Genomic DNA, 288,358 nt, shown 5'->3' on the forward strand with positions numbered 1-288,358 from the left:
CGGTGTAGTCGGGGAAGATGGCAACGGTGGCGTTCTGGATCTTGAGGGGAGGGGAGGACCTGGCTGCCTGCAGGATTGCGTCCCGGTCACGGAAGTTAAACAAACGTGCCACTATGGGTCGCGGGGTAGCCCCCGGTTTCGGTTGGCCACCCGGGACTCGATGGGCCCTCTCCACCGAAAAGAAGTTGGACAGTCCCTTCGGCTTTAGTTTGTTAGTTATCAGGTTCTCTACGAAGAGATCCATCGCCTTCACACCTTCCGTCTCCGGTACCCCTATAATACGGATGTTATTGCGCCTAGAACGCCCCTCCTGCTCATCCAGCTTCTCCCGGAGCAGTCTATTGTCCTGCGCCATCTTCCCCATTTCACGCTGGAGTTCTGCGACGTCTTCCACCAGTGATTTCGTGATCACGTCCATACTCTTGACCTTTTCCGACATTTTGTGGAGGTCCGCTCTAAGTAGGGTGACGTCCGTGGAGATTCCACCAACGGTTGTTTGTAGCTGTGCCAATGCGACCATGACGTCGTCCAGTGTGGCCTTTTTCCCCCCTGGAGAGTCGGCCGTCTTGGCATTTTGCTCCTTCCCTGCCGGGGATCCGGTGGGCTTGTCGGAGGTGAATCGATCTATACGAGTCTGTGTGACGCCACCCTTAGGGCCTTTCCCCGCCATGCCGCCGAGTGTCGTGCTCCTCGTGCCCCTACGCGCCAGGACGTGAGGATCAGTGTGGACCTCCTAGCCAGGCCAGTTCAGCAACGATCAGGTCGGGCGCGCTTCTCCAGGGCGCGAGGTGCTCCTTTAGTCGCCGGGTGCGTAGCGACTGTTCAGGTCACAAGATGGCGGGCGCCCACTCCGTTGTCGATGCCCAGGCTCTCGGCACTTTAGGTGACGACCTTCGAGACTCTCAGGACTCCAGTGGCCCCCCCTGTAAGCACCGCTTCCTCGAGTCGTATAAGCCGCCTTCCCCGACTCCCCAGGGTGCAGTCGATCTATTGAGTCCACCGCCACACGGGCACTTCCGGTCCAAGTTCTCCGGTCAGGACGCACTTCCGGCGGGGTGAGTATCCAGGGAAGGTCCCGGCTCTGGAGGTGGTAGCAGGCCGGTCGGAGGCTTCGACGTATCTCTGGCTAGGAACGTCGGATTTTCTCGCTGCTTGTCGCTGCTCACTCCGCCCGGTCCTGGGATCCGGTACCTGCCTTTGGGGCTTGCAGTTGTGACGGATGTTTGTGTCGGATCGACGAAGAGGCCGCTTCAGCCGCGGAGCTCGTCCCTTATGCTGCCGCCATGATCGGCTGCTAGCCACGCCCCCCCCCTGATGGACATTTTGATAGAAAGTGCGGACCGCAAATCCATTAAACTATAAGGAGAAATTTCCATCCTAGAGCAAGAAATAAAAGACTTAAACCTCCCAGAACCCACTGTAAAGAATTACACGATTCTGGATGAGGTCTTGCTCAAACACCAGACAGAAATTAAGACTAGAAAAGCAAGGCAACTCAAAAGAGATGATGGTGTCTACCGTAATGGTAGGGTTTTTACTTACGCCCATAAATATGATGCAATGATTCCCCGCAATAAAACCAACAAACCTGGGGGGAATGCGTCCGCACCCAGCTCTCTTTCTTCCAGTAATACATCCCTCAAAACTGTGAGTACAAGTGAACCAGAATTAGAAAGGGGGGACCTCTTGGATGCCACTAATACTCCTTAATTAGTGGAAATGGAACGCATCCGCAAGGGCAACAGGGCACAATCCCAAAGAGGCGTACCAACTCAAAGACCCACAGGGGGAGCAGAGGGGGGCAACGAGGAATATTGCAAAAAACTAAGATCCGGTGTAACACGGAAATGAACAACGAGATTGATGAGGTCCAAGTAATCAATCTATCATCTTTCCCACTTACTCCTGACATGACTAAATTACTTGCGAGGGGCCTTAGCTTTAATCTCTATTCCACCGGTGACATTTGCCAAAGCAAAATTGATCTCTTTAGGTTTGTCCGTAATTTAAAACTAAAGAAGTACTTTGCAGGAAAGAAGCCCACTAAAAAGAATGCCAAAAACATTCCTAGTTTATTGGAAAGTGATGTACACTCAATAAAAGATATACAATCAATTCATTTGCTTTTGTCATTAACTGAAAGAGAAGATAGTCCTCTCGAGATGGAGCAATTATTGGACGAGCTTAACATTGAAACAGATCTTGGGGTCACCAGTGGTCTTAAATCCAAGTCCACATGGACGCCCACACTTGCTGGTGGCAATAACATTGACAATTTCCATAGGCATGTTTTGGAAGACTTAAACAAGATCAATACCAAGAAATTGAATGAGTCTTTTTTGTTTAGAGATAACCTAACAAAAGGAGAGCGCAGTGCCCTATCTACACTTACTAACAATCCCACTATCATTATTCGTGAGGCAGACAAGGGAGGTAACATTGTTGTTATGAATGCAAGCGACTACAATGAAGAAATAATCAATCAGCTGGCAGACCACTCATGCTATGAACTGATTGCACAAAACCCAACAGGTGCATTGACACTAACCATCAACGATAACCTTCGACATTGGAAAGAGGCAGGTCTCTTAAACAAAGATGAATATATGTATCTAAAAGTCTTTAAACCAACATACCCATGGCTCTACACTTTACCAAAGATCCACAAGGATCTTCCTTTACCTCCAGGAAGACCGATAGTCTCTGGTATCAGAGGCCCGACTGAAAGACTTGCTGAATATGTGGATCTTTTTCTGGGCCCACTTGTTAGAAATCTACCATCATATATTCAGGATTCAAAGCACATTCTTAGCCTTTTGGGAGATATTGAATGGCAACAAGACACTACCCTTGTGACTATGGATGTTGTCGCTCTCTACACCAGTATTAATCCCACCTTAGGTATAGAAGCTGTCGCTCGGGTTTTATCAAACCGGCCGGCATCCCTTTGGGCACACACACAGATGCTAATCACTATGATGAACCTAATCCTGAATAACAATTTCTTTATTTTCAACAAACAGTGGTATCAACAGAAAAGAGGAGTGGCCATGGGCTCGAAGTTTTCACCATCGTTCGCTAATCTATTTATGGGTGCATTTGAAGCAGACCATATTTGGGGCAGAAAGGGCAGCTTATATACAGACTCCATTTTATTTTGGGGTCGGTATATAGATGACTGCATCTTGTTATGGACAGGTACAGATGAACTATTACTGAGTTTTTTCAACCATCTCAATTCTAATAATTGGGAACTTAGTTTTACCATGAATCAGAGCAAGTCTAAAATAGAAATCCTGGACCTAGAATTCTATGTAAAAGGGAATACTCTACATAGCAAATTATATAGGAAACCTACATCATGTAATGCAATCTTACGAGCTGATAGTTTTCATCCCTTTCATCAAATCAGATCCATACCCTATGGTGAATTCCTTCGTGCCAGACGTAATTGCAGTGAAGATGAAGAGCTCAACATCACCCTAGTAGACATGGAAAGACGTTTTGAGACGCGTGGCTACCGTAGAAACATTTTGACCGGGGCCAAAAAGAAACTCAATAGTATAAAGAGACCTGAAACTTTAAAGAGCAAAGACAACAAGGAGATGACCGGGAATACATTGAGAATGATCACTGAGTTTAACGCACTTCACCACTTTGTCAGGAACAGTATAACCAAACACTGGGGTCTACTTACAGGCGACACGGTACTGAAAAAAATGATCCCAGCAACCCCACAAATCACATTTCGTAAAGGAAGAACACTCTAGAACAGGCTGAGTCCGACGGTTCCACGAAGTGACATGACCCCCAACTGGTTAACACAACGGAGTGATGGGTTCTTCAAATGCGGCTTTTGTACCATGTGCAAGTGGGCTAAACATAAAACTAAGCAATTTATTGGCCCATCTGGAGAATCCTATATAATCAAAATGAACATCAATTGCACTACCAAATATGTAGTCTACATTATAGAATGCCAATGCGGTAAGAAATACGTGGGCAGTACTATAAGAGCTTTGAAGGACAGAATCTCGGAACACATGAGGGCCATACAAAAACAGGACCCCAAGTACCCAGTAGCATTGCATATAGCCAAATGTCAACCTAATGTAGAAGACTTCCAAGTTTCCTTTTTTGGAATTGATACAATGCCTGTCCATATCAGGGGAGGTAATCGTGAACTAGCTCTGAGACGCAAGGAAGCAACCTGGATTATGCGTCTGCGCAGTATAGAGCTAGGTCTTATAAATGATCCTGAACTGCAATTCTATTTAGGAGACTAACACCCAGTGACTCATGAACTAATATTTGCTATTCCTGTGGTAATCTTTATGTTCTGTAATGTAATAACAACAACAGTATGTTTTATTTCTGTAACATCGTCCGGCGTCATCTCCAAATAACTTTGTTTTCGCTTGTATTTACAACCAGAAAATGTCTATATCGTAATCACTCACTCGGTGTTCACGATAAGATTAATGATTTCGGAATGGGTTTTTTCGAAGTAGATCAATTCCTCTCTTTTTTCGGCTGACCAGAAGACTCAGTAACTTACTGGTTATCCAAACTTGATCCAGCACTCACGCTATCTATAAATCCGAACAAAAATCAAAAACATAACTATATGTAGACGCTACTTTATTTCTAGTAACTGACAGTACTGGATACATACACGTATCCGTATATGCCAGATTCCAATGCCCATTATTCTTTAACAAAGATATCGGACTACACGGCACCACATTGGAATCGTTAGAACAGTGAATAATAATTGTTCAACTCTTTTTTCTTACTAAGAGACGCGTTTGACATTTTTAATTTTGTAAATTCTAACACCCCCCCATCACCCGCCCCCTTGTTCACTTTATACAGAAAGTTTTTACATCTTTTTACTCTCATTACTTTACTCACTGCCCATTTTATTAACAACCTTTTCCGTTACTATCGTGAATTGTACTTAAGGCCATTTCGATTTATTGTAATGAGAAGTAAGTATTTCTTCTTCTCTACGCCAACCTTTATTGATAATAGCACACTTGCCGGTCTAGTTGTTTACTCTCCCCTACGAGTGAGCAATACTTAAGTCAGTTTTACTACCGGTCACGTGTCCGTACCTGGAACACGGCAACCGGGAACCTTGAAAGAGGGAAACTAACACTGACAAAGTAAGGAATCTTTCCTAGTTACATAAAATCTTTTGTGCTGTGCCACAAACCAGAAACTTATGATAGCCATCATGTATAACTCAATAGCGATCGTAATAGTAAACAAGGACATTCTAAATCACTCATGTTCTCAACAGAACCTTTGCCGACGTTGACGATACGGCGTACCCGCCTTCTTCACAACGTTTTTCTCCTCCCGGTATACTCTACTCACTGTGCAGAAGAAGGTAGGCACTTGTGAGAATTTGCATCACGATGGCCTTTTTTGAATACTGTTTGTATATGTCCTTAACAATTTAACAACTAGACTGTGTATTTACTGGGTCATATACAATTGATATTTCCCAGATACCCATTTAACGATTTGGATTTTGACCAGAGTTTTCGAGCAACGCCCGGACGGGGCGTTTCCTATTGACTGATCATCCCGTAAATAATCTCTACGAGGGTGAGAGGCCTTTCCTTAGTTATTCCACTCTATCGCCTAGATGTTTATCCAAGATGCATGTCTTATCCTATCTCCCTTGCTCTCTTTCTGTTTCCTCTGTATTATTTACAGATATAGAACAGAGCCGTTTACCTTCAACAACCCAATTTTAAATGATAAATGACTAGAGATCTGTATGGATTCTTTCTAGTCTTCAAAGTTTCTCCTCATTCAGGTATAACGCGTACCCAACGGATTACACCACGTAAGGGTTATAAGGTTTCTACATGATAGATCTATGCAATAAATAGATTGAAAACTTTCAAGACTGCTTATTTTCGAATTTGCGATGACTTGTCCATATTTATTCCCTTTTCTAATTGTGTAAAAGAAGGCACTTATTACAAGTCACTTGGGGTCACGCGTTGACTATACGAATGAATTTTACACATCACCACTTCACCTTTAAATTCGGCTTTTTTCTGTCTCTATGACCATTTAACCTATTTCTTACCCATAGTCATTACTATGGTAATAATCAAGATTGTTCAAAGTCACATATAACATGGCATGCTTTGCTCACATTGGGTTGACCACACCAAGTCACTCCCTCAATGTGTTATAGAAAGAACATGTCTCCGAAAAAATGTATCCTTATGTTTTTATCCAGCCCTGAAGATTCGCAGCTTGTTCCCTGCGATGAAACACGTGTTGGCTTACGGATTGGAACAATAAACTGAAGTACCCACACTAAGAACGAACTGTGTTTCTACTGATATTACCCACACTCAGGATTATGGACTTTTTCTCAAAGATGTATTACATGTTTGGATTTGTATAAAAACAATAACTGTCAATTGTGAAATACTTCTATAACAATCACTACCTGTCATCACATAAATGTCTAAGTGCAGGGGCATAGCTGTTTTTCTATAGTTTCAGTTGATCATCTTCCTGGTCAACGTTTTGAGCGGTTTAGAGGTATTACCGCCCGCCTCATTGCCCAGACTTCTTAAAATATTTTGAATAGTACTTTGCGGATACTCAGGAAGTGCGCCCACCTTTCACCTGGAAACCAAAAGACCTCTCAGTTGTTCTCATAACATAACTTTTAATTATTGACTATTTTGAAACCTATACAGCTACTGATGGTCACAGTGTTAATCTTGAATTTTAAGTATAGATTTCACATGCTGTACAATTAATCTTCAAACAAAACCCTTGCTGGCAACTTCTATTTTGCATTATGCCCATTGAGCAGACTGCGCCGTGATTTAAGTGACTGTAGAATTTCGATCAAAGTGGGAGACTAAAATTGTTTCCTTTTGGATACTTATATCAATGGAATGATGCTATACGAATCTGGAGTATTCTTTTTCAAAGATTTCCGGACTTCAGTGACCATTACGGGACTGTAGCATTCTGACAATTACCCTGAGGAAGCCCCATCTAGGGCAAAACGCGTTGGCTGTATTGTTCCATCATCTTACGCCACGAGTGGTCCAAGAATCCATTAGAGGATCACTTTGGACATCACTGAAGAGTCCGGATTGATTCATGTTTTGTGCATTTGTGCTTTGAAATATCTATGTTGCCTCTCAGTGCTTTTTCTATCCTGCTGTACTGTACAACATTCTAGTGTACACTTGACACTACGATTTCAAACCCATTATTAAAAAATAAAAACCATTGAAATTCAATTGAAAAACCAAAGTTTAGGGATAGGTTATAGCTAGGAAAACTTCATTTATTCATTCTATACAAAGCCAACTTATATTAGACAAACATTAACAATTCTAAAGTTATAGGTATAACTTAAATTTATAATTTACGCACGACCTTCAAATTACTGTAAGTCGTGCACCTTCGTACCAAGTGTTATCATCTCACTCGCCACACTACTTTAACTATAACTCGTACCTTCTCCGTGCACTGGTTATACCTTCCATATTACATTACTTATACCATTTTAAAATTTCATCATTCATAGCAACACTATGGCCGGGATACCCGTCACCCCCTCCCAACACAATCCCCAAGGATGGGAAGACGGACACAGTTCTTGAACTTTTGGAAGGCGGGAGGGAGTTACCCTCCCGGCCGTATTTATTAAAATATGAAACAAAATTAAAACATTAAAATAACAGTTTCATATCATGTACAATTTTCATTTACACATTACGATGTTTATTGGCTAACCTTAACACATCTCTAATACAAAGGTTCTCCTAGCCGAGTCTAAAACATCCTGCAAATGCATATTCTCAAAATTAAAATTGTACATCCTAACATTACGGGCCAACGGCAAGGTCGTAACCGGTGTCAGATCCCTAATACCAGAACTCCCCCCTCACTTGTGAGGGGCGGGCGCACAGAGGACTGTACCTCTGTGCCAACTTCCAATTTCCCTTTTCTTAACGGGGCCCCATATTTACTCGACGCCATCTTAGTGGTCATCCGAGGACTCGTGTGAGGTGTCTAGAAGGTAGCGTAGACCCCCCCTCCCACCCCACACTGCTTACCACATCCGCCGTCGCGGATGTCCTGGCCCCGGGAAATCCGTAGGAGGGGCCCGTAGCCCCTCCTCCCCTGGGAGGGGCCTATAACCGCCTTCCCTTTTGGCGGCCCCACCCTTAGAGGGTACCGCCTCCCCATGTGAGGGGCCAATGGCCGCCTCCCCCCGGGCGCTCCCATCCATAATGGGTGGCGCCCCACCTCTAGGGATCTTCAAATTACTGCTCACCGATCATGACCTTACCGCCCGACCAAAATAAATACGACGTTTTGAACCTAATGGACGGAATAAACGGTTATACTGGACATTTCGCAATATAAACCTTTATCTACACAAATAACACATCTTTCAAACTAGACTGTGATACTCCGCCTAAAACATGCTAAAAAGCCACCAGTTTATTGTCATAAGAAACAATCCAAACTTTATTAACCAACAACCTGTAAAAAGAGATATTATCACCGTCAATCGACTTTATTGCAATACTAATCGTTGCCATAAGGGGCTGGTGGGTGGGTCAAAATTGGCTCCTTGTTCCGTCTAGGGCTCACGTGCAACGAGGAGGTGCAGCTTCTAAGCACAGGAACAAGAGGATGCTTCCTTGGATTGTTGCTCCTTTTATTCTTCCTCGGGAGGGCGTGTACCCTCCTCGATCCGCCTACAGGGCGTGGCCAACGGTGTAGGGGTCTAGGACAACCCCTCTTGGGCGGGAAAAGGCGTGCCCCGGCTACGCTGCTTCGGGCACACCAGCCGAGACACGCCTCCCGCCCAAAATGGTTTCCCGGGGGGCAGGGCACCCTACCATACGTTCGGGGGGACCGAATGGTCGCCCCTTTCCATATGGCCGGGATACCCGTCACCCCCTCCGAACACAATCCCCAAGGATGGGAAGACGGACACAGTTCTTGAACTTTTGGAAGGCGGGAGGGAGTTACCCTCCTGGCCGTATTTATTAAAATATGAAACTAAATTAAAACATTAAAATAACAGTTTCATATCATGTACAATTTTTATTTACACATTACGATGTTTATTGGCTAACCTTAACACATCTCTAATACAAAGGTTCTCCTAGCCGAGTCTAAAACATCCTGCAAATGAATATTCTCAAAATTAAAATTGTACATCCTAACATTACGGGCCAACGGCAAGGTCGTAACCGGTGTCAGATCCCTAATACCAGAACTCCCCCCTCACTTGTGAGGGGCGGGCGCACAGAGGACTGTACCTCTGTGCCAACTTCCAATTTCCCTTGTCTTAACGGGGGCCCCATATTTACTCGACGCCATCTTAGTGGTCGTCCGAGGACTCGTGTGAGGTGTCTAGAAGGTAGCGTAGACCCCCCTCCCACCCCACACTGCTTACCACATCCGCCGTCGCGGATGTCCTGGCCCCGGGAAATCCGTAGGAGGGGCCCGTAGCCCCTCCTCCCCTGGGAGGGGCCTATGACCGCCTTACCTTTTGGCGGCCCCACCCTTAGAGGGTACTGCCTCCCCGTGTGAGGGGCCAATGGCCGCCTCCCCCCGGGCGCTCCCATCCATAATGGGTGGCGCCCCATCTCTAGGGATCTTCAAATTACTGCTCACCGATCATGACCTTACCGCCACAGGCCGGATAGTTGACCGGCTATCCGGACCCCCCACAAACTCCTACTAAAGGTCATGGCTACACAAACTGAAATGAAATGAAATGAATGAAACTTATATAGCGCACGACTTACCCTGGGGCATCTCAGCGCTTGCTTAGGGAACCCGTCCTGGTATTCCCCTGTGAGATATCCCTGGCAGGGTATCCACAAGGTGAAAGCCAGGCATCCCGCCGCGAGGGGCCGTTGTGGAGATTAAGCAAGCTATTGCCCAGAGTCGCAGAGTGTGAGGAGGCACCAGAGCGAGAATTAACGAGTCCGTGGAATTTTGAGCCCAAGACCCGCCGAGGCGGGAATTGAACCCTGGTCCCGGGCCGAACTCAAGCTCCAGGTCTGCCGCCTCTAACCCCTGAGCCACACTTCTCCACTCTTTAACCAAGCTATAAAGTCTCCTATGAGTAAGACATTCCCCTCCCGGGACAAATGGACCCCATCCTCAAGATACATGTGGTCCCCCCGAATACATCCATGTGGGATACAATGCAACTGTCCTGAACGAAACAACCTACTAAGTTTGGTATTGACTTTCTTTACCGACTGATTCAAAGCTGACACAGAGAGGGCCCCCCGCCACACCTTCCTAGGAATCATGTGTGACCATGCAATCGTGCACCCTGGAACCCTTCTCCCCAACCAACTCACAGTGGATAAAATTAACTTGAGAAGTACTCGTCGACCAATGGTCACCAAATCATTGCCCCCAAGATGTACTATGATTACAGACGGCGGTGACCTCGTCCGCCCTAACAGTCCCTCAATAAAACTTTGAAACTGGTCAATACAGAGCCCGCCCCTTCCGTGGAAGGTCACCCTGTACCCATATTCCCCAGCCACGTGAATCATGTCACCTGCTTTGAATACGTCCGCGGCACGTCTCACGTATGAGTGGCCAACGACCCACACCACTCTTCCCTCAGCCGGTGATCTTTGACCGCTGGTCCCCAGGTGTCGGGTCAACTGCACAGTCCGCCCCGCAAAGCCTGCTCGCGAAACTGTAAACCAAACAGAAAACAAGAAGCGTGAGTGCATGACATTGGCTTCACAACATGTGCAACAGCACATACCTTTTATAACAGTTCGAGGACCAATGCCCCACTTGTTTCACCTTTTCAACACTCAGACCCCTGGCTGTAGCCTCTGTAGCAGCCCCTATCCGGAAGGAATGGGTCCCAAAATCGCTCGGGTTCAGGCCCGCTGCCGCGATTGCCATAGTTAGCACCCGCTGAAACTGAAACCTAGTCAGTGGGGTGGCGTCGGTGTGTCTCAGCAAGCTTCCCCCCCATGATGCCGCCCTCTGCGCTAAATATTCCTCCACGCATTTCACCGGGCACATGGGGGACCCTGGAATGCGCTGGACAACCACACTGTCCCCGATCGCTCCCTGATCGGTTTTGGACCTGGCTATTGTGACTACCATCGTATCACCCTTGATCTGAATGTGTTCTCGACACAGACCCCCCGTATCCTGCTTGTTCCTCGCTACCAGTTCGCTTACCCGCATAGCCCCATGGAATGCTAATGCAAAAGCGGCCCGGAACAGCACTGTCTCTGACTGAGATGAACATGTCGCAGGGAGTACGGACATTAACAGGGACAACCTTGCTAGCCCAATCGGGCGCCTCTCGTCCACTCTACGACCCTCAAGGCGTTGCCACCCACGCAGTGCCTTCTTTACGAGAAAGGACGATGTGGGATCCTGGATGCCATGAGCCTGCGCCATGAAGGCAATGGCGGCCCGGTGTCTATTGGCTGTTGCCACTGATCGGCCTGCCTGATGTTGTGATACCAGAAACTTCAGGACATACTCCTCCTGCCCCCAGTGCTCCCCCCTAGCTGGACCCAAAAATGACCAATAGGAACGGAACGCTCCTTCATATGCCTTCCTTGTCCTGGGTGCTAGACTTGCTCCCATGAGGTCTTGTAATCAGGGGCACCGAGTGACCAGAGAGCTTCGGGAAATGGTGCCGCCACCAAGTCCGCAGAGGGCAGATAACCCCTGAAGGCCTGCATGTGGGAACGAGAGAGTGCATCAGCCGCCTGGTTCAGTACACCAGGCACGTGTCTTGCCCTAAAGTGGACGTTTAGTCTCATACACAGTAGCACAATTTCTTTCAGCAATCTCAAAATCCACCTGCAGCGTGCTGCCTGATTATTGATACATTCAACCACGGACATGTTGTCAGACCAGAACACCACTGTGCGATCACGAAACCCATCCGGCCATGCTTTCAAGGCCACTAGTATGGGGAACAGCTCAAGAAACCCAATGTTACCTGTGAGCCCACTGTCGTGCCACCACGTCGGCCATGTTCGCGCCGACCATTGGTTACCAAAGATGGCGCCAAATCCCACACTCCCCGCCGAGTCAGTCCATAAGCCCAGCTCCTCGGAGGAAGCTGGCGGCTTATTCCACACGACCCGGTCGTTGAAATTTGCCAGAAATGCCAACCATATGCGCATATCCTGGCGAACCTCTGCTGACAGTCGTGTGCGGTGGTGCCCTTCCTTGAGGCCAACCATGGCTTGTGCAATAGTGCGGGAAAAGGGGCGAGCCATCGGTATCACTCTAAGGGCAAAGTTAAGCTGGCCCACTGCTTGTTGCAACTGATGTAGAGTTACCTTTTTCTCGCCGATGCATATTTCGAGCAAGGCCTTAAATTTCATTACCTTCTCCTTGGGCAAACGGAAGCACCCCTCCACAGAGTCGAGCTCAATTCCCAGAAACTCGAGTGAAGTAGATGGCCCCACTGTCTTCCCTGGTGCCAGTGGCACGCCAAATTGTCTCATGAGATTGCAAAATTTCAGTAAAGCCTGTGCACATTCTGTGTCACCGGCTGCCCCCAGGAACAGAAAATCATCAAGGTAATGCATAACCTGCGTAAAGCCCGTGGTTCTGGTGAACGCCCATTGCAAAAAACTACTGAATTTCTCAAAATACGCACAAGAGATGGAGCAACCCATTGGCATACATTTATCCATGTAATAGCGTCCTTGAAACACAAATTCTAACAGACGCTGATCCTGCGGGTGTACCGGGAGCAACCGAAAAGCTGATTCAATATCTGATTTTGCCATCAGCGCTCCAGGCCCCAGGCGATTCAACATGGCGACGGCCTCATCGAAGGAGGCGTACCGCACTGAACAAACTCCCGGGTCAATCGCATCATTCACCGAAAGACCCCTAGGAGCGGACAAGTTATGGATTAATCTAAACTCAACTGGGTCCTTCTTGGGGACTACTCCCAACGGTGAACAAATAAAGTTAGTAACTGGCGGATGCCCATATGGTCCAGCAACCCGACCTCGGCCACCTCCTTAGCAATCTTTGCTTGTACTACCGCCGTATTTTGTTGAACCGACAGTTGGTTCTTACATTGTGATTCCCCCCGAAAATCCCCCGCCGGGATGCGGAAACCATATGAGAAACCGTCTCGTAACACCCCGGCGGAGACATGATCGGGGTATTCGTTCAGCCAAGGGATCATTGCCATGATGTCCACGGGAGTAGGTAGCGGTGCCCCTCGGTCGACATTAGACCTGTTTGGCCCCTCCTCTACCCCCTGTATCACCATTCTTGGTTCTGCACGAACTCTCGGGATGTGAAGATTGTCCGCACCCTGCACACTCATGCTTGAACTTGCATGCCCCTCGTGGCCTAGTGCACTTGCCTCTGTTAAAGCTCCAACAGACCCCTTTTCTACCCGAGTTCCCATTACTCCTTGTGTGTTGATCACTGCTGGCGCCCACTCGAAAGGGCGCCGCCGAATAATGGCGGGAGGGCTCCGCCCCATTCGCGCCAAGCGAAGACGACTTCGTCGTGCTCGGCATGATCTGCTTCTGCCAGGAAATGGAGTCAAAACAATCCCACGTCAGAGATGAGTCGTGCTCCTTGGCCTTACGAAACTTGTTATCATAACCTAACCATTGATTGCCTTTATACGTTTCATAAAAATCCATTATACGTGTCTGGTAGCAAGCCAATTCAGTCAATACCTCGGGCCTACGTTCCCCCATGATTGCAGTGAACATTCCAAACGCCCTGGCCCAATTTGCGATCGTCTCATCTACCCTGAATCCCGCCATTTTTGCACGCCATACACTCGGATGCAACAACTCCTTCTGACTTTTAACGTGCTCTATCTCATGGTGGTCGGTCAAGAGAGAAAACATGTTCACATATTTATCAGCCCAGATCAATTCTTTCATGGCCATCGGGATATGTTGAACCACCCTTTCCCTTCTTGAGGGTAACGATCCCTCCCTTGCCATTGGCAACGGCTGCTTACCCGAATCGGTAGCTGGTCCTGCTGTTGTTCCAACGCCAGACGCCGGTTGCTCCGAGGGAACCTGAGGGGAAACAAGAGGACAAGGTGCCTTCGCAGCATCTCTCGACTGCCGCAACTGCTTCATTAGTAACCTGGCCTCTTCGGCCGTGTCTCCTGGCGCCGCGGTACCCTCGGTGCTCTTGCCTAACCACGCCGCTAACTGGGCGGCCAACTCAGGAGGCATATCCCCCTCGTTAACGGGTGTAACTACAACAGGGATCGGCTGTCCCGCGTTCGGGATCGGAATTGGGGCCTCCACTGGACTGACCGGGCTCGCCGGGGGTGACTCGGGAACCGGGGCCTCCCCCCCTGCCGCCCTGTTCCTGGCCCTTTTACCTCTCCCGGCAGGGACTACTCCCGGCAATGCTGGTCCGATGACTTTCTTTGGTCTGCCCGTATTATTCATTGCCGCCATCTGCTTCTTCATGTTCGCCATGTCTTTCACCAGCATGCGAAGCATCTGTTCGGTCCCAACCTTCTTTCCGACCCTCTTGCCAGGCATCGTTCTCGGATGTTCGACACTTGCTGCCCGACGAGGTCCTGGATCCAAAGGTTCGGAGTCACTGAAAAGAGAAGCACAAAAATTACAAGTTCTCAAAATTGGCTCCTTGTTCCGTCTAGGGCTCACGTGCAACGAGGAGGTGCAGCTTCTAAGCACAGGAACAAGAGGATGCTTCCTTGGATTGTTGCTCCTTTTATTCTTCCTCGGGAGGGCGTGTACCCTCCTCGATCCGCCTACAGGGCGTGGGCAACGGTGTAGGTGTCTAGGACAACCCCTCTTGGGCGGGAAAAGGCGCGCCCCGGCTACGCCGCTTCGGGCATACCAGCCGAGACACGCCTCCCGCCCAAAATGGTTTCCCGGGGGGCAGGGCACCCTGCCATACGTTCGGGGGGACCGAATGGTCGCCCCTTTCCATTATCACTTCTCATATTACAACATTTGTGAGAACATAGTGCATGGTAGAACAGTGAGTTATAATTAATGTAATGTGACGAGTGAGGCGACAACACTGGGGGCTGTTTAGGTGCAATTGTTTCTCAGTAATGGTATTTCATGAAATAGTTTTTCAATGAAATCACATACAATCTGATAAACTTTGTTGTACACCTTGGTCATGGTCACAGCCTCCCTTAGGGCTTGCACAACCTCATCATTACACCTGTCATATGACTGGACCTCAGGCTACTTTTCATGCACTGGACACTGTGCTTCATTTCAGAAGTTCATCTATTCTTGTTCGCCCATATCCCCGAAACACCTGTTTCTCAGTACTCCTCTGTTTAGACTTGCTACTACATAGGTTTCAAATGTTACTCCCTTATTTTTATTTCATGGAAACACGCCACTATACTACTGCTGCTGAAGAAACTCCCCTCCTTGTGCTTGCCTGTCTGCTTCTCCCCACCTGCAACCTCTGTGCTTTACCCCAACCCCTGTGTTTCTTTTGCTCACGTTCTCTCCTTGTGTGTTTGTTATGTTGCTTCGCCACTCCCCTCTGACCCTCGACCATGTTGGTTCACTGTTAACCTCACCCTGCCCTTGTTGCCTATGCTCCTTCCACCCACCTGCTTTAAAAAAATATTTGCGAGTTGTTTTTTCTTTTTTAGTTAGTGAGGAAACTAAGCAGAAAAAAAACACCTGAATAATTTTGAAGCTTCCAGAGGCCGTGCCAAAGGCTTTAAAAAATAAAAATAAAAAGGGACCTGGTGCACAGCATTGCGGATGATGTGCGGCATGAATAAAAACAATTTGCAAAGCGAATAGGTCACAAAGGTGAGCCCTATTGGCGTTGCAATGTTTGTTTTTCACTGAATTTGCCTTTTTAAAAATATTGCAGTGAGGGCCTCGAATGAAAGCCAAATATGTGGGCATTGTCAATGCTTGTTTTGTAATAGTACTTGAAGCTTGTTTTTTTACAAGCACAAAAGCCTTGCACATGGGTCACAACACCCTGGTTTTGAAAAGGTTAATAGTTCACGTTATGTTTATGGCAGACTATTCACAGATAAATACGGAAGCTTTCTCTTCTACAAACAAAAAGTGCTAGATATCATGAGGACAAGTAAAGATTGTTATGTTCTGCGACCCTGACTGCAAGTCTAAGGTAATAGAGCACTTAACATAAAAGTTGGTAAATGCGCACTTGCGGAAATGAGTACCAGTTTTAGGTCTTCCGTCAGCGAAAGACCTATTGTTGCCGACTTGCCGGGAATGTTGGACAGGGGATGGGCACGCGCTTTCCCTCTGCGATTTCACCTCGTGGGCTCGCACGTCCAGCCCGGCGCCGTGCACATCTCCTGTCCCACATTCACAGCAAGTCAGCTTCTCGCAATCGCGCGCGCACACACACAGCCACACTCATGCATGCACACACACAGACACACACACACATGCACACACACACACACACACACATGCACACGCAGGCACAATTATGCGCACACACACACAGCCACACTCACGCATGCACACACGCACGCACACACACACCCACCCCCCCTACAACTAAGCCCCACCCGCTCCACTCACCGGGCTACAGGCTCCGTCACGCGGGGCTTCCCTCTCTTGCATCGGCGGCCTCTGCTCCTCCTACGTGCCTACAGCGTTTCACAGCCTCCCCTGGGGAGGATGTTCCGCCTTCTGCCCTTCTCATCCAGTCACTTTGTGGGCGCAGGTTTCCCACAGAAAGCGGAAGTCCCGCCCCAGGGGAGGCTGTGAAACGCTGTAGGCGGCATACGAGTGCTGGGGAGTTTCGCTCAGAAGAGCATGTTATGGGCCACCAACACAGTGAAACTTGAAACAAGGACTCTCGCCTTTCTGTGGCCTCTCCTTTAAGACTGAGTGGACTTCAGACTTTCGGCGCTCATTGCTCTGTGAAGTACGCTGGTTAGTTTGCATCTAGGGCGGCTCCCTGAAGAGGCTGCCTCAGGACAGCAGCACGGGACACAGTCACTGCTCCTCTCCCCGCCCGTCCTGCCACGTTGAGTTCTCTCACCCCACCCCTCCGTCCCGGGACGGGTTCCTTCCCCCCCCTATGCCTCTCTCTCCCTCTCTCTATCCTTACTCCAGACCCGAGTCCTTGTCTCTGGCTCCATTGCTGCTCTAGTAAACTCCTTTTCTGTTTGTCCCTCGCTGCCTTCAACCCCACATCCTTCCTCCCCTCCCTCGCTCTGTTCGCGGTGCCCTCCCAACTCTCTATGCGCTCTTTCTTCTCACCCCCTCTCTCGGGTTCTCTTTCTCAGTTCCTCCTTGCCCTGATTCTCTATCTGCCTCTCTCACTCCAGGGCTTCCTCTCCTGCTCTCCCTCCCTCCATCCCAACCTATGCCCTTTCGAACTGATGTTCTATTTATTGACTTGCAGGGGTCCCCGGTGTCCGGCGCTTCCTACTGAGATGGGTTCGGAGCACTAGGGAGCAGGATGAGGGGGAGGGGAAGGAGGGGGAGGGGGGCAGAGGCAGACCGTGCACAGGAAGCAGCAGGCTGTGTGGACATTGAAAGTGTGTGTGCGCGCTCACACATGCACACAAACACACCACACACAAGGGGGCTTACGGCTGCCATGAGCACCCACTCTCACTCCCCAAGACAGAAGCCAGTTCACCGGGCCATTCCCATGTAAGGGGCCTTGAAAGGGTCTCGAGGTTACTCGATTTTAGGGGGGGGGCTGCACAAAACACACTGTGCCGCCCGCCGTTCATTACAGGTGGGACACCAAGAAAGCCCAGTCAACATTAAGGTGATGTGAGTGGACATGTCCAAAACCGAACAAAGGAATTTTACAACAATGTTATTTTAATCTACCTACACTGTCTAGGGGGTCCCACACACAAAGGACGCAAGCACCTTACACATTGTTTGCACTGTGAAATTGCCGGTGTGTCACCGGATTCCCATTTGCTGGTCAATGACTGACCATTTTGTGGCACCTTAATTCCACAAGGAATTTTAAAAAATAGCTCCATGAATGTGGTAAAATCCCGTGTTTGTAGGAAGTGCTCTGTTGCATAATTTTCCTCGCTTTTACAGCAAGGTACTTACTACTTGTTCAATGACCGCACCTCTAAGATTACAATAACCACGTCACAGCAGCAGTAAATGATCTAGCTCCTTCTAAAACTAAAAAGCAAGGAAAGTGCCAACTTATAAATAGTTGATTCAACGGGCACCCAGCCAGAAGGCTCTTTCCTTTCGCCAATAGGAACAGTGCTGGACTTTTCCCACTGGTTCTACACATGACTTGGTGTTGTCCTCCATTGGAGAACTACTAGGTTAGAGTACTGCACGTGCTTGGTGAGATCACAGGAATCAAGCTGGATAGAATGGTCAGCAATGCCTGCTCGGACTTTAGTCACTCCCCAAAGCAGGCAGAAAAATGGGATATTGATTCCCATGGCTTGTGGAGTATTGGGCCAGTGATGCATTACAAAAGCGTGTCTCCAAATGAGATCGTCACAAAGGTGCCTCGAAAACCAGTCTCAGGATGCCGGTGTATAGGCAAGCTTTTCATCAAAAGTAACAACTGCATAGCTTTGGCCGTGCTTTACATTCGGTTTTCGCTACCCCATTTCGCAAACCGCATTATTCGTGTTTTTTCATTTTTCGTGCCGCATTATTAGTGCTATTTGTCCCAGTGTAGCAACTACTTTGATGTTGGTGTGTTTTTATGTCAGATTTCGCTACGTTATTTCTCAAACCACATTATCAGTGTCCTATTGCTAATGTTAAAAATATTTCTGCTCAGAAAAATAGTGTTTTAATTACACTTTTTGGGGGTTATCTAGTGTTTTGCTGCTTAGCGCAAAATGTTTATAAATGTAAAATTGTTTTCGCGTACAGCTATCATGTGATGAAGATTTTTTGTTCTAAACTATGTTACTGTCTGTTCTAACAACCGTTTTGTTGTAGCCCCAGCCTACAAATTAACAAGCCTTATTTTCATGCTGTGCTTTGGTTTGACAATACAAACACACCATTTCACCCCTGCTGCTTGTTGACCCGAGGCAACGCCGAGAGTTGAACCCAGTCCCAGGGTCAGCAGCTCTACTGTAGGCATGCATTTGTTGTGTTAACCGACTAGCCTCTGACCTATTTGCCGCCATGGTTTTTTTTTTAACCCACCGCGTCCTTCTCCCTGCTCTATTTTACTCAGCCCCCCTGCTTCAGCCATATCCTGCGCCCTCACACGTGTACCTGAAGGCACTGGAGTGATTTACATGAGCACCATGTACATTATACTGACACTTACACACACTTCGCACTCACACACTGCGCACTCACACACTGCGCACTCACACACTCTACCTTCACACTACTTTAGGCCACACACACTTTGCACTCACACACTGCGCACTCACACACTGCACACTCACACTACTTTAGGCCACACACACTGTGCTCTCAGACTACTTTAGGCCACACACACTACTCACTCACACACTGCGCACTCACACTACTTTAGGCCAGACACACTGATCCCACACACTACTTTAGGCCACACACACTGCGCCCTCACACTACTTTAGGCCACAAAAACTGCGCCCTCACACTACTTTAGGCCACACACGCTGCACCCTCACACTACTTTAGGCCACCCACTGTGCCCTCAAACACTGCGCCCACACACTCTGCATCCTCACACACTCTGCACCCTCACACACTCTGCACCCTCACACACTCTGCACCCTCAAACACTCTGCACCCTCAAACACTCTGCACCCTCAGACACTCTGCACCCTCACACACTCTGCACCTTCACACACACTGCACCCTCACACACACTGCACCCTCACACACTCAGTGCCACATAATTATATGCTACATAATTACACTGCACTCAATGCAACATACACTCCAAACAGTACCACTCAGTGCCACATTACACACCACATAATTACACTGCACTCGATGTAAAATACACTCCAAATACCACTCAGTGCCACATAATTACACACCACATAATTACACTGCACCAGGTGCCGCGAGCGTGAGGGGTAGGTGTCCAGCCGATCCAGCGCCTGCACCAAGGTTCCAATACCAGACAGCGCTGGCCTCACGGGAGCATGCTGCGAGGCCCATGTCACTTTCCCTTAGGGTCGCCTAAATAGAGCAGGACCCCTTGGCCCTCTTTACCCTCGACCCAGAGAGGTTGTATCTGCTTTTTACTAAGTGAATGAGCATCTAATATTTTTGTGTCTTTTTTGTGTAGTACTTTGTTAAGGTCCTGACGAATCGCCGGTTGGCGAGAAACATGTTGACCACACCAGGGGGTTGAGTTAGTTTTCTGTATACCTATACGGTCACTAGCTCCCCTCTCACCCCTTTTAATCAGGGAATCAGCCACGTCCATAAAATTCATTGTGGACTGATTACCCTTTTTAACTTTCACTCACTTTTGCACCGACTACACCCTCTTCCATCCTCACTCACACCCACCATCGGCAAGGAACAAAAGACCCCCGCCAAAAGAGTGCCTTCGGGTATTCCGGCAGACATTGCAGTGCCGGTCTGTCGAGGGGCAGTGAGTCGATGATGATACTGGACACCCTTCAGTCAGGGTGTGTTTCACACCTAATTCTCTGGGTGTGTGAGGCTCTCTAAGTTCCGACAAGGGAACCCCTCCAGTCCCTTGACTTGTGACATCAACTCTCCTCTCCACTTTGTAGCACTCTCCCCGGGGAACTTTGTATTCTTCTGCGCGCTACTGCACTCAATGCAACATACACTCCAAATACCACTCAGTGTTACATAATTACACGCCACATAATTACACTGCACTCAATGCAACATACACTCCAAATACCACTCAGTGCCACATAATTACACGCCACATAATTACACTGCACTCACTGCAACATACACTCCAAATACCACTCAGTGCCAAATAATTACACGCCACATAATTACACTGCACTCATTGCAACATACACTCCAAATACCACACTATCTGGGACCAAAAGGATAGGGAAGCCCACAAGATTTTGTTAAAAAGATACAAGCTAGAAGTGATTAGGACCAAGCAAGAATACTTCACGGCCCTCACATCCTCACTCTCATCTCCTAAAGAGCCCCTTAGGATTGTGGACTCTCTTACATCTCTCCAGATCCCCGATCCTGTTATTGCTTCACAGGAGCTCTGTAATAGGATAGCCTCCTTCTTTCAGTCCAAAATATCGGATATTTATACTGCCTTGGAGTCGCAAAGATCCTCTACCGCTGAGCCCCCGGTGTCCGTTGGTTTGCACTCTGTTTCTACAGAGTTACCTCGGTCCTGGGGTTTGGAATCCTTTCCTCCTCTCTCTTGTCAGGACCTAGAGATTCTTCTGAACAAAACCAAATCTGGTTCTCCGCTTGATGTCTGTCCCCTAAAGATCCTCAAGCAGTGCAGAGAATCCCTCCTTCCCCCTCTGGTTGACATCATGAATAAGGTGATGAAGGAGGGCATTTTTCCCCAGCAGTGGAAAAAGGCTGTGGTAAAACCACTGCTTAAGAAATCTTCTCTTGACCCTGGGGTACTAAAAAACTTTCGCCCCATCTCACTGCTCCCGGCCCCCGCGAAGATGCTAGAAGCCCATTTAAATAAACATCTTGCTGCCTTCGTGGAGAGCTCGGGTTGTGTGGATCTTTCCCAGCATGGATTCAGGAGGGAACATAGCACCGAGTCTGCCCTCACCATAGTGCTTGACAACATCCGCACGCTTGTGGATAATGGACAGACTTCCCTCCTGATCCTCTTAGACCTCACGGCTGCCTTCGATACCCTCTCCCCCTCGGTACTAACATCTCGACTGGGGTAGATTGGGGTTCGGGCGGCTCTTGGGCTCCTTTCCTCTTTTTTAGACCATGGAGAGCAACGGGTGATGTTGGGACAGTTCCTATCTCCATCCCTGTCTGTGCAATGTGGGGTCGGCGCTTAGCTCCACCCTTTTCAACATCTGCGTGACCCCCCTTGCCAGACTCATTAGATTCTTTGGGATGGAGGTAGTTTCCTATGCGGATGACACCCAGATCCTCGTCTCTCTCTCCCAGTCAGTAACGTCGACTGCCGCCAATTTTAGATCTTGTATGGAGGCAGTCGGCCAATGGATGATACACAATTCATTGAAACTGAATGGGGAGAAGACTGAGGTGATGGTGTTTGGTGGAAAGGAAGAGATCTGGTCAGTTGAGTGGTGGCCTCATTCACTTGGTGCCTGCCCTGATCCGACTTCCTCGGCTAAAAATCTTGGGGTTATGATCGACCCTATCCTTAGTATGTGCCAACAGGTCAACAGGACTGTATCAACCTGTTGGGGTATCATCCACATACTAAGGAAAATCAGGCACTACCTTTCCTTTCAGTCAAGAAAGCAACTTGCCGTTGCCCTATTGGGGTCCCGTCTGGATTACTGCAATGCGCTGTATGCGGGACTGAATAAAAGTCAGCTACAGCGCTTGCAGGTGGTCCAGAACGCAGCAGCCAGATTTGTTCTGGATCTACCCCGACGTACTTCTGCCACTGCTGCTCGGAAGCAGCTCCATTGGCTTCCTGTTGAGGATGTGCATGGTCTACAAGGCTCTAGCTAAAAATAGCCCTACCGGCATTGGCTCTATTCTGTCCCTTTACAATCCTGGCAGGAACCTTCGCTCTTCAAGCAGACTTTTTCTTTCTGTTCCCCGTATTCGGAAAACTAGATGGGGGGAAAAGCTTTTTCCAATCTGGCCCCAAAGTGGTGGAATGCTCTCCCATTTGAGTTAAGGTCTCTCCCCACTCTTCAATCTTTTAGATCTGCCCTGAAGACCCATCTTTTTGTACGCGCTTACCTGTAGTGGTGCTTTGCATTTTTGATCTTTTTTGATAGGCGCCTTGACACCTTCGGGTTTAGTTTGCGCGATATAAGTTGCATAAATAAATAAATAAATAAATAAATACCACTCAGTGCCACATAATTACACACCACATAATTACACTGCACTCAATGCAACATACACTCCAAATACCACTCAGTTCCACATAATTACACGCCACATAATTACACTGCACTCAATGCAACATACATTCTAAATACCACTCAGTGCCACATAATTACACACCACATAATTACACTGCACTCAATGCAACATACACTCCAAATATCACTCAGTGCCACATAGTTATATGCTACATATTTACACTGCGCTCAACGCAACATACACTCCAAATACCACTAAGTGCCACATAATTACACGCACCATAATTACACTATCTATCTATCGCCCTCACTCTATCTATCTATCGCCCTCTATCTATCTATCTATCTATCGCCCACACTCTATCCATCTATCTATCGCCCTCTCTCTATCTATCGCCCTCACTCTATCTATCTATCTATCTATCTATCTATCTATCTATCTATGGCCCTCACTCTATCTATCGCCCTCACTCTATCTATCTATGGCCCTCACTCTATCTATCTATCGCCCTCACTCTATCTAGCGCCCTCACTCTATCTAGCGCCCTCACTCTATCTAGCGCCCTCACTCTATCTATCTATCGCCCTCCCTCTATCTATCACCCTCTATCTATCGCCCTCCCTCTATCTATCGCCCTCCCTCTATCTATCACACTCACTCTATTGCATCACCACAGCATCACTCAGCACCACTACAGCATCACTCAGGGGCACCACAACATCACTATGCGCTACCACAGCATCACTGAACACCACAGCATTACTCGTCGCCACCACAACATCACTCAGTGTCACCACAGCATCAATCTGTGCAACCATTCAACAACTGGTTCAAATATGTTCTCTCAATGTTAATGTTAATGTTAATTGGGAATTTATTGAGCGCTCGTACGCCCGGAGGCTTCATGGCGCTATAGAAAATGAACCAAGCAGGCAGATAATAGAAAAAGCAGTGCTATCAGTAATGAGCTTGAGTGAAAAGCCAGGTTTTCAGAGAATGTCTGAAACTGAGGATGTTATCGTTGAGTTTAATGTTGAGGGGGAGAGAGTTCCAAAAACCTGCAGCGAGGTGGTCGAAACAGCTGCCTCCAAGGCGTTTCCTTTTAAATGGGGGTACGATCAGGAGTGATTTATAGGTCGAACGAAGATGACGGGAAGGGCAGTATTTTTTGAATAGATCTCTGATGAATAGAGGGCCAGAGTTATTCAAAGACCTGAACAGTATGCACCCGGCCTTGAAGGCCACACGCTGCTCAACTGGCAACCAGTGGAGCTGTTTAAGGCCAGGTCTGATAGATTGCCTCCTAGGTATATTCAGAAGGTATGTTTCAAGCTTTATTACAAATTTCACAAAAAGATGTTAATATTTCACTTCTGTTCTTTGATTTTCGTCACAATAAATTACACTGAACATAATCTTCACAAAAGTTATTTACAAAAGTTTAAGCTATTTCCATTATAAATTACAATAACTTTTATTTAAGTATTAATTATTTTTAAAAAAAAAAAGCCATTGTTATTTGTAATATCAATACATCTAAGTCACGGAAATTCAACACATATTGCATTACAAATGTTATAGGTGTCACATTTGCAAAAGTTATAACATTTGGCATTGTAAATGACAAAGCTATTAATTTCGCTATTTTCAAAACCAACACATAAATAAAAAAAATTGTCATTTACAATACCAATAGCTCAAACTTTCCTAATGCGACACCTATTGCATTGCAAATGCTGGTTGGTCTGTGATCCGCACCGTACCTAGTCTGCTCTTCCGCCCTCATTATGAACAGTATTAGAATCGAGCTCGGTCGGAGTTGCACATGCTCAGTGCATTTTGCAGTGCAGCATTGGTTTCAGTTTCCATTTGACTTTATTTTTCCGTGCCTGGGTGCAGCACTTCCTTGTTTTTTTTAACTCTCATATTTTATCTAAACTTGGGACTTCAGCTTTTGTTAATTACTTATCTCGCTTTTCGATAACAGATCAAACATTTGTGACTCGACATATCTTCCAACTACCTTCTGGTTTTGGGTATTTCATTGCATGCTGAGATGGAGGCGGGACGCTGCAAGCCACTCACGGCATCGACAGAGGAGAGCCGCTCTCAGGACGGTGAGGCCTGGTTTATTGAAAGATGTGACGCAGAGATAGGTCATTGTTTTGCTAGAGAATGAATATCGAGTTTGCGAGACCTCTCGCCCCCACTCTCAAAAATCGCGCAGAGAGATAGGGTGACTAGATTTTTAAAACAAAAACCGGAACATTTCACAACATAAGTAGCACTGCAACTTTGCAACCACCGACGAAAGTAAGGGAATACGCACAGTGTCATTGGTGGTATCTAAATTCCTCAGTGATAGGGGCTGCTAACTAATATTTACACCGGATCAGGTGAAAACTTCCATCCCTCTGTGTTTGAAAATGCCTTCTGGGTTTTGTAGTTCAGACACGCAAACATTAAAAAAAAAAAAAAGTAGGAGATTCTGAAAATAAAATCGGGGGAATGCATTTCCCCGATTGACTTCTATTTAAGCAGAGGAAATTTTAGGTGGAAGACATCTCAAATAAAGCCATTTTTGCTTTAGAAATCGAGTGACTGCCGCCTAAATTGGGTCAATTGGCATGTATGCTTGTTGTGCTTTAATTGATTTTTTAGCACACTTGAAATCAAAGATTTGTAGGCGGAAAGTTCTTTACATGGAGTGAGGTGGTCATTCTACTCTGGGGACCAGACAGGCATTCACTAAATTTAAAGAAATTAGTCAAGGAAAGAGGTGGGAAACAGGAGATTTTCCAGTAAATCCATGATGGCTGGTCACCTCACAGAAAGAGTGACATCAGCATTTATTCAGTTGCAAAATGGAATGAGATGTAGGTGATGAAAGTAGGTTATATCTTGATGCCTGTTATTATGCAGAGGAGCTGTTTGCGTTTGGGATAGCTTGGTTCAGCACGGAGAGGGACACTTTCAATGCTGCATTGAAACTTACTGACTTGACTTTAAGAATAAACAGCTTTGAAACTGGGGAAAGCATGTTATCAGTGCCATTTTCAAATAAAAATATTACTACTATATATATATATATATATATATATATATATATATATATACATACATACATATATATTACGTGACATTTAACAGGGCGCCAAACATTATTCCATGAAAGTGATACATAACTGGTCGGCCTAAAATTCCTCCAAGCCAAGACAGCTAACATTCCAGTTACACTCCTTGGAAAGTCGTGAAGTCCAAGTGGCAGAAAGTAAGAAGGATATAAGGTGGGTGTAAAGTCAGAGTATAAAAATACCTAGTCTAAATTATTTGTCTGACTTTGCATAGTTGCATTTACTCAAATCGCTAGGGACGAGCTATTTTGTTCTTTCCCAAACATTCTGTAATTTTTTCAACTTCTACACTCACAACTTATAGCCATCAAACCTTTGTGCAAACGGGTTTTATCATTTAAATAGGGTATGTCTCACTCATCCAAAGTTTTTGGGAAAAAAAAAGGATTGCTAACATTTGAGGTAAACTGTTTTGAAGTCTACTTTAGAGTAATACGCACATACCTTTCCTCTCCCAAATAACAATGCAAGAAAATATTGACAGTTTGTGTGAAAAAAAAAAAACACTTTTGGGCTTAAGCATAGGAAAATCATAACACTTTGCGAATTACTTGTAAGCCAGTAATTGAATTCGCCACGAGTTTTTGAATGAGTAATAAAATATTTGTATTATGCTAAAAGATCGTCTCTTTCAAACATTGACTACAACATCCATTGTTTTCCAAGGATGTATGACGTTAAAACGCATACTTTCACCACGCATACCATTACCACGCAATTTTTACAACGCAGGACCCTTTACAACGCATAGCTTTACAACGCATGACATTACATCACAGATACTATTACAACGCATGCCATTACAACGTAAGTATAGGTAAGTATATTATTTTTAAATATTATTATATTATTTAAAAAAAAATGTAATTAATAAATATTTAATTATTTTTAATTATTAAATACATTTTTTATTATATATATATATATACTTTTTAAAATAAATAATAAAATTACTAAAGTAAATGTATTTTATTAAATTTAAATATTTTAATAAAACTGAACCCTTAAAATACCCCTGTTCCCCAAAACCCAAACCCAGCCCTGAACCCTAAAAATACCCCTGTACCTCATAACCCAAACCCAGCCTTGAACCCTAAAAATACCCCTGTACCCCTTAACTCAAACCCAGCCCTGAACCCTAAAAAAACCCCTGTACCCCAAAACCAAACACAGCCCTGAACCCTAAAAACACCCCTGCACCCCAAAACCCAAACCCAGCCCTGAACCCTAAAAATACCCCTGTACCCCATAACCCAAACCCAGCCCTGAATCCTAAAAATACCCCTGTACCCCAAAACCCAAACCCAGCCCTGAACCCTAAAAATACCCCTGTACCCCTGTAGGCGTGGGAGGGGGCCAAGGACTGTCTCTAGGGTAGGAACTGGTGCCGCAGCAGTAAGAGGCTGACTAGAATGTTTTCTTAAACTGGGCTTTATTTTTATAGTTCGGCGTGTTCTATAGGTTAGTCTCTCCCTGGCAAAGTCTAAGTTGTCCGTGGTGGTGGTCTTCTCTGCCTCGATGTCCCTGGGCGCTGGCCTTCCTCCGAGATCGTCTCTCCCTGGCGTAACGTCTCAGGAACCCAAGTGTGGGGAAAGAAGAAGGACAGAGGGAGACCGTTAGCCGTTGGTCTCTATTCAGTGTGCACCCAAAGGGGACCCGGTGATCGTGTGGGAGCACCTGTGTTATTTCAGCCACTCTATTGTGCTCAAGTGAGGGAGGAGAGGTGTGCGGAATACGGGTAGGGAAAAGGAACGGGAAACGGGAAAAGGGGTCGGGTAAACACGGAGGACAGACACACACAAGGGTAGCTATACGCTATCTACAGGGGCACTCTTTCTCCCCAGCCAGCCCGCCAAACGCCACCGTACCTGACTAAGCCATACTCCTCCCTCGGGAGTATGGCACGGCGGAACGTAGGATCGTTGGCCTCCTGGCTTTCCTCCACAGTCTGGTCTTTCGCTTCCTCCGTCTTCTTCTCGCGTCTCCGTTCTCTCTTCCTCGCGTTCTCCGGTCCTCGCTCTTCCGGTGTCGTCACACGCCGTGTAGAGGACTTCCCCCGTATTCATCCATCCGGGAGTATACATGTCATCAGTAGACGGGACCTCCTCTTCGTCTCCACACGCCCACTTAAAGGAACCTGGGGACGCTTCTCCGCTCGTGTCCTGTTGCAGCACTCAATTCTCTCTCTGTTCCGGTCTGCAGGGTAGAAGGGGAAGTATGATCAGGGGTCCACCAGTCCTCCCGGCCTCCCTCCCCGACCCCGTTACAACCCCATAACCCAAACCCAGCCCTGAACCCTAAAAATACCCCTGTACCCCAAAACCCAAACCCAGCCCTGAACCCTAAAAATACCCCTGTACCCCATAACCCAAACCCAGCCCTGAACCCTAAAAATACCCCTGTACCCCATAACCCAAACCCAGCCCTGAACCCTAAAAATACCCCTGTACCCCAAAACCCAAACCCAGCCCTGAACCCTAAAAATACCTCTGTACCCCAAAATCAAACTATATATAAAATTACTTTAATTAATTAATTTAATTCATTTTTAATATTTTGGTAATTAAAAAAAAGGTAAAATAAAATAATATACTTACCTATACTTACGTTGTAATGGCATGCGTTGTAATAGTATCTGCGATGTAATGTCATGCGTTGTAAAGGTATGAGTTGTAAAGGATCCTGCGTTGTAATGGTATGCGTGGTAACAGTATGCGTGGTAAAAATTTACATACCGTTTTCCAATCACTATTATGTTCTGACAAAGGTGGAGTCGGGTGCATTTTCTGTACCTTCACAGCCCTTACCTCAGTTAATCTTTTTATTTGCAGTGCCTAAAAAATTAACTACACTTGATAATACACTTGGTTAATCAGATTGCAGGCACAGGTTCACTGTTCACACATGCGTGTTTGATTGATTCTAGTTATAACCAATGTCTGCTCATGGTCCAGGTGTTTGCAGTGGCATAAAAATATGAATTGGAGTTCTTAGATCTTGTGTTCACAGACCTTTTTCATTCCTTCACCAGTAGCTTGATTTATCTATTTTGATACATATGCCGCTGGTGCATTTACAGCAAATATATTGTACTCTACACTTCCTTTAAGGGGATTTGGGTCAGGGTCCAGTAACTATTAGCTTGTTTTGCTCTAGAACCTTCATCCATTCATTGGCTTGAAACAGTGTTAGTCCTCCTCACATAGGACAGTTTGACCGTTTTCAGATGGCTTTTTGGGTGCATACTTCTGCCTTTTTTATATTGCATGAAGGACTGTGATCAGCCCTGTAGCACTGTGGAGCTAGCGCTGATAAAAGCATCTGAATAGTTGACACTATATAAAACAAAGCATTCCCTTATTTTTTGTAATGCTTATTTTTAGATGCTTTAGTCTGTGGTAATGCCTCAGAGCATAAACAAGTAATGGTCAAAATATCACGCAGTACAAAATGTCAAACCTACTGTCTTTACTGTTGCGTGTTCATTTGGTCGAAGCCTACCAGACATTCTTGTTGGCATTCTGAAGGCTTCCATGAGAGTGCATTCCACCCCATGCTTACCATTGACTTTGTGGATTGTAACTCACATTTTCTAGCTTTGTTTAAGGCAGTCCAGCAAGTCTTCGCCACTCCCTTGGAGCAAAGCTTGTTCACCATCGCTCCTTGTATTTTTCCAAAGTCCTCACTTTCTGCTAACAGGCTTTTAAATTTTGTTCTTATCTTGTCACATTTGTTGTGCTTTCAAAGACATTTAATTACATATCTTTTTCTGACTTCAGAGTGAAAGGATTTATCTGACAATCTTGCCGGGTACTGGGAAAGAAACGTTTTTTCTAGTGTACAACAAAATTTAAATGTCACTCAATGAACTGTGCAGATATTTCAGAATATATCAGAATTAGGAAAGCACAAATGTAGCACTTTTTTGGTAATACTGAATTGTGGTTGAAACAAATATTATTTTACGATCTAAACAAATCAGTACAGTAGGTGCTGCCATTTCCACACGTTTGTACATTGTATAGTTTTATCAGTAAAACTGTATGCACGAACGTAACTGTAATTTTAATTGAAAATGTGTTGTCTGTAATGGCAGTGCGCTAACACACCATGCATAGTCCACTCTATGCCACTCAACTGTACAACATTCTATTCTACTCGACTCTACCTCCTCTGTACAACAATTTACTCCACTCAACCACACTTCACTCTAAGGCACTTCACTGTACACCACTTTACCCCACTCAACAACAATATTTGCACTTTACAACACTTATTGCCATGTTACACCCCTCTATGCTATGCCACTCTGATACTTTACTCCATCCTATGCTATGCCACTGTGCTTTTCGCCACTCCACAACACTTTACGCCACTCTGACACTTTACCCCAAACTGTGCCCCTCAACATGATGCCCCTCCATGCTATGCCTCTCCACTCTCACACTCTACTCCCCAGTCTACACCACTCCACTGTACGACACACTGTGCCACTCAAAGCCACTCTACAACTAACCAACTAACCAAGCCATGCCACTCTACACATCTATGCCACTCCAATCTACACTACTCCACAACACTTTATTCTACTGTGCAACACTTTACTCTACTCCCCACAGCTCTATGTCCGTCCATTCTGACACTTTACTCCACTCTTAGACACTCTACGCCACTCCACGCCACTTCACAGTATGGCACTTTAGGCCACGCCACTCCACTCTATGCCACTCCGCTCTACGGATCTACTCAACTCTACAACACTCTACTCTAATACGGTTTATTATTTTATTTATTTATTTATTTTATAGGTGCTATACAGCGCCAGCTAGACCCGAGCGCTTTACATGATCGAAGAACACCGTATAATCAGGTCGCTTACCAGAAGATGTGAGACATATTAGATTATTAGAAACACACCCAAACATAAACAAAGAAAATTGTTAGGCAATGAGCATGGATTAACTGTAAAGGCAATAAGAACAACTGACTATAACAGAGGGCCGATCTAAGGGGGGGCGAGGTGAGTTTTCGGCGTCCCTTTGAGTATGGCATTTCCATAGTCCAGTTTAGAGAGGATGAGAAATTGCACCACAATCTTGAAATCATCAGAGGGAATGAATGGTTTAATTTAATTGAGGTGCTTAAGTGTTTAAAGCGCTCCTTTGGCTGAGTTTTTGATGTGATTCTTCAGTGACATGTTCTTGTCCAAGATGAATCCTAGGGATTTTGTCGAGTTGGCTAGAGTGAGAGAACAATTTATTCTGCTTTAACATTTATTCTGCTCTACTTCACGACACTCCAGTCCATTACACTCCACAACACTCTACTCCGCAACCAGATTCTGGGTGGGGAATGGCCATGACTGATTCTGGAAGTGTTGGGTCCTTTATAATTTAGATGCCAGTGAGTTCATTTAGTGCATGCGGTGTGGCTAACAGATATAGTACGGTAATGGTTTGCTACCTTTTAATTATTTCATGCTTTCAGAAATGCCTATATTTTGTCGTACTTTGAAGTTCAAGATCCGACGTTTCGGCACTACTGTGAAAAGGCTTTGTGGCTTTGATTTATGGAAGTCCATAAAATACCATGAACGTTGGAGATTGGTGTTCTATGCGTCCCGTTTGCATAGCGATTGTTGGAACTGTGTTTTAGACTGTCTGAAGTTGGCTGTCTTCCCATGGCCTCTAATGACTTGTTTGTCACCATTTATGCTCCTACTAGTATGTCTATCTTCCACTCCCTGGGTAGCACAGTAGGAGGCAGGAGAGGATACTCTTGTAGCTGAGTGATGCTCCCAAACTCTTGGGATTCATAAGTGGGGTATTGGTGTGTGATTTTAGCAAATCTCTACATTTACCCTGTCCTAGATCCCTAACACACTTCCAACTTTACCTAGCAATGCAGTACCATTGTTGGTGTTTCCCCTTTATCTCCATAGCCACCCAACCAAAGACTACCCCAAACGAAATTTGAGGCTACAAGTAGCTAGTGTTCTGAAAAGGTTTATTCAAAGATACATGTTTACCCCTTAGATATAGAGTCCTAGTCTACCTCAGCATCTCGTTTCAACCACTCTGGGACATTCTTGTAATGCTGTAAAGCCAGATTGAACCAACGTCTTCATAAACGTCTGACAAGACATACTTCCTCCCCATTTAACTACTGTGCATCCTTCCTCCCCACTTAACTACTGCGCATTATCCCAAGTTACTTCTTTTTCTGAACTCTGATGTTCAACTGGTTTATTCCACGCCTCCTACTCGTCCTAAAACGAATAGAATCTGGCTTTTGCAAATTTAACTCTACATCTCTGGCGCTCGACTGGGACTTTCTCACCACTGCTTGGCATAACCACCTCTCTTAAGTTCTCATGCTCTTTAACCTCGCAGTTGCGTTCAACGCACATTGCCTTGTGTTGCTGACAAGGCTCAAGACTGGTTGTCTGCAGGATTTAAATGGGGGAAAAATAATTGCTCACTGAAAGTAGTAGAGGTCAGAGATAAAAGGAGAGACTTGGGCTGATGTGGTTAGCGGTATGGTGGGGATGCGGGGCATTGAATGGTATTTCCAGACGTTCTCGATCTATGTGCATATTTTAAACATACACATTTCAAATTGTGTATGTACAAATTTGTACATATGTACTAGAATGTGCAAAAGGCCCACTTTAACATTCTATCTGAATTTCCCATCCTCAGCACACTCTGCCATGCCCACCATATATTTTATCTTTGGCTTCCACCCCTCCTCTGCACAAAACCTCTCATTTGAAGCATTGCCCCATCCTTCTGTCTCCTCATCGCATTGACAAATTCCTTTGCCCCGTTCTCCCATACCAGGTATCGGTGGCTTATCTCTTGAGTGGCATCTTAATAAAGAATATACAATGAAGTACATAAACAGCATCAACTAGAAAGCAAGGTAAAAGTTAGGAGACATCTCAATTCTGAGATGGTGATTTACAGTATTCTTAAACAAGCATTTGCAATGCAATAGGTATCACATTAGGAAAGTTTGAGCTATTGGTATTGTAAATGACACATTTTTTATTTATGTGTTGGTTTTGAAAAGAGCGAAATTAATAGCTTTGTCATTTACAATGCCAGTAGTTACAGCTTTTGCAAATGTGACACCTATAGCATTTGTAATGCAATATGTGTTGTATTTACGTGACTTAGATGTATTGATATTACAAATAACAATGGCTTTTAATTTTTGTTTAATAATTAATACTCAAATAAAAGTTATTGTAATTTATAATGGCAATAGCTTAAACTTTTGTAAATAACTTTTATTGTGACGAAAATCCAAGAGCAGAAGTGAAATATTAACATCTTTTTGTGACATTTGTAATAAATAGAGTGAGGGTTATTGATAGATAGTGAGGGCGATAGCTAGAGTGAGGGCGATAGATAGAGTGAGGGCGATAGATAGAGTGAGGGCGATAGATAGAGTGAGGGCGATAGATAGCGTGAGGGCGATAGATAGATTGATAGAATGAGGGGCGATAGATAGAGTGAGGGTGATAGATAGATAGAGTGAGGGCGATAGATAGATAGAGTGAGGGCAATAGGAAGATAGATATATAGACTGAGGGGGATAGATAGATCGTGTAATTATGTGGCGTGTAGTTATGTGGCACTGAGTGGTATTTAGAGTATGTTGTATTGAGTGCAGTGTAATTATGTGGCGTGTAGTTATGTGGCACTGAATGGTATTTGGAGTGTATGTTGCGTTGAACGCAGTGTAATTTTGTAGCATATAATTATGTGGCGTGTAATTATGTGGCACTGAGTGGTATTTGGAGTGTATGTTGCATTGAGTGCAGTGTAATTATGTGGCGTGTAATTATTTGGCACTGAGTGGTATTTGGAGTGTATGTTGCATTGAGTGCAGTGTAATTATGTGGCGGGTAATTATGTGGCACTGAGTGGTATTTGGAGTGTATGTTTTAGTGTAGTTCCTATATTCCCAATAGACTCTGCGCATTGGAATAATATATCCTATAGACGTGACGTAGGACTTAGGTCGACTAGGTCTCTATCGAATATATTAGACTTAATTGTGAGTGCCAGCTAGCTCAGAGGTCACTAGAAACTTTCTTGAGTTCACAAGAAGGGAGTTAGTTTCTGACAACCGCATAAACATGACAACTTTGTTTCCCCAAGATAAAACTGATCTTCAGAGATCGTGGAAACAATAGATATATATTTCACTCAGTCACTCGTGCATGCTTCGTTTCACCAGAGGTGCAGAGAAATAGAGAGATGGGCGTTTTCAATAAAAGGATTTATTGAACAGTCTTCTTTCTCAAGCATAAGAAATGAACTGCTACAATCGTAAAACTGGTTGCAAAATATAATGCATACAGTAGAAAGAGTAGAATGAAATAATACTGTAAGAGCATTGTATGGTGCCTAGACCATAGATAAATACATACATAAATAACAGAGGCTAAATGTACTCAGCTGGTGCTTCTAAAATACGCCTATCCCGATGTACCTAATCTAAGCTTAGTACGAGGGAAGAAGTAAGTGAGGTGTAGCATAAATGTACTATCTTTTGGCAAGAATCTGTCCAAGATTTCTCTTAGGGTCTGATCAGCTCCGTACCTTGATATGGAATGAAGGAGTTCAGGCTCAGGACTCGATTTCCCAACAACCGGCAAGGGTAGCTTGGAAACACTGGAGCTGGATTTCTCGGCAGGAGAAAAGACAGCTTCTCTCTCAGTGCGTCTGCTGGAGGGTCGGCTTCCTTCGGCACTTTCAGTAGCAGGGTGCATCGGGCAAGTAGATAGTCGAACTGCTCCAAACCACTGTGTGTTTGCTATGGCAAGTGTGGGCATATTTATACCTTGAAGGTACCGAGTTTGACATAAAGGTGGACATAATAACGTCATCAAAGAGTCTCAGTTCTTTGAAAACTCCATGAGTTCTTGGACAAGTCAGTTCTCGAGCAAGGGGAAGTCCCTAGCTGCTGAAGCCGGTTTTTCCAAGAAATCGTTGTAGATTTTCAGAACTCGTGGGAAGTTGCCCTGCCGTATTTGGACTGCATGAGCTATGTCTAAATATGGTTATGATTTCTAAGGCTATATAAGGATATGGTGATTTTATACCTATATAAGGGCATGAATTGGATAAATTACAATAGGGTCCTAAAATGGTGCACAACACCCACTCCAAGTTATCATATTCATCTAAGATCAAGCACTAAAAACATATAATCTAGAGCATGTGTGTACAATCCCACCCAAAAAATACATATAAAATGCATTTGAAATAGTTGCACACGTAAAATGAGCATTTGTACTGAACGCGTTTAAAAGAAATGATTTCATTGTAAGCCTGTAATATGATATTGGAAATGCTAACTGAATGAATCATGAAATTATATTTATGAAATGGCTCTTAGTTACAGAAGATAAATCGAGACCATCCCATAGCAGAATATACAAGCTATTTTTGGTTTGTCGATTAGGTCAATATTGTTTCTAAGAAGTATTCAAAGAATTCTTGTTCTCTAAGAATAGTTCTACTTTAAGCAGATTGCTTTGCGCCAAAGTTCATTGTGTTTTGGAAAAAAGTCAAATCAAATCGTAGAATGGAAAAAAAAAATAGAGTTCAGAAGTTTTCTGTGTTGAAAAAAGTGAAGGTCGAACTTCAGATTTCCAAAGGACCCTGTGTGCTAACTTGAAAAGTTATTCTCGGTGTCAGGAGAAAACATTAAGTCGTCAAGGCTGGCAAAGAAATCGTCTACCACAGTAGATGAAAGTTGAACCACTTCATTAAGAAGATCAATTGTATACAGATGTGAAACATCGCCGTCAGCGGCGTTAGCAATGTTCGTAGTAGATGGTACCTGTGTGCCTGTTGGTCCGCGTATCACACCTTCAGCTGGAATTGCCGGTGAGGTTTCAACGAATGCCATCATCAGGATTGGTAGACGTTGGGGGCAACACAATACATGAGCCGTTACCGGACTCAGTAAAGTGTCAACATCCGTTGGCATTGCTGATGGAAGTGTTAGACAGATATCTAACACTCATTCCTCTCCACAAAGCAGGCATCGGAGAACAGGTAAGATGCAATCTTACCAGATTGGTCTGAATGACAGGAACCATGTGGTATTCAGATCTCTTAAACGAGCCAAGCCAAGGATCTGTGTTATTCTTTCACGGTACTGCATGGCCAGGAGAGCATTCTCCATGGTAATTTGGGTATCGCGGGTGGCCGGACTTGCCATAACGGAGCAGGAGGAATAAAAATAGGATCCCTGCTGCGAGTCCCAAGATGAGAGGCAGGCCGCCGAACACAGAGTGCACAAAGTTAGGAAAAATGCCCAGGACTGCTTCAAATGGCGTTAACAGTCCCGAAAAAATCGTCTTAAATACATGTACAATACCGCTGATATCAGACATGTTTAAGATACGACCTAACATTTCTGAGAAATGTATGGGGCAGTTTGTTCATAATAATGCATGTATCTCCGCAGAGGACCTTGCAACTTGCAGATCATACGTCTCTCTGGACGAGGTCAGTGGCTCAGTTTTTTGTAAAAGAATGGCTTTCATTCTGCTTAAAGTATCAATTCGTATAGAAGAGATGTTCAGTAAAGGCCATAGTGGTGACTCCCCGTCTGCCTTAGTTTTTGGAAACAATACTTGCATACAACAAGTGACCCTGGCTGACACACTAACCAGATAGGCTGTCCCTGGCATCATTCCACAACAGCTGTGATCATTTAACATTGTGTATCTACCATTGGAAAGCTGCCTAAAAATTGGATCTATCACCGCTGCCGGGGAACCCTGCAGGTGGCATGATAAGTTGTTTGAAGAACCCTCACAGGCTCCATGTATATTAATGCCTTAACACAGAAGTGTACCGCTTAATGTGTTTTTACAATTTCTTCCACTAAGAAATACCTCCTTTTCCCCACTCCAACATTTGTGTGTGGATGGTAAATCTTAGGCCGACTTTATGTATTCTTTATCCAACCTTTCATACAGGCCTGCTGGTATGTGTTTGAAGCAATATTGAAACTGGATATTCGTCACTGGTATCGTGATGGTGCCATGTATTATCCATTCAACTGATGGTTTCTCAGAAACGGTCAATGGTAATCTCTCCAGTTTTTTATGCTCAGCACCGTATAGTCTGCTCCTCTCTGTGCCAAAGAGATTTGTTTATCTGTAAGGTTAATTACAGTAAACAGTGATGTGGTGTTGATTAGACGCCAAGGCACATAGCCAGAACGAAGGTTTTGTAACGTCCAGCCTAACCGCATTATAGAATGTAATTGAGACTGGCCATGCTGTAACATTAGCAAGTCCTGTTCCATTATGTCTATGGCAGAGGATACAATGCTATCCAAAGAATAAATTCTGGACAACAGAGTTGTTAACCCATTGTCAACTACAGATAGAGCTTTCTCTAAATTAATACGATCAATTTCTCGTATTCGTTCAGCTGTTTCCATTTGCGTGACTTTCCAAGCTTCATTGTAAGCAGCGTATATATCGGCGTATATGAAATGTTTATAACGTGGTTTACGAGGTCCAAGTAAGAATTCTCGTAAGTCAACGCCATCTTTAAGTAAAGTTAAGTGTTGTTTTATATCTGCGAGTGTGGATTTTTGTAGCCATTCAAGGCACAGTTTTCCTACACTGTAAGTTATTATCCCCGGATGTTGTCTCTGGACATATCTTGGATCTGGCCGAGTTACTGTAAACCCTTGTGTCTTGTTCAGGAATCTATCTTGACAGATATTCGTGTCTGTGGGCCAGATTAACCATTTTTTCCATTTAGGATTACTTCTGTTTTGTTGTAAAATATAATTACGTCTACCTCTTCATCTGTAGTTCTATTACTATCAGGTGTGGGCTTAGGTATGGACGGTTTGTTTAAATCTTTTATATTAGCCAGGCCAAGACAAGATGTCTGTTGTACAGTCTCATTTAAGAACAGTATTTGTTCTGGGATGATGCAGGCTCTGAACAATGCTTCTAACCTTGTACCTGCCAGTCTTTTGTGCCCCAAACAGTATTTGTCTCAATGTTGTCTTTCCAAAAGTCAAAGCCGAATGTGGACAATTGAGCATAAAAGGCCGCAGAATAAATCTGTTTAGTATTTGTCAACATACTTTTCATGCCTGTCTTATTAACATTTTTAAAGTAAAAGCTTTCTGGATTTGTGACATTAAACCCTGTAAAGTATGGAAATTTTCTATAGAATGTTTTAGAGCTACCTTTTGGAAGTGTCGGACAATGTTCGCATTGATTATAAGTTAAAACATTTCTATAGTTTGCAGATTTGTGCAAATAATGATGCCCAAAATGATTAAAACAATGCATTTCTTCATAATTTGATGAACCTTCTAAGTATTCATGTTTTGCAAAGTTTGCTGACATTTCTAAGTCTGTCATCATGTTATTAACAGTCTCAAAGTCCCAATCATCAGAAAATGTACTTGGTGAAACAAAATCCCTCAAGGAAACCTTAAATTGGTGTGGAATCTTCAGCAGCTCGACAGGGCCATACATGTCATAATCAGTTCTGTCCCATGCTATACCACCTGGTAGAGGAATGGCTGTGATGTTCACTGAGGACCGGTCTCGTTGTTCACGATGAGATGATTTGTGTGGTTTCAGGAGCAAGTTAATGTTCTTACTTGCTCTGTCCATTTTACTATATGTTCCATCTATTAGCATTCCCAAACTTAAAACAAGAATGAGCCATAGCAGGAGAAAAAGTACACCAAACCTAATCCAAAATTCAACCCATGGTGAAACTAGATATGTACTTGCAAGCTGGTGACAAAGTTCCGTTAATTTGTTCCTTGAAAGTTTTATTTGCTGGTGTTGTTTCTGGCTCTCTTGGATCCTCAGAAAACGTATCAAAGTTGATGAAATAGCCACAGGCAGTTCTGTCAATTGTTGGTATCGCATCCGGATTATTTGAAATTGCTGGAGCTGCTTGTTCTCTTGAAATGTTTGTATAGTCAGATGCTGCATCATTTTAGACGGGAGTGTCTTGACAAACTGGTATGTGGGTTTCAAGAGGCACAAGTTCCATGGCTTTATTGCATAGTCCTTCTTTTCTCACTGCAGAATCTTCAAACGTGATGAGTCTTTCAGTTTGAACCTCTTGGATAGTAGCAAGATTTGGTCGTCTGCTACTTCTTGGGAGTCCACTGGGCCTACTACTTATTATCGGTCTACATGATGTGGTTTTACCAGGTCAATTGATACTGACCGGTTCTCCTTTCTTTCAGCAAGGGGCGGCAGTAACACTGTTCTTGATCCGTGGACTGCTAGTACAGGTACTGGTTTTCTGTAAGAAGGCCCAAATTCCTTCTTATCAGCTATTTTCTCTTTGACCAGATCCCCAATCTTTGGAATCCAGACAGGTCTTGCTGGGACAGGTGTTTTTTCTTCAGTGGTCGTTGGCTTTTCGATAGTGTTGCTTAGACTTCTAGTTTAATTTAAGTCCTGTAAAACAGCCAAACGATCTTTGACATCAAAGGGTTTTTGTTCCACCACTGAAGTATGACGATCGAGGTCTTCAACCATCATTCTAGTACCAAAAAGGATTTCCTATGGAGTGATTCCACCCAGAGAATTTCTTGGCAGGTTATTAAGACTATGTTGGACATTTATTAGATGTTTGACCCACCCATCACCCGAACCTAATACCCTAGCTGTTATAGATTGCTTTATGTCACGGTTTTTTCTCTCCACAACTGAATTTCCCTCAGGATTGAATGGACTCGAAAACCGCAATGCAACGCCCAAACTTGCCATGGCCTCTTTGTAAGCCTTAGATCTAAAAGCAGGACCCTGGTCAGAATGTAGCGTTCCGATTTGCGTATGTGCCGAAAAAGACTCGCAAATCTTTTATAACAGTTTGGGCGTCAGCCGAGCGCTGAGACCACATCCAAATGAATCTCGTCCTAATATTTGTGGGACCACTTTTGTCCATGGGGACGTCTGAGCGTGGATAGTCTAATGCTATCTAACAAAGGTGTCTGTACTGGGCTGGCTACACTGTAGTCAGGAATCTGGTGGCGCTCCAAGCTGTGATCTCTGTAACAGTCATCGCAATTAATTCCGAATTCGTACATGTGAGCTTTCATCCCTGGCCACCAGTACATCTATTCTAATTCTAATAGAGATTTTGAGATCCCTTGATGTATCAGACCCTCTTCCATATATGCTTCGTGAATCAGAGCACCTCTCCGGTTCCTGTTTGGAATTACCCTATCCCCCACTCCAGGGATTCGAGCAAAAGGAACAGAGTTTGCATCAATTATGTATGTATATTCGAGTGGATAATTTAGAGGTAACGCAGCTCCGCTGCCTTTGCTTGTGGCATTGACAGCGAGCATGGTTTCACCATCTATTTTTGTTTTTGAAGTATTGATTGCAGCTACGGAAGCCGTTTGCATAGCTGCCTTCGCGGCTTCATCAGCCAATGAATTCCCTGCAACGTGAACGCCATCACGCTGATGACTCAGTGTATGGATCACGTGAGTCTTTTGTAGTTATTTCTGCAAGAGAACTACTTGTTCCCAAAGCATTTTATGCTTGATTCTGCCACCTTATTGCATCTTTAAATCCCCTTTGAACCCAGTTTTGCAGATATTCATTGTAAGACTGGACGCAGTAATACGAATCTCACACTATGAGTGTGGGGAATTCGCGATCGGTATTTTCAAGCGCCATCTTGAAAGCTTGTAGTTCAGCTCGCTGAGCTGTACAATCTCCTAGAGATTGAGTTTTTGTGACAACGGGTCTGAATTTACCATCGTGCCAGCGACTTTTCACAATCATGCACGCAGCACTATAAGCTTGTTTACCCCCAATTGCGGGTTGTGCTGATCCATCTGTATATATTATACAGCCGTAATGTTCAAGAGGCAGAATTTCAGTGGGCAGAGGACATTCTTGTTCGTATTGGAGAAATTCTTGTGTCTTCAAGAAAGGGTCAAAAACGTATTCAACGTCTGTTAAAGCAAGAGAATTAACCCATTGTATCCATCTAGGATGTAGAGCCTTAGCATTTGGAATGCTTGCTTTCGTCACTGCCTCTAAGGAGTAACGACTTTTATGCGTTTTCCCTGCGCGAGGGCTCTCTCTTTTGCTACTGCAGTTTGAACCACTGTCAGAAGTTTTTCTGTTGAAGTGAATTTCATTTCAGCTTGTGTGTACAAGTGTGACTTGTAAGCTATTGGTACCTTTTCACCTTCTTTAAAGGTTAGGTATGCGAATCTGCATCTTCCAGGGATGATTCGGATTACAAGGTTGCATTCATTTACGTGTGTCTGTAATGTGTTGTTGCCAACATGCCTGTTTGCACTGAATGCAAAATTTCTGTGTGTTTTTGAGTCCAATTAGTAGGTTTGGAATCAGGTTTGATTAATTCGCAGAGAGGTTTAACCCTTTCTGCGTAATTTAGAATGTAAGTTCTTCAGAAATTCAGGAATCCTAGAACTGACTGCAAGTTTTTCAGTGTTTTTGGAGGTTTGAGCAGCGCACATTTTTCTAAAAAGTTTGCTGCCAGGCTTTTGCCTTTACTTGAAAGTTTGTATCCCAAGAATAGGACGTTGAGGTGGGCAATTCTTGATTTTTTAAAATTGAATTTGTAACCCTCAGAGGCGAAACCAAGTATTATGGCGTTCACCCTGTTCAAGTGCCTGTCCAAGTCAATATCTGTAAGATAGATGTCATCGACATAAGATAATGCCTCTTCATCATACGTTTGTAGTAACTCTGTTACTTAGGCTGAAAATAATCCAGGACTGTTCGTGAATCCCTGGGGGAGATGAAAAAGTGTTGCTGTGTCCCCATTATTGAGAAAGCGGTCAAATACCTGCTTTCTGGTGCAATGTTTTAACAGAAGAAACGGTTGGAAATGTCTAATGTGGTTTTATATTTTTTGCGCACAATGTTATTCATCAGCGGTGCACTGTGTGCGTTTTGTACTGCAAAAGTTTTGCAACAAGAGTTTAAATGTCTGTAGTCCAAAACTAGACGATATGTATTGTCTGGTTTGGAGACAGGAAACAAATGATTGTTCATGGACGAGGTGCATGTTTCAATCACCCCTTGGTATTCAAGTTGATGTAAGATCTCTCTGACTTGTTTTTTAGATTCTTGTTTAACCGGATGCTGCTTCTGAGCGGTTGGTTGATTTTTTAACTGGATCTTATGGTGAGGAGAATCCTCATCCCATCCCACATGATTTTTATATAATGCTGGAACCTGGGCCACAGCCCATTTTCTGGCATAGGTGTATTTTTTATGAATAGGAATATGATTTGAGAAAGCTGGCATAATGATCTCTTCGCCATGTGGGCACTCCGTGACAAATTCAGTTGGCCAGTCTTTTTCAGCTAGAAGGATGTCATAACCCTTTGATAGTTTTTCCCAAAAGAGTGCTTTTATTTTCGTAGTTATTTCTCCCTCTATTCGGAGTGTGACTTCATATAACTTGTGTGCTACGCTAACCCTGGTATCTGCAGTTTCAACTTGAATTCATTCATTCAGATCCACTGTCTCCAGATGATCCTTCAGGATCCTGCGAGCTTAGGTGACCTCTGCTGCACTGTCCAGCATTGTCTGGGCCCACTCCCCGTTCTTGAGTTGAGTCCTCAAGATCCTTGGCATGTCTGATTTTAATACTTGCTACCTTCTTTTCGGTGAATCGAGTTTTCCTATTGTTTGGAACTTGTTGATCGTCTTTGGACTTCACACGTTCTTCTCTCTGTTCTGATCGTCCTCTTCTTTCGGATTTCTGCGAGGAAGTCTGAAAGGTACAAGAGGAACGTGTATCAGTATCTTGATATCTATCAGGTTTTCTCAAATTATCCCTGTTTCTGAGGTTATACCTTTTTTCAGAGTGCTCCTTTTGAGGAGATCTACCTCTGGACTGAGAACGCTTCTCTTTAGGAAGTGACTGTCTACTATTTTGCCATTGCTTTTTAGGAGTGGTGAGATTGTTTTTAATAAAAACCGTTTCAGGATTTTCTGTTAGTTCGGGCTTAACTGGTTTCCCTCCCAAACAATCTCTACCTAGTTCTTCATAAGATTTTTCTATTATTCTAGCAAGCTCATATGGTTGCTCAGTTATATCAAGTTCTTTTAGTTTTTGGCGGATAGCCACGGATGCTGCTTCACCTTTAATGTTAGCTAATAATATAGCCGAGACCTGTTTGTAATATTTTAGTAATTTCATACCCACATTTAAAGCAGGCGCTGTCCCGAATTCATTTTGAATCTGTTTCAGGACTTCTGGTATTACCCCCATGGACGGAAAACCATGTGTTTTTGTGTAGATTGAAGCAAAGACTGTACCCCAAGTGTCACAGTCCTACACGTGTGGTGCGATCCCCATTGGTATACAGATTGTTAGAATCCTGTGTTTCTCATGAGGTGTACTATCGGGAAATACTGTCTCTATTTGAGTAATTTTTTGAGCTAACCAGAATGCAATTTGTTCGCTTTTTTGCGGGCAATTTACTAATGACTGAATGTATAGTCTGCGGTGTAATTTTGTTTGTGTTCCCTTGATGAGGGGTGTGCTGTGGAATTCTTATAGCAGGTTGGAATGTTAGAGTTCGCATGACATATTGCACCAATTGTCTATGTATTTTTATTAATTGTTTTAGCTGAGCTAATAGTTCTGGACCTGTCATTTGTTCAATGGCAGGATGTGGTGTATAACTGGCTAGTACCGGCCATGTTGCTCATGGTCTACCTAATGGACCGAACCTGGTAATGTGATTTTGATGTTGTAGGGCGCCTTTAAACCAGAGCTGATGCTCTTGGTAAGTTAGTAGAATTTCAACGTCCTCGAAAGGAACGTATTCCGCTGGAGGTTCCTCTATTTTGTAGAAGTGGAACACATGTGTTGTTGGATTTGCTTGCGGAAAGATAATCCATGAATAGAATACCTCTGTCTGCCAATATTCGTGTGCCTCTATGACAGATATTACCCTACCACCTCTCGGTGATAGGCCATTTTCTATAAACTTTATAGCTATGACTTTCCTTAAGTTTTCCGGGATGATTATAGCATCATCCTCGTCTTCATTAAACCCTGTAAAGTCAAAGCCCGGTTGGTTTACATTTACTGCAGCCTCACTGGTTGCGTTGTTGTCGCCGTTAAGCGACATTGTTTAATGAAAGTTGCAGAGCAAGTTACAAGGAAACAAAGATAAGGTGCACACTATTTTGGAACACTGTATCCTTCAACGTTGATTTAACCAAAAACTAATACATAGGATTTTTCATCCTACTCAGTTATGGCAGATTTTTTATCCTATAACCCACTCCAGACGTCTATTGGAGTATTTTATGGGATAAAGGGGTCTCTGTGAAAAGCACGACTGAGTTACTCTAGTATCTAGCATTAAATTAGTGCCTTACCAAACGTTGGGTGCCATGTAGTGTAGTTCCTATATTCTCAATAGGCTCTGCACATTGCAATAATATATCCTATAGATGTGACGTAGGACTTAGGTCGACTAGGTCTCTACCGTATATATTAGACTTAATTGTGAGTGCCAGCTAGCTCAGAGGTCACTAGAAACTTTCTCAAGTTCACAAGAAGGGATTTAGTTTCTGACAACAGCATAAACATAACAACTTTGTTTCCCCAAGATAAAACTGATCTTCAGAGTTGTGGAAACAATAGATAGATGTTTCACTCAGTCACTCGTGCATGCTTCGTTTCACCAGAGGTGCAGAGAAATAGAGAGACGGGCGTTTTCAATAAAAGGATTTATTGAACAGTCTTCTTTCTCAACTGCTACAATCGTAAAACTGGTTGCAAAATATAATGCATACAGTAGAAAGAGTAGAATAAAATAATACTGTAAGAGCATTGTATGGTACCTAGACCATAGATAAATACATACATAAATAACAGAGGCTAAAAGTACTCAACTGGTGCTTCTAAAATATGCCTACCCCGATTTACCTAACCTAAGCTTAGTACGAGGGAAGAAGTAAGTGAGGTGTAGCATAAATGTACTATTTTTTTCCAAGAATCTGTCCAAGATATCTCTTAGGGTCTAATCAGCTCCGTACCTTGATTTGGAATGTAGAAGGTCAGGCTCAGGACTCGATTTCCCAACAACCCGCAAGGGTAGCTTGGAAACACTGGAGCTGGATTTTTCTGATGAAGAGAAAAGACAGCGTCTCTCTCAGTGCGTCTGCTTCCTTCGGCACTTGCAGTAGCAGGGCGCGTCGGGCAAGTAGATAGTCGAACTGCTCCAAACCACTGTGTGTTTGCTATGGCAAGTGTGGTCCTATTTATACCTTGAAGGTACCAAGTTTGACGTAAAGGTGGACATAATAACGTCATCAAAGAGTCTCAGTTCTTTGAAAACTCCATGAGTTCTTGGACAAGTCAGTTCTCGAGCAAGGGGAAGTCCCTAGCTGCTGAAGCCCAGTTTTCCAAGAAATCGTTGTAGATTTTCTGAACTAATGGAAGTAACCCTGCCGTATTTGGACTGCATGAGCTATGTCTAAATATGGTTATGATTTCTATGCCTATAGGATATGGTGATTTATACCTATATAAGGGCATGAAACTGGAAAATTACAATAAGGTCCTAAAATGGTACACAACAATGTTGCATTGAGCGCAGTATAATTGTGTGTGAGGGTGCAGAGTGTGTGAGGGTGCAGAGTGTGTGAGGGTGCAGTGTGTGAGGGTGCAGTGCAGCATTAAAAAGTATACTGCTTCTGTGTTTGCGCTCAGGCATCACTGTGCATGTCATAATAGTTGTGGCATTTAATATCATAGTGCTGCTATATCAATAAATGCAAATCACTTGTGGTATACTCTATGCATCAACATAAATAGTAAAATAAAAGACCTATAAGTTGCAATGATTAGTGCGCTCCGCACCGTTCGAAGTAAGTAAATATAATAATGAGAAAGGACAGTTTTTGAATAAAGTGTCCTTGAAGTGCTGATTGATGAAGGATGTACAAAGAGCGTCTACTAATAAATTTGTTACCACAAAGGGCCATATGTAGGTGGCCCTTTGTGGTAACAACCGGTATGGTCGGTAACACCGAAAACGGGTCGATTTCGGCGTTACTGACCGGTATTTAGCCATGTGAGATGTACGTAATACCGAATTGAATCGATAATAACGAATCGGTAAACAATTACCGATTCCTTATTTACCGATCTGAGAATACCGAAACAATGAATACCGAATCGGAAATAACGATTCGGTAAAAACCCCAAAAACGCGATGTAGCAAACCTCGTTATTACCGAATATGACCAATTTCGGTAATAACGATTCGTATTTACCACTTTTCCTGAGCAGGTGGTAATCAGGTGCAGTGCATAAAAACAGACCCAAAATGCATCTGTGTGAACACAATGGCAGCCCGCTACCTCATAGCAAGGCGGCTACGCTTGAGAACAGCAGGAGTGAGGATCTGGAGACGGGAAGAGTGGGTGTACAGACTACGCATCACATTGTTCCAATTGACTGAACCTGAAATCCATGAAAGGTACAGACTGCACCCAGATACCATCCTTGACCTAATACGGGACCTAAAACCATATCTGGAGTATCAGACACTAAGGGCCCACGCAATCCAACCCATGTCCAGGTACTCTGTTGCCTGCACCTCCTTGCATCAGGAAGTTTCCAGGGTGTGATAGCCGCAGTGGGTGGTGTGTCACAGAGCTGTCTATCCCGTTTCTTCAACACCTTCCAGGATGCCATGATGGACAGAATGGAACATTACATTACCTTCCCCAGTACACATGCGGAGCTGCAGAGGACCAAGCTGGAGTACTACCATCTTGCGCAGTTCCCACACGTAATTGGCTGCATCAATGGGACCCATATACCCATCTGCCCACCTGCAGCAAGTGAATACATCTACAGAAACCGCAAGTCCACCCACTCCATCAATGTGCAGGTGATATGTAATGCCAAGTACATTATAACTGACATCGTGGACAAATTCCCCGAGAGTAGCCACGACTCGTACATCTTCCGGAACAGTGGCATCCATACACGTCTGCTTGCTGGTGAATTTGGAGACGGATACCTACTAGGTAAGTAAATGTGACACACCCTGATGTACACCCTGGCTCAAGCTGTTGGTCACACAAATTCATGGCAATTACTTCTGTACATAGGTGACAGCGCATATGCCCTCCGGCCTTATCTACTCAAACCATATCTCAACCCAACCACCCCAAGGGAGAGGAGATACAATGTGGCACATAGGAGCACACGCAACGTGGTGGAGCGCACATTTGGATTGCTCAAAAGCAGATTCCGTTGCCTCCACAAAACTGGAGGTGCACGTCTGTGCAGCCCCATCAAATGTTGCAAGATAATTGCTACATGTGCAATGCTACACAATCTGGCCACAAAAAAAGGAACAGCAGTGGAACTAACTGACTCTGAGGACGAGGACAACCCTAAGCCAGAGCCCTGCGCAGCTGGTGTTGCAAATGAACGTGATGGGAGACAGAGACGGGCAGAGATTACGTCAAACTATTTCTGAGTGAGTAACGAGACAGAGCCAGTAACAGTTACATGTGAAGGTGTTTATTAAGCACACCTCCAGTATTGTGATTAATGTCCAATCGGACATGGGTTACATCACCCTTCTCATCCACTCGCTGCAAGTGTACGTTCCCTAGCAACACTGTCTGGTGTTTTGGACTGTTCCTGTGCAGCCCGTGACGTTCACTGCGCCTCCTGCACTCAGTGGATGAGGGCGTAATGCTACCACGGCTGGTAGCCTCCTCACTGTCCCCCCCTTCCATTGTGGCCGCCTTAGCATTCTGCAGGAGCTCTAAAGCTGAGGTCATAGACACCATCCCCCTGGCCACATCCCTGCTGCAATGCGCCATCTCCCCCTGCATGGCGATGGACCTGCGACACATCAGTGATGTTGTAGTGGCCAGCCGGTTCACGGACTTGGTATAGGCCTGTAGCCTCTGCCTCTCCCTGCGCCTGCCAAGACGGTCCTGCTCAAGCTGGCTGCAGAGGTTGTCCACAGAGGTTGCTACTCTCCATTCCCGCACACAAGTTGTCTCCAATTGCACTGATGCCCTTTTCCATCCTGTGCATGTGCTTGTTGATGTGTGCCATCTCCCTGTGCATTGATTTCATCTCCCTCCATTGCAGGCGCTGGACCTTCAGCATGTTGCCTTCCAGTCCAGCAAACACACTTTCACCCTGCTCGGATGCTTCTGGACTGTCTGGCCTTGCCCTGCGGCGTCGGGATGAACTGTGGGCGCCCTCGGATGGAGTACCAGCCCTCTCCCTGTTGGATCCCTCATGTATTGGACTTTGTTCGCCCACTGTGCCCTCCTCTGACGACTCCTCCATCTGCTGGAGGGTGGCCACGGCATGCCTCCTGCCTGACTGTGGTGGTGGTGGTGTTGGTGATCGTCGCAGTGGGGACTGGGTGAGAGGGGATTGCGTTTTTCCCTGGCGCTGTGGTGATAGCTGTGGTGGAGGATTTGATGGCTGTGATGGCGCCGAGCTTGTGGTCCCTGCAGGCATGCTGTCATCCTCATGTTGCCTCCCCTCTGGCCTGGCTGACTTAGCTCTGCTGCCCTCTGCTGCACTGCGAGATGACTCGCCTGTAATGACACAAATGTAGATGTACTCACTGCTCTGTCTGCAATGGAATTACATTAAACATCATGCCTACAGAGCACAGTGATTGTCCTGAGGTAGCCAATTACTTTACCGTGCTATTGTGTTTGCTAGCCTGACTGTCCTATACATAAGTTCCCTCTGACTACATCACCCATAATGCATTGCAGGTAATCAGTAAGACATGGAGTGGAGTGGGAGCCCCAATGCCACTATGGGGATTGGGGTTGGGGAGGGGGTAGCACAGCATGCTGGGCATGCTTCTTACCTTGTTTTCTTGCTGCTCTGGCGGAGCTGTCTGCGTCTCCCACGCCACTCACACTCTCCGGCTGGATGGTGGACTCCACCATCAGTTCCAGTGGTGTTGGTGCTGGGGCTTGGTGCTTTCCTCCACCTGTTTTGGCAGCCTGCCTCTGTATCTCTGCCATCCTTAGTTTTGCTGTCTTCCTGAGGTCGTACCACCTCTTCCTGATGTCCTCTATGGTGCGCTGGGTCACACCTATGGCATTGATTTTGTCCCGAATGCTACTCCAGATTTGCCTTTTCTGTGACTTGGGCACTTGGTGGGACTGGGCTCCAAAAAGCTTGTGATGGTCTTGGCTGACATCCTAGATCAGTACCTCCAGCTCCTTGTCACTGAACTTCAGTTTTCTTTTCCTGTCACCTCCCTCCTTCTCCCTGTTCTGGCTTGCCATTTCAATGCTTGTTATCTTGTCTTATTTTTGTTGCTTGTAGCTGTGAGGCTCTGTTGCTGCTGGCTCCTCAGCTCACCTGCCTGCCTGTCTCACAGTGAGCTCCAGGTCCTGTGCAGCTACCTGGGTGTGGTCACTTCCTGTTTGGGAGGTAATTGGGTGATGCAGGATTGGCTGATTCAACGAATTGCGATTTTTTGAATTACCGAATCGGTATTTACCGGATCGGTAATGTATTCTGTAACTCCAATTCGGTATTCGTCTTTCGGTATTTTTTTTTTACCGATTCGTTCACATTCGGTATTTATTACCGAATTTTAACGAATCGGTAATGTTTACCGATTTTTTTTATCTACATCGCGTTTACCGAATTCTTAATACCGATTCGGTAAAATTCGGTATTAAGGATTCAGTATTCTTGATTTACCTACATATGGCCCAAAGTAACAATAAGGAGCCAGTTAGAAAAAAAGGTAAAATACCGGCAACTAGCAAACACAAGTAAAGGCTTCATAAATTAATGAAGCGCTATAAATAAAAGCGTCTGTAACCAAATAAAAGTACAGGCTCCATTGATTATTAATACAGTGCAGTCAAGTGATGTCCTCGCCCAAAACACGTAAAAACATGCGCTTCACGAGGTAACAGACTCGCCAATAGGAACAAACAGTCTGGCCTATGCAAGGTGGTGTGACTGGAAACAAGGACTGGGTGAGAAGGGAGGGGGGGAATGCCAGCAGGAAGGGAGGGGGTGGCAAAGCAGCTGGGGTGTTGCTTTTAAACAACATGCTCTGGCATTGCGCGGAGGGGGGCGGGGGAGCGGATTCCTTTGAAGTGTAAGTCCGCATGAGTGCCCAGAGAGGCTCACAGGCTGACAAATGGTGTGCGATGTGCACGCGCTCGCACACATGCACTGTAGGCAATCCGCCTAGAAAAGTCTTTGGGTGCATTTTTTAAAGCCCCTACATAATATCTTGCCAACAAGCATTGCTAAAGCAATGCCTTAAGCGAGACTTAAAAATCATTTGGCACAAATGATTTTGCTAGAGAGCTGAAGTAAGTCTGCTGCAGAGATGTGTTCATTCTACAGGTTTATAGTTTTGAATTCCATAGAAGCAAATTCAGCCATTCTTCCAAGGCTAATACAAGTTAATATAGCTGAGTGTTTTAAATAACTGGCTATTTTGCTTACAATGTGCCCTACAAATGCTATTTCCTTTATCTATTGCACGCAGTTGTATACAACATTGTTGAATATGTCGCAAAAGGGGTTAAAACAAAATGTTAAATCTTTTTTTTTTGTCTCTGACCTTCTGACCGGTTTGTCGCTGCATTCTCCTCCAGCACTAATACATCTTTTTCAATGGCCTCGTATTCTAGTATATGTTCCTTCTCCCCCCCCACCCACAAATACAGCGGCATCTACTGATCGCTGATTCTCTTCAAAGTATTGGGTTTTCCTGTTTTTAATGTTATTCTTCATTTCCTATCCTGAATGTACCAAGTGTCAATTCTGGGGAAAAATGTAGCGGTCTTTGAAGGACCCTGTAGGTCCACCCCAATGGGTGAATGGTCTGAGATATATGTTGCATATATTGTCGCATTCGAAAACCGCCATGCTGATGGTTTGTACGTAAAGAGATAGTCCAGGCAGGAGTAACTAGTATGTGCAGAGGAAAAGTGTGTGTATCGGTGAGCAGAGGGATTATTCTGTCTCCACAGGCCACTAGCCTCATTGCTTCTTCAAATGAGGGCAGCGCCCCCCTTGCCTCCAGTCAGCACCGTACGTACCGCTGACCCTGTTAAGAGTGACGCCCATTAATTAATTGACATCGCCCCCCAGCACTAGTGTTCCAGTCGGCAGGGCCAGGAGTAACGCACCCACATCCGGCAGATTCCCTGTGTGAATGTGTGGAGGAATATACAGGGAGCAAAGATTTACCATCTCACCCTCCCATATTCCAGTTACTGCCACGTATCTACCATGTGGGTCAGTCCAAGTACGATGTGTTGTAAAGTGAATGATTTTCTGAGTAATATCCCCACTTCTCTCGAATCTGTTGTGTAACCTGAGTGAGATGCTGTTGTTTTAACAAATGTCTGACTGGACAATAAAAACATACAGATCTGATTGAAGAGTGTGACCAGATCCTTTCCTTTGACTGACAACTTGGAAATTCGAATCATATTGTTGAAAGGACTTATGAATATACAGGCCGATTGATATGTGATATACTTGTTGGATTACAGATATAGTGATTGGGTGTGCTCTGGTGCATAGTGCATAACCTGAGTGAGATATCAGTGTATAACCAAATCTATCTAGGGCCTTGTAGCATGTGCCCTTAAGATGTGTCTCTTGAAGTAAAATCACATCCGGAGCCTGTCTCTGTAAATACTGAAGGAACAGGATATGCCTAATCTTGTGACCCAGTTCGTTCACATTCCTTGACCATATATTTAAGTCTCTGTGCATGTGTTGTGGCATTCTAGACTAGGGAATTTAGAGGTGGAATCGTGCCTTAAAAGGGACAACTCTGTTCCAGCCCTGGCATCCAACGCCGTATGACACCTCCACTTTTCAAAAGCCCGCCTGCCAAACTGAATCTATAGTGACGCATCAGTAAAACGAACAAAATACTACATGCCTTGATAAATCCCTAAAACCATCTCCCTTCTACCTCGCCTTATGAGCTAGAACATGCCCACCCCCCCAACTTGCAGAGTGCCTGTCGCCCACATAAGTAAATAGGGGCAGGCAGAACACGCCATTGTGAAACATATATGGTTAAACAAGGAAAAATGGTCATCCCCCTTCAAAGGATCATGTTTCAGTAATGTTATGACAGCATCCAACTTTTAAGTATTGTCCAGCTGGGGAACATTGTAGTTTTCATAACCAGCCCTTAAGGAACCCAGTGGTGAATCAGCCAACAATTAACCTGTCAAGAAACAGTGTACATATCAACAAGCATAAGCCCATGGGATTATTCTCATGTGTCCACCAATTGATCCGGAGACTGACGCCCCTGGCCCACACGTTCCTTTATTTCTTGTTCCTCTCAGGTGGGCAGAACTCCAGCCCTCCACCCAAACCCAGGCCTCCTAAGGGAGTTGTTGAAATACCATGTTTTGCCATCATCGATGATCTATAGCTTAGTCGGGTGAAGCATCATATATTTTATGTCTCTCTCACACAAGGTTCGTTGCACTGCCTCAAAGCTCTGCCTCTGTTTGTGAACTTGCAAGTTAAAATCTGGGAAGAATCTGATTGTCGCATTTTTGATATTTAAGTCTCCATGGGCACATGCCACCTGCAGAATTGCATCTCGATCTCTATAGTTAAATATTCTAGCAATTTTGGCTGCAAGAATCGCACTGTTTTTGGTAAGGGTCTGGATCTGCTCCTCCAAGCACTTCGTCGTGGACTGAAGACCATTAATTTGAGATTCTGTTGGTTTCACCTTGTCCGCTATGTTCCTAAAATGTGCCCTGAGTAGGTTCACATCTGTCGTGATTGTTTCTAATTAGGTTACAATGTCCCCCCTCAGATCCCATATTGCCGCCATTCTTTCATGAAGAGGGGTTTTTTCATTGGTCTGGATGAAATGGTTCAGCATTGTTACCTGAATTTTGGGTGGATTTCCCCTGGGTAGACATTATAACAGTGTCTTTGTCTAGTTTATTGCATTGCGTGGGTTTAGCCGCATGATTTCTGACGATTACCCTAACAAATCAGGAGACAGGTGGGGCGCTGTCCCACCTCAGAGGGGCTCCTCCCAGATGTAGAATCAACTGCTCTAAAGCCTGTGCCAGCTTTGGGAAACTTAAAAGTCCATAATACCTCCGAGCCCTTCTGTGCGTCTCGCTTACCCCCAGGAGTCCCAGCAGATCCGACCAGCTTCAGGGCCTGGAAACGCACCGGCTAGTAGGTTAACTTGCACTATACCCGGCTCACCAGGAGGGGGCCTGTGGGTGGGAGCCGCGCTTATTCAATGTGACTCACAGAACCCAGTTCATTATATTTTTCTAACCACTGCATATATTGTGGTTATCATCTGTCCGTGAGGACCGCGCGCCACCCCAGCCTCCGGTCTTTCTTCCTGCCCCAGGTAGTCTCTCAACTATTAATAGCGCCGCCTTCGTGGTCCAGCAACGCCCGATTCGCTCTCCAGGGGGCCGCAGGGCGTACTCTCTCAGGTCCACACACCTGGAGTCACTAACAACCGCACCTCTGTTGCAGTGCCGTGGGGTCCTGGGACCGTGATCTGATCTGCCAGCCTCCAGAAACCGTTGCTCAGCTGTTCAGCCCGCAGCTCCTCTCCTGGCTGGCAAGAGGGAACCAGTGAGGAAAAGAAAGGGGGGGAGAGACCGAGGGAAAGCCCTGCTTCCAGTTAGGTTCCTCCGGTCTTCTTGGACCAGGCCGCGGTCTTCTCTACGAGGCGTCGCACACCCCGCCCCAGCCGTCAGTGGCCCGACGATACTACACTCCCCACCGGGCAGGCAGTACAGCTGCTCCACTCACCTCTCCCCTTCTTCCACTCTCCAGATGGGGAACTCCGGTGGCCCACCTGATCTTCGATCAGTCTTTTTTTTTAACACAGAATTTTAATAAATGTTTGTTTTAATAGTCTAAAATACAGCATCACAGATCACATAAAGGCTATATAAATAAATATAGTAATCAATACAATGTTGAACGGTATATTAACGTGTCCAAAAGCAAATCTGTAAAAGATTATCACTACACAATAGAAATGTAGGTATACAATTCTGTAGGAGTAGAAATTATGAGCGAGACTAGATAGTCAATAATCTGTATGCTGCATACCTGTTCAAACAAGTTTGTGTTCATAATGCCAATCGCGGTACCAATTATCTTATAATAACGTCTAAAATCTGTGATTTAATGAAAGAAACAACAATAAAGAAACATGCTACTCTGTGTCCACTCTGATTTCCCTCGGGGGGAGCAGGGCAGGTCATGGAGCCCTTAGAGTAAAGGGGGGGGGGGCAAAGGGGTAGTAAGGGATGGGAAGGGAGAAAGGGAGGAGCATATCAATCATCAGTGCTATCCGTGTAGTGTGTTTTAAAAAGTTCTAACATTGGAGCCCAATCTAAGGACATTGGCTTTCTCCGCAACCCACTACATTCTTCACGATGTAGTGCCTCCCTCTCAGCAGTAGCCCACTTTATAACTTCTTCCCGCCATGTCGCCCTATGTGGGGCCTTGGCTGATTTCCATTGTTGTCTAATAAGCCTCTTGGCGAGCATGAGAATGAGATTTATAAAACGGTATAACACCTTTGCCTTCTTAGGAAGCGGAAGGAGCCCAGGAGGCATGCCTCAGGGGTGTGCCAAGTGGAATGCTCAGAAAGGTTTGTGAGGCCCTGTAAAGCCACCCCCCAGAAGTCCACAAGAGCGGGGCACGTCCAGAACATGTGAATAAAGCCTGCCTCCGAGGTGTGACATCGAGGACATTCTGAGTTTGGGGTACATATGGTGTATCACCTGTGGTGCGAGATAGGCCTTATGCAGGATAAACAGTTGAATTGTTTTTAGTTGTGCTTTACGGTAGCCGCGCCTGGGATAGTCAATGATCTGTGACTATTCTTTATCCGTGATTATCCGGGACACCTCTGTTTCCCATTTTTGACGAAGAGATAGTAAGGAGACTCCACGATGGGGTCCCAGCCCCCGATATAGCCATCTGACCAGATGACTACCTTGTCCCATTATGTGGACTGATTGCAGTAACCCAAAGGTCGGAGGTTCCCTCTGATCCACTAAACAGTATCTACGCACATAATGTGTGATCACAGCATGTGTTAAAAACAATGTAGGAGGGGCTTAATATGTTTGAATAAATTCCTCATGTGGCATTAAATTTCCATCTAGAAATAAGTCCCCTACAGTGGTCGCCCCAAATTCCAACCAACTGCGCAGGCTAGAGTCTGATAAAATACCTCGTGCCATGGGTAAGCCACATAGAGTATATTCGGAGCATAGGGCAATGATATATTGGTATACTTCAGTGCCAGTTTCCAATAATGGAATGCAATATGTAAAAGAAATGGAGGGCCTTTCAACTTAGTCATTCCAGTGCATAATAAGATTTGGAGCGTCCCAGCCTGTAAGAGAGCGGTCGAATAGCCTATTTTGAATAAATTATGACCAGATATCCAATAAGCCAGACATTGTAGTTGGGCCGCTATAGAATAGTGTTAGATCTGGGGGTCTCTAGTTGGCAATGGTATTCACCTTTGTCCAAATAGGGACCGCTACTTCTAAGTCAGGATAAGGGGATTACACTCCTTGATAACCCCTGTTCAAGCCCTTGGTAGCTTGGCACGAGCAGACAGGCTTATCCCAGAGGCAGTGTGTTAGGCATTTGTGAATATACACAGTAATACAGTGATAACACTACAGATGGACCCAACACAGGTTTTATAAAAATAAGTATTATTTATATAGACTTAAACACAAGACCACAAACGACACAAATCCACAATACTACACTTAAGATTACTTGAAAGATGATTAATGTCTCTTAGATCAAGCTGCTGTTAGATGCGACAAAGTTCTCAACAAAGTACCTGGGTGCGTAACGTAAAGTGAACAAAAGGCTCGCAAAAGGGGAGATGCGTCGGTTCCTTGATCCGGGGGAACGGTTGCGTCCTTCGTCAATGCTTGCGCAGAGTAGGGGACTCGTCGTGAGCCTTACCGGTGTGGAGGTGATGCGTAGATTCTCGGCCTGCGGGCCCGTTGCGGTACGCAAGATGGCGCCTTGATGCGATGCGATGATCCGGTTGCGATGCGAGAAGATGGCACCCTTGATGCGGCTATGCGATGACGCCCTGGCAGCCTTGCGACGACTCTGTACTTTGGAGCCGCGACAGGGCCTGCGCTGCGCTTCTCCGGTGATGCGATGGCGACTCTCTCGATGGCGTCCTGCTTCTCCGGTGATGCGACAGCAGGCAGGTTCGATGAACACAGTCTTCCAGGGAGATGCGGCAAAGGCTCGCTTCTCCGGTGTGGCGACGATTTCAGCTGCGGCGGCGACACACTTCTTCTTGATGCGTCATGCTTTCAGCTCCCAGCGGCATGCAAGTGACTGGAGTCAGAATTCCCAGCAAGGAAATTCAGGAGGGAGCTGGAGGTGAACTCTTTTGTCCCTGAGACTTCAGCAGGAGGCAAGCACAGTTCAAGCCCTTGGAGAATATTCTGTAGATGAAAGTCCTTACAAAGTTCCTTCTCCTTTCCCTTGGCAATAAAGCAACCACTACAGGCCAACCCAGCAAACAGCACACTGGCAGAGGGGCAGTCCAAACTCTTGCAGCTTCCTTGGTTTTTCTCCTTGGCAGAAAGGTTTCTTGTTCCAGAAGTGATCTAATTTCTTGGGATCAGGGTCCCAATATTTATACTCCAAAATCCTTTGTTCTCTGAAGGCAGAGAGGCCTCTGCCTAGTCCAAACCAGTTCCTGAGCACTTTGTGTACATGACTCTCTTCTTCCTTTCACTGTGCAGGGCAGAGACATCAGACGCCCCACAGGAGGTGGAGCCAGAACAGGGGAGGGAAGATACAGCTCTGGAGCACTCTGTTGACATGATTCCTCCTCTCCTTTCACAGTGCAGGGCAGAGACATAAGACAAGCCACAGGGGGTGTGAGCCAACATTGTAGAGGGAAGGCCCAGCCCTATTCAGGTCCCAGGTGCACTCCTCCCTCCCATCTGGATGTAAATCGCTCTATTCACCACTGGGCTGTCCCAACCTGTCTCCTGGAATTCCCCAGCCCTGTCACAAACAAACCCAGACAAGGAATACACAACCCAGCAGAGGCAGGCTCAAATAGTTAGGCAAGCAAATACCTGCTTTCTAAAAGTGGTATTGGCAAACACAGAATATTAAAATAAACTTTACTAAAAGATGTATTTTATTATTCTGAGTTCAGGCATACTAAATTCGAATTTCTACCGTGTTCCCTGAGTCAGTTAGGATTATAAGGATGTAATAATCTAACTGCCCATTCTGGCCTATGAGAACAGGTAGCCTTCAATAGTGAAAAACGAAAATGGCTGTAATTCACTATTAGAACATGCTACACACATCAGAGTGTAGCAGGGTTTCCGTTCTCCCACAGAACTGTGCATAGAGATCTAGAACCTTAGTGAATTAGGGTGACCCAAAACTCACCTTAGTGTCAGAAATCCCCTTACCGAGCTAGCTACAGTGTCTCATTGGTAATAACAAACTCCCAATGATTTAGACAAACCAGAACATGAACTTGGAATACCTCAGGAATCGTGGAACACATGAACACTCTTTCGCTTTATAATCATTACAAACCACAACCGGGAGTAAAAGAACACACGTGCAAGTTTGAAATATTTATTTTTCAATGCAAGGTTCTCAAACGCAGTATCTTATATAATACTAACATACATATTATAAAAATCAGAGTTATCAGCATAGTCACTAATCCATAGTAAGCGAATGGTGATAGCATATTATAATGCAAAATCTATATGAATTTGTATCACCTATATTTCGCGCACCCTATTTAGCATACTATATTATATCTAAGAAGGTCTCATTTGGGTTTTAGCAGGGCGGCCCATACCTCTAAATGTCAGCAGAAGAAGATCACATCATCAGCTACCAACTCTCTGCATGCGAAGCACCATCAAGTGTGTTTTTGCATTCTCAGTAACTCTATCTTAAACCCGCGTAAAGCCCAATGTTAGCAGCAACTTTATTTGTGTTATGTCTAATGTGGTGTGAGGATCAGGCCTCCCAGCAACCTTGTGTTAGGTTATTCTTAGAGGCGTTAGCTCTCAGTGTGCAGACAGTGTACCAAGTGTACCAAGCACGACTGATATCAGAGCAATAACATATTATTCTCAAATAAATCACATCTTTCGTCTAGGTTGAAAGCTACAATAACAATTATGTGTCGTGTGCAAACTGAAGCCGAAGGAAAATATGTCGTTTAAACATTTAATAAACTCATGCTAACTTAACACAATATATAGAAAAGCAGTAACTATATGACACCCCCCAATGATCCGAGGACGGTCAAAAACAAGCCAATAATATAATAAAGGCCTAACATGAAAGCAGAGTTCAACAATATTGAGCCAAGCTAAATGTATGTAGATGTATATAAAAAACAACAATACAAAAATATGTATGAATGCCTATAGTGGCCAAACAAAAAAATGTAATAAAATTCTTGAACATGAGGCCAAAAATAAAATCATAGGCCTAGAACATATAAAGTCGAATGTCCGTAAGAAAAAAGGCACCATTCAGAATTACTAAAAAGTCACGTGCCAGTATAGTGAAAGTCTCCAAAGCCACTCATGGGTGGATAGAATAAGCAAAATAGGTAGCCACAGCTTCCAACATGCACCGGACCCTCTAGCAACATCAGAGGACAAATCGGTGGGTTCTCAAGAACGCTATGTGCCAGAAACTCATGCGCCGCTGCGGGGATGTCCCACTGACCCATTAGTCCATGCATCGCTGCCAAGGCCATAATCCTTCCGCCAGAACAAACCAATTTGTGAGCAACTACGGGGCCCATCAGGTGATTAAAATCGACGTCAGGAGATAACGGCAAGCAGAGACACAAATCAATGGCCCAGTCAAAATCGCAGTTCAGGCAATGAAACACAGGCTGGACACATGTGAAATAGGAAAATCGAAACGAAAATCCAAATGCCGTGCTTAAAGTCGCAAGTGGCAGGGTGCCATAGTAATCAAGCATCCGGTTGCGAAACAATGTCAGAAGGGGCTGAGCGACTTCTTGTGCAGGATGGGCATCCATGTTTCAGGAAGCAGAATAATATTAAAACGCCTGCAGCTAATGCCAGCACAACGGGGAATCCGCCAAACAAGCTCGAAAATATTGAATGGAAGAAAGCAGGGATAACACCAAAAACCTTTTCAAATGTAGTCACGAGACCACTGCTAACCAATTTAAAAAAATGAGCCAAGCCAGACGTGGAGGAGGCATTAAAGATTTGATGAACTAATTCGCAGAAATGAAACAGGAAGTCAGTAAAAGTGCCTGCACCTCTGTGAGTGTGTTAGCTATGTGAAGGACATAAGTTTCACGGGCCGAGCTCAGGGCCACTTCTTTTTGAGACAAAAGAGCCCTTATTCGGCTCATACCATTGAACTCCGCTTTCAAGGTTGGGATGCGCGGCCAGATGGAAACATCTGAATTCCCATGCGTGGGTGGATATAACACGTACTTGCAACACACCACACGTTCTGATACAGTAACCACATAGGCGATACCGACCATTAACCCACAACACTCCTCGTTATTCAAAAGTAAATAACTACCGTCTGTCAATAAAGTAAATGTGGGAACTATTGCAGGAACCGGTGTGCCTTTTAAAACACACGCTAAATTAGGCCGGTCCTGATTACAAGAACCATGCAACTGGATGTGTCTGCATATCAGTGAACGGTCAGCCGACTGTGTGCATTCTTCACCATTCAGATTCACTTCCTTTTTATCCTTCAGGCATCTGTATGTGTATGGTAAAGACCATGCCTCATGTAGGAAAGCACTGCCTAGTGGTTCATATCGCCCTATTGCAATATATCGCATACAATTAGTAAATCTATATAAAGCAAAAGGTAAAGTGATAACACCATGGATAAGCCATGTAGCAGCAGCTGCCTCAGCTACAGAAAAGGGCAAAGATTCTAACTTTTCAATGTGCAACATAGAAAATGATAACATAGTGGCCATCGATCAGGCGGAAAAAATAAAACACAAAACCAATTGACATAAAAAGGTAAAATGAAAACAGAATTAACCAAATGTATGTCCAAGGGGGAATTAAAAAAATGTCTTTTAAATAAGGTGGCATATTTTGCAATCGTTGAGGGTTTCTTTGAAAGTTCCGAAACAGAGTCAAAAGAGAATCTGGACTGGTCGGCCAAACGAGTCTGCAAATCAGGCATAGATAAGTCAGCAGGATAGGTGTAGGTCAGCTAATCAATGTTAGTAACAGGAATAGTATTTAATAAAGGACTGGATATGGCAGGCATCTCGAGGGACACCTCCTGTTCTGCACCAGAAGTAATAGCCAGCACAGAATGCCTCACCATGGAAGGACAGGATACAGCCGGTGTCATGCTATGTAGAATCGGCCACCCTGTGTGTCTTGACATTGTCAATAGAGATAAATCTGTTTTCCTTACGACCTGGAAGCGGTGGTAATATGACTGTTCTCGTGCCCTTCACTCCAAGAACTCGAACCGGTGTACGATATGAGGGACCAAACTCTTTCTTGTTATCGATCTTCTCTCGAACCAATTCTCCAACTTGGGGTAGCCAGCCAACTACCGGGATCTGCAACGCATCATCCGAAGTGGAGGGCAAATGTTCCTTTGCTAGACTGTCTCTGGTCTTTTGTAGATCCTGTAAAACATTGCAATGTTCATCTACGTCAAAGGCCGCGGCCTGGGCCTTGCAGTCTAGACCGTCGAGGTCAGGGACATACATCTTGATACCAAAGAGCATTTCGTATGGGGTCCGCCCACCCAGAGACCTTCTAGGGAGATTATTAAGCGCACGCTGCATGCCATTGAGGTGGGCTAACCAGTTTCTGCCAGTGCCTATAACTCGAGCTGTCAAAGATTGCTTTAAGTCACGGTTCATTCGTTCAACTACACTGTTTCCCTCGGGTCTGTACGGAGACGAAAACTTGACTTGGACCCCCCAACGACACCATAGCATCCTTATACGCCTTAGAGGCGAAAGCCGGACCCTGGTCCGAATGGAAAGTACCACAGGCAAAAATCCCTACAAAGACTCGCAAATCCTTAATGACAGTCCGTGAATCAGCGCTCCGATGAGGCCAAACCCACACAAAGCGTGTGCATGAATCAACTGCTACTAAGATGTATTTATACGCAGTATCAGAAGAAAAAGGACCGCAGTGATCTAAATAAACGTACCCCAGTGGTTTTTTAGAAATGTACAACTGTGTCTGAGGCGGACGCGCAGCAGTTGAAGGTTTAATCTGCTGGCAAATGTCACATTGAAGGACATAATCGCGCGTCTGTTTGTACAGTCCCCGCCACCAGAACCTCTGTTGTAGCTGAGATACAGTGGCCGAGACGCCCACATGCGCAGACGCCACACCTTCATGAGCCGCTGTAATCAAAACAGCTCTGCGATCCGAGTTGGGAATTAAACGTTCGCCAACATCAGGAATTTTCACATAAGGAACCTTATCGGGACTTAAGTGGTATGTGTATTTTGAAGGGAACCCCGCAGGATATTTACTTCCCTTCTCAGTGGCAGCAACGGCTGCCAAGATGTCATCATCTATCTTACTTTTGGACCTCGTGACTGCTGCAACTAAGTATTTTGATACTGCTGACTTCGCCGCTTCATCAGCAAGCGAATTACCGACAGCGTGGACCCCCACGCGCTGATGGCCGAGAGTATGAATCACAAACACGAGTGGCAACTTTTCTTTGAGTTCCGCCACTCGGACCCAGATCGTTTTATGTTTTATTGTGCTACCTATGGAATCACGAAATTCATTCTGAATCCAAAAGAACAAGTTCTCATTGTAAGACTGGACACAGTAGTAAGAGTCACTTATGATTAAAGTTGTCACACTAGGATCCGCGTACTCCAATGCAAGCATCAGAGCACGAAGCTCTGCTAATTGTGCGGTGCAGTCCCCAAGCGTCTGCGTGTGCACGACACTGGACTTGAACTCATCGTTCACCATGGCACCATCCACAATGGCGCAAGCGGAAACGTAGGCATGTTTAGAGCCATGCCCAACCTGCGCCGAACCATCAGTGTAAATGATGCAATGGAAATCCTCCAATGGCCGCATTGCTAAAGGAGCTGGATGAACAAATTCATACTGTAAGAACTCCTGCGACTGTAACCTGGCGTCAAAAATAAACGGGACATCCTGGGATGACAAGGATGCAGCCCATTGAATCCACCGAGGGTGCAAAGCTTTAGAATTTGGTACACTGGCTTTCGTAACTGCGTCCAAGGCAGGACACGGGGTAACAACCAACATGCGTTTTCCCTGTGACAGGGCACGTTCCTTGAGAATTGCCATCTGCACAGCCGTTAAAACTTTCTCCACAGTGGAAAAGCGCATTTCAGCCGAAGTGTACAAGTGTGACTTGTAAGCCATAGGTACTGTATCTCCTTCATTAAAAGTTAGGTACGTGAAACCAATCGTCCCTGGGACAATTCTTATCACCAGCTTGGTCTGGTTATCACGAGTCTGTAAGTATTTAGAAGCGAGCAAATCAGCTTGCAAAGACTGCAAAATAGCTGAATGCTCTGGCAGCCAGCATGATTTGGAAAAAGATGGTTGTATCAAAGCATACAACGGCTTGATACGCTGGGCATATTCCGGAATGTATGTTCTTCCGAAATTCAAAAAGCCCAGTAAAGACTGTAATTTTTTCAGTGTTGTTGGAGAGCGCAACTGTGCGCATTTCTCCAGGAAGTGAAGAGCCAATCCCTTTCCTTCATTGGTTAATTCATAGCCTAGAAACAACACCGTGTATTCTGCAATGTGCGATTTTGCAAAATTAAACTTGTAACCCATGTCTGCAAAGTTACAAATAATACTGTTCACTCGACACAGATGCTCCCAAAGTTCGTCGTCTGTGAGATAGATATCATCCACATAGGAACAAGAATCTGGGTCGACCCTCTCCAAAAGAGAGACAATACGGGCGGAAAATACTCCAGGACTATTCTTATAGCCCATCGGGAGACGCCGAAACATTTTTTGGACACCGCCGCATGTGAATGAAGTCCATTGGGAACTTAGACTGTCCAATGAATGGGCATAAAAACCATTGGAAATGTCAAGCGTGGTTTCGAACAGCTTACGCACAAGACTATTTACAAGGGCAGAGCCGTGAGTATTCTGTACTGCACAGTTACGGCAATGCGAGTTCAAATGCCGGTAATCCAAAACCAAACGGTAAGAGCCGTCCGGCTTGTTTACAGTAAAAAGGAGGTTATTCATCGGTGACACACACGTTTCAATTACACCTTGATATTCCAATTGTTCAAGGATCGCTGCGACCGAAGCTTTGGCTTCACGTCGTATGGGATATTGAGGTTGAGGCTGCGGCTGAGACCGTAAAGGAATCTCGTGGTTTGGGGACAATTTATCCCAGCCACACTGATTACGGTACACAGCCGGTGCAAGCGCCAGAGCCCACTCTTCTGCAAAGTGCAGCGCTTCCACTCTCGAAACAGTGTTCGCGAAACTGGGGAGGATTACCTCCTCCCCTCTCGGAGCTGCGAGTACAAAAGGTGGGGGCCAGTCAGCCTCCGAAAGCAAGATGTCATATGTAGACGAAATATTTTCCCAAAATACCCCTTTAACGGTACGCTGTATGTCACCTTCAATTAACAGGACAATTTCAAAAAGTCTATCAGGGGGAGCAACTCTTGTATCTGCTGTTTCAATCACAACATAAGTGTCAGTCGCTGTCACCTTCAGTAGTGGACGGAGGGCCTCTCTCACTATGGTAATCTCCGCCGCGCTGTCCAGCAAGGTCAGAGCCCAAGTCAGATTCCGAAGCCTCGTTCTCACAATCTGGGGCATATCGATGCGCTGTCAAGGCTGCGACTTTCTTCTTGGCAAACTGCGGTCTCTGAGGCGTAGAGCCTTCCTGTTTGTCTGCACCGTTGCGCGGGCGGGGCTGACTACGTCCTTGCTGGCCACCCCGACCCCGGCCGCCCCCTCCACCACCAGTTGACGGAGCCGATGAGTCCTGAAAGGAACGAGGAGAGCGTTGGTCAGAAGCCTGAAAACGTTCAGGTGTCTTAATCATCGCGCGGTCGCGCAAATCATAAACACGTTCCGACTGCGCAGGCAACGGAGACGCAGGGCGCGAAACCTGTGTTTGTTGTTGTTGTTGTTGCTTACCCTGATTCTGTTTTTTAGGCCAATTTTTTTTTTGGGACTTGGGCATTGCGGCCAACCATATTATAAGCCGCCACAATTATCCTCGCTAACTGACGGGGTTTGTCCGCATCGGGAATCAACGCCAAGGCGTTAGCCACCTGGAAGTTCACTGCATCCCCCTTGACATTCGCAAGGATCAGATCGCAAACCACCTCAAAGGAGCCACATAGGCGCATACCCAACTCAACCGCAGACTCCGGTCCGTGATCATCTTGAACACGTTTAAGGACCGCAGACAGGTTGGACATAGACGGGGAGCCAAAGCACCTCGAATAGACTGCTGCAAAAGTCTTACCCCATGTTTCACAGTCAACAAGTTCAGGGGCCAAATCTTTCGGCAAACTAAGCGTAAGAATCCGGTGTTTTTCACCAGGATTCGTATTAGGAAACACAGCCTCCAGCTGGTCGAATTTCTCGGCAAGCCAGAATGGAAAGTCATCCTTATCCTGGGGCTTCTTGCCCATTACGGAATTCACCATGACAGGACTGATTTTCAAACCAGCCTGACCTGCTTGAAGCTGTGCACCCCTGGGGGCTGCGCCTTGAACATTACGACTTGTGTAATGAACAAGTGCCCTAATCACTTGAACCGCGACCTCGTGAAGACGTCGCAGGTCTCCCACGTTACAAGTGGCGCGATTAGGGTGAGGAGTAAATCCAGCCAAAGCGGGCCAAGGTGTGCCCGGAATGGACAAAGGACCTAACCTCGGAGCGGTTAAAGCGTGTGGTAGGGCGCCACCAAACCAAACTCCATGCTGCCAAACATCGATAGGTACTTCCTGTGCCCTGTACGGAGCATATGCAGCAGGTACAGCTGACGCAGTGTACGAGTGGATCACACCAGTATTCGCGTCCACTGGCGGAAATGTCACCCACGAATAAAATAGTTCGTATGGGTAAGCATGTTCCGCACTCACCACCAGAACCACAGCCAAGCCTTCCAAAGGAACATCATGAGCCCGCAAATGATCACGCACCGCAATGCGACTATGCAGCGGGATGTCCACGGCTTGTGCCATGACTGCACAGGAACGTGAAAAAACAAAGATTACTTTGTAGCACAACTGGGTAGTAATTCAAGGAAACCGTTTTTAGAAAGATTCAAGCTTGAAAAGACCTATTTCAAAACTAGGTAGGTTTTTCCGACACCACCGTTTTCCAGAAACGGGAATGAAGGGGTTAAGGTTTGAATGATATACTATCGAGTGTCATGATATAAGGCCAACAACGTATGGGCGCCATGTAGCAGGGTTTCCGTTCTCCCACAGAACTGTGCATAGAGATCTAGAACTTTAGTAAATTAGGGTGACCCAAAACTCACCTTAGTGTCAGAATTCCCCTTACCGAGCTAGCTACAGTGTCTCATTGGTAATAACAAACTCCCAATGATTTAGACAAACCAGAACATGAACTTGGAATACCTCAGGAATCGTGGAACACATGAACACTCTTTCGCTTTATAATCATTTCAAACCACAACGGGGAGTAAAAGAACACACGTGCAAGTTTGAAATATTTATTTTTCAATGCAAGGTTCTCAAACGCAGTATCTTATATAATACTAACATACATATTATAAAAATCAGAGTTATCAGCATAGTCACTAATCCATAGTAAGCGAACGGTGATAGCATATTATAATGCAAAATCTATATGAATTTGTATCACCTATATTTCGCGCACCTTATTTAGCATACTATATTATATCTAAGAAGGTCTCATTTGGGTTTTAGCAGGGCGGGCCCATACCTCTAAATGTCAGCAGAAGAAGATCACATCATCAGCTACCAACTCTCTGCATGCGAAGCACCATCAAGTGTGTTTTTGCATTCTCAGTAACTCTATCTTAAACCCGCGTAAAGCCCAATGTTGGCAGCAACTTTATTTGTGTTATGTCTAATGTGGTGCGAGGATCAGGCCTCCCAGCAACCTTGTGTTAGGTTATTCTTAGAGGCGTTAGCTCTCAGTGTGCAGACAGTGTACCAAGTGTACCAAGCACGACTGATATCAGAGCAATAACATATTATTCTCAAATAAATCACATCTTTCGTCTAGGTTGAAAGCTACAATAACAATTATGTGTCGTGTGCAAACTGAAGCCGAAGGAAAATATGTCGTTTAAACATTTAATAAACTCATGCTAACTTAACACAATATATAGAAAAGCAGTAACTATATGACAAGAGCATGCCCCACCTTATACTTACAATGCACCCTGCCCTTGGGCCTACCATAGGGGTGTCTAATATGAAGCAAAGGGAGGGAAGGTTTAGGGACTGGCAGGTGGGTGCTCTTGGCCAAGTCGACATGGCAGTGCTGGACTGCACATAGGCCTTGCAATGGCAGGCCTGAGACACGTTTTACAAGCTGCTTCTGTGGGTGGCACAACCAGTGCTGCAAGCCCACCAGCAGCATTTGACTTACAAGCCCTGGGCACACATGGTGCACTGTACTAGGGGCTGACTGATAAATCAAATAACCCAATCATGGAATCCAATCAGTATATCAATTTAACATAGGGAGCACTTGCACTGTGGCACTGATTACCAGTGGCACAGTGCCCAAAGCATAAATCCAGCAACAACATATCAAAACAGAGGAGGCAATCCGTCACAAAATGGAAGGAAGACTCACGCCAATGATGCCAGGTCTAACAAATAGGATTTAAAATCTGGCGCACTTATTTCACCCTCTGTAGTCGGGAGTTGTATTTTGGCAAGAGCTAATCTATGTCAGCCCTGTCCCCAAATGAAGGAAGTAAGTAATTTATCTAACGCTTTATAAATCCGAGCAGGAAGTGCCACTGGAAGATTCGCAAATTGATACAATAGTTTAGGAAGCATTACCATCCTGGAGATGGCCACTCAGTGATTAAAGGTAAAGTATTCCAGAATGATACTTGGGGCTTGAGATTATAAGCGCTCGGACAACATTCCCATCAATTGTGTCCGAAGTCGTCCTGTAAATATCAATCCCTAAATACTTAAAGGTAACTGGTTCTACTCTAAACTGCAGTGGACCAAATTGTAGCATGAGAAGTGTATATGTATCATAAAAAAAAGACCACTGACTTAGAAGCATTGAGGTACAATCCCGCAACGGTCCCAAATTGCTCGAACAATAAGGCAATAGGTGACATATTGACATGCAAATCTGCAAAGTAGAGTAACATATCATGTGCATACGCCGCGACGGAATGACGTAGCTGACCAACCGGGATGCCAACTGGTGCCATCACGTGTTGGAGCTGTTGTAACAAGGGTTCTAGAGCAAGCTCAAACAGTAAGGGCGACAGCGGGCAACCCTGCCACGTACCTCGATATACATTATGTGCCGCAGATATATTGGTGCCGGTTTAGCCCTCGCTTTGGGTTTAGTATAAAGGAGCTTAACCCATTTAGTAAAAGTTGGGGGAATCCCATATTTAACCAATATGGCCAGCATATACGACCAGCATAGCAAGTCAAATGCCTGGCGTGCATCTAAGGAGAGGCAGCCTGCGTGGGGTGAGCTGGCACGAGCAAAATTAAGAAGGGCACAAAGACGACGTATGTTTAGGGAGGTACTGCGTTTGGGTACAAATCTGCATTGGTCAGTATGAATTAGAGTGCGGAGCAAGGGGAAAAAACGTGCCGCCAATAGCTTACTTAGAATTTTATACTCCGTATTAAGGATCGATAGGGGTTTATATGCTGAGAGATCCGAAGGGGTTTTATTAGGCTTCAACAGAGAGGTCACTATCGCCTCCCGAGTCGTTGGAGGCAAGGCATGCTCATCCAAAGCAGTGGTGTACAGTTGGAGCAGCTTAGGGACCATGGACGCTTCAAATGTGGAGTAAAATTCAATGAGAATCCCATCCGAACCCGGGGTCTTGTTACGAGCAAGTCCCCGTATAGCACAACAAATTTCAGGAGCAGTCAGAGGGGCGGCTAAATCCGCAGCCTGGGCTGCTGTGATTTTGGGTAATACCATTGCCTCCAAGAAAGAAGAGGTCACATCTGTGGTGTCACATGGAGGAGCGGTGTAAAGAGATGTAGAATGTTCACAAAACGTTCTATTAATGTCTGCTTGTGTAGTGAGCAGTTCATGGTGGTCATTATATGTGGCCAGAATAGGTGTGGGGGAGGGCTGCGGTCTAATCATCTTGTTCAACAGTGTACCACACCTGTCAGAATCAACCTGAGTACGCACCGTGTATGCATTTAAATCTATCACCCTCAAATGCTCCAATAACTCAGCATATCTGATTCTGGCTTCTTGGAGATCCGGCACCGGACTGAGCAGTTTTTTCTAACGATTGTAATGCACTTTCGTGGTCTGTAAGATCTTGTATGGCTGCTCGCCGAAACCCCACTATCGTCTCCATAGAGAAAACTCTGAGAATTACCTTGAACGCTTCCCATTCGATTATCCTAGAGCATGCCGTACCTTCATTATCTGTAAAATAAGTGGTAATAGTGGTAGCTAAAGTATCTCTGTAAATCGGGTATTCCAGCTGTAACGACTGTAAGCGACACGTGAGAATTGGTGCAGGAATGTGACCCTAATGAAGTACCAACTCCAGGGTATTATGATTGGGGAGAACAAAAGATAAAAAGGCAATCCTGCAGTGCGGGCTCAGGCCTTAATTCCATGAACAAGGCACTCAGGCGTTGGACTGTTAAGGTATAATCTGGAAAAAGTGATATTTTCAAAGAGAATATGGCCAGATTCTCGTGTTGTTTGTAAGATATGATCTTGGTCCCTGTAGTTGAGGATTCTGGCTAGCAGCGGTCTGGGATTAGCAACAAGGATAGGTTTACGCATAGGCACTCTGTGGGCCCGTTCCACTGTGAAGTGTGCTGACAAGCCTGTGGGAGCCACCCTGGTCCGCAACCAATCTTCAATGAAAGTCCTGGGGCGTTGACCCTTCGCCCCCTCCGGGAGTCCAACAATGCGGAGGTTGTTGCGCCGGGCCCTCCCTTCTGCATCATCAGCCTGGGTCTGTAAGGACTTAACCTGTTGTTGTAGGAGATGGATGTGCCCATCATGTTCCTATACCTGGGTCTGCAGCGTCACAACTGAGTCGTCAATGTCTTTCACCTGAGCAGCCAGTTTTTTTTATGATCATCTTTTAGCAAATTGAATTCTGTAGAAATAGTGCCGATTTGTTGCGCTATAGCGGCACGAGATTCACGGATCTCTTGAAGTGTCACATCTAATTTGTCAAAGGGGGGAGAGATGTGGCCCTATCATCCGTCCGATGCGATTGTATGGAGGATGTCTCAGAAGGTGGGCAGCCAGTCCGCTCCGAGCCCGGCATAATTTTCGTCCTGTTTCTGCCCATGACCAGTCCCAGCCACCCTTCCAGCACCTCAACGAGGGGATCCGCTATGAGGTCCGAGTCCGTGGTGCCACCCCACAAAGGGGGGTGGGGAGTCCCAGTATTCTCGGGGCCCTAGAACGTGTGAAATGAGCCCAGAGTCAGGCCTACACAGGATTCCAGTAAGGGAGAGCGCGGGCGCTCCGCAGCGTCAGCAGAGGGTCCGATAGCAGTTTACAGTAACCGCACAAGAGGCCATGCGAGATCAATGAGGCAGGCAGTATCACAGGCTCACAAAACTGATATCTTACATAAGCCCGGCATTCACTGCAAGGTACTGCCTCTAGCTCAGGGTCTGTGCCACTTCCTATATGGCGGGGCGAGTCGGCTGTGGAAGACAAGGCCCTCTCCAATCATGTAACAACCCAGCGCAGCAAAATCTGGGCTCCACAATACCGCGTCTGGTCGGAGGAAGAGTGAAAACTCAGTCAGTGATCCACGCAGCAACTTATTATGGGGGCCATCCGTGGGAAAGCATATACCTGGCACGGCCAGCACACTCCCATTCACCCCTAGTGGTTGGTCCGATGGAGGGGTAGTGAAGAAATGGAAAATCTTCATTCTCAGGGGTCTTACTAATATCAATAAATAACTTGGCACAGAAGCTGAAATATGAAAAAGACATCTTTATTAAACTTAATTAAGTGAGGCTACGTCACCCAGCTGCCTTAGCAATTGAATGAGGCAGTCTGAGGAATACAGAGGACAGAGGCCTTTTATATGTTTTAGGGTTACATGACTCAGCACAAAAGTAAGGGGCAGTCCTAGCTTATGCAAGCATGCAAAAAACCCAACATACCTTCTTACACAATCTGGACAAACCCATATCGTAAACAGGTCATAAAAAGAAGGAACAGAAACAGATGAGAAGTAAGATAGAGGGGTGTGTGCATGTACCATAAACTCAGCAATGTCCTGCTCTTTGATCTCTATCTGACCAGCTGCCTAACAAGGAACTGGCTCAACGAGGTCAGCCTCGGGCAAGGGAGTCAGTTCGTTCAGGTCAAACAGAAGTCAGTACAAACTCAAGCTAAGGTGCATGTGTCCCAGAGACTTGTTCAGCCACAGTCATAAGCCTATGTGAGGGCAACCACAAAGTGGCTGCTATGCACAAAATGGAACCCATGGTTCAGAACGAAATCTTCAAATACACAGTGAATCCATTGGTGTAACATGATGAAAACACTCATACTTGCTGAACTCACTGTTTACGGTTCGCTGTTACCAAATTCGTAACAGAACCACGACCTTTATGACCCAGGTTCAGAACTCATGGAACCTCAGTAGGATCGAAGGGGGGCACCCACTGAACCGCAAGGAGGCTCCCAGTGGCCCGAGCAGCCCTCCAACACCGGCAAGGTCAGCCGACTCGCTCCGTCTCCAATATTGTCTGCCTAGCCTCGACGAGGGATGCGGATCAGTAGCGGGAAAAGGGGGGCTCCAAGCCGGCCCCCCAGGTCAAATCACACAGCACTGGTGATCCTCCGGCCGGTTCTTTCATTAGCCAAAAAAAGTAAAAAACATTCCTCACAGAGTGTCCCGCTCATCAACCGCTACTGATAGGGACCACTTGACTTTGCTACAGCTCACTGAAACTCCGGCCCAAAGCGGGGGCCTTTCGTATGCAGGGGCACCACCGTCAGGCTTCAGGCATCCAGACAGGCTGCACCGCTACTCGCTGCTCCAAAGGCCACTCCCATGCCGCAGGTTCATCACGATGCAGGAAATCCCAGCGGGCCGCACTCCAAGCACGCGACCTCCCAGTTCCTCCAGATCACGTCAGAGGTCCCATCACAGCTCGCCGTGACACACCAGATGACATATAGCGGTAGCAAAAGGGGAAGTGCAGGCTAATCGACGGATTTGGACGCCCCTGGCCCGGAGCTCATCACTTATGGGACCTCCATCTTGGGCTGCAAGCCACGCCATCTCATCTCCGATCAGTCTTGTATGCCGATTCTCTGCTCTTCAATCTCCACGACACTCAGGAGTTCACCACTGACTCCACTTGGCCTTTAAGTCAGCACCGGCCCCCCTCGCAGCGGGGGCTCTGGGTTGCCCAAACTGCACCTAACCGACTGCCGAGAGTGTCTGTATTAATCACGGGACTCCTAACTGTGTGCTCTGCACGGATGATTAAGGATTTAGAGGCATTATGTTACTGGATGCCGCGTAGCACGCTTAATGTGCGGCAATCTTGCTAGGCAGTTGGCTGCGCCTCCCACAATTTAAAATCTTATCCGAATACTTTATTATCTATGTACTTTTTTAAATAAGATAATGTAAGTTCGCAATATATCAGTGAATTGATTACATGATGCAAATAACAGTTTAGCTAGCAGTCTGTGTGACATCTTTAGGTTAGGCTTGATATTCTGGGATTTGTAGTTTAAATTGCAATTCTGAGTTAAAATATATAAGCTTGCAGTTAACTGCTGATATGAGCCAGGACTCTCTAACTATCTTCTGCATGCCATAGTGGGACTTGACAGTTTTTCTCAAGTTCCTTTTGGTGTTTTACTTCTTTCCTGTTCCCCACTCAGTTACCAATATTTGAAATATACCTTGTAGCACTTGACAGGATTGATACTTGAGAACTACTGCCCTGAAAGTCATATTTCTTTCCTAAAATAGAGAAGTTGAAATGTATGACCAGATATATGGATGGCTCCTTGCACATTTTATACTTCTCCAAAAGTAAAATAGGGATTTAAGGAATGTTGCCCTTATCTTTTTAGGTCTCGGCTATAATTTTGCCCTTATCTTTTTAGGTCTCGGATAGCGAAGGCTGCGCTTGCGCAGTCTCGCTGGCGAAATTTTATGTTTCTTAGTACGGAGGTTAAAGAAGCCAGCTCTTCTCCATTGGCTGGCTTCCTAAACGGCGCCAGGGTTCGCTAACTATCTTCTGCATGCCATAGTGGGACTTGACAGTTTTTCTCAAGTTGCTTTTGGTGTTTTACTTCTTTCCTGTTCCCCACTCAGTTACCAATATTTGAAATATACCTTGTAGCACTTGACAGGATTGATACTTGAGAACTACTGCCCTGAAAGTCATATTTCTTTCCTAAAATAGAGAAGTTGAAATGTATGACCAGATATATGGATGGCTCCAGGCACATTTTATACTTACCTAAAAGTAAAATAGGGATTCAAGGAATGTTGCCCTTATCTTTTTAGGTCTCGGCTAGCGAAGGCTGCGCTTGCGCTGTCTCGCTGGCGAGATTTTATGTTTCTTAGTGCGGAGGTTAAAGAAGCTAGCTCTTCTCCATTGTCTGGCTTCCTAAACGGCGGCCAGCCATTGGAGAAGAGCTTTGTCTGTCACTTCAAGCTCCGTCCGTTTCGGATTAAGGGGCGTGTTTCTTCCTGTCCTTTCTCTGTGACGTCTTTAGGAAAAAACACGCCCCCCAATCGGAAAAACGGGGCTTACAATGGCGAGTGCTTATACACTTTGCACGAGGCCGTCATCAAAGGGAGGCCGGAATCACCACTGAAGGCCCCGGGCCACTGTTGGAAGAAGTGCTTGTAATTTTAACACCGTGCTGTGCCCCAAAAATATCACTGTTGCACCGCGGTAGCGTGGCCAAGGCTGAGTCCGAGGATAAGAGAAAGCCGCTGACGTCACCGCTGGGCCTCGCTGGAATTGGCCCCAGCCATCAGGGATACCCGCGTCGTCATAGGAGTGCTGCGTCTGGATTGGTCCTAGTCCCGGGGATTCTTACCGCGTCATCAGTCTGCTGCGCTGGGATTAGCCCAGCCATGAGGGCTTCCCCGCTCGCAGGCATGGAAGCGGAGCTGTACCGAGGACCAGGGAGCCTCTCAGAAAAAAAACCCTTCCCTCCTGGGAAGACGCCTCGCATCCCACGGACGGCCCAGCACACGCCTGCCAGGTAACTCGCTCCGGTTCTAAGACGGGAGCTCGCGACCCCCCCCCCCCTGCAGGGATCTCCCCACTCGTCATTTTGAAGCAACCAACAGAAGAATGTTCTTTCATTAACATTGACCATGTATTGGGTTGACTGGCGATTGACACACTAGTTTCTTTCAATTAAGAACTTGATTGTCCACCTGGTGCTGAATTAAGTTTAAAATACTTTCCACGTTTTACCCACTTATTAAGGTGTTTTTTTTTAGTAGTTGATGACGTAGGATCCACTCCGGCATGTCATCTGTCCTCCTATTTGAAGCTCCAATATATCTGTGCAGACCGACCAAACTTGTTTTATTTTTTCTATTTATCCACCAAACATATTTGCCATCTGCCTTACGCTACAGCTGTCTGCAGGTAACACATCTGCCCAGTTGTACAATAGCTATTTATGTAAATTACTTATTTTTTGCTACGTCTCCAACTACTTTGACACCAATTTCCAACTAAATATAGTACACTTCAGTTTTTGGCTATTCACGTGGAAGTCATCCTTTTCAGGTACGTTGTTTCATTTCTGCCTGCTTTGTAGTACACCCGGTTCAGACATTATTCTCATTTATTTACACCGACAATAACAAAGGAATAAAGCAAACACACTGTAAATTAATCACAATGGGCAAGGTCTACAATATATAAATTATAATAACAGTGCCCCAAGAAAAAAGGGGAGGAGTGAAATAGCGTGATGCTGTGAAGAAGAAAAGGAATAGATAAGGAATAATAATAGTTGTGACAAGCAAATAATTCAAAATCCTAAATTATTTACAAGCTAAATAGGCTTCAGATCCCTGAGCCAAAGTATGGAATCACGAATTTCCAATTATTTATCAAAAAACATCTATTTGACGCTGGTATACTATATCCAGAGAAATGAGGGGGGCGTCAACTGAGATGAAAGGAAGGTAGCCGTCGACGTTTCGACCCCACGCTACGACAGTAGGCGTACTTGAGGCCTTACATCGGGGTCTTCATCAGGACAAGGGTGTAACCAAGGGTGCACTACAATTTCTGTAAGAGTATAAATAAACAATGTGACATAAGTAAAAAATCCTCCATAAAATTAGGAGAAATTAAGATGGCATCATCCACAACGCAAAAGAATTGAAATGTTACCAGGGTGCGTGGAGATATTAATTTCACACGGTGATAAGTTGAGGTATTTCCTTCTTTTCAAATTCGTCATTATCTGAAACAATAGAAATAAAGTTCCAGATCGGCTATATTATGCCACTTCATAATGGAACAAGGAAATTAATTATTTTATTCTTTATTCTACGACTCTTGCCAATTAATTACAAAGGGTCGCTTGTCTATTCCTCGAAAACTCATAAAAACTCCTAAGGCGGACCAAAACAGGCCAACCTCTACCAAGACAGGTTAAACTGTACTAACAGGTCTTTTTCACTCTTAACATAATAGTCAATCGGAGATCAATATGAGAAAGCAATCTTTGGAATCTCATACATACTGTGAAGTCAGACATGACTACCAAAATGTCCCATGTACCCAATACGATGTATTTAGGGGTGAATAAACTCTCTAATACTATGTATCAGAGGCGAGAATTAACGCGTTTTAAAATCATCAAAAAGGTTATGGGATTCATACCTGTAGTGGGTAGATCGTAAAAGCGTCTAATTTAATGATGGATATGGGATATTGCACGAACACAAGACCTAAGAAACAGAAATGTGGAAAAATTACTCGTCTCTGCTAAATCCAAATGGTTTAAAAAGACCACCACCGACGTTCGGCACCCAGTGTTAAGAAAACACATACCTAATCAGGGCGGGTAGCTGTGTCGTGTTGGATCATATTTCTAATACCGGGTAGTTTCCTGCATCGGGGAAAGTGCTATTAATCACAAATATTGTCTCTAAACCAAAATACAGCAGGTTTAGCTTGAGTAAAAATCAAAAAATGGCCTTAAAGGGTCTCAAGGACAATGCGGAAATAGTCATCAAGCCCGCCGACAAAGGCGGGGCAATTGTGATCCAGGATGCTATTGCTTACAAAGAAGAAATCTATAGACAGTTAAGAGATGGGATTAGCTATAAAAAAATCAATAGTGATCCCTCAAAGGAACTTGCTCTAGTAATTCTACAAACAACACAGCGAGGTCTTGATGAAGGTTTCCTGTCCGAGCAGGAATTTTAATTCCTCAATTTAAGTCACCCCCGCCTTGCGACAATTTACACCTTGCCCAAGGTGCACAAAGGCCTAGACAATCCACCCGGACGACCGATTGTGTCCGGATGCGGGTCAATGCTGGAACCTCTCTGTCAGTACATCGATTTTTTTCTTGAAACCACTTGCCATACAGACCTGGGCTTATCTCCGTGATACCACACAAGTAATTAATTTGATTGATCAAAGACCCTTTGACCCAAACACTCAGCTGCTAGTAACATGTGACATTTGGTCACTCTATACTAGTATCCCACAAATGGATGCAATTGCTGTGACGGAGAAGGCCCTTGATACTAGGACCGCACCTGTCCCGGTTCCGACCAATTTCATCTTGGAACTTTTACAAATCGCAATGATGAAGAACTTTTTTATGTTTCAAAATGATTTCTTCCTCCAGACGAAAGGTGTAGCGATGGGGGCTACATTTGCCCCGAATCTGGCAGTACTGTTCATGGATGATTTTGAGAATAAATTCATCTTCCACAATACTAACCCGTTCGGACACCACATGGCCTTGTGGGTCCGGTATATAGATGACGTGCTGTGCATTTGGGATGGCACAAAAGAAGATCTCACATCTTTCCACACTTGGCTGAATAGTAAGAGTACAGACATTCAGTTCACTTTAGAAGCTAGCAGTGAAAAGATCCCTTTTCTGGACATCATGATCTATGTCGATTCCGATAAAAATTTTTTGCAAACAACACTCATCCGAAAACCATCGGAACGTAATTCTCTTTTAGAGTATAGTAGCCATCACTCGAGGGGATTACGCGACAATCTTCCTGTTGGCCAATTTTTTCGGATCCGCCGAAATTGTTCTAGCAAAGAGAACTATATGACCGAGTCACAAGAACTCTCGAGTCGCCTGTTGGCACGCGGCTATCCGGCACGTTTGGTGAAACGTGCACGCAAGAGGGCATGGTATAGTCCTCGTGAAAGTTTGCTAACATCTGAGCCGAAACAAAACACAGCCCTGGAACGTATCATCTGTGTAACTACTTTCTCAACTTGTAGCAACAACGTCAAAAAAATCATCAACCATCACTGGAGTTTGGTGGCAGACGACCTCGGACAGAAGACCCTCCCCCTACACTCCTTCAAGAGGGCACACAATATCAAAGATGACGTGGTACAATCGTTCCTACCCATACCACGGAATCCAACAATTCAATCATTGTGGAATCTCCCACCAATTGTGGGTCACACTAGATGTGATACCTGTGCAGCATGTGACACAACAATGCAGACAAATGAATTGATGTACAGAGGCAGGACTTTCACACTAAAATCTCATACTAACTGTAACACGTCTAACGTAATTTACCTAATCAAGTGCCCATGTGATCTAGCATATGTGGGCCAGACCCAACAGAAAGTTAAGGCCCGTATCCTACAGCATGGTAGTCGAATTAGATGAAACGTACACAGGGCTCCTTTGGTAGACCACTGCGCTAGACATGGCCATACTCCAGACACTTTGCAATGGCTAGTCCTAGAGAAGATTATCCTAGGTCCCAGAGGTGGTGATATTACACACATTCTCACTCTTAGAGAATCCAAATGGATGACCACTTTAGACACTATCCGGAATGGATTAAACGAAGCCGAGAGTAGCTATGCACAGCTGGCCAGATTTGGTCGTTGAATCTGTAATACAAGATCTTGACCCTCATGTCTGAGAGGTGCATCTTTTTTGCTTTGGATGGTATATGGAGATACTGCATTGTTTTTATGTTTTTGACCAACATGAATTTGGTATTGTTGAGAACATAAATGCAACTGTCACTATATGAATAGATTAATCTTTTTAAGTATGGATATGGAGCACTAATACTTTGGATGTACTATTCAATATCTAGATATATCTATATTGTCGACCCTATCTTGATAATCTAACATTCATTTGATGCATTCTCTTACCCACTTATTGACTAAATGGATACATGCTACTACACCCTCCTGTGCGAGAGGTGCGTGGCTCCCTGCGTTTTCCAATAATGTTGCATATCTATGATGCGTTACCACTAACAGTTCATGATATCGTGAGTGCCATTGACATGTTAAAAAATTCATCTTGAATACTGGCCTTGGGGATAATAATTGCGGGTTCAACATTGATGACAATTCTATGTTTTAAATATCACAAATTAATTTGGTTTACTGGTCTATATTATAACAATGGCGTGTGTAACACCTAATTAATTTTTAATTAACTGGTATGAATATTCCCAACCAAATGTAGCCACTATTATTTACGTTTCGAGGCCCACACGAGTCCGTTCTCTATCATTTGTAAACCGTTTCAGTGTTGTCCCTGGAAACGACCCGGAACTACCCCAGCAGTAGTGCTTTGTTTATATCTTTAGTGTCTTCGCTCTGCCATAGCGGGAGTACAGAGAGTCCTCCCCCGCGACTGAGAGTGGTTCCTTGATTAAACAGGACATCTGCCCCAGGTAAGAAACGGTCACGTATGTGGCATGAGTTAGGGTACGCAGCAATATTTGTGATTAATAGCACTTTCCCCGATGCAGGAAACCACCCGGTATTAGAAATATGATCCAACACGACGCGGCTACCCGCCCTGATTAGGCATGTGCTTCCTTAACATTGGGTGCCGAACGTCGGTGGTGGTCTTTTTAAACCATTTGGATTTAGCAGAGACGAGTCATTTTTCCACCTTTCTGTTTCTTAGGTCTTGTGTTCGTGCAATATCCCATATCCACCATTAAATTAGACGCTTTTACGATCTACCCACTCCAGGTATGAATCCCATAACCTTTTTGATGGTTTTAAAACGTGTTAATTCTCGCCTCTGATACATAGTATTAGAGAGTTTATTCACCCCGAAATACATCGTATTGGGTACATGGGACATTTTGGCAGTCATGTCTGACTTCACAGTATGTATGAGATTCCAAAGATTGCTTTCTCATATTGATCTCCGATTGACTATTATGTTAAGAGTGAAAAAGACCTGTTAGTACAGTTTAACCTGTCTTGGTAGAGGTTGGTCTGTTTTGGTCCGCCTTAGGAGTTTTTATGAGTTTTCGAGGAATAGACAAGCGACCCTTTGTAATTAATTGGCAAGAGTCGTAGAATAAAGAATAAAATAATCCATTTCCTTGTTCCATTATGAAGTGGCATAATATAGCCGATCTGGAACTTTATTTCTATTGTTTCAGATATTGACGAATTTGAAAAGAAGGAAATACCTCAACTTATCACCGTGTGAAAATAATATCTCCACACACCATGGTAACATTTCAATTCTTTTGCAATGTGGATGATGCCATCTTAATTTCTCCTAATTTTATGGAGGATTTTTTACTTATATCACATTATTTATTTATACTCTTACAGAAAGTGTAGTGCACCCTTGGTTTCACCCTTGGTTACACCCTTGTCCTGATGAAGACCCCGATGTAAGGCCTCAAGTAAGCCTACTGTCGTAGCGTGGGGTTGAAACGTCGACGGCTACCTTCCTTTCATCTCAGTTGACGCCCCCCTCATTTCTCTGGATATAGTATACCAGCGTCAAATAGATGTTTTTTGATAAATAATTGGAAATTCGTGATTCCATACTTTGGCTCAGGGATCTGAAGCCTATTTAGCTTGTAAATAATTTAGGATTTTGAAATATTTGCCTGTCACAACTATTATTATTCCTTATCTATTCCTTTTCTTCTTCACAGCATCACGCTATTTCACTCCTCCCCTTTTTTCTTGGGGCACTGTTATTATAATTTTTTATATATTGTAGACCTTGCCCATTGTGATTAATTTACAGTGTGTTTGCTTTATTCCTTTGTTATTGTCGGTGTAAATAAATGAGAATAATGTCTGAACAGTTCACTGGGACTCTCATTTCATATACCATATAGCACCCAGATCCCTAGTGACTTAGGGGCATATGCATCAACATTCGGTAATACACATCGGTAATAGCGGAAAATAACGAATCGCTATTAAGGACATGCAAACCGCGATGCATCAAACAAATTGGTAAAAATTACCGAATCGGTAAAAATCGCAATTAAATTGCGAAAGTACACCCGCAAAAGTAGCAAATACCGAGTAAGCTAATACCGAATCGGTATTAGAGAATCCGGTATTTGCGACTTCGGTAATAGCGAAAACGGGAAAAATATGCGACGCTTCGGAAGCAGGCCGATGACATCACAACCAGGAAGTAGGACTGCCACGCTGCATTCTGTGTTCGGAGTAGCACTGAGCAGGAAGCAGAGCACAGGAGCTGAGGTCCCAGACAGTCCCAGTAGCAACCAGGACAAGGCAAGCAGGACAAGATGGAGAAGGAGGCCCCCCAGCAGGGAAAGGACACACACCGAAAGCGAAAAAGGAAGTTTTCTGATAAGGAGCTGGAAATCCTAATCGAGTGTGTGACCAGCAACAATGACCGACTGTTTGGCAAGTTGTCGCTGAAGGTGCCTGAGGCAGAAAAACGCAAGATGTGGCTGCGCATCAAGGACAAGGTAAATGCCTGCGGAGTCACCCACCGCAGCATCGACGACATAAAAAAACGATGGTATGACCTGCGTAAGAGGGCCAAGGAGAAGATTGCGCAGAGGGTCAAGGATGCTTCTGGCACAGGAGGGGGCACATCCAATGTGACGCCAAACACAGCCCTGGAGGATCTAGTGGAGTCCACCATAGAACCGGAAGCTGTTGTGGGGGTCACACGTCTGGACACCTCTGGTGCTGCGGAAGGAGGACAAGGTAAGAAGCATGGCAGCGTAACAATGCAGCGTGTACTAAGTCCCTGCCCAATCCCCCATGCCAGACCCAGTGCCCATGTAGCGTTGCCCTAAACACATACCCTCACCACTGTGTTGCACCATGGGAGTAGTAGTCCATACATGAATGGGTGCATGCCAGAGACCAGAGATGAATACTGCAGCAAAGGGCCAAATGTCAGACAGAAAAAGTTATTTATTGTGAGATGCCACAGCTATTTCCACATACTATACCATGATAATAACTATGCACTGTTTCACACACAGATGCATCCCCCATCGATTCTGACGACAGTGCCCGCCTCGTCATCTCTGAGACGCCAGTGTTGTCAGAAGGGAGCTGAAGCCATGTCCTCCCCTTCACCACCACGCGGACAACACCTCCACCATCCCTGCGGTCCAAGACACCAGCACCACCACCACCATCCTCACGGTCCAAGACACCACCACCACCACCACCATCCTCACGGTCCAAGACACCACCACCACCACCAGTGCGGGCCACTCCGCAGAGCCGCAGAGCAGATGTTCCCTCCCTGCCCGTGATGGAATCGGATCACAGTTCAGCACCCCCAAATGTTCAACGCCAGGCTGTCGTCACTCCAACCAGCCAAACTTCTGCACTACAGCGCATCAGGCAGAGGGCTGTGCCCCCGGGTCGGGCTGCTGCAAGACCAGTCGATCTGTCCGAAGGGTACGGAGTTGTGGAGACCCGGATGCTGCGTGTCCAGCGCCTGCAGGGGAGAAACATGGGTGCCATGAAACTCTCCATGAGCAAGCTATGCAACAAACTTAGCAACATGACTGACACTGTGCGTGAGCACACCACTGCCGTAGCTGCCGGCAACAATGAAATAAAGCTTTGCCTGCAAGAACTGACACGTGCTGTAGTGGCAGGCCAACAGAGTGAGCGCCGGCGTCACAGGCAGATCATGCTGGCAGTGACTTCAACCAACAAGGCCATTAATAAGCTGTGCAACAGCACGGCTGTGCTGTCCCGCAGGTCTGTGTCCCTGCAAGTGGACCTAGGTCATTATTGTGGGGATGTGGCTAAGGCCCTTGAGAGGGTGACCACTGCAGTGGAGCAACTGCAGCCTGGGTCAGCCAGTGCCAGCATTCTGGGAGCGGAAGAGGGGAGTGAGGCAGCCTCCAGTGTCAGCAGCGTCTCCCTGTCGGACACCAGCGGGAGGAGGCCCAGTGGCCGCAATGCAATTGCCACAGACTCCCATCGTGTAGAAGCCGAGGAGTCACAGGACAAGAGACTGGGGATACGCGGCAAACGGAAGTGAACATATGGCAAAGTTACACTGTCCTTGGTGACGTAACCATGGCCAGACTTAAGTGCTGCACGCATCACCCGTTCTGAGGAGGGACAATTTTTGTTTGACTTTAACTGCAGCAGCAGCATGTTTGTGTTACGTTTATCTGCACCAGTCAGGTGTCCATGCCCATTAAACCCTTGCAAATCACATCCTGTTGTCTAGTCACTCTCTTACCTGTCTCAGAAATGATTCCGTGTGATGTATGTCCGCCTCCGTTGCCCTTCAGCTGTGTTGGGCACATGCGCCTGTCGGTGTTGGGGGGTGGTTGCTCTGCACGTAGTTCATCCTCTCTGTCCACCTCAATGGGTATCCCCCTGCGTGTGGCGATGATGTGCAGTATGGCACACACAGCAATGATCTGGCAGCAGGTCACTGGGTCGTACTGCAAGGCACCTCCAGTCTTGTGCAGTATTTGGAAGCGGCTCTTGAGGATGCCGAATGTACGCTCAACCACATTCCTTGTGCTGATGTGTGCTCTGTTGTAGCGCTGCTCTTGCGGTGTAGCTGGGTTGAGGTAGGGAGTGAGTAGATATTCACGCAATGCGAATGCGCTGTCACCTGCAGGATGGGGAGAGAATGGTCATCAGCATGATTGCAAATATACATGTGGGGATGAAGTGGGTGGAGAGTACGATGATGCATCAATATGTACCTAGTAGGTGTCCCTCTCCAAATTCACCGTTGATCAGGCGCCTGTGGAGGCCACAGTGACGGAATATGTAAGCGTCGTGTGTGCTCCCGGGGAATTGGGCTACAAGGTCCGTAATGATGTACTTGGCATTGCACACCACCTGCACATTTATAGAGTGATATGACTTCCGGTTGCGGAAAATGTATTCGGTGGCTGATGGAGGACAGATGGGGACATGCGTGCAGTCAACACACCCTATGACATGGGGGAATTGTGCCACCTGGTAGAATTCCCGTTTGGTGCGGGTCAGCTGCTGGGGGGTTGTGGGGAAGGTGATGTGGCGATTTATTAATGTCAGCATGGCCTCTAGGAACCGGTGGAAGAAGCGTGATAGAGCGCTTTGCGACACGCCTCCAGTCTCAGCTATTACCCCCTGGAAGCTTCCAGATGCAAGCAGGTGCAGGCAGCATAGGACCTGCACATGGGCTGGTATGGCGTTGGTCCTACGGGTCTTGTGCTGCAGTAATGGTTCCAGGTCTGCTATTAGGCGCATTATCATGGCACGGTTGAGTCTATACTTGTCGTACACCTGTTCCTCGGTCTGCCCCAGCAAAGTGATGCGCACCCTGAAGATCTTGTCCTGGATCATCCTCCTGCGCTGGGCCTGGGCGTTGATCCTCCTCCTCCTGGCAAGCACGTAGAGGGCAGCCATTTTGGTTGACATGTGGGGTTTCCCAGGGCATTTTTGAAGGGATACTGATTGTCAGCACCTGCTGTTGGGGTTGTAATTTTTTTTGTCTCCTTCACTTTACTTTACCTCCTGGTTGTGATTCCCCTTATTTTGCTCATGCTAAATAGCGATTATTTGGATTTTCGGTATTAGCGACTTTTCATGCATACCATTGCGATTCGTTATTAGCGATTCAGTATTACTGAGTTCAGCATTGGGGTTCGGTAATTCCGATTGTCTGTTTAGCGATTCGGTAATTTACCGCGGGGTTTATTAGCGATTCTTTATTTTTTACCGATTTATTGTTTGATGCATAGCATTTTCTGGTTTTGAGTTCGGTATCGGCCTATTTTACCGATTCGCTGTTTTACCGGGAGGTATTTTCGTTGATGCATCTGCTGGTTATTTGGGTAAACCCCCCCCTTTTTTTAGGTCTCGTAGCGAAAACACAGCGCGTCAGCGCTGTGTCTCGCTAGAGATCTATTGTTAGCGACTGTGCTTCCCAGGAGACAGTCCCGGCCGCGCGCATCGCCTTGGAGCCGATTTGAAACGGGAACGCACGCTGTGGCCAGGCGCTGTCTCCTGGGAAGCTCAAGCACCACACACGCATGCGCATACATACACACAAGCGCCCATGCACGCACGCACATACATACATACAGAGACACCCCCCCCGACACATACACACACACGCGCACACACACAAGTGCACCGAGGCCCCCCCTCCCCCGCCGTCAACGTCGCACACATACATACACACACGAGCATACACGCACACACACACACGCAAGTGCACCAAGCCCCCCCAGACTTTGGAACTTACCTGGCCAATGTCGGGGACTCTTCTCTCAGCACGCGGCGCCCAACCTCCTGCTAACGCGGCCCCGGGGCTCCACACCGCTCACAGGAGCCCCGGGCCGCGAGACGCATTGACTTCGCCTGCCTCCGCCTGCCTCCTCTTCCGGTCTGGACGTGGCCCCGCCCCCGTCACAGGCGACCGTGCCTGAGTTCCGGGGTGGCCTCGGCGGGATTCCGGGGTGTACGGAGAGGTTTTCTGTGAGCGCGGCTCGCGAGCAGCTGCCAATCAAGAGAGAATTTAGCAGAGAGGCGCAAACTTGCATTGCCTCATTAGGGCCGACAGGCCGCCGAGCCCGCGCCGGCCGCACGCTTTGTGCGGTAATTTGCGGGTAGGAGGGAGCGGGGATGGCCGGGAAGGAGGACAAGAAAGGGAGGAAAGCGCCGGGCCCTGGTGGAGGCTGCGGAGTGGTTAGCGCGCACAGAGGGCCCTGATTGGAAGCGCTGGGCATTATCAATCCAGTATTTCTGGCCCGGGATGAGCGCCACTTGTCAGCGTAAAGGGCCATTAAAAGAAACACCGGATTTAATTGGAGGCGCGCGCTGTGGGCCCAGGTGAGGCGAGGAGGTCTCGCCCCTTGCGCCCTGAACACGGGATTCCCGACTTTATCTTCAGGTGCCCCTTGAAAAGTGGGGTGGGAGACCCCACGACCTCCGGACAGGGGGTCTGGAACAGCGGGCAGAGTGGAGTGCTACACTGCAGCGATCATTGTTACATCACTGAAGGCATGGGGTTATTAAACACCCAAGTGCGACACAATTAGGTAAGCGCTATATAAATACAATCAGAAAGCGCAAGTGTCCCCATGAGCCAATCCCATTCCACAGGAGAGAGCTATGGGTGACGTATGCAGCCGTGCTGCACTTTGGCGGTAGCCTCGGCAAAGGAGCAAAGGGCGAGCAGGCGGCACATCTTAATTTAATTTACCCTCCCTTTGCAACGCCCTCCCTCTTGCAAAATTGGGTTTCTAGTGTTTCCTTAATGTGATATGAGTTTGGTGCTTTCGCTCTTGCTGCCCAGTATAAACCGCCGGTTCTTTGTCAACATGTTTCATGTCAGGATTTTTAAATCTCTATGTGTGAACCAGATTACAACAGCATCGAGCAGGAGAACAACTTTGAAAGAACATTTTCGGTCATAAGAGTATGTATGTATTCCTAATTTTAGTTAAAAAATGATAAAGTAACCGTTTAATAAACACCCCTGTCGCTTTTGTATGCTCATGGCATGAAGTCCTCCTGAATGACAAATCCTCATACAATAATATTTGGAGCTTACAAATGACGCGCCTGTCATTAGTATGTGCCATAAAGATAGGTTCTCACTTCAACCCTGCATCAAGACAAAGTGTATGTGGAATTAGCGTCACAAACACAGCGCTATCTGTGTAGAGTGTTTTATCTATTTCTCTACACACTAGAGGTAAAGCCCAAAGGCATTCTAAACACACCTTCGAGATCCTGCTGCGTGTTAGCGTGTTAAAGGTAGACTATCATGACACCCCGGTGCAACTTCTTTAAAACAAGCATTTGCAATGCAATAGGTCTCGCATTAGGAAAGTTTGAGCTATTGGTATTGTAAATGACACATTTTTATTAGGTTTCGACTGGGGAACGGAGCTTTTAGCTCCGCCCCCAGAGAAATCTTATGTCTCTTACAGTGTACTCTTAGTCCCGCCCTCTGTTTCATTGGCTAGCTCCATAAATGGAGGCTAGCCATTGGAACAGAGAGGCGTCCGTCATGGCCGGACCAGATTCGGGGGCGTTCCCGAGAATTTTTGGCTTTTGGCTACTTCATGCTACGTCAGCCAAAAGCCGGGAACGCCCCCGAATCTGGTCCGGCCGGGCCGTGCTTGCTGCTGTCCTGCCTTCCTCCCGCCGTCCCCCCTCCCCTCGCTGTCCTGTGCACGTTTCCCGCCTCCCTCCCGCCGTCCGTGTCCTCTCCCGCCCCCCTCCCGCCGTTCGTGTACTCTCCCGCCCCCCTCGTCTTCTCCCGCCCCCTTCCCGCCGTTCGTGTACTCTCCCGCCCCCCTCGTCCTCTCCCGCCCCCCTCCCGCCGTTCGTGTACTCTCCCGCCCCCCTCGTTCTCTCCCGCCCCCCTCCCGCCGTTCGTGTACTCTCCCGCCCCCCTCATTCTCTCCCGCCCCCTCCCGTCGTTCGTGTACTCTCCCGCCCCCCTCGTCCTCTCCCGCCCCTCTCCCGCCCCCCTCCCGCCGTTCGTGTACTCTCCCGCCCCCCTCGTCCTCTCCCGTCCCCCTCCCGCCGTCCTGCTGTCTTTGTTGTCAGGGGCGCTAGAGTCCAAAGAATGCTGTCAAGGTTCAAGCACATAAGTAAAAGATTTAAAAAAAAAATTATTTAATGCTGCCAGAAAGTATAAAAATACAATGGGAATGGCAGTAAAATACAAAGCATTTTTGAATTTACTTCTTCAATTCATACAAGCATTAGAAAAAACACTTGACAATACATTAAGTGAACTGTGTTTGCAAAGACTCATGCTGGGGGAGTTCTTCATCCCCTGGATGTAGTAGTTTACGTTGTAAACAGATAATGTGAGGCCATCCAAGTATCTATCAGACCTCACTTTTGTTCCCGAAGAGGGTGTCATGTCCTGCTTTGCATGTCAAAGGTTCGCAGTTTATAGCTGCACAACATTCACAAGTCTTGGAGTTTTAGGTGTCAGTCAGTCTCGGGCTTTTTCTTTTCCTTTCTTCGTCACTTAGTTTCTGTTTCATCTGCCGCACCTGAAGCGCTGTGTTTGCTTTTCGGTCCTCTCGTAAACGTTTCCGAACAAGTCGGTCATTGCTCCCGTCAATCCAGCATACTACTAACAATTCTAAATCACGCTAGTGATTAATTGTTAATATTAACGCCAACAATATTACTGGTTAATAACGAAAAGGATAATGAACTGAAGCTTTGATGAAAAGTTTACATGCGATTTGTGGAGAGCCTTGTTTTTCCCTCACGCACTTCACGCACTCCAGGTGAGTGCTGTTTTATTTTTCTTGCGCCGTTCCCGCTCCCGCTGTCCGTTTGCATCCAGGCAGAGGACTTTTTTTTCCACAGATGAGGCCACCTGGGACTCTCCCAGGCAGGCAGCACTCCCACCAGTTGCTATTATCTTTAGGTTTGTCATGACAGCAGCTATCTGAAGACCGATGTTTACCAATTCTTTAATACATACATACACACATAGTGCCGGTGTTTGCTCTGCCCTGAACAGTATTTCTCTCTTCCCATGTTATTTTCTTATTTGTATAGTATTCAGCCTGCTATGGAATGATTGCATTGCAGCGCATGAAGGAATATTTTATATCTCAAAAGAACTCTGAAATCATGGCACATTAAAGTACATATTCCGTAGATGCATCGTATATAAAAATCGGTTAGTTCGTTTTTTCCTGTGCATCAGGCGCTCTTAATGTTTTAGCCGGCACTCAAAATGCAAACCAAACATTCTGGCTTTGCCAAGGCTTCTTTTGTCTTTGTCAACATGTGCGCCGCCCTCTTGCTCGGCACGCGCGGGGATAGTTCGTGACCGCTCGGGGGTCCTCTCCCTGTGAATCCGTCACTGCTGTGTCAGCGCCCAGGCGTGGGGTGATGCTGTTGCCAGGATACCTTTAAATCCAGGGCTGGTAAATCTGTGCAGCCTTCTCGACAGTGGTATTGATTAGAGGGTTTGAACTGTGACCTTTCTCCTCATTGACTGCACCATGACCACCTCTGCACAAGTCATTCAGCAGGAACTTGAGGCGCAAGAATGAGCATGGTTAAACCTGAATATGGGATAAATGTCATTATGGGTGCATGGTGTACAATTAAAAATATGGAATATGGTCTCTTTTTTAAAACCGCTCATTTGTGGTATGATAACTGAGGTGAAATAGTCTTGCAAAACAGGGTTCCCTTGATGCTTTGTTGAGATGCTTGATAAACGTACGTTGTCATCTTAGACACACCGGGGCTCCAGGGTGTGTGTGTATGTGACTGCTCCAGAGTGTGTGTGTATGTGACTGCTCCAGTGTGTGTGTGTGTGTGTATGTGACTGCTCCAGTGTGTGTGTGTGTGTGTGTGTGTGACTGCTCCAGTATGTGTATGTCACTGCTCCAGTGTGTGTGTGCGTTTGTGACTGCTCCAGGGTGTGTGCGTGCGTGTGTGACTGCTCCAGGGTGTGTGTGTGCGCGTGTGTGACTGCTCCAGGGTGTGTGTGTGTGTGTGTGACTGCTCCAGGGTGTGTGTGTGTGTGTGTGTGTGTGTGTGACTGCCCCAGGGTGTGTGTGTATGTGACTGCCTCAGAGTGTGTGTGTATGTGACTGCCCCAGAGTGTGTGTGTGTATGTGACTGCTCCAGTGTGTGTGTGTGACTGCTCCAGTGTGTGTGTGTGACTGCTCCAGAGTGTGTGTGTGTGTGTGACTGCTCCAGAGTGTGTGTGTGTGTGTGTGTGACTGCTCCAGTGTGTGTGTGTGTGACTGCTCCAGAGTGTGTGTGTATGTGACTGCTCTGGGTGTGTGTGTGTGTGTGGGGGGGGGGGGGGGGCTCTGGGTGTGTGTGTGTGTGGGTGGCTCTCTTCTGCCCTCACTCTCCCCTATGCCCCAGCCGTCCCCTCTCGCGTTTCCCCTCTATTTCCTCGTTCGTTCCTCGCTCTGCCTTTCCCTCTCGTTCTTCTCCTCGCACCCTGACCAGCTCAACCTCCTCCATTCGCCGTCCCTCCTGCCCGCTCACCGTTGTCCTCACACACCCCTCTCCACTTAGTATGCCCCCTCCTTTCCTTTCTCCCTCCCATCCTCTCACATCCTCCATTGATACATTGTACTCGCCCTATCTTTCTTTTGCTTTCCTCTTCCAAATCTACCGCTTGTTTTTAAAATGTATATTGCCTGTCCACCTCCTGCCCCTTTCCTGTACCCCCCGAACTATCGCCTTCTCTCCCTTTCGTTTCACCCTTCCAGACTCTTCCCCCGTTCTCTCTCTGTCCCCCATTTCTCTCTCTGTCCCCCATTTCTCTCTGTCCCCCATTTCTCTCTCTGTCCCCCATTTCTCTCTCTGTCCCCCATTTCTCTCTCTGTCCCCCATTTCTCTCTCTGTCACCCATTTCTCTCTCTGTCCCCATTTCTCTCTCTGTCACCCATTTCTCTCTCTGTCCCCCATTTCTCTCTCTGTCCCCCATTTCTCTCTGTCCCCCATTTCTCTCTCTGTCCCCCATTTCTCTCTCTGTCCCCCATTTCTCTCTCTGTCCCCCATTTCTCTCTCTGTCACCCATTTCTCTCTCTGTCCCCATTTCTCTCTCTGTCACCCATTTCTCTCTCTGTCCCCCATTTCTCTCTCTGTCCCCCATTTCTCTCTCTGTCCCCCATTTCTCTGTCACCCATTTCTCTCTCTGTCACCCATTTCTCTCTCCTATTTCCCATTTCTCTCTCCATGTACCCCCCCTTCTCTCTCTCTCTCCCCCTTCTCTCTCTCTCTCCCCCCTTCTCTCTCTCTCTCCCCCCTTCTCTCTCTCTCTCACCCCTTCTCTCTCTCATCCCCCCTTCTCTCTCTCATCCCCCCTTCTCTCTCTCATCCCCCCTTCTCTCTCTCCCCCCCCTCTCTCTCTCCTCCCCTTCTCTCTATCTCCTCCCCTTCTCTCTATCTCATGTTCCTGTGACCCATGGCGTTGGCTGCAGGTGGGTTGGCACAACTCCTGTCAGAGAAGTGTCTCAATCCTGCTGTGGATTAGGGGCACGTGCCCCTGCTTGGTCCATGGTGAGGTGCTTTTTACACAGAAAAAGGTGTCTCTGTTAAACCGTAGTTTGAGAGTATTTTTAGTTATTGTGTTTTCTTATTGTACAAAACGAATCATGGTGGAACCGGGAATCTTATGCCAGAGCATCCCGGAAAACCCAAAAAGTGAAAGTGAAAAAAACATTTTGGAGAAAAATCACGTGATGTCACAGAAATCGCTTCATCTCTTAGTGGTGTTTAATGTAGGTGCATTTACAAACCCCAGCCCTCACATAAGGTGTCTGAAATGACTCAGACCTGGCAGATTCTCTTGATGCCCATGAGCAACAGTAAAGAGCATGTTCACAGCTGAAGAGTGGCCACTTCACCATTCATCCCTTTGTGCCTGCAGACAGAGCTGAATACTTCACCTTTCACCACTTTGCATCTGCAAACAGAGCTGACCACTTCACCAGCTGAGCATCATTTGCATAAGCGTCATTGACACCCCATACTACCGATTTTTTTATTACATATGGTTTCCACAATTACTTAAAGTACGTATGTTGTGATCGGTAGTCTGTCACCTGCTATACATTCCACCATATAGTTTAAGATTCTTTTTGGTATTTGTATTCATCCATTTACACCCTTTTACGTTAAAATAGCTATAGCTTTACTGTATAGTTGCTATAAAAGCTTATAATATGGTATAGTGGGCACTTAAAAAAAAATATCACTCCACTGCTAACAAAGCATGAATAAAAACCATTGCCATTTACAATGCCAGTAGCTCCAACTCCAACAAATGTGAGACCTATTGCAATGTAAACAACAATGCCATTTATTTAGAAGTAAAAAAAAAAAAGAAATGTCATGAGCAATGCCAATAGCTCTAACTTTTCCAAAGGCGAAACCATTGCATTGTAAATGCTTGTTTATGTGTTGGTTTTGAAAGTCAAGAAATTAATAACTTTGTCATTTACAAAGCCAATAGTCATAACTTTCACAAATGTGACACCTATAGCATTTGTAATGCAATATGTGTTGTATTTACGTGACTTAGATATATTGATATTACAAATAACAATTGGTTTTTTTTTATAATTAACACTTAAATTAAAGTAGGGAGTGCGTTCCATCCGGTTAAAGATATGTCCGTGACGTCGGCCTTCGCAATCTGTGGGTGGGTGGCTGCACCTGTGTAACTTCTTAGAAGCCGCTGTCAGCGTGCGCGCGTAAAGCGTAATGTGGGAAGCGGAAGTGGTATCACGTTCAGTGCTGCGTCTTCCAAGCAGAATACTTGCTGCTACATGCAGAAAGGAGCCGATGCATTTCCCTTCTGGGGAACAGGGGGTGAAGTCCTCCGTGCCAGCTGTGAATTTATCACAATGTCACATTCTCCTACGTATTTCTAATTTATGTTGTGCAACATCTTAGTTGGTTGTCATATCGCAGGATTTCATGTCTGGCAGGCTCAAAGAAGCCCTGACTTTTTGGCCAGCGGCCATTTCATGCGGAAACGTGTAAAGCTGCACGATAGTATGCAAAGTTAGACTTGCAAGCTGAAGAATGCAAAAATGCAAATGCCTAGAAGCCAGGGCTGTCTTAATCTTAAGGGGCTACAAATGAAATGGGACCACTTGGCATCTGATTGCATTTTGACATGTGTGGTTTTAATTTTCCCATACTTAACACGTTTTTAAAAATGCAAACAAAAAGTGGTGAATAAAGATGTTGTAGGACTGTTCCAGTGCTTCATTGGTAATTAAAAGAAAAACGAAGGTCCCCAAAATTCTTTTGAGGCTTGAATAAGAAGCAATTGCCTCAAGTTACCGCCTCCGCTGGAGGACCCAAACACCTATGCTAAATGAGGAACTACAAGAGAGATCAAACCCAGAGTTACCCATTTCCTGGTAATTCTTTATTTCTTGGTGGACTTTCAGGATCCAACTTGTAATGGGCTTGTTTATCCCCACCACTGCCTGTACGCCTAGCCCAGGTATCGGTAACACCCCAGAGCTGCCTATACATGCTTTTTTCTAACTCTTGAGGGAGAACTTCAGCTGAGGTGGGGAGGGGGGTCGGGTCGAAAATCTAGGCCATTTAGCAGGCCACTCATAATGAGAGCTTAAGAAATGAGGAATTCCCACAGGAATCAGTGAATCTGGGTGTCTTTTCCATGGTAAATTCTCATTTTGGTTGGACTTTCACCAGGCTTGTTGGCTCCTTTTAGCAACTCAAAACTCTGGGTGACATAAAAACGTGATTCAAATGAAGCCGGTACCGGCCCCATAGGAATTAAGAGGCCTCATATACTGAGGACCTTTGTTTGGAGTCTGCCACCCTTGAATGTAGCAGTCATAGCAGACAGTAAAAACCACAACGGAGGTTTTCAGTATTTATAGGGTGTGGTAATTACTCGGGGACACCACCAATTCACTCGGGGACACCACCACACCACTCTGGGTCACCACCACATCACTCAGGGGCACCACTCGTCACTCGGGGACACCACCACATCACTCGGGGGCATCACTCGGGGACACCACCACATCACTCGGGACACCACCACATCACTCGGGGACACGACCCACTTCACCCTTCCACCAACTCAATTACAATAACTTTTATTTAAGTATTAAAAAAATGAAAAACCATTGTTATTTGTAATATCAATACATCTAAGTCATGTAAATACAACTCATATTGCATTACAAATGCTATAGGTGTCACATTTGCAAATGTTATAGCTATTGGCATTGTCATACACAATGCCAATAACTTAAACTTTAATGCTGCGAGACCTATTGCATTGCAAATGCTTGTCTTATCTTGTAGTACACCCGAGCAGCTGCACGAAAACCCCTTTAGAAACGATAATGTAGTCAAGGCAATCAAATAGCCACATTGCTAGTGCATCACACAAAATGATATGGCAAGGGTTACGTACACGCTGACTCAAAGTCAAACCCTGTTCAAAAGAAGATATTATTATATTTTAACAGGTAACAGCAAAAGCTCATTTATGTGCAGGGTGTTATATGAATATACAGGGCATAACCCGAAGTTTCTCAACGCTTTTTTACTGTGTTTGTATTTAGTATATGTAGGCCCACGAGCCATAATAAAGACACTATTATATCCATCATCATCTTCATTACGATTGTGGTGCGTTCCTAATCCATGTTTTGCGTTTGTGCCACACACTTTTGTATCCCTATGTTTCCTGACTGCTGACTTATTTGCTGCCCCTCTTCATTGTAACGAATGCAAGTAATTTAACACAATTCAGCTTAGTATTGTACTGACCGATCTCGTGGCATCAACGATGAAGTTACCCAGTTATGACCACAGGTAGGTGGCAGAGATACTTAAGCATTGGATGCTTGCTCATGGTGCACTTCATGGTTGCATTATTTATATTTGCATAGTGCACACCAGTAAACATAATATCTATTTATATCTAGTACTTTTCATTACTCACTACTACTCTGTCTCTACTACTCACTAACTCCTACACGCTCTCTACACACTATCTACTACTCACTCTATACTACTCTCCACTAATCTACACTACTCACTAACTACTATTGCCTACAACTCACTCCTACTCTACTCTATACAAGTATACTCTCTATTAATCAACTAGTCACTCTCTACTAACGATTAATCACTGCTAATACTCTCTACTACTCACTAATGCTTACCTATTGCCATTGTAAATGGAATACCATTTATTTATCGGTTTTAAAAAAAAACAATAAATGAAAAAAATGCCATTTGCAATGCCAATAGCTCTAACTAAGACAGGACCATTGCATTGTAAATACTTGTTTTGTACTGTTGTCCTCAATCCCAAACCAGAACCAGCTAAAGAAAAGCAGAAGTGCTGTGGAGTTGACAGAAGACTTTATCCTAACAACAAAAAAAGAAACTGAAAGAAAGGATGAAAGAAACAACAAGAAAAGAACAAACGATATATACATATATATTCAATCAAAAACTACAATTTGAAGTTCAGTTATAATTCTGGCTCAAAAGCACAAACTACTGAAATATGCCTGTTATGGTATACATTGTATACCATAACTTTTGCCAACTACCATGTTTTGCTCTTGGTAGTCAGCCTTTTTTTCCTGTGCCATTTTTATATGGGTGTTTTGCGTGTTTTATTTTGTGTTTTCTGCTTGGCAGTCGACATTATGTCCGATTCTAAATGTATTTCCTTTTCAAGTAATGCCATGTGTTTTTTTTTTTATTGCAAGCTTGATTTCCAAAAACTCTCCACATGGCCTTTGGTTGTGAACAGTGGTGGTAGGCAACAGGGCAAATGCCCTGTGCCCAAACCCTGTGGGTAAACAGTCGTGCTGCACACAACCTTTTGTCGTATGCAGCGGGGGTTGGATGCAGGCAGGATGTACCCAGCCTGCTGCGTGCTGCCAGCCCTCACCACACACAGCCTTTGCCCTTTTTGAAATGGGTTTTTTGTTTTTTACGTGGGCGGTGGTGAGATTTATGGCTTGTATTTCTTAACTATGGTTTATTCAGTGAATGTAATTTTTTTTTCTATGATGCACTTAACTTTAAACCCACTGTAGGCAGACCTTGTGCCCAACCCATTGCGGGAGACCAACCTACTTTACAGTACTTTGGCTAGGCCATATATCTTTTTGTTTTTGTGGTCGCTAGTGAGCTGCCCAATTGGCCTCCTGCTGCTTCTTGTGAAAATCATTGATGCATTACAATTTTACTTCAGGTTAGTCCATGCTTTTTGCACATGGGAAAGGTTAGTTTCCCTTTTAGCATTGTGATCACTCATGGAACATGGTTTACTTTCCAGAGCAATAGGGTAGCAGTCAAAAGAGATGGATGAGATTAAAGAATTAAAAAGGAAGCACATTATCAGCATGTGAGAGTCAGGTGGTGGATGATGTAGCAATCTTGTCAGGCAGGCAAATGCACTAAAGGAGGTCAAAAGAAAAAACAGTTTTCAAAGATATCCTTAGATACCAAAAAGTCTTGGAAATCCTGGCGAATGAGGCAGACAAGTTTACTTGTTAGAGTTCAAGGAGAAAATCAATGACATTGTCACCTTGTACATAAAATGACAGGACTTTACAGAAAGTAAACCTTTTTAAGACTCTGTATACTCACCAAGGGCCAGATGTATCAATAATTGCTTGCGCAATTCTTAAATAGCGAATTTTACTGATTCGCTATTTAAGAATCGCAAAATGCAATTTATGTAGGATTTGCAAATAAATTTGCGATTCCTACATATTCCTTAATAATGAATTGCAAATTACGATTCGCAATTAAGGAATACCTTCTCATTCGTTCCTATGGGCCTAAAGGCCCATAGGAATGAATTGGATTGCATTCGCAATTTGCGAGTACCAAATAGGTACTCCCAAATTGCACATGCAATTTCAAGGGTGCCAAAAGGAAATTCTGTTGCACCCCTGAAATATGCATGTGTGCACATGTGGCGCACATAAAGGCCCTAAAGGCATGTATGTACGCCACATGGCACTTAAAAAAATTCTAAAAAGTGAATTTTTCTAGGAATTTGCAAATTGCCACCAACTTGAAGTTGGTGGTAATTTACGATTCCTTAATACTAATTCACAATTTGCGATAGCTATCAGAATTGCATTTAGGGAATTGCAAATTGTGATTCCCTAACTGCATTCGCAATTTTGCGAATTACAAATGTTTGAAACATTGCAAAACGCATTTTTGTGATTGCAAACTGGCTGATTTGGCGAATCGGGCCCACCGACCACAAATGCACCGGTATCGCTGTCTCGTCTTGTTAGCCCATAGTGCGAGAACACGGAACCTTGTCCCCTGAAAACGAGAAAGAGCGTCAGCGATCTCATTGTTTAATCCAGCAATATGATGTGCCTTGTAAGTAACGCTCATGCACAAGCACTCAAACACAAAAACCTGTTGCAATTTCCAGACCTTGGTATCCCACGCAAGCTGGCGGTAGACAATACTCCCCACGGGCATACTGTCCACATTGAAACTGCAACCACCAGGAGAAAAAACTCCAAGAAAGCGATACTCAACCCCCCTCCCTTCCATGCATCTAGACATTCCTCCTCACACAACTGGCCTTCCCAAAAGATGACGAAACCATGACCGCCTACTGCTTCAGAAAACAGTACGACTGACCATTCTATCTTCTCGCCTAGTCCCACCATGGGGATAACATTGCATTCACAGAAAAGCGTTCTCCAAAGGTGCAGATCCTCCTTGACCCTCACTTTGAGGCGTATGCTGTGGTTTAGGAGGGATGTGCCAGCCAAGGTCCAATCCAGCCTCCTGCAGAAAGTCCTTCCAGCTCGCAAAGCCCGCACATGAAATTCAAATGACCTAGCAAAAACTGAATATCTTTCTCCTACATCTTCCTTTTTTCCAATATCCTGTCGAGCAACTCTATACAACTCTGCTTCTTTTGCTCTGGCAGCCTAGTCTCCATCATGACAGAGTCCAATTCAATACCCAAAGAGCACCTGCACCAGTCTAACTTTTTTTTTCCTGCGCCAATGGGTCAGCGATCAACTCCTGAAACTACAACAAACTCTCCTGACAGTCCCTGGTCTGCACTTTTCCCACCATGAAAAAAATCAACCAAATCGTGGGTCATGGCATTTTGTCCTGCCATATTGGTGAAAACATTCATCAAAAAACTACTGAATGCTTAAAACAAAGAACAGGAAATGGTAATGGTAATGGTAAAGAACAGGAAACAGAACAGTCCATAGGTAGAGGCTTGTCCAGAAAAAACTTGCCCCCAAACTGTATGCCCAACAACTGATAATCCTCTGGCTGGATCGGCAGTAAGCGGAAAATGAATTTGATGTCACACTTTGCCATCACCACCTCCTAACATGTGACATTGACCAAATGCACTGCCGGATCCACCAATGCGTAGTGGACCCGACTACACTCCTTTGGAATGTAATTGTTCACTGACATACCCTCTGGCCAGGACAGAAGGTGCATCAAGCAAAACTCTTCAGCCTCCTTCTTAGGAACCACCCTAACCATGGAGACCCTCACATATTTTAGAGGCCAGTCTGGAAACGTCCCCTCCATCCTCCCTTCCTTCACCTCCTTCAAAACCCTACTCCATTTTAACTCCTCCTTCCCCTTTCTTGACCGCAAGTTGTCCGCCCACTGCCTCACCCTGTGAGCATTGTAGCATAAACAACAATTCCTTTCTCCTGTTCATACCCAACAATCCAAGCCAAAATTGCAACCTGTCCACTTTAACTGGTCTACGTGCCTTTTCCCATGGGGTTGTGACCCCTGCCCCTCCCACAATCGTTAGAACCTAACCACTGCCCTGAATTTCTGGCCTGCTGTCCAAAAGTTCCCTCCTGAGGACCACACTGCGTGAAGTGGTGCTTCCCGTCGCACTATGAGCACTCATGCGAAATATGCAGTAGTCCTGCAAACATTAGGCCCTATTATAAGACCAAATTGCCCCTCCACTCCCCACGTAACCCCGGCTAGCTGCCCCCCCTCCACCCCCCACCCCCCCAGCTGGGGTGGGGCGCCCTCAATAGGGCTTGTATATGACTGGCCAGCCACTCGCCGTATAAATTGATGGGGCTGGCATTTATTATTATTATTATAAAGGCTTTTGTAGCGCGCTCTGTTACTAAAAAAATAGTATCCTGGCGCGAAGGGGGGGAGAGGCTGGGCAGAGGGGGACTCTATACAGTGATGTTGTAAAGATGGGTCTTCAGTCCCTTCTTGAACAGAGTGATGGATGGGGCTGTTCTTAGCTGCTGCGGAAGGGTGTTCCATGCTCTTGCCGCTCTGACTGAGATGGATTGGCCTCCAAGCCTGCTAAATTTGAATTTTGGGACAGTCATTTGATGCAGGTTAGATGATCTGGGGGGGCGGTTGGGAATATATAGAGAGAATCTTTTCCTCAGGTAGGCTGGTCCAGCTTGGTGGACTGCTCGGTAGGCGAGGACAAGGATTTTGAATAGAATCCTGTGGGCAACTGGAAGCCAGTGTAGGGAACGGAGAGGTTGACGGACACTTAAACACTTTGGGATATTAAACAGAAGCCGGACAGCGGCATTTTGTATGACTTGGAGGCGATGGATCAGGTAGGCAGGAAGGCCGCAAAAGAGGCCATTTGCGTAATCCAGTCTGGATAAGATGAGGGCACGGATAACGGTTTCTTTGGCCGCTCTTGGGAGGAGTGGAAAGAATCTGCGTAAAGTTTTAAGTGTAGCAAAGCAGATCCCGGTAAGTTTTTTTGAATGATCCTCGAATCTGGGGTCATTGTTGAACCAAACTCCAAGGTTTTTGGCAGGGCCTACGATGGATTTGGGGCATGGAAGATCGGCCGGCCAGAGAGAGTTGCCGAAGTTGTCTGGGAAAGATCCATATAACAAGATTTCAGATTTGCTTTCGTTGCATTTTAGTTGGGCGAGGGCAAGCCAGCGAAAGACAGATGACAAACAAGTTTGGGCTCCAGATGTATCCAGGTTGTTTTTGGGCCACGTGAATAAGAGCTGAGTATCATCAGCGTAGGCCATTATTTTTGCTCCCAATTGTTCAGCAAGGTAAATGAGGGGGGTTAAATATATATTAAAAAGCAGGGGGCTGAGGGTGGAGCCCTGGGGAACACCTGTTGCAAGTTTCTTGGGAGAAGAGGCAAAAGGCGGCATCCAGACTTGTTGGAATCTATTGTACAAAAAAGACGTAAGCCAGTTGAGGGCAGAGCCCGTAATGCCAATGGCCGCTAATCTGGTAAGCAGAAGGGAGTGAGGGACAGTATCGAAGGCGGCAGAGAGGTCTAATAATATCAGAGCCGCTCTGCCACCTCCGTCCAAACATTCCCGGATGGCCTCAGATATTTCCACCAGCGCCGTCTCCGTGCTGTAGGCTGCTCTAAAGCCTGACTGCGCAGGATGTAGAGCCTGGGCGTTTTCGACGAATTTGTCTAGCTGAGTGAAAGCGACCTTTTCACACACTTTTGCTAGGGCCGGCAGCAGTGATATGGGCCGGAAGTTAGCGGAGATAGCAGGATCTAATCCATTTCAGGCGTCATAGCCTGTAAGATTAATAATATATCCAATCGACTCCAGACCCCATCCTTCTCCTCCACAAGGCGAGCTCTGAACTCCACGTTGTACCGCTCCCAGGCCCAACCCCCAAGGTAACCTGAACCTTGTGCACCACATCAATGTATTTAAACAAAGCCACACACCTCTCTGGGTATTTTTCACAGTAAACACTTGCATAGATGAGGAAAGCTGCAGTCCAGTTCTATATGTTAACTGCCACCCTGGGTCTGTGGGACAATTCATACTGCTCTTCTTTAGATCCTTCTTTAGCCTGCACCTTCCAATGCAAAAGCTTAAATAACTCGATCTACTCCTCCATTCAACTGCACATCTTGGTAGTCAATATTAATTGCCATGTAAGGAAACTCTTTGAGCTTCACTTCCTTATTCTATTTCTTTTTTCCTGGTATCTTGTCCTCACCTTTGGCTACTGACACCCCAGATTCCTGTGCTATGCTAGTTCCCCCACCCACTGACTTCTGTGTCTCCTTGTCTGCCTTTGTACCTGGGTCATGATCCTGGGCATAACTACCTTTCGATAAACAAAGTCTACAGTCCCCTTGTGTTTGAGTTGCTGTCTCCATGGCGTGCACCCCTACCTCCACCGCTGGCCTCCGCTGCAGTGTCCAGCACGCTAGACACTTTCCCTGGCATCCAGTCGGGCCCGCACCAAAACCGTCCTTCTTGATGCCAAGGTCACCTTGTGAGCGGGTACTGGTCTCGCTGAGCTGTCGGACGCAGCCTGTAATACACCAAAGCTCCCCCTTCGTGTTAGAGGCTCCCTGAGCCCGGCTCACATCCTCAGGCATCCCCCCACCACTCACCCTCACACCCATCCACCTCCGCAATCTCACCTTCCTCCAAATCCTCGTCTTAGTCCAAATCCCATTCTGACTCCTCACTCATTCCACCAGCATCCACATTAGTCCCAGGACCCTCACTATCTATCACCAACACCCCATCACCAAGTTGCACATCATGATAATTTAACGAGAGATCAAATTCCTGCAAGGTGGGCGCATAAACCAGTCCTTGCCATTCCAATGAGGGGTCCAAATCCATCCAAGAACAGACCGCACAGATATGCGCTCTGCCTTCGGACCTAGGTTGCTAGACTGCACCAGATCCTCCCAGCTGGCTGGATACCGCCACCTCTGATGACCCTACCCTCAAACCCATGGCTGGCACTAACAAATCCCTGCAATGCCTGCCCCCTCCAACTCTGGGCCCCTTCGTAACACCATACCCACCTGCCAGGAGCACGATCCTGAAAAACCTACTGCCCTGACCATCCCAATGAGCATGCCCGTGATGCCTGAGATGGCAGCATAACCTCACTTCTCTGCGGTAAACCCACCCCCTCCCCCAGCTGCCCTGCAAACCCTTGTGCGCACCTAGGCACGTGAGACACCTGTTGGCTCTCTGTACCAAACATTCCATTGCTACGGGGAATGCCCATAGGCCTTTGCATTACAAATAAAGCAAGGCTCAAATCCCCCAGCACCAATTCCCAGTGCCTCTGTCCCAATCCCCTCTCCCTCCTGATCCATACTGTGTTCAGCACTGCTCCAGTGCTCCCTGTATGCAGCCGTGCTCTTAATTGTCCCTCCTGCCCCTCCCTCCCAGCACTCAGCACCAGGGCCTGCCTACACAGACTAGACCGGTCCAGAGGCAGGCCCTGTAACGCGCAAGCCCTGCCCCAGGCACCTGAGACTCACTCATGGGCCGCCCCGCTAACTAACTAAAACAGAGCCCTGTACCGCCGAGTGAATATCAGCAACAGCGAACAGATCCTCAACATCGCTGGCACAAGGGGCCCAGGTAAATTCTGCCGAAAAGGGCATGTGCCTCTACGTGACACGCTCCCTCTGTTGTAATGAGCCGCAGCGTTGCATGACCCTGCAGTGGTCGACCCGCCTCCAGGCCATCCTCACCTGCATTCGCGCAATAACCAGTCCACGCTGTTAGTTAGCATAAAAGGCCATTTTATTAGGACAGGGTTGACAACCATATTTAAACATAACGTCAATAAACATTTACTAAACCCCCACCTCATGTCTTTCATCCACCATCTACTCCCACACACCAGTTACTCACTCCTGATTGACTCCGCGACCTCATTCCCTTGTACCATTCACTTTCACAGTTCTCTTCCAACCTCCTCCAGCATCTCCAGCCATCGCACTCCTACATGTCGCACCCCCATCATGCACCTGTATCCCCCTCCCTGGAAGGGTGAGTATGCCCTTCATGGACTCCCCAACCCTCCCAAGTACTGCTAGCACACACCTCAACCCGTCCTAAACTGGCACGCTATTCAAAGCCAACACCCTTTTCCCCCACTCCTGAAACATGTAGGGTGGGAGGGTGGTCAAACTTCCTACCCTTTCCCTAATGGCGCTGGGAACAGGAAGAGGAAGAACTTCATATCCTGCCCTCTTTTAACCTTAACCTAAAACCCCACCCCTAAATCTACCCCCTAAGCTACCTAAATCCACGTTGTCCTGCTATCGCGCGAACACCCCGGGGGAAGACTGGTCTGCCGACCCCACTTCCCCGGAGGGTCGCATCGCGCAACAGCCACTCCACGCTGATAGTTAGCGTAAAAGACCATTTTATTAGGACAGGGTTAACAACCATATTTAAACATAACGTCAAAAAACATTTACCAAACCCCCACCTCATGTCTTTCATTCATCATCCACTCCTACACACCAGTTACTCACTCCTGATTCACTCAGCGACCTCATTCCCTTATACCATTCGCTTCCACAGTTCTCTTCCAACCTCCTCCAGCATCTCCAGCCATCGCAGTCCTTCAAGTCGCATCCCCATCATGCACCTGTATCCCCCTACCCGGAGGGTGAGTATGCCCATCATGGACTCCCCACCCCACCCAAGTACTGCCAACCAGGTAACCCCCGGAGGGCGGTTACCTGCCCCACTCAAGTGCACCTTTCGCCCCCAAGCAGTCGGCACCAAATGGACTCGTTCCATAGCTTACTGATGACCTCCCTCATTTCCATCATGTGTATGATGTGTACTCCATCGTCGCATAAAAGCAGTGGCTTCTCGATCCTCAAACCCACATGAGCAATCACTTTAATGCCATTATTACCACAAAAAAACTGTCATAGCTTGATTCAATATCGGGGTACCTAGAGAGCCATGAACCCATGTCCTCAACATCAAGCAGTGTAGGAGCCCTTTGGCCCAGCTTTCCTCCGCCCCTTCCTAACCCTCCACTGCTCGGATGGCGTGGCCAAAGTTAAACATTGGGTGAGTGGGTGGCGACCGCCACACTTTGAACACTCATGCTTGAATTTGCAGGGATGTCGCTTGCAGTAACCCTTGTTAAAGTTCCAGCAGACACCGGTGTTAGCCCCTGTGGGCTTGGGCGACTGACCTGTTGTCCCAGTGTAAGTGTTCTGCGTTCCGGTGGAAGCGCTTTGTCCTCCCGCCCCAGACTGGGGGGTACGTGACTGAAAAGGTCGGTAAGTGACTGGGAGGCCACTGGCCGTGTGGGTGGATGCCGACGACTGAGAAGAGGCCATCCATTGCATCCAGAGTATTTGGTCCACCTCCCCCCACGGCTTATCTGGATGGACACTAATCCTAGCCCAAAACTCTTCATCATAGCTGAGCCAAGCGAAGCCCCCGAAATGCATCTGGGCTTTCCGAATAATATCCATATACTTAAGCAAAGCTATAGGCCTTTTTAAATGCTTCTCACAGTATATACTCGCATATATCAAAAACGCTGATGCCCAATTTTCCATATTAACTGGCACCCTCGGCCGCCTAGTCAACTCCTACTCCTCTTCCTTCGAACCCTCCTTAGCCTGTATTTCTCTGTGAAGAAGCTTGAAGACATCAACATACTCGTGCTTCCATATCCGTGACCTAGTTTTCTCAGATAAATGTGACCCCAGTGGCATCGCCAAACCCATGTAAGGTAATTTCTTGCGGTGCTTATCTTCCCCTTTACCATCCTTCCTGTCTAGTCCGTCCGTCTTGTCAGTCTGAACACTTGCTCCCACCAATTGTTTACTCACTCCTGCTGGCACCCTTGCCAATTTTGGAACTCCCGGATCCCTCACAGACCCATCTCCCACACCCACCGACCGGCAGGCCTTATTCGGCCCCCCTTTAGGGCCATCCTCCCAAGCCTCCCACCATGCACCCTCACCTGATAAATTCTTAGGCACTTCCCACTCCTTCCCTCTGGTGTCCGCAGACTTCTGGCTCGTCTTTTTACTCCCACCGGTGTTGGCTTTTGGCACCTGCAAAACACCAAACTTTCTTGTTGCCAACTTGGCCCTCCCCCAATCCACGCAGTCTTGCACTTCACCTTCCTCCAACTCATCACTGTCCTTATAATAATCTTGTTGTTCCTCATTCTCAACCTCAACAGGCGCCCCCAACACCTCAATCACTGCTCTCTTCAGGCCTTTCCCTTGCACACCAGGCACAATCTCACAATCCTGCGCCGTTGGTGCCCGCTCCCTCGATGGAGGGCAGGCCGCAGCGGACCCCCCTGCTGCTTCTGCCCGGCGTATGGAGGCCGTCTAGTGCCCCGCCTTCCCACCCATACCTCTGCCAGCTTCCACCGCTGGCTTGCGCCCCCCTCCCCAGACCACCGAAGCCTGAGGAGGCCCCAGCGCCGTCAGGTCTCTGAGCCGTCATGGCAGGCCCTGCAGCTTCCTCCCAAACCCACCTACCCCGGGACCCAGGGGTCCCTAGGCTTGGCCCATGCCTCTCTCTGTCAACCACAGAATGCGCCAGGGGCCAATCCCCCCTGACACACCCCCCAGCCTGTCTCCCTGGCTGCGCACAACACTTGCCACTTCCATTCAGTTTCTTCAATAATGTGGCGTTGCTCCTGAATCTTGTCTTTCAGAGACAAGCAGGACCACCTGTCCTCCCAATGCCTGTGACCCAAAACACTCAACATCGGACCCCCTTGTCCGCAAAAGCCCCGGGGGTACTGCCGCCTGCGGGATCTAGAGGACAGGGGTCAGGGGGCAGGGTGACTTTTAAGGGCCCTTTCCCTTTGGCCACTTTCAGACCAGGACCCTTCCCTGGCCTACCTGACAAATCAACCGGCTCCTACCATGCCCCCTCTTCCTCCCCCTGCACAGACTCGCCTCCCGAAAAAAACGAGCGAAAAATCCTCATTAGGAGGTTCTTCAAGGTCCCCCTCAGCCCCTCCCTCCTCCCCACTCTCCCCACTCTCCCCACTCTCCTCACTCCCTTCCCCAGACAGGTCCTCCAGGCCCCCCCACCCGCAGCCGGTGTCCGCAGCTTCAGGCATGCCTTCCCCAGCCACATTGCGAGCAGCCTCCTCAGCCCCGCCTCTCCCTCCCTGCCCCGCTTTCACATTAGGCGCTGCCGCTTCATTCCGCAGAGGCACCGGGAGGTTCTTACGCCGGCCCCTCCGCTTGCTCTGCTCACTTATCCCGTTGCTGCGCCCCGCCCAGACGTACCTTTTTTAGGCGGTGGTGGCTCTTCTTGTCACACATCCACTGCCGCAGCCACACCAGCAGACGCGGACCGAGGCTTGCGAGTCATCCAGTCCCACGCCTTGTCCAGCACGCTGGGCCACAGGAGTTCCGCTCTCCCGGGCCAGCCAAGTACCAGCATAGTGGCGCGAACGGCTGCCGCATCGGGTTCCGCCATCGTGCGTGTTTGACTGATCGTGACACCGACCAGGGTCTCACAGTAGTGCAGATGCACTTGCGGACATGGGACAATGATCCTACGCAGAACCGCACACCAGGTCAACCAGTGGCGCTATTCCCACTACAATCGGCAGATTGGGACGACACCCTAAACTCTAATGCCTAAAACTAATACGCTATCTAAACCCTCTCCCCAAACTTCCTACCCTTTCCCTAATGGCGCTGGGGACAGGAATAGGAAGAACTTCCTCTCCTGTCCCCTTTTAACTTTAACCAAAAACCCCAACACTAAACCCACCCTGTAAGCTACCTAAACCCACCCTATCCTGCTATCGCGCGAAAACTCTGGGGGAAGACTGGTCTGCTGACCCCACTTCTCCCGGGAGCCGCAGTCTGCACCCAAGGCGCTGTGAGCACCTCTCATCAGCTTAGTCATCAGCCGGACCCTCCTGCCCACGACAGCCCGGTGGGGCATTGTGGCCTACAGCCACAGAGCCTCTGCACTCTCAGGGACCAGACCTGAACTCACTGCGCTGAATGAGGCCTTGCTGGACGGAGGCAAGCAGCCCATAACGGCTGGCACCACTCCTCTTCGGGCATTCCAGACAGGGGCCGCCTGCCTCCTGTAGGTCCCCTCCACCAGTAAATCAGCCTACTGGCCTAAACGAATGTCCCCATTTGGGGTTTGAACCCTGGACATATGTATTCATAACGGCTGGCACCACTCCTCTTCGGGCGTTCCACACAGGGTCCCTTCCACCAGTAAATCAGCCTACTGGCCTAAACGAATGTCCCCATTTGGGGTTTGTACCCTGGACATATGCATTCATTGCCCATGATAACTACCATTGTACCACCTGTTTTGCTAAAAAGTCCTGACCATCCGGGGTGTACCCAAATTCTAAAATGGCACCCTGCCCAAACTGAATAAAGTGAATAGAGTCGGGTAGATGCACAGCTTCTTTTTTGGAAAGGTGAACACACTGTGTTGAGTGATGTTAGGTTAGGTTTTATGGTGCTCCGCAAGGTGACGTCGAGGGCCCAACGGCGTCTGTCAGTATACGTTTAAGAAGTGGGGCTAGAGGGTCTCTAGTCTCATCCCTTAGCAGGCACACATGTTGTTATCTTTCCTAGGGACAAAAGACTTCCACTCAGCGAGATTAGGTTACATCTCTTTATATTTCATACAAATTGTATCTCCAATATTTCAAGGTTGGTTCTTGTGTCATCAAGGTCGTTATAAACAATATTTACTTCAGGCAATGTCTTTGTAACATGTCCAATGCATTTCGGGCATTTTCATCATGCCCTTCATCAGGGATTTGACACTGAAAATAATAGTATGAGCAACCATTAGTGTGATTTCTATCCATGTCAAACAATGAATATGCATGTAGATAAACATAGTCATTTAAAGCATTATGAATATACATTTAAAAATAACGTGCTAAAACGGTGATACATGAATATGGGCTTGGTGTGGCATATGAGGACTTTAGGAAGTGCTTAAGGGTTAACAATAAAGGAATGTGGTGTCGGCGTGTCACTTACATGCCTGTCAGGAAAAGTTGACTGGAGTCTGTAAAAAACGGGGAGAGTGCAATCAGCGTAAGTGGGTTGAGTGCTTCGCGGAAGCGCTCAGAGTTTAAATCTATCAAGTGTCAGGAACTGACCTGAAGTGAGGTTAGAAGGTGTCTCACAAATCAAATTTATCATTCTTGAAACTGTCCACAAAATGGAGGGGAGAGACAACAGCAAACACCTCCTAAGAAGAGAGAACTACTGGATTCATAAATTGTCGACCCAGAAACCGATGGGTTTAAATGAAAGAACCGAACTGTCCTGTTACTTGTAAATAATTGCTCGATAGACTGTACTTGTCATTACTGTGTTTGTTCATGTTTACCACAGACACTGACACTCCACATTAGCACGCTATTCAGTTTCCGTCCACAAAGCAGTTGCCTCAATGTCAGCGCCAGGCTCACCTCTACCCCAAACATTATGAGTTCGATCCCGGACCTACTTTTCACACCAATATTATTTTTAACTAGTTGTTCCTATATTTTTTCACTGTTTTATTTTTTCACTGTTCTAATAGGCCGTCACATCTTTAGTTTTTACACAGCCTCCATCATGCCCGTCATGTAATCTCCCTTCTACTGCATAATTCCGCATACCCACCCGACGTCATGAAAGTCTTTCCAATATGTTCACACACGTGACGCGTCACGTGATCGGCGAATTTCAAAATAGTCAAACGCGGCAAGAATTTTCTATGCCGGCGTTCCCGAAGACGAGCACCGGATCGGAACACCTAACCTCACTTCAGGTCAGTTCCTGACACTTGATAGATTTAAACTCTGAGCGCTTCCGCGAAGCACTCAACCCACTTACGCTGATTGCACTCTCCCCGTTTTTTACAGACTCCAGTCAACTTTTCCTGACAGGCATGTAAGTGACACGCCGACACCACATTCCTTTATTGTTAACCCTTAAGCACTTCCTAAAGTCCTCATATGCCACACCAAGCCCATATTCATGTATCACCGTTTTAGCACGTTATTTTTAAATGTATGCTCATAATGCTTTACATGACTATGTTTATCTACATGCATATTCATTGTTTGACATGGATAGAAATCACACTAATGGTTGCTCATACTATTATTTTCAGTGTCAAATCCCTGATGAAGGGCATGATGAAAATGCCCGAAATGCATTGGACATGTTACAAAGACATTGCCTGAAGTAAATATTGTTTATAACGACCTTGATGACACAAGAACCAACCTTGAAATATTGGAGATACAATTTGTATGAAATATAAAGAGATGTAACCTAATCTCGCTGAGTGGAAGTCTTTTGTCCCTAGGAAAGACAACAACATGTGTGCCTGCTAAGGGATGAGACTAGAGACCCTCTAGCCCCACTTCTTAAACGTACCCTGCCCAAACTGACATGTCCTTAAAATTTTGTGAAAACCTCTTCACTCCCATACCAATCCTGGAGCCCCTCGCTCCTGGACCCTACCATCTGCCCAGAAATTCCAGGAGGGTAGGGCATTCTGCCCACCCTCCCAAAACCTCATTGTCTTTCAGCTGCAGTGCTTGGAGATCTATGTTTGTGAGGGCCTGAAAATCTACCCCACAAGACGGTAGCGCTTCTCATTATGGCGCAAATGAACTGCAAGGGAGAGGATGAAGAAATTGCAGCAACATGGTGTGAAGGGACTCTAGTACAGAGGTCCAACGACCAGCTTTCAAGAAAGCAAACTCCATCCATTCCTGCAGTCTGCTGACTGTCAAGAGATGCTTAGAGTAGCGGTTGGTGTAAGCGGACCCCCGAGAGTCCACTACGCCTAATCAGGGTGGCCTGTAACTGCTTAAATATTAAATAAAAATGCAAAATGTAAAATTGAAACTTTGATTTTTTTATATTTGTGAATTAAATAAAATATTTCGAAATGTGTGTATTTGTTAACGAATGCTTGTTTGTGTATAGTTTTGAGCTTAAATTAAAATTGGTTAGGCTGGGGTCCCCGGCTTTCAGAAATGACTCAGTGGGGAGGTGTTGGGGTCCCAGTATTCCAGTAATCATTAAGTGGGGGGGGGGGCATAAAAGTAAAAAGGTTAAGAACATCAAGAACCATTAGCCTACAGCCTTCTTTCTAATCACAGTCCCCGAATCAGGAGACCACATTGGCAACTTTCAAGTGATGCAGCGCATGCAGTTCCCAGATGGGAAACCCACCATTTCCATAAAGGGTATCTGTAACCCCAGAATGAAGGCAGATTAAGAAAGCGCACCCTTGGCAAAGCCTGGCTGTGTGATGCATCCAACTACTTTCTGTCCTGCAAAGTTCATTTAGAACACTCCAAAGTCCTTTCGCTTATCTTAATGATGCTAAAGTGCCATTATGACAAATTTACCAAAAACATGAAGGAGACTTGCTCAATAAAGACTCATTTGAATGAATGTCGTACCCGAGAAAACGTGACTAAAACATGTATTTTTATCATTTCAAGGAGCAGCAAAACTGACTCTTATCGCTGCGGAGGAAGAAGAACCCTGGCTGTTTGAGTAAGATGCTATTATTATTTTCTTTAATGTCGATGGGTAGTGACCATTGCAGCCTGCGATTAAGAGATTTCAATCCGTCTTGCAGCTTGAAATGCCCAGCCTGTACTCTTTGCAGTCAAAAATCAGTCATGTCTCGGGTTCAAAATAAATTACCTCAGAAATTGTTTATTTATATAGCTTTTCTAAGGCACTACATTTCCCAAAGAAACTGGGGTTATTTACAACAAAGAGAAGATATTGAAAACAATGGAATAGAACCTAAAATTTATCTTGGATAGGGAAGAGAAAGAATGAAAACTGTGAGAACCAGCGAACTAGAGGCTTGGACTCAGTGGTAATTTATCCCCGCTGGCTGAAAGTTATATGAGAGTTTTCAGTAGACCTCTATAGGAGAGGCCATTGGGTCTCAGACATTTATAGGGAGGGTGGTTGCATCAAAGTCCTGAAGCAGCAGCTGAAACCGCAAGAATTGTGGAATGTAAATACAGAGAAGGTGTCTGGTTAGCATTCTACAGAGACTTCCCATATGGTGGGACTTGGGTGTAAGATACTAAGGTTTTAGCATTTGACATTTTGGAAAGTGATGCAAGTAAGTTTGAGGGTAGCACGGGCAGTAATTGTTGATAGTGTCGATTTTTAGAAACGGGCATGCGGTCGGATTTCTTGCGGTTAGAGCCTCAAGTATCAGAATAATTTAAAAGTACCCCATCCTACGCACCAGTGAAGCCGGTGAGCCACTTTATTGGGAACACTGTTTTCAGAGATTTGCTTGTGTAGAACTGGCTCAATCACTGCTGCTACTCCGTGCAACTTGGAATTTGTGAAAGGATGGATAGTAGCCGTGAGGTATAACATACGTTTATTAGGTAAGTTACAGGAGGTTGTTCATAAGTTCAGCTGTTAAGAGGTCCCACCAGGAGCAGCATCTTTGCTGCTCAGCTCACTCTCTCTAACTGTCATTCCTCCAATCCACCAGGTACACCAACATTCTACTCAGTCATAAGGCATTTCAACATTCCACACACACACTCATGCATACTGGCTGAGCAGCAGGAAATCTAAGTACAACACATCCTCTTCCCTTGAGAAAACAATGAACAAATAATAGTTACAACATTGTGTGAAGGTAAACACAACTATGCCTCAAGGTTATTACAACATTGCATACAGGTAAATATAACTTTGATGAAGAAGAGTATGCAGTGAATGAGAACAAGGGAGAAGCACAAAGGTAAGTGCAAATTCCAGAAGTACAGAGGATTGAAGAATGTGTGAAGATGGGCAACAAGGAAAAGAGTGCAAAATAGAAAATCAAGATAAGGCACATCCCCTTCCCTTGGGAAAATAATGAAGAAAATTCAGAAATTAAAAAGTGCAAGAGAAAACAGATGAGGATAGGAGAGCTATCCTCTTCACAACAATTTTAAATTCAAATACAGCATGGTAATAATGTGCAGGGTTGAGAGAAAAGTGAACACCAAGAAGGTGTAAAACCCAAACTACTCACCATTTCTTCACACCATGCACTAATGAGGGAATTGTGCAGAACTGGGAGAATGTTAGACACCCGCATAGTGTAAATTCCAAGCCATTCGACCCTTTCTGCACGCCTCATACACTGATTGTGTAGGGCACACAACCCATTGTGCATTACAAACCAAAATATGGGTGAACTGCCCATTGCACATTGCAAAATAACTTATGGGTACACTGTCCATTGCGCATTGTCAACTACAGAGTGCGAACAATGCCCAATGCGCACTAAACATTTTAAGAATAGGGTAAATGCCCCAATGCACACTAAACATTTTAAGAATATGGTACACTGCCCATTGCGCATGTAAACATAAATAAGTAAAAAGAGAAAACAACCCACACTGTTCAGTAAAACTAATATGCGGGTAATACAAGTGTAAAGAGTAAACAACCCACAATGCTAGGCACATAAACTATATAGGGTATGACTAGTGTAAAAGGAGTAAAACCAACACTGCTAGGCACATCAATATATAAGGTACATCAAGTGTAACGGGTGTAAACAACCCACACTGAATGAAAAACAGGTGTGTGGAGACCAGCTCCTACACAATAAATACCCTAATGAAGAGGCCTAATACCCTGGAAATATGTAAAGCAGAAAAATCAATAATAAATAGTGCACTCACTGAGTCAAAACCACATAAGAAAATACTCAAAACCTATATGAGCAAAAGATCACACAAAACTATGCATAACCCATGACACCATGCATTGAAAGAAATGGCAACTTGGTAAGAAACTCTGAAGATGAAGCATAAAATATGTGACTGTAAAGTTAAACAAGGACTGACCAAGGCACTAAACTACATAACTGTCAGTACGTTGTTTACATTCCACTAAGTATTGTCGAAGAGAATGACAAAATTGTATGGTAAATAACATGTCCATATTAAATTACTGAAACACCAGGTGAAAAAATTACAATAAAGAGATGTCATAATACTCTGAATTTAATGTTTCAAATAGAAGCAATGTGACCCTGATGAACGATGTCTTACCCAATTAATGTTCCAAATAGAAGCAATGTGACCGTGATGAACGATGTTTCACCCAAACACAATCTTATTGGATATTATTCCAGAAAACAAAACATTCTACAAATCATACACTGAGAAGTGAGATAAACTATAACTGATAACAGATGGAAGAATGCAGCACCCACACGCCATTGACCGGTACCAGGTAGGAGAGAGCTGTATTCTTCTAATGAATATAATCAAATGCTTGAATACAAAGCAGAGTAACAAAGGTCCTTTCCGGTTGCAGCATAGGCTGTAGACAATGGAAGTGAAAACCAAGTAGTCACAGATCAGCAGAGCAGCGTGATGAAGATCATTATCTGTGAAAGTGTCTCAGTGAAACAAGGTGAAAACAATACTACTGTACTCACGTCGTTCACCAAAATTAAGATTACCCAAAGAATAAAGTAGTCATTTTACTCTGAACTGCAAAAGATAAGTTATACAATCTTCGCCGCAGACATTTCCGGCATCTCCCTCTGACAGAGGTGTGAAGAGAAATGTCAGATGTCCAAGATGGCGTCACGTAAGAAAGAATAATGTTGGGTGGCTCACGGCAGGTTTATGCTCCTGCAGCATCGCACAATGTCATAGTAAAGCTGGAACTCCAGGGATTGATTGAGTAGGGCCTCACGCGACACCTGCAGCCAAAGGAAGATGCACGCGCACTGGTGCTAACGCTGGGCTCGCACATTTTCAAATGGCAAATAGAGTACCAGCCAATGGACAGCCAGTGTTAATTAAAGGTTAAAAAAAGCCCTCACATATATCCAAACGTATGGATTGTTGAAAAATAAACGAAGTGCTACTTTCGAATGCCAAATAGTAAGCAGTATCTTGACTAAACACGCACTCCCTTCGATTTGTAAAGTGCGAACAGCTCGTAACAAATGACTGTTTGAAGTCTTTCCAGCAGATGTATGCCCCAACAGACACGGCAGAGGGAAAACTGGCAATTGCACACCGCACCAAAACTGTCACGATGACCCAGGCTTGAAGGCAATCCTTTCTTGCACGAAAGATGGTGCAGCACGCTTATAGGTTTATTGTATGTAAAGCTGAGTTGTTTGAAAAACAACAGCTTACAGGTCACAAGATGTCTTCAGAATTAGATCACTGGAAACTGTAAAACGTAAAAGCTCATTGCTGTTTTCTTCTCTTCTTCATATACATTTAAGGAGTGTGAAGCGCTCCGGGCAGGCTGCCAGGTGGTAGAAGACACTGGTGGGGCTGAAGGGGCGTTCTTCTCCATAGTTTTCCAGTTTCTTTTCATAAGGTAGTTTCTAGTGCAATTAGTCTCATAATAAAGTCAGATCTCCTTACTTCAGGCAGAGTGAAAGCCAATACATGCAGGGATTCTTCTCCAGATCGTCGCCAATGTTGAAAGGATGGATAGTAGCCGTGAGGTATAACATAAGTAGAGGTTTATTAGGTAAGTTCCAGGATGGTTGTTCATCAGTTCAGCTGTTAAGAGGCCCCACCAGGAGCAGCACCTTTGCTGCTCAGCCCACTCTCGAACTGTCATTCCTCCAGTCCACCAGGCACACCAACATTCTACTCAGTCATCAGGCATTCCAACATTCCACACACACACACTCATGCATACTGGCTGAGAAGAAGGAAATCTAAGTACAACAGAATTCATAAATAGACCTTACCTCTTTTGAGTGTCAAAGTCTGCTGTTGCATGTAAATGTAACAGTCAGGGGCCATACCCTGAAACATTGCCATTTTATTTGCATACCTTTAAAAGTAATACATTGAGGCTTTTCTAAAACTAGGTCTTTAAAATTGGATAGAGGATCCCAGCCTCATTTAGCTCAATAACAAACAACCTAAACAAACCTTCAGCCCTATGGTACTGTTCATTGTTGTGTTGCCTGTTGTGCCTATCTTTAATCTCGTCCAAAAAGTGGAATATATACCTTTCTTTCCTCTTATAGTTCATTCCCTATGTTGCTAAATCACCATGAGTGAATATTTCTTGCCTTGCTAAACTTCCTATGCCTAAACCTCTTTCACCTACATGGCGATACAGTGATATGAAGAAGGGAACACCAACATCTCCTCTTCCGTTCTAATCTCTACCTCATGCCTGAAATGGCGGCTGCCCCGTTGCTCGTTCTCATCATCATGGATGGCAGTGCTGCTTATGCCGCAAGCCTTTGTGACTCCCGTTCCCCTTCAAGGGATAGCATGGCTATTGCACATTCCGATTTGCACCAAGATTGACCTGCTTCAGAATGAGGCAGTATTAAAATATGCCTTTGTGGAAGGGTTCATTGTCCACAAGCACACCATGTCAGGTGGACAGAGTAGTCTGCTCTCCTGGAAGTGATAGCTGTACATTTGCATGCAGGTTGATTTTACTGCAGGAGTCAGCCTATTGGGAGTTGGCAGGAGCAAGAACAAACAATCAAATCATCTTTTATCATCCTCCCACCACTTGGCCTTGGTTCAGCTCTCCTCCAAACCTTCTTGCAGCTGACTTACTGTTAAGTAAGGATTCGTGACAGGTGATGTGTTCTTGCTGAAGCAAAGTATTTAACATATGATTTCCACCAATAGGATTGCATCCAAGAAGTGAAGATTTATTTCTGGAGAGTAGTAAACCTAATACACCTTATCAAGCTCTTATGAAGGGTCGCAATAGTTGAGCCTAATGAAAGAGGTCAGTCCCCAGTTTGCTAGAGTTATGTCTGCTGAGGAGCTAAATGGCTGGGATTAGAGCTCACAATTATTTTGTACTTTGATCAAGGTGGAACTTGCTTGGTAAAAGTCATATTCATAACGTTTTTGCCTACCAGTTCCAACTTTTGAGGCTGTAAAGTTTGAGGATTAGAAATAGTTCTGATTGACCCTAACAGTCAAGGGTGTTATGTTTATATACACAGACCCAACTGCTAAGATGGCTATGTAGCCTAAAGTTAACAAATGTGCTTAGGTGCTGGAGAGACAAAAACAGATTAGTGCTGCTGAACTTCACCCCATTATCCTATGATACAGGTTTTATTTTCTTCTAGACCAGTTATGGGTAGGTCAGGTGCAGCTAATTGGAGCTCTTTTTGCAAAAAAAGTGGAGCTAGTACATTCTTTCCAAACGCAAGCAATAAGGAACTGTTCTGGCTTATTGACCCATTGTTTACTAGACAGCCTAGTTAGGTGAGAGTTCCAGAACAAATGGGAATTTCACCCACTTAATTGATATTTTGCATGTTTCTCTGTTCAGGGAAATTCCCCTTGGAAGTGGCATTCTTTTGGTCATGTAAACTTATACCAGATTTCTGCTTCCCTTGCCCCCACCCTCTGCAAGAGAGAATAGCTGAAGCGGCCACAGGTAGGAGCCCCAGTTCAGATAGGCGAAAGAGCAACAATTATTAGCCATAGTATGTAACTTGTGAACTCCTAGAATAAGAGTCATATTATGTAGGGCCTGAGAGAGAAGACGATCCATGACTCCAGTTGAGGAATGAGGCTAGTTACTCAGGAGGACAGTGGGAAAGTCTCAGACACGTACTATCCCTAATGGTTATATTGAGGGATTTTGACCCTGCATCATGGAGAGAAAATAAACTCACAAGGGCTTAATTTCAAGCTACTGTACAAATAATTTGCAGTGAATCTGCTTTGGCTATTAGTTACTAATTGCATGTGCATATGTCTTGGAAGGCATTAGTCTATCAATTTGAGTTCACTTTTTGTGTGGATAAAAGGTTGCCTCTACGTGGACTAGGACCAAAAGATGGTTTTGCATTCTTCCAGCAAATTATCACAACATTTCTGTTTTGTTTTACTGAGTTTGAAGAATGCTACCACATGCGCTCGGTTTTTAGGGTTAAAGGTGGTAATACTAGGGTAACCTTTTACTACCAAAAGTGCAGGTTTCCCTCCAAGCTTCAGGCATTGCAGACTTTTAAACATGAAATATGATTCATGGTCTGTGTGACATATTGATGGTATTTTTATTTAAATATGGTATGTTAGTGATGTTTATAAAGGGCTTGTACACCTGAGCTTTCTTGATGCTGCAGAACAACACATTTTAACTGAGCCTTAAGTAGGGGATCTAAATTGTATGAGACAATGCTCTTGTTTTGAAAGTACATCTGAAAAAATGGAGGCTTGGAATCCAGTGACGTTTGTCTTGTAGGACACTGCAATGCCTTGCAGGGCACCACCCAATCTACCTTTGCTGTTTATAGGGAAAGCCAGGATGTTGACAGAAGAAGAGCGCCAAACTTTAGGACCTTTGTATCTTTTTACACTTCCCTGTGAACCCTGACAAATGTCCATTCAGAGTACTGTGGATAGTACATACAACTTTTTGATGGGCACATTCTGTAATAGGAAGCCATTGCAGTGGTGTAAAAGGGCGCAATAGACAATATCTAGGCACTGCTAGTAACAGTGGGACTGCAGTAATCTGGATGACTCTTTGGAAAAGAGTCGAAAATTTGATCTGCCAATGGAGGAACTATCACCTCTTACCTTATTTTCGTCAAGAAAGAAGAAGTTGCTTTCAATGGGGAGCCACTGGAGTGCCCTCAGATGTGGTGTGATCTGAGAGCGGCGAAGGTGGTTGAGAGTGAATTTGGCCATTGAATTTTGAATGGTCTGCACCGTTCTGGTGATTTGTTTGTTGATCAGGGCAGAGAGGGTGTTCCCATAGTCCAGTGCTTGGTGGTGCGATATGCCCACACCAAACTAGCCACCCTTTCCTCGACATCACAATGATTCGCAATGGCTAATTGAATGGCACCTTTCACTAATCGGTTGACCCTTTCCGCTAAACTAGTACCCCTCTGGTTATATAATGAGGTCTGCGCATGTCTTATGCCATTCTTCTGTAAAAAAAAAGCTCACCATTTGGTGAGAAGTTAACCGAGTACCATTGCGAGTTATCAATGCCACAGAAGCGCCTTCCTCCCCAAAAATTTCTCCCATCACATCGATAGTAGATTTCGTAGCCACATCTCTCATAAACCTAACGATAATCCACTTAGAGTGAACATCAACCACAATAACCGCAATCCTTAAATCCACAGACGGAGCCATTATGGGACCAATAAAATCTAAGCAATTGGTATGCCAAGGCTTCCCTGGATCTTCAATGTGTCCTCCATCATCCCTACACCCCACTGACAATCTTTTCTCACTTTCCTTGCAAACAGAGTAACACTTCACCCACCTTTTAACCTGGTCGTCCTGGCCTGCCCACCAAAACTCTCCTTGAGTCTCTTACTCGTCAAACCTTGCCCTAAATGACCCTCATGAGCCAACTCAACAATCTCCTTCTCAAACCCACAAGAGGGACAAAACTATCACCCCTTACGATAAGATTCAGTCCACAAATGGATAACTCGTCCGCCACCTTAAAGTAAGGCTGCCCAGTGACAATGTACTCTCCCTTGCCGCACCACACTGAATCATCTTGCACACTTCCTTAAGTACAACATCTATTTCCATCTCTTCCTCCCGCTGTTTGATGGTGAAAGCCCCTAAACCACTCTGAACTGCATCATATATAAACGCCACAGCACCCTCCATCTCAAATATTTCCTCTACCATAGCATCTCCTGTCTCCCAATCCAACTGCAACCTAGACAGCCCGTGAGCCAGTACATTCCTCCAACCCTGCACAAATTCCATAGTATAGGAGTATTCTTGAAGCCTAGCCGCTAATCTAGCTAGCCTGGTGTATGCCTTGCCTGCCTCTCCAGACGACAATATCTTCATTAGAGGTTTGTGATCTGTGCGCAACACAAAGCACGCAACCCACGAATAAACATAAAAGTATTCGGCACCCCATGCAGTTGCTAACTCCTCCCGTTCTATTACTGAATACTTTCTTTCATCAGAGAGTGTGTGAGACAAAAGAAACCATTCTCTCTTTCATCCCATGCATTTGAGAAAAAACAACTCCCACCCCGGTGGCACTTGCATCCACAATCAGAATGGACTTCAATCTGTTATCAAACAGCTCCAGTACCCCAGCATTGCACTTTTCTGTTTTGATACTATCAAAAAGAAACACTCTGGGGCCTATTAGGATGGCGGGCGGACTTTCGTCCACCCGCCACCCTAGCGGTGCTGGGACCGGCCGCCAGTAGTGCAGCGGTCCCGCACCGCGATTAGAATGCCACAACCACCATGGCGTTGGCAGCCTCTATTCCCAGCATTGTCATGCACAAAGTGACAGGCACCGCACGGTGCCTGAAACCTTGTCCAGACTTTCCTTTCGTCTCTCTGCCATATCTCCCTACTATCCCTTTACCCTTACCCCCTTCCCCTATACACTTCAATCATCTCCTCTTCTATGCTCTTGCATTTGTTTGTCTAGCATCTGATGTTAATTGGAACTGATGTAATCTTGTAATGTAATTTTTGTGGAACCTCATGTAAAGCGCTCTGATACTTCCGGGTCTAGCCAGCGCTATATAAAACTCTTGAATAAATAAATGTAAATAAATAAATGTAGGGGGGTACCATAGGTACACCCATGTGCACCCTCCACACCCCCAGTACTCTGGGGGCCGGCAACAGGCTCCCGAAAGCAGACTTCGTATGGCTTTCCATGGCGGGTTCTCCGCCATGGAAAGACATGCACTGCTGCCCATGCTAATATGGATGGCGGTGTTTAGCAGAAACCGCCACCATATCTAGCCCCTTCTCTGCCCGTTCGATGGGCGGAAAAACCGGCAGACGGTCTTTCTGTCCGCTGGGGTCCCCTTCGCCATACTAATATGGCGGGGGTAAATGGGTGGCAGGCGGTGTATGATGTAGGGCGGATCACTACCGCCATGCAGGCATTGGTGATCCGCCCTACATCCCCTTAGACCCCTCTGTTCCTTGCCCCACACAAACTTTTCCCCCTTTCTCAGCAGTCTCCTCAAACTCTCTGTTTTATCTACAAACCTGTCAACAAATTTTGCATATTGTTCAACAAGTCCAAGGAAAGATCGCAATTGATCCTTCTCTGCAGGAGCAGGTGCCCTTTTATTGGCATCCAATAAAGAGTGTTTGGGACTAACTGCTGTGTCATGAATGTACATTTATCCTTATTCAAAGTTAGTCCAAAATCCTCCAGCTTCTTTAGAACCCTCATCAAAGTGACATTGCGCTGTTCTATGGTTTCCCCCATGACCAAAATGTATTCTTGGAATTAAATGATGGCCCCCTCCGACACTTTGGTCTTCAGACGTTGGAACAGGATCCCTGACAGGACATCGATGACCACAATATCGAGTTACCAAAATATTGGGACATAAATATCGTTATCAATAATATCGACTTCCTATCTTCATAATGGTAAGTACAAAAATATTGAGAAAAAAAATATTGTCAAAAATATCGATGTAGAAAATATAGTTTTTTTTATATGTATAAAAAATGATGTAAAAGAAATTAAATAATAAATGCAACTTAAAAAAATTAAAAATATAGTACATGTATATTTACTTAAAACAATTGATAATCATTTTAATTAATTTTTAAATGTTATAAATATATTAACCATTATGAATAAATATATACATACACCTGTAACATAAAAATCAATCAATAAATAAAATATTATAAATCAAAATTTTAAAATATTAAATATTTTTTAAACCTATATTTTGCACTACATTGAGTGCAACAGTAGAGAAAGTGTTGGAGAGCGGAGGGGTAAAAATTACTATTCCCACTCCAGCAAATGCAACAGTAGGGAAAGTGTTGGATAGTGGAGAAGTAAAAATTACTATTCCCACTCCAGCAACTGTAACAGTAGGGAAAATGTTGGATAGCGGGTAGGTAAAAAATACTATTCCCACTCCAGGAAATGTAACCGCAGGGAAAGTGAAGGGTAGCGAAGGGTTACATTTCTCCATTCCAACTCCAGTGAGTGCAACAGTAGGGAAGATTTTGGATAGTGGAGAGGTAAAAATTTGTATTTTCACTCCATGGAATGCAAATAGTAGGAAAGGTATTGGATAGTGGAGGGGAATCATTTACTATTCCCACTCCAATGAATGCAACAGTAGATAAAGTGTTGGATAGCGGAGGGAATAAAATTGCTATTACCACTCCAGCAAGTGCAACAGTAGGGAAAGTGTTGGATAGCGGAGGGAATAAAATTACTATTCCCACTCCAGCGAGTGCAACAGTAGGGAAAGTGTTGGATAGCTGATGGACAACAATTACTATTCCCACTCCTGTCAGAGCAACAGTATAGAAAGTTTTGGATAACAGAGGGGTGAATATTACTATTCCCACTCCAGCTAGTGCAACATTAGGCAAAGTGTTGGATAGCAGAGGAGACACAATTACTATTCCCACTCCAGTGAGTGCAACAGTGGGGAAAGTGTTGAGTAGCATAGGGGATAAAATTAGTATTCCCACTCCAGAAAATGCAACAGTAGGGAAAGTGTTGGATAGCTGAGGGCAAAAAAATACTATTCCCACTCCAGCGAGTGCAACAGTAGGGAAAGTGTTGGATAGCGGAGGGGTAAAAATTACTATTCCCACCAAAGAATAATGAAATTTTTGAAAAAACAAAATAACTACAATGCAAAAAATAATAAAAAGCTAAAAAACAAAACATATATAACAATACAATAAATTACAAAACATAGAAACATATTATGAAGTTAAAAAATCTAAAAATTACATTAAAAATAATTTATAAAAATAAAAATTATGAACAAATAAATATTTTATAATAGAAATTATTTATCCTAAAAAAATTATTATATAAATGTAATATTTTTTTTCCAAACCTATAACACAAAACAATTTAAAAAACACATTAAAACAGATAACAATTAATATACTAACCAACTGTTACCCCTATAGAACCAAAATCCACAAATTAAAAATAAACAGCTACCAAAAATATTTATCAAATAATACATGAATTTTAATGATCACTTAATTATTATTTATTTTAAACTAAATTACTTTCTACCCTGTACCCCAATAAACACAACACACACAAAAATAATTACACCATTTCATAAGTAATTTTACATTAATAAATTAATAACAATTAACCACAACTCATGAATTAATAAAATAAATACTTCGCACCATCTACCACTATAAACCCCACAACTCACACATTACATTAATTACACAATTGCCATATTTAAATGTTAAATAATTAACATTATTTAAGAATTAATTAATTATAATTAAATTACATCCCACACTATTCCCCTATAAACCCCACCAACCATTTCTAAAAACATGACACAATTAACATAATTAATTAACAATTAAATGATTAATTATTAACGAAACAAATTATAAATAATTGTTAATAAATTAATTTCCACAATTAACACTAGAAAATATAAAAATAAATATTATATAAAAAATATTAATACATGTATTATGTATTCCCACCCTACTCCCCTATCAACCCTCAACCTGTTCCTAAAAAATACACAATTTCCCTGCTTTTACCTTTAACCATAGGTACTGATGCTCCCTTACCATCTCCTCTCTTTACCACACAAACCACATCCTCCTGACTGATTTCATTGACAACAGAAAGGTCACCCTGTAGCGCAGTGGAGAAGCAAGGGCGGACACTGAAGTGAATAGATGCAGGGTTTATTCAAAATAACAAATGAAGTCAGGATGGTTTGTCCATTCAAAACATAACGTTCGGCAAAAGAAAAGGGTTCTCTCAGGGTTACGTAGGGATAGGCACCGTCTTCTTTGTCTCTTCCGTCAGAAGTTGGGGGGGGGGTTTGATGGTTTAGTCCGTTTCCTTTCTTCTTGGACTTGTCAGAGGAGGGACTCAGTAGGAGGTCAGCCGGTTGCCCATACATGAAAGAAAAAGATATGCCTGTAAGGGTTGGATTCCTTAAATACAATATTGTGCCAAGGGAACAGGGAGTGAAGGGAGATGCCACCTAATTCCGCTACCAGTGCTCTCTAAGTGCCTGAAATGCAGCGCTCAATACTAGAGGTACTGCGCACAGCGCGTAAGCATACGGTACAGTGCAAGCAGGGTAGGAAATCAGCTTCCTCAAACCGCCCGGTCTTTGTTTACACTAGTTCCCCTTTCCCAGACGGCTACCAACCTCCCTCGTACCTCCAGGGATGTGGCTGGTCTCCTCGCGGTACCAGAGAGGATCCGGCTCCCGTCTTGGGTCATCCACACGGCCGGTGTCCTGGTGCTCTTGCACCGACGTTGTCTCCTCTCCGCGCTTGCTTCCGGTAGGTTCCTGGAGTCCGGGGTCCACAAAGAAGGTCTGGACACTCTCTTGTTGTCTTCTGTCCTCACGGTTGGGATCCTTCAAGGGAACGCCAGCTGAATGCTTCGTCTTCCGCTTTGTACGTGACCAGGTCATCTAACCGAGTCACCTGAACCGGAAAAGCCTCACCAAGTGTGTTTTCCTTAAAGGGACAATCCCTGTTCTTCAGCGCCACGTTCTGCGGACAGAGGAGAGGATAGGGAGTCAGGTAATTGTAATTGTAAATACACTTATATAGCGCATGGCTACCCGGAGGATTCCCAGCGCTTACAGTGGCAGCGAAGTGGGGTCTCTTAGTTGGGAAACAGATGTGTTTTCAAAGCTTTTCGAAATCGAAAATGGTTGGGTTCAAATCGAAGGGAAAGAGGAAGTGCATTCCAGAGTCTGGAGGCATTGGCCGAGAAAGATCGACCTCCGCTTCTGGCCGTACGAATCCTAGGAATAACGGCGAGGTTCTGATTTTCAGAACGAAGGGATCTTATAGGTTCATAAGGCTTAATGATGTCTTGGAGGATCGGGGCAGGCTTTGAACAGCAGCTTATGAACAGTACATAAGCTTTTGAACTTCACTCTCTCTTGGACTGGTAACCAATGAAGAGTTTTTAGAGCTGGTCTGGCAGATTGATGGCTTGGAATATCCAGAAGAAGTCTTGCCGCCCGGTTTTGGGTGACTTGAAGTTTGGATATGGTGGCAGCCGGGGCACCCAAATAGAGGGCATTGGCATAATCTAGCCTGGAGAGCACAAGGGCCTGAACTGTTAATTTTCTAGCCTGGAAAGGGAGAAGGGGGAGAACCTTCCAATCATTTTTAATATCCCCTAGCAAACGGCTGCTGTCTTCCGAGCCTGGGTTTTTAAATGTTAATTCCCTATCCAACCAAAACCCCAGAGTCTTTATTTGGATTTTGGGTGGGGGCAGGGGACCCATGGAGGCGTGCCATCTTTCCGCGATGTTGTGGAGAGATTGATTGCCCAGAATCATAATCTCCGTCTTTTCTCTATTAAGTTTTAAAAACGAGTCCCTCATCCACCTTGAAATTTCCTCCAGGCAGAGGGGAAGACAGGAAGGAAAGCTTTCCGCTTTATTGAACCCGATCACCAATTGTGAGTCGTCTGCATAGGGAACTAAGTGGACTCCAAAAGGTAGAACGGCCTCGGCTAAGGTATTGGTTTAAACATTGAACAAAGTGGGACTTAAAGAAGATCCCTGCAGCACTCCACAACGAATGGAGGTTTGTTTTGAGGTAGCTTGCTTGTTAAATACTTGAAAGGATTTATTGTCTAGGAAGGAGGTTAGCCATTTCAGCGCTGTTCCAGAGATACCTAAGTTGCACAGTCTTTGAATCAGAATCTGATGATTTACGGTATCAAAGGCCGCGCTGAGGTCAAGGAGCAGGACCACCGCATCTATTATTTTTCTAGATTGTTCCACTACTGACATTAGGGCTGTCTCCGTACCCTGTTGTGGTCGGAAACCAGTTTGGGTCGGGTGGAGAAGGTTGTTAGTCTCTAGGTGAGCTGATAGGATTAGGTTAAGATATTTCTCCGTGATTTTACTGATTCCAGAGAGCAGCGATATTGGTCGGTAATTTCCTAGGTCTGCCGGATCAAGGCTTAGTTTCTTTAGAAGAGCCTTTACCATTGCTTCCTTCCACATGGGGGGAACGGTTCCCGAGGAAATAGAAGCATTAATAAGGTCTAGGATCACTGGGAGGACCACATCAGCTACCAGTTTTATTTTTCCTAGAGGGGCAGGATCATTGGGTGAGCCGCTCTTTACTTTGGCGAAAATACTTTTTAGGGTAAGCATTTCCAAAGCCGGAATATTACCCAAGGAAATTGCGCTACCAGGGACTGAGGGAACTGAGAAATCACTTTTAGCACTTGAAAAGGAAGAGTAGATGATTTCAATTTTATTTGCAAAAAACTCTGCTTGCTTGTCACACTGATCTCCAGAGGGATCGGGTCTAGCTAAAGGGATGGAAACTTTAGAGAGAGTTTTAACTATACTGAAGATCTCCCGTGGGGAGCTAGAGGCGTCTGAAAATTTCTTTCCGTAGTAATCTGCCTGTGCAGCTCTCATTTCAGCTTTGTAGTGATGGATACTCTCCCTATAAAGTTTTTTCTTGTCTGGGGAGAAATTTCTTCTCCAGGCTCTCTCAAGTTTTTTTCAATTTTGTTTTAATCCCCGCAGAGAAGTGGAGTACCAAGGTTTATGATTGGCATCCTTGTTGTTTCTGATCTTTTTTAGTGGGACGAGGGAGTCTAGGGAGCTCTTTACCCAGAGATCGAAATTATCAGTGGCTGGAACTACGTCCAAAGATGGCCCTGGGAGGGGTTTTCAGTAGTGATGTCCATTGTTCGATAGATAGTTTAGACCAAGGGCGAGTCTCGGAGTAGGCTGAGTAAGAGGGGGGTGGTGAACATGGAGGGGACCAGATAAGGGGTATAAGAAGGTGGTCCGACCAAGGAATTGGGATGGGCTTTCCTCCAGATAGATCTTTTGAGTTCGAAAAGACAGGGTCTAAAAGATGACCTTTTATGTGGGTAGGCTCGGTAATTTTATGAGAAAAATGAAAAACTGAAAGATCTTTGATAAGTTCAGTGGCCAAGGTTTGCAACGGGTCATCAAATTGGAGGTTAAAATCACCCAATAAGGTAAAATTCCAGAGTGAGCTGGCCAGATCGGCTGCTAGTTCGGGTAAAGTATTACAGAAATTGGCTGAGGTACCAGGGGTTCGGTATATCAGCATGCCGGAAAATGTGAGGACAGGCGAGAAAAGACTGTACTCTCACAGTCCGGGACTGGGCTGCCGGTCAGCCGGCACGTTAGGCCCTGCTTATAAATAATGGCTATCCCCCCACCTTTCTTAGAAGGTCGGTCAACTCTTGAGATGGAATAGCAGGTAGGTAAGGCCTGAATAATGTCAGGTTCAGAGCTAGGGGTAAGCCATGTTTCAGTGAGAAACAGTATCTCAGGCTGTTCCACTTCGAGCAAAATGGATATTTCAGCTGTGTTTCGGCAGTGATCTACAATTTAAGAGCAGTATTTTAAATTTTGGTGGATTGATAGGAACTGGATGGGGATCTATTACAGGGTGGAGATTACAGACTAAGCAGATGTAATAATCACTCGAAGGAATAATTGAGTGTTTACATGCTCTGGGTATTGGGCCGGCTAGCGAGTATAATTTTTCATTGCTAAACTTTGATCTGAGGGGCGCAAGGGGAGGGGGTTGTGGCCCCTGGACCAGTCCGGATGCGGACAGGCGCAGACGGGCTTGCCTTCAGCACGCTGGTGGCGCGCCCGCTGCGTGCGTCCGCAGAGCGTCCGACCTGCCATCCAGGATTATAGTCCTCTTAATCAGGAAGGGGGGAGTGATGGGAGGAGTCGAGTCCCTCCGTTCAAGCGGCACCAAAAAGTTGTGACGGACCGGGGAGGTGATGGCAGGTAGGGGAGACTTTTACCATGTGCAAAAACGCAGTTTAAAAGTTTTAAAAAGTATTGTCACACAAATTCCCACTCAAAGGTTCCCAACACGCGCTACACACTGCTGCACGGCTGGCTTCCCTGTTCAATTTATCTCCTCTTAATCAGGAAGGGGAGAGTGGTGGGAGGAGTCGCGTCCCTCCGTTCAAGCGGCACCAAAAAGCTGTGACGGACCAGGGAGGCGATGGCAGGTAGGGGAGGCTTTTACCATGTGCAAAAACGCAGTTTAAAAGTATTAAAAAGTATTGTCACACAAATTCCCACTCAAAGGTTCCCAACGCACACTACACAATGCCGCGCGGCTGGCTTCCCTGTTCAATTTATCTCCTCTTAATCAGGAAGGGGGGAGTGGTGGGAGGAGTCGCATCCTCCCTTCAAGCAGTAAGGGGGAAAGATCTCTGTTACATTATCCGAGGATAGGGGGGAAGACACTAGTAGTTCGTCACACACCCCTACCCCAGACTGTTCACAGTTGGTGAACAGCGGAACGCGGGAAAGGTCTGCATTTCCTTTGTCAGAGCCTTTGCTTTGGCGAACTTCAAAGGAGAAAGGCTGCTGGGAAAGAAACCAACGCAGAATCCTCGGGTTATTCCCCTTATTACGGCTCATCCAGAGAAGTGGGGCATTGTCAATGTATAGGATGAAGTGAGAGCCCTCCAGATAGTATCTCAATTTGTCTATAGCCCATTTGAGGGCAAGACATCCTAGGCTGGTTTGGGTTTGACTTCTGATGACATATAAGGCCAGGGGAAGGAGCATGTCCTATCCCTTGCCTTAAACACATAATAGTTTTTTCAAGGTTAGCCTGAGGGTAGCGTTGGGGTTTTTCTTTTGGCACACCTCACACTCATGACAAAAACTTAGTGATGTGTGAGAAGATGCCAGGCCAATAAAAGTGCTGCAACAACATCTGGGTGGTCTTGTGGGCCCCTCTGTGTCCTGCCAATAGATGTGCGTGTGCATAAAATAAGACCTGTTCTTGAAAAGCCTGTGGTGCCACTAGTTGTGTGTGATCTCCGGAGTTCCCAACCCTGTATAGGAGTTCGTTTTTTATCAGAAAAAAGGGACATTTAGGGTTTGGCTTGTTTTTGGTCTGTTGGGCATACCCCCATACGGCCTGAAGGGTAGGATTGTGTTGTTTGCTGAACCTAAAGTTTCTGTCTGAGAGCCAGGGGGCTTGAGTGAGCAGGGACAAACGAACCAGGCCTTGGGGTTTCATGGGTTTTACTTTGTCCCTCAATAATGTCAGAAAGGATGGGTTGTCCTTTCCTAGAATCATTTGTCCAGGAAGAAAGGGCAATATCCCTAGTTAGGCTTGCAGGACCTGCCCATCGGGTAGATAAATAGGGAGTTGGACCAGAGGGTAAACACGGACGTCCCCATGAACACATCTGGTGGGCACTGTGTCTTTGATGGGGACGGTTGGTGGACCTACCAGAGACTGAAGTATAACTTACTGGCGACAGCCTGAATCTAATAAAGCTCTTCTGGTTGTGCCCTCCACAAGTACACGTACATTGAAGCTGGGTCCCATTTCTTCACTATAGAGGATTGAACGGGTATACAGCTTATGTCCATAGGCTCGTCCCGTATTCTTTTGCGGGGCAAGTCCTGGTAATATGGCCCCATTCGCCACACTCAAAACACTGAGGACCCTTGGCGGAAACCAGCTTGGGCGATAGGGACGGGGCTTCGTGGGTTCTGAGATGTGTCTGGGGGGGTGCGGGGGGGTTTGTTCAGTTTTTACTGGGGGTCATGACCCGCGTGTGGTTTTCTGTGAATCCCAAGGAAGGGAACTGTGAGAAGTTGGCCTGATATGTGATGTCCACTATTCTAGTGGGCGCCCTGTATCAGTCCAAACAACCCTTATGGTGATGGTTGTAAAGTCAACCTTATATACCAGCTATCCTAGTGGTAGCATGGACAAAGCAGTCTTAGGCTAATACTTCAGAGGGCATGTGAAGCTAATTGTTTTACCAATAATAACCCCTTGAATACCACATGAAAGGACACCACACAAGGTATATATCAAATATATATGTATTTATTACTAACACAACCCCTCTGGACTCTTTATGAGGTCAGAGTTCGAGATACATCACAAGTGACTCAATAAGCATACTATAAGTTGCACAAATACAATTGTGCCCTAGGGGCCTCACGAACCATATACTAAACAAGTGATATAGGAACCACTTCAGGAAAAGTGAATACTCCTAGGGCCTAGGAAATCGCTAGGACTATACTGAGTAACCAAAGGTTAGGAAGCAGGAGTTCCACAGGATGCGTGTGCAGTGTCTAAACACACTCACGGGTCTCATAGACTTCCAATGGGAACGCAAAGTTTACAAAGTAGTTGATTTCAGGCACTTCCGGATGGACTACGGGTAAACCCAGTTAAACTAGGACACTTGGATAGTTATTACCCACGGGAGCACCGGAGTACTCGAGTTACCTCACCCAGGGAAGCCGGGTGCATAGGTGTTTTTTCGTGTTGGGTTTCGTCGTCGAATCCTTTGGAGAGCTGCACAAAGATGCTGCAGGCGACCAGGAGGAAGATGTCCGGTTGGATCCAAGGGTGGATCGGAGCAGTGAAGAACCTGAAAGCAGAGGGGACAGAGTCTGGGTCACTAGCCAGTGACCAGGAAGGAACCAGGAAGGAACCAGGCGATGTCGAGCTGCAAACAGGTGAAGAAGTGAAGCTTGTCTCTGGAGCCACGTGGACCAGGAGGCATTGGCGATGACCAGGAGCTGGATACGAACTGTCCCATGAAGGATCTCGCTGTTGGCAGTGTCAGCTTCCAGATTGGAGTCAACAAGCCTTGGCAAAGGCAACCCACGCAGGAAGAGAAGATCTGCTTCTGTTCAGACCAGCAAGGTCTGTGGAGCTTCCCCTTTACAGGAAAGCAGGAGCAAGCCCGGAGCAACCAGGCAAGTGGTGTTGATTTGCAAAGATGTCTTCAGGAGGGCCACTAGCCAACGGGCTAGCAACTGCGAAGAAGCGTCGAGGAGAAATGCAGGCGCAGGCCCCACGTGGCACTAGTGGAGTGTGGAGGGCTGAGCTTCGGTGCACTTACGGCTCGGGGTTGGGTCTTCTCAAGTCCCAATGCACAACTTCGAGGACGCCTCAGAAGCTGCACAGTTAGCAAAAAGCAGGTACTGCAGGTAGTCCGGTCCCACGTCTCTCGTGTCCGCCACAGGTCACAGCTTTGCGGTGGATGTGGGTCGGGGTCAGAGAAGTCTGGAAGTCGAGAGGCTGCGTTGCTAAGTCTACGGGTTCCGGCGGGAGCGTCAACAAAGCAAACCGGCAAGTCACTGATGGTGCCTGTTTGCACACGGTGGTCACTCCTTGACCACAAGGGAGATTCTTCAGTCTTCTAGTTGGAGTAGAATGTCGAAGGTCCAGAGTTTCGTTTCAGAGTTTCAGTTCAGGATAATCTAATGTCTCTAGACACAGCTCCTAGCTTTATACTAATCTAAGGGGCTGGATTACCTGCTAGGTCCCTCCTATGGGTGGAACCTGGGAAGGGGGTGGTTACACCCCTTTCCTTTGTCCAGTTTCGCGCCAGAGCTGGGGCTGGAGTGCCCCAGCAACTGGTTTGAACCGGGCTATGTATGGAGCACCTTGTGTACCCCAGGCAGTGTCTCATTTCATTCAACCCACCCTGCCCCAGTACACTATAGCCTGTCTGGGGAGATGCTCGCACCTCCCAAGGCAGGAAACCTATTGTCCAGGCCTCTCCTGCCGGAGTTTCGTCCAGCAGCAGGAGGTCAGACTCTTGTCTGTGGCAGCAGCATCCATTTTGTGATTCTGAGGCTCTGTTTAACTTTAACCGGTAAACCTACAACTACATGTCTTCTCACTCTAGAAGGGTGGAATACTACCCCCGCCGCCAGGACTGGCGGAGGGTAGTATTCCAAAGTGTATGACACCTTACACGAAATGTTTTGATAAAGCAAAACCAAAGTTAGCATTAACCGCGAGGATTATAATGCCCTTAAGAGTATATGGTATGGCTATATCATAGAACAGCTATAAGGACATGATTCTGAAAGCTGCAGACAGGCTCAGCTCATGCTAGAGCATCATCTCACATAAAACCAAGCACTCTGCCTTCAGGATTGTCAAGGCCTGCCAAAGGAGCGACTTATAGGTATATATAAATGTGTCTATATGTAATTGAAGGTATAAGGACACTATACCTAAGCAAGGGGTGATTACACGACCTTGCCCCAGCTGGGTGATCAACCAGTTGTGTCAATTTGGAAGGCCAGCCAGGGGTGGCATAATACATGCTGCAGCCCCTGGTAGGCTTTGAATGCACCTATGCCCTGGGTACCTATGGTACACTATACAGGGTCTCACAAGGTGACCCAACATCCAATTGGAGATGTACCTAAAGTATATGGAGTCCATTTTACAGTGAGAGCAGATAGCCTGGGGCCCTGATTAGCAGGATCCCATGCCAACTAAGTCGAAATGTGAGAAGTTGGCCTGATATGTGATGTCCACTATTCTCATGGGCACCCTGTATCAGTCCAAACAACCCTTATGGTGATGGTTGTAAAGTTAACCTTATAGACCAGCTATCCTAGTGGTAGCATGGACAAAGCAGTCTTAGGCTAATACTTCAGAGAGCATGTGAAGCCAATTGTTTTACCAATATTAACCCCTTGAATACCAAATGAAAGGACACCACACAAGGAATATATCAAATATATATGTATTTATTACTAACACAACCCCTCTGCACTCTTTATGAGGGCAGAGTTCGAGATACAGCACAAGTGACTCAATAAGCATACTATAAGTTGCACAAATACAATTCTGCCCTAGGGGCCTCACGAACCATATACTAAATAAGTGGTATGAGAACCACTTCAGAAAAGTGAATAGGCCTAAGGCCTAGGAAATGGCTGGGACTACACCAAGTAACCAAAGGTTAGGAAGCAGGAGTTCCACCGGATGCGTGTGCAGTGTCTAAACACACATGCGGGTTCTCATAGACTTTCAATGGGAACGTAAAGTTTACAAAGTAGTTGATTTCCGGCACTTCCGGATGGACTACGGGAAAACCCAGTTAAACTAGGACCTTGGATAGTTATTACCCATGGGAGCACTGGAGTACTCGAGTTACCTCACCCAGGGAAGCCGGATGCATGGGTGTTCTTTCGTGTCGGGTTTCGTCGTCGAATCCTATGGAGAGCTGCACAAAGATGCTGCAGGCAACCAGGAGGAAGATGTCCGGTTGGATCCTAGGGTGAATCGGAGCAGTGAAGAACCTGAAAGCAGAGCGGACAGAGTCTGGGTCACTAGCCAGTGATCAGGAAGGAACCAGGCGATGTCGAGCTGCAAACAGGTGAAGAAGTGAAGCTTGTCTCTGCAGCCGCGTGGACCAGGAGGGGTCGATGACGACCAGGAGCTGGATACGGACTGTCCCACAAAGGATCTCGCTGTTTGTGGTGTCGGTTTCCGGATTGGAGTCAACAAGCCTTGGCAAAAGCAACCCACGCAGGAAGGGAAGATCGGCTTCTGTTCAGACTAGCAAGGTCTGAGGAGCTTCCCCTTTACAGGAAAGCAGGAGCAAGCCCGGAGCAACCAGGCAAGCAGTGTTGGTTCGCAAAGATGTCTTCGGGAGGGCCACCAGCCAACGGGCTAGCAACCGCGAAGACGCGTCAAGGAGAAATGCAGTCGCAGGCCCCACGCGGCACTCGTGGAGTGTGGAGTGCTGAGCTTCGGTGAACTTACAGCTCGGGCTGGGGCTTCTCAAGTCCCAATGCACAACTTCGAGGACGCCTCAGAAGCTGCACAGTTAGCAAAAAGCAGGTACTGCAGGTAGTCCGGTCCCACGTCTCTCGTGTCCGCCACAGGTCTCAGCTTTGCTGTGGATGTGGGTCGGGGTCATAGAAGTCTGGAACTCCAGAGGCTGCGTCGCTAAGTCTACGGGTTCCGGCGGGAGCATCAACAAAGCAAACCGGCAAGTCACTGATGGTGCCTGTTTGCACACGGTGGTCACTCCTATTGTCCTGGACTCCCCTGCCGGAGTTTCGTCCAGCAGCAGGAGGTCAGACTCGTGTCTGTGGCAGCAGCATCCATTTTGTGATGCTGAGGCTTTGTTTAACTTTAACCGGTAAAGCTACAAGTACATGTCTTCTCCCTCTAGAAGGTTGGAATGCTACCCCCGCCGCCAGGACTGGCGTGGGGTAGTATTCCAAAGCGTATGACAACTTACACAACATGTTTTGATAAAGCCAAACCAAAGTTAGCATTAACCGCGAGGATTATAATGCACTTAAGAGTATATGGTATGGCTATATCATAGAACAGCTATAAGGACATGGTTCCGAAAGCTGCAGACGGGCTCAGCTCATGCTAGAGCACCATCTCACATAAAACCAAGCACTCTGCCTTCAGGATTTTCAAGGCCTGCCATAGGAGTGACTAATAGGTATATGTTTGTCTCTATGTAATGGTAGGTATAGGGATACTATACCTAAGCAAGGGGTGATTACACAACCTTGCCCCAGCTGAGTGATCAGCCAGTTGTGTCAATTTGGAAGGCCAGCCAGGGGTGGCATAATACATGCTGCAGCCCCTGGTAGGCCTTGGATGCACCTATGCCCTGGGTACCTGTGGTGCACTATACAGGGTCTCACAAGGTGACCCAACATCCAATTGGAGATGTACCTAAAGTACATGGAGTCCATTTTACAGTCAGAGCAGATAGCCTGGGGCCCTGATTAGCAGGATCCCAGGCCAACTAAGTCGAAAACCAGCTAAACACTAGGCAAAAAGTTGGGGTAACCATATAGACAGATATCCACCTTCCTACAGGAACCAGGTTGGGCCCTGAAAAAGGATGGGGCCATTTCCACAGCCTGTTCGACAGTTAGGTGTGTGTGCTGTTTAAACCATTGTTGGATAGGGAAGGGTAGAGCTTCCAGGAATTGTTCCAAGTAAATCAAGGACATGATCTCTTCTTTGGTGCTGGTTTGTGGTATCAACCATTTATTTGCTGCAGTCTTCAGCTTGAAGAATAGGGTCTTCGGGTTATCCATGGGTGTTCCCGTTCTTTCCTAAACCGCACCCTGTAAGCTTTTGCATCAAGTCCTTAATGGTCCAGAATGAAACCCCTTATCTCATTATATGGAGTGTTCCTATCAGCATTGGCTATCTGATAGGCATATTTAACAACAAGGGGTGGTGATGGACAGAGTTTCTGAATTAAGCAGAATATTCTCACCCAACAAGAGATCAGGGCTAGATCCAACACCGTTTTTTAGCTCACTGCACCATCCCAGTTCAGAACCTGGCTATATGCAAATTAGTCTGTTTTTGTCCCAGTGCATGATGGGAACAGGGCAAACCAAACTACCAAGCCAATTCTTACACTGGGAAGGAAACAAGCTTTCGGGGACCGGTTTCTGGCATTTCAGCCGTCGTCGGCCCGGCTTGCTTGAATCCTGATGGTGAATGAGCAAGGGACTCACATCTGAGTATACCCTTCCACGCTTAGGGTGGACAAAATATTTAACAACAAGGGGTGGTGATGGACAGAGTTTCTGAATTAAGCAGAATACTCTCACCCAGTCAAGAGATCAGGGCTAGAATATATAAAATAACGGTGATGCATCAAGCCCTGATCTTTGGACTGGGTAAGAGTGGTATGCTTAATTCAGACACTCTGTTCATCACCACCCCCTTTTCTGAATCGTTTTTGGCCACTATAGGTGTGGCAGGGTATACTCAGACATGAGTCCCTTGCTCACTGCACCATCAGGATTCAAGCAAGCCGGACCGACGACGGCTGAAATGCCAGAAACCGGTCCCCGGTAGCTTGTCTCCTTTCTGGTGAAGAATTGGCTTGGTAGTTTGGTCTGCCCTGTTCCCATGATGCACTGGGCCAGGGACAGACTAATTTGCACATAGCCAGGTTCTGAGCTGGGATGGTGCAGTGAGCTAAATAACGGTGATGGATCAAGCCCTGATCTTTGGACTGGGTAAGAGTGGTATGCTTAATTCAGACACTCTGTTCATCACCACCCCCTTTTCTGAATCGTATCTGATAGGCAGCCTGTGCTTCACCTGTGAGAAGGTGGGCCAAAAGAAAGGCCCTTTTGCTTCAGGCCACCCTGACTCTCTGGCTGCTCTCTCGAAGTTTAATAGGAATGCATCAAGGTCTTCACTGGGCTGGTATTTCTTTAGGGACACATTGGGACCCGTTCCAGCACGGGTTAGCAAGTGAGAGGATAACTGTAACCGATCATCTGCAACCTTTTGCATGTTTCCGCCTGGTTCCTCATGGAATCCGTAAACATCTCTTTGTCAGCCTAGGCAGAGGACATTTGCTACTCCAGCTTCTCCTGTATCCGTATCAACTTCTGGATCAGGTTCTCCATGGCGATAGTCTTTAGAGGAGATGTGACCATATCCCACTTCTGACACCACGTGTGAAGAAACAAGGACGGACACTGAAGTGAATAGATGCAGGGTTCATTCAAAGTAACAAATGAAGTCAGGATGGTTTGTCCATTCAAAACATAATGTTCGGCAAAAGAAAAGTGTTCTCTCTGGGCTACACAGGGATAGGCACCGTCCTCTTCCTCTCTTCCGTCAGAGGGGGGGTGTGGGGGGGTATCAATGGTTTAGTCCGTTCCCTTCTTCTTGGGCTTGCCAGGCGAAGGACTCAGTAGGAGGTCAGCCGGTTGTCCATACATGAAAGAAAAAGATACGCCCCATAAGTGTTGGATTCCTTAAATACAATATTGTGAAAAGGGACCAGGGAGTGAGGGGAGATGCTCTCTAAGTGCCTGAAATGCAGCACTCAAGACTGGAGTTTCTGCCCACAGTGCATAAGCATACGGTACGGCGAAAGCGAGGTAGGAATTCAGCTCCCTCCACCCGCCTGGTCTTTGTTTACACTAGTTTCCCTTCCCCAGACGGCTTCCAACCTCCCTCGTACCTTGTGGAGCCACGCCCTTCCAGGGATGTGGCTGGTCTCCCCACGGTACCAGAGAGGGTCCAGTTCCCATCTTGGGTCGTCCACACGGCCGGTGTCTTGGTGCTCTTGCGCCAACGTCATCTCCTCTCTGCGCTTGCTTCCAGTAGGTTCATGGAGTCCGGGGCCCACAAAGAAGGTCTGGACGCTCTCCTGTTGTCCCCGCGATCAGGCTCCTTCAAGCTAACGCTAGCTGAATGCTTTGTCTTCCGCTTTGTACGTGACCAGGTCATCTGACTGAGTCACGTGATCTGAAAATCCTCACCAAGTGTTTTTTCCTTAAAGGGACAATCCCTGTTCTTCAACGCCATGTTCTGCGGACAGAGGGGAGGATAGGGAGACAGGTAAGGGGGAAAGGTCTCTGTTACATTATCCGAGGATAGGAGGGAAGACGGTAGTAGTTTGTCGCACACCCTCTCTCTCTTTTCTGTTAAGTTCCTTCATGCATCTTTGAGACTCCTCAATGACCGTTGCCATATCTATTGCCTTCTTAAGAAATTGATCCTTTGCTGCCCACAGCTTCTCCTGAATCGTCTTGTCCTCGCTGTGTACGATGAGCTGGTCACGTATTAACTCATCAGTCATGGTACCAAATCGACATTTAATTGAGAGCTCCTTTAATCTCGCTACGAATTCATCAATAGATTCATGCCCTGCCTGAGGACGTGTATTAATATTAAACTTGTACCGCACCCGGACTAGATTAGGTTCCATAGCAAATTTGTTCTATAGCCGTTTAATAGCTTTTTATATATACATTGGTAATGGGTTGACCATTAGGTCCTACAGCCATGGGCAAGTACTTAAAGATCCTTTGCTCTTCATTACCCAGTACTCTCAAATGTAACGTCTTTTTCCTGGCAGCTGAAAAATCGTGACCATCCTCCCAAGGCATCGATGAAGGCGCTGGCTGAGACCAAAAAAAAATTATGGGGTAATAATGTTGCTAGCTATAGTCAAATGACACTAACTAAATGCAGAGCAAGATGTATGGAAAGGAAACAAAAACAAAAAACCTTGTTCCTGAGTCTTTTACCATGAAAGACCTTCATCACTCCATGGAGCATTTTCCCTCACTTCAATGTGTACACTACTAAAGTGATGCCAAATCAGGCGTTTATGGGCTGATGTTCCCCATCTCACCGCTAATGCTTGTAGACAGCCCAGGAAGATCTTCCGTTACTTGTGCACCAAAGAGTTTTCTGCGTCAGCTTCCCCGTCAGCCTGAAGAGAAACTTTCCAGCTGAGATGTGGTGCCAGTGACACGTAGTCTCGTATTGTCCGCGTTGCAGTCTAGTTTCCTTTATGACGCATATCACGCGACGTGACTGTGGTGCACGTCACTGCTCGTGGTGCACATCCGGCAGCAGGATGGCTCACACACGAAGTCCAAGCTGCAGCCTTTGAAGAGACGGTAAGAAAAGGTTCAAAAACAAGGAAAACACAGTACCTTGAACCATGAGGTTATCCACATCTAGCATGCTTCGTCCAGATCCAATGGTCACGGTCCAACCCTCTCACCTGTGCCAGTTTCACTGATGTGCTTTCTTCACATCAGATAGGACCACCCAGGTTGTGCCTAATCCAATTGAGCTGCAGTCATCCTTCTTCACAGAGTCCAATTCGTCACCAAAATGTTGTGAAGGAAGACACTCACAATGCACAATAACTGTGCATTTCCAATAAGGCTTTATTGTAGACACAACCTACAGTCAGTCCTCACCAAGGTGTGAGCAGCAACTGACATCCATGGAATTTCCTCCGACTTACAATCAAAGGCAGAACCACACAAACAAACAGAAACATGCAAATTTCAGAATGTGACTACTGCATAACAGTTTATACCTTGGCCCTCAACATTTCAAGCAAGGTTTGCCAAGAAAGGAGTAAGCCCTGCTGATTACAGGTTTAAAGGGAAGGGGAGGAAGGTTAATAGGCCGCAATAACTTCACGTTTCCTTTGATCCTCTTGACGTCAAAGGGAACCTCTCTTGGGATATGGCTATGCTCTAATTTTGGCTCAGTATCAATTGTTTTGAGCTGCCCTTCCCAAGGTTTAGCTGCTTTCTATGACTAGTCTTTCGGGAGATTGGCTTGGATAGAATTAATCCATGCTGGGTGCTCTGCCTCAATCAGAAAGGAGTTTCACCAGGAGAAACAGTCTCTCTGAATTCTTTTCTAGGCCTTAGGCCAAGCCTCATTCTGTTGCTGGCATCTTGATAAGTTTTTGGAAAGGAACTGGATCTTACTGGCCTGATGTAGTTAACCCACTCTGCACCCCCTCAGCCTCGTGGCAAGAAACCACTTGCCTCTACATCCAGAAATGTGTGCTAGAGTAGATAAGCACCCATTGGGTAAGGAGCAGCGTACGAAGATGCATAATGCATGCCTGATTATTTAGGGATAGACAACGAAAAGGTAGATTCTCTCAAGTTGGTCATGAAGTAGGTTGGATGATATCAGGGTTGGAGCCTGAGAAAACCGCTCCAGATCTCCAAGAAAAGTTGTATTTAGTCATTGAAACTGTTGATCAAGTTATCCTATGCCGCTGTCTGCGCCAAGCTATCCATCAAGTCCTCAAGAGTGGGGACTGTTTGTTTGGACCAATTCCGAAGAATGCACATCTTGCTGTTGCCGGTGCATTATAGGGCCGGCACTTCTCCTGTCTGTTTACCGAGCGAACATTCAAGAATCATGTAACATTATGAGTGCTGCCGAGGGTGTGCAGCCCAGGGCATAGGTATCCTTGAGGACTTGCCACACCTTCGCCCAATAGAGTTGAAGCGTTCGGCAGGACCACAGAATATGCAGAATAACACTGTTCAGGAAGGCACATCTCCAGCAGTTTGAGGAGGGCTCTAATTTCACCTGAAAGAGCTGTTCTGAAGACTAGTGCCAAACCTGGTGGATTTCAAAATAGCTGAATTTCGCCCGTGCATCCAGGAGTTCTCAATCGTGGTTAGGCAAAAGATGCACCAATTGTGTGGGGGAGTATGAAGTGGTAAGCCGATGTTGCCAACAGAGTAGGAGAAGGTGCTCCTTACCCAGTTTACCTAACCTTGACTCAGACAGTTGCTGCCAGAATGGACAGCCAGCAAAATCCTGTTGACACTCCAGTAATTACATAATTAATAGTTTTTGGATATTTGCATTACAAAATATGATGGATATCTTTCAATGATTAATCATTTGTATATTTTGACAGGTGGTTTATAAACAGTTCATAGACCATTCGATTCAGCAACTTTTAAATTGGTAAACAAATCTAATTTGCTGAGGCAGCCCTCTTTAAGGTTTCGCCAGCACAGTGCTTATGCTGGTCTTTCAAAATCTCTTGTGAAGAAAAATAAATCTAAAAGGCGCTTAGAGCCCGCTCATTACTTGACTTTACCTGCCATTGGTTGGCTCCCACATCACACTCATTTCCCCGTTTCCTGTTGGTCAGCGTATCCTCCTCGCCTCCGGCTTCATCCTGGGCTTACAGTCTTCGCCCCTGCGTGGATCCTGGACCATGTACAGGTCCTGTGGCCAGTGTCCTTCCACTGTCCACAGGCTTCTGCAGTACTCTGGTTCTCCTTTTCGACATCCACTCTTATTGAGAGCTTGTCCCTGCAGTCCCTCACTTTAACCCCACCTTCCTCTGCTCACCCTTCAAACCCTTTTGTGAGCATTCCTGCCCTTCTCCCCTGCTATGGCTCACAAAACGGCAGCCATGCGCCAACGCAGACACCCTTGCGCCATGGTGCAAGGGTGCCTGCGTTGCAGGGATGATTGTTGTGCAGGAACGGACACCTTCCTGCACAACCAAACATGAATGGTATTTTGCTCCTTCTATGTGTTATGTTATGTTATGTTATGTTATGTTATAGAAGCTGATAAAGCGCAGCGGTTACCCGGAGGTTTCCTGGTGCTAGTTTATTATCCCTTTGGTAGAGAAACAGTAGACTGCAATTACAGGTTAAAAAGCCTGGACTTTAGACTCTTCCTAAATGACAGGAGATCTGCACTGTTTCTCAAGTAAAACAGAAGGTCATTCTAGGCTTTTGCTGCGCACAATACAAAGCTTCTTCCACCCCCAGAGGCTTTTTTTATAGGTGGTACTCTCACCAGCTTGGCTTCCATGGATCGCAGGGTTCTTTTAGGCCAGTACCATTGTATATGCTGTTTCAGGTACTCTGGGCCTATGCCTTGAAGAGCCTTGAAGACTGTACAAAGGGCTTTAAAGCGCACCCGTTTTCTGACCGGCAGCCAGTGAAGTATTTTAATTTCCTTGGAGATGGACACAAATTCAGGTGTGCCCGAAAGCAACCTCGCTGCAGAGTTTTGCAGCAGGTGGAGTTTGTTCATGCCTGTAGGCTCAGATAGAGGCCATTTCAATAATCGAGCCTAGACAGGAAGGTGTAGGAAGAGTGCCTATTGTCATTGGCCACAGGTTAGGGGTCCAGAAATTGGCATAATTCCCGAACAGGATGACTTCTGTTTTGCCTAAATTTAATTTTAGGCAGTTTTGTGTCAACCACCTCCCCACAGCTGCCATACAGTTGTGGAACTGATTGTTTAGTTCAGTTCCCTGACCAGGCTGAAGCGCCACGACAATCTGTGTGTAATCAGCGTAGGAGGTCGGGTTAAAGGAGCTGATCAGTGATGCAAGGGATGAGACTTACACATTAAAGAGTAGGGGGCAAAGCGAAGACCACTGTGGCACTCCGCAAGGCAGGGTAAAAGGTTTAGAGTGAAATGCATCCAGTGCAACTATTTGTGAATGCCCAGATAAAAATTATTTTAGGAGTTTTCAAGCTTTACCTTGAACCCCGCATCCCAACAAACGGTCCATCAGAAGATCATAATGGATCAAAGGTTGCCAACAGGTCAAGCAGAACCAGGGCAGCTTTACCTTTCTTATCCAGGGCTTCCCTAATCTCTTCCATAGATTTAATAAGTGCCGACTCAGTACTGTGACCTTCTCTAAAACCGTATTGCGTAGGGTCCAACACTTGGTTTTCACGTAGGAAGGCACTGAGTTGCACATTCATTGACTTCTCAATCATGTTCGCTGGTAGCGGAAGGCCTTATATCAGTCGAAAGGTATTTGGATCCTTGGGATCAAGGCTCGACTTCTTTAGCAAGGGTAGTACAGAAGCAAATTTCCACAATTTTGAGAAATGCCCTGTTTCAAAAATTGCATTAAAGAGGGAGGTGGGTGCAAGGCATGTGTGCTGCAGAATGTCAAAAAAGAGGAGAAATAAAAGCATTGTTTCTCGTTGCGCCACTCCTATGCTGCAGAGTAATGCGTGAAAGGTGCCCATATTTACAAGGCTATGAAAACTCACGCAGGGTGACTTTATGTGGCCTTGTAAATCTAGGCAAGCACACTGCACCACCTGTGCTTCTAAAAAAATGACGGAATGATCTTGAAAATGAGGCTGTCTATGTATATGTGTGGTGTGTGCGTGTATACACATATGTCATCAGAAAAAACAAAGGCTCAAGATAAGTTATAGTTAGGAAATCTTAATTATTTATTCGTATACAAAACCAACATAAACTACACAAGCATTAGAAATTGTAAAGTTATAGTTATAACTTAAAGGTATAATTTGTGCACCTTCCATAATTTGATAAAAATCATGCACCTCCGTACACAGCGTTCTCAACTCGCTATGCAGACTAAATAAACTATAACTCTCCCCACTGCAATACCGTTTTCAAAAATTGTGATTTGAGATGGAATCATTTTTGCAATGTTTGCTATAATTTATTGTGGTATAAATTATGCAATATGAAAGGATATAAGATGTGCATTTGTTACAAGAACCCATTCTGTCTGTAGAACTTAAGAGTTTTTAAACCGTTTTCCAAAGTGCAGTTAATATTCGGCTTTAATTAGAATTAATATGTTTAGGTTTAGTTTACCTTTAATGTGTAGATTATAAGCAAAACACAATGGCTATGGTTGATGGAAATATGCGATTCTGTGGTTGCTGCATTTACTGCATAATTATTAATCTATCGGCCTTGTGGCATAATTTGCTCAAAACTTTGCAGATTTCGACAAACATGTTGCTTTTAGCTGAAATGAATCAAAGCAATTCATCCAGAGAACGTCCTGTATAATGCTACATAATTTGCCTTTATTGACGCATAATTTGCATAAGCCTGATGTATAATTTGGTCCTTCAGTTCTCCATAATCCTGGTGGCCCTGCCAATGGAAAGGCTCTGTAGAGTGGTTTAGGACTGCAATTATGATGATAAAACCCATGCTTTTCTCTGTTGGAGTATGTTTTTCTACCACTGCATTTTGTGCTATAAGATGACTAAAATATGTATATTTAAATGTCTTGTAAGGGTCATACCCCAAGTTGACTGCCTAGATCATGCGAGGCTTCAGCCCCGCCTTGACATCAGGCCAGACTGATATGGAAAAAGAAAAGCCAAGTTCCCACTTCTTCCTTCCCCTGGTTGTCCTTCCACATCCACTTTTGTGTTTGCTTCCTCTCAGCCCTCTTTCCTGTGACGTTCCACATTGCACTAGACCACGCATCTCTCTTGTTCCTCCTTGTCCTCATTTCCCTTTGTGTTACTCCTTACTCCTCCTGTTCACATATCCATGTGTTTCTACCTTCGTGCACAAACAAAACCAATCACCCCCGCAACACAGGCCCCTTTGCACCATGGTGCAAGAGTGCCTGCTTTGGCGCATGGCATCCAATTGTGCACAGGGGAGAGCTCAGGGATGCGTCATATTGTTGTAATTATGACGTATCCCTTTGCTTTTGAAGTAACCCAGAGTGGCGCAGCCAAATGGCTTGCTGCTCAGCGCTGCGTTACTTCTTTGTAGATATGGCCAAGAATCCTTTCACCACGTTATATCTTATTTGTTGCAGTTTTATGGAAGCTTTCCCCACATTGCTGAACACACACCAGCAGGGGCCGATAAAACTTCTTCTCTCCGTTATACCGCCAGACCTACATGCCAGTCTTATATAGGCTCTTTCAGCCTTGCCAGAGGGTGCACTAAATCACAATATTCCTCTACTCTTTTATTGCAAAATGTCCAGTTTTTCAGCCATGCCTCTTCTGTTGGACCCTTTGGCTCAACCAGTGGATCGCCACCTGCCTTTTAGCCAATACCAGTGCCATGGATATAAATCTAAGCGCATCGTAAGGGTAATCTGTTGGAAACCCTTGCCTTCTCCAGAGTGGGTATTGCGTCTAATCCCCCCATCTCTTTTAGTGTCTTGAATACTTTTCTCCAGCGTAAAGTCATTGCAGGGCATATATGGCTGTACATTTTTGGCACTTTATGATGCTCGCTGACATGAACCGTGCAATATGTTCTGCTGTGTAATGTAACCGATGTAAAAACGTGGTATAAAATGTTATGTCTATAATTAAAGGACATATCTGACCTGTGCACATAAATACCACGAGCAATGCTGCGTTCGTTTTTTCCTCAGCCTCTGTGAATGCTTACTAAAAATGCAGCCCAATCAAATTGTTTGTTCACGCCTGTATAGATAAGATTGGGATATTAACAATGTGCTATAAACATCTGCTCGGTTGTTGGTCATTTTGTTGACTTCATATTTCAGGCATTAGAAACATGCTTTTCGTTTTAGTTGGTTTTTGTTGCAGCACCTAATGTATGTATACTCTATCTCTTAACTATATTTCTGATACATAGTCTGAAAGTATGTGTTTACACTGGATTCAGTTCCCCAAACAAATCATTTGTTCATGTTGAAAAACCAGAAGAAATATATAAGACCAACAGTGTAAGGAAAGTTGTTCATGGAAGAGGTGTTCTGGAGAAATGGAGATTAGGAAAGGCTAAGGCATGATAAAGGGTGGCAGCTAGGGCTTGTTTCCACAGAGACCCCATTTCCTGAGCTCCATGCTGCAGCTGCTAAATGTATTTATATATCCCAATTTGTGAGTTATTTGCGGTAAGGCAGGTACTGTTGCCCACCACTAGGTAGCGCCATATGCTGATGCTGCCTCAAGATGTATCCCAAGTTAGTTTGTTATCGTTGTGAATAAGAAGCTCGTGTTAGCAAAAAACTAGAGAGGCATCCCACATGATGTTTGTGAAGTGGGCCCCACAAACACTGCTGTTGGGCCTGGGTTAAGAACTCTCTCTAAGACCATAGTTTCTGTGCCATCACACATAGAAGTTAATAGCTGTCAAGATAAATTATCAGAAAATGCAAGTATTATTTAAAAAAATGTCATTAATGTGTTGAAGTTCCATTTTCTAGGTAAATAATATTAAGAGATAGGGGATTGGAATAAAAGTGTTGACTTTATCTCCATCTAGGGCCTTGCCGGAAAGCAACTTAGAGTTTGTAGCTGTCGAAGATACTCAAATTTATGAAAAGAAGACAAAAGAAAAATTCTACTGGTCAGCAGAAACAAAATTTGAGGAGCAGTGCGAGGATCTGAAAGATGACATACGGTTACCCACATCTCCTATTACAACAGAGACTGACATTGACATTACTGCGGCCCTTTTACCATCTGGAGGGATCCAGAGCCACCACCATGCCATAAAGACTGCAGTTAGTGAGACAGTGACCCATGAAGTCCCAGAATATGAACCCTGTTTCTATAATGGATTCAGTAATATCCACCCAGAAGTGGATGAGTGCAGCTGTTGCCACGTACGACTCTTCCCACATTCAAAGTTTCAGTCAATTTGCTCTGAATGGAGGAATTTTTCAATATCCACATTGCCATTTAGTTTTGGGAATAATTCTAAATCCATTTTTTTGCAGCAACCTTTGGAGCCCATTGATTGCAATTTATCACAATTCGAGGCTCAGACACAAGTGGAAAAAGTGCAAAAAAGAAATGTAAATTTTCTAATAAATCAACAGAAAGAAGAGTCTGTGAAAAAGCTAGTGGTGAAAAGCATAGATGATGTGGAATGTATGAAGTCTGTGACTCCATGTTACAACCAGGTGATGGGTCTTGAGGGCAGACTAGTTCCCACAGTGCACTCTAGAGAAGCAAACATGCCTATTTGTGATTCTGATTTGTATAATGACAACATGTATGTCAACAAAGGACCATTTAGTGACTCACATAAGATGCCAAATGTGGACACCACTAATCAGCCTGAGGAGGTGTGTGTGGACACTTTCGTTAATGAAGGACTAAATCTAGAAATGTTTGGATGTGAGTCTGATTCAAACCCTATGTTAGATCCAATAAAACAAAGCATTGAGGAATGTCAGAATTTTGTGTATTTTTCATCTGTTGCAGAAGCAAATGCCAACCAAGAAGACCTACAGGAGGTGACTGTCACTCTACCACAGAGTGATTCCATGCAGAATCCACAAAATGGATTAAACTTTGTGGTAGGTTGTGTAGAAAATTCTGCAAGGACTTTTGGAAAAAGTCAAGGGGAAGGCCGATTGAAGGAGGGCCCTCATGATGTGTGTAAAAATAGTGGTGTCATCAAGTGGTCAGAAATTACCAAACATGAGAATCCTCATTTTGCTACGTCTTCTGGAGCTATTTCTTCACAGTGCTGTGAGAACAAAGACTATCAACAACAACTAGGAAAGGCACTATCCACCAGTGATGTAAACACGCATATTTCGGATCAGACCTTAATGAGCAAACCCAACATATGTGAATTGATGCCTGAGCTGGCTGTTGAAGAGCAATTTCCTGAAAGCCCAAGCTTAGAAATTTCAGATTTTGGAGTGGAGATTAATAATCAATGCCATGATTTTAACTGTGTCAGATATTCAAATGAAACTAATTGTGTTGAAAAAGATGATGTTGATTCTTGTTTAAGTGTTGATTGTATTAGTGACCTCAGATCAGACGGACCAAGTGACCAGAGATCAACAGAGACTGTCAAATGTAATCTAATGTTAGACTCAAGAGTAGTAAAAACAACTTTCCAGAATACAGATATTGGCTCTGAAAAGACAAATGAAAATATATTATGTAGAGAAATTCCCCTTACTTTTGGGGAACCTGAGCAAGAATCTATAATGTGGTTCAAAGATACTGACCCTAGGAGTCGACCTAGGAATTCTGATTTGTTGAGGATCGCAATCAGTCCAGCAAGCGTGGACTACAAAGGAGTCGCCTGTCTGATGAAGGAACCATTAAGCTACTGGACACAAGGCGCAAACGAGGCAGCACATTTGACTTCTGAGATTGTGATGAAGATGTCCATTCAAGATGCATATGGAAGAAAAATCAAAGAATGTGGTCATTCTTTTCTAGAAGCGCTGAGGAGAGCTTTCTTAGATGCAGAAGGACATCGATTTACACTTTTAGATTCTGGTCTTGTGTTATCAAGATGCAAAGAATATGCTCAAGGAAGAACTGCTTTTATTACCATGGTGAGTTAGATTTTCAGTGGTATTACAAATGTGATGAACCATTTTAATGGTCTAAAATGATCCAGGCCCCAAGAGCACATTATTTATTTTGATTTTTATAAATGCTATCTTTCAAGAAGCCATTAATGTAGATGTTAAAAATAAATATCCCACCTCAAAATCTATGTACTTTAAAACCTAATTGTTCAAGAATAATTCCTCTGTGGTCAACAGTGTCAAGGCTATTGGTTATGGCAGTGGTTAAATATCAGAAGTTCCTAGCCCTGCCTTTTGGTTCCACCATCGTCTAACTAAGAGTTATTGTACAGAGTGCATTTTTTCTAAGCAACAGGTTTATGACAGAATTAGCCCACATTTAGGAATATTGATAGAGAATGAGGTTCAAGCAAGAGTTGAATGTTTGTGCATTTCTAGTCTAAATGTGTACAATTTCATAGTTATTTTAGAGTTACGAGCATTGTATCCAGCATAGTAATTGTGGTAATATTTTGGCTAAAATTCCCCAGTGATTTACTGACCATTACTACAGGGCACATGATTAATCTCTAGTAGTGTAGTCCGTTAGGCAGACACTGAAGTGCACAGTTATGGGCATGCCCTACGAGTCTTGGTATTGCTGCGAAGGGCAGGAAGGAAAGCATCATACCAGTTTAGAATTAGTCATGCTTCCTTTTGCCTTCAGTTACACCCATTGTCCTTTTTACAAAACATAAGCATGGACATCCTTTTGTGTTACTGTGCTTATGATCTTGAAAAATGTTCAGAATTATAATTATTTGTGTTCTTTTCCAGTGGACTGGAATAAAGTTGGCAGTGACCATCCCACGGTCTAGCTTGTTCCCGTACTACCATTTGGGGATCCATTTTTATGTTACTGAGCAGCTGACTGAGGATTGGTACCGTATTAAAGATAGAGTCACCCAGGAGAACATGCTCATGAAAAAGGTAATGCATTGTGACTCATACCATGTGCAACCTGTGGCCCTCCTGTGGGTTACTCGGGCCGAGGAGGTGGGTGATGGGTGGGGTGAAAGGAGGAACCTCGTCCTTACGAGTTGCAATGACATTCATTAATGCTTTCTGAAAAATGTGGTCACAAAGGTGGTTGCTTTGAATTTGTTTCCTCTCTGTGAATGTCGACTTAAGGGGAGCATACAATGATCCTGTGAAGGGTTGCACCCTCCCCAACCACCCCCCACATGCACTTAGCATCATACCTGTGGTTTTATTGCAGTCCTTGTCCTCTTAACTAACACCATTTTGTTTATGTGAATGCCGGGACAGAGATCTGCTGCTCCACGCAGGCCTCCAACCCTGCTTAAAAAACAGGACTCATGAAGCCGCAAACCTCACAGCTCCATAACCCCTTCCCTGCTGCCGTTGGCCGTCGTGAGCACTACCTCGCTGGTGCTGCGAACGTCCAACGGCCGACGCAGCCCCGCCCGTTTTGCGGAAGTGCCGCACTGCCGCGAAATCACGGCCGCGGCAAAGGGGTTAATATTAATGGGACAGGAGGTTTACAATTTGTGTGATCAGTCCCTTTGTACTATGAGGGCTTTATACATACATCACACCACAAAGAGAGAGGCTGGTCTCAGAACAATGCAAAAATTGCTTTGCGACCAGCCTCTTTTACACATCAGGTCGCTAGCCTCAAACTGAAAGAATACTTTGTTTTTCTGTGGCCACTTTAATGTCCAGTTTTATATGTAAGCTGCACATACAAGCAAACAGACATTTCCGGCTCGCAATGTGCCTTTGAAACAATGCGATTTGTGATTTTACCTTAGACATGCCTGTAATTTGCAACACCAGAACATAATTAGTAGACCAGGCGTTAGAAGTCGGTCTATGCCTTTGTACCATAGTGCAGAGTTGCCTCCCTGGTTTGGTTATTCTACAACTTTGCTCTCTTTGTGGTTGAAAAAGTTTGATTCTAAGCCTCGCTCTGTTTTAAAAGGGGAATTGTCTAAATCTAAAACAGGCAATTGCTTTTTAAAAAAAACTATAATACAACAAGCATTGTCTAAGCCAATAGGTCTCAGCTTTGGGTCTTACTTGCTGTGCCAGTGCTTTTTATACTTGCTGTTAAGTATTGACAAAAAAAAGAAAATCGCAGTGACATGAATGTTGTTGGTGTTCTGTACCCATGTGCTGGAGCTCGGGCCCACTCACACATTTATCTCCATATCGATGTTCTTTATAGCTGCATGAGAGGTAAAGATAGAAAACCATCACTTGTTTACATCTCATTACAGTGTATCCAATGTGGTCACACAATACCCCTCTTGACAGCTTAATCTGAGTTTAGTAGGGTTGAATTTTAAATTCAGGAAAAAATCAATATAGACCAATCTCAACATGATCAAATCGAAATCCAGAAAGACCAAGATAAGTCCAAATCTCCTGAAGCCATTTACCCTATATAATACAAAGCAGACGACTAATTCTATGACGACGATACAGATGATCATGAAAAAGAATTTAGTATTAAATTGCATCAGATGATTTTCCAAAGTAAGAATGAGCAAGCTATCTCTCCCTACACTACCTTAAAAGAGAAACCCTAAACTAAGAAGCAATTTGTAAAGGTGAAATCAGAAAGGTGTCAGCTGTCGTAGTCTTCAGTCGAAGCACTCCAACCATGGGTCAGGAAGCATAAAGCCACACAAGCAGAAGCATAGGTCTGCTCTCCGTGAAATCCTAAAATGACTCTCTCTCTGTCCTTAACTAGATTTCAGCATAAAATATCAATTGCATTCAGAGTAGATAATCCCAATTGATCCTTGCTAGTCAATTTCCATGGCTCCGGCACAGTTGGATACTTGCACCACCCTTCCCACATCGATAAGTTGCAACTTTGTTCGTTCTTGGCCATTCCTGTCTTCTTTCATGAGAACTCGCCTCCCCGCTCATTCCAGCGCTTCTCCTTGCCAACGTTGTCTTCTCATACCGCGCTTCTCCTTGCCAACGTTGTCTTCTCATACCTCGCTATCTAATGAAAAAAAACTTCTATGCTAACTAATGAGGTTTTGTTTATACCTGCAGTGAAAACAAAATACAAGCAAATGCATTTTGCATTGAAGGTTAAATGCAGATTACATGTTAGATTTTAAACGTGATTATGAACTGAACTCGTATCTCGAGGCCCACTCTAGTCAACTTTAACAGTGCACAGAATTACAGAATACGTGCACATTTCTACACACACAATGAATGCAGCTTCCTAAAACAAGTTTAAGTTGTATAGGATTATGAAGATGTCATTCCAAATGCACCTGTGTAGAAATAATTCCTGTGCACATGTATAAATGTTTAAGCTTTCGTTTGCACATACACAGTCTGATTTATTAACCTTACAATGGGACACTTTATGTTAAATTCTCCTGTCACATTAGTATATACAAGTTACATAGAACTTTATTATTCACGTTCTATACACAAATTCTTCATGTGGAGTACTTTAAATATGCAGTACTCCACTCTCTTTAGTAACATTAATCATACAGAATACTTTTGAGTGCTAACTACTCATGATTACGATTAGAGCTCCCCGTTTTATGTTATTTATTGCTTTATCATTTCCATCTGTATTTATCCATATTTATTTTTTGGCCATCTGATTGGTATTTTTCCATATTTATTTTGTGTTTTGGGAATAAATGGAATTGTAAAATGGTATATTTCCACATTTATTTAACTGATAAACAAACATGCACTTATACTTTGCTACCTATCGCATTTTGGAAAAACGTAAGTAGACCATTAAATTAAAACATTACACCCACAGGTAAATATCAGCATTCAAATGCATATATATGTTAACGTATGCATGTATTTAGGGAAATCTGAACCTGTTTTTTAGCTTCATATGCTATCTGCTCAGCTGTTATCTTGAAAGCATGAAAGACAGCATGGAGAGTCACCCAGGAGTGTTATTTTTCCTCTTTTAAAAATAAATACAGACCGGAAACACATTGTTTTCTGTCTGTATTTATCTGTAAAGATCTGTAAAAACGGAAAAGTGGGAGCCTTAATTATGATGGACTCCTACAGTATCTCAGATGGGAGTATGTTTACACTTCTCCACTTGCATACAAAATGTTGTGGTCACCATTTTCTTTTATTTTGTATTGCCTGATCTGAGTTGGCAGACACCACTTAGAATCTAAGTCTTAGATCGATCAGTATAAGAAACAATAATAATTGCAGTGCACTTTTGTGGAAGGCCTGAATCCTGGCCCTCCCCCAAAAATTCAAAAGAGAAGGCGAGGTGAGCAGATTCATAGTATCACTGGTGTTGTAGGTGCTCTATACAAGAGCTACACCCCACCTAGACTTGGGAATTTACCTAATTTCTCTGCTTCATACACACACACACGCGCACATACACACACACTCTCTCTCTCTCTCCATCTTGGGCGAAGCACCAGGGAGGTTAACATTAAAAAATGAAGCACATAAGGGAGAGAGCAACAGGGGGTGGATGAAGAAGCCACGAGGGAGAAACCAACTGGCGCATGAGGGGCGGGTGGAGAAGTATATGAGAGAGAAAGCAGCCACAAGATAGAGAGCAAACACAGAGCGGTTGGGCGGGTATTTGGCAGGGGTGAGAGAAACACAAGAGAGGGATGGAAAACACATACACTCTGATTGCGTAACCAATAGAAATTAACATTGGCAAAGCCAATAGGTCTCGCTGAGCTGTTGACCTTGCCAATATTTGTCCGTAAAATATTGTTTGGAAAAGGTTAAAGAAAAAATATTTCAAAATACAAAAGGAAAAGCAAACACCTATCTGATGGTATCTCAAAACTGGATATTGAATTCTATATTTTCGTCCTTTTTTAAATGTCATGGTTTCGTTTTCAAATACTTTATACTCTGGGAACTCGGAACAGAATTGAAAAAGAATACAGAAGTGTCATAATATAAAAGAAAACCATTGCCAATGTCTAATATACTTTTCTGAGGATTCAGCCATTTGTGTCCTGCTGTAGCCCAGTAAACAAATTTATCGGCCTCCAGGAGAAGAGTCATTATAAGTACACCTTCTGCCTCCAACACCAGCTGAGTGAGTGCAGCAGATAGGCCTTGCCCCAATGGCATAAAAACCTTGGTGTACCTAAACTTAGGCTTTCATGCAATTTGCGGACGGTAGGAGATGCATAAAAACATTGTTTAAAATCTGCTCTTAGCCATACACCAGCAAAAATATCCCTTTTGCTGGGCTTTTACAGACAAAATGAGAGGCGTCAAGCGCAACACATTGTCGGGCTATTAGAGGGTTGGAAAACATCACATGAGGGAGGGAGCTAAAAACACATGGACTCTCATGGAGTGCTGAATGAGAAAGATAAAAATAGTTCCATGCATTTAAACAGTGGGAGGATACATGCCAGCCAATCAGAAGGATTGAAAAGATGATATGCCGCTGAGGAGGAACAATCAAGTGAGAGTGACAATAAAGCCAGCCTATAGTAAACAGTGGGCAGGCTGTAATCCCTCGGTAAGTTCACCGTAGAGCGTTTGCAACCAGAAAGCTTGCAAGACTTAAAAAGTAGTTTCCTAAAAGTGAGCAGTGGAAGGACACAAGTCACCCAGTTAAGAGGCTGGTAAAGAAGCTATGCTCCAGGGGACGGACAAACACAAAGTGAACAAGGAAAGCCATCAAATAAAAAGCAAGAAAACAAGGGTGACAATAAAGCCAGCCTGTGGCAAGCAATAGGAAGACTTTACACCCACTGTAAGTTCTTGATATGACCACAATAGGTCTTTCACAACAAGACAGCTTCGCAGACTGGTAGGAGAGACCCAAAAATGACTTTGTTTACAACGCACACTTATATCACTTATGGAAGGTCTAAATACTTACAAAGGTTGCATCAGTACTATTACCCAGCATATTTGTTACTCAGTTTATTGACTTCAGAAGGATGAATGGATGAGGTGTTATCATCAATCAAGCAGGCCCCAAGCACACAGTAGTACTTTCACACCTTTGTATTTTCAAATATTCACCTTCAAACCATATAGGTTGAAAGTAATAAAAAAGAGACACAATGTGACAGACAGCTGAGGATTTTGCAATTTTATTTAGGGAGCTCAGAAGAACTGCTACTTTCTGTTAAAAAAAAGGTAACTTGTGACTCAAAGAATCATGTTCTACAAGTAAGTAAATTTGGGTATTGCAAATGTGGTTTTGTAATGTGCGATCGGGATTAAGACAATTGACAGCACAAATTGAGCAAAGCTTCAGCATTGTAAAATGTGGTTCATATTATTTTAATATTCTCATTAATGATGCAGGAAATAGGCTTGAGTCTCCTGCTGGTTGTAAATTGAATTGTAAGGGACACATGCACATTACTGACAGCTTGCTCAACGTACGAATAAGTAAAATGCAGTTATTTGTGATACACTAATAAATTACAGAATGGCGCATGACTACATTGCTCATACATTTTGTTTAGCTCTCTGTAGCGTTCTCCATAGACAAAAACAGCATGCAAAAAATATAATCACAATGTGGAAAAAAAACGTTGGGCCCTCATATTGTAAGGTTAGTACTGATTCAGGCGCAAATTGCTGTTAGATCCTGAAAAAGCATTTGTTCTGTAGTCCGTTGAATCCGCCCCTTTGCGACCTGTATTTTTGCATTTGGGATGCATCATCCCAAATGCAAAATCTCAAATTGCGATTCCTTAAATGCAATGCAAGATGCCGTTTAAAATAGCTATATACCGAAAAATAATGCCAGGTGGTAAATAGTGAAAACTTTGAAAAATGCACACAAAAAATGCACTAAAGTGTCCCTCTGGGCATGTGTGTGTGCAACATGTGTGCACATATTAATTTCAGGGTGCAACAGGGTGTACTTTTGTCACGCTTGCACCCTTGAAATTGCATGCGCAATTTGCGAGTACCTATTGTGTACTCGCAAATTGCGCATGCAATTTTCATTCATTCCTATGGGCCTGTAATGCATTCCAGCTGTTTCAGAGCCAAAGTAAGTATATGGCATTTTCTAAACATACATGTAAGGTTAGCATGGAAGATAAGCATGCAATTAAATACAAGAGTTAGCACATTTCTTAGTTTTCTGATAATGACACAGCAGTGATTGTGTGGGTGGAGAAAGAAATTAGAATTATTGAGTGGTTGCTGCTGTGCCTAGGTGGCAATCATGGACAGGGGCGAACTCTGATGAAAGCATCATGCATTTTCTGATCAGGAGCCACTTCCTTCCCCCAGCCCCAGTATGACTTTTGCCCGTCGAGCTGCCTGCTCTGCAGTGGTCCAGTATATTTATGATGCAGACATATGCAGTGTGTGTTGCTTTATTAGTATTTTTGTCACAGTTGCTCTCTCACTTGTGCGCATTTCCAGTTAGGACGCACTTAAAAGAGTCGCACCCATGCCACCAACCGGGTGTGGTTGGTGCAGTTAGGTGGGTGCAGTTGGTTACGCACTACTGCCTGTCAGGTCGTGCTGCAAAAAGTTATGGGTAAATAGTCAGGTATTATCCCGAATTGTGTGTACAAGCGTGAATGGGTGGCTTAGTTTGTCTTCAGCGGTTGCTGCATCAGTATCCTTTGGTTCAATCCGATGGAAGCCATCGGGAATTACAGGGACAGGACTTTAGAGAAAAGTTCTAAGGAACTTCCCGCATCATCTTGTAATTGACTTCATAAATTTTAAGGGGAGAAATCAGCAAAGCAAATTTAAAAAAAAAAGAAGTGTGGAACGGCTCCATTTGGTTTCCTTTATTTAATTTTATTGCTCATATTCATCTTTTTTACCCTCCTCCTTCATTATACGCGTCTCCCTGCTGTATTTGCCTAATCATGATAAATTAATATTCCTTTTTTTCCTCCTGTTCTGCAGCTCCTGTAGCTCAATGAGGGAAGTTATGTGGCTCGCTTGCTCATCTCAGCAGACTCTTGGCTCTTTCCCTGTGATTATATCTTTAAAATATTTACTCATGAATATTAAGCACTGTCATTAACATGCAATCCTGCTGACAGCTCCTGGCCTAATAGAGGCCATCATTCCTCGGCACTCTTAAGCCCAAAAGGAGTGTGCCAGCGTGAGGGGGAAGATATTTTTGTAATTAAAATTTGAGATCCTTGCATTTGCAGGCGATTAGGCCTTCCCCCTTTCTATGCTGATTAAGGGCCGCCATTTGAAGAGCTCAAGGAGATTGCTGGACATGGCGGCTGTACGAGTCACCTGGGGGAGTACGTATGTGGTCTCAACCCCCTCGTCCCTTTCTGGCTGCCCTTTCATGGCGGGTTTATGTATCCTGTAATATTTCTAAAGTGCTTTGAGATATTAGGAGATGGGGCTCCGTACGAGTATAAAATTGTTGTCATCATTCTATTACACACGGCGGAGGAAGCGCGGGGTTTGGAAGGTTCGGTAAACTTCTCCCAAGGCTTTCGATTAAAAAGTAAACCTTCACCTCAGATGAAGAGGCAGAGAAGATATGATACGGGAGGGTGTTCTAGAGGGCCAGGTGGGGAGATAGGAGGACAGATGCGCTTCAGAGTATTAAACTCGCTCTCACAGTGATTGGGCGAATTCACTGTCAAGGTCCATCGCTGGGAGTGGAATGGTCTACTGATGAGACAATGGGGCATGGAGGCTTTGTTTGCTGCCTTATGGCCTCTGTGGGCACTCACAGCCAAAGAGACCTAAACCTATTATTAGTTATTTGTAAGCTGACGATAATCTCTCACTTCTAGCGCTCCCAATGACCTCCAGCACTCCATCTTCGTCAGTAGTAACTGTAATATGGTGGGACTGTGCATGGGCATATCTTAGGCCTCTGTAGCCCATGCAGTATTGGAAGGCTCTATCTTTTAAGCAACCCCACACTACTGATGTGTGGGAACCTCAGTGGTTCCTCACCACATATTGCAGAGGCTCCTGTCACTGTGTGTTATGCCACATGGAACCAGATGTAAGAAGAATGCTGTTGTAAAGCATAGGCTCCATGTTACCATCAGATACCACAGAAAATGTAGTAGCTAGAAAGAAAGACTATCCTTGGGGGTGAGATTTTACCCTGCCTCCTTGTCTGTCCTCAGTTGGATGAAATGTTCTATTAGCGGTAGACCCGCCCACAGCGGAGTGTATAGCAGTTATGTGGAGAGGTCCTTCCACTGCTCACTTTTTGGAAACTTCTTTTTTGTTTTTAGTGAAGCACTGCAGGAGATTGCATGTGTTTTCCAACTGTCTCCTTCACGGACTAATCTTCACCCCTCCAGATCCATGCAGTTCTCTCTCTAACTGTTCTTAATTATGTTTTTAAACACATCAGAAGTGTGCTTGTGTGGTGACACATATGCCTAAGAAAGGATGCAGCCACTAGTGGGTGCATCATTGCTATTTTTCCCCTTTTGGCAGTTCTGCACGGCATCAGCAAGAAATGTGTTTGCCAATGCTGTACAGCATCGCCAAAATGTTTTGGCAGAGCCAATTGGTATCAAAGGTGGGCCCTATCGGTTTGCTAATGCTTGTTCTTTCTTCGTCTCGTCTCAGTACGAATCCTTCCTCTTTCCTGTCATTTTTCCTCGTCCTCTTTTCTTTGTATTGCTTCTTTTTCCTCCCTTTTCATTAAACTTCCTCTTGCCTTTTTCCTCCTTCCTACTTCATTCCTCCACTGGGCTCACTTTTCCTGCACTTGCTTCTCCCTCCTCCATTTCTGCCCCCTTCTTTTTGGGCCGCAGATACTCCCTAGTACTCATTAGGTGAATGTCTTTCCCATGATCACTAAGGTATATCAGGCTAATATATCTCTTATTAGCTAAAACAAAAAAGACCTGTTTACTTCCTTGATCCATGGATTGTCCCTTCTTTACATTAGTGCTTCTCTTTTACTTTTTCTGAACAGAGTTTTAGCAAACAGAATCTCATTTTAGCCCTGCTTGAAGCTCATTAGGAGATGCACTGGGCAAAAAAGCCCACTCAGATTAAAGAGGGAACGAACGAAGAATGAGTGGAGAGGAAAAAGCCGAAGAAAGAAGAAGTTAAAGAAACGTTTGCGCACGTATAGGAGAGAAGATAGCAAATTAGAAGATATGGGTGAAGTGGACATACAGGAAGAGAAAGGGTAAAGCTAAGAGTATGGGAGAAGTTAGGATGGTAAGGCGAAGAGAGGATGAGCAAAGAATGGAAAGGGCAGAGAAGGAAACAGCAATGGTAAGGGAAGGAAGGGTGAGGAGAGTAGAGGTAGAACAAGGAAAGGTAAAGAAATGAAAGGATGTGTGAGTAGATGGCAACAAAAAGTGGGTAAAGAGAGGAAATGAAGGGAGCGGAGATGAAGTACATGAATATGCTGCGAAACCTGAAGAGAAGATGTGTAAGGAGAGATGAAGGCAATCGAAGTTATATTTAGAAACTAGGTGATTTAAAAGGCGAGGCAAGGAACGGGGAGGATGTATAAAAAGAGAGAGTGAGAGAATGAGTAAATGCCAAACAGACGAGCAAGAAGCAGATAAATGTTAGGAAACGAAGGCATAAATAGAGGAGAATATGAACATGTTAATGAGATTATGTGCAAAATGAGAGGAGAGTAGTTGGGGAGAGCGTGGGTTAAGAGTGGAAAAGAGGGCTACGAAAAGGAGAGGGTGTCAAGGGTGTGTGTAAGGATGAGGTGAAAGTAGAGAAGGGGGCTGGAGGAAAGAAAAAACCTCCTTCTCTGGCGAGGGAGCACTCCCGTTTTTAAGGCACATAAGAGGATTTTTGTGTGGTTTGTCACCCTTAAATATTCAAACCGCTCAACTTTCGTATGTTGAGGAAGACGTTACAGAGAAGGTTGGAAATAAATGATGGATATAGGCAGGAGGGAGGTTGTGGGAGCATGGATCTGAATTATCTCTCACCTTGTGGTCATGGTGTTGAAGACCACGTTAGTGAGGAGGTAAGTAGAATTTTGTATCGTGTTTAAGATATAAAGGAGTGCATTTGAGCGACACTTGTTATTTGCATAGATATAATACTACAAGTGCTAATCAAACAAGGCACATGTTTTAGTTCTGGGTTCGACAGTGCATTTGTCTCAATGGACCTTTTGTTTCTACTATACATTTCGTGCAAAGCTGATCCCTTTTAACAATTCACCTTTTGATCCCTTCTTTCAGTGATTAGTTTGAGACTTTGTAAAACACATCTTGACTCAACCCAGAGGAGTATACTTCTTTCAGCTAATACTAGTGGTTAGTTGCATGTGTCCTTCCGCATACAATGGAGTGCCTGCATTGCTTTGCAAGAACCATTTTACACCTCCCTAGCTCTCTCTTTTGGCATCTTATTGCTAACAGGTAGCTAATGCATGCAGACAAAGCTCACAAAAATGTGAATGGGTACTTGCATTTGTTTTCATATAAAACCCAGAAATCTAATAACTGGCATTGCTTGCATTATCTAGCTGTTACTTAATCTTTCCAGCCTTTGCTTCTCCCACAAATTGTTCAAAGCTCTGTGGTGCAGTGTTGAGAAGAGTATGTGTCAGACAAGGTGGCTAAACAGCATACATTCCGTTGAGTGTCTAATCTGAGTATGGATATTAATTTTTTTATTAATTTATATCTAATAAAGATTGTGATTAGTAGTGAAGCTGTGCCAGGAAATGAAAGATAAACTGGTTCTAAATGTTTTACATCGGTTCAGTGAAGGCCTGCACCTCTTTTTGTCGCAAACGTGGTGTTTGTTAGTCCATCGTAGCTCAGTAATCTGCATTGCATATCTCTCACGCTTCTTCAGCCATCACACTGCTAAGCACTGTATCCCATAACGCGAAAACCGAACCATGGCGATCATCGCGTACGGCATTGAATCACTTCTAACATAGGATCACAACAAAAACAATACTCATCCAACCGCACAGCGTAAAGTGCGACCCATGTAGAGAAGAGCTACAATACCCCATATAGGGGTAGTAAGACCTATTCAAGTGTTACAGTACAATATTTGTAAAATATTAAGTGCCAGGGCTCTGAACAGGAGGCCACTGCTACTTGTACCACCCATCGCCCTTGTCATCGCTACCAAAGCAACTACTAATCATCTTTCTCGCATGTAAATGCAACAGTTCAGATTATTCCAGGTCCCCAAAGCTAAAGGAATAGGTGGGGAGGCAGGTATGAGCAATTTGAATGTATATGCAAAGATAGAGCTCTATTCAGCACTCTCAATAGTAAATACAATAATCCAAAATGTACTGGGTAAGTTTAACCATCATAAGTTTTATATTTAAACACAATTTTTTCTACGTATTGAGCAATATTGCTGGTAGTACCAAAAGAATAAACCAACAAGTTGAACACTAAATCCTCGGACTTTTTGTGACTTTTTATACTTCGTGATAAGATATCATTGGCCTTCTCTGAAATATTGCTCAATACGTAGGAAAAATTGTGTTTAAATTTAAAACTTATGATGGTTAAACTTATCCAGTATGTTTTGGATTATTGTATTTACTATTGAGAGTGCTGAATAGAGCTTTATCTTTGCATATATGTACACACATTGTGCTTCTAATGTGTAAGTAGCACCTTTGGTAGTAGGTGAACTGAGCCTCAATAGCGTCTCGTCCAAATTGTAAGTTGATCTTTATTGATTCACACAAGACTACATTTAAAGTTACAACTCCTTGATTGTGCGGTAATTCCCAATAAGGGACCACTGCTACCTAACCTTAATTTATTATCTATTTTAATGTATATTGTATTCCTAAACAACCGTTGTTCTGATCATCTCTAAATTAGATGAGCAGTGCCACCATATGGTAGACTGTTCTATGTATGGTGTTGACAATTAGGTGCCGGTGCTGAGCACCGGAAACTAATTAAGTCCGGAAACTAATTAAGTGCCGGTGCTTAGCACTGGAAAGCCCCGGTTCAAATTAAGCACTGGTGTTTGGCAGTTATTAATCCAAAGTTGCGGAATTGCCCCTTTGCTAAAAAATATTTCGTTTTTTTAACACAATAATAACATTTGTGGATTTTTTGTAATCTGTGTTTTACTGTCTTTCATGGCTTTAATAGTCTCAGTGACAACTTCTGGTGGAATACCCTGAAAGTTCTTAAGTCAGCTGCTCCTCGTAAAGAATTAGTCACTTAGTCGCCTTTCGTAAGTGCCTGCATCAGTTTTAGCAGAAACGCCAGTGTATTATTTTAAATGAGACACATTTGTCTTCATGGCCAGAGGGTGTGCTGTAATCAAGCATTGTGTGGCTCCTTCCAATGTGCAGTTAAGATTTTACGACTGAAGCACCCCCTCCCTTTTGTTAATATTTCTATCCTTGAAACTGCATCACAGATAAATACATTATGATTAAAGAGCAGTCCATAATTGTATTCACGCAGCCTGGTCGTAAATACCCATTATTTGCCTAACAGCATGAAATCAGCCAGTATATATATAACCATCTCTGTTGGGATTTCCCCAAGAATGTTAGAATATTTGAGTTTTTGTTCATTGAAGAAGGCCACGGATATCGGAGAAGGATAGGATGCAGCAGCCTGTATGTCATATCTTTTTAAAATGTTAACTCTAGTTTTGTATTTTTCAAGTGTGCACCAAAGAACCAGAGTTTCATCAGTTGAAAGGTACAATCCTAAACCTGAAAAACTCTGTCGTTCTCTACTTACGGCCAGCTAGGCAACCATTACAAACCCTAATCCTTCGCTCATGACGTCACACATGATATCAGAAATTATATGGTGGGTATTAAGCAGAGCCTGCATCCAGTGGTTTTACTGGGTGTCGGTAAAACTGGGCCCATATGATCCACACTTTGTAATCCCAGAGACACGTACACCGGGCTCCTTTCAATTAGGCGGGTTAGTTTACCCTCCATCACACTGCTTCACCTGACTTATTATAGGGGCCTGAGGGTGCCCAGTGCTACAGACACAATATCCAGGTCATACACATCAGAGACACTACCCAGTTTGGCCCACTGGTTACAGAGTGTGTCCTTAGGCCTTGCCCTGTGTCTAATGTACCAGCCCCAGTACTTACTAAGCATAGCAGGCAGAGGGTGTGGCCTATAGAGTAAGGACTGCTGAAAAACTAGGCTTAGGTAGAGACAACACCACTGCCCGCAGGCACCAGCACTCATCCCCAGTCGTGGGTCAGTGTCCATAGGCCTAAGCAAGCCACCGTGGAACGCCAAGAGGGGAAAGAGGCCACACAACCCAACCCCAAGTCCGAATCTGGGCTAAGGCTGACTCCAGAGTCCCCGACCGTATCTCACCAGAATATTGCTGGGCCATTTTCCTAGGCTCACATGGTGTCCCAAAACAAGTTTGGAGGGGCACCCCGGACAGCACTGGCACTGCCAAATCCAGCACATCAAGCACCTCGCCAAAGCCCTCAACCTTCATGAGTCTTATCACCAATGTCTGCGCATGAGGCCACATGGGCTGGGCGAAAGCCAGGGCATGCATCACCAGGGCACAAGTCCTAAATAAAGAAGTGGGGGGACGCTCAGAGACGAAAGTGACGTCACGACAGGAAGTGAGGTCACGGAAGGTAAAAAACCTAGAAGTGGGGCGACGCACAAATACGGGAAGTGACGACACGACCGGAAGTGACGTCACGAAAGGTAAAAAAAAAAACTAGAAGTGGGGGAACGCTCATGCGTGGAGGGGGCTATCTTTTGTGTGAAGGGGGCTTGCGGCCTCGCTGGCGTGTCGCATTCCGCCTGTGCAAACCCCAACCAGTTCAAAATTCAGTTAAAAAATAAATAATAATTTACAAAACGGCAACAAGTACCTAATATTGCAGAAAACATTCATATATCAATTTACAGAGCTCATCTGAAAGTGACGCAATGACCTACTAAGAATGTCCGTAATCCAGAATAGTCTTACTTAGTAGACAAAGTTTGCAACAGCCCAACTTTTGCCCAGTGCACTCGGGTAAAACTAGATGGCGGAAAAGTGAGAAAAAAAACATGAGCCTTGCAAGGCATACACTGATGTCTAATGCAGTTGCTTTTACCCACTGAGCTAGCTAACCAGACAGTTTACCCTGAAGAGGTGGAGCGCAAGAGAGGCGGGGCGAGGCTCGGAATCGCACGCGAGGAACTTTTGGAGGGGCTGTTTGTGCTTTTGTAACCTGACTCCAGCCATGACGTATCACTGAATGGGCTTGCCGGGGGGTGCCTGTGTCTGTAATGGCTCACTTGCTGGAGAGGAGGCGCCCTGCCTGTGGCCTTAATTATACTGTCTTTGGGAACTGTCGGCTCAGCACATGACCCGGAGCCGTAGACAGCGCTAGCGCTAGCTCAGCACAGCTTTTGCACAGGGGGGACGGCGTCCACCCGGTAAGACCCCTTAAAATAAGTGAAAGGATGCCGTCCACCCGCGTGGTACCCCGACTCGAGCCCTGTGCATCACCATTCCAGACCGTATTTAGTGCGCATGCTTGAGGTCATGTGCAAGTGTCTTGGGCCAGCCCAAGCCAGGCAGAGGTAGGTGTGCAAAGGGGGAGTTAAAAGAATTTGTACAGTCCAGGCCAAGGCCCTCAAGGTACCCCACCCAGACCCACTTGCCCCGGTCCTGTTTTGTAGTCTGGTCTCTCCTGGGCGGACGTTGGGGAAGGCCCCCTGGGGCTAGAGACTTTTGTCGGATACAACGGGGTTTGCCAAGATGCCCCTTCCCTAGTCCACTCGTAGGGTGCCCCCCCTGTGTAACCCACCTCACCAGCACTGCAGTGGGGGGCTGTTTGCCACTCACCGGTGTATCATGCACGAGGGGCCTTCGATGGCTCCCAAGGCCTCTCTTCTGCCAGCCACCACCTGCCTTCATGCCTCTCGCCACACCAGCTCAGCTCATCGTCATTCCGGCCCCTGGACCTGCCAGGCCTTCTGCCGATGTGTCTCAGCGCAGGTCCAGCACCGGAGCCCCGCAGTCAAGCCGCCTCGCCAATTTATAGACACACTGCCCCTCAACTGTGCCAATGCACAGCGGCCCTTCGCCGGGACAATATAGGGACAAACAGCACGCAATAACTTTGACCCTGGAGGCAGGGTCGGATTGGGATCACAATTTGGCCCGGGCACTGACGAAAAAGTGGCCCACATTAAGGGGGCGTGGCCTACATTTAAGGGGCGTGGCCTACATTTAAGGGGCGTGGCCTATATTTAAGGGGTGTGGCCCACATTCGAGGGGCATGCCCTTTCATGAAACACCATTTGGTTACTCTTTGAGGTCTAATTTGTAGACAAATATTTAGTAAATTAAGCCTTTTAAAGCTTACAGAGCAAGTAACATTGGTAAAGACTAGGAGCACTGCAGTTCAGATAACTGAATACTTACTTGCAGTCTTAACGCCCTGCACAATGTCGTTGGATACTCTTTCCTAACCAGCTATGTCCTAGACTCTAATCATCACATAAACCAGAAATCTAGTACAAAGTCAAGGAGAAAGGGTAAGACTGGAATCTCTGGTAATAGAACATGTAATAACAAAAGTAAGAATTCACAAACGAGGAAAAGACAGTCTGGGGTGTAAAGAATGCTGAAAAAATGTATCTGTACAATCTAGTCATACATTTATTTCACAGTCAGCAGGTGATGTCTATATACAAAAAACACCGTTTTATTCATATCTGTTGCTGCCTTAAAGTCTGGGCCATGGGGAGTGAAATAAAACAATTGCCTAGGATCACATGATCTGATTAAGATACGAAACCAGTATTAATGCCAAGTTGTTGGTATCACATTGTGCAATTCAGAAACTAGATGTATATGCCTCACTTCCCTTACACTCACCTTACCCCCAACTGCAACTCATCTGGTATCAACATAGCTCTTGGTCATAACTCAGACCAGATGTTGTTGCTCCTGGCAAAATGTTTGTGAGCACCTATGTTCAGGCCTATATCATAATGTAATACAATCTGGAATAATGCTGCAAAATCATTCCTTGGGTAAATTGTGTACATTAAATTGCAACAACATTTGACATGGAATTCTGTGTGCAACCTGCCTATTTCTCACATTTTTAGTGGTAAGGGTGATTTGGTTGTTGTTTTGTGAGCTAGCACACAATATCACAATAAACCATACGGGCATTGTGTTTGCAATTGTAGCTTTAGTTATGTTTACTTATGCCATTCTTTCAGCAACAATGAAAACCAATGCGATGTTCTGAGGATTTTCACCATTCCATTGGAGGAAATCTAATAATTTCCTCCTTATATAGAAGAAGCAATACACACACTCTGTTCTCTGAATCATGGTACAAGAGACCTGCAAACAACTAGTGCTATTGGTTTTAAATATTCCAACCGTGTAACAATCCCTCACAATTTTTCGCATGTCCTCCATGTGTAAGACACATTATGTAGCACCAACTCTGAAGCACGTTCTGGGGCCCACATGCATGATAACAAAACACAACCAACCAGAAAAAGTTGTGCAATACCCTAAAAACTAATCCCACCATGGTCCCTTTAAATACCCCTGCACCCCATAATCATAACCCATCCTAACCCTAAAAATACACCCTGCACTCTAAAACCCAAGCCTATCCCTGAACCCTAAAAATACCCCTTTACCCCAAACCCCAAACCTATCCCTGAACCCTAAAAATACCCCTGTACCTCAAAACCCAAACCTATCCCTGAATCCCAAAAATACCCCTGTACCTCAAAACCCAAACCTATCCCTGAATCCCAAAAATACCCCTGTACCCCCAAACCTATCCCTGAACCCTACAAATACCCTGTACCCCAAAACCCAAACCTATCCCTGAACCCTAAAAATACCCCTGTACCCCAAAACCCAAACCTATCCCTTCACCCTAAAAATACCCCTGTACCCCAAAACCAAAACCTAGTCCTGAAACCTAAAAATACCCCAGTACCCCAAAACTATCCCTGAACCCTTAAAATACCCAATCACCCTAAAACATATACCTCAGAACCCCAAAACATATACCCTATATACCCATACTTACCTTATCCTAACATATACAAAAAAACATGCTTTTATCATTCATGCATTTACGAGTTTCGTTGTAAATGTATGCGTGGTAAAAGCATATAAAATGTAATGCCATGCGTTATAACGGCATTGCGGAGTCCTAGTAGATTCGTAATAAAAGTATGCGGAGTGATGGTATGCGGCAAGAAAGATTCGGGATAATGGGTGTTTACTGTCAGAATGACCTACAAACTACAAAAAAAAACTAACCAAAACTTACTAAATGATATTTTTGGCATATAGAGAAATATGCCCCTTGGCTGCATTTTGGATTAGGCCTTTAAAATAGAGTTAAATTGTTAAGTGGCACATGAAATGGAAATTTTGTATCGGAAAAGCTGTGTTAAAAATATGGACATGTTTTTATAAAGTGTCCTCTTTAATTATCATGGTCCCTTTGCAGAATCATAAAGCATGAACAAATGGTTATTTTTTATAATTTTCTTACCATTTGACAGTTTTATGTAGTGTAAATTCAGCCCAAGACAAAGGCTATTTGAGTTCTATTCATGAGTACCAATTACAGTACACATGATCTGATTTTTTATTTAAGGGCCTGGGCGAGGAAGTGATCTGCCCAGAATCACAGGCTGTTGAGCAGACCCTGGGATTCAAACTTGAATCCCCATCTCTGCAACTCTGGCGTTAGGCCACCTATGCCTATGCAAAGATAAGGAATGAAAGTGGGAGGATACTGTTCTTGCGCAGGACACATGCCCAAGGTGACAATGGCCTACATGCTGAGCAACTAAAAAAACAGCAAGGCCCCTTTCTGTCACAAAATTATTCAAGAACTTCAGTGCAGGAGCACCTGAAAAGAAGGGAAGCCCCTGCTATTACTAACCTACTTAGCTCAAGAGCACATGAACAGCAGTATGGCCCCTGCAATTAGTAAATTAATCAGCCCTCCCCAGCCCTCCAGGCCCCAGGGCAATGTCTTGGCAGGGGAGCACAATGGTAGACAGGGGAAGGCTGAGGTGAAGATGGTGGGAGTTCAAAACATCACCTAGCCCCCACAGCCAGACCCATTCTTCCCCGCCCACTGTGCCCTGAATCTGAGGGGCTGTGGGCGAGGTGTTAAGATTAACACCGTTTCTCGGCTGCGTGGGCCCCAGGGGGGCCGAGGTGGAAATGGCTCAAGGCCTGAGCAACACCTGGCCCCCAGGGAGGCCGATTTTCGCAGACAATCACCGCTCCCCAGCCCACCCTTGGCGTGATTGCTTTTCAGGGGCAGGGGGTGAAGTGAGGCCACAGCTAATAATCACTGCATGGCACACAGTGAAGCGTTTTCATTTCTGTCTCTGTTTCCGTGCGCTCTGTGGGCCGTTTTTTTTTCTCCCCTTCCCAAGTTCACAGAGAGCAGATAGCAGAGAGCACTCTCTGTGAACTGAAAAAGGGGAGAAAAAAACCGGCCCACAGAGGGCACTGAGACAACGGCCCTTCGGCCGTTTCCCGAATGCCCGCCTTGCCAATCCGACCCTGCCTGGAGGCCTTCTCTCACGCACCTCTGGCCGTCTTCGCCGATAGTGTTCACTGCCGCTGCCCGCAGAGCCCTCTGCAATATGGCCGCCTCGAGTCCGAGGGCCATCCTTCGTCCACGGTGCCCACATCGCACGGGGAAAATGCGTGGGTGATGGTGCTGCGGATTACTACCGCCAAGGGACTCAACCTATATCGGATGACTGACCCCGGGGAGCAGCAATAGGAAGCGGATTGTCTTCTAGGAGAGCGGACCTCTTGACAGACCGACCGCCAAGTTCGCTGGCGTAGCCACTGCCCCCCCCCCCCGCCCACCTTGAATTAGGCAGTATAAATCCATTCATTTCTTTATAATTATCAATTCTGACAGATGGCTGCAATACCTCTTTCAACATCAAGTGGCTTCACAATGAATATATGTGCCTAAAAGGCATCTGCAGTTTAGTTGAAGGTCAGCATCTAAATGATCTCTGAGAAAATGTATATGGTGACTTTGGCACTCTCATGTTAAATATATTTTTACAAACATTGTATGTCTTTGTGAGGCTGCAGGACCGCTCTCCATGTCTTGTACACATTAGACAGAGAAAAAAGACTAATATGTTTGCACGTTGCATTATAACTTTAAAACATAAAATGCTGGTGTAGGGCTGCAGTGCCACTACAATCATTTAGATATCCTTGTCCTAAATATATGGACAGGAAGAAAAGTCAAACAACACATATTGTTGTACATATAACACCCAGTTGGAAGGCTGCAGGATCTCTCAGCTTGTAGATGGCATTGTCTTTTGAAGAAAGGCTGGACTTCCAATAACTGCTATCATTTGTGTAAAAGTGCACTTGTTTGTGGCATCAGTGGCAGTATATCAATGTTAATTTTAATTTCATGTTCAAAGTCATGGTTGTTAAGCTTATAGCTTGGGAATTTCAAGTGATTTTTAGACCTTGCATTATAAGTGCACCAACCCTGTCTGTTGAAGTTTCAACAAGGACTTTTAAAGGTCTTTTTTATATAAACTTTAGTAGTAACTGTTGGATCGCTATCAGACATACATGGAGCCATTTATGGTCACAAATTAAGTCTGCTTCTTTAAGCTTTTTTAATCATAAAAGATTTTTCATTACATTACTTGAAAATGTTGAGATTTTCTACTTGATTTCTCACTGAATGTCGCAACCACCTCATTGAGAAAATCTTACTGGGTGCCCTCCTAGTGCCTGAAATGGCGCTAGGGGAGGCAATTGTTGCTCGTGTTGGCGAGCCACGTACAAGAAAAAACTCCACCACACGGCAGTAGGCGGAGTTGGGCCAGAACTCCACGTTACAAGGGTAACACGAAGTGGCCAATAATCTTTAAACTCCACCTGCAATATATCGCCCACCCCTATTGTTAGACCTGGCACCTTGGCGTGAGTCTCCCTTCCACTTTTTGCTGATGTGCCTCTGATGTTTTGCTGGTTTTCCGATACTCAGGGCACTGCGCCACGGCTGACCCGTGCCGCAGTGCAAGTGCTCCCTACTGTAAATTGTACATGCGATTGGTATCCATGATTGGTTCATTGGATTTACTGTTAGTCCCTAGTAAAGTGCACTAGAGAGTGCCGGGGCTTGTAAATGCCAATACTACTAGTGGGTTGCAGCGCTGGTTGCGCCACCCACCGAAGCAGCCGTAAAGATGTGTCTGGGAACTGCGACCGCAGAACCCGCGTGCGGTCTCGTACTGTCACGCCAGCTGGGCAAGTGCACCCACTTGCCAGCCCCGAACCTTCCCTTGACTACATATTAGTCACCCCTATGGTAGGCCTGCGGGCAGGGTGCGTTGTAGGTGTAAGGTAGGACAAGCCCTGATGTGTGTGGCATGTCCTAGTAGTGACTTACCCCCAAAACCGTATTTCACTATTGAAGGCTACCTGCTCCATTAGGCCAGACTGAGCTGCTGGAATTATTACACCCTATAATCCCAGCAGGCTCAAGGAGCATGGTAGCGAGTCGTGTTTAGTATGCCTGAACTCAGGATGATAAAATATTTATTTTAGTAAAGTTTATTTTAGTATCCTGGGTTTGCAAATGCTACTTTTAGAAAGTTAGCATTTGCTTGCCTAACCATTTCAGCCCGCCTCTGCTGGTATGTGTATCTGACTGTCTGGGACGTGTGAGTGACAGGGCTGGGAGGATGACAGGTGGTGAATGCGCAGATTACAACTTAGTGGGAGGTAGGAGTGCCTCTTGACTCGAACTGTAGCTGTGCTCTGCCACCACAATGCTGGCTCCTCCCTCCTGGGGAGCGACTGATGACTCAGCCGGCACCTGGCCCAGGAAGGGCGAAGCCCCCATCAACAAGGTACTCTGGCCGCCCCTGTCCGCACAATGCTGGCTCCACCTCCTGTGGGGCGTCTGATGCGCCTGCCCCTCACACTGAAAGCAGAAGCCAGAGTACACCCACCAGGGTACTCAAGGACTGAGAGTGGCTATGCAAAGGCCCCCCTGGCCTGCGAGAACAAAAGAATTGGCCTATAAAAGAAGGAGCCCTGCTCCTTGAAAATTAGATCCTGTTTGGGCCACAGAAGGACTCTGCCCGACGAGAAGGACCGTGAGAGACAAGGAAGGGTGCTGACTCTTGCCTGTGTCTGGTGCCTTACTGCCAAAGGAGGGGAAGAAGAAAAGACTACGAGAAGACTTTTGCTTTACTTTGTGCCAAACTCTGCTAAAGAGATCTCCAAGGGCTTGCAACTGAACTTGCCCCCTGACCAGCGTCCCAGGACCAGTGGACGCTACCCCCTGAAAGAAAGCGACTGCGGGTGCTGGCCATCACTGCAGTACCGACGAAGGAATCTCCTCCAAGGCAACGACATCCACCTGACCACCGTGACCGGGGCCCAAAGCAACAGCGAGAGCAAAGTGAGGTCCAGCCACCGCTGGCCCGAACACCGTGACCGCAACTGCACCGGGAGCCCGAGAGCAAAGTAAAGGAGGACCCGTCCGGTCCGAGCTCTCGAGGTGACTGCGCAACGAGCAGCCACTCACCTGCAAAGACGGACAGTTGCCCTGTGAGAATCCGCAAGGTCGGTAGCCTGCCCGACAGCCCAGCTGTGAGCATACAGCTGCACCGGCACTTGGCTGGGTACGTCCTGCGCTTGGGGACCGTACTGCCACTTGCCGCCACCGCACAGCCGCCGCCTTCAGGGTCGGAGCGGACGACGAGAAGAGGACCCTGCCGCCACAGAACACCGCTGCCCCGGATGACCCGTGAACTGCTCGGCTGAGAGCCGCAACGAACAGCGACCCCGGGAAGGCAACGCGACGTGGGACAGATCCCCTGAGAGCCGCCTGCTCTACAAGAACTTGGTTGACATCGGCCTGAGGGCCCTAAGAGAACGCTTAAACTGCTAGAAAGAACTGTGGTAACCTGAACTGAGTAATTTGCAACCGTTATCGTAAAGTACGTTGACTGTATTCACAAGCCTGCTTAAAATCTATATAAAGATATATATTTTTACAGAATACAGTCTGGTCTCGTTGTGTGGTGGGTTGGTTGTAAAGGTGTACTATTGCAAGTGTTTAACCCTATGTGCCCCAAAGATTAGCCTACGACTGCTTAAGCCACACTACCTAGAGGGTAAGCAGAGGTTGTCTGGAAGGTAACCCTCAGCCCTGACGAGGAAGAGAGAGTCCCTGCTTGTCGCTAGTGCTACACTGCGCCAACTAGAGCCTCCCCCTTCCTACATTGGACGCAGCGGTGAGGATTTTCGAATTTACACTTGCGATATCTATACCTGAGCTTCTGACCACTACACAAGGATTACGGTCCAGTTACTTAGCCACAGACTTTGCTTTTTGAATTTTGCCGAAAGAAGATTCCGAGTGCGAAAACCATGCCAGGCACGAAGAGCCTGGATGGAGCGGAGTCCACGACCTCGGAGGTGTTTGAGGTCGAGTGGGACGCCGCGAAGCTGGATAAATACTCAAAGACCGAGCTGAAGTTTTTCTGTAAGAAACTCAAGGTTCCGCACGCTGGTTGCAAGAATAAGCCAGAATTCTACAAGGCCCTGAAAGCCTGGGTAGAGTCCAGAAAGGCCCCGGAGGATCAAGACGCCCTCGCGGAACAAAATGCAACGGAGGAGCAGAATGCACTTGGGGATCTGGTGGATCTCGAACGACAAGACAGCGAGCACAGCTTTGGTAAAGGCCTGTCGCCAGAGGAGCTGGCGGACAGGCAGGAAACGAGGAATCACGAAAGAAAGCTGGCAGAATTGAAAATCCAACTGGAGCTTGAAACGAAAAGAATGGCGCTGGAAGAGCGAAAGCACCAAATGGATTATGAAGTAAAAATGAGGGAGATAAGTCTCAAGGAGAGAGACTTGGATCGTCCTCCCTCTGGTGGCAGCACATCGCCAGTGCAGGTAGAGTCAAGAGTGCACCTCCCGAAGGACGTAGTTAAGGAGTTCTTTAAGGGGGATGACATAGGACAGTGGTTTAGGGCATACGAGGTAGCCATGTCCTCCCACCGGGTCCCTGACAAGGATTGGGGAGCGGGGTTGTGGGGAAGGTTCCTTAGCGAAGGGAGAGATACCTTGCTAGATTTGCCCGTCGAAAATCAGAGATCCTATGCCCACATGAAAGAAGCTTTAATGAACAGGTACGGGCGTACCCCTGAAATGTATAGACAGAAGTTTAGGGGATGTACTAAGCGGCCTGAGAATACGTATGTGGAGTATGTGACTTACTTTTGCAGAGCGCTGGATGGTTGGGTGAAGGGTAGCAAAGTTAATGATTTTCAAGGTCTCTTTGATTTAATTGCATGGGAGCACTTGTCTGATCACTGTTTTCCTGAGTTACGCCAACACCTGATCGATAGCAAGCTGTCCAACCCGAGGAAGCTTGCTGAGGAGGCGGACCGCTGGCTCAGCACCAGGGTCCACAAGGGTCCCGTGGGAGACTCCGCCAAGAGTGGGCAGGGTCCCCAGCAGAAGAGTGGGGGGGACAAGGGGGGAAAACAGAAAGGGTTCCAAAAAGGCCCCCAAAGTAGTTCCCAGGGGAGCCCGCAGCAGGGTTCTCAGCCTCCCCCACCCCCGAAGCAGAATGGAGCCCCGACAGGTAAACCTGTTCCAAAGGGGCCCTTCAATTGTTACAAATGTGGGGAACCTGGACACATCTCCAGTGACCCCAAGTGTCGCCTGTTTGGAAAACCCGCACCCACTGGTGCTCCGCCCCGTCAAGTGACTAGCGTTCACCTGGGAGAAGAAATGATGGTCCCGGGGGGTGGAGATCCCGTTCACATGACCCTGGTCTCGCTAGGAGACAGTGAGATGATCCCTACGAACTACCTGCCCTCTAACACTAAGAAATATGGGCAGGTGGTGATCATCAATGGTAAGGAAGCTGAGGCTCTTAGAGACACAGGAGCCAGTGTGACTGCAGTGAGGCAGCACCTGGTGTCTCAAGAGCAGGTTGTACCCCATGCCTACTGTAGGGTTATCAACGCTGATAATTCAGAGAGTCAGTGTCCGATGGCTCAAGTTCCCTTCGAGTGGGGGGGGGGGTCTCTGGTACTCTGCAGGTCTGTGTAAGAAAAACCATGCCTGTTGACTGTTTGCTAGGGAATGACTTGGAGCACTCCCCTTGGGAAAAGGTGGAGAAGACGACTCACCTGCGGATGGTGGGTCTGCCTGACTGGGCGTGCGTGACCACCCGGTCAATGGCAGCCAGTAGGGGAGATCAAGAGGTCCTGGGGCCTGAAGGAGAGGCCCAGGAACCGGCCTTAGGGAGAAGGCGCAGGGGGCGCGGGAAACCGGCCCCTGAAGTTCCCACGGTCCAGGAGGAGGCAGACCTTGAGGGGGATGCCCTGGAGCCTACAGGGGAACAGATTGCCGAACTGGGGGACCTGCCTGAGCTGACCCATTGGCAGCAAGAAGGAGGACCTTCCAGGGAGGAATTCTGCAAGGAGCAGAAAGAATGCCCTTCTCTCGTGGGTATGCGGCAGCAGGCTGCTGACCAGGCCAATGGTGTTCAGGCCAAAACACATTACGTGTACTGGGAGAACGACCTCCTGTATTCAGAGCCTAAGGCTGCTGAACCTGGGTCAGCCCGTGTGCTGGTGGTACCCCAGAAGTTCAGAGCCTTCCTACTGGGTCTGGCTCACGATGTGCCTTTAGCAGGACATTTGGGGATGGACAAGACCTATGACAGGCTTGTCACCCACTTTTACTGGCCCCAAATGCATAAGAGTTCAGACGCTCATTGCAGAACCTGTCCGACTTGTCAGGCAAGTGGGAAGACCGGAGGGAAGAACAAGGCTCCCCTCCAACCCTTCCCTGTGGTCGGTACGCCATTCCAGCGAGTGGGTATTGACATCGTTGGGCCTCTGGACCCCAAGACAGCCATGGGCAACAGGTTTATCCTGGTCTTGGTGGATCATGCCACCCGGTACCCTGAAGCCATCCCTCTGAGGACAGTGACGGCCCCCGTGGTGGTACGTGCACTGATGGGAATTTTCTCACGAGTGGGATTCCCTCTAGAGGTGGTGAGCAACAGGGGGACCAATTTCATATCCAAGTATATGAAGTCCCTTTGGCAAGAGTGTGGCGTAACGTATAAGTTCACCACGCCTTACCATCCCCAAGGTAACGGGTTGGTTGAGAGATTCAACCGAACCCTGAAAGGCATGATCATGGGCCTAGAAGGTCCGATGAGGCGTAAGTGGGACGTCCTCTTACCATGCCTACTCTTTGCATATCGCGAGGTGCCCCAGAAGTCCCTAGGGTTCAGCCCCTTTGAACTACTGTACGGCCACCCCGTGAGAGGACCACTGAGTTTGGTAAAGGAAGGCTGGGAGCAATCTCCCAGGAAACCTCCCCAGAATGTATATAGCTACATGCTGGCCTTCAGAAACCAGACCAGACGCTTCAGACAACTTGCCGAGGCAAATCTGGAAGCGAGCCAGGAAGAAATGAAGCGGTGGTACGATCAGAATGCCACTCTGGTCGAGCTTCAGCCTGGACAAGAGGTGTATGTCCTGGCCCCAGTGGAGCCCTGTGCCCTTCAAGATAAGTGGACAGGCCCATTTGAGGTTGTGGAGCGCAAGAGCCCCGTGACATACTTGGTGGACATGAAGACGCCCAGGAACCCTTTGCGGGTCCTACATGTCAACCGCCTCAAGCCCCACTTGCGAAGGTCCGAAGTGGGCATGTTGTTGGCAACTGATGACGGAATGGAGGAGGAGTCGGAGCCTCTTCCTGACCTCTTGGTGGCCTGTGAGAAAGATGGGTCAGTGGATGGAGTTAACCTCTCACCCACCCTGACCGCCGAACAACAGGAGGACTGCCGCCAGTTGCTGGGGCAGTTTCCAGATCTGTTCTCCCTGGTTCCGAGTGTCACAGATTGGTGCGTCCATGATGTGGACACCGGAGACAGCTTACCTGTGAAGCATAAGGCTTACAGGGTGACTGACAGGGTCCGGGCCTGCATCAAGGAGGAGGTCTCCAAGATGCTTGCCCTCGGGGTGGTTGAGTCTTCCAGCAGTCCTTGGTCCAGCCCCGTGGTCTTGGTTCCGAAGGCTGCTGCGCCGGGAGCCACACCCGAACTCCGGTTCTGTGTGGACTACAGAGGACTCAATTCAGTCACGAAGACTGACGCGCACCCCATCCCCAGAGCTGAAGAGCTCATTGATCGGCTGGGGGCTGCTAAGTTCCTTAGTACGTTTGATTTAACGTCTGGGTACTGGCAGATCGCCTTGACCGATGGGGCAAGGGAGAGGTCGGCATTCTCTACACCGGATGGGCATTTCCAGTTCCGGGTTATGCCATTTGGAATGAAGAATGCCCCTGCCACCTTTCAGAGATTGGTCAACCAGGTGTTGGCTGGACTGGACGAGTTCAGTGCCGCCTACCTGGATGACATCGCGGTGTTCAGTGGCACCTGGCCAGAACACCTGCGACACCTCTGGGAAGTGTTGATGGCCCTGCGCAGAGCAGGCCTCACAATCAAGGCAAGCAAGTGCCAGATTGGGCAGGGTTCAGTGGTGTACTTGGGACATCAAGTTGGGAGTGGCAAGGTAGCACCCTTGCAGCCCAAAATCGAGACCATCCTGGCTTGGGAACCCCCCAAGACCCAGACCGCAGTGAGAGCCTTCCTGGGGCTCACTGGGTATTACAGGAGGTTTGTCAAGGGCTATGGCACGATCGTGACCCCCTTGACAGAGCTGACTTTGAAGAAGCAGCCCAGGAATGTGATTTGGACTGTCACCTGTCAGAAGGCTTTTGACACCCTGAAGACTGCCATGTGCACGGCGCCCGTGCTCCTGGCTCCTGATTTCTCCAAGGAATTCATAGTGCAAACAGACGCTTCAGAGCATGGTGTAGGGGCTGTTCTTTCACAGATGACTGAGGAGGGCTTTGACCAACCCGTAGCCTTCATAAGCAGGAGGTTACTTCCACGGGAAAGTAGGTGGAGTGCAATAGAGCGTGAAGCATTTGCTGTGGTCTGGGCGCTGAAGAAGCTAAGACCCTACTTGTTTGGGTCTCACTTCCGAGTTCAGACGGACCACAGGCCCCTCAGATGGTTGATGCAAATGAGGGTTGAGAACCCGAAACTGTTGAGGTGGTCCATTTCTCTACAGAGTATGGACTTTACGGTGGAACACCGCCCTGGCACCGATCACGCCAACGCTGACGGTCTGTCCAGATTTTTCCGCCTTAGTGATGTGGAACTCCCTGGGGAAGGGTAGTTCCCCCCCACATTTCAGCTGGAGGGGACACATGTTAGACCTGGCACCTTGGCGTGAGTCTCCCTTCCACTTTTTGCTGATGTGCCTCCGATGTTTTGCTGGTTTTCCGATACTCAGGGCACTGCGCCACGGCTGACCCGTGCCGCAGTGCAAGTGCTCCCTACTGTAAATTGTACATGCGATTGGTATCCATGATTGGTTCATTGGATTTACTGTTAGTCCCTAGTAAAGTGCACTAGAGAGTGCCGGGGCTTGTAAATGCCAATACTGCTAGTGGGTTGCAGCGCTGGTTGCGCCACCCACCGAAGCAGCCGTAAAGATGTGTCTGGGAACTGCGACCGCAGAACCCGCGTGCGGTCTCGTACTGTCACGCCAGCTGGGCAAGTGCACCCACTTGCCAGCCCCGAACCTTCCCTTGACTACATATTAGTCACCCCTATGGTAGGCCTGCGGGCAGGGTGCGTTGTAGGTGTAAGGTAGGACAAGCCCTGATGTGTGTGGCATGTCCTAGTAGTGACTTACCCCCAAAACCGTATTTCACTATTGAAGGCTACCTGCTCCATTAGGCCAGACTGAGCTGCTGGAATTATTACACCCTATAATCCCAGCAGGCTCAAGGAGCATGGTAGCGAGTCGTGTTTAGTATGCCTGAACTCAGGATGATAAAATATTTCTTTTAGTAAAGTTTATTTTAGTATCCTGGGTTTGCAAATGCTACTTTTAGAAAGTTAGCATTTGCTTGCCTAACCATTTCAGCCCGCCTCTGCTGGTATGTGTATCTGACTGTCTGGGACATGTGAGTGACAGGGCTGGGAAGATGACAGGTGGTGAATGCGCAGATTACACCTTAGTGGGAGGTAGGAGTGCCTCTTGACTCGAACTGTAGCTGTGCTCTGCCACCACAATGCTGGCTCCTCCCTCCTGGGGAGCGACTGATGACTCAGCCGGCACCTGGCCCAGGAAGGGCGAAGCCCCCATCAACAAGGTACTCTGGCCGCCCCTGTCCGCACAATGCTGGCTCCACCTCCTGTGGGGCGTCTGATGCGCCTGCCCCTCACACTGAAAGCAGAAGCCAGAGTACACCCACCAGGGTACTCAAGGACTGAGAGTGGCTATGCAAAGGCCCCCCTGGCCTGCGAGAACAAAAGAATTGGCCTATAAAAGAAGGAGCCCTGCTCCTTGAAAATTAGATCCTGTTTGGGCCACAGAAGGACTCTGCCCGACGAGAAGGACCGTGAGAGACAAGGAAGGGTGCTGACTCTTGCCTGTGTCTGGTGCCTTACTGCCGAAGGAGGGGAAGAAGAAAAGACTACGAGAAGACTTTTGCTTTACTTTGTGCCAAACTCTGCTAAAGAGATCTCCAAGGGCTTGCAACTGAACTTGCCCCCTGACCAGCGTCCCAGGACCAGTGGACGCTACCCCCTGAAAGAAAGCGACTGCGGGTGCTGGCCATCACTGCAGTACCGACGAAGGAATCTCCTCCAAGGCAACGACATCCACCTGACCACCGTGACCGGGGCCCAAAGCAACAGCGAGAGCAAAGTGAGGTCCAGCCGCCGCTGGCCCGAACACCGTGACCGCAACTGCACCGGGAGCCCGAGAGCAAAGTAAAGGAGGACCCGTCCGGTCCGAGCTCTCGAGGTGACTGCGCAACGAGCAGCCACTCACCTGCAAAGACGGACAGTTGCCCTGTGAGAATCCGCAAGGTCGGTAGCCTGCCCGACAGCCCAGCTGTGAGCATACAGCTGCACCGGCACTTGGCTGGGTACGTCCTGCGCTTGGGGACCGTACTGCCACTTGCCGCCACCGCACAGCCGCCGCCTTCAGGGTCGGAGCGGACGACGAGAAGAGGACCCTGCCGCCACAGAACACCGCTGCCCCGGATGACCCGTGAACTGCTCGGCTGAGAGCCGCAACGAACAGCGACCCCGGGAAGGCAACGCGACGTGGGACAGATCCCCTGAGAGCCGCCTGCTCTACAAGAACTTGGTTGACATCGGCCTGAGGGCCCTAAGAGAACGCTTAAACTGCTAGAAAGAACTGTGGTAACCTGAACTGAGTAATTTGCAACCGTTATCGTAAAGTACGTTGACTGTATTCACAAGCCTGCTTAAAATCTATATAAAGATATATATTTTTACAGAATACAGTCTGGTCTCGTTGTGTGGTGGGTTGGTTGTAAAGGTGTACTATTGCAAGTGTTTAACCCTATGTGCCCCAAAGATTAGCCTACGACTGCTTAAGCCACACTACCTAGAGGGTAAGCAGAGGTTGTCTGGAAGGTAACCCTCAGCCCTGACGAGGAAGAGAGAGTCCCTGCTTGTCGCTAGTGCTACACTGCGCCAACTAGAGCCTCCCCCTTCCTACATTGGACGCAGCGGTGAGGATTTTCGAATTTACACTTGCGATATCTATACCTGAGCTTCTGACCACTACACAAGGATTACGGTCCAGTTACTTAGCCACAGACTTTGCTTTTTGAATTTTGCCGAAAGAAGATTCCGAGTGCGAAAACCATGCCAGGCACGAAGAGCCTGGATGGAGCGGAGTCCACGACCTCGGAGGTGTTTGAGGTCGAGTGGGACGCCGCGAAGCTGGATAAATACTCAAAGACCGAGCTGAAGTTTTTCTGTAAGAAACTCAAGGTTCCGCACGCTGGTTGCAAGAATAAGCCAGAATTCTACAAGGCCCTGAAAGCCTGGGTAGAGTCCAGAAAGGCCCCGGAGGATCAAGACGCCCTCGCGGAACAAAATGCAACGGAGGAGCAGAATGCACTTGGGGATCTGGTGGATCTCGAACGACAAGACAGCGAGCACAGCTTTGGTAAAGGCCTGTCGCCAGAGGAGCTGGCGGACAGGCAGGAAACGAGGAATCACGAAAGAAAGCTGGCAGAATTGAAAATCCAACTGGAGCTTGAAACGAAAAGAATGGCGCTGGAAGAGCGAAAGCACCAAATGGATTATGAAGTAAAAATGAGGGAGATAAGTCTCAAGGAGAGAGACTTGGATCGTCCTCCCTCTGGTGGCAGCACATCGCCAGTGCAGGTAGAGTCAAGAGTGCACCTCCCGAAGGACGTAGTTAAGGAGTTCTTTAAGGGGGATGACATAGGACAGTGGTTTAGGGCATACGAGGTAGCCATGTCCTCCCACCGGGTCCCTGACAAGGATTGGGGAGCGGGGTTGTGGGGAAGGTTCCTTAGCGAAGGGAGAGATACCTTGCTAGATTTGCCCGTCGAAAATCAGAGATCCTATGCCCACATGAAAGAAGCTTTAATGAACAGGTACGGGCGTACCCCTGAAATGTATAGACAGAAGTTTAGGGGATGTACTAAGCGGCCTGAGAATACGTATGTGGAGTATGTGACTTACTTTTGCAGAGCGCTGGATGGTTGGGTGAAGGGTAGCAAAGTTAATGATTTTCAAGGTCTCTTTGATTTAATTGCATGGGAGCACTTGTCTGATCACTGTTTTCCTGAGTTACGCCAACACCTGATCGATAGCAAGCTGTCCAACCCGAGGAAGCTTGCTGAGGAGGCGGACCGCTGGCTCAGCACCAGGGTCCACAAGGGTCCCGTGGGAGACTCCGCCAAGAGTGGGCAGGGTCCCCAGCAGAAGAGTGGGGGGGACAAGGGGGGAAAACAGAAAGGGTTCCAAAAAGGCCCCCAAAGTAGTTCCCAGGGGAGCCCGCAGCAGGGTTCTCAGCCTCCCCCACCCCCGAAGCAGAATGGAGCCCCGACAGGTAAACCTGTTCCAAAGGGGCCCTTCAATTGTTACAAATGTGGGGAACCTGGACACATCTCCAGTGACCCCAAGTGTCGCCTGTTTGGAAAACCCGCACCCACTGGTGCTCCGCCCCGTCAAGTGACTAGCGTTCACCTGGGAGAAGAAATGATGGTCCCGGGGGGTGGAGATCCCGTTCACATGACCCTGGTCTCGCTAGGAGACAGTGAGATGATCCCTACGAACTACCTGCCCTCTAACACTAAGAAATATGGGCAGGTGGTGATCATCAATGGTAAGGAAGCTGAGGCTCTTAGAGACACAGGAGCCAGTGTGACTGCAGTGAGGCAGCACCTGGTGTCTCAAGAGCAGGTTGTACCCCATGCCTACTGTAGGGTTATCAACGCTGATAATTCAGAGAGTCAGTGTCCGATGGCTCAAGTTCCCTTCGAGTGGGGGGGGGGGTCTCTGGTACTCTGCAGGTCTGTGTAAGAAAAACCATGCCTGTTGACTGTTTGCTAGGGAATGACTTGGAGCACTCCCCTTGGGAAAAGGTGGAGAAGACGACTCACCTGCGGATGGTGGGTCTGCCTGACTGGGCGTGCGTGACCACCCGGTCAATGGCAGCCAGTAGGGGAGATCAAGAGGTCCTGGGGCCTGAAGGAGAGGCCCAGGAACCGGCCTTAGGGAGAAGGCGCAGGGGGCGCGGGAAACCGGCCCCTGAAGTTCCCACGGTCCAGGAGGAGGCAGACCTTGAGGGGGATGCCCTGGAGCCTACAGGGGAACAGATTGCCGAACTGGGGGACCTGCCTGAGCTGACCCATTGGCAGCAAGAAGGAGGACCTTCCAGGGAGGAATTCTGCAAGGAGCAGAAAGAATGCCCTTCTCTCGTGGGTATGCGGCAGCAGGCTGCTGACCAGGCCAATGGTGTTCAGGCCAAAACACATTACGTGTACTGGGAGAACGACCTCCTGTATTCAGAGCCTAAGGCTGCTGAACCTGGGTCAGCCCGTGTGCTGGTGGTACCCCAGAAGTTCAGAGCCTTCCTACTGGGTCTGGCTCACGATGTGCCTTTAGCAGGACATTTGGGGATGGACAAGACCTATGACAGGCTTGTCACCCACTTTTACTGGCCCCAAATGCATAAGAGTTCAGACGCTCATTGCAGAACCTGTCCGACTTGTCAGGCAAGTGGGAAGACCGGAGGGAAGAACAAGGCTCCCCTCCAACCCTTCCCTGTGGTCGGTACGCCATTCCAGCGAGTGGGTATTGACATCGTTGGGCCTCTGGACCCCAAGACAGCCATGGGCAACAGGTTTATCCTGGTCTTGGTGGATCATGCCACCCGGTACCCTGAAGCCATCCCTCTGAGGACAGTGACGGCCCCCGTGGTGGTACGTGCACTGATGGGAATTTTCTCACGAGTGGGATTCCCTCTAGAGGTGGTGAGCAACAGGGGGACCAATTTCATATCCAAGTATATGAAGTCCCTTTGGCAAGAGTGTGGCGTAACGTATAAGTTCACCACGCCTTACCATCCCCAAGGTAACGGGTTGGTTGAGAGATTCAACCGAACCCTGAAAGGCATGATCATGGGCCTAGAAGGTCCGATGAGGCGTAAGTGGGACGTCCTCTTACCATGCCTACTCTTTGCATATCGCGAGGTGCCCCAGAAGTCCCTAGGGTTCAGCCCCTTTGAACTACTGTACGGCCACCCCGTGAGAGGACCACTGAGTTTGGTAAAGGAAGGCTGGGAGCAATCTCCCAGGAAACCTCCCCAGAATGTATATAGCTACATGCTGGCCTTCAGAAACCAGACCAGACGCTTCAGACAACTTGCCGAGGCAAATCTGGAAGCGAGCCAGGAAGAAATGAAGCGGTGGTACGATCAGAATGCCACTCTGGTCGAGCTTCAGCCTGGACAAGAGGTGTATGTCCTGGCCCCAGTGGAGCCCTGTGCCCTTCAAGATAAGTGGACAGGCCCATTTGAGGTTGTGGAGCGCAAGAGCCCCGTGACATACTTGGTGGACATGAAGACGCCCAGGAACCCTTTGCGGGTCCTACATGTCAACCGCCTCAAGCCCCACTTGCGAAGGTCCGAAGTGGGCATGTTGTTGGCAACTGATGACGGAATGGAGGAGGAGTCGGAGCCTCTTCCTGACCTCTTGGTGGCCTGTGAGAAAGATGGGTCAGTGGATGGAGTTAACCTCTCACCCACCCTGACCGCCGAACAACAGGAGGACTGCCGCCAGTTGCTGGGGCAGTTTCCAGATCTGTTCTCCCTGGTTCCGAGTGTCACAGATTGGTGCGTCCATGATGTGGACACCGGAGACAGCTTACCTGTGAAGCATAAGGCTTACAGGGTGACTGACAGGGTCCGGGCCTGCATCAAGGAGGAGGTCTCCAAGATGCTTGCCCTCGGGGTGGTTGAGTCTTCCAGCAGTCCTTGGTCCAGCCCCGTGGTCTTGGTTCCGAAGGCTGCTGCGCCGGGAGCCACACCCGAACTCCGGTTCTGTGTGGACTACAGAGGACTCAATTCAGTCACGAAGACTGACGCGCACCCCATCCCCAGAGCTGAAGAGCTCATTGATCGGCTGGGGGCTGCTAAGTTCCTTAGTACGTTTGATTTAACGTCTGGGTACTGGCAGATCGCCTTGACCGATGGGGCAAGGGAGAGGTCGGCATTCTCTACACCGGATGGGCATTTCCAGTTCCGGGTTATGCCATTTGGAATGAAGAATGCCCCTGCCACCTTTCAGAGATTGGTCAACCAGGTGTTGGCTGGACTGGACGAGTTCAGTGCCGCCTACCTGGATGACATCGCGGTGTTCAGTGGCACCTGGCCAGAACACCTGCGACACCTCTGGGAAGTGTTGATGGCCCTGCGCAGAGCAGGCCTCACAATCAAGGCAAGCAAGTGCCAGATTGGGCAGGGTTCAGTGGTGTACTTGGGACATCAAGTTGGGAGTGGCAAGGTAGCACCCTTGCAGCCCAAAATCGAGACCATCCTGGCTTGGGAACCCCCCAAGACCCAGACCGCAGTGAGAGCCTTCCTGGGGCTCACTGGGTATTACAGGAGGTTTGTCAAGGGCTATGGCACGATCGTGACCCCCTTGACAGAGCTGACTTTGAAGAAGCAGCCCAGGAATGTGATTTGGACTGTCACCTGTCAGAAGGCTTTTGACACCCTGAAGACTGCCATGTGCACGGCGCCCGTGCTCCTGGCTCCTGATTTCTCCAAGGAATTCATAGTGCAAACAGACGCTTCAGAGCATGGTGTAGGGGCTGTTCTTTCACAGATGACTGAGGAGGGCTTTGACCAACCCGTAGCCTTCATAAGCAGGAGGTTACTTCCACGGGAAAGTAGGTGGAGTGCAATAGAGCGTGAAGCATTTGCTGTGGTCTGGGCGCTGAAGAAGCTAAGACCCTACTTGTTTGGGTCTCACTTCCGAGTTCAGACGGACCACAGGCCCCTCAGATGGTTGATGCAAATGAGGGTTGAGAACCCGAAACTGTTGAGGTGGTCCATTTCTCTACAGAGTATGGACTTTACGGTGGAACACCGCCCTGGCACCGATCACGCCAACGCTGACGGTCTGTCCAGATTTTTCCGCCTTAGTGATGTGGAACTCCCTGGGGAAGGGTAGTTCCCCCCCACATTTCAGCTGGAGGGGACACATGTTAGACCTGGCACCTTGGCGTGAGTCTCTCTTCCACTTTTTGCTGATGTGCCTCCGATGTTTTGCTGGTTTTCCGATACTCAGGGCACTGCGCCACGGCTGACCCGTGCCGCAGTGCAAGTGCTCCCTACTGTAAATTGTACATGCGATTGGTATCCATGATTGGTTCATTGGATTTACTGTTAGTCCCTAGTAAAGTGCACTAGAGAGTGCCGGGGCTTGTAAATGCCAATACTGCTAGTGGGTTGCAGCGCTGGTTGCGCCACCCACCGAAGCAGCCGTAAAGATGTGTCTGGGAACTGCGACCGCAGAACCCGCGTGCGGTCTCGTACTGTCACGCCAGCTGGGCAAGTGCACCCACTTGCCAGCCCCGAACCTTCCCTTGACTACATATTAGTCACCCCTATGGTAGGCCTGCGGGCAGGGTGCGTTGTAGGTGTAAGGTAGGACAAGCCCTGATGTGTGTGGCATGTCCTAGTAGTGACTTACCCCCAAAACCGTATTTCACTATTGAAGGCTACCTGCTCCATTAGGCCAGACTGAGCTGCTGGAATTATTACACCCTATAATCCCAGCAGGCTCAAGGAGCATGGTAGCGAGTCGTGTTTAGTATGCCTGAACTCAGGATGATAAAATATTTCTTTTAGTAAAGTTTATTTTAGTATCCTGGGTTTGCAAATGCTACTTTTAGAAAGTTAGCATTTGCTTGCCTAACCATTTCAGCCCGCCTCTGCTGGTATGTGTATCTGACTGTCTGGGACATGTGAGTGACAGGGCTGGGAAGATGACAGGTGGTGAATGCGCAGATTACACCTTAGTGGGAGGTAGGAGTGCCTCTTGACTCGAACTGTAGCTGTGCTCTGCCACCACAATGCTGGCTCCTCCCTCCTGGGGAGCGACTGATGACTCAGCCGGCACCTGGCCCAGGAAGGGCGAAGCCCCCATCAACAAGGTACTCTGGCCGCCCCTGTCCGCACAATGCTGGCTCCACCTCCTGTGGGGCGTCTGATGCGCCTGCCCCTCACACTGAAAGCAGAAGCCAGAGTACACCCACCAGGGTACTCAAGGACTGAGAGTGGCTATGCAAAGGCCCCCCTGGCCTGCGAGAACAAAAGAATTGGCCTATAAAAGAAGGAGCCCTGCTCCTTGAAAATTAGATCCTGTTTGGGCCACAGAAGGACTCTGCCCGACGAGAAGGACCGTGAGAGACAAGGAAGGGTGCTGACTCTTGCCTGTGTCTGGTGCCTTACTGCCGAAGGAGGGGAAGAAGAAAAGACTACGAGAAGACTTTTGCTTTACTTTGTGCCAAACTCTGCTAAAGAGATCTCCAAGGGCTTGCAACTGAACTTGCCCCCTGACCAGCGTCCCAGGACCAGTGGACGCTACCCCCTGAAAGAAAGCGACTGCGGGTGCTGGCCATCACTGCAGTACCGACGAAGGAATCTCCTCCAAGGCAACGACATCCACCTGACCACCGTGACCGGGGCCCAAAGCAACAGCGAGAGCAAAGTGAGGTCCAGCCGCCGCTGGCCCGAACACCGTGACCGCAACTGCACCGGGAGCCCGAGAGCAAAGTAAAGGAGGACCCGTCCGGTCCGAGCTCTCGAGGTGACTGCGCAACGAGCAGCCACTCACCTGCAAAGACGGACAGTTGCCCTGTGAGAATCCGCAAGGTCGGTAGCCTGCCCGACAGCCCAGCTGTGAGCATACAGCTGCACCGGCACTTCTCCTGGGTACGTCCTGCACTTGGGGACCGTACTGCCACTTGCCGCCACCGCACAGCCGCCGCCTTCAGGGTCGGAGCGGACGACGAGAAGAAGACCCTGCCGCCACAGAACACCGCTGCCCCGGATGACCCGTGAACTGCTCGGCTGAGAGCCGCAACGAACAGCGACCCCGGGAAGGCAACGCGACGTGGGACAGATCCCCTGAGAGCCGCCTGCTCCACAAGAACTTGGTTGACATCGGCCTGAGGGCCCTAAGAGAACGCTTAAACTGCTAGAAAGAACTGTGGTAACCTGAACTGAGTAATTTGCAACCGTTATCGTAAAGTACGTTGACTGTATTCACAAGCCTGCTTAAAATCTATATAAAGATATATATTTTTACAGAATACAGTCTGGTCTCGTTGTGTGGTGGGTTGGTTGTAAAGGTGTACTATTGCAAGTGTTTAACCCTATGTGCCCCAAAGATTAGCCTACGACTGCTTAAGCCACACTACCTAGAGGGTAAGCAGAGGTTGTCTGGAAGGTAACCCTCAGCCCTGACGAGGAAGAGAGAGTCCCTGCTTGTCGCTAGTGCTACACTGCGCCAACTAGAGCCTCCCCCTTCCTACACCTATGTTTTGTTCGCTATTCTATTTCACATAGGTTTTCATCATCTCTCTTCTTTCTTCAGGTGCCAGTAATCTCGGACTGGAAGAAGTTATTACAGAACTACCTGTTTCTTCCACACCATCCCTTGATGCTAATTCCATATGCGGTGCTGTATGATAGAAATGGCTCCATACTGTACTTGATGGAAGACCGCCATGTTTCAGGTAACAATTTTGTACAGAGCATAGTAGTGGAATGTGGAGGAAGCTCATCTGTGAGGCAGTATATCAGTCTTCCATTTCCGAATTTCTGTTATCCAATAGAGCTACTTATTTTAGGAATATAGGCACCATGTGACAACACAGGTTTCACATCTTCATTACATGCAGGTGAGACCCCCCCCCCCCCACCCAGAGCACCATGCATGTTAAAATGTGTGTAGACAATGTGAAGGAGACTGAATAGAAAGAAGGAGGCGATCACTTTCCTTTTAGTTCCTAAAGGTGTGAAGCAACAGAGAATATTCCATTTTTTGTTTGTTTCTTTACAGTCTCGGTGCTATTTTTCTTCTCGGAAAGCATATGGACATTGCTTGTCTGACTAGTGATTACTCCCTTGTCAGTCGTGTTGGGTGAAGGTCAATACCACCCAGAAAATTATACTGGATGCGGGCAAAAGAATGTTAATTTATGCTGTTTTATGTAGGTAAGGATACTAAAGGAAATTTCTAGGCAACCTATATTCCTTTATGGGGCCCAAAAAACATAATTCAATACCTTGAAGGGCTCACATCAGTTTTGTACGACCATACTAGGGTACACAGATGTTAGTTGTCTTCCTTACTCTCCTTATATTTTTTGGCTGACTAACTTACATTTAATAATTGATTAACGGAGGCACATTATTCCATATACAAATATTGTCAGGATGAGCAGGCTTGCCGGCCTTTCCACCCTGTAAATTCTCCATTGTAAGGTGCTGTTATATGCGAATAAAGGCGAGCTGATGCATGAATCCAGCACTGCTTCCTTGTTTTAACAATTGCCAGGCTTGGTTTTTTAATCTATTCCAACCTTACTATACAGGTTGCTCTCCCTCCTCCCGCAAACATCCTGATGAAGACCCTCCTTGGTGGTTTTGATCAACCACTCAATCCATAGGGTTAAAACGTTGACGCCCTTTTAGGTGTTGGGTCAGCGAGCAGTCTGCTAGGAGGTGCAACATTCATTTGGCTATAGTGTATGTTCATTTCGACAAATCAAATTTTGTTACTGTGTTCTTTGTTTGTAGTTTCCAAAGGACCAAACTCTGACAGTATCAAATTCTTAGGGCCTCATTTAGAGTTTGATGGGCTTCCCACCATCCGCCAGAGTGGTAGAGGTCATTTCCTTGGCCACCATGGTTAACTACCGCCCACCATATCTAGAGCTCTCCTTCCAGTACAAAACCTACATATAGTTTTACAATAAGGTGCACAGGTGTGTGTATGGTGCTACGCAGCCGGTTTGTGTGACAAGCCAGGGAAGAGAGTGATAGCAGGCCATGCTTAGTAAATATGGTTCTGCGCTGCTCTCTCCCCCTAACACAATGCAGTGCAGCAACATTGGTTACTGCTTAGTGTCTGCTATTTTTTTGTTGCTTGCAGCCTGAATACTTCTATCTAGTGGTTGAGTATTGAACTATGTAATATGTAATGCAAGTTTTCTGTAGTTACCCATATTCCTAGATTGTTTTCACTAGAACCATTGTTATTCCCTAGTTCCTCCATACAAAATATTCCAGTCAAGCACTCTGTGGCTGCCTCATTGCTATACTCCCTTACTGCTCATCAACATTCATGCCAGAACCTGCTTATTATATGTGTACATTTAGGCAAGCCTTTTTTTGTTCCTTGTAAAAGTCTATTTGGTGTTGGAAGACCCCTTTGCTATTGCCTTCTGTTTTGTATTTCAATGGCATTTTGATTGCAGTTATTAATTTCTTTTTTGTGTATTTTACCATGTAACTGTTATTTTTCATATATACCTGTTGTTTTGTCTTTCTTTTGTAGACATGCTGCGTTCATACGGGTTAGGGGAGGAGGAGGGGGCTTGTGTCTTATTAGTTGAAGGACATTGTTAAAATACATTTTTGATAGAAACCTTTTATTTAGAATTAGGCACTTTTTTGTTTGTCTCCTACTGCATCCTTCACTTTGAAGAAATTACTCTTTTAATTCCAGGATAGAATGTGGGTACTTGTTGCCGATCTTATGCATTGCACTCTTCTCTATGCCACATACTATAAAATAAAATATTTAAAAGTTTGGTTTTAGTATGTTAGTTTCAATGTAGTATGACTACACACATTACTTTCTAATTAGGTACTAGCCACAGATCATAGTCGTAGCACTGTTCATACTATAATATGCAATAAAATATTGCAGTAAGTTTTTATTGTGACTTCATCAAAACATGGTTCACACACAAAAAGTTTAAAAGAGAAGTTTTAGAGCAAATTGCTTTACTTCGAAAAATTTACTTTCCTATCCATAGTTTTTGACAAAACACCTAATAAATACATGAACTAACAAACACGTAAAGAAATCTTATTATGCCGTAGGTTTGTTCATCAAAGTGTTAGATGTTTGGAAAGATCTGTAACTGGTGTGTGTCCGTGTTCATTTGAACGACATTGGTTTGGGTGTGATGTGCACAGTGCAAACAGAGCGTTTCCTAAGGCCTAGAGCTTATAGTCCATGGGGTAATGTGCATCAATTTATGATGAATAAATGGCAGAAATCTGTAATATTTGTAGTAAAAACTGTTTCAACGCAGAGGCAGAAATCACACAGATATTATCGTATAATTAACAATAACCTTTTTACTGTTCCTCTGAAATATATTAAAACAACTTAAAAACTCACTTTAAGATTAGGCCCAGGCGTAATTCAAATTAGGCGTGCTTGGTGGGGACGTGGTTCACTGAGTTGGCACACCCATACATGTTCATTGGCTGGATTTGCCTGGAGAATAAAACATCAATGATGACTTTTCTGCGAAAGTGAAGCAGGCAAGCAAACTGGCGGAAATCTTGAAACCTGGAAAACCATTGCGGCTGGATGACACCCTATTCTGGGCAGGTCCTCCTGGCTGGCACCACTGGCTTTAGGCGACAGGAATCCCAGGTGAAAGCCATGGTTTCACCAGCCTCTCACAGGGGTTGCAGGAGCTGTTCTGCCCACAAGAGCCCCAGACAATTCCTCTGTCTAACTTTAACCTGCCATTGTTAGGGAAGGAGGCCATGCCCAGTGCCTGGAGCCCTGGCCTGAGGAAACCTGGTCTGCCAGGTGAAAGCCATGGCTTCGCTTGCCCCTCACAAACATTATGGGAGCTGTTTAGCCCGCAGGAGACACATACTCCTCCACGGCCCAACGGCACCCTGCCTTGGGTATGTTAAGTAACCCTGCTTGGTGTCTGGAGCCCTAGCCAGCGGGAACCTAGCCTTTTAGGTGAAAGCAACGGGTGATTATGGGTGCTGTTCAGCCCACAGGGGCCCCAGACTCCTCCTCAGTCTGATGCCACCCTGTCCTGGTGTGGGATGGTGGTGCTGCCTGGTGCTGCAGCCCTGGTATGCGGGGACTGGAACTACAAGTTGAAAGCCATTGCTTTATCCACCTCTCACTGGGGATTACTGGAACTGTTTAGCCTGCAGGAGTCCAGATTTCTCTCCTGCCCAACTCCATCCTGCCCTGGGATCTGCTTGGTAGCTGGGGCGTCACAGGGGTACAATCTACTTCACACCCTAGAGGGATAAAAGAGTCGTTCCCAGTCTGCAGCACCATGTCCTGGGTAGGGACTGTCACCCCAGTCCATCGGCTAAGGGTGCCTTTTGTCGGTGAGTTCCACATACTGGTGCCTGAGGCTGGGGAGCCAAGGAAGGTTAAGGTCCCAGAAATCCATCCTCTCTCCTTGGGCCCGCCTAGGAAGCTCTTTTTCCTCGACTATTTAGGCCCTACAAAGTGTAGCCTTACAGAACCCAGGGGGGACTCAAGTTAGTGTTAGCTGTGTCGGCCGACCCTCTGGCCATCTGGTTGGCCAGCCACCGAAGGATGAGCCAGGGAATGGAGCCTAGGGCTGGGGGCTTCCACCCCTGGGACAGCTGGAGCTGTGACCTAGGGGAAAGTCAGAGCTTTTTAATCCAGACAAGTAGATCTAGAGAATGGTGACCAGGGGCTTCCACACCAGGGACAGCTGGAGCTCTGACCTGGGACCCGCTCAGAGCTTTTGAACCCGAGCAGGCAGCAGAAGCACTCATGTGCCTACAGGGCCCTGTCCTGCGCTCCAAGTAACTTGGCGGCCCTGTGAATGGAGCCCAGGGCCCAGGACTTCCATCCCAGGGCTCGCTGCAGCTCTGACCTAGGACCATGTTAAGGCTTCTTAACCTGGGCAGGCAGGGGAAGCCTTCCTAAACCTTCCGGGCCCCCATTTCTGGTACTTTGGGAGACAGCGTGCCTAAGGCTTCCACCCCCGGGCCTGCCAAAGCTCTGACCTGGGTCACAGTCGGAGCTTCCTAACCCAGACAGGTAGAGGAGGCCTTCCTGGGACTTGGTGCACACAGGGTCTTTTAGAATACAGCCCAGGAAAGGGGATTCCAACCCAGGGCCAACTGGTGCTCTCACCCATGTTCCAGGAACAGCTTCTGCATCTGCCCAAGCAGAGAAGCCCTCCCCAGAACTGCTATACCCTGTTCCAGGCACTTCGCGCACGGAGCCCGGGATCCTCAGCCTTCACCTGTCAGAACACTACCCATTCTTGTAATCCGTGCACACCGAGTGGCAGGGGAGACATTGCAGAGAATGTATCTGGCCTCCTGGATGCCTGACTGGGCTTGAAGCTCAAATGAGCCCTCACTGGAATTTCCAGGGCAGCTCGGAATTCTGAACACTGAGTCATGTGAAGGAAATTCCATGTTTTGTTTATTTATTTTAAGTACAGAATGTCACCTGTGACGTTAATGTAGCACATTTTGCCCCACCTGTGTAGGCAGGGAAAACGACATCAACAATTTAGAGAGTAACCTCTTTTATAAAGGCCTGTGTTAAATGAGCCCCTAATTACAATTTCGCACAGTTCTACTTAATGTGAGCAACGCCACATTGTCTCAGGGGCATCCTGGGTTGTTCTGGGCTGTAATTTGGAAAGATTTATACTTGTGCATGAAATGGAGAAAATGTGCATGATGCTTTGGAGTCCTTCAAGTCTAACGGCTAATTATTGTTGATCACATATGGAGACCTTCAGTATCAGTCATTACACTTCTTAAAATGTCAATGTTCTCCAGTTTTGTCTTTATCTTTGACTGGGATAATTCTTTGGTGCTCCAGGTCATTGTAGTCGCGAGCACAAGTCATTTTCAACTTAGGAAACTGAAGCCCATCTTCTCACTGTTGTCTGAGAAACAATAAGCATTAGTAGGTGGAGCAGGGTTAGACTAGTGTCGTTCTGTATACTCTGGGGTCTCGCAATCCCTCTTATGATTGTCTCAAAAGCGCTCTGCATTGGGCGGGCAATAAAGACCTTGGGGAAAGAAAAAGTTTCTTCATCTCACAAAACACCACTCTGGTTGCCGGTGGTGGACCAGGTTTGCTTCAAAATGGCCTGCTCCTCCATTCCTAAAGCACCTGCCCCATTTGTGCTCCACCTCACAGTTACAGCCCCACCTCCCTCGTTAGAAGTTTCATAGTAAAATGAAGGCCTTGTTATTGGTACCGGGCTCCACCCCATTTCTCGCGCAGGCGCTAATATTCCCTGTAGGCCCTATTAGTCTGTCTCACACTTCCCGCTGTTCGGAAAAAGCTGAAGACTAGTCAGGTAGGATAAGCATGGATATGTAGGAGACCCAAATGGGTAGTGTGCGCTTTAAAAATTCTCTCTGGCATTTATTTTACGGCTTGCATATTAGGGGCAGAGAAATACGTGTTTCTCAATCCTTAGACTAGGTTATAGAGCAATGGACTAGTTCGAATTCATACCATTCTTGTAGCTCACTTTTTAAGGAACAAAATAGAGGTTTTGCTCAATTTTACAGTGTGATATTGGTGAGTCCTAGACAAAAACAATTGTCTCCTTTTGTCTTTAGGTAAGCAGCACACATATCAAACAAGCATTTACAATGCAATGGTTTCGCCTTTTGAAAAGTTTGAGCTATTGGCATTGTAAATGACAACATTTTTATTTATGTGTTAGTTTTGAAAACAGATAAATAATTGGCATTGTCATTTACAGTGCCAATAGCTTAATCTCTCGCAAATGCACACACAAACACACAGACCCCCCCCCCCCCACACACAGAGAGCCCCACATGAAATCAAATGCTGTAGAATGCACTTGGTGGTGACTAAATGCATGTGCTGTCACCGACACACGGCTGTATATCTGTCCCTGTCTCCTTGGTGGGGTCTCTCTGATCCGGTATTGTGAACACAGCGCTCCTGGCAGGTTTGAGCTATCGCCTGGCGTCCCTAGATGGCATCGGGGAGGAGGTTGAGACAGGGGACGGGGGTGGGACACAGGGCTACCAGGTCGAACGGTGCATACAGCATCCTCAGGAAGGGGCCTGGAGCGCAGTGGGGACAGGCGCCTGCAGCAGCTGCAGCGCACAGAACGTTGGAAACACTGATTCGTGCTGTGGCACTCTAGAACAGAAGCGTGTTAATGCATCCTCAATCAGGCGGGGTGTGTGCTGGCAAATGGGCACCTTCATCCCAGGCAGGAACCACCCCCCAATAATGCACTTTTTAACACCACAACCTCATCTGAACAATGAGGCAATCATTTAAAACACAAAACACAATAAAACGGTTATAAATTACAGTTTAAATTCAACTTTTAAATATAAAATTCAAAATGAAGAAAAGAGAAACGATTTTGTGGACTCATTAATTTCTAGAATTTGAAGAAAGAGAAAGGAGAGTCTTTTTTCATGTTTCCATTCTGATTCCTGAACAACGAGAATGAAAAAATGTGGGATATTCTATGAGCCAGGTGAGTACCCTAGTTCTTGCTCAGAACTCTGTGATCTTGACAAGCAGCTGTTATGAGAACAAGATAAAACAGATGTGAACTGTGGCTGTAATACGGCTCTGTCTATGAAACCCCAGTGCAGATATGGACCAATCAAAATGCAGCATTTTAGAAGCCCCAATTGTCTGAAGATGTTAATAAAACTGCTGTCTGATGGCTTATATCCATAAAGTGATGAATCCTGCAATGTTTTTTACATATAATTTAATTACTTTTGGATCAACTGCTCGATGTGCAGGTAGAATAGAAAAACAGATACGTGTCATTCATATTTCAATGAATAATATATTGCGATAGTTTAATGGCAAAAATAAATAATGCACAGCATTTAAGAAATGTACATGAAAAAAATGAATTGAATGATATTTAATAACTTTCTGCTATTTTATTAATTGATCTATTTGTCAGATACATGTATTTCACTTGGAGTCATTTACTACAAAACAGAATTACATTAGTTTTTAGTATGCTAATATTACGATGGCTAAGTTGATGGCTTATGTCATGTCGCAAGACCCTGAAGTGAAACATAAAATGTAGATAAATGGAAAGCTAATTGTCAATCTTCCGTTTACTATACAAGAATCCCTAGTAGGTGAAGTGACCTGTCACTAATTTGCAGAAACCTCACAGATCTGCCTGAGAAACATTACTGAAGATTTCAGGCTCCCTACATGCCATTAGGCTCGTGGCGATACACTTATTAGAGTTACAATTTTGTCTGAAAACCCAACAAACTTTCAAATTGTGTAGTCCCATTCAGCAGGAAAAAGTGGGCTTCACAAATTAAGTTGTTTCCCTTTTTGGGGGTTTGAAGGTGGCAGTTGTGTGCTTAAAAGAGGTAGGGTATCTTATAAGAATGCAAGTGAGTTATAGTAAAATTAGTCTTGTTTATGGGCCGATGAACAGACAGATAATTTCATGAAATGTTATTGCTTTAAATGAAACAAATCAAGGTGAGGGGGGCAAAAGTTCAAGAAATGGATCTGTAAATCCCACATATAGACCGGAGCTAATAAAGCCCTAAAGTTAAAGATCTACTCCGTTGGAAACAAATGTCCCCATGCAAACAGACAGGGAACAACACGTTTTTAAACACTTATACAGTAAATGTAAGTATCTGAACCTCAGAGAGCACAGCATTCAGCAATAAACTAAGGGGGCTCAAAATAGAGTGCATGCACTAACCTATATTTCAGCCAAAGATCCGTATAGGGTTAGAGTACAGACAATTAAAATGGTTGGGAACCCAAGCTACAACTGATTCTTTGGCATGCTACCGAGCACTCTAACTTTACACCTACTTAGAACAGGCATTTTCAATGCAATTGGTCTCGCATTTTAGGAGTTGATGATATTGACATTGTATATGGGAATGTTTTCTCTTTATGATTTTTTGTTTGCAGTGAAGTGATTATTTAGATTAAAAAAGTGCACACTATATCATAATATATGTTTTTATTTCAACCGTATAGTAAAGCTATGACTACAGCAACTGTTATCAGGTTCAAGGCAGGCATAAAACGACATATATCACTAGTACTGCACAAATGAAACAACTACGGCTAGGGCACCCAGTGTCCTCATAGTGCAAAAACCAACACAATATGAAACTAAGAGGGCAGCAATTGCTTAGGTCTGGTAGTGCCTCGGATTATGAATCAAACCGGTAAAGGAATGACATTAGCACCCATTAGCCATCCCAGATGCGACAGCAAAAGGCACACAAGCACTTTAAGATCCCTCTGGGTGACGTGTGCGCTCAAAAAAACCTTATGACTTATGACAATAAGTGGACACAAATTGCCATAAACGATTATCTGGCACTAGGAAATTTGCGCGTCTTCTAGCTTGCAAATGGCAGACATTTTTGCCTTGCAGAGTGATTAGCTCTGGGCCCTACGGTGCCGAGCGCAGGAGGCGCAGTGCCCTTGTCAGACTCTTTATGGCAGAGCCCTAGTCTGGGGTTCCAGGGCCCACAAAGTGTTGTAGAGCAGCTATCAGAGAATCTTCCAAAAGGTGAAATGGCGGCCTCCTGCGAGGTCTCAACCCACGTCCAGAGTCCTCAACAATAGGGATTGGGACTGCCGCTCGCACGCCTCTCACAACACGGTGCAGCTGGTCTGGCTAATACTACAGCTGACCCTCTAAGCACAGAGTGGGAATACTCTCGGGATCTACACATGACCTCAGCAAGGTGGAGGAAATGTAATGAATGACTCACGCCGGCACTAAGTAACGTGAGTCGGCAAGACTAATGCACAACATAAAGCGTGGCGTCCTCTTAATTTAATATGCAGGCCGTCTACGCTTGATGGTATAGCCCGCTGCCCACTTAAATCCTTCTTTTTTTTTTTAATCATCCAACTCAGGCCCCTTAGATCCTCGTTTGGGCATGGCACCTGCTAATTTAATATGCACAGGCTTCATATTGTAATAAGATGGACACAGTACTGACGTAAGCAGTGAGCAAACTTTACACTCATCTACAGCAACAAATGTTAAAGGGTACTGCGTGCTAGTTCCCATGGCCGTCTGAGAAGCGGGCCATGATGACAGAAAGACAAACACAAAAGCAGAGGCCTGTGAAGCGCCTGTTATGAAGATATTCATATAAATATGAAAGCAGCAACCCATGAAGCTGGCGCCATGATGACAAAAAAATTAACATTAAAGCAGTGGCGGACGGCGGGAGGGGGCGGGAGAGGACACAAGGGGCGTGAGGGGGGCGGGAGAGAACACGAACGGCGGGAGGGAGGCGGGAAACGTGCCGGGGAAAAACACTCACGATGCCCGGGACAGCAGCAAGCACGGCCCGGCCGCATGATGATAGAAAGACAAACACAAAAGCGGAGGCCTGTGAAGCGCCTGTTATGAAGATATTCATATAAATATGAAAGCAGCAACCCATGAAGCTGGCGCCATGATGACAAAAAAATTAACATTAAAGCAGTGGCGGACGGCGGGAGGGGGCGGGAGAGGACACAGGGGGCGTGAGGGGGGCGGGAGAGAACACGAACGGCGGGAGAACGTGCCGGGGAAAAACACTCACGATGCCCAGGACAGCAGCAAGCACGGCCCGGCCGGACCAGATTCGGGGGCGTTCCCGGCGTCGCGTGACGTCGGCAAAAGCCAAAGAATCTCGGGAACGCCCCCGAGTCTGCTCCGGCCATGACGGACGCCTCTCTGTTCCAATGGCTAGCCTCCATTTATGGAGCTAGCCAATGGGACAGGGGGGCGTATTCCAGAGTCCTTACTGTAATCAAGAGATTTCTCTGGAGGCGGAGCCTAAAGGCTCCGTTCCCCAGCGAAACCTAAAAATCAGTTTGATTAGGAACCAAGGGTAATCAGGGACCATGTTTAACATTTTATTTCACAAGCAACATGGTTCATAAGCAGTAAAAATATCATATCATATTTTTGTGGTGTTTTCACAAGCCGTTTGATTACGTTTTTTCCTTGGTACACGAAGAATGTGCTTTGATGTTTATGTTTCAGGCTACTTGCGTTTGAAACTTGGCTGCCCCTCGTGACATCACTGGGATCCATCCAGCACCATTACTTATTCACCCTACGCCACATGTGTCTTCTATCACAATAATGACAGCTCCTGAGGAAATTACTTTGGCAGTGTGGGCTATGCCATAAAAAAATGATTCCTGCTAAAACGTATATTTGTATTCGGTATGGATGAGCCAAACTATGTTTGCTCTATTCCTATGTACGGAAGCAACAAAATGCATTAGTGTTGTATAATAATTGCATTTGTATATCCCTTACCACCCCTGATGAGGCGTTGTTGATCGTTACACCAGGCATCACTCTTCCCTGGAACCCAAGTCAGTGGTTATTGAATATTGAGATTAGTCACGCGCTCACAAGGAGAACATTTAATGCATTTCCTCCAGTTTTTTGGTATATTTAATTGATACGGTAAAATATGATCATTAGAGAATGATATGTAAGCTCATGCAATGCTATGTAAGCTCATGTTAACATACAGGCTAGAGGAGACTAGGTGTTGTTAAATTGCAGAGGTTTGGGTTTAAAGGAGGAGCGGTTGTGATCTGTGTGTGGGCATTTTGGCGAAATACAATTATAGAGATTAATGTAAACAATCATGTGACTTCGAGTAGGCCGTACTACCAGACAGGAGGCAGGCAGAGGATGGAGTGTAGGGTCATTCAAAAGAACTCCATGTGAAGGAACAGTCAGAAGCTTTAAATCAGAGTCAATTTTCATGTAGGGTTTTAGGAGTAGAGGAGGTTTTTTCAGTATAGCATGCAATCTGAGGATATAAAACTATAGAAAGAAACAACATTATTTGCCAGTGAGATAGTGCTACATTAGGTACCTTTGACAGGGACTAGAAACTGGCAAATGGTCTGCCTCAGCTAGGCTACCTCCAAACCATTGGCATTAATAACACGACAACATGTGCCAAAGAGAGTGTGGTCTACTGAAACCTCTCAAGCAAAGTTCTTCTATTATGTGAAAGCCAAAACTTTACAATGCCATTCCGTGTGCATGTCGAGCTCATGATCAGTGAGTAGTAGGGCTGCGTGAGAGTCTGAGAAGTGAATAAGGCCAGTAGGATCCATGTTGCACGCCCCTGGTTTAGCTTGACACAAGATGGAGGGCAAGAGTAGCTTTCCAGACAAAGGAAGTTTATTGGGACTGTAATGTCTTGTTCAAGGTGATGTCAATTCCCAGGGCAGCTCCCCTTTTTATCTGTCTCTGATTGCTGCTTCAGGAAGGCTGTGAGTAAAACATTAACTAACTTTAATACAGTTGGACATCCAAGCCAAACCCCTTAGATGTATGAAACCACAAATAGCATAATGCTATTGTAAACTGCTGCGATATTAACTGGACTTAAAAAGGAAGTTTGGCTTCTGTGGTGTGCTTGGTGAAATTGTTGACCAGTAAATGCTGTGTACGTACGTCAAACAATTCAGTTCACATTTATCTGAAATATCTAATAAAATTCTATAGCGCCCAGAGTGCTTAGACACCTCGGTATATCAGAGAAGAAATATCTGGACTCATACAAGACAATATATGCAGATGATGTCTCCAATTGTCACACACAGATTGCAATACAGTGCTATCATTTGTATAGTTTCATACTCGTTTGTTCAGTGTCCCTACAATTAAGGTTGTTATTTGGACTACTAAGCAACAGCCACAGGGCAACAAAACTGTCAACTCTTATGCTTTTTTTTCGGTAAGTGCAAACCATATGTAAATCCTGGAAGACAGCATTTTTGTATGTCAGTAAACATTTTATTTAAACAAGAAACGAGCAATATTTAATTTGTCGCTGGTAGTCTATTTACTTAAAAGCAATTTCTGATCATAAGGAAGATTTTAGAGCAGGGTTCAACAATGGTAGATCTTTCCGTCCCCTTGTCTCGGTTTGCTGTTGATGCCACTTACTTAAACATATAAGCAGAGCATTGTGGATGAAGGTTCCAGCGCATCCATTAATCCATTATTTTTTTTGAGTATATTTGGTATTCTTATGTTATTGTTTGGAATACTAGCTTCAATTAGGGAAGTAGAATGTGCTTTATCCCCCCCCCCCTTAGCTGTAGCTGTGAATATCCTAATGGTGGTGCATGAATTTAAAGGGAGAGTTACTATTGGTAAGGTTTTCAAACATCGACCTATTTGTATTTTTTTTTCTTTCAGCGGTGGGCGCGCCCCCTGATAGATACATTGCCGAAAAGGGGAAGCTGTTTGGTGAGATCCTGAGCTTCATGCGATATTGCAAATGGAACAACATATATCCGGAGAATGATGGCATCCACATGATTTATACACCACAGGTATAATGCAGTCGACTGACGATTGTTTAGTTTCTAACTCGAATTAATAATGAAGACTTTGATTGTAATAATCCATTTTTATAGCACTTGATCTTAGTGCCATTGCCTCAGCTGACCAATGGAATAGTGGTTTTGAATTGTGTGGGGTTGCTGGAGTTCAGACTTGAAAGCATGAACACATAGTCTGGGCCTGGGGTGTTGTTTTTGTACATACTGTACATTACAGCACTATCGTTTTCCCTGCTTATGATATTGCTGTTCGTAGAAAAGCCTGGGCATAATGAATCTCTCCATGCACAGCATACTGTTCAGTCTAATAACAGACACTGGAAATGCCCTGCATTGATCCACGCATGTGGAGATATTTATTCACCATAGCTTAATGAGTCAGCACAGAAAAGTGCAGTGATGCAATACACAGCGAACCCCATCATGAATCTCTTCTTGGCGCCAGACTGATCTAGAAAACGTTGCAATAACGTCCCCTTGCTGGCAGGCGGCTCCATCGATTCATATCTACTCTGACACCTTCTTAGATTGACATTACTGCTCCATATATGATGCTGCCTGACTCAGAAGTAAGCCCCCTTTTCCCCTGTTCTGTGGTGCAGATATAATGTGCTTGCTTCTGAGATTTTTGCAATGCTGGAGATTCTGTTTTGGCATTTTGAGCTCTTCCTCTGTATCTCACTGTTCTGGTGTCTTCCTCCCAGAAGAGTCTGGGTTCTGTGCCATCTCAGGTCTTCTTTGGTTTGAGCCTTCTTCTCTGCAGACTCAGGTAGGCATAAGGTGCATTCTCAGATTGACCACGTAGACAAGCGAGGGCGCCATTCATCCAGATTTATTTAGGTCCTCTTTGTCAGGGCCCCACTCACCCCTGTACATCAACCCGGTTGAGAATTGTTCCTCCCACGCAATGTTGTTCTTGACATCCGGGCATGTCATCTTTTCACAGTTGCTCCTCGATTCTGATCTCGACATTAGCTTTGGACTCAACTCCTGCTTAGCTGGACAGAGGCACAGTGACGGCTCTATTCTGGTGCTGTCGGATTCGCTACTCGCTTGTCTGTCACCTGGTGTTGACCCCACGCAGGTGGTGCCCTTCAACCAGGCTTTGATAGCTAGGCTTCGGCCACCTCTGACTTCCTCTGGTGCGGCTTTGGTCACTAAGGAGATTTCAGGCCTGTTGTATGCCTCTCCTCCAATGGTCTTAATCCTGGTGCCGGTTGGCTTCGACAGCTGGTAAGCTCAGCCTGGCCTTGATGTGTTGACAGCCACATGTAGGTCAAGTTTGAGTGAACCATGGAGAGAGTAGTTATCTTGGCCCTGCTGCCAGGGGTTAGATGAGTTTTACAGGCTCAGCGTACAGGTAGTGATCAATCTTGTACCACCAGCCTCTGCTACATGGTTTGTTTTCTCGTACCTTGCTTATTTTCCTTGTTACTGCTTGTGTTTCCATGTGCGACCCTTACTTCATCTTCGACTCAAAATACTTTGTTTTGTCATTCATTCATTTGATGCTTCTGTTTGGCCTTCGATGACTAGGTGGTTTCGTCCTCTTTTAAAAAAATATTTATACAACAGTATGGAAACTATAGCATCAATAAAGGTTTGCAGTGAATTACAAAAAGAGCACAAAAAACCACACAAATTATACTGAGTTCAGGTTCCAGTAATCAGTACAATACAGCATGACCAATCCCATCCACTCTCCCCCTACCATTCCTGCTTCTCATCAGAGGTGACAAATATTCGAGTCCTAACCATGAAAATGAGGTAACTGTCCAAGTCTAACCAAAAGACCAACCAACCTACCACTACGAGAAGTGAAAAAAACAGAAATGGCCTTACACCTTGGGAACATTTGCTACTCTACTCTACTGCGATAAAACCCACACAATAAAACTAGTCAACTTAGTACACCCTACTCTCCTTGGTGGTAGGAGACAGCAGTGAATCCCTCTGCTCTAGCCATCCTACTTTAGACAGCACACCTGGTAGTCACATATGGGTGCTTGCTTGCTTCCTCTTGTTCACCACAGGAGGTCATTTTGTGGTGTTATTTTATATCTAGAAGATGTGTTTGTGTTTATTTTTCCTTCCCTTCTTCTGCTTCAGGTTACCAGTGTATGAAATATGAGTCCTATCCTTCTCTTTGGATTGCTTTCATTTTCATTGCTTGCCTGTTGGCATTGTCTGCAGGACCCGTTTGTTCTGTGGTCTGTGGACGTTGCTATCTGTGTGTTTTGCTCTTTTCTCCTATGCATTTGTGAGTTATGGTGTTGCTATTGCCGAAGGAAGTGAAAGGATTGGTTTTCCGGTTAGGCGTTTGCTTTGCTTTTGTGATGCTGCCTTTCGAGACCAATATATCTCGAGCCTTTCAGGATGCACCTCTACTCTGCCTGTGCCTAGAGTTAGATGATTTAGCCTAACTGCCATGACGGTGGGCACTTATGGTGTTTCTTGTCTCAGACTCAGCTGGGCATTGATTCAACGGGTAAGCAATCTACAAGTGGACGTATGCATCAGTATCCACCACAGGAAGAAGTTGCTTATCTTCATTAATTATTTTTGTTACACACACTCTGCCTACCTGCAAATTCCTCAACGACGTGCCTGCTTCCCCACTCTAAGTAGTGGTTACAGCACTGATAATAAGGTACCAAGTTGGCGTTGTGCTCTGCATTCTTCTAAATTCACCAGGCCTATTTTTGCCTTTAGCAGCGTGGGGGTACAAAAGGTTCAGAAGGGTGGTGCCTTACATCGCTCAGTGATGTAGCTTACGGGGGAGTTGTTGGAGTTGATTTGGAGCCATTGCGCCACCTGTCAGCGCAGGAGATCTGCCACCTTTTTTCGATCCATTCATTCACCTGGAGGAAAGTCATGAGTGAGAAATCTGTAGTCGGATACAATATTCTCCGGAAATATCTAAGGTAAGTAATTTTTTTAGAGACACTTTTGAGATCTTCTTTTAATAAGGTGGGACACAGGGAGTAAACTTATGATCAGCTCTGCTAAACTACTGTAAAATAGTGAGAGGCAGCCTTGAGGAAATGACATCAGGGGGTGTAAATGCGAGCCTCCTTGCTTATGATTTGATTACATCCGGTGCTTTTGGCCACCTACGAGTTTGACCCTGTCCCTTTATGTTCCCGAGCCATGGAAATTCAACCATACCCTTCTTTTTCTGTCACAGGGAGTCTGCTTTGATCCCAGTGGACTTTTAAACAACGAAGACCCTTGTGTCTTTAAGAAGACTGTCAAACAAATGCTCAGATTGCTCGACTCTGAGGATCAGCAGGTATGAAGCCAAAATGATGTAAACTGTTTTCATTATCCTTTTTTTTATTTCAAAGTATTTTATTGAGTTTTTCATGCAGGTACATTCGTTTTACTGTTACAGGGTACTTTATCAACAGAGTTTACCAAATTAAACAAAAAGCTCAACTTCCATGAGATGCATGTTGTCACAAAAAGGTATTGTACTCTGTCTAGCTAACTCTTCAGCAATGTATGGAAGCTCTGGACTGTAGAAAAACAGTCAAGGCAACCTGTCTGCCATGCAGGCTCTTTCTTCCTGGACACTAGACTAGGTAAACTGTCACATGCTCCTGCTTGCCCCCAAATCGGACACGGCCTACTCCGTGCTTCCGGTGCTCACTAGGAGACAGGAGCTGGCTCTACAAGTACCAATACTAGCTTGTCATCGAGCTTCTTTTAGGATGCTCTTGTGGTGAGTAGAGGAAGCGGATCCTGCTTTTCAGATGCTTCTTCCTTGTGCTGCAGTGAGCACCTGTGTAACCCTTCTCTGCTGTTGTTTTACACTAGTCACCCTTTGGCCACATAGCTGTGCCTCAGCACCTATGGGGAAACCTAGATATCCACTGTTTAATTTCTATTTCCTCTTCTGTCCCTCTCCTCTTACTCACGGCCATGCTTCCGTTTGGAAAAAAATCAGCACATAATAAAAACATATTTTCAACTTTTGATTCCATCACTTGTTGCCACTTGTGCTGGTTTCATTGTGCACGTTGTTTTTAAGTTCACTTCCATACCGCAGACCCTCTTGTCTCGTTTTGTGTAGGAAGGTCATACGACCCACTGGAGTCTGATTTGTGCAAAGATAAACACTCATTAAGTACTGATGCAGAACAGTTGACTTTTACCTGCTCATGTCAGAATATTGTTAGTAAAAATATTGTCTGACTGAAATATTTCGAGAAACAATCTTTAGGACACAGTAATTCTGCCAGGTGATATTTTAATTAGGATATGCTGGCGCCATACCCCCTGCTGTAAATATCCCGTGTTCTCAGCTTCCAGCGGGCACTAAACATGGCACATGGGCTTGAAGGGAGGGGCTTTTACACTAACTTTGATAGTTCAGTATTTCTTATGCTCAAAGCTACTGATGAAGAATGTGAGCCTGCATTCATGAGCGTGTGTGTGTTAAAAGGTAATCTCAACTGGCCAGTAGACTACTTTTTGAAAACCACATCCTTTCTGTAAACTAGGGTGAATTCTATTTATTTTTTTGCCGAAACAACGTTATCTGGTTTCATTGCTGCCAAAATGAATCCTGTAATCATTAAGGTGAAAGGTGAGGAGTCAACATTATCAAGGCCTTAAATTCTTGCAGAAAGCATACACGAGTAAGAGGGAAACACCAAGAGCCATACCTAAATGTCCAGGTCCGTTAAGTGCCCAAGACCTTCACCCATTGCCATATATGAGCTCTTACCCTGCCAGCATATACATTACTGCATTTCTGGCTCTCTCACTTGACTGTTTCCTCTTGTACATCTGCACTAACTTTATATTCATATCTGTTTTTTTTGCATTCTCTGTAATCTTTGCAATCAAACTTAATAACTGACAAAAAAACAGAAACTTTTAATTTTGGGGGAAGAAACACCTAAACTACGCCCAGTGGGTAATTTAATAACACTTGGGACACGGTTTCCTCTTGGTTAAATAATATTTATTCATTTATATAGCATGTTTGTAATGCCGTTTTGCACCCAAATATATTAGTGTGCTTTACATAAAACAATGCTAAATGCCAGCATGCAATTTTAGATGAACTGCAGCCTTACATAGGTTAGAAAAAAAGCAAATGTTACAATCTACAATTCTTAAGAAGGTTCGTTTTGTTATATTTGAAATACAGACACTGTAGAAAAACCATTTGGAAAAAAGAAAGAAAATAGGCAGCCTTATAAGTTAATAGGTAGTTCAGACAAAACAGAGTTGATATGTTTTCAGCAATTTCCTGAGGAGATGAAAGGCGTTCCAAACACCGGTTGCAGTGTATGAGTTGTGTATTGGAGCTGTGAAGGTGAATAGTCAGGGGCGTAGCTTGGAGAGTAAGATTGGGGGTTGTGGCGGAAGAGCTTCAGATTTTGCCACTGACATGCCAGCATATCATGTTAAAATAAATGATATGAGAAGCATGGCATGTGGGGGGCTTAAGGGACAGTGGAAAGGGAGAGGAGTGGGGATTGTTAGGAGCACTTAAAACTCATTATGTTCTAAAATAGCCCTTGTTTTAAGATCTTCAAGCCAGAGATGAGCGAGTGTGTGTGTGCACTTTCGTCTGTGTGTATATGTAAAAATACCAGGTGAAATCCTACAGACTCCTTACCATAGCTGACTGAAAGCATCTGCACCCAACTATTTATTAGTGGATACATTTATTGGAGGGGTGCTGGGGGATGTAACATTTCAAATACCCCCCCAGACCCACCCCCGAAGCTACACCCCTGTGAATAGGTTCTTAAAACAAATGAGGGACTGTTGGGTTCTTTGTAGGAGACTAAAGGGTGGGTGCCACGCTAGTAATAGGTCGTTTGAGTGTGATCGAAGTGCTGAATTTGGGGATTTACAACTATAAAGTGACTTCTGATGGATACTTTTAACCGCATATTCCTCACCTTTAGAATGTCCTTACGCACCAAACTGGAAAAAAATTCAGTATAGGTCCTATACATCAGTAGACGGCATCATGGGGCTCTGTGTCAACTCCCCAACTTTGAGGGTCAAAGTGATGACTGGAGTCTCATATTGGCACCACCCAAGCGGCCTGTTTTCAGTTCCTTTCTGTCTGACTTCATACATAGATCCAGCGATAGCTCCTCACTTTCTGCTGTGCAATGTAATATGTCCCCTTCTAAAACTACAGGGTTGAATCCTTGTAGTAACTGTGTCCCCAGAGTGGTGTGTCTCTAGTGTTTGGGGTCAGGCCACAAATCCAAGTCATGCGAGGAGTGGACCTTGATTCATCCAAAGACTATCTGCGACTGCAAAGCCAAGCTGTACGTCGCCAAGCACTGAAGAAAGCAGTGAAAAGGCCTCTTCTGCTCAAAGTCAAGTACACAGAGTTGTTCCCACTCTCAGGGCTGGTTTCATGTTAGGTCATCATTGCAATCCAAGTCTTCAGGTATGCCGAAATCCCAAAAGAAACACAAGAAGTCCAAGCAGGCCTTGTCCCACTCTTGCTATGCAGAAGTTGCAAGGATATTAAGGTGCCCCACTGTCTCGCTTCCAGGCCTCTACTGAAGATCAAATTCCCCAGCAGATTTCATTGCACCCCAAATTTCTGGGTCCTGTAGTGACACCAAACCAGATTGAGGCATTTAAGGATGTCATGCACTGCATCTCCGGGCACCCTACCAGCTCTTGCTAGCGTGCCTTTGATTCCCACGGATCTGCGGAGGCATCTAGTAGGGTTACCAGTGGAGGCACCATTTACGGTGCTGACCGGGTCTCCCCCACCCGCTTAAAGTACAGCTCCAACTCCACAACTGGCACCACAATCCGTGCTGGTTCAGGCTGGGTTGACACTGGAGGTGAAGGTCCATCCCACAGTTCTGTCCGACTCTGAGCAACATCCATCATGACCTTGGCCGGAGCTCTGCTGGAACCAGGAGACTGGATGGTGATATTGGACCTGCGGGGAACCTGTTTTCATATCTCCATCCTGCATGCCCACAGGAGCTACCTGCAGTTCAAATGTGGGGCAAGAGGGTTTTTTAGTTTACCGTGCTCCCTTTTGGGCTCACCAGTGCCCCTCGGGTGTTCATGAATGGAATAGTGGTGGTCGCAGAATTATTTCAGAGTTCGGGAGTACTAGCCTTCGCCTATATCGATGACTGGCTGTTGAAGGCAGGCATGCCACAGTCAGCCGTGGACCACCTTCCGACCACAGCGAACCTCCTCACATTTTTGAGGTCACTATAAACATGCTGTCACACCTGAATTCTTCGCAGAGACTCCGTTTCCTCAGAGCCATCCTGGATGTGGTGCATTTTCAGACCTTAACTCCAGAAGGAGTCAAGGATATTTAGGATATGATCCAGGTGTTTCAGCCTCAGTCCTGGGTTTCCATAAAGATGACTTGGAGGCTTCTTGGCCTACTGACCTCCTTTATGCTGCTTGCTGCAAGGTGGCATTTGAGAGCTCTGCAGTGGAATCCAAATTCTCAGTTGGCTTAGCACCAGGGAAACCTGTCTGACTCCATCAAGGTTTCGGAGGAGACTGCAAAAGATCTTCAGTGATGCTTGCTCAATCACAATTGGCAGACCCCTCTTCCTACCCCACCCACATGTGACAGTAGTGAAACACGTAAGACTGCTCTTTTGGGGTGCTTCATATGGGAGAGTTGGAGATCAAAGAACTCTGGTCTCAGGCAGAGACTTGCATTCATATCATCCTGCTGGAGCTACGAGCCATTCGCTTGGCGTTGAAAGCCTTCCTGCTGTTCCTTAAGAGGATGCTGGTCAGGTCTGTACAGATAACCCCCACTTTCCCCCCCTCCATTGCCTGCTCTATGGAATTAACTCTTTTTCAGCTAAAAGGGTCCCAAATTAGAGATGTGCACACTGGCATGAACAATCAGTTTTTGGACTCCCGACAGTGCAGATGGTGTCCTGAAAGAAACTGACTTCTGATAGAGACTTGTAGCCACAGACCCTCACCTTTTGAATATTCTACAAGCATCAGACTGGATCTGGAAACTTTAGAGCAGTGCTTCTGAGCACTGGAAGCTGTTGCCTAGCTGCTCTGCACTTATGCTTTTCCACTCTGAAAATGACGTGCATGGCCTATATATGCGCCACTCCCATGCACTGACATCAGTTCCTTTTTGCCCTGCATCTAGACATGGATCTGGAGCTTCTCGCATCTCTTTTTGTGAATTTCTTCACAAATTTCTACAGTATGCAATGGATTTCACACCTAATATGACTGGGTATAAATACTGCAAAGACTGTTGTAAGCAGATGTTTGAGGCAGATCCTCACCAGATTTGCCTATGGTGTTTGGGGTCAGACCACGACACCAAGACCTGCGTAGACCGTGCATCTATGAACTCGAAGGCCATTAGGGAGCGCAAGGTGAAACTTTATGTCACCAAGCACAAGAAGATGCAGTGGCGGGACCACTCGAAGTCAAAGGTCCGGTCCTCCTCCAATTCCCAGCGTCGAGGAAGCTTTTCTCGAGGCTGGTCTGTGTTGTGCTCCAAGTCCTCAGGTAAGCACAGAAAACATAAGAAGTCAAAGCGGAGTTCCGCTTCTTGCCTTTTCCACTCACCTGATGAAGCTCGTGGGTGGTGCTAGATTCCCCGATGCCGCTCCCGAATTCAATTTACTTCGGAGCCAATTCAGCAGCTTGTGCCGGTACAGCTATACTCTGTCTCTTTTCATCCCTACTGACTACCTCTTGCATGCCTTTGGGCCTCACAGAGCCAAAAGAAACCTCCCACCTGGATTACCCCCGGAAGGATTACCCTCGACGGAAGCTAGACCCCTGAGCCACTTCAGTCCTCCAGCAGAATTTACTATTCCAACACCTTCTCAACTGTTGCACACGCTGGAGTTGGAATAGTAAATTATACTATTCCTAAGTCCAGCGCGCCCCCTACAGCAATTCGTAGAAACAACTTGCGATGTAATGGCTTGCGTTGTAACAACGCGGTCGTTGAAACGACCCGTTGTAATCGCATGAGTTGTAACACATGCGATGTAAATGCTGTGGTCGAGGCATGTGGGCTGCTGAATTCATATCCTAGCATTAGATCGCCGCCTAGTGTTTGGTCCGGATGATTGCACCTTGTTGTCTTGGAAGAGTCTTCGAAGTATCACGAGATAGGTGACTCCTCCTCTGGACTACACTGCGCATGGGCATCTTCTCCATCTTCAGATTGTTTTTTACCGCCATTGGGTTCGGATGCATTTCGACAGCTCCAGCTTCGGTACCGAAGTTTTCCAACTTTCTAAGGCCAAAACCCTCTACATTCGTCGGTATTGTTTCCACTCGGTATCCCTCGACTCAACAACACTTCCACTTCTCTCCGGTCATCGACATGGGCCGTTGGGCCTTTTTGACGCCACGTGGGCCTCCTGCTGATGGAAAGGACCCCTTTTAAAAAATACCCACAGTATGGATCCACATGTTCGAGGCATATGGGCTGCAGATGGTACATTATGAATAGATCGCCATCTGGTGTTGGGCTCGGATGATTGCACTTTGTTTTTCTCTTGGAGAGTCTTTTGTATCTTGGTGACTCCTCCCTTGGTTGGTAGTGCGCATGGGCATCGGCTCCATCCTTAGATTGTTTTTTTCCGCCATCGGGTTCGGATGAGGATCGAGACGCTCCAGATCAACTTCAGACAAAAGTGATTTATCGGCGCGACGTGCAACAAACCGTGAGTGACGACGTCCCCTTACCGAAAAACCGACCCCGTGCGGTAACGACCCCGCCTTCGAGCCCGGTCAAACCGCAGAAAAAAGTTTCCGACGCCCCGCCCTCGGGCCCGGCAACGAAACTGAAACCGAAACACTCGGCCTCCCACCATGTCGGATCCGAGAAAAAGTCGACATCGACTTCGACACCGAAGCTCCATACAAGGAAAAACTCGGTATCGAAACATTCCATGTCGAAACAGAAACATGATTCGTCGTCCAAGACTCACTCGATACCCAGGAAGTCGGAATCGAGTAGACACTCGGTGCCGAAAACACCGAACACTGACGATCGAAAACATAAGCACCTTTCGGAACCAGGACCTTCGGTACCGATTCAGGAGCAACAGACAGATCCCAAACAAAAGATTTTGTTTATCGATCCGCAAACTGGCAAAGTAGTGACGAAGAAGAGAAAGAATGAACAGACAGAAGATAAATCTCTTCCTTCAAAAAAGAGAACATTGGGGACAAATACAACTCCTCCTGCTTCTCCTCGACCTAAAGTCACACCCTCTTCTCCTATTCCTCACACTATGCCAAATATTCCTACACCTTCCACACCAAGACCATCTACACCTCAGTCTGATGTAGACAGTGATCCAGGGGAGGGAGAACCTCAAGGGGATGATGAAACCATCCCAGATGAGGATGACCCATGGGAAAATTATGACGTAGGGTCAGATGAGGACAACGACCCAGAGTTATATCCCTCAAAGCCTTCACCACCTGATGATAACACAGGGTTTGTACAGCTCATTAATAGGGCAGCAAAATATCATAAAGTAGATATACATACAGAACCTCAAATAGAGGATTTCCTGTTAGAGACGCTACCTAATGCACAAAGAACATCAGGTACTCTTCCTATGTTGAAGGGTCTTCTCAGTCACACAGAAGAAATATTCAAAGACCCAGTGAGGGCTAGGGTGTTAAACCCAAGAATTGATAAAAAATATAAGGCGGCTCCAAAGGATCCAATATTTATCAAAGGGCATGTACCTCTAGACTCGCTTGTAGTCTCAAACGCTCGTAAAAGAGCAAACTCATTATCTACAGGAGAGGCTCCTCCACCTGATAAAGAGTCAAAATTAATAGATGCATCAGGCAAGAGAGTAGCATCACAAGCGGCAAATAGCTGGCGTATAGCCAATACACAGGCACTACTTGCACGTTATGACAGGGCACATTATGATGAATTAGAAAAACTCATCACACATCTCCCCAAAGAACATCAGAAAAAGGCAGATCAGTTAATACAGGAAGGTAAAATAATAACTAATACTTCCATTAAGTGCGCCCTAGACGCAGCAGACACTGCAGCAAGATCCATCAACACCAGTGTCATGTTAAGGAGACATGCATGGCTTAGAATCTCAGGATTCAAACAGGAAGTACAAACGTCCTTACTGAACCAACCATTTGATCAAAAGACACTTTTTGGTTCAAGCACAGATGAGACCTTAGAAAAAATGAAAAAAGATACTGAAACGGCGAAGTCAATGGGAGCATTGCAACAGCCAACACAAAGAGGTTCCTTTCGTAGATCCGCCTATAGAGGGGGCTCAAAAAATACAGGAACACATCAGCAATCCACCTCTATCACACCTACATCACCCAAAGGCAATTCAAGAGGAAATTACAGGGGTAACAACAACAAAGGTAGAGGCCGCGGAAATAATAACAACCGCAACGCCTCAACCCCAAAACAGTGACTTCATAGAACTCCCCCCAGACCACATAACACCGGTCGGGGGACGTCTATCACAGTTCCTACCTGTCTGGGAAAACATCACATCAGACAAGTGGGTGAGACAGATTATCCAACATGGTTATTGCCTGGAACTCACAGCTACCCCACCAAACATCCCCCCCAAACAGCGTCCAATGAATCAGGATCATCTGACATTGTTAAAAGAAGAAGTACTAGCACTTCTACAAAAGCATGCAATAGAGAAGGTCCCAAAAAATCAACAAGGGACAGGAGTATACTCTCTATACTTCCTAATCCCCAAAAAAGACGGGTCACTAAGACCAATATTGGACCTCAGACCTCTCAATGCTTACATAAATTCGGAGCATTTCCACATGGTCACGCTCCAACAAGTACTCCCTTTACTGAAGAAAGGGGACTTTCTTTCTACACTGGATCTAAAAGACGCTTACTTTCATATCCCAATTCACAAAGCCCACAGAAAATACCTAAGGTTTGTAGTAGAAGGACAACACTATCAGTTCAAAGTCCTTCCGTTCGGTGTCACAACAGCACCAAGAGTTTTCACAAAATGCCTAGCTGTGGTGGCAGCACACCTAAGAAGACAACAAATACATGTCTTCCCCTACTTGGACGATTGGCTAATAAAGGCCAAGTCACAAGAAGAATGTCTTCACAACACACAGAAGACAATTCAACTGCTGCACCACTTAGGGTTTACGGTGAACTACAAAAAGTCACACCTGCAACCAAACCAGATTCAGCAATACCTGGGGGCTACGATAGACACAGAAAAGGCAATAGCATACCCCAACCCAATCAGGATACAGACAATGGTCGGGTTAATACAAAGATTTCAACCACAACACTCACTACCAGCACGAGTGTTTATGCAACTGTTAGGCATTATGTCCTCCTGCATACTGCTAATACCACATGCCAGGCTACAAATGCGTCCACTACAGGAGTGTCTAGCGACACAGTGGAATCAGGCTCAAGGTCGGATTACAGATCTGGTGTTGGTAAACGACCGGACGTATCGCTCTCTGAAGTGGTGGAACACAGAAAACATTTCCAAGGGACGGTCGTTCCTAGAGCCAATTCCACAAGTGATAATAACAGCGGACGCATCGCTCTCCGGATGGGGAGCGCATATGGACAAATACACAGTGCAGGGGAAGTGGAGTGTGCAGCAAAAGAAACTGCACATCAACTACCTGGAACTATTAGCAGTATTTCTAGCACTAAAGGCTTTCCAAATGCAAATAACAAGCAAGGCAGTCCTGATCAGAACAGACAACATGACTGCAATGTATTATATTCAAAAACAGGGGGGGACACACTCTCTCCAACTATCCAAACTAGCACAGGACATCTGGAGATGGGCCATTCCTCAAAAGATCTATCTGTTAGCAGAACACCTACCAGGAGTTCAAAATCAGATAGCAGACATCCTAAGCAGACAGTCAGAACAAGTACACGAATGGGAGCTGCACGACCAAATACTGCAGCCATTCTTCCAGAGATGGGGGCAACCAGAGATAGATGTGTTTGCCAATCATCAGAACGCAAAATGCAAAAACTTCGCATCCAGGTACCCACACCAACGGTCCCAGGGCAATGCACTATGGATAAATTGGTCCAACAAATTTGCTTACGCTTTCCCTCCTCTCCCACTAATTCCGTTACTGGTTCGGAAACTGCAGCAACACTCAATGACAATGATACTAGTGGCACCCACGTGGGCAAGACAGCCGTGGTTCACCACGCTACTACAACTCTCACAGGTGCCACATCAAAAACTAAGATTATTACCCATGCATCTTACACAGAACCATGGAGAAATAATGCACCCAGATCCCAAACAACTGAACCTAGCGATCTGGCTCCTGAGGTCATAGAGTTTGGATATTTAGATTTACCACCAGAATGTATGGAAATCATTAAACAAGCAAGACGTCCTACCACCAGAGCATGCTATGCAGCAAAATGGAAGAGGTTTGCTATACACTGTAACAGTAAGCACATCAACCCTCTGGACGCATCCACCAAACAAATCATTTGCTATTTACTACACTTGCAGCAATGTAACTTAGCATATACCTCTATCAGAGTTCATCTCGCAGCCATAGCGGCGTACCTACAAAACAGGCAACATCTTTCCCTGTTTAAAGTACCGGCAATTAAAGCTTTTATGGAGGGACTCAAAAGAGTCATTCCACCAAGACGACCACCTTCCCCAGTCTGGAATCTCAACATAGTACTTACCAGACTAATGGGGCCACCCTTTGAACCTATGCATAAGTGTGAAATACAATTCCTCACATGGAAGGTGGCCTTCCTCATAGCTATCACGTCACTTAGAAGAGTAAGTGAGTTGCAGGCTTTTACGATTCAAGAACCATTCATGCAGTTACACCAAAATAAAGTGGTTCTTAGAACAAACCCAAAATTCTTACCAAAGGTAATTTCAGCATTCCACATCAATCAGTCAGTGGAATTACCGGTTTTCTTTCCAAAACCACAAACAGTAGCAGAAAGAGCCCTACATACATTGGATGTTAGAAGGGCAATATTGTACTATATAGAAAGAACACAAACTTTCAGAAAGACAAAACAGCTATTTGTTGCGTTTTCTCCTACACATAAAGGCAATCCCATCTCTAAAGCGGGCATTGCCAGATGGATTGTAAAATGCATTCAAATATGCTACTTAAAAGCAAAGAGAACATTAACTGTTCCTCCTAGAGCTCACTCTACACGTAAACTAGGAGCATCTATGGCATTTTTGGGAAACATTCCACTAGATGACATATGCAAAGCAGCTACCTGGGTTACATCGCACACATTCACAAAACACTATTGTGTAGATGTGCACACAACACAACAAGCTAGAGTGGGACAAGCGGTATTAAAAACTTTATTTCAGACAGTTGCAACAGACACGGGCAACCACCGCTAGGGAGAGAACTGCTGTATAGTCTATTCATAATGTACCATCTGCAGCCCATATGCCTCGAACGGAATATGCTACTTACCAGTATGCATCTGTTCTTGGCATAGAGGGCTGCAGAGTGGTACATGCCCTCCCAGCCTCCCCGGAAACCTGTGTCTGTTCCAACATTATCTTATTTAGATACACTTACATGGGCATTCTTATCTGTATTCTATCATACTACTCCATCTAACCCTACTATGGCAAAACAATCTAAGGATGGAGCCGATGCCCATGCGCACTACCAACCAAGGGAGGAGTCGCCAAGATACAAAAGACTCTCCAAGAGAAAAACAAAGTGCAATCATCCGAGCCCAACACCAGATGGCGATCTATTCATAATGTACCACTCTGCAACCCTCTTTGCCAAGAACAGATGCATACTGGTAAGTAGCATATTCCTTCCACACAGTGATAAGCTTAAAGAATGCAACAGGTGCCTATCTCCGGAGCACAACGAAGAGAACTGTCCAGCTTGTGCTCTGTTCCGGTCAAAGAAAACTATCCGGAATCGAAAAGCTGCTCGACAAGAGATGCAGCGGCAGGCACCAGAACCGGAAAATATATTCGAAGACGAACATGAACTTCCAGAGGCGGAGGGCTCCGACGACCTGGACCGACCGAAACACCACTTCAGAAGCCCCACCTTCCGGCTCGGCTCCGAAGATCACACCCAAGCCCTCCGGTTCCTCGGGACCGAACAAAACATTGAGACCGAAAGAAGTCGTTGAGCACAAAAAGGCCGTCGACTCAAAACCGGCAGCAGAGCCGAGAACGGGCGTCAACCCCAAGAAGGTCGTCGAGCCGAAGAAGGTCGTCGAGCCGAAGAAGGCCGTCGATCTGAAGAAGGCCGTTGAGCCGAAGAAGGCTGCCGATCCGAAAAAGGTCGTCGAGCCGAAGAAGGTCCTCGAGCCGAAGAAGGTCGTCGAGCCGAAGAAGGCCGTCGATCCGAAGAAGACCGTCGAGCCGAAAAAGGCTGCCGATCCGAAAAAAGGCCACCGATCCGAAAAAGGCCGTCGAGCCGAAGAAGACCGTCGAGCCGAAGAAGACCGTCGAGCCGAAGAAGGTCGTTGAGCCAAAGAAGGCTGTCGAGCTGAAAAAGGTCGTCGAGCCGAAAAAGGCAGTCAAGCCCAAAAAGGCTGCCCCTCATACAAAAGACGTCCAGCCTGAAAAGACACTCAACCGAAACAAATCCATTGAGCAGAAAACAGCTCCACACTAGCAGGCGACCGATCCAAAATCCTCGGCGCCGAAGCCACGGACAGTGGAGGAAGAACTTTTTCATCCAGATCCAGTGTAACCAGAACAACACAGACTGTATATAGACCCTGATACAGGACATATATCGGTTTACAAGACAAACAAGAGAAGACTGGACACTGAAGCCCCTTCTCCTGTTCCTCCTAAGAAAAAGGACTTTGGCACATCCCCTTCAAGACCTTACACACCCCCTCCTTTCACTCCTAACATGCCTTATGTTCCATATTCTCCTTCACCTACACATTATGATGAGGAAGAAGACATGGGGGAGATCCTCAGGATGATTTTACACAACCTGACGATCCAGGAAACCAGGATGACACATGGAGTGACCATAATGATCCTGATGACGTATATGATACACAACCCATACCCGATCCCTCTCCATACCCCACAAAGCCATCTCCTACTGACGACACTTTCGCTTTTAGCCAACTAATGGACAGAGCAGCTCAGTTTCATGGTGTACACATGCACACTGACCCTATAGAGGAGGATTTTCTATTTAACACCTTCCCAACATCAGAGAAGAGTGTACGTATACTCCCTATGCTAAAAGGAGTATTAAAGCATGCACCAGATATCTTTAAAGTTCCAGCCAGGGCGCGTGTCCTCAATCCAAGGATTGAAAAAATATATAAACCGGCCCCTACAGACCCCTCTTATATCAGAACTCAGCTACCACTAGATTCCCTAGTTGTATCTAATGCTAGGAAAAGAGCAAATACACAGACAACAGGTGGTGCTCCCCCTCCTGGCAAGGAGTCAAACATTTTAGAAGCCTCAGGGAAAAGAGTGGCCTCTCAGGCAGCAAGCACCTGGCAGATTGCCAATACCCAAGCTCTCCTAGCACGCTATGACATAGCACACTACGACCAACTGGAGGAATTATTATAGCACCTACCAGAACCCCATAAGTCAAAAGCAAACGACTTAATACAAGAAGGGAAACTCATCACTAACGCATCCATAAATTGCGCCCTTGTGTAACTGACACAGCCGCTAGGTCTGTCAGCACTAGTGTATTGCTACGCCGGCATGCCTGGCTCCGCATTTCAGGATTCAAAAATGAAGTGCAGTCTACCATACTCAATCAACCTATAAACCAAGATTTCTTATTTGGCCCTGCGGTGGATACCATCTTGGAAAAGAGGAAAAAAGATACTGACAACGCTAAGTCCATGGAGGCACTTCAATTTCAACAGTCTAGGAGCTCTTTCGTCGCTCCTCCTTTCGAAACTTGGGTAGAGGCAACACATCACAAACTTCTTCATTCAAGAGCCCTACACAAGGCACCTTTAATAGAGGCTCCAATAGAGGAGGTTATAGACGGAACAATAACAAGGGCAGAGGTCTGGTAATAATAACACCCGAGCCTCCACCCCCACCAAACAGTGAATTTTTAACACTCCCTCCAGACCACTTAACACCAGTCGGAGGCAGAGTAACACAATTCCTACCAGTCTGGAAAGCTATCACTACAGACAGGTGGGTGAGACAAATTATCCAGTATGGTTACTGCCTGGAACTCATTTCTACTCCACCCAACATACCACCCAAACACCATCCAATGTCAAAGGAACACATCACGCTGTTACAACAGGAGGTGCTATCCATGCTTGAATAGGGCACCATAGAGCAAGTCCCATTACAACATCAAGGGACAGCGGTATACTCTCTATGCTTCCTCATTCCCACGAAAGACGGCTCCCTCAAACCAATATTAGACCGCAGTCCTTTGACCCAATACATACTCTCAGATCATTTCCATATGTTCACTCTAAAACAGGTACTCCCACCTCTCCAGCAAGACGACTTCCTCGCCACATTAGACCTCAAGGATGCATACTTTCACATTCCTATACATCCAGCTCACAGGAGATACCTCAGGTTCACAATAGAGGGTCACCACTAGCAGTTCAAAGTTCTCCCCTTCGGGGTAACTACAGCACCAAGGGTTTTTACAAAATGCCTAGCAGTAGTAGCAGCACACCTCAGGAGGCAACACATCCATGTGTTTCCCTACCTCGACGATCGGCTCATAAAAGCCAACTCAGCCATACCTCACAGACAATCCAGCTACTGCACAGTCTAGGTTTTTCCATAAATGGCCCAAAATTACATCTGCAACCCTCCCACATACAGCAATATCTGGGAGCAACAATAGACAACTCCATAGCAAAGGCATATCCAAATCCAGCCAGAATAGCCAGCATACAATCTCTCATTCAAAAATGTCTGCCACAACACTCCCTGCCAGCTCGAGTGTTCATGCAGCTTATAGGCATGATGGCCTCCTGCATATTCATCGTCCCTCATGCTCGGCTTCAAATGCGCCCCTTACAGGAATGCCTAGCATGCCAGTGGAACCAAGCTCAAGGACAACTAAAAGACCTAGTGTTGGTATACAGTCGCACTTAACGCTCTCTGCAGTGGTGGAACCCACAAAACCTTCCCAAGGGGCGACTGTTCCAATAGCCGGTTCCACAGGTAGTACTAACAGCAGACGCATCACTGACAGGTTGGGAGCCCATCTCCTTCAATATACAGTCTAAGGTCTCTGGACAGTCAAACAGAAGACACTACATATAAATCACTTAGAGTTACAGGCAATATTCCTAGCAATGAAAGTCTTTCAGAAATACTTGCACAACAAGGCTGTGCTAATCCGATCGGACAACATGACAGCCATGTACTACATCCAAAAACAGGGGGGGACACTATCTCTGCAACTATCTCATCTAGCACAGAGCATATGGAAGTGGGCAAATCCACAAAACATTTATCTCCTGGGAGAACACCTCCCAGGAATAGACAACCAGAAAGCAGTCGGCAAGTACACAAATGGGAGATTCATCCTCAAGTTCTCCAGCCATTCTTCCTAAAGTGAGGACATCCAGACATAGGTTTGTTTGCCACAAACGAAAACTCAAAATGCCCGTCCTTCGCCGCCAGGTTCCCACACCCGTTGTCACAAGGCAATGCGATATGGATGAACTGGTCAGGGAGATTTGCGTACGCTTTTCCACCAACCCCACTGATCCCATTAGTGGCACGCAAACTAAGACAACAATCACTCACGATGATCCTGGTTGCTCCCACATGGGCAAGACAGCAATGGTACACAACGCTCCTAGATCTCTCAGTGGTTCCTCACCAAAGACTGCGCCTCTCGCCACAACTGCTAACACAGAACCATGAAGAAATCAGACACCCAGATCCCAATCAGATGAACCTAGCGATCTGGCTCCTGAGGTCATAGAGTTCGTATATCTTAACTTGCCTCCAGACTGTATGAACATTATCAAGGATGCAAGGCGTCCCACTACCAGAGCATGCTACGCAGCTAAATGGAAAAGATTTGTGATTTATTGTAATAATACCCAAATCAATCCATTGGATGCCTCCATCCAAAATTTTATCTGTTACCTGCTGCATCTTCAGAGATGTAACCTAGCATACTCATCCATAAGGCTACACCTTGCTGCTATAGCAGCATATCTTCAAAACAGACAACATGTCTCCCTATTCAGAATCCCACCTATCAAAGCTTTTATGGAGGGACTTAAAAGAATTATCCCTCCAAGGCATCCACCTTCTCCAGTCTGGAACTTAAACTTTGTACTTACCAGACTCATGGGACCACTCTTCGAACCACTTCATTCATGTGAATTACAATTCTTAACATGGAAGGTGGCATTCTTAATTGCTATTACCTCCCTCGGGCGAGTAAGTGAGCTACAGGCACTAACCATTCAGGAACCTTTCATGCAAATACACCACAATAAAGTAGTGCTTCATACAAACCCTAAATGTATGCCAAAAGTCATATCCACTTTCCACATCAATCAGTCCAGAGAATTGCCAGTTTTCTTTCAAAACCCGCAATCCGTGGCTGAAAGAGCTCTACACACACTAGACGTTAAAAGAGATCTGTTATATTGCGTTGACAGAACAAAATCATTCAGAAACACAAAGCAACTATTTGTAACTTTTTCACCACAACATAAGGGCAATCCCATTTCCAAGTCAGGAATAGCCAAATGGATAGTTAAATGCATTCAAATATGCTAAAAAAAAAAAGGCAAAGTGCACTTTAACAGTTCCCCCAAAAGCCCACTCAACGCGTTTCCCTTTCAAGACATATGTAGGGCAGCTACATGGTCTACCATACACACTTTCACTAAACACTACTGTGTTGACGTGCAAGTTTAAGGCTGTCCTTAAAACTCTTTTTCAAACCACTGCAGCTGATACAGGCGACCACCGCTAGAGGAGACACTGCTATACAGTCTATGCTAAGATATGAATTCAGCAGCCCACATGCCTCGAACTGCAAATGCTACTTACCAGTATGCGTCTGTTCTTGGCATGTAGGGCTGCTGACATTCATATACCTACTCTCCTCCCCGGTGCCTGTCACAGCTGCATGGTTATCTTCCTTACATACATTTACATGGTCATCTCTTACTTTCCCTTACTCCATCTTTGCCGCAATGGCGAAAAACAATCTGAAGATGGAGAAGATGCCCATGCGCACTGTAGTCCAGGGGAGGAGTCATCTATCTTATGATACTTCGAAGACTCTTCCAAGACAACAAGGTAAAATCATCCGGACCAAACACTAGGTGGCGATCTAATGCTAAGATATGAATGTCAGCAGCCCTACATGCCAAGAACAGATGCATACTGCTAAGTAGCATTTGCCTTCCCCCTTCAGCACCAATACAGCCTCTGGCGCCCATGACCACACCAGTCTCAGGTAGTCCAATGCCAACTATACCTCCTTAAAAGGGTTCCCCTGTTGTCCTCTCCGATGCTGACTCGACACCAGTATGACTTTGACTGATGTCGAAACTGAATGCGACTGAGGTTTCTCCTTACCTCAAGGCAAACAACATTCATTGCATTCCCTCTTTGATACTGACTGATAATGACTATGGCCAGAGGGATGAGTTCACTCAGCCCTTTGCCTGTGATAATTGGTATGAAGACTTACAAGAGGCTAGTGGGATTGATACCTCCCTGGAGACTGCCCTCTCTTTGCTTCCTGACCCAACCACTGAAGAATCTGCCTCCTAAGCCATGATCATGTGTAAGGTGGCCGAAATCCATGATCTGTATCTTCCCAGTATGGAGGTCAAACCGAACATCCTGACCGAAGTCCTGCAGCTTGATCTGTCTGTTTCTGAGCCTCTCCTCCCTTTCGATCATACCTTGACAGATACACTTCTAGGGACTTGGACTAAATCCTGTACTGTCCCTCCAGTTAACTGGCAAATTGCCAGGCTCCACCATCCTTCCCTGTACGACCCAGCTTTTCTCTCTCAGCACCCCTCTTCAGACAGTCTTGTGGGGCAGGTTTCCACTAGACAGACCAACCCTAACAATTTCCCTACCACTCCTCCTGATATGGAATCTAAGAATGGGGAATTTTGGAAATCACTTGCTCTCCTCAGGCAGTTTGACTCTGCGGCCAATCAATGCCTCCTATTGATTGGGCGGTTATACTCACACCCTTTGGAACTCTGTGGCACAAGTTCTCCCTGATGCTCCAGAAGACCTTCACCCTCTTCTCTCACAGGCCATCCAGTATGGTTGTGATGCGGCCCGTTCACAATTCATTGTGGCTTGGATATCACTGACTCCTTTGGGCATGACATTGGCAGTAGTTTCGCCATTCACCGGCATGCATTGCTATAATGCACTGGGTTCTCAGGCAGTGTCCATTCCTCCCCAGTAGACATGCCTTTCGATGGGACTCGCTTGTTCGGGGACAAGGCTGACTCTGCCCATAAACGTTTTAAAGAGAGAAATTTAGAAAGCCCTGTGCCAAATAACCTTGCACCTCTGGAACTGATAGTGGTGAACTACCTGGCAAGGTTGTTGAATGCCAATGCTGAGAAGCTCATCTGTCAGCGCCCAGCGGATCATGAGTGGCAGATACATGTGGAGGTGGTGCAAGGCCTCTTTCTGATTAAGGAGAACCTTTTCTTGCTCAGTTTGCCACTGCAGAGAACACACAATGGCAGTACTTCTGCGCGTTGGCAAGCCTCTCTTGCTCCGAGATACATTCCGTCTCAGGTGGGAACTCCGGATTCTTGATGCCTTTCTGCTGATACTACTCCTGCCCCGAGTTCCCAAGAAGATCAGGACATACCTGGCCCAAGTCATCCTAGTGGCCCTCGACAGGCATGGAAAGTATGGTATCTTGAACTCCTGGGCTTGATCATCTGCCCTTCGATCAGACTCCCCCTCTGGAGGAACTACTGTCATAGCAGAACGGTTGGATTCTACACCCTAGCCTGTGCAAACTCCACCTTCATGCGTTTAGATTGAGCAATGACAGCTGAGCACCTTCGACCTTCCTCTGGAAGTCGTTGATGACATCTTGGCAGCCAGGAATCCCTCAACGTTCGTTGACACAAATTTGTGGTTTGATGCAGCATTCGCACAATTGATCCCCTCCTGGCTGATTTGTCCCGTCTCTTGCCTGGCAAGACCGTGCTCTGGGCACACTTCAAGGTTATCTTTCGGCCCTCACAGCTGTCTTTCGGTTGCCTAATCAGCCCTCTTTGTGATGCAGTTTTTAAAAGGCTGCAACGTATGTTCTCCTGTCTCCGTTTGTGATACCCCAATGGGAACTCAATCCTGTCTTACGTATGTGTACTCCATTCGAGCTGACAGTTGTTCTTTATGGCTTTTCATCATCAAAACTGTGCTCCAGGTTGCCATCACTTCAGTACAGTGTGTGAGTGAGCTTCAGGCTTTGTGTGTTCATGCACCGTACGCCAGCCTCTTTTTTAACAAGCTGGTTGTGCGTACTAGGGCATCCTTTCTCCCGTAAGTTGTGACAGTGTTCCACGTCAGCCAAACCATCCCTCTGCTGGCGTTCTATGCTCCACCTAACCCCTTGAAGGAAGAAGAGAAGCTTCATCAACTGGACCACAATAGAGCGCTCAACTTCTACATTGATCGCACCAAAGATCACAGGGTGGACAAACAGCTCTTTGTGAGGTTTGCCGGACTTAAAAAGCAAGGCAGTGCAGAATCATAACCATCTCGTCTTGGATTGCGCTTTGCATTAAGATCTGCTACGCATGACGAAGAAGCAGCCTTAAGTCGGACTGTGTACCCATTCCACCAGGGCCAAAGATGCTACAACTGCATTAGTTTGCGGAGTCCCTTTCCTTCCTAGACATCTGCCTGGCAGCTACGTGGGTGTCCCTCCATTCGTTCATGAAGCACTATTTCTGGATAGTTCATCGTGAAGGGCACTTTGCTAGTCTGATTCTGCAAGACTTCCTGGTTTGTGTCCATTCACTGCCCTCCTCCCCCTTGAGTACTCCTCTGGGATCTATTCAAAAAGTGAGAAAGTTGCGACTGGAAGTCTCGATCAGGAGAACAAGTTTCTTAGTTTTTGTAATGCGCTTTCTCGTAGAGTGTGTGTCTAGCTGCAGATTCCTCATCAGACTCTTCCATCTTCCCTGTTCTGTGGTTGGACTCTACCCATGAAAAGATCCCAAGTCTAGGAATTGTCACACTGTCTACCAATTTGCTTTTGTAGCTTCAGGTCTTGCGGCGTGAACTGTCTGGAAACCAACTGACATCAGCGCTGGGGAGTGGCACCTATATAGGCCCTGCATGTCACTTACGGAAGCTGAACAGCATCAGTGCAGAGCCATAAGGCACAACCTAACGGTGCACAGAAGCATTTCTAAAAGGTTTCAAGACACATGGGAAATATTCACAAGTTTGGGATTCTGCTGCTGGGTAGAGTCTCTATCCAAAAGAGTGTTACCAAAGGTAAGTAACTTGTTTGCACTTGGGTGGTGCCTATGTGTGTCTCTAGTCTTCACTTCTGGGGTACAGTGGAGGGGCTATGTTGAATAATCTTCCTGATCTACTCTGGCAGCTAGTGATTTTCTAAAGTTGAGGAATCTGTAGTTAGATGGCCAAGCCGACATAAAGAGCTTTATTGAAATAAATAACTTTTTCTTTTAAGCAATACATTTTGTCTAGGTTTTTTATGAAAGTTGTGACCTCTAAGTGGAACTTTCTTCCAACTCATTTTGGAACTCTACACAAGATTTTTCTTGTTTGGGCTTCACTATTAGTGCTGCAAAATAAATCACATCATTTGGAATATTTGGGCAAGCTTTTTAATTTGTACTGTCAAAGAGAATATCATTTGCCAAGTTTGTCTTATTTGAAGAAGGCATATTGATCTCCTTCAAAATGCCAGTCTTCAGCTTCAAAAGAACAGTTTTCCTTAAAATCCCGCTCCTTGAATATCTTTCTCAAAACAAGCATCGGAAAAGCCAATAGGTTTAGCCTTTGGGAACTATTAGCTTTGCCACTGTTTTTAAGCCATGCTGTACATAATTACTGATGCTGTGCAGCATGGCTAAAGAAAACAAAGTAAGAAAAAGGTGTCAGGTGGTTGCATCATTTTTTATGGGTTCACGCCTACAAAATGATCTAAGCAATTTGTATTTACAAAACTGGATCAGTAAATAAAAAAAAGAAGTAGTAACCAAGCTTATTTTTTTTATTTTTGAAGCAGGGGAGAAGCACCCCAGAGGGCGCAGGTGGGGGAGCCGCAGCACAAAGGACACAAGTAGGGGGAGCAACACAGAAGGCCGGAGGGGAAGGACACGGATGGGACAGAAGCAATAAGTAGGATGGAGGAGTAGCAACGGGTGAGAGAGAAGGAGGTCGCGATTTTGGGGAAGCAGCACATGGTGGCAGCATTTTTTTCTCCTTTTAAAGCCAACTAAGCAGCTGAGGTCAGGTCTATTAACAAATACGAATTCTAAGGGCCTTATAGTCGAAGTGGTGGTCCGACGACCACCGCCTTGCGGGGCCTCCTGCAGTATTACAACTGTGGTGATCGAACCTCTGCAACCTCCAGGGATCCATGATACCGCGATGGTGGCAAAGCGGTCTGAGGCAGCAACATGCTGGTGGTGCCGCTGCGGCACCGCAAAGCATATTACGTGTTACCTCACCACCATCCTTTTCATGGCGGTGAGCCCGCGGGGTGGGGAGGAAACTAAGGAGGGCCTCTGGGCCATGGGATGCATGCAGGGGGGCACATGGCACGCTCCTGTTTGTATACACCCTCTGTTCTTGCACGGCATGGACTGCACAGTCCATGCCATGCAGGACGTGCTTTGGCGCTCTCATTGCGGTGCCTTTCAAAGGCTCAGATATGAGCCTTAGAAGGGCACCACAGTGGGACCCCCAAAGCACCGCCCCCCCCCAGACCAGGATTATACTCCTAACCTGGTGAGTGGTGTGCGGATGGCTTTGTCGGTCTCGCAGCGGGCCCTGGCGAGGCGGCCCGCTGCAAGACTGCCAAAGTTGTAATCAGGCCCTAAATCACAATAAACCCTCTGTTTCCTGACAACACAATGTGCTACCATACCGTGAAAGTGAAATTGACCACTTTGTACATCTCCACTTTAACAGATATGGTATGATACAAATACATGTATGAAGCACCTGCTTTTTGTTCCTCATTCTTATTGGCTGACCACTATTTTAAAAGGTGGGTGATACTAATATATTGCACACTGTGCTGGTCAGTAGTGCACATCCCACTTCATGCTCAATGTATGATGGTAGTGTAATCCAGGTGGTGGTACTTTAAGCCTCAGAGAGATTACTCATATGCAAAACAGTGTTTGCCTTTTCTGTAACAATAAAGCTTTCAAATGTAGGATGGCACATGGCCATATGCTGCTGAGAGGCACTCTGCCAATCTGAACAACTCCTCTAAAGATACCCACATAAGTCAGAATGACTTCTCTAAAGAAATCGATGTGACAGTACAAAATGGTCAGGATCTGCACACAGCTTCCACTTTTAGCATCACAATAGATCTACTAGTGCTTTATTATTTTAGTATTCTCATTGTGTCTTTTTTCATGTTTACACACAGTCATAATGCACCAACCATATTCTCATAAATTGGCTATTTACTAATCACCTTCACCATGAGTATTTCAAACTGCAATGATGTTTACACATTTGAAAAATAAGGACCTCTGGAACAGTTGTGCCCTTCAACGCCAGAATGTATACAATGAACCCCACCTGTGGCAGAAAAGTGATTAATCAAACAAAGTTAAAGTACCTTTTTGACTGTCCCCAAACTTCTGGGGTCATCCTGTACTGGAAAACTGTATCCTTTCGGCTTCCGTGCATTATTCCATGTTCGAAGAGTGTCGGCCAGCTGTGGATGTAAAAGTAGTTCTCTACTTCTATGCTGTGTCATTCTGTCACAACAATGTTCACATTCTCCAGAGATTTGTTTTACCCTTGTAGGTTCTTTTCATCCCACATCCCCCAAACAATGGCGGTACTACCAGGTAAATCTATCTGTATTCCTTGCACCAATGCCTGGCGGTCACCAATTTCCTTTGTATTGCCATATTCTATAAAAAAAAGTTACCCATTTGGCCAGAACTCCCGAGTGGCTCTTCCAACCCTCTGCATCTAGACCCTTGTATAGTGCACAATCTTCAGTTGTCCTAATGGGAACCCAGCTCTATTTGAAAGCTTCCAAGATATTTCAATGACTCTTCCAAATCAGAGTCCTTCAGTTTTCCCTGGGCTCTCTAACGTCTTTTTTGTGGAGTTCACTAGAATCATTGATTTCTTTTAATAGAAACATTGATTTTTTTAAGGGAGTATGGTGAATCTGTAAATAAATCTAAAGTATTGTGTGCTACACAAATCATGTTCCTTACCTAAATGTAAAAGTTTAAAGGTTTTCATGACCACAGTCCATACAAACCTCCAAGTTTAGGCAGCCTTCTCAAATATCAGCTTTTGAATCTCTCCCAGTTCTTCGAATCTAACATCTTTCAGAGCCAAGTTTTCCCGGTCGCCGTCTCCTTTCATCCCACCTTGAGTGTGGCTATGCATTATGATGCAGTTGTAGCCACAGCAGGACTAGGAAGTTTGGTTGACATCTTTCCGCAATATAGTGCATGTAAATAATCCTTGTCCACCAGGATGTACTGGTTCAGTTCTCAACAAAAGTTCCTTTGAGGGGTAAATGATGAATCATTAATCATAACTATTTAGAAATGTCCATATATGAATAGGGAGAGCTAACTTCCACCCTCATGCACACTCCTATATAACTTGTTCCATGCTATCTTGATAGCTTTCCCATCCCAGAGAATTGCCCATAAACCTCATCAAGCTTCTTGAAGATGTCATCTGGCATCCATCACAGTTTTTTCTACATTATGAGAGAAATCTTGGCAGTATTATAACTTTGAACAGTGATGGCCATCCTAGCACGTAGCGGACCTTGCCTCCAGTGTGATGTGTCCTACAGAAATCAATTAATAGATTGTCCAGGTTACAGTCATAAATCTCATCTATATATCATAAAACTACGGCTCCAATATACTTGCACTCTAAATCAAAGTGGATGCAGAATAACTAGCGAGGCCTTGGTGGAGAAAAAATGTGGTTCCTGTCAGCCCTTCAGTCTTCATAAATTGGCCTGATGACATGGGCTCCCCGCCGTCCCCAGTCTGGTGAATCAAGCACCCAACCTAGGAGTGATCTTCGTTAGTGATCTCTGAGTCTCATAGCTGGTAAATGCAGTTGTACAAAAATGCATTCTTCCACCTTTGGCAACCGAAGGGAATCTTGCCTTTACTTCAATGCTGGCGGCCCACTCTGATTACAGTAATGGGCTCTACACTGGACCCATCATTACTTCCATCAAAAACTGCAAAACTGGGCTGCTTCAAAACTCTCTGACTTGCTCACAAGGCAGTAAATAACCCAACTTTGAACTGCATCACCATACTTTTTGTTCCTTAATATTCATCCTGATGTCTCAGGTGTGCTAGATTGCTGTCACCCCATCAATTCATGTATAAAAGATATGATGGCCACATCTTTCTTCAACAAGGCACCTGCCTTCGAAACTCATCAACTAGCCACCTTAGGCTGCAAAAGTACTACTTTAAAATCAATACATCCTTGAAGACACACATTTTCTTCAAGGCATGTGTATAATCCCACCTACCCAGTAACTAACTATATCAACTGTATCCCAGTTTAGCCGTCAGAGGCCTAAGGCCAGTTCACCTTAACATGCGGGTTCTAGACAACTTAACACTAAAAGGCCTTAACACCTGTTAATTATTTTAGTAGTAATAACCTTGACTTTTCTTCATTACTATATTGGGATATTTCTAATTCGATCACTGATTATAGTTTGTGTGCTCTGAAGTTTCCATATGGTGGTTAGGAGAATGTTACAAAAAAAAAACCTTAATAAACAAATAAAAATATTCAGCTCAAAGACAGACAGGTATAGATGAAAGACTTGAACGATGGCCCTCAAAAGATGATTTACCGATAGGTCAGTTTCAATTTTGAGTAGTGTTATGGGGCGATAAGAGAGCCACTTGGAGCACCACCAACATGTGACCTACCTAAGTCCATTTGGTCTGGGTGTCTTACATGATTGTTACCTGGGGAAATTCTACAATGAGATTCATCCTCAGTCGGCTTCAAATCTGACATTTCTTTTTCCTCTTCATCTTTTCTGGGTGGAGGCCAGTCACTCAAAAACCTCTTATTTCATTTCTAATCCCGATTTGTTCGGTCTCATAGAACATCTGAAAATGATCAGAAAAAATCCCCCACTGTCTTTAATTTCTCTCATCCAACTAATGTCTGAATCCTTCTCACATACCTGTCGTGTTCTTCACTTCATTTGACCACCTTTGTGAGCTTTAGCTTCACCTTTGAGTAACACTCAGTAGTCCTCCTTTTCGGTCTTAGACTTCTGAATAGATGCTTGATCCTTTGTGTGCTGCACTTTAAGTGACTTTAAATTTACTAGCTCGGTACTCATATAATAGTTAGCAAGTAAATCCCTCTGCTAAAGTGTCAGGGATTTCTGATTTTTTCTAAAATATTATTCTGTTCTACAGCAGAGAGGAAAGACCAAACACTTGAACAGTGGCTCATGGGTTTATCAGGGCAGCCTGAGTGATGCATGTTGGGTTTAGACTGTGAAAGTTCAGCAGTTCTGCAGCATTTGCCTATGCTGCGTGTCATAGGTGGTGTATATGCACCATGGAGGTCTGGGAACTAGGGACCTCACAGATGCAGTGAAGCCTTTTTTTGTCTCTTCGCCCTGTGTAGGGGGTTATTTGGTGTCCGGGCAGCAGTTTGCAAGGGCATTACCCTTTCACAGGCGAGGGACGATGGTACAGCACCACCACATCAGACGAAAAGCTGCATCTCTCTGCATCAATATGTTTGTGCGATAACTGGCTGGCAGAGCATGTCGAGGTCGCCCATTGTAGGGGCCTACAATGTGCCACGCGCTCTGAAGAAGAGCAGCTCAATGGAGACCGGTGGAGGGGAATAACCTTGACCGAACCTAGAGTAACTTGTGGTCCAGAGGTTTACTGAAAACTGCCTCTTTCACAGCGGTGCCTCCTCTAGAGCATTGTCTTTATACATGAATGAAGTTGCTGAAGGCCACAGATGATAAATTGTTGAAGTGCAACCTTTCTGCGAAGTGCCGTGGAGATTCACTAAAGAACTAAAGGATCAGTGCTGCACTGGCGCAGTTCGCGCTGCCAGCGGGCTGTGATTTTTAACCTCCCTTTATCGTATTTTGGTTTTCATTATTTTACTTATCCCCTGCTTTTATCTTACCGCTTTGTCTGGGCTCCTGTCCCCATACTTGCATTTAATTTGAGGAACACGCACCGCCATTTGGCGGGTCCGGGTCCCGGGGCTGGATTCCTGTGGGTGCCATCTTAGTTTGGGTAAGTGTGATCTTTAGCGGGCGCCATCTTGGAGCGTCCCGACGCTCGAGTTGCTTAGTGAGACGCCTATTTAAAGTCGTCCTCTCCCGCGTAGCGGGAACGCGCAGTGGGACGCCGTCGCTTAGCCGGAGTCGTGCCAGAGTCCTGCCCGTCTGCGCTCGTCCGCGTCGAGGTAGCGGGTGCGGGCTATGGACTCTGGCATCCAGCCATCATACCACCATGTGTAATACAGCGACGATCAGGTACAATCGCGCTGATCTCTTTTCCATTAGAGACGGTCTTTTGGCGTGTAGTCATGATCCGCTACTTCCTCTTGCGGGACCTTATGATTGTGTTTGTGGCAGTTTTTCTTTGGCTTCCCCCATTGGGGTGCGCTCTATTGAAAGGACCGCCCGAAGTACTCATATGGACTGCACTGAGCGAGTACTCAGCATATGGAGCTTGAATGTTAGATCATTGGTCAAGCACCATCAGTCCCTTCAGGACATGATAGATAAGGACTCTCCTGACATCATTTTTCTCACTGAGACTTGGCTGCAGGACGCTGACACTGCCATAATAAATCTGGCTTTTCCTTCCACCTATACGGTGTTTACTTTGAACCACACGTCTAGGGGAGGTGGCATAGCCATGGCGACAAAATCCTGCTTTCCGGTTGATTGGAAAGCTCTTGATCTGCCGATGTGCGAGAGCGCTTCTTTTAAGGTTACTGTCAGTCATCAATTCACTCTTAGCGGCTTGCTTATTTATCGCCCACCAGGGAACAACACTGTCTTCAAGGCCGCCCTTGCTGATGTGGTTAGCTCGCTAGCTCCTAGATGTGCTAATTTTAGCATCGTAGGTGATCTCAATATTCATCTTGATCAGACGTCATCTTCACCCATCAGCTCCTTGTTAGCGGACCTTGAAGCCATGCAACTGAACCAACTAGTTACCTCCCCCACCCATATAGGAGGTCACATACTTGATCCCTTCTTCACCACCTTGGTTCGGGCTAAGACATCTGACCCGATGGTGGTGGGATGGACTGACCATCTGTTGGTTAAAGTGTCATGCCCCTTAGATGACCCACAATTTAAACCTGTGGACAGACTGATCCCTAAAAGAAATTGGCGTAAGCTCAAACTGGAGGAGTTTGTCAAGATCTTGGAGGCGCATCCCCTGGGCAATCTGCCGAATGTGGAACAGGGATACGAACAGTTTTGTAACTGGGTCCTTACTGCCCTCGATTCTCTTATACCTATGCGCTGGTCGAAATGTCACGCTAAAACACGCAGCCCATGGTATAATGAGACCCTTGCCGAGCTCAAGAGAACATGCCGGCAAGCTGAGAGGGCTTGGAGGAAATCCTTTGATCCCACGTTAAAATCGCTGTATTTTGCCCAGCTTAAGACCTACCACAGAGCTATCTGTCAAACCCGGGCCGCATATTATGCCTCTGAGTTTTCCAACAGCCCTAACCCATCTAAATTAATCTTTAAGGTGCTTAAAGACCTGATGGGGAAACGGGCCACCTCGCTAGAAATCTGCACGGACTCTCACTGTGAAAGTCTGGCATCCTTTTTCGTGGAGAAGGTGCAGGCAATCTACTGAGGTTTTATGCCATCTGCACTCGGGGCTGAACCTAGTGTCGTGCAGGCTTCGGTCTCCGAAACTCTGTCCTCCTTGCCTGCCATGTCTGTTGAGGTTTTTGACACTCTGAGCCTCAAAATTAAATCTGGCTCTCCCTTAGATCCGTTGAAGCCGGAGCTTAATACCCTTCTCCCGCCCCGCTGCCGTGAGCCCATATTGGAATTGATTAATCTTTCACTCGGCGAGGGCGTGGTTCCTTCCTCCTGGAAGCAAGCAGTGGTCAGCCCCATTTTGAAGAAGCCCAACCTTGACCCCCGGCTTCCTGAGAATTACCGGCCCATCTCCCTCCTGCCCTGGACCGCCAAGGTTACTGAGGCACACGTGAACTCCATCTTGTCTGCCCACCTCTCTCGTAATAATATTCTTGACGAGAGTCAAAATGGTTTTCGCGCACAACACAGCACTGAAACTGCTTTGCTCTTCATGACCGAGCATTTGCGTTCAGTGCTGGATATGGGGCAGACAGCGGCGCTCCTTTTGTTAGACCTGAGCGCCGCGTTTGATACGGTGTCTCATGACATTTTGATGCAGCGCCTGGAGGAAGTGGGTATTGAGGGGAAGGCTCTTCAATGGTTCCGCTCCTTTCTCTCGGACCGGTTTTTCAAAGTGGCCATTCCACCTGGTCAGTCCTCCTTCCATCCTTTTGGACTGGGAGTCCCTCAGGGCTCTGCGTTGAGCCCCACTTTGTTCAACTTATACGTGAAACCGCTGGCTGCTGTCGTCAGACAATGTGGCCTAACCATGACATCGTATGCCGACGACACGCAGCTGGCGGTGACACTCAGTGGGGACCCTGAGGTGACTGCGCCCAGATTCCGTGCAGGACTTATTGCTGTGGCGAATTGGATGCGTAGCAATTGCTTACAGCTAAATGCCAAGAAAACCGAGGTCCTGATTCTAGGGAAGCAGGCGGAACTTTGGGGAGATCAGTGGTGGCCTCCTGAGTTGGGGGTGTCCCCCATCCCAGCGGCCGAAGTTAAGAACTTGGGGGTCTGGCTGGATTCCAACCTCTCTTTTACCAGCCATACAAAGAAGATTGCAGCTACCTGCTATGGTATTCTGCGAAGACTGAGACCAGTCCTCAAATTCTTCGACCCTCCTACTCGGCAACTGGTGGTCCAAGCCTCCATCCTCTCTCGGCTGGACTACGGGAGTGCACTGCTGCTTGGAGTTAATCAGGCTGAGGCCACTAGGCTGCAGAGGGTGCAGAACGCCGCTGCGAGGGCCATAGTTGGCCTCCCGAGACGTTGTTCTGTCTCTGCAGTCCTGACCTCCCTTCACTGGCTGCCGGTCAGACAGAGAATCAAATTTAAGGCTCTCTGTCTGACATTTAAGATCCTGAAACTCTCCTCTCCTCCTGCCCTTGCGAGCCTTGTCTCTTCCTACGTCCCCACGCGGTCTCTCAGGTCGGAATCTTTTCATCTGGCGATTAAGCCTAGGTTCAGACTGAGTAGGATGGGAGGTCGCTCCTTTCGTGTACTGGCGGCTGGTTTATGGAACTCCCTCCCTGTCCATATTCGTGCCCTAAACAGCCTGACTCTCTTCAGACACGCTATAAAAACTCACCTGTTTGCCTCCGCCGATTGATTCCCTTTCTTTCCAGCACTGTTCTGTTGTGTTGTGGCACTTGATCAGGCGCCAGGACGCCCCTTTGCTGGGGCAGCTGTGCGCCGAATAAAAGTTATTAACATAACATAACCATAAGCCTCTATCTTCATTTCTGCTTCAGTGCTCCTATTTGTTAGTAGTATTTGAGGAGTCATGTATAGTAATATTAAGGGTCCAAAATAAGCTGAATAGTGGCCTAGTTCACTAGTTCAGTTATTGGTGAAGACCCAGGTAGGGCAGCAAATCATTCAGTGCTGATTTTAGCAATTGATGCTGACACTTAATTTTCGGTAGAGTTAAGTACTTACCTCACAGAACCACTTTCCTTTTCATTCATTCAAATCCAAACACAACTGGTTGGATTTCAGTACTGCTCCAATCCACCAGTAGCCCGGTTCTAAGACGGGTGGGCAGCCAAGCTAGAGGAAGGCAATATTGAGGGATTTTTTTGGAATGGGAAAATCAGAGACAAATCTGCACAGGAGCAGCAATGGGAAAATCAGAGACAAATCAGCACAGGAGCAGCAGCTCACCCTTATCCGATGGAAAGACAAACTAGATTCCACCAGGAAGACTGAAATACACCACTTAGCAGAGGCTGGTTTTAAAAGATTGACACACCCACACTGTCCTCTTGTAAGAACTAGCATCTGTTCACGTATGCTGTCTCCTCAGAACAACTCACCCTCAGTTGGGAACCAACGCTCGGTCCTAGCTGTGAAAGAAAAACTGATTGCACGCTACATGAAAACTAAAACGTTTATTAAGGCAAAGAAAAACAATTGGAGACACAGCACTTCCCTTTCCCGAGAAACGGAGCATATACCACAAACCCCTCCTGTAGAACATGACTTTTAATGCATTTTTTTTACCAAAAAGAAGCAATGGAAAAGGTACACGTGGCAGAAACTGAAACTCCGACAGTAGGAGTGTCAGCACATGCAGGGATTTCTCAGGAGAATGATCGAGAGGATCGTGAAAATATTCAGCTAATTTACATTCCTCTGATGCTGAGCTAGTCACTGTAAATCTTCACGTATAAGTGCCAATAAGAGAAGGAGGCCGAATATATCATATGCGCAAATACGGTGACTGCCTCATCTTTGCTGTGAGCAGCCGCTCCCCTGGCTCCCTGCTCGAACTGCTTTGTGGTATCGTTATTCTGTGCTTGAAATTCCTGCTCACACATTCACAACGCGATTATTGCACAGATCTGCGCTTGAGATCTGGCTCCTTACTTTTAGCGCGTTATTTTGCATTGTGACGATTTGCTTTTAATGTGCCTCATTTTGTCTGCAGAGATAAACTGAAATTGTTGCGCTTTTATTCTGAGTGTACCTTCATTGCTCTCTTCTGTGGCGCTATATTGGTAGTGCTTGGCGCTTTGCTGCTCGTGCTTTTCCACACGCCGCCATTTGGTTGTTGTTGTTTTTCCCTGCAAGGCCGTCCTCCAGAGCCCGCCCCGCCTCCCAGCTGAGCCCCCCTCGCCCCTCCCCCTCCACCTATTTATGCCAGATGCACCCACGCGCAGCGTCTACGCGCAGCGACCGCGCCCAATCCGCGCCGAAGGTGCGCCAAAGGTAAGCCCGTCTACGCCCGTCCGCGCCTGGACCGCGCCCAGCGCCAGAGCCCCTGGTCCCCGTAATGTCCACCCCTCCCGCATTACTTACGATGCCACCACCCTCCTAGCCCTAAACCCTGGCCGCCCCCCCAACTGCGTCCAAGCCGCTCCTGGACACACCCATGGACCCTTCTCCTGCTACTCCTGCAAGTTCGACGGCACCAAGAACAACTCCTCATCTACGAACACACAACAGATATCCGACCCCAACCACCTACAATGCATCCTGATCAACACCCGCTCGGTCCACAGGCCCGCCATTGACCTCTGGAATCTACTAGACACCATCTCTCCGGACGTCGCCTTCCTAACAGAAAAATGGATGAACGCCTCATCAGCCCCAGACATCACCATTGCCATCCCGGAAGGCTATAAGATCATCCGCAAGGACCGTTCCGGCCACACAGGAGGAGGCATCGCTATCGTCCATAAGAAATCCATCCGCATCTCAACCAGCTCAGACGTCAATCTCGCCAACACTGAACACCTTCACTTCCAGATCCACATCGACCCCAAGACCACACTCAGAGGCACCCTCCTTTACAGGCCACCAGGACCCCGCGCACAATTTAGTGAAGACATCACGGACTTCATCACTCCACACGCGCTCCCCTCCGAGGATTACATCCTTCTGGGAGACCTCAACTTTCACCTTGAAAATAACAACGACCGCAACACCACCACCCTTTTGGACAACCTCGCCAACCTCGGACTTAAACAACTTGTCACTACCCCCACCCACATCGCAGGTCACACACTCGACCCTATCTTCACCTCCAGCAAACATGACTCCTTCAGCCACTCCACAGCTCTCCTTTGGACTGACCACAGCTGCGTTCACTTTACCTACAACAAGCCCACATCCAACAACCACCCCCAACCCACTCTGCAAAGAAACTGGAACAAAATCACCATCGACCAGATCGCCTCATCGCTTCTTCTAAACCCCCCAGCCCACTCTTCAAACCCCGACCAAGCAGCCACCAACCTCACCCAATGGTTATCCAACAGCGCCGACATCCTAGCACCACTGAAAAAACGACATCAAACTAGGCAGCAAGAAGGCCTCCTGGTTCAACGATGATCTTAAGAAATCCAAGAAACTCTGTCGCTCCCTTGAGAAGGCCTGGAAAAAAGACCCAACCACCAGCACCAAGGACGCCTTCAAAAACACCACCCGCATACACCACCGACTGATCCGGAATGCCAAGAAAACCGCCTTCAAGGACCGACTAGATAACAACGCCCACAACAGCAAGGAATTATTCAACATCGTCAAGGAATTCACCAACCCCTCAGCCAACTCCAACGACATCACCCCCTCTCAAGCCCTCTGCGACTCCCTAGCCTCATTCTTCCACAACAAAATTGCTGACATCCACAACAGCTTCGACAACCGACCCGAAGACCAACCCACCCAACCCCCTGCAGGACCCCCACCCCCCCTGAACATCCTCAATGACTGGAAGCCAATCTCCACTGAGGACACAATCCGTCTGATGAACTCCATCCACTCAGGATCCCCCACAGACCCATGCCCTCACCACATCTTTAACAAAGCAGACTCCATTATAGCACCGCACCTCCGAGGCGTCATCAACTGCTCCCTCAACTCTGCAACCTTCCCGGAAAGCTGGAAACATGCCGAACTCAGCGCCCTCCTGAAGAAACCCACAGCTGACCCCACCGAACTCAAAAACTACCGCCCTATCTCACTCCTTCCATTCCCGGCCAAAGTCATCGAGAAAGCGGTCAACAACCAGCTCGCTGCATTCCTCGAAACCAACAAATCCCTCGACTCCTCACAGTCCGGCTTCCGAGCCAAGCACAGCACTGAAACCGCCCTCATCGCAGCAACAGACGACATTCGGACTCTACTGGACAATGGAGACACAGTCGCCCTCATCCTCCTCGACCTCTCCGCAGCCTTCGACACGGTCTGTCATAGCACCCTTTTACAACGCCTCAGAAACGTCGGAATCCAAGGAAGAGCACTGGAATGGATCACCTCGTTCCTCACAGGAAGAACCCAGAGAGTCCGCCTTCCACCATTCAAGTCAGAGGCCACTGAAGTCATCTGCGGCGTACCACAAGGATCTTCACTCAGCCCCACCCTCTTCAACGTATACATGAGCCCCCTCGCGGCCATCGCACGCCAACATAACCTCAACATCATCTCCTACGCTGATGACACTCAACTGATCCTCTCACTCACCAAAGACCCTAACACCGCCAAAACCAACATGCATGAAGGAATGAAAGAAGTAGCCGAATGGATGAAGCACAGCCGTCTGAAACTGAACTCAGACAAAACAGAAGTCCTCATCCTAGGCACCTCCCCCTCCGCCTGGGATGACTCTTGGTGGCCAGAGGCCCTTGGAAAAGCACCCATCCCGACGGACCACGCACGGAACCTGGGCGTCATCCTAGAGTCCTCACTCTCGATGAACAGACAAGTCAACGCCGTCTCTTCATCTTGCTTCAACATTCTTCGCATGCTCAAAAAAACATTTCGTTGGATCCCCACCGAAACTAGAAAAACAGTCACCCACGCTCTGGTCACGAGCCGTCTGGACTACGGAAACACCCTCTACGCCGGTACCACCGCAAAACTCCAGAAAAAACTCCAACGCATCCAGAACGCTTCAGCCAGGCTAATACTAGACATCCCGCGTAAAGATCACATCTCTGGACACCTGAAAAACCTCCACTGGCTCCCCGTCAATAAAAGGATTACTTTCAGGCTCCTAACCCACGCACACAAAGCGCTCTACGAAATCGGACCCGAATGCCTCAACACAAGACTGTCCTTCTACACCCCCTCCCGCCAGCTACGATCCGCCAACCAAGCCCTTGCCACTGTACCTCGCATCAACAAAACCACCATGGGAGGTAGATCCTTCTCCTACCTGGCAGCTAAAACCTGGAACTCACTTCCCACTCACCTTCGCCTTACTCAGAACCACTTAGCATTCAGAAAGCAACTTAAAACGTGGATATTTGACAAGTAATTCCCCACCCCTCTCCAAGCGCCTTGAGACCCTTTGGGTATGTAGCGCGCTATATAAATTTATTGACTTGAACTTGACTAAGTACAACATGGGCATACAAATTGGCTGTGATTAAACAACATTGAATTTTCTTTAATGCAATATAAATTGACAAAATTCATTGAAAAAGGCAGCCAGGTTCACATGGCGTTAACTTCTTTTCGGTTCGAAAGAAAGAAGGGTATTTTCACACTGTAACATGCTCATTTTAAATTAATTACCCCACATTGGCGTCATATTTAAAAAATGGCAGATCAGGGACGGTGTTGAATCCTCTCAGATACCTTCATACAGTTTGGGTAGCAAAGAATGTCAGACATATCTCTAATCAGTTCCCTCAGTCCCCATTCAGAAAATAAAGATGCAGTTATACTATCACTCAATATTACATAAAACAATACAATACAGGTAGCATTATCAGGCACTCTGCAACCACCATCTGTTTGGGATAGATTACATACAGAATCATAGTTTTTTATTGTAAATCTCTTTTAGCATTGAAATGTTAGAACCCTGCATATTAGATTTAAAAAAATGTAGGGATCAACCTCTCAAATGGAAAAAAGCATACAGGCTCTCACCCAACAACTACTAACGATGACCATTAGGGCTTTTATAACATATTGGGAGTATTGTCCCACTATGAAGTGTGGTGCACCACTAACTGGGTGTGCTGGGCGTAGACTGGAACAGTGAACCCTTCCTCCTGATATTGCTGGACCTCTCAGCTGCCCTTAACACAATCGACTGTCCCAACATCACACGCACCCTGGAGTCTTGAATAGGATTCACTAGCAATGTATTTCACAGGTTCTTACCCTACCTTTCCAACCAGCACCAGTTTGTTCTCATGGGCCCCTCCTGGCAACAAAAGATCCCATCACTTGTGGAGTTCTCCAGGGTTCCATAGGTTCTCCTGTCCTCTTCCACTTTTATATGGAGGCGTTTGGTGCTCTACTGTCAGATAAAAGCATTAAGATATACCAGTGTGCTGAATATACAAAAGTCGGCTTGAAATCTTGTTTTGCTTCAGACGTGCAACACCTCAAACACTGCTTGCACATTATCCAGAACTGGATGTCCAGCAGCTACCTGAAGCTCAACCCAACTATGATTGAATTCCAGTTATTTGCCAAGAACAATAAGTAAGATACAGTTCAAACCTTTAAAATGCAATATACATTGAAATGAACCTTGATGGCTTCAAACCCCAACTTTCACCAATTGCCAAGGTATTTGGGTGCACTATGGACACCAACCTCACACTCACGGAACACATTGCCAGAGACTGATACCAGCTCTCTCTTCTAAAGAAAGTCAAACCATTTCCTCCAGAAAGCGACTTAAGAACTGCTGCTCAATACCTCATACTCTCGCATCTGGCTCCTTAGTAGTTAAAAAAAAGTAGGCCTTTTTCATCCATGAGCACAGGATCTAGTACTTCATCCCAGTATTTATCCGGACCGCCCCAAAGCTGCTCCAACTTTAGGAAAGAGTTAAAGATTCAACTCTCAAAAGAGCACATCACATTGCAATAATAGTCCACAACCCACCTTCCTCTCTAATTACTCATTGACTTTATGCTCGTCTTTGACCATGTACAGCGCTCTGCTGTATTTTGGCTAGGTTTGCGTAATAGAAATACCGCATGCATAGATACATATGTACAGTGCACCCTGTTACATTCAATGCTCTATACACAATGCAAGTACAAACACGCGCCTGAACCATGACCAACGCATTAGTGAAAGACGGACTGGTTCTTTGACGTGGCCAGTCTGCCTTTCACTTCAGCAATGACCTGGCCTCGATTTCAAGGGGGCAGGGATCCACCTGCAGGCGAGTGCAGTGGTTGGCGATACCTAACTGCAGAGGAATGCTTGGGAATATCACTTCCCTGTTCCAAGTGGCACCAGTAAGGGGTGCACTGACTGTGCACCAACTCCATGTGGTGCACAGCTTTTTTGTCCCTGGGCCCGTGTCTGTAAATGTCACCCGAAGGGGATAAGTCATGGCTCAACAAGGGAGAACCTTCCAATAACTGACAAATATCCAAATGGTCGGAAAATACTGATTGAGCTATTGAGGCAAACAATTTCCAAAAATACGGAGCACTGAGAGATGTTTACAATGTCGGTGCCATTCGCAGTCCTTGTGGCTCACTCAATCCAGGTATGACTTGTGGTTATGCTGACTTCCCTCTTCATCAGCATGGCTGTTGCATTCTGAAATGCCTTCCGCTGATGGAACTATTTTGCTCACATTCCAAAGGGTTGGGTCCTAATGTATGTGTGTTGCAGAGGCATAAGGCTTATATGAGAATGCAGATGTATTTTGTAATATGGGTTCTCTCATACTAATTCTCTTTTATTTTCCTCTTTTAGGACCTCTCCGCATTGGAGACAATATTGGAAAGAGCTTGTCAGTTGTTGGAAGAAGACATAGAGTGAACAGATCCGGTGTGGCATTAACATTTCTGCTCCTATATTCCAACTCGGCCAGTATCTCATCCTCACTGTTTCAGAATAAATGAGGCTATGGAAAGTTAGAATTCTGTTTTCTATAAACTTTTTTCTAAATCAAAACTCGGGCCAAAGTTTTCAAAATCTGTAAAGAAAAAATAATTTTCAAGATGTTTTATATTTCGTAAAAGTAGGTTAAAGCTGAAATGTTTACCTTCATAACAGAGCTGCATTTTGAGTTGTCCCAAATAACCTACACACTCTAGCTGGGAAGCGGCACCTTTCATGTTCTGAGAGAGTGGTATTGGGTAGGTGCTCTTGACTTAACCGGGCCCTAACACATGCATCTGTGTCATGTTACCGTCTACAATACTGCAGCAAGTCACCCTGTGTTTTAACTGCTGAGATTCCTGCTGGTGGTAGTTAAGATTAGAAAACATGATTGATTTGTTTTTCATTTTCTGATGAGTGCCAGAGAGAAGTCTAATTCAGTTGGAGTTGACAAATCTGAATTGCATCTTCTGGTTGACAAAAAAGGCTTGTTCTCGTACCACATCCAACAAAAACTCTGAAACAATTTAGGGTCTTCTGTTTTCTTGTGCAAAACAATGTACCTTCCCTGTCCGTCTAAGGCACATTGCTAAAGACAAGAGCAGTAACATGGCTGCCAAAGAGGCTCCTTCTCTCATGAAGGATGACACATTATTGTTCTTGGCAGACCTAAAAGAGGATTTTGACCAGTCCTCATCAGAGGGCCATTCCAGCCTCAGTTTTCTGGGAACGTGGTATCACCTAACTTAAGAGACGTGGAAGGTTTGGGTTCATGGGTGCTACTCCAGTAGATGTTGGACATTAGCTGTTGTGACCACATGGATTTTTTAATTGTAGTCCCCGGTAAATGACTTCAAATGTGCTGACCTGGAAAACAAGGTTTAGAATGGACAGTATTAGTATCAAATATCCAAGACAGGGGGTGGTCGAAGATGATGATGTGGAAGGCGAAAACCCAGTCACTCTTTCAGCATGATTTAGAGAAAGGGAAAGTCTTCTCTGTCATCATTCACTGTGTGCTTATGGAGAGGAAGGTATCGAACAAGGCCGACCAAGAGGTATAGTGGTGACGTTATAATACCCGGTGAAGGAACACATTCTTTAACCAGGTGGGTCACACCCCCTCAATCTAATTCAGGGCTGTCAAGTGGCACTGTAAGAAGACCTTGCAGATACAATGCTAGCAAAGCGACACCAGTACCACCCAGAGTTAAAGAAACTCTTTTCAAAACAGTTAAAGATGACAATTGACATTCACAGAAGGTCTTAGGGGAGAGGATGTAGCCTTGCTGCTAGAGCGGTCGACATCGAAGCTGGGGAACCGGGTTCGAGTCACGGCAACGATGCTCAACATCCTGTGATTGTGGGCAAATCACTTAATCTCCCCGTGCCTAACAAAAATGAATGTGTCTATCTGTAACGAAACTTGTGCTCTTGTAAAGCGCTCTGATACCTGATATTTTCGGGTCAAGTTCGCGTTATATAAAACTTTTTTCAATTTTTTTTTTTTTTAAGTACACAAACAAGGAAATGTTAGTGGGGTCAGTACAAGAAGCCCATCAGCTATTGGAAATTAATGACAACAATGAAGTGGACTAGGAACTGAATTTTAAGAAGTGCCAAAGAGAAATCGCTCTTTTTGCAGTTCCATACTATTGATGCTGATCAACTCTGAAACTGATCTGCACATGCTGTGGACTTGCCCTTCATTGTTTTATTATTGAGAGGGGATAACAACTGTTGTTGTAGATGTCATAGCGAAGGAGATCCCCTTCTCCCCTGGTCATTGCCTATGGCCCTGGGTCTCCCACACCTCCAAAACTAAAACCACAACTAGATTCCAGGACCGAGCGTACATTTTAGCAAAAAGAGAAATAACCAGAAAGAGGAAGGCCCCTGGGGGACCGCGGATCTTTTACATGGCGCAAAGAGCTTGCGAGATGGGCTGGTTATGAGGGAGAAATACAAATGCAAGAGGTTAGGCGGGGACTGGAGTCCATGGACAGGGTACGGGAAGCACTGGTGGACTACCTGAAAAACCAAGGCCAGCAGTCTCTGCCGGGAACACCACAGGGGTCACCTTTCGCTTCTCCCTCCTAGAGCTGTCAGTTGTATTGCCTAGAGGTAAAGGCGAAGACATACATCCCACAACCTCCAACATGACACAAACATGCCGACTACACTCGCAAACTGACACAAAAAAGGGGAACTACCATTAACACCGTCTGATCTACTGATACCGGACTAAAGCGGGGGCTGCCCATAGGGGAGGGAAGGGAAGGGAGGGCAGTTTGGGGAATTGGGGGTGTTGAATAACAGAACGTTGTTGGAGATGATAGCATAATCTTGATGTGATGATTACCATAATGTAACAAAATGACAATTGATTATCAATATGAAAAGCTTAATAAAAATCTGTTTAAAAACTGAAATGTATCTGGGTGCCTTCCTCTATCATTAAGCTCAATGTGAGAAGGTAGCAGGATTTGCAATTAAGAAGGAATGTTAAAGATAACATTATGAAATGTAAAAAATAACATACCTATTGCCCATCTAGTACGGTATAAGACACTTGGCCACGCATTTAAATGCAACCACGGTACGTAAAAGTAACCCTGGAAAGGAAATCAGGCATTTCTCAGAAAAAGGCATTCCTCACCACCCCAAATAAGGATGCAGTGGCATATGTTACCAATGGAAGATGAACCACAAAATGAAGAAAGGCACATACAATAACTTGCAATCATCACATTCTAAACACTCGGCTGGGAACCTTACGGGTCTACACATTAAAACATAGACAAATTATTTCATCTTCATAGTCTTCATAGTCTTTAATCACACCAAGTAGCAAAGTAAAAACATGGCACGAATAATATAAACATCAGGCATGAAAGGCATAAACATGTTACTTTACAGTCATACAGTATAATGCTCATTATATAGCTACTAAGTCTGGCTATATGGACATTAGAGGCAGCCCGGCTCCTTTGTCATTTCCGTTATATTTTTATAATGTATAGTATTGTGACGTGAAAATGACAGCAGTCTCTTCCCCCCTCGTACCTCTATGGTAGGTTAAAAGTCTGACACTTCCCAGTTTACCATGGCTCTTTTTTCCCCCCAATCCATGTAAATGTTTCCTTCCTCGATGCTGTGTTACTTGCAAATTGTAAAAGATATATGGCCATCTCCTTCATCATAATCATATACAAGTGGGGCCTCCCTGAAAAACAATTACCACTGAGTCTGTGCTGCCCAAGTGCCCACTACATACGTTATAGCAACGCGTTCTTGTTGCCAGACTATATTGCAAAGTTTCCTACATGAACCACTATGTGGCTGCAGGGATACAGAACATGTGTGATGGAACGCACGCGTTGGATGCGTGACTGTTTAGAATCATGCCGCATATATTACTTCTCTGTGTAACTGCCACATACACAGCGTTCCTCTTTCACATACACTGCGTCATCAGTATAAAAATGACAGATTGACCACACATGGTTTATATGCGTTAATTACTGTATTCTTTTTGGTCAGATCTAGTTATATTATAATAAGCTCTAGATTCATATATATTCAAAATACAAACACAAACTCTTCCTTTGGGCGGTATCACCTGTTTGCTCAGTGTCCCAGTCTGGTTCGGAGCACACCCTTGGTACACCCTGCACTGACTGGAACAGTGTGCCTGATTTCTGAAAATGCAAAGTTCCCAGTGCATGCCTGTGCTGGGATCAGTACTTTAGTGAAATATGGATCGTCTGTTTGATTTTTTGGTATTCCCTTTATTTCAGGTAGCAGACCTGGTCCCAGTTTCAAGAAGGGACAGGGATCCCCTTGCATGTGGGTATAGTGTGTGACTGCTTTGGCTGTGGGTGGGGGGTTGCCTAGGGGAATCCTGGCAACCCTGACCCCCCCCCCCCCCCCTCCACCCCCCATCCCAAAGTGTGCAGTCAGACGTGGGACAGACTGACTGTGCACCACCTCATATGCGATTTATCATTTGCATGCCTCCTAACAGCTTCTTTGCTCCTGTGCCCCGTTAGTAATATGGTGCAGCTATAAAAGCATTTCCTTATTTGCATGGACTCACATCCTCTTGTAAAGGATTGAAACCCTCCTGAAATCTCGGTGGCACACATTTTGCGATGGCAAAATCCATTTAATCCATAAAGGGGTGACTGTTTTTTTGTGTAATACCAAATTCTACCAGGGGTGCAAAAAGCAGGGACCAACACCTGTTGCACCTAGGGGGCACTGGGTGTAATATGGCCCTGTGGATTTCCAAAGCAGTTTAGATCAGCCCTTGGATTGAGACATTCAAGCTGTCAACATTAAAACCCTCTTAGATCTGGAAAACTATCATCCCATTAGCAATGTATTCCAAAGTAAGGCTCTTGCATTATATCCCAGCACATAATACCTTCACGTATTAGCCAAGATGCCCCACCAACATAATGGTACTTAAGTTTATTGTCTGGGCCCTGGTGGGGCACGTCATTACTTGTGGGGCACACAAGCTATCAGCAGCAGTCAGGACCTTGGATCAGTGAGTCACACTGGCAACACTACAATCATTACTTACTGGTAATCTTTATTCCAGTCCAAGTTGTTCTTATCCCAGTTCTTGCTTAATTGAGGATTTCAGCCTCCTAGGACAGACCACCCTAGTATATACAATTGGGAAGAAACACTTGTACTACACAAACAACGCCTTCTCTTTTCATGATGAAACCTAGACCCACCCCCTCCTCTATATTCAACGGGACGTTGGCAGCTGGAACAGCTATTCCAAAAATAATAAATGTTGAAAAGGGAAAAACAAAAGTTTCCAAATGAGATGTAAATATAGGACTAGACAAGAAAAACCTGGAGTAATGAAGATTACTAATACGTTTTTATTTCATTACCTCTTTATCCATTTCCTTGTAGAAGTCCTTACTTAATAGTGGATGTACCCAACTTTAACGAATTTAGACACCACGAAAATAAAACCATTCAGTGTGCTTGCCAAAGGTTGTTTTTTAAAGACAATGAAAAATCAAACAAAGCTGCTATTAGAACACCAGACACAAAATTAGATTAATCTAAATACAAAACATCTAAATGATAATGGGAAACAAAAGGGTTAAGATGGACCCATGTGGCCGTCTTACATATTTCCTGAAGTAGCACTCCTGGATAGCTTCAGCATCTGACTGCACCTTTGGTGGAACTGGCTTGGATTCCTTTATGAATCTTTTGACTCAAAAGAGAGTAAGCTTGGGCGATGGTTGGTCTCACCCATATTTGTATAATTACTATAGAGCTTTTTTTCACTTTTGAAGCACCCCCACATTAAATTAGAAATGCATTAGCGGAATCGGGGTCTCATGTAGAGTTTAGTGGGCGTCCTACTGCCTGCCATATTTAGAGATCTGGCCTGGTGGGAATTTCTGTGACTTCAAAGGAGCGGCAGCCATGGCGGCTTCTCTGAAGGCACTTTAAGTTTGTTCAGTGGATTCCATATTTCATGCGGCCTTTCAACAAAGCAGGAGAATTCTCAGGGTATGGGGATCATTTGTCTTCTTTTTTAGTGTTAAGGACAACCATGGTTTGCCAGGAGGTCCCTAACAGAAAAAAAGCACATCAGACCATTCGCTCTAAATAGGGCAGACAGTCTGATATAGTTACACCGACGACCCCAAGTCCATCGAACCATCACTGTAGGGTTTCCACCAGCAGAGTCAAAAATCAGAAATATGGGCTGTACACTGGGTTCCACACTCAAGGTACAACATTTGGACATATTTGTTCATAAGGATCTTGCCATCAGCCATCAAATGAATGCAGTGACTAAAAGTGCAGTCCATTACCTGCCTCTCCAATGTGGTATTTTTCCTCAAACACTCCTCACCCTAACAAATATTGGTACTGACAGTGTTGCTATCTCACTTGAATGATTGTAAAAGTCCCTAGATGGGCGTCTAGGAACTGAATCGACAAATTACAGAAGGGTGCAAAACCATGTTGCTCACCTTTTGAATAAAACGATATGACCATATTAGGCATACTAATGACACTTGGTCAAGAGGCGGATAAATTAATTTGCTCTGTAATGCCCATAAATACTTCCTGGTCATGACCCTGTGTTTCAGATAAGTCCTCTTGAACTCATTGCCTCTTCGCCTGATACTCAGGAGCATTTTTATGGTTAACAAAATACACCCTGAATTATAACCTTTTTGGCTCAGCCCATGGCACAGGTTCATTGAACTAGATTTGAAAGTATTAGAATTGTCCAGATGAACTTCCAGTTATTAAACTAGCCGGTCAGATTCCTACGATCGGATAAGCCCATCTGTGTACCATAATAAGGCATTTTCCGCAGTAGAGCACGACTGCATTCAGCAAAGATGTAATTTCCACCCATGATCCCCATATTAATATAGGGTGATTTGCACTACACCCTTACATTGGTTATACAGAACACCATGACCATGCCATTTGTAAGGGCACCTTGGGGAATGTTTATCAACACTTAGCACTGGATTTGCGTCAACCTAGCATAAAATGTTTTGGTGGGATTTGCCAATTTAAAATGTTGCCTATGGTAATGCAAGTAGAGCAATGGCTACTTTTCAGTACTTTATGTCAATAGTGTGTTCCGTGGGTGCAGCCATCCATAGGTTTTGATACAAAGCTGTAACCACTAGCATTGGTACCAAATTCATATACCTCCTCGAAGCAGACATATGGTTTGAGAAAATATTTTTTTCCCAAAACCTTTCAAAGTTTGCTTGTGTGATGTACTGTACAGCATATATACAAAGTGAGAAAAGGATTAAAACTGTTTTTGTACTGAAAGGCCCCCATTCCAGTACAAGTCCTATACTTGACAGTACTCATGCACCCTTGCACTGTTGTTCAGTGGTGTGTACCTTGGTGCATGGCAGCCAAAAGTGCACCAGCGCTGGGGGGGAGAGAAAGACAGCACCATCACTTTGTAGATATGTCACTGTTTTTGTTACACACAAAAGGTATTGGCTCTACCTGAGCATGAGTCACATCAGTTTACCTATTTGGCAGAGTTGCCACCTAAACACAAAAACTTTGAGACCAGATTTACAAAGGCTTTTTGCCGGTGCAGAGTCACAAAAAGTGTAAACTAGTGCAAAGTTTGGAACGGGGATTTACTTCATATTTTAGTTTGCACTGGAAAGTGGCTCTAAAGTAGCACAGTTGCATCATTGGGAGACCGCAGAAGAACATCACATCTACTAAGATAGGGTGCTGTTTTTCTCTCCCTCTGTGCTGATGCTCTGTAAGCAGCCTTGTGCCATGTACATACATTTGCACTATAGTCAGGGCTTTAAGTGGGCCGGGTCTCACCGGGTCTGAGCACCGGCAGTTTTTTTACGGAGGCCTCGAAACGGGTCTCTATCGGGCTCTGTTTTGTGCCCTGGCACAGGCGGTCCTTCGTTTTTCGTGCGTTATAGGGAAGAGAAATCCTTTAAAGAGAGTCAGTTTCTCTTTGGATTTCTCTTCTCTTTTCGGAACTAAGGAGCAGTAACATTGTCGTGGTGTCACCAGGTCTTTATGTGGAAGCTTTTTCAATATTATATACAAGCCACAGTTGCTGCTTATTTATCTTATGCAACTAACAACCATTGACAAAGCCAATAGTCCTGATTTGTTGCAAGTATGATCTTACTTGTTGTATCGTATATCTGGATTTAAAGACAGAAACAACAAAATACCAGTGGGGCGGCACACTATGCTAAGCACAAACTTTTAGTTTACGTGTTTTAAGGCACGCCCTTAATTACATTGGCCACGCCCCCTTGAGAGACCCCCCAGTTTTTTCATCCCACTTAAAGCCCTGACTATAGTGCACGTGCGTGTGCGTGATGTCTAACATAGGCATATCCTTCCAGTACAAAATACTATGCTTAGACATTCTTGAAAACGTTTTCAAATTTGTCTTTATGGTGTTCTATACAGCACACATGCAAAGCTGGAAAAGTTTGAAGAAAAGAAAACGGTTTCTCCAATGTTAAGATCGCCTTGAGGAGGTGTACATTTTTGCTGCAAAGCCCTAACATTTTTAGTAGAAAGGGCTTTGGGTGGATGGGGCAATGGGTGGTTGCATGGGAACGTCCATGTACTAGCCTTGGAATACCCTTTTGCACAACGTAGCACAAAGTGCTACTTGCGTTACTTTAGGGTTCCTTTCCTGCACAAATCGGGATTTGCACTGGAGAGTAATTTCTAATTCAAGTTTTTGCGTCCGGTTTGCTTCACTTATAGTGACACCTGCACAAATGCTTGATACATCTGGCTCATTGTATTGTCCAGAAACACAGTAACATCCGGGTACTAAGCAGCACGCGAATCGTCGAGTTTGGGAGGAAAATAATGCTTTAGAATAGATCTTTGTTGCTCCAGATTTTTCCCGAAATCTGATTATGCCGGTCACGCTTAGGAAGTACGCTGGCATTTGTATGTAGGTTTTGCATTGCCCTCAGATAGTGTGAAGAAGCAGGACACAGTCTCGCGTGCTTTGATTGGCTACAAATAACCCTAACGCACTATTTTTTGTTTTACATTTTCTTTCTTTTTACTAAACCGTAAAGAAATTTTTGAATATCCAATACTTCTGGGAACTCAAAATATGAATCGCTAATTTCTGATTCTCCTCTTATCTTTTGTTTGGGAACAAAATAGATTTTAGAATGTATTCCATTTTCTATGGTGATGCTTACATTATTGCATCTGTGCTGCTAAAAAATTGAAGGTAGTCGTTGTTGATGTAACAGTCTACCAGCAGAGGGAGCTAAACGCCAGGCTAAATTACAAAATGTACATGCGAACTATATATAACGTAATATATGAACAGGCACACGGTGCAAAAACGGCCTTGTTCAAACAATGTGCCTAAGAAGACCCATGGGGAAAAAAAACAATTCATAGCTTTGGTGAAAGGCAGATTTTTTCAAATGATGCGACCAGTGTTATTGGCATTAATACCACGATAAAACGGACGTGCTGCGTCACAAAACGCATCTGCTGCGGGCGGTTGGGAACGGATAAGAGAATTCTGTTGGCATGTATGGAATACATAGACAACACTGGCTGCCTTTTTTTTCTGCAACGACGATCTGGCAGGAATACATGAAGGATTCATAGCTACTTTTCCATTCTTGATTTGTTTTCTTACAAACCCCATAAAGCTTTAAATAAATTGCATAATTGAATGGTTAATATGCCCACGATATAATTATTCGAAAGTTTTGACACCCGATGTGCTGCTCTCAAAAATGACAATAAACATAAAGCAGTTATGATGAAGAGAAATCAAGTTAAACGAAAAACAGTTAGAGAGTTGTGTGTCAGGGTGAGTTGTGATATCAAAGTAGTGGTATTGTCGTGAGACAAAACCTCTAAGAGGGCCCTAAGCCCCTCCTTACCTCAAGTGACGGAGTAAGTGTAGTGGCACAGAACTCATAGCGAGAGGCTGCTGGACTACCCCACAGGACAGGTTACATCGACTTGGCTATGAATAGTGTATTTATCCCTCAGGTGCCACAGGACGTACAGGCTCGGCCAATACTCAGCAGAGATCCTTCTGGGATCACAGTCACACAAAAAAACAACCAGGACCAGGTGCCCAAAAGGGAGCGATTCTCTATTCCTCTCATCGTGCAGGCTTAGAAAGCAGAGCTATCTTTCTTTTTTACATAGCCTACATGCATTTAACTTACATTATGAGGGTAGCTGTCCCACAGATTCCACAAATGCCACAGGCTTCAGCTGTGCACAACGGAGCTATATCTCTGTGCGCATCTTACCAGTATTAACATGTAAACATCAGAGGTATATCCCATGTTTCACAAACCTTACTGACTCGAACCTGGAACAGCAGAGCTATTCCTCAAATGTGACAGAAGGTGCACGTTTTGGCTTTCAATACCAGACCTACCTACCACTTTACTTACAGAGCGTTTTGAGAGAGCAGTGTGCTTTAAACAACAGAGCTATCCCCTTACAATACCACAATTACTGGCCTACGTGAATGAACTGCAAAGCTAGCTTAGAGGATATACCGCATTACAGGAGTTACAGATCCATGCTTCTGAGACCGTAGAGGCTGGGGCATGTTAAAAGTGGTAGGGCAGAAAGCTTCGCGCTGATTGTTATAAAGTATCAGCGAGCTTGAATGAAACATGGGGAAGGGGGTGCGTCAGGGGTTCGCTTTCACAAAATGTGAGAAATAGTGGTTGCAAATTTTCCATTTCAGCATAATTTTCTAGAAACTATAATTTTTAGTGCAAAGGAACTCACAAAGCCTCACCACTCTCCCTGCAATCACAGAAACAAATCACTCAACCTGCACTCGCAGATGCACACTGCTTTGCGCACCCTACACTCACACAAGCATACTACTCACCAGTGGTGTAACAATAGCCCCCGCAGTGCAGGGGTCGTGGGGTCTGAGCTCCAGGGGCCCCATCCGGCACTGTGCACAGGCCCCTCACTTGAAAGCTCCTGACTGGGTCCGGAGCATTGGGCCCCCCTCCATGTACGTTGCAGGGGGGGAGGGGGGGGGGCTCAAGTTTTGTTACGCCTCTAACACTCACCCTCTACTTACAAGGGCACACCCCTTATCTAGTTTATTCACACCACACACTCATGAAGGTATGCCACTCATACAGTGAACACACAGTCACACAACTAACCACTCGCATAGGTACCCCCTTCCCTCATACAGTCACAACACCCAGGGCTTTAAGTGGGATGAAAAAACTGGGGGGGGGTCTCTCAAAGGGGCGTGGTCAATGTAATTAGGGGCTTGGCTTTAACACACTTACGCTAAAAATCTGTGTTTAGCATAGTGTGCCGCCCGAATTGTATTTTGCTGTTCCTGTCATTGCATCCAAATATGTGAGACAACAAGTCACATTACACTTACAACAAGTAAGGACTATTGGCTTTGTCAATGGTTATTAGTTGCATAAGATAAATAAGCTGCAACTATGGCTGGTTACATATAACATTGAAAAAGCTTCCAATTGAAGCCCTGGTGACCCTACCGCAATGCTGCTGCTCTAGCTTTCAGAAACAGAAGGGAAATCGAGAAAGAAAATGATTCTTTAAAGGATTTCCCTTCCACTAACCACTCACCTGGCATGACATAATGCCGTAACTTCTCCCCTAGTGAGAAGTGAGCAATGTGAGCACGTACACAGCGATGTGCCTGCTCTCTCATAACGGTTCTCCATCAGGCTCTGTGCGCCCTGGCACTTTTTTCTGGACTGCACTGACAGCTAACTGCTGTCACTGCAGTCCGGAAAAAAACGGAGCGCCTGTGCCAGAGCTCAAAACAGAGCCCGATAGAGACCCATTTCGAGGCCCCCTTTAAAAAACTGCCGGTGCTCAGACCCCTTGAGACCCGGCCCACTTAAAGCCCTGACAACACCCACTACCAACCACCCAGCCCCATTACTGAGACCTCAGGCTGCAGCAGCACTAAAGCCTTCCATTCCCACCCATTCAAGCAGAGTCCAGTGGGAGGAAGCCTCCTACACTGTGTTGGGGAAGGGGTGTTGTGGAGGCTAAGCCGAGGAACAACATTGTGGGCTGCAAGAGTGCGGGAATCCGCTCTGATAGCGACTCCCTAGTTGGGGACAGAGCAGACATGTTCTGTCCTCTGGCAGCCTCCCATGCCTTCTGACACTGCAGGAGCTAGAGCTTTTTATTAAAATATAATGGGGGTGCTATCAGGATCACTAAGCTTCTCAGCCATAACAAAGCCGAAGACTAGAAAGGGGAGTTCTTTGGGAGGCAAAACAGTGAATAACTTACATATGAAATCAAATACTCTGCTACAGTAGGTTGAGACACACTCACATTGGAGGATGAGGTGATCTAAATCCCCTTCCGCACATTTGCAGTTCCAGCAAAAAGCATCGGGCGGATTTTGTGGGCATAGAGACCCTGGCGTCCCGCACGAAGAAACATGTGGAATTCACTTGACAACTATTTTAGTGTTCACAAACCTCCGTGAACAACCCGGGGTTTTGTTACCCCATGGCACAACTCCTATACCCCTTCTTCTTCTTTTCTTTGTCTATTGCTCCTTTTCTGTTACTTCTCTTTACTCCTCGGCCTTCTCCTTCTTATGGCCTTGAGATAATAGATGTGGCACTCTGCTACTATTTTGGCTCACCTGAATGTGACTATGAACACCAGGATTGTCCCTGCTGTAACCAATATTTGCTTTTCATTATTCTTGCATTTACGAATTTTTGAATTAAACAAATAAAAAATAAATAATATATATATATATATATATATATATATATATATATATATATATATATATATATATATATATATATATATATATATATATATTCACTGAAAAAACCATAGGTTATAGACCATATATAGTTAGGGATTAGCATTTACAAAACCTTAATTTACTCGCACAAAACCATTGAAATTCGCATATATAGTTAGTTGCACTAACTATATATCGCGCAACCGCAATCCACTGCTGATGATGTCACATATTACATCATTCATGACATGGTCAGTGACATCACTGATGACATCACTGATGACAACTCAAATGACATCACTGATAACAACATCCGGTGACTGTATGTTTCTGTAAAGTAAAAATAAGTCTAACATATTGAAGAATGAGTGGATGTATAAGTGTCTGGATGAAGGATTTAGTAGGTGCAGGACTGACTGTATGAGAGAGTGATTAAATGTGTCTCACTGAGTGCATGGGTTAGTGACTAAACTGTCTTAATTTGTGCATCATTATGTCTGTTGTTCTGTAAACTGCTGCATGTGTTGATCAGTAGCTATATGATTAACTATATGGGTTATTGATTGGTTGCCCAAGTATTTGTATGGGAGAGTGAGTGTGTGTGTGTGGGTGGCTGGGAGGTGTGTGACTCTGTGCATAGATGTGTGAGCAGTTGATTCACTAGATGCATGGGTTCAAAAGTGCATGTGGAACAGCTGTATGGGTGGTTGATTGTGTGCATAAGTATATTGGTGAGTGAATGGATATCTCAGTGCTACATGAGAAAGTAAGTACATATGTAAAACACAGTACATGTGAGATTGACATATATAAATAACTGTGCATAAGAGCCAATGAATGTGTGAGTGGCTGTATGGATCATTGTAAACTTGTATCAGTGATTGTATAAGAGAGTAAATATGTGTTACAATATGTTTGAATAAGTAAGGTGTGTATAACTGTATAGTTGAGGAAATGTAGGTGTGATTGATTCTTTGCATGACTGACTAGGTGTATGAGTAACTCCATGGATGAGTGACAGTCTGTGAGTGTCTGTTTACACAGAGTGTATCTATGGTTATATTAGAGTCTGAAGAGGTTCATCGTATTATCACATGAATGATGTCATCAGTGATGTTGTCAGTGATGTCATTTGAGTTGTCATCAGTGATGTCATCAGTGATGTCACTGACCATGTCATGAATGATGTAATATGTGACATCATCAGCAGTGGATTGCGGTTGCGCGATATATAGTTAGTGCAACTAACTATATATGCGAATTTCAATGGTTTTGTGCGAGTAAATTAAGGTTTTGTAAATGCTAATCCCTAACTATATATGGTCTATAACCTATGGTTTTTTCAGTGAATTTTCAAGGTTTTGTAAATGCTAATTCCTAACTATATATGGTCTATAACCTATGGTTTTTTCAGTGAATTTCAATGTTTTTTTAATAGCAAATATGAAAAGCTTTAAAATGTCAAGTACGCGATAGATAAAAACATTTTCATGTTTATGCACGCTGATGTGCTTTGAACGCTACCCCCCCCCCCTCTTTTCTTTTAGGAGTATTCTCTCTTTGCAGATAGTGAAGGGTAGGTAACGCAGGCCTTTGCCCCCGTTGTAATCCGTCGTGCCTGCTTCTCTCTCCATTTCATTGATTGTTATCCAAGCATTTACTGTTTTAGAATTGGTTCTCTTTGGTTCATTCTCTATTTACAAACAAGCACAGAGTCGCAATACTCTGTTTAGTCTTTGCAGATAGTGAAAAATCGTTTAAAAAAACAAAAGGAATCAAGCAAAATCAGTAGGCCACTAATGGGATCTCTTTTTGACCTCGCTAAAATAGAAACATTAGGAACAACCCCTCATGAGAAATACGAAACTAGTGACATGAACTGAGCTCGACACCATGATGGCTGCAAGACAGCTCGGCTCCGCCACCCACCCCGCCCAAAATAACGACAAACCCTATGCAAATATTATAAATATATACAACACACCAGCAAAGTAACAGGGTAAAACGTTTTATTAAATAACTATTTACATGGCAGCCTGCTGCAACATCCATCACTATTCCTGTCGAGGTAGCATAGCTGGCGGCCTAGGGGTGGAGAACCGTTGTGCAAATTGCCCGGGGACGACACCATGCGCCAAGACTCGTCCCCAGTACATCCAGAGCTGATGTCCGACAAGTTGTGTGTGAGGATGCCTTGCTGATGCCGCCACCCCCACCACCACCTTTTTGTTGCCTGATCCGGCTAGCTCAATCGATCGAGCATGAGACTCATGCACTCTGATCTCCTTGGCCTTAGTCAAGCATCAATAGTAACATTTTCATACGTGAGTGTAGGTTCATGGTTTTCCATCCACAGACTAAAAGCCTGGAGTGGGAGTGAAAGAACCATAACTAGGTAACAAGGAAGGCAGACGCTGTGGGAAGGACTCTGGATATGGTATGTTCCTTGGTCCCTGAGTTACTTCGATGTCACTGCCTTGCACAAATGGCATAAGTCCTGGATGTTGGGTGCCATAGTTGAGGGTTCCGAGCAGCGCTTGTAACACTGTCTGTAGTTTATTTGCACCTGCTGCAGCTTCACTATTCTCAAAGTAAGTGGGGGCTGTTTGTGGACCTGACTGCATTGGAAATCAATGTGATGCGGTGCCTCCCTGAACCGCTTGACGGAGGCCCCAAAGGGGCGGTGTGATGGCGCCGACCCCCTCCCCAAGTCTTGTTGCCCTGGCGTGGCCTGAGATCGCCCCCGACATATGCGTCCGGCTCCCGGGGTCAAGCGGAACTTTTTGCCTTTTGGTGACTCTTCCATTCTGAACATTGTCCCACAATCCGTTTGACCTGAAGACACGTCCTGCGGTGCCCTAGTCCGACCATCACATATTCCTGCGCCAGGAGACGGGAGACGGCGTGGGATGCACTAGAAGGGAGAGGCGGCGCGAACGAGCCTCCCCCACCTCCCCAGGTGGAGGTTTCTCAGGTACACCCCAGCGCTTCACGCAACCAGCTGAGTTGCGCCCGCTCTTGCGGCTACAGCGTCTCGCCCACCATCCACTTGAATTGTGCCCACTCTTGCGGTGCAGCGATAGGCGGCTACAATAGGACTCTCAAAATGGCGGCCAGCTCTTCGGATTTAGGCCTAGTCCACTAAAATGGCCCTGGGACACCTTGGAACTCGGACGCTTGACTGCTAGAGCATGGACCCCATTCCCAAAAGTGTCCCCTAAGCCTTGAAGATTTTACAAAAGTCACCGGGGCCCCTGACTCCCGCAGACTTCCGGTGGCGAGCGACTGCCATGATTGCTCGCGGAATGGCCACGACGTAGCCACGGGGTGCTCTCATGCTGACGCCAGCTTCAATCTGAAACATCCAGAAACACTGTAGACTACCAATTCGATCAGTTCCGGTGGAGCCCCAACGTGACCCGGTAGAGAAGAACTTGCCCTCCCCTCTTTGACTGATTGTTCTTGTTGCCTGTCCCTTCTCTTGTCATTTAACAGAACTTTTTGGACTGCTGAAAGGGGTTGTGTTCCGACCGCTGGTTGGTGGAGACATTTTGACTATATTCTGGACCTGCGTTGTCGCGTAATGCGTCATATGATGCGCCGCGTTAGCGCACCCGGAAGTGCTCCGGTGCGCAAGGGGCAGCTTCCCGGAAACGATCCAGAGCGCGGCGCGCAGCGCGTAACGTAAGCATAACAGGTCATGTGACTTGTTAATAAAACTTTTCATTGGTTCATTTTACTTTTGTTATTCTAATGATGAAAGGCTTGGTCATATGACCAAAAAATAACACTTTTCATTGGATCAATACATTTTTGGTTTCATAATGATGAAGCCCCTGGTCATGTGACCTGAAAATAACACTTTTCATTGGATCAATACATTTTTTTTTTCAAAAGGATGAAAGACCCCACCTTTTTTCCTTATTCTGACTTTGTCCTTTGACTTAGGAAGACCTGTTTGTACCTCTCTGTACCTTTTTGATCTTTATAATGGCTTCAGTAGCAGCAGCAGCTGGTGCATCTGCACCACCACCACCACCACAACCACCAAGAGGACCACCACAAGATATCATTGGTGGTCTACAAGAGGAGGAAGAGGAGGAGGAGGAGGAAGAAGGGAGAAGATGGCTTGATGAACAAAATACCCCATACCAGCCAAGACCACACATTATATGGGAGTTTTTTTCCATCCCACAGGGGAAGAAAAAAGTAAATTCAGCCAAGGTGACTTGCAAAATCTGTGGCGTGGAACTTTCCAGGGGAAACCCGCACAAGAAATATTCATTTGGAAACAACACGATGATACGCCACATGCAGCGCAACTGAAACGGTAAAGGGGCGCCCCATTGCAGCAGAGGAGCCTCCACCTGGGGAGGCCAGTTCACGCCGCCTTCCCCCCCCCCCCCCCCCCCCCCCGGGGCGCCCCAAGCCGTTTTTCGGTACAGCATTGTAGGATGCCAAGACCAGTGCGGCAATTAAAGGACATCACCTGGGTGCCGTCCAGATCTCGGCGCGTTGTGCTGCCTTCGGACTATTCGCACAACAGACCGCTACTGACGAGACACAGTGCAGCAATAATCCTACTACTTTGTTGGAGTGCTATATATTTGTAATGTGACACATAATTGTGAAGACTTTGATGTACAAAAAGGCATCCCTGGAATCTTCCGCTTCAGGCTCGGTCCCACACACCCTCACAGTGAGAATCCCCTCCCCAATCACAATACAGGATCGTTATCAGATAGTAGGAACGCGTGTGGTGTGACGGATCTCATGAGGTGGGGGCCTTGATCTACTGTAATTCCTTTGAAGAGGGGAGATTCTTTACAGTTGAGGCCATAAACTACATCCGCAGGGCTAGGTGATAGCCTGGGACCGGCCTGGCCAATCAGACACAAAGGAAGAGGAGTGTCAGAGGGTGCGGTAGTGAATAGGGTGAGAGGGAGGTGTCGGGCGGGCACAGGTTGTGATTCTCAGGGAAGAGCAGCGCAGATGGGGGGAGGTTTATAGCCCATGCATAAGACAGAGAGCGGGGGTGACCAGTGCGTGGGGGAGATGCTTGCGAGGGTGGGGAGCCATGCTGAGGATCGGCGGCGTGCAGAGAGTGGGTCTGGTCAAGGCATCTAAAATGGCTGCCGTGCACGACAAAAGTGTGCCATTGGAAAAAAAGCAAGATGGCGCAGACAATGTTTTTCAATACGGATTAATTTATACCCGGAAAGCGCTTTGTAGCCGGGGCAGGGGGGCTAGGGATACTCACAGTGGTAACAACAGGCGGCTCAACAGACACTTGACCAGTATATCGTTTCAAACTGGGTTTTATTTTTAAGGTTCTCTTTGTACGGAATGTAAGTCTCTCCCTCGCAAACTCAATTTTATCCGTGGTGGTGGACTTCGGGGCACGCAGGATTACAGCTCGAAGGACTCCCAGTTTCCAGGGTACGCAAGATGGCTCAGCGTCGTTAATGTTCCTGGAAGGCTACGGGCTTTAGGTGTTTCTCGTCTCCCGGTCCAGCAACATGAAAAAGAATGGACAGAGGGAGACCGTTAGTCGGTATGTCTGATACGCGCTTGCACCCAAGGGATTCCCGTGTTTGTGAGGGACACCAGTGTATATACAAACACTCCAGTGCGAGATACGTGGATGAACAAGGAGAGGAGTGAGGTACGAAGGAAAGGTACGGAAATTGATTTGGGTAGCGGGAAGAGGTAGGGAGGATGGAGACACAGAGGTTTAGAACGTACAGGGGCTTTTTACACTATACACTCGGGGCACTCTTTCTCCCCACCCAAGCCGCCCAGCGCCGCCGTACCTGGCTAAGCCACACTCCTCCCTCGGGAGTGTGGCACGGCGAATCACAGGATCGTTGGCCTCCTGGCTTTCCGTCTTCTTCTCGTCCTCGGTTTTCTCCCGCGTCTTCTTCCTCCGGTCGGTGTGCCTCGCGTCCTCTGTCCTTCGGCTCGCCGATGACGTCACACGCCGCATACAGGGCTTCCCCTGTTTTCAACCATCCAGGATTGTCGACGTCAGTAGAGGGCGGGGCTTCTTGGAAGTCATCAAACTCCCACTTAAAGGGGCTCGTGTACGTTTCTTCGGATTGATCTACGTCCCAATCGTTCTTCTGAGTCGCAGTCTGTAGATTAGAAGGGTCATAATCAGGGTTCCACCATTCCTCACGACCACCCATCCCGACCCCGTTACACTGCTCCCCCCTAGGATTCTCCCGATCGGGGAGAATGGGCGTTCTTGACAGGTAGTCTGCATTACCATTCTGGACTCCTTTCCGGTGCACTATGTGGAATGAGAACGGCTGAAGGAACAGAAACCACCTCAACACCCTGGAGTTTTGTGACATGTTTTTTTGCATCCACTGTAGCGGAGCATGGTCCGAAAACAGTGTAAAAGGTTTCCCTTCCAGATAGTACCTCAATTTGTCCACAGACCAGCGGATCGCCAGACATTCCTTTTCCACCGTTGGGTATTTACATTCCCTCGGGTGTAACTTTCGACTGATGAAGAGAATGGGGTGTTCAATCCCATCGTCACCTGTTTGCGACAACACTGCCCCTATTCCCACATCAGAGGCATCTGTAGCTAACGAGAAGGGTTTTTCAAAGTCTGGTGGAATCAGGACAGGACTTGATGTAATGGCTGCTTTTAAGTTTTCAAAAGCTTCGTTAGCCTCTTTGGAAGAGCATTTCCCTAGGTTGTTTTTGGAGGTGTTTTTCAGAAGGTCAGTTAAAAGAGCTGCAGTCTCTGCAAAATTCATTATGAACCTCCTATAGTAACCTATCAATCCCAGGAAAGCACGAAGTTCTTTTTTTGTGGATGGAAAAGGGGTACCTGTGATGGCTCTTATTTTCTCCTCTTGAGGAGCGATGACCCCCTCTCCTAGCATGAACCCCAAATACTTCCCTCTGGGAAAGGCCGCTCGTGATTTTTTTGAATTTATGTGCAGTCCTGCATTTTGTAGGTCCTGTAGTATACTGGCAATATGATCTAGATGCTCCTTCCACGTCCTGCTGAAAATGACGATATCATCTAGATATACCGAACTATACTTGGTGTGAGGAGCCAATACGGTGTTCATGAGTCTCTGGAAAGTGGCCGGGGCTCCATGGAGCCCGAATGGTAATACGGTAAACTCGAACAACCCATCATCCGTGGCAAAAGCTGTTTTATGCCTGTCTTTTTCTCGAAGCGGAACCTGCCAGTACCCTTTGGTCAGGTCTAGGGTTGTTATATACCTGGACTCTCCGATTCTCTCAATCAATTCATCAACTCGGGGTATTGGAAAGGCATCAAATGATGAAATAGCATTTAATGCGCGGAAATCCATACAAAACCGGGTGGACCCATCCGGTTTCGGAACCATCACTATGGGCGAAGCCCAGTTGCTACGTGGCGGTCTAATGACCCCTAGTCGAAGCATGTCTGTTACTTCCTTTTTTACATCGGCTCTCCTAGCAGCCGGAATACGGTAGGCCCTTTGCTTCACTACCTTGCCGGGTTCAGTGTCGATACAGTGCTCAGCTAAATGAGTGTGTCCAGGCACATCCGAAAACATAGGAGCGAACTTTTGTAGGGTGTGCAAAAGTTCTTTTCTTTCGGGTTCAGTCAGATCAGGGTTTATGGGAAGTTTATCGAGAGTAGTACTCGTGTCTTTAGATGGTAAGGTTAGATTTGCTGATTTGGGTGGTGGCCCTATCCATTTTTTCAACAGATTTATATGGAAGGTTTGTTGCCTTCCCGGGGTGATTTGCAACCTATAGGTGGTTTTGCCAATAGTTTCCACCACCTCGTAGGGACCCTTCCACTCGCTCCTGAACTTTTGGCTGGACGACGGAAGGAGCACTAGTGCCCAATCTCCTTTGTTCAGCGTCCTCCATTTTTTCCCTTTATCATACTGATGTCCCTGATTCACTTGGGCTCTTTCTAGATTGGAATACGCTAGGTCCCTGAGTTTACCTAGCCGGGATTTCAACTGATTGGTGTATTCCAGTAGTGACCTTTGTTCTGTCTCCTCTTCCTTTTCCCAGGCCTCTTTGGTGATCTCTAAGAGTGACCTCGGTTGTCGACCATACAACAACTCGAACGGGGAGTACCCTAAACTACTCTGTACTTGGGCCCGTAACACGTAGAGAGCCAGGGGTAACAGTTTGTCCCAGTCTTTGTTTTCGGCGGTTAGCATTTTTTTTAACGTGGACTTGAGAGTTCTATTGTATCTCTCATCCAATCCATCCGTCTGTGGATGGTAGGCCGAGGTGCGTATGTGCCTCAGTTCCAGGGTCTTACATACCTCCGCCATCATTTTTTAAACAAAGGGTGTCCCCTGATCTGTGAGGATTTCCCTAGGAAACCCCACCCTCGAAAACAATTCAATTAATTTGTCGGCTACATTCCGTGTTGTTGGAGCACTGAGAGCAAAGGCCTCTGGGAACCTGGTGTTATAATCCACCACAACGAGTGCATAGGTATGCCCTCTAGATGTACGTGGAAGGGGGCCAATAAGGTCCATCCCTACTCTTTCGAAGGGATTACCAATGATAGGTAATGGCTGGAGAGGTACTGCTGGCGGTCTACTCATGTTTTTCTTTTGGCATACTTCACACTGTCGACAGTATTCCTCAGATGATTTATAAATTCCTGGCCAAAAGAACAGTTTTGTTATGTTCTGTAGTGTCTTTTCAGCTCCGCTATGTCCTGCTGTTAAATGTGTATGTGCATAGAACAGTATCTGTTCTCTAAAGTCTTTGGGAACGACTAACTGCGGAGAGTCGCCGGCTTTTCCTTCCCTATACAATAGGTCGTTTATGATTCTGAACTTGGGAAATACTGAGGTTGGTGTTGTTTCGTTTACATGGGCTGCCTCCCATGCGTTCAAGAGTGTAGGGTCGTTACTTTGTGCAAACTTGAAACTCCGGTCTAACACCCAGGGATCTGTAGTGAGTAACGCTTCTTTTGGTCGTTCCAATTTTTTTCTGAAGAGACTCAGGAAGTCGGGGTTATCCACCCCCAAAATCAGATCCTCGGGTAAAGACTCTACTACCCCTACCCTCACTACGCAAGGTTCTCCACCCATGGGCTTAAGAGTAAGTTGGGCTACCGGGTACGGTTTCACATCCCCGTGTACACATCTTATGTGTACGACTGAATCAGGGCCCAACTGGGAGGGAAAAACGTGCTGTTTTTTTTATGACTGACTGTTTACAACCAGAGTCTAAAAGAGCTTTTATACATTTACTGTTCACAAGTACCCTTGCGTAAAAGGATGGTCCCATCTCCGCTGTGTACATCACGGCCTTAGGGATGTATCCAACCTCCATAGGTTCTTCGGGCGGTCGTTTCCGGGGACACATTCTGGCTATGTGTCCCCACTCTCCACAGTCAAAGCACTGCGGACCTCTTTGTGATGGTGGTTCAAATCTTAAGGGCCGTGTTTTCACCTGCTCTACTGCTGGTTTGGGTTTCTTTTCTTGTTTCACCAACCCTGTGGGTCCTTTGGGGCCTTTGTCCGTATCCCAAGGGAAGGTTCGTGGCATAGCTCTATTAAAGTTTGAAGCCATTTCAATTGCCTGTTCAGCAGTAAGACCTGAATGCTGTCTTAGCCAACGCTGTGTGCTATAGGGCAGGGCTTCCATAAATTGTTCCAGATATATACTGGTCATCACGTCTTCTTTGCTTCTACTCTCTGGTTTTAACCACTTGTCGGCGGCCATCTTTAGCCGTAAGTACAACGTTTTGGGGTGTTCCCCCGCTATTCCCTTTTCTTTCCTGAACCGGAGTCTATAGGCCTCTGCATCTAGTCCCAGATGGTCCAATATTACTGCTTTAATAGTCGCATATGGCGTTACTCCTGCATGGTTAGCTACCTGGTAAGCTGCTTGTGCCTCCCCGGAAAGTAAGGGAGCCAAAAAAAATGGCCACTTGTCCTCGGGCCAACCGCAAGCTCTGGCCGCCCGTTCGAAATTGAGAAGGAATGCATCGGGATCTTCCCCCGGTACGTATTTCTGTAGTTGCATTCCTGAAGGGTGAGGTCCGAAAGCTCTTCTCTCGGTTACTGCGGGTACCCCGGGGCTCTGTACTACCTTGTGCAATCCTTCAAGTTGGGCAGTAATGGTGTTTTTAAACATGTCCCGATCAGCGTCTGCAGCCGACATTTGCTGGCTGATAGCCCATTCTAATTTCTGTTGGCCTTCAATAAGTTGTTGTACCACTTGTTCCATGTCTGCTGTTAGTATGGAAGGACTAGATCCCACTTCTGACACCACTGTAGCCGGGGCAGGGGGGCTAGGGATACTCACAGTGGTAACAACAGGCGGCTCAACAGACACTTGACCAGTATATCGTTTCAAACTGGGTTTTATTTTTAAGGTTCTCTTTGTACGGAATGTAAGTCTCTCCCTCGCAAACTCAATTTTATCCGTGGTGGTGGACTTCGGGGCACGCAGGATTACAGCTCGAAGGACTCCCAGTTTCCAGGGTACGCAAGATGGCTCAGCGTCGTTAATGTTCCTGGAAGGCTACGGGCTTTAGGTGTTTCTCGTCTCCCGGTCCAGCAACATGAAAAAGAATGGACAGAGGGAGACCGTTAGTCGGTATGTCTGATACGCGCTTGCACCCAAGGGATTCCCGTGTTTGTGAGGGACACCAGTGTATATACAAACACTCCAGTGCGAGATACGTGGATGAACAAGGAGAGGAGTGAGGTACGAAGGAAAGGTACGGAAATAGATTTGGGTAGCGGGAAGAGGTAGGGAGGATGGAGACACAGAGGTTTAGAACGTACAGGGGCTTTTTACACTATACACTCGGGGCACTCTTTCTCCCCACCCAAGCCGCCCAGCGCCGCCGTACCTGGCTAAGCCACACTCCTCCCTCGGGAGTGTGGCACGGCGAATCACAGGATCGTTGGCCTCCTGGCTTTCCGTCTTCTTCTCGTCCTCAGTTTTCTCCCGCGTCTTCTTCCTCCAGTCGGTGTGCCTCGCGTCCTCTGTCCTTCGGCTCGCCGATGACATCACACGCCGCGTACAGGGCTTCCCCTGTTTTCAACCATCCAGGATTGTCGACGTCAGTAGAGGGCAGGGCTTCTTGGAAGTCATCAAACTCCCACTTAAAGGGGCTCGTGTACGTTTCTTCGGATTGATCTACGTCCCAATCGTTTTTCTGAATCGCAGTCTGTAGATTAGAAGGGTCATAATCAGGGTTCCACCATTCCTCACGACCACCCATCCCGACCCCGTTACACGCTTCTACCGCGAAAAATCAAATTTTTTTTAATTGCCCCACGGGACCCTTTAATAACTCCAACATCATTCCTAGGGGGTCAAGAGGGGTCTACCTTGCCCCCTTTCATTAAATTCCCCCTTCGTTTTTCTCCTCCTCTTGTCTCTCGATTCTACCGAGAGACAAGATGGCGGCCGCTCCGGACTGTTTAGAATGTTGACAGACACCGGAGAGCCAATCAGCTTCGCTTCGCAAAGCTCCGTTACGCAAAAAGTTCGCGAACCGGAGCGCTACCCGGGACGCTGTCACAGATATATCTGTTTTTTAAAATGTTAATTTCTCAAAATCCACTGGAGCACATATATTGAGACCCAGCAAAGGCACATCGGGCTAACAGTCCCTACAATTTTGCCAAGTTTCGTGCAAATCCATTCAGCCGTTCGAGCTAAAAGTGAGGCCAAATGCCCTATGGAAAACTCAATGTTAAAAACGCGTTTTAGGACCCCCCTTTTTTCTCGGCCCCCCCTTGACGAAACCCCCCCAAATTTTCAGGGGCTGCTCAGAAACAAAATGTGCCATTTTCCTGAAAATTTCAGCCAATTCCGTCCACAAACGCCAAAGTTATTAGACATAGAATTTTCTAAAGTCCCATAGAGAAAAAATCCTAACTATATATACCTACTGGCGACCGCCAGTAGGTAATATATATATATATATATATATATATATATATATATATATATATATATATATATATATATATATATATATTCAATGAAAAAAACATAGGTTTTACACACGTTATAGTTAGGAATTAGCATTTAAAAAACCTATCAAATTCACTGAAAAAACCATAGGTTTAACACCAGTTATAGTTAGCTGGAAATTTTACTGATATAAAACCATTGAAATTCCCACGTTATAGTTAGATGGACTCACTATAACTTGCGCGTGCAATGCACTGCTGATGACGTCACATATTACATCACTCATGACATGGTCAGTGACATCACTCATGACATCACTGATGACACCATCCAGTGAATGTGTGTCTTTCTGAAAAATAAATATATTTTATATATGTATATGTAAAAGTTGATGGAAGAATAAATGTTTAAATAAGTGTCTAAATGGATGGTTTTTTAAAAAAAATTGATTGGTTAACTGGCTTATTAAGTGTATTTTAGTGAATACATATATTAGCGAGTATTGTTTAAATATTTAAATATATGTATTAGTCTTTCACTTTGTTTATAAGTGGCTGCATGGGTTGGTGAGTAGCTACATGTGTAGGTATATGGGTTATTATATGTTTTTTTAGTATCAGTATGAGTGTTTGTATGGTTTGGTGGGGGTATTACTTATCACATAGATGCATGAATGACTGACTCTCTCTTTGTATGTGTTTTGAAGACAGCATATGTGCAGGACTGTATGGGTGGATGAGTGTGTATATGTGTGTGTTACTGCGTGAATGACTGTCTCACTAGTGTCTTTATCAGTAACTACATATGTTTTAATCTAGTATATGTGAATATTGATGTATATAAGTGAGTATATGTGAGAGTAAGAGATTGTAGGAGTTCCTGTTTAAATAAGTATGTGTTTCTATAAGTGATTGTTTAAGAGAGTAAGTATGTGTAAGTTTCCTTAGAAGTAAGGTGGTAGTGTGTGTTTAGATGTATATGCAAATAAATGGATGTTCAATAGTTTACTTGCATGTGTGAGTATGTGTGAGAGTAACTTTTGGATGACTGTTGGTGTGTAACAGGATGTATAGGTGTATCACTACATATGATGAGTGAGTATATGTATAAGTGACTATATAGAACTGTTGGTGAATGAGTGGATGTGTATATAGATGGTGGAATTATTGAATTGGTTGTTGTAACTTTTATGTGTATCTCCATTTTTTTGAAAATGTTAATTTCTATTTTTGAATATGTGTTTCATGGGTTACATTACACTGAAAGGAGGTCTGTCACTCTGTCTCAAGGATGATGTCATCAGTGATGTCATGAGTGATGTCACTGACCATGTCATGAGTGATGCAATATGTGACGTCATCAGCAGTGCATTGCACGCGCAAGTTATAGTGAGTCCATCTAACTATAACGTGGGAATTTCAATGGTTTTATATCAGTAAAATTTCCAGCTAACTATAACTGGTGTTAAACCTATGGTTTTTTCAGTGAATTTGATAGGTTTTTTAAATGCTAATTCCTAACTATAACGTGTGTAAAACCTATGGTTTTTTCATTGAATTTCATAGGTTTTTAAAATGCTAATTCCTTTGTATATCGAGTTTCTAACCTTCTTTTTTTTTTTTACAATTTGCTGTTTTTTTTAAAATATTCATTTTTTTTATATAATTTTTTTCTTTTGCGCTCTGGGTGCGCGCTCCTGGAGGCTTTCAGCTAAGCTCTCCGGTAAGCTTTTCCGTGAGCTCATCTGAAAGCGCACCCAGAGCGCTACTGTCGTTCGTGAAAAAAAATATGAATGAAAAGTTAATAATAATGCAAAACATTTCGTACCATACAAATAAAATTGTTTTTTTTTAATAAGGAAAATGATTATGCATTTCTGTAAAAGTTTGATGACGTCACTTCGGCGCGCAACGTAAGTGCCCTCGGAAGCGCCTACGTTCGCGGCGCGTAAACGCACGCAAAAGCGCCTACGATCGCGCCACGTTTGCGCCCCGGAAGCGCCTACGATCGCGCTGCGTAAACGCACCGGAAGTGCTCCGGAGCGCGCAGCGTAAACGCGTCGGGTCATGTGACCCTAAAATAACACTTTTCATTGGTTGCTAACAGTTTTTTTTTACAATGAATGAAATCCCCACCCATTTCCTTCACTTCTTCTTTCACTTTTGTGACTGAAAGACCTGCCTTTTTGCTCTTGCATATTTCTTGGTTAATCATGGCTGCCAGACCATCCAGCAGTGAAGATGAGCCTGAATTCATCGATGAAGAGCCTCCTCAACCAAAGGTGAAAGAGCATTTCATTTGGAAATTTTTTAAGTTTCCAGCAGACCAGAAAAAGGTGAATGCACCAAAAGTGGAGTGCAGGATCTGCAAACAGGTCCAGTCACGGGGTAACCCCCAAAAAAAGTACTCTTTTGTGAACTTTACCATGATTCGACATGTGGAGAGGAGGCACCCCCAGAATTTTGCCCGGGAAAGTGTCAGGGCTCTGGCACAAGAGGTTCCCAGAGATGGGGCCTCTACATCAACCGGAGGAGCAACTTCTTCTGGGAGAGAGCAATCGCAGGAGCAGGTGGCAAACATACAACCTGCATTTAACCATGGGGTCGTCAAATGCAGATACTGCAATCAACTCCTCACCTATGGGGAGCAAAGTGTCCTGCTCATGGTTCGAGCATTGGAGAACCATCGCTGCCCTTTCCACCCCTAATTTTTTTGTTTTCTTTTTGCTCCTGTTGAGCAGTTTCCATTCCCTGTTTTTGTTCCTGTTCAGTTAAAAGAAGAAAACCAAAAGTTCTTTTCAGAACTACCTCATTCTCATCAAAGAGCTATATTCATAAAAAAATGAAGAGTAAGTGAAATATAGTGCATTGATAATTGAAAGGAGAATGAGTAAGAAAGAACAGAAAGGTATGAGAGGTGAAAGGAAGTGAAGTAGGAGGAATGAAAGAAGGTGAGTGTTAGAAAAGAAAGTTATGACACAGTGAATAAACTGGAGGCCTCATTTCTGAAAAGTGACGCATCGCTACGTGAAAACAGCGATGCGTCACTTTTCTGGACGCACTCCTTATGACATTCCAGATATGTCATATTTAATATATGACTAATCAATTCGCAAGGAGTTACAGATATGTCAGTATTTCTGACGTATCTGTAAACACAAAAGTAACGCATTGCTGGAGTGCGTCACAAAAGTGACGCAACTCCAGTAATGTGTCCTTTCACATGGAAAAAGCACCATGTGAAAGGTTTGCTGTGAAGCAGGCGCGAGATTTTGACGCAACAGCATCCTAAAAGTGACGCACTGCGTCATTATTACCAAGCTTTTTGCAGGGGAAAACCCCCTCTGCATCTATTATACCTGACGCTATTTTTAAAAAGTGACGCATCTAGGTACATGGGTCACTTTTTAAAACTCTGCGCCACATTATATCTGCATCAGGTATAATGTATGCAGAGGGGGCAATCCCTCGCAAAAAGCTTGGTAATAACAACGTACTGAAATCTATGAGATTTCTCTGCGTCACTTTTAGGATGCTGTTGCGTCAAAATCTTGCGCCTGCCTCGCGTCACTTTCATGTTTACAGATATGTCAGAAATACTGACGTATCTGTAACTCCTTGCAACATGATTCGTCATACATTAAATATGACACATCTGGAATGTCATAAGGAGTGCGCACAGAAAAGTGACGCATCGCACCAGCAGTGTAATAAAATGTGCCTCGTTGCACTATATTTAAAGGACGCAACAGCTTCCTAAAAGTGACGCAGTGAAATCTCAAAGATTTCACTGCGTCGCTATTACAAAGCTTTTTGCGGGGGAACACCCCCTCTGCATGCATTATACCTCACGCAGATATAATGTGGCGCTTGATTTTAAAAAGTGACCCATCTACCTAGATACGTCACTTTTTAAATATAACGCAACGAGGCACATTTTTTTACACCACTGGTGCGATGCGTCACTTTTCTGTGCGCACTCCTTATGACATTCCAAGTAACGCATTGCTGGAGTGCGTCACAAAAGTGACGCAACTCCAGTAATGTGTCCTTTCACATGGAAAAAGCACCATGTGAAAGGTCTTGCGTCAGTCTAACACCTGCTGTAAAGCAGGCGCAAGATTTTGACGCAACAGCATCCTAAAAGTGACGCTGTGAAATCTCAAAGATTTCACTGCGTCGCTATTACAAAGCTTTTTGCGGGAGAACACCCCCTCTGCATGCATTATACCTGACGCTATTTTTAAAAAGTGACGCATCTAGGTACATGGGTCACTTTTTAAAACTCTGCGCCACATTATATCTGCGTCAGGTATAATGTATGCAGAGGGGGCATTCCCCCGCAAAAAGCTTGGTAATAACGACGTACTGAAATCTATGAGATTTCTCTGCGTCACTTTTAGGATGCTGTTGCGTCAAAATCTTGCGCCTGCCTCGCGTCACTTTTATGTTTACAGATATTGGTATTAGGATTGGATGCACAGCTTGTAAGCATCAATTCAGTATGATTGGGTTCACTTCGGGAAGCGTTTAATACCCCTAAAAACGCCAGTGATATGCATATAGATGTGATTCCAGCGGGACACTGGGACCATCCCCTTAGGAACACCTTAATTTCCTCTGAAAAATAGAGGATTCCACAATGTTTGAATTGCAAGTTGTTATTATTCAAAGGTTCATTAAATGTTGATTTGCAGCTTATTAATTTAGTTCATGTTTTCACTTATTTAGAAAGCATAAGTGCCATCATGATTACTCAGACATCATTAAAGTTCCACAAATATCCAAATATCCAATGCATTTCGGGCTCTACTATGGGCCCTTCATCAGGGAATAATGCTGTAACAGAAGAAATAATCTGTATTACCATCTACCATATAGCATATAACAACTCTATTAGTCATAATACTTCTGATTTCCAAAAACGTAACTCGATACACCTGCATGAAACAAAAAGAGTACAATCGATACAGTGTGATTAAATGCTTAACTCACATGTCTGTTGGTCACTGCTTAATTCATGTGTTAGCGCTGTAGGGAAAAGAAAGAAAACGTGGGTTGTAGCTTGTTATATTGGTGCAGTCCGTGTGGTGTTTCGTGGCTACGGTGTATGTATGAATGCACTAACCTGCTAAACGGTAACTTCAAGACGTAAAAACTGGCCGCTCGTCCGAGGGTCCGTGTTCGTGGCGTTTTGCGAGAGTTCAATGCTACAGTGTAGCTGTTCGGTACATCATTTGAAAACGCGATGCCGATCACGTGGGTAGTGAAGTTAGAAAAAAGACTATCGAGTAGTGTATAGGGATTGCTCTAGGCTTAGAGAATATACACCGAGGGTCAGCATCAAAATTAAATTTAAATTAAATACATACCAATAGTGTCTGGTATGTGAATAAATGAAAACTTAAAAGTGAAAATACTATGTATGAGCTAAATGGAACGAGTTGGTTTCGAACCGGTGTGAGTAAAGAAATATTCGAAACGCGCTTCACTGGGTAGTGCTATAGCGAAACGTGGTGTTTGTGACATTGATATGGATGTGGTAAATGCTAAACAGGAGAACCAAATTAACAAGACCAAGGGGCAAATTTGACATATTTACAGTACATATCATAGATAACATGAGAATTCGTTTCTATCATTCAAACCATATGGCTTCTGCGTGCACAATTTGAAAATCCAATAATTCTCTCTTTGGAGAATGTATTTAGTATTGTCTCTTCCTTCTGTTTTGTTGATGGTCTCCAGGATTATGAATTTAAGCTGGGCAATGCTGTGCTTCGCTTCCATGAAGTGCATTGCAACGGTTGATTTTACATTCTTTAAGCGTACATTGGATTTGTGCTCTGTGAGTCTAATTTTCATCTTCCGTTCAGTCTTTCCAATGTATAATTTGCCACACGGGCATTTGCGGGCATATATGATGTTAGATGAGTCACACGTAGCGTTCACTCTCAGTTTGATTTCTTGTCCTTTCATTGGGTGATTGATTTTGTTACCTTTTATCACGTTGTTGCAATGTCCACAATTGTAACACGGTATGGTTCCATGGTACACTTCAGAAACCGGAATTGCTGGTTGAATTATTTCTCCTAGATTTTTTGTTCTTGTGAACGCGAACAAAGGAGGTTCTTTAAAACTCTGATTGAAATCGGGTTCTAACGTCAGCATTTGCCAATGTTTGAGGATGGTTTTTTTGTATTTGTAACTGGAAGTCGAAAATTTAGAGATGGCAACAATTCTTGTTTGCTCTTTCTTTGGACTCGGTTGTAAAAGGGTACTCCTGTCTTTCTGGTAGATTTTGGATTTTGATTGGTCTAGAATGTGTTGTGGATATCCTCTTTGTTTGAACTTGTCTTCCATTTCTTTTAGTCTGTTTTGTAGAGTACTTTGTTCAGATGTTATCCTTTTGACTCTGGCCATCTGTGAAAAAGGTAAGTATTTCTTTAGATTGTGTTCATGAAAACTGCTATAGTGAAGCATGTTGTTACGATCAGTGCTTTTGATGTGTAGATCAGTTATAAGACCCTTGTCTGTGCGGATAATTTTTACATCCAGGAATGTGATGCTGGTCTCCGATATTTCCCAAGTTAATTGTATCCTTTCATCAATTTGATTAAATTGAATAAGGGCCTCTTGTAGTTCTTCTTTTGAGCTGGACCATAAGATAAAGATATCATCTATGTATCGGATGAAAGTTTTTAAGTTTTTGATCCATCGTTCGTTGCATAGTATGTGTTTTTCTTCATAGAACTTCATAAAAAGATTAGCATAGACCGGCGCCGCCGAATTGCCCATTGCTGTCCCAACCAGTTGTAAGTACCATTGATCATTATGTTTAAAATAGCTTTGATAAAGAGAAAAAAGCATCAGTTCCATCAGAAATTTTTGAAAATTCACTTCAAGATCAGTGTTCAGTAGTGCGTTCTCAATGGCTTCTATACCCATGGAATGTGGTATACTTGTGTATAATGATTTGACATCTGCTGTGCATAAGATTATGTTGTCATTAGGATCCAGTTTTATGGTCTCAAGTTTGGTTAAGAACTCTGTGGTGTCCTTAACGTATGTTGTCATAGATTTGACTACGGGCTGCAGATACTTGTCCAGTAGTTGACCCACTGGTTCATGTATGCTATTCCGAGTTGACACTATGGGTCGTAGTGGAGGGTCAAGTAAATTTTTATGAATTTTTGGAACCATATTCAAAGAAGGACTTTTGGGATTAGCTTTCAATAGGAATTTCTTGGTTCTGTCATTGATTGTCCCCATTTCGTGTGCTTTATCCACAATTTCTTTTAGGTTTTTTGAAAATTCAGTGGTTGGATTTTGTTCAAGTTTCATATAGATATTTGTGTCTCCTATATGTTCCATGACTTTGCGTTCATGTTGTGTTCGATCCATTATTACAATTGCACCTCCTTTATCTGCCTTGGTACAAATTATTTTCTCATTGTGTGATAATTTTTTTTTTTTTTGAGAGTATCTAGGTCCTTCTGAGTTATGTTCTTGTTTGTATGTCGTTGATGTTTGAGTTTGCTAAGATCTTGTTTCACCATTTTCTCGAACATGTCGATTGTTTTATGGCTGACTGGTGCTTGATATGTGCTGCTTGGTCTGAGCCCTAATAGTTGATCCTCCTCTTTAGTAGTCTGATCCGGTAGGACATTGTCAAAGAAATGGCGTAGCCGTAGTTTACGCATGAGTTTGTAAAAACTCACCTCAATTTCCAATTGATCTGTTGTGTGTGTGGGTACAAAAGATGTGCCTTTCTCTAGTAGTTGTATTTCATGTTGTTTCAATTGATACTGACTGATGTTGATAACTAATTGATCTTTGGAGGTTTCTTTAGATCCTTCTTGGTACCCGTGGCACTCCTTGTTGCTGGTGCTTCCTTCTCTTTCTCTTTTTCTGGTTCTTTTGTTCTGGCCTCTCCTGGGTCTCCTTTTTGTGCTTGACCCTGATCTAAAAAATGACTCTGTTGTACTGGAGTTTGGGTGGTGGGCTGTGTGTTGGATCCAGAGTCGACCTGTTGTATGTCACTACTTGTTGATGGTTCCAATGTTTTAGTTGTTGTTGTTCGTTGTTGTTGTCTAGTTCTCTGTGTTGAATCACTATCAGAGGAGGATGTGTCGGTTTGCGATGTATAGGGTTTGTTAGCCCTTTTTCTTGAATACACTTCTGCCCAGGTGTACACTTCCCCTAGGCGATAGTCCATAGTGTCCCTTTTGTATTTTCTAATTTTTCTCTCATTTAGGTCTTTAGTGTGTTTCTCCATTTGAGAGTGTATGTCATCCAAAGTTGTGGTCAATTCCTCTTCAGTTAATAGTGTGGATAGTTCATTTTGTGTTTCTGCTATTTCTTTAGTTAGTTCCTCCAAAATCTCTGATAATTCCTCGATGATCAACAATATGAGATCAAGTGAACATTTGTTAAGTATTTCATACCAACGGGTCTGGAATTTTTTAGAGTTTTTACAGAGAGACGGTTTAAGGGCAATTCTGAGACCGCGGGGTATGCGTTGATTTTTATGGTATCTTACCAATGTGCTTGCATGCATTTGTTGATTTATTTTTCGTTTGAATAGATATATTAGTTGCCTTATGTTTTGCTCCTTAGTGCGAGTGTTGGACTCCTGTGATATTTCCTCCCTAATAAGACCATATATTCTGTCTGCTTCGTTGGTTTTAAAGGCGAAGGTGGAGGCTCTGGCCTCCGTGCTCCTGGAAATTTCATCAAAGTTGCTCATTGTGTTCAAACTTTAAACGTTGATTGGTAGGTTTTGTGCGTGCTATCCGTCCAAGTGAGGTTTGTAATTTATGAATAGATATTGGTATTAGGATTGGATGCACAGCTTGTAAGCATCAATTCAGTATGATTGGGTTCACTTCGGGAAGCGTTTAATACCCCTAAAAACGCCAGTGATATGCATATAGATGTGATTCCAGCGGGACACTGGGACCATCCCCTTAGGAACACCTTAATTTCCTCTGAAAAATAGAGGATTCCACAATGTTTGAATTGCAAGTTGTTATTATTCAAAGGTTCATTAAATGTTGATTTGCAGCGTATTAATTTAGTTCATGTTTTCACTTATTTAGAAAGCATAAGTGCCATCATGATTACTCAGACATCATTAAAGTTCCACAAATATCCAAATATCCAATGCATTTCGGGCTCTACTATGGGCCCTTCATCAGGGAATAATGCTGTAACAGAAGAAATAATCTGTATTACCATCTACCATATAGCATATAACAACTCTATTAGTCATAATACTTCTGATTTCCAAAAACGTAACTCGATACACCTGCATGAAACAAAAAGAGTACAATCGATACAGTGTGATTAAATGCTTAACTCACATGTCTGTTGGTCACTGCTTAATTCATGTGTTAGCGCTGTAGTGAAAAGAAAGAAAACGTGGGTTGTAGCTTGTTATATTGGTGCAGTCCGTGTGGTGTTTCGTGGCTACGGTGTATGTATGAATGCACTAACCTGCTAAACGGTAACTTCAAGACGTAAAAACTGGCCGCTCGTCCGAGGGTCCGTGTTCGTGGCGTTTTGCGAGAGTTCAATGCTACAGTGTAGCTGTTCGGTACATCATTTGAAAACGCGATGCCGATCACGTGGGTAGTGAAGTTAGAAAAAAGACTATCGAGTAGTGTATAGGGATTGCTCTAGGCTTAGAGAATATACACCGAGGGTCAGCATCAAAATTAAATTTAAATTAAATACATACCAATAGTGTCTGGTATGTGAATAAATGAAAACTTAAAAGTGAAAATACTATGTATGAGCTAAATGGAACGAGTTGGTTTCGAACCGGTGTGAGTAAAGAAATATTCGAAACGCGCTTCACTGGGTAGTGCTATAGCGAAACGTGGTGTTTGTGACATTGATATGGATGTGGTAAATGCTAAACAGGAGAACCAAATTAACAAGACCAAGGGGCAAATTTGACATATTTACAGTACATATCATAGATAACATGAGAATTCGTTTCTATCATTCAAACCATATGGCTTCTGCGTGCACAATTTGAAAATCCAATAATTCTCTCTTTGGAGAATGTATTTAGTATTGTCTCTTCCTTCTGTTTTGTTGATGGTCTCCAGGATTATGAATTTAAGCTGGGCAATGCTGTGCTTCGCTTCCATGAAGTGCATTGCAACAGTTGATTTTACATTCTTTAAGCGTACATTGGATTTGTGCTCTGTGAGTCTAATTTTCATCTTCCGTTCAGTCTTTCCAATGTATAATTTGCCACACGGGCATTTGAGGGCATATATGATGTTAGATGAGTCACACGTAGCGTTCACTCTCAGTTTGATTTCTTGTCCTTTCATTGGGTGATTGATTTTGTTACCTTTTATCACGTTGTTGCAATGTCCACAATTGTAACACGGTATGGTTCCATGGTACACTTCAGAAACCGGAATTGCTGGTTGAATTATTTCTCCTAGATTTTTTGTTCTTGTGAACGCGAACAAAGGAGGTTCTTTAAAACTCTGATTGAAATCGGGTTCTAACGTCAGCATTTGCCAATGTTTGAGGATGGTTTTTTTGTATTTGTAACTGGAAGTCGAAAATTTAGAGATGGCAACAATTCTTGTTTGCTCTCTCAGAAGGACCTAGATACTCTCAAAAAATTATCACACAATGAGAAAATAATTTGTACCAAGGCAGATAAAGGAGGTGCAATTGTAATAATGGATCGAACACAACATGAACGCAAAGTCATGGAACATATAGGAGACACAAATATCTATATGAAACTTGAACAAAATCCAACCACTGAATTTTCAAAAAACCTAAAAGAAATTGTGGATAAAGCACACGAAATGGGGACAATCAATGACAGAACCAAGAAATTCCTATTGAAAGCTAATCCCAAAAGTCCTTCTTTGAATATGGTTCCAAAAATTCATAAAAATTTACTTGACCCTCCACTACGACCCATAGTGTCAACTCGGAATAGCATACATGAACCAGTGGGTCAACTACTGGACAAGTATCTGCAGCCCGTAGTCAAATCTATGACAACATACGTTAAGGACACCACAGAGTTCTTAACCAAACTTGAGACCATAAAACTGGATCCTAATGACAACATAATCTTATGCACAGCAGATGTCAAATCATTATACACAAGTATACTTCATTCCATGGGTATAGAAGCCATTGAGAACGCACTACTGAACACTGATCTTGAAGTGAATTTTCAAAAATTTCTGATGGAACTGATGCTTTTTTCTCTTTATCAAAGCTATTTTAAACATAATGATCAATGGTACTTACAACTGGTTGGGACAGCAATGGGCAATTCGGCGGCGCCGGTCTATGCTAATCTTTTTATGAAGTTCTATGAAGAAAAACACATACTATGCAACGAACGATGGATCAAAAACTTAAAAACTTTCATCCGATACATAGATGATATCTTTATCTTATGGTCCAGCTCAAAAGAAGAACTACAAGAGGCCCTTATTCAATTTAATCAAATTGATGAAAGGATACAATTAACTTGGGAAATATCAGAGACCAGCATCACATTCCTGGATGTAAAAATTATCCGCACAGACAAGGGTCTTATAACTGATCTACACATCAAAAGCACTGATCGTAACAACATGCTTCACTATAGCAGTTTTCATGAACACAATCTAAAGAAATACTTACCTTTTTCACAGATGGCCAGAGTCAAAAGGATAACATCTGAACAAAGTACTCTACAAAACAGACTAAAAGAAATGGAAGACAAGTTCAAACAAAGAGGATATCCACAACACATTCTAGACCAATCAAAATCCAAAATCTACCAGAAAGACAGGAGTACCCTTTTACAACCGAGTCCAAAGAAAGAGCAAACAAGAATTGTTGCCATCTCTAAATTTTCGACTTCCAGTTACAAATACAAAAAAACCATCCTCAAACATTGGCAAATGCTGACGTTAGAACCCGATTTCAATCAGAGTTTTAAAGAACCTCCTTTGTTCGCGTTCACAAGAACAAAAAATCTAGGAGAAATAATTCAACCAGCAATTCCGGTTTCTGAAGTGTACCATGGAACCATACCGTGTTACAATTGTGGACATTGCAACAACGTGATAAAAGGTAACAAAATCAATCACCCAATGAAAGGACAAGAAATCAAACTGAGAGTGAACGCTACGTGTGACTCATCTAACATCATATATGCCCTCAAATGCCCGTGTGGCAAATTATACATTGGAAAGACTGAACGGAAGATGAAAATTAGACTCACAGAGCACAAATCCAATGTACGCTTAAAGAATGTAAAATCAACCGTTGCAATGCACTTCATGGAAGCGAAGCACAGCATTGCCCAGCTTAAATTCATAATCCTGGAGACCATCAACAAAACAGAAGGAAGAGACAATACTAAATACATTCTCCAAAGAGAGAATTATTGGATTTTCAAATTGTGCACGCAGAAGCCATATGGTTTGAATGATAGAAACGAATTCTCATGTTATCTATGATATGTACTGTAAATATGTCAAATTTGCCCCTTGGTCTTGTTAATTTGGTTCTCCTGTTTAGCATTTACCACATCCATATCAATGTCACAAACACCACGTTTCGCTATAGCACTACCCAGTGAAGCGCGTTTCGAATATTTCTTTACTCACACCGGTTCGAAACCAACTCGTTCCATTTAGCTCATACATAGTATTTTCACTTTTAAGTTTTCATTTATTCACATACCAGACACTATTGGTATGTATTTAATTTAAATTTAATTTTGATGCTGACCCTCGGTGTATATTCTCTAAGCCTAGAGCAATCCCTATACACTACTCGATAGTCTTTTTTCTAACTTCACTACCCACGTGATCGCGTTTTCAAATGATGTACCGAACAGCTACACTGTAGCATTGAACTCTCGCAAAACGCCACGAACACGGACCCTCGGACGAGCGGCCAGTTTTTACGTCTTGAAGTTACCGTTTAGCAGGTTAGTGCATTCATACATACACCGTAGCCACGAAACACCACACGGACTGCACCAATATAACAAGCTACAACCCACGTTTTCTTTCTTTTCACTACAGCGCTAACACATGAATTAAGCAGTGACCAACAGACATGTGAGTTAAGCATTTAATCACACTGTATCGATTGTACTCTTTTTGTTTCATGCAGGTGTATCGAGTTACGTTTTTGGAAATCAGAAGTATTATGACTAATAGAGTTGTTATATGCTATATGGTAGATGGTAATACAGATTATTTCTTCTGTTACAGCATTATTCCCTGATGAAGGGCCCATAGTAGAGCCCGAAATGCATTGGATATTTGGATATTTGTGGAACTTTAATGATGTCTGAGTAATCATGATGGCACTTATGCTTTCTAAATAAGTGAAAACATGAACTAAATTAATACGCTGCAAATCAACATTTAATGAACCTTTGAATAATAACAACTTGCAATTCAAACATTGTGGAATCCTCTATTTTTCAGAGGAAATTAAGGTGTTCCTAAGGGGATGGTCCCAGTGTCCCGCTGGAATCACATCTATATGCATGTTTACAGATATGTCAGAAATACTGATGTATCTGTAACTCCTTGCAACATGATTCGTCATACATTAAATATGACACATCTGGAATGTCATAAGGAGTGCGCACAGAAAAGTGACGCATCGCACCAGCAGTGTAAAAAAATGTGCCTCGTTGCACTATATTTAAAAAGTGACGCATCTAGATAGATGCGTCACTTTTTAAATATTGCGTAACAATGCGCATTTTTTTACACCGCTGGTGCGTCACAAAAATTGACGCACAGGCGGTGCAAAACTGGCAGCGCAAGGCCTTCATAAATATGGTCCTGGATTTTCCCCGTGCTTCGACGGTGCGCGTACCATGCGCTTCCCCCGCGCAAAACGAAAAAAAAAATAAAAAATTTAATGCCCCGCAGGACCCTATTTTAGCCCCCACATCAAACCTAGGGGGTCAGAGGGGGTCTACTCTTCCCCCTTATGGTCATTTGCCCCTTTTTTGTTCAAACCCCTTGTGTCTCGATTTTACCGAGACACAAGATGGCGGCCGCTCCAGACTGTTTAGAATGTTTACAGACACCCAAGAGCCAATCAGCTTCCTGCGCGCAAGTCGCGTGTCGCGCCTGGAGCGCACTCCGGTGCGCGCACCGGAGAGCGCCTATAGATATATATATTTTTTTGAACCTAAATTACTCAAAATCCACTGCAGCACATATCTTGAGACATAGCAAAGGCACATCGGGCTACCAGTCCCTTCAATTTTGCCAAGTTTGCTGAAAATCCATTCAGCCGTTCGGGCTAAAAGTGAAATCAACCGCCCTATGGAAATTTACATGGGGAAAACGCGTTTTGGGACCCCCCTTTTATCTCGGCCCCCGCTTGACGTATCCCCCCCAAACTTTCAAGGAAGGACCGGAGCTCGACGAGGCCATTTTCAGGAAATTTTCAGGCAGATTCGTCAACCGGTGCCAAAGTTATTCCAAATAGAATTTTGAGATTTAACATTGAAAAAAATCCTAACTATAACTACCTACTGGCGACCGCCAGTAGGTAATATAGTGGGGGGCTGCACAAGGGATTCTTTTAGCTGCCCAGGGCCAATTACCTACCTGTGGGGTTACCACCTGGCCAGTTTCATACTGGCATGCACAGTATTTATTTATGTTTAAAAAAAAATGTATTCAGTTTTATAACGGTACAGTATAGGTCGACTGCCAACATATCAGTGGAGACATTGCTGTTTGACATAGTGTACCAGAGTGATAATACAAAGGAAATCATAAAAACAAACTTATAATAGCATGGCTGATCTAGGCATCTGAATTGCCCCCCCCCCCACAACACCCGATTCTTAACATTATATGTGCGTTGTGTGGTTGTATTTAGTATCGAAGGGCATCATTATTACATAATTATTCTCATTGTACAATAGTGTCAATGGATTCTACCTTCTGTAATTTAGTACCCTTCCCTTTATGCTGCCCATCGTTGCCATATCTTACAATGTTTCTGTGGGCATCCTCTAGCCCGGAACGCAGATAGCTTCATCCCCATACACCAACCCAGAGCTTTTTTCCCCTTCCAAAGGGGTGGCGGCGTACTACTCTTCCAGAACTGAACGTAATCTTGCTTGGCTAGTGTGAGTCCAGTGAAAAGCAAGGGTTGTTTATACCTGTTGCCTCCAATGCCTTCTGAACTATGTAATAGCATGATTTTGGGGTCAGACGGAATCCTTTACCAGGCAGGCCAGGATTTTACCCCAGTAGGGCTGGAAAACTGGGCAGATCCACAATGTACGAAGGAAGGTACCCGTCTCCTGTGTACACCTCAAGCACTCCGATGACAGGATTACTCTCATCCGCCAAAGGCGGTAACAAGTGTAGTAGGCCCCTTGTAAAAATGTAAACTCAATCAGGTGATAACGAGACAATTGCCGCATTATGGGTCCTTGCCAGCGCCTCTGTCCAATCATCGTCTGTTAGATCCGGAATGTCACTGATCCAATTCTGTCGGAGTGCGTCTATTGTACTGTTGTGTGTAACTATAGTTTGGTATATCTGCCTAATGTGTGGGCTCCAATATCCCCCGTTAACAGTCGCCCTTCTAATGAGTGGAATTTCGAGAGTTCAGTCAGTGTTGCAATGTACGGGAGACGGCATGTCTTAATTGTAGGTATTTAAAGAATTGGTGTTGATGAAGGGGAAAGTCTTCCTGTAGTTGTTGTAAGGATTTTAGAACCACCCCCTTCACAACGTCCCCAAGTATGGATATGCCCATAATGTCCCATGTATGAAAGCCTGGCAACAGCGCCACTTGGTGAAGATAGATACCCTGCCACAGCAGAGTTGTTTGTGTTAACTGCCCAGCCCATCCCATCCGACTGACGATTCGCCTCCACAGCCGAACAACGACTTTAGTGGCTGGGGGCAAGTGGTCCAGACGGCAACTGCTATACAGCATGTCAAGTAGCGCCCGGTCTCTCAACATTATTCTTTCGACGGCATAAGCTGGATCTGTTTGGGAGCAGTACCACCAATCATTTATATTGAGGCGATGGGAGGCAAAATAATAGGCGAAGATGTCGGATGCTGTAATCCCGCCACAGTAGGTGGATTGAGTACACATCCGTAATGCAAACGTACTGCCCCTCCATCCCATAGAAACGTATTGAGGAGTGAATTGACTTGTGCAAACCATGATTGGAGACGTCGTATGGATAGTTTTGAAGCCAATATAAGATGTGTGGTAGCAAGACCATTTTAAAGATTGCTGACCGACCATAGAGGGGCAGAGGTAGGGGAGACCAGGCCTGCACATCACTTCTGACCTTAGGCAAAAGGGGTTGTATATTTTTGGTCTAGGACTTCGCCGAATCAGCTGATATAAACACTCCCAGGTATGTGAAGCCTTTGGATGCCTGCGTCAGTTGAGTGGCCCATGTACCTCACCCCTGGTTTCCGCAAATCGGTAACAGAATGAATTTGGATGGGTTTGTGCAAAGACCCAAAGTTTCCCGCAACAGCCTCAGGATCTGCAGTATCCTGGGGCCCGAAGATCCTGGGCCCATAAGGAAGAAAATAATATTGTCTGCATACAATGCAACCCGATCTGAAACTCCCTCGGACCACTGAAATCCATGGACCAACGGGTCCGGTTGCACCCAATTCGCTAATGGCTCGATAGTACGCGCAAATAGGAGCAGGGACTGAGGGCACCCCTGGCGCGTACCCCTGCGGATGGGAAATGGGTCTGACACAGCTCCGACGATGCATACGGAAGCAGATAAATCTGTGAACGGGAGGAGGATATAGGGATTGACACAGGGCCAAGATTTAAGGCCTTCAGGAGGAGGAATAGGTACCCCCAGTCCAGCGAATCAAAGACCTTGTCAATGTCTGCGAGAAGGACCGCTGCAGGGCATCCCAGCCTCTGAACCATGGCAAGGGCATTGTGTACTCGTCTGATGTTATGACGTGTGGAGCTTTATGGCATGAAGCCCTACTGGTCAGGTGGATCAGTTTAGTGATGTGGGACAACAGTCGATTGGCAAGGATCTTACCTAAGAGTTTTGCTTAAAAATGTAATAGCAATATGGGGCGATATGATGATGGGTCATCCGGGGGCGACCTGGCTTGAGGAAAACTACAATCTCCTCTTGTCGCCAGTCTGGCAGAAGAATCCCTCAAGGTTTCCTGCAGTGCCTCTAAGAGATGTGGGCCAGTCTGGGAGATACAGCCTCGGGAAAAACTCACCAGGAAAACCACGGGGACCCGGGGACCTACCTGAATGAATGTCATTAAGAGCCGTGGTAAGCTCTTCTAAGGTGATGGGGGCGTCAATCTGAACACGCACTTCATTTGACAGTTGCTTTGGGGGTATGTCCAGCAAGAATTCTTGTATCAAATCCAGGGATATACTTGCCCTGTGCTGATAAAGGTCGGTATAATATGTGGCGAATGCTTGTACCACTCTGTGCGGGTATGTGTGGTGGGTACCGCCAATGCCCCGGAGTAAGGGTGTAGGGTTCGGGGCATTATGAACTTGGCATAACCGATGTAGGGTCTTGCTCGATTTGTCTCCCCACTGATATATTCGATGCTGGGTCGCCTGGAACGCCAATTGGGCTTCATTAGTAAGCAACTGCTGGATCTGTTGTATCAAAAGGAGCTGTCAATGGGCATGTGTTCCTCCACCCGTCTGCAGTTCCTCTTTATTTATTTTTTTAATTTTTAGTCCTCATCGAGCAAATTCCCTTAAGGTAAGGAGGAGTCAAAAGCCCCGTGTCCATTCAGAGCTTTGGAGTGGGAGGCCCGGATTTGCCCTGAATGACTCATTTTCTAGCCTTGTCCTTTTGGGGCCTTCTTTTGTCCAAACCGAAAGGCACACAATTTCCGGCGGTAGGGGAGCTAGTCATTATGACTACTCGGGTCAAGTAATTAACTTGAAATCGATGTTTCCTTTGCCTTAATCATTGTACCCTCTGATATTTCGCAAATTGTACCTTTTCCATAGATTCCAGAATCTGTTTTTCTTTGTGCGTTTCTTTTGAATCTCAAGCTTATATACCCTTAGTACTGAGTTTAGCCAATCAGATTGTTTTGGTGGGGATGGTTTAACCCAATTTATACAGATCTCTCTTCTGGCCAGCAGGATCAGGATAAAAGGAATATTTTCTTGGTCTTTAGTTAATGGCAGGGGTGTTTCATTACATTGTATCCCCATAAAAACCATTTCTGTGCTTACCTTTATATGCTGGTCTACTACGTTGGAGAGGATCTTACCGATCTGGTCCCAGTAGTTGTTAAGCGTTGTGCAGGCCTGGAACATATATAGATCATCAGCATTTTCTTCTCCACATTTTGGGCACTTTTTTGTTCATTACTGGTCATTTTAGAAAGCCTTTTTGGAGACCAGTATGATCTGTGGATCGTGAATAAATGGTTTTTCTTCAAGGGGGTGGATTTTACTACACGGCCCATGATAGCATTTGAGGTAAGCCAAAGATTTGAGTGGTCCAGGCCGAACATGTCTTTCTCCCATATATCTTGTGGCGTTTTGTACTCTTCCTACCCTGCTCTTATAAGGGCCCAGTACCAGTAAGAAACCTCCTTTTTGAAAGTGGCCGGGTTCAAGAGTTTTTGTTCAATGATCTCGTCTCCTTGCAGTTTTTCTTTTAGGGTATTCACTCAGCTATTTAGTTGGTAGAATTTAAATCTCGATATTGACCCCTGTGTTTCTTCCTATAGTGTTTCCCATTTCACAATCCGGTTGTTTTCTAACAACTGTCCCCAGTAGTCTATATTGTGCTTTCATTCAGGGGTGCCTGGTGATTCCCAAATTGGCGCATGTTTGCTGAGATACGGTATTTTTAGTGTTCTTCTTATCTCAAGCCAGGATCTTGCTGCAGCCTTTATCGTCTTAAGCTTTATTTTTTGGAAAAATTTCGGATGGCCAAATTTGTACAAGTAGTGGTCTTCTTTGGAGCCTATGAGCGCTTTTAAGTAAGTGGACCAGTTACCCCATTTGGTCAGTAGTATCGTAATGTTCTTGAACTGGAAAGATCTACAGTATTCCAGTATGTCCGGGCTGGCGATTCCCCCTTGTGCGCAACGTAAGTGCCCTCGGAAGCGCCTACGTTCGCGGCGCGTAAACGCACGCAAAAGCGCCTACGATCGTGCCACGTTTGCGCCCCGGAAGCGCCTACGATCGCGCTGCGTAAACGCACCGGAAGTGCTCCGGAGCGCGCAGCGTAAACGCGTCGGGTCATGTGACCCTAAAATAACACTTTTCATTGGTTGCTAACAGTTTTTTTTTACAATGAATGAAATCCCCACCCATTTCCTTCACTTCTTCTTTCACTTTTGTGACTGAAAGACCTGCCTTTTTGCTCTTGCATATTTCTTGGTTAATCATGGCTGCCAGACCATCCAGCAGTGAAGATGAGCCTGAATTCATCGATGAAGAGCCTCCTCAACCAAAGGTGAAAGAGCATTTCATTTGGAAATTTTTTAAGTTTCCAGCAGACCAGAAAAAGGTGAATGCACCAAAAGTGGAGTGCAGGATCTGCAAACAGGTCCAGTCACGGGGTAACCCCCCAAAAAAGTACTCTTTTGTGAACTTTACCATGATTCGACATGTGGAGAGGAGGCACCCCCAGAATTTTGCCCGGGAAAGTGTCAGGGCTCTGGCACAAGAGGTTCCCAGAGATGGGGCCTCTACATCAACCGGAGGAGCAACTTCTTCTGGGAGAGAGCAATCGCAGGAGCAGGTGGCAAACATACAACCTGCATTTAACCATGGGGTCGTCAAATGAAGATACTGCAATCAACTCCTCACCTATGGGGAGCAAAGTGTCCTGCTCATGGTTCGAGCATTGGAGAACCATCGCTGCCCTTTCCACCCCTAATTTTTTTCTTTTGCTCCTGTTGAGCAGTTTCCATTCCCTGTTTTTGTTCCTGTTCAGTTAAAAGAAGAAAACCAAAAGTTCTTTTCAGAACTACCTCATTCTCATCAAAGAGCTATATTCATAAAAAAATGAAGAGTAAGTGAAATATAGTGCATTGATAATTGAAAGGAGAATGAGTAAGAAAGAACAGAAAGGTATGAGAGGTGAAAGGAAGTGAAGTAGGAGGAATGAAAGAAGGTGAGTGTTAGAAAAGAAAGTTATGACACAGTGAATAAACTGGAGGCCTCATTTCTGAAAAGTGACGCATCGCTACGTGAAAACAGCGATGCGTCACTTTTCTGGACACACTCCTTATGACATTCCAGATATGTCATATTTAATATATGACTAATCAATTCGCAAGGAGTTACAGATATGTCAGTATTTCTGACGTATCTGTAAACACAAAAGTAAAGCATTGCTGGAGTGCGTCACAAAAGTGACGCAACTCCAGTAATGTGTCCTTTCACATGGAAAAAGCACCATGTGAAAGGTTTGCTGTGAAGCAGGCGCGAGATTTTGACGCAACAGCATCCTAAAAGTGACGCACTGCGTCATTATTACCAAGCTTTTTGCAGGGGAAAACCCCCTCTGCATCTATTATACCTGACGCTATTTTTAAAAAGTGACGCATCTAGGTACATGGGTCACTTTTTAAAACTCTGCGCCACATTATATCTGCATCAGGTATAATGTATGCAGAGGGGGCAATCCCTCGCAAAAAGCTTGGTAATAACAACGTACTGAAATCTATGAGATTTCTCTGCGTCACTTTTAGGATGCTGTTGCGTCAAAATCTTGCGCCTGCCTCGCGTCACTTTCATGTTTACAGATATGTCAGAAATACTGACGTATCTGTAACTCCTTGCAACATGATTCGTCATACATTAAATATGACACATCTGGAATGTCATAAGGAGTGCGCACAGAAAAGTGACGCATCGCACCAGCAGTGTAATAAAATGTGCCTCGTTGCACTATATTTAAAGGACGCAACAGCTTCCTAAAAGTGACGCAGTGAAATCTCAAAGATTTCACTGCGTCGCTATTACAAAGCTTTTTGCGGGGGAACACCCCCTCTGCATGCATTATACCTCACGCAGATATAATGTGGCGCTTGATTTTAAAAAGTGACCCATCTACCTAGATACGTCACTTTTTAAATATAACGCAACGAGGCACATTTTTTTACACCACTGGTGCGATGCGTCACTTTTCTGTGCGCACTCCTTATGACATTCCAAGTAACGCATTGCTGGAGTGCGTCACAAAAGTGACGCAACTCCAGTAATGTGTCCTTTCACATGGAAAAAGCACCATGTGAAAGGTCTTGTGTCAGTCTAACACCTGCTGTAAAGCAGGCGCAAGATTTTGACGCAACAGCATCCTAAAAGTGACGCTGTGAAATCTCAAAGATTTCACTGCGTCGCTATTACAAAGCTTTTTGCGGGAGAACACCCCCTCTGCATGCATTATACCTGACGCTATTTTTAAAAAGGGACGCATCTAGGTACATGGGTCACTTTTTAAAACTCTGCGCCACATTATATCTGCGTCAGGTATAATGTATGCAGAGGGGGCATTCCCCCGCAAAAAGCTTGGTAATAACGACGTACTGAAATCTATGAGATTTCTCTGCGTCACTTTTAGGATGCTGTTGCGTCAAAATCTTGCGCCTGCCTCGCGTCACTTTTATGTTTACAGATATGTCAGAAATACTGATGTATCTGTAACTCCTTGCAACATGATTCGTCATACATTAAATATGACACATCTGGAATGTCATAAGGAGTGCGCACAGAAAAGTGACGCATCGCACCAGCAGTGTAAAAAAATGTGCCTCGTTGCACTATATTTAAAAAGTGACGCATCTAGATAGATGCGTCACTTTTTAAATATTGCGTAACAATGCGCATTTTTTTACACCGCTGGTGCGTCACAAAAATTGACGCACAGGCGGTGCAAAACTGGCAGCGCAAGGCCTTCATAAATATGGTCCTGGATTTTCCCCGTGCTTCGACGGTGCGCGTACCATGCGCTTCCCCCGCGCAAAACGAAAAAAAAAAAAAAAAATTTAATGCCCCGCAGGACCCTATTTTAGCCCCCACATCAAACCTAGGGGGTCAGAGGGGGTCTACTCTTCCCCCTTATGGTCATTTGCCCCTTTTTTGTTCAAACCCCTTGTGTCTCGATTTTACCGAGACACAAGATGGCGGCCGCTCCAGACTGTTTAGAATGTTTACAGACACCCAAGAGCCAATCAGCTTCCTGCGCGCAAGTCGCGTGTCGCGCCTGGAGCGCACTCCGGTGCGCGCACCGGAGAGCGCCTATAGATATATATATTTTTTTGAACCTAAATTACTCAAAATCCACTGCAGCACATATCTTGAGACATAGCAAAGGCACATCGGGCTACCAGTCCCTTCAATTTTGCCAAGTTTGCTGAAAATCCATTCAGCCGTTCGGGCTAAAAGTGAAATCAACCGCCCTATGGAAATTTACATGGGGAAAACGCGTTTTGGGACCCCCCTTTTATCTCGGCCCCCGCTTGACGTATCCCCCCCGAACTTTCAAGGAAGGACCGGAGCTCGACGAGGCCATTTTCAGGAAATTTTCAGGCAGATTCGTCAACCGGTGCCAAAGTTATTCCAAATAGAATTTTGAGATTTAACATTGAAAAAAATCCTAACTATAACTACCTACTGGCGACCGCCAGTAGGTAATATAGTGGGGGGCTGCACAAGGGATTCTTTTAGCTGCCCAGGGCCAATTACCTACCTGTGGGGTTACCACCTGGCCAGTTTCATACTGGCATGCACAGTATTTATTTATGTTTAAAAAAAAATGTATTCAGTTTTATAACGGTACAGTATAGGTCGACTGCCAACATATCAGTGGAGACATTGCTGTTTGACATAGTGTACCAGAGTGATAATACAAAGGAAATCATAAAAACAAACTTATAATAGCATGGCTGATCTAGGCATCTGAATTGCCCCCCCCCCCACAACACCCGATTCTTAACATTATATGTGCGTTGTGTGGTTGTATTTAGTATCGAAGGGCATCATTATTACATAATTATTCTCATTGTACAATAGTGTCAATGGATTCTACCTTCTGTAATTTAGTACCCTTCCCTTTATGCTGCCCATCGTTGCCATATCTTACAATGTTTCTGTGGGCATCCTCTAGCCCGGAACGCAGATAGCTTCATCCCCATACACCAACCCAGAGCTTTTTTCCCCTTCCAAAGGGGTGGCGGCGTACTACTCTTCCAGAACTGAACGTAATCTTGCTTGGCTAGTGTGAGTCCAGTGAAAAGCAAGGGTTGTTTATACCTGTTGCCTCCAATGCCTTCTGAACTATGTAATAGCATGATTTTGGGGTCAGACGGAATCCTTTACCAGGCAGGCCAGGATTTTACCCCAGTAGGGCTGGAAAACTGGGCAGATCCACAATGTACGAAGGAAGGTACCCGTCTCCTGTGTACACCTCAAGCACTCCGATGACAGGATTACTCTCATCCGCCAAAGGCGGTAACAAGTGTAGTAGGCCCCTTGTAAAAATGTAAACTCAATCAGGTGATAACGAGACAATTGCCGCATTATGGGTCCTTGCCAGCGCCTCTGTCCAATCATCGTCTGTTAGATCCGGAATGTCACTGATCCAATTCTGTCGGAGTGCGTCTATTGTACTGTTGTGTGTAACTATAGTTTGGTATATCTGCCTAATGTGTGGGCTCCAATATCCCCCGTTAACAGTCGCCCTTCTAATGAGTGGAATTTCGAGAGTTCAGTCAGTGTTGCAATGTACGGGAGACGGCATGTCTTAATTGTAGGTATTTAAAGAATTGGTGTTGATGAAGGGGAAAGTCTTCCTGTAGTTGTTGTAAGGATTTTAGAACCACCCCCTTCACAACGTCCCCAAGTATGGATATGCCCATAATGTCCCATGTATGAAAGCCTGGCAACAGCGCCACTTGGTGAAGATAGATACCCTGCCACAGCAGAGTTGTTTGTGTTAACTGCCCAGCCCATCCCATCCGACTGACGATTCGCCTCCACAGCCGAACAACGACTTTAGTGGCTGGGGGCAAGTGGTCCAGCCGGCAACTGCTATACAGCATGTCAAGTAGCGCCCGGTCTCTCAACATTATTCTTTCGACGGCATAAGCTGGATCTGTTTGGGAGCAGTACCACCAATCATTTATATTGAGGCGATGGGAGGCAAAATAATAGGCGAAGATGTCGGATGCTGTAATCCCGCCACAGTAGGTGGATTGAGTACACATCCGTAATGCAAACGTACTGCCCCTCCATCCCATAGAAACGTATTGAGGAGTGAATTGACTTGTGCAAACCATGATTGGAGACGTCGTATGGATAGTTTTGAAGCCAATATAAGATGTGTGGTAGCAAGACCATTTTAAAGATTGCTGACCGACCATAGAGGGGCAGAGGTAGGGGAGACCAGGCCTGCACATCACTTCTGACCTTAGGCAAAAGGGGTTGTATATTTTTGGTCTAGGACTTCGCCGAATCAGCTGATATAAACACTCCCAGGTATGTGAAGCCTTTGGATGCCTGCGTCAGTTGAGTGGCCCATGTACCTCACCCCTGGTTTCCGCAAATCGGTAACAGAATGAATTTGGATGGGTTTGTGCAAAGACCCAAAGTTTCCCGCAACACCCTCAGGATCTGCAGTATCCTGGGGCCCGAAGATCCTGGGCCCATAAGGAAGAAAATAACATTGTCTGCATACAATGCAACCCGATCTGAAACTCCCTCGGACCACTGAAATCCATGGACCAACGGGTCCGGTTGCACCCAATTCGCTAATGGCTCGATAGTACGCGCAAATAGGAGCAGGGACTGAGGGCACCCCTGGCGCGTACCCCTGCGGATGGGAAATGGGTCTGACACAGCTCCGACGATGCATACGGAAGCAGATAAATCTGTGAACGGGAGGAGGATATAGGGATTGACACAGGGCCAAGATTTAAGGCCTTCAGGAGGAGGAATAGGTACCCCCAGTCCAGCGAATCAAAGACCTTGTCAATGTCTGCGAGAAGGACCGCTGCAGGGCATCCCAGCCTCTGAACCATGGCAAGGGCATTGTGTACTCGTCTGATGTTATGACGTGTGGAGCTTTATGGCATGAAGCCCTACTGGTCAGGTGGATCAGTTTAGTGATGTGGGACAACAGTCGATTGGCAAGGATCTTACCTAAGAGTTTTGCTTAAAAATGTAATAGCAATATGGGGCGATATGATGATGGGTCATCCGGGGGCGACCTGGCTTGAGGAAAACTACAATCTCCTCTTGTCGCCAGTCTGGCAGAAGAATCCCTCAAGGTTTCCTGCAGTGCCTCTAAGAGATGTGGGCCAGTCTGGGAGATACAGCCTCGGGAAAAACTCACCAGGAAAACCACGGGGACCCGGGGACCTACTTGAATGAATGTCATTAAGAGCCGTGGTAAGCTCTTCTAAGGTGATGGGGGCGTCAATCTGAACACGCACTTCATTTGACAGTTGCTTTGGGGGTATGTCCAGCAAGAATTCTTGTATCAAATCCAGGGATATACTTGCCCTGTGCTGATAAAGGTCGGTATAATATGTGGCGAATGCTTGTACCACTCTGTGCGGGTATGTGTGGTGGGTACCGCCAATGCCCCGGAGTAAGGGTGTAGGGTTCGGGGCATTATGAACTTGGCATAACCGATGTAGGGTCTTGCTCGATTTGTCTCCCCACTGATATATTCGATGCTGGGTCGCCTGGAACGCCAATTGGGCTTCATTAGTAAGCAACTGCTGGATCTGTTGTATCAAAAGGAGCTGTCAATGGGCATGTGTTCCTCCACCCGTCTGCAGTTCCTCTTTATTTATTTTTTTAATTTTTAGTCCTCATCGAGCAAATTCCCTTAAGGTAAGGAGGAGTCAAAAGCCCCGTGTCCATTCAGAGCTTTGGAGTGGGAGGCCCGGATTTGCCCTGAATGACTCATTTTCTAGCCTTGTCCTTTTGGGGCCTTCTTTTGTCCAAACCGAAAGGCACACAATTTCCGGCGGTAGGGGAGCTAGTCATTATGCCTACTCGGGTCAAGTAATTAACTTGAAATCGATGTTTCCTTTGCCTTAATCATTGTACCCTCTGATATTTCGTAAATTGTACCTTTTCCATAGATTCCAGAATCTGTTTTTCTTTGTGCGTTTCTTTTGAATCTCAAGCTTATATACCCTTAGTACTGAGTTTAGCCAATCAGATTGTTTTGGTGGGGATGGTTTAACCCAATTTATACAGATCTCTCTTCTGGCCAGCAGGATCAGGATAAAAGGAATATTTTCTTGGTCTTTAGTTAATGGCAGGGGTGTTTCATTACATTGTATCCCCATAAAAACCATTTCTGTGCTTACCTTTATATGCTGGTCTACTACGTTGGAGAGGATCTTACCGATCTGGTCCCAGTAGTTGTTAAGCGTTGTGCAGGCCTGGAACATATATAGATCATCAGCATTTTCTTCTCCACATTTTGGGCACTTTTTTGTTCATTACTGGTCATTTTAGAAAGCCTTTTTGGAGACCAGTATGATCTGTGGATCGTGAATAAATGGTTTTTCTTCAAGGGGGTGGATTTTACTACACGGCCCATGATAGCATTTGAGGTAAGCCAAAGATTTGAGTGGTCCAGGCCGAACATGTCTTTCTCCCATATATCTTGTGGCGTTTTGTACTCTTCCTACCCTGCTCTTATAAGGGCCCAGTACCAGTAAGAAACCTCCTTTTTGAAAGTGGCCGGGTTCAAGAGTTTTTGTTCAATGATCTCGTCTCCTTGCAGTTTTTCTTTTAGGGTATTCACTCAGCTATTTAGTTGGTAGAATTTAAATCTCGATATTGACCCCTGTGTTTCTTCCTATAGTGTTTCCCATTTCACAATCCGGTTGTTTTCTAACAACTGTCCCCAGTAGTCTATATTGTGCTTTCATTCAGGGGTGCCTGGTGATTCCCAAATTGGCGCATGTTTGCTGAGATACGGTATTTTTAGTGTTCTTCTTATCTCAAGCCAGGATCTTGCTGCAGCCTTTATCGTCTTAAGCTTTATTTTTTGGAAAAATTTCGGATGGCCAAATTTGTACAAGTAGTGGTCTTCTTTGGAGCCTATGAGCGCTTTTAAGTAAGTGGACCAGTTACCCCATTTGGTCAGTAGTATCGTAATGTTCTTGAACTGGAAAGATCTACAGTATTCCAGTATGTCCGGGCTGGCGATTCCCCCTTGTGCTTTGTTTCTTCTTAGTTTTTTCCACCCGATTGTAACCCCTTTGGCAGCCCAGATAAAGCTAGATAGCACTCCCTGAAGTTTTTTGATTTGTTCCGTCTTAAAACTCAGAGGAATGAAGTTAAATAAATATGTACATTTTAGTATAATGATCATTTTAATTAAATTGGATTTTCCTAGGAATGATAATTGTAGACCTGACCAGGCCTTTAGTAGTTGTCTTATATCTTTGTGTATCCTAGAGAAGTTCAAGTTGGTTACTTCATCTAGGTCTTTTGTGTATTCAATTCCTAGATATTTGATATTGTCTCTGATAAGAGGGTTTCCTGAGGCTGTATTCCACTCAAGAATTTCTGTTTTGACTTGATTGACCTGGTAGCCTGATACTGCTCCAAACTGGGCTATGGTGTACTCTATTATGGGGAGATAAATCGCTGGATTTCCAGTAAATATCAACAGATCGTCGGCATATAATGCTACCTTTTTCTCCCATCCATGATATTTGAATAGCCAAAGGTTCAATGTAAAAATTAAATAGGAGGGGAGACAAGGGGCATCCTTGTCTTCTTCTTCTTTTAATAAGTACGTTGTCAGTAAGAGCATCATTTACTAGAATTCTTGCATTTGGACTTGAGTAGATGTTGGATATAGCACTTTCGATTTTATCTCCTAGATTAAATTTAGTTAGGGTAGCATTCTGACTCGATCGAAAGCTTTTGCTGCGTCAAAAGTTATTACAGATAAAGGGGCAGTATCTTGAATTGTGATGTCGATGGCGGCAATGAGCTTGTGGGATAATTCATGTATTTGCCGGCCTTTAATGAAACCCTTTTGGTCTGGGTGGATTAGGGACCCTGCCACTGCCCCTATTCTTTTAGCCAAAATCTGTGTGTATATTTTGTAGTCTGTGTTCAAGAGGGAGATGGGCCTGTATGATTCGCATTTTGTTGGGTCTTTCCCTTGTTTTAGGAAAATGTTAATGATTGAATCATTCTAGGAGTTTGGGAGTTTTTGGTTATCTTGAAATATACAGTTTAAAAGTTCAGTAGTCGTGTTAGCAGTGTTTCTTGGAGATGTAAATATAATTCATTTGGTAGGGAGTCTGGACCGGCGGCATTCCTTATTTTAAGGGTCTTAATTGCAGCTCTGACTTCCTCTTTCGAGATCTCTTGATTGAGAGCAAGCTTCTGTTCCTGTGAGGCCGCCGGGGTAGTAATACCATTTAGAAAATGTTGTATTTGTTCCTCTTCTAATCCCCGTTGTCACGTGTCTAATTCTACTATCTGGGCTAACCGTAGCAGCTTTACTCCTGTGCCGTAGCTAGTGTCACCACCCGTATTGTGGACTTGAGGACTTACCACAGCGGAGGCTGTGGACCTGGTATTGGAGAGCAGATGCTCAGTGATGGCCTGGTGGAGGGCTGTCGTGTATTTCGGGTCTCTCAGATGCCATGGTGACATCTGCCAGTGGGGACGGGATTGCAAAGGTCATATGTGGAGCTTAAGGGTCACCGGGAGTGGTCAGATAGGCCACTTCCCGGGAAGAATAGAGGTAGACGCAGCCTTATCAATATACCT

At 45.5% G+C, this 288,358-nt stretch overlaps 1 protein-coding gene across 1 annotated transcript; it reads left to right on the plus strand.

The window, feature by feature from the left end:
* The first annotated feature begins 24,794 nt into the window (after positions 1-24,794).
* LOC147711945 (uncharacterized) lies at positions 24,795-235,337 on the plus strand. The gene is made up of 8 exons (XM_086922665.1): positions 24,795-25,126; positions 108,785-108,839; positions 142,451-144,497; positions 145,290-145,442; positions 182,504-182,645; positions 195,180-195,316; positions 198,513-198,617; positions 235,148-235,337. The coding sequence occupies exons 1-8, from the start codon at positions 25,066-25,068 to the stop codon at positions 235,211-235,213; spliced, it is 2,766 nt and encodes a 921-aa protein (XP_086778791.1). The 5' UTR covers positions 24,795-25,065; the 3' UTR covers positions 235,214-235,337.
* The last annotated feature ends 53,021 nt before the right edge of the window (positions 235,338-288,358 follow it).

This window comes from Lissotriton vulgaris, chromosome 5 (assembly GCF_964263255.1).
Source record: "Lissotriton vulgaris chromosome 5, aLisVul1.2, whole genome shotgun sequence".
Lineage (NCBI taxonomy): Eukaryota > Metazoa > Chordata > Amphibia > Caudata > Salamandridae > Lissotriton > Lissotriton vulgaris.

Excerpts from the sequence above, each read along its gene's own strand:
- LOC147711945 (XM_086922665.1), top strand. The coding sequence starts at position 25,066 with ATGGAGGCGGGACGCTGCAAGCCACTCACGGCATCGACAGAGGAGAGC. Across the intron at positions 145,443-182,503 it reads AGAACATGCTCATGAAAAAG|GTGCCAGTAATCTCGGACTG; the intron begins GTAATGCATTGT and ends TTCTTTCTTCAG. Across the intron at positions 182,646-195,179 it reads GGAAGACCGCCATGTTTCAG|CGGTGGGCGCGCCCCCTGAT; the intron begins GTAACAATTTTG and ends TTTTTCTTTCAG.